The 288,358-nt window shown below is 46.8% G+C and overlaps 2 protein-coding genes, 1 long non-coding RNA gene and 1 other non-coding gene across 6 annotated transcripts; 3 read left to right on the top strand and 1 right to left on the bottom strand.

Annotated features, from left to right (window-relative positions):
• Positions 1–63,190: 63,190 nt before the first annotated feature.
• HS6ST1 (heparan sulfate 6-O-sulfotransferase 1) lies at positions 63,191–111,358 on the top strand. Its single transcript, XM_069473922.1, has 2 exons — positions 63,191–63,963; positions 108,090–111,358. Exons 1-2 carry the CDS (start codon positions 63,437–63,439, stop codon positions 108,796–108,798), a joined length of 1,236 nt encoding a protein of 411 aa, XP_069330023.1. The 5' UTR covers positions 63,191–63,436; the 3' UTR covers positions 108,799–111,358.
• Positions 111,359–158,993: 47,635 nt separating this feature from the next.
• UGGT1 (UDP-glucose glycoprotein glucosyltransferase 1) lies at positions 158,994–260,012 on the bottom strand. Of its 3 annotated transcripts, none has more exons than XM_069464894.1 (41): positions 259,843–260,012; positions 253,786–253,921; positions 248,076–248,158; positions 244,659–244,789; positions 240,260–240,372; positions 237,821–237,995; positions 236,144–236,240; positions 234,858–234,936; positions 231,303–231,403; positions 230,101–230,200; positions 228,577–228,637; positions 227,331–227,422; positions 225,719–225,869; positions 222,897–223,016; positions 221,649–221,734; positions 216,969–217,104; positions 213,776–213,907; positions 207,218–207,382; positions 202,920–203,040; positions 200,327–200,425; positions 199,523–199,546; positions 198,931–199,025; positions 196,917–197,123; positions 195,680–195,811; positions 194,941–195,071; positions 193,593–193,688; positions 187,773–187,875; positions 186,873–186,952; positions 185,516–185,705; positions 184,310–184,468; positions 183,692–183,777; positions 182,429–182,513; positions 181,367–181,455; positions 180,687–180,791; positions 179,356–179,440; positions 178,096–178,278; positions 176,665–176,825; positions 175,450–175,564; positions 165,283–165,399; positions 164,620–164,785; positions 158,994–163,083 (listed from the first exon to the last, which is right to left on the bottom strand). In XM_069464894.1, exons 2-41 carry the CDS (start codon positions 253,905–253,907, stop codon positions 163,058–163,060), a joined length of 4,599 nt encoding a protein of 1,532 aa, XP_069320995.1. In that variant the 5' UTR covers positions 253,908–253,921; positions 259,843–260,012; the 3' UTR covers positions 158,994–163,057. The 3 variants fall into 3 exon arrangements, with proteins under 3 accessions (XP_069320995.1, XP_069321013.1, XP_069321023.1); XM_069464912.1 differs by lacking the exon at positions 259,843–260,012 and adding an exon at positions 259,662–259,714; XM_069464922.1 differs by lacking the exon at positions 259,843–260,012 and adding an exon at positions 259,521–259,546.
• On the top strand, positions 238,220–238,281 carry LOC138387953 (U7 small nuclear RNA). The gene has a single exon (XR_011234018.1). It is a non-coding gene; the product is annotated as a U7 small nuclear RNA (small nuclear RNA).
• Positions 260,013–260,217: 205 nt separating the features above from the next.
• Positions 260,218–262,267, top strand: LOC138387052 (uncharacterized). Its single transcript, XR_011233908.1, has 3 exons — positions 260,218–260,291; positions 261,342–261,539; positions 262,219–262,267. It is a non-coding gene; the product is annotated as an uncharacterized lncRNA (long non-coding RNA).
• The last annotated feature ends 26,091 nt before the right edge of the window (positions 262,268–288,358 follow it).

Below are 288,358 nucleotides of genomic sequence, written 5' to 3'. Positions count from 1 at the left end.
CCTTTAGAACCACACAAAGGTGACTTAATGTCCCCGCCCTGCCACTGTGGGCTGTGTGACCTTAGGCAGGTTACTCAATCCTGGATTCATTTCTCTTATTGCTAGAATTAATCCCCCGTTAATTCTTTCAGAGAGTTCCCTGCATGATAAATGTCCTGGGTCTTTCTATGTCCAAAAGTGTTCTTATTGTGCTATCACGCAAAATTGATAGATATTTTGATTGAATGTAAAATCCAAGATTCAGAGTTATTGTAAAGCTGCACTTGGAAGGCTTTGCTCTATTTCTTCTTCTGTCGATTTTGTTAATGAGAAGACTGATGTCATCCGATTCTCATTCTTTTGTAGACAAAGTTTTTTTTCTGTTTTTGGTTTTGATTTTGTTTTTTTCTAGAAGCGCATTGTCACTCATGTTCTGAAATGTCAATGTAGGTGACCAGGCCTGACGCTTTTGTGGTTTTTCACTGGCTGCTGCCTTGCCTGGCATTTGCTCCGCTCTCTCAGCCCAGGATCAAGTCCTCCTTGTGTTGCTCTGTGGTATTCTCGCCTATTTTCATTTAAGCATCTCGGCCCTCCTTCGTTCCTGTCCTTTCCCTGTGGCCCGTCTGTGCAGAGGAATGCTCGAATTCCAGAATGTGTCCCCAAGTCTCGACTTCTCTTTCATCTTCCGTCACATTATCCCTTTATGTGCTAGTCCAGTGCTTCTTAAACTACATACATGCATGTGGCTTGGGGATCTTGCTGGACGCAGACTCTGTTCCTGAGACTGCATTTCCAACACGCTTGCGGGCGGGGCTGGCGCTGCCGCTGCGGCTCCGGCACATTCCCCGGCTTGATCTTCTAACCCCAGGGCACTCTGCCGCTCGGCCTATCCTATTGCCCTGCCGTAGGCTGAATTTCTCATTGCCGAGGTCTCTGAATTCGTTCTTTTTCGTAACCTCATGTTCTTGTTTCATGGATGGGACATTCTCTTCTCTCTCAAGGAATAACAATTATTCTTACTTTTAAAGTTCTAATTTCTTTATGACCTCAGTTCTCTGGGACTGGGTTTTTCTATTCATGTATTCATTTGTGATGCCGGTGTGACGTCTGTGTATGCTGCCAATCTTGGCGTAGCTCTGTCTGCTCCACAGCACAGAAGCCTGCCTGGGCAGACGTGGAGTTTCGCAGCGGGGAGAGAGGAGCAGAAGCAGCACCAGGTGGAGATACCTCGACCGCTCATTTTCTGAATGTGAGTAACCCTGTTGTTATGAGTCAAATTTTGTCTCCCCAAAATTCATATGTTGAAGTGTTAACTGCCAGGACCTCAGAACGTGACTTTATTTAGAAATAGGATCATTACAGATAGAATTAGTTAAGTTAAAATGAGGTCATACTGGAGTAGGTGGGGCCCCTAATCCAATATGACTACAGCCTTATAAAAGATATGCACACACAGATATGCACACAGGGAGAACACCATGTGAAGGTGAAGGCAGAGATCAGGGTGATGCTTCTGCAAACCAAGGAATGCCAGAAATTGCTAGCACACCCCAGAAGCCAGGGCGGGAGTGGGGGGGCTGGAACAGATTCTCGCTCACAGACCTCAGAAGGAACCAACCCTGCGACACTTTGATCTCAGACTCCCAGCCCCCAGAACTGTGAGACAATAAATTTCCGTGGTTTAAGCCACCCAGTCTGTGGCACTTAGCATGGCAGCCTGAGCTGACTGATACCCTCTTCCAGCCAGGCCCCTCATGCATCGGGCCACTGTCTTGTCTCTAATGTAAGATCCCACGTTCCCCGTTCCCCGCTGGAGCCAGACACCCGCCATGCTGCCTGCACCAGGTGGGGGTCGGGGGGAAGCACCGCATCAGCCTTCCTGGCTGCTGCCGCTGGGGTGCCCCAGCTGGTCCCTGGGAGGCTGCACCCAGTCCCCCTCTTCCGCCCTATCCCGTGTGCTCTCCCCTTTGTGGGAATTTCTCGTGATTCTGGTCCCCTGTGAGTTCTCATCTTCGGTTTTGATCACAGCTGTGTATTTATTTAGCATCCTTTTAAAATACCTTTTTTATCATTCTAGAGGGGAGCTTATGCTCGGTCCATCGTTTTGAAACAGAAGTTGGAAATTCTTTCCACAGAGGAGAATCAGCCTGAGAGCAGAGCAAATGAGCTGAGATGCCTGCGAGCATCTGGGAAAATGCAGAGGTGTTAGCCCTGGTTAATGTACCTCATCCTATCGAAGGCAAAGCTTTCTCTTGTCCAGCAACACACTGGGTGGAGCAACTGGGTGTGGAATGGACGACAGGGTCCTTGTGGCTCGTTCCGGAGCAGGGAGTGGAGGACTGCCCGGGCCACCCCAGGCCCCTGGCCCCAGAAGGACGACCACGGCCAAGTGTCTGGCCCTCCTGCTGCCTAGATTCTCAGTAACACAAAGGAAATTTACTAGAAACTACCACCCAGTCCAGGCACAGGCACAGACAGAGCCTTGTCTCCTCTGCCCTCTACCACCCTGGAGCCCCCTCCCCCAGCACACTCGTGCTCACACACAGGCATTATCAACCCATTTCCCCAAGGAAAATATTAACTTTGGAAACATAGGCATTTTGTAGGTCAGAAATGGATCAAGATACAAATTCTTTTTTTTTTTTTGAGACAGAGTCTCACTCTGTTGCCCAGGCTAGAGTGAATGCCGTGGCGTCAGCCTAGCTCACAGCAACCTCAAACTCCTGAGCTCAAGCGATCCTCCTGGGACTACAGGCATGCGCCACCATGCCCGGCTAATTTTTTCTATATATATTTTTAGCTGTCCATATAATTTCTTTATATTTTTAGTAGAGATGGGGTCTCGCTCTTGCTCAGGCTGGTCTCGAACTCCTGAGCTCAAACGATCCACCCACCTCGGCCTCCCAGAGTGCTAGGATTACAGGCGTGAGCCACCGCGCCCGGCCAAGATACAAATTCTTTTAGCTTAGATCAGCCTCGACCCAGTTAGCGAGACAGAGAGGAACAGAGCTGTGCTGTCCCACCTCCCCTCTGCTGGAGGCCTGCCTTGGTTTCGGGAGGGTGTCGGGCACTGGTTGACACTGGGCTTCCCAGCCTGGAGGAGGTCCCTGCACCCGACACTCAGGACCCCCTGCTCTGGAATCACGCAGTAGAGGGACCTGGGCACGGCCCCCTTCCTCCACACAGCCCCCTGACAAGTGGCCCCGGGAGCTGGGGGTGCCCAGCGAGCTCTGACTCACCCAGGGGCCCTCAGCGCTTCCCTCCCCGGCCCCGGCACAGGGGTGAAGCCAGGTGTTAGAGCAAAGGCTGGGGAGGGCCAGTGGGAGAGAGGATTGATCTATCTGTCGATCACTTGCCCAACAAACCGTTTCCCTTTCCTCTGGCCACCCAGCCAGACTCGCCCTGGCCACCCCACAGGCAGTGGGCCCCAGACAGAGCGCCGCTGGGGCCAGGGAGTGCCCCTGAACCCTCCCTACACTGATCCAACCAGTGCTCCCGCGGCTGCGGAAGCTGCCAAGTGGAGGTGATGGCAGAGCCCTGCGGAAGGGCCTCCTGCTGATGGCAACACCTTTTGGGAAGCAGAGGGTGGACGGTGGGCGCCAGGGGCCGGGTAAGGAACCAGGGAGATGTTGGTCAAAGGGTTCCGGCTCCAGGCGTAAGACAGGGAAGTCCTGGGTATCTGATGCACAGCACGGTAACTGTGGCTAACAGCTCTGTGCTAGACACTGGCCATCTGCTAACATCGCAAGCATTCTTACGGAAAAGGAAAGGCGACAATGGGAGGTGACCAACCTGTTAATTAATTGGATTGTGGTGATCATTCCACAATGTGGACATATATCAAATCATCACATTGTACACTTGAAATATACCAAATTTGTTTGTCAGTTATACCTCTATAACCTGAAAACATGCCACTGGGACCCTATGCAACTGAGAAATGACTGTCCACCTTGTTAGGCCTCTGGGATTGGGGATGTCCCTTTACCACATCAAGTACTGTAGTCTGAATGTCCCCAGAGTTCATATGTTGAAACCTAATCACCAACATAACAGTGCCAAGAGGTGGGGCCCTTGGGAAGCCAGTGAGGCAGGAGGGCTCTGCCCTCCCGAATGGATGAGTGCGTCTATCAACAAGAGGTACGGGCCTGCACTCCTCCACCAAGTGAGGACACACAGAAAGCGCCCTCTATGGGACACTAGCCCTCAGCAGACACGGGCTCTGCTGGCACCCTGGTCTTGGGCTTCCCGGCCCCTGGAACCGTCAGCAGTAAGTTTCTATTGTTTACGAATTACCCAGTCCAGTGGCTCTGGGACAGCATCCCAAACACAGACAGCGAGTTTCCCTAACTGGCCACCAACCTGACTGCCCATCACAAGGGACACATTCACTGGACTATACGGTAAGTCCTCACAGCGGAACCCTGGCAATCACTAGAATGAGGGCACTCCCCACGTGCCAGTCCGCATTGGTCCCCAAGACGTGCCGAGGGGTGAAAGAGCAGGAGCCGCGGTGAGCAGAGCGACGGGCGAGAACACACGGGCTCGTGCAGAGCAGGACACTTCTGGAAGGAAGCACGAGAAACCGGCCACCAGTGGTACCAGGGAGGGGACGTGAGCTGCCGGGCACAGAGGTCAGGGGGGCCCTTGCTCGCGCTTTTTCACTTTTCTGGGGTCGGTTCTATCATGTCTCGGTATTATCTATTCAAAATCAAACAGATATAATTTTTAAACAAAAAAAAATTTAAATATAAACATATAAAATATGTAAAATATATTTTAAGCAAAATATATTAATAGAAACTATATTTCATATATAAGGTATACATTTTATAATATTTAGAAATTTAATATAGGCATCTATAATTTAAACAAAAAGTATTAAAATGCAGTTGACCCTTGAACAACACAGGGATTAGAGTTGCCAGCCCCTGAGCAGTGGAAAATGTATGTATGACTTTGGACTCCCCAAAAACGTAACCGTGAACAGCCTACCGCTGGCCAGAGCCTTGCTAACAGCGCGGCCGGCAGCACGAGCTCCGCGCGTTCGCACGCTGCATTCCTGCAGGAAAGTAAGCCGGGCAAGAAAACGTCGCCGAGAAAATCACAAGGAAGAGAAAATATATTTCCTAATCCTTATGAGGCAGGGGACCCTCACAAAGGGCTCCACCGTCACAAAGGGCTCCATCCTCACGCTGAGCAGGCGGAGGAGGAGGAGGAGGAAGAGGAGGAGGAGGAGGAGGCCGCGGCGGTGGCGGCGGAGGCGGCGGAGGAAGAGGCATCTGGGCCTTGCTGTCTGGGGTGGCAGAGGCGGAAGCAAATCTGAGCATAAGGGCAGACGCACAGTTCAAACCCCTGTTGCTCCAGGGTCGACTGTTTATTTTAAACAAAATGTTTTCAACAATAAAAAAGTATCATTTGAAAGGATTGTGTAATGAATTGTTCAGCCGAGCAAGATACCGTCAGGGGAAGAGAACCCTTCCTCACGCCTGCCACACCCCCACACACTCCCAGCCTGGGCCGTCCCTGTCCCCGCAGCCTGAGGCTCAGCTCTGGGCTCTGATCCCGGCCCCCTGGGACAGCCCCAGCACCCCTTCCCCACCCCCGCCAGCCCACAGGCCCCAGGTCAACCTCCCCACAGGGGGCAGCCCCGCACCTGTGTCGACCCAGCCTTTCTCGCCTGTTTTTTCTTGTCTGTTTGTTCAGCTCAAGTTCGGCTGCGGCTGCGGCTGCGGCTGCGTTAGCACATCCCCCAGCCCTTCTGTTCATAGAAGAAGCTAACCTGAGATTCGGGCCTGAAGGGCAACGGCAGTGGGACGAACAAGGTCAACAAGGGCTGGGCGAAGGAAGCACTTTCTCCACACCAGGTGCTGTTGTGAGCACTTTACATGCATTAGCTCCCGTAATCCCAGTAACACCATGTCCCTCGTGAAGAAACTGAGGCACAAAAAGGTCAAGTAATGTGCCCAAGAGCACACACCCAGAGGCAGAGCCCTGTCTGAGCCCGGCCCAGCCCAGGGCCACGCTCTCAAGGAAGGTGGCCAGCCCTGGTCAGCGTCACAGAACTGTAAATCAGCTCCACCTATAAGCAGCTGTGTGGCCCAGGGCAAGTTCCTCAACCTCTCTGGACTCTGGTTCCCTCTTGCATGGAGTGGGGAAGATAACAGGTACCTGGTGGGGCTGCTGTGGGAAGCCAGGCAAAGAGGAGGCTGTGGGAGGAGCTGCTGCAGCATTGTTTAGTGTTGTTACTTGTTTTCAAATGCACCTGTTATCTGTGCCCAAGGGGCTTCCCAGGAGGGGCGACATCCTCAGAGCTTTTGGGAACCCTCAGGCATGGCCATCAGCCTCCCTAGGACGGAGCAGCAGGGGGAGAGCCACGGGGGAGAGCCCTGGGTCCCAATCAGGGAAGAGAAAAGGTGGGGGTGGGGGTTGCAGAGGACCCTGAGAGGCAGCCAGGGAGGGTGGGGCCGGCGAGGCCCCTCCCACTGTCAGGCAGCTTCCAGGCCTGTCCGCTGTGGGTCTCACTCTCCTGTCCCGTGTAGATGGGGAACTGAACAAGAGCAAGAACTCTGCCCTGGCAGGGCTCCTGTGGCTGGCTGTGCCGCTGGCCCTCCCTGCTCTCGGACTTGTGGGAGCCGCCGTCCAGAGCCCCGAGGTGGTATTGCTCCCCCCACCAGCCCTGGGCCCCAGACACTGGGGAGGATAAGTAGGTCACCTGCACAAAGATTCTCTGAGGGGGGCCTAGGAGGAGCTTACCTGGACTCAGGGCTCCACACCGGCCTGTATGAGCGTCTTCTGCCCCCAAGCTATGCCAGGCTCCCCTCCCTCACCCCCGGCTCACTTGCGGGGACTGTGCCTGTAACTCCCTCTCCCCTGGGGTGAGCTCAGTCCCCATGAGGCTCATCACTCTGGGCTCATCAGAGACACACCCCAGACCCGGTTGAGTCATGTGCTGGGGTCCAGGGTCCACCATCCCCTCAGGGCACTGGCCTGTCTGAACTGGCCCTGAACCCAGAGCCAGGTGCTTGGCCCCTCCCCCATATTTGGGACACCCACAGGAGGCAGCACTGGACGCTGGGGGAGGGGGAGCAGGGGCCCACTAGCTCCCGCACTTGGTGCCCGGAAAGGAGACTCATTGCCCTGTAGACCCACAGCAGCAGGGTGGTCACAGAGTGAGAGGCCAGACTGGACTCGGGCAGCATGCACACACCCCACGGAGGGTGCTCCCCTGTGCACACTCACCCTCAAGTGTCAGCATCCAGCCAGGGTCCCCGACACCGGCCGGACTCTGCAGATCTCAGAACCATGTTAGGGTGCAGAGGACACCCCTGAACTGTTCCAAAGGGAAAGTAGAAGCCCCAACTGGGCTCCAGGGAGCTGGTAGCAGCCTGGTGGGTTCCCCACTGATAGGCAGGGTCTCTGGTGTCTGCAATGTCACCTTACCATGCATGATGTCACCACCCCCAACCAAGGCTCTGGGGCTCACAGAGCTGCTCCCACAGGGACCCCTGCAGCACAGAGCCACGCTGGGCTCTCCCCCATGACAGGATAGGCTCCGTGGGCAAGACCCCAGGTGGGGGCTCTCGGTTGGCCATCCTCACTAAAAGGGGCACGACCCACAGCACAGCCCGTTCTGGGAGCAGGGGTGCGGGACACAGTGGAAACAGAAGCTGCTCGCATGCAAAGGAGGTCAGAGGGGCTCCCATGGAGCAGGAGGCTGAGGGCACTGAGGGTGGCTGTCGGCAGCCACGGTGGCATGTGCAAGGCACAGGCAAGCGAGGTGCACAGTGGACGCTCTCACTGCCACCCAGCAGGCCTGCACCTGGGGGCCTGGTCTAAGAGACAATCAGACTTTCAGGATTCGAAGCAACCGGAGGCCCCAGCATGAGGAGGCTGGTGCGTGCATCACAGCACCACCAAGGGGGACAGCACGCAGCCTCGAAAGCGTTCGTTGAATTAGTTTTTAATGACATGGACGGATGCTTTCTACAAAGCCTGCCCCTTCCCCTAGCTGCACCCCTTTACCCGTACCAGCTCTCTGGGGGCAAGACCTGGGCGGATAGAGGAGACCAGAGGCGGGAGAGAGCCCCAAGAGTCCCTGTCACCCTCTTCCTAGTCTTCCCTGGCCCTGTCCCTGGTGACGTCTGCCTTCCCCAAGAATGTGAGCCACGAGCCAACCCTCCCGCAGGTGCAGAGACTGCGGCTGTGAAAGGGAGGTGTTCCTGGGCTCCATCCTGCCCTCAGCGCAGCCGCAGGAGGCAAACGTCACCCACGACGTGCTGTGTGGGCTCCAGCCCAGCCGACCCGGCCACAGGCCTGGTGACAAGGCTGTCAGCTCGGCGGGCCGAGCAGAGAGAGCAAGGCCTCCCAGCCACCCAGCCCTTCGAAGGCTGGTGGGACGCGTTCTCTGCTAACTACAACCACATGACAAATTAAGTTCTGTTTGGCCTCTTTCAAAAATATTTTCTTCTCTTGATTTAATAAAAGCTGGAGCCACGCCATTGTTCATAGACAGGCTGGGTCCAGCCCAGAGAGGGAGAGAGCCGCCTGCTCCCTGGCCTGGGGCGCTCAGCCTCCCCACTCCAGGGCACCATCCTCCCTGGCTGCAGAGATGCCGTGTGGACAGACGGAGCAGTGAGTAGACGCCCAGGCAAAAGCGGATGGCGGCGGAAGGCGGGCTGGAGAATAGGTGGCTAAATGGGAGGGCGGGGAGAGCGTGATCGGGCTTTGTTTATAGCTTCAAGTCCAACAGGATTGTCTTTTTTTTTTTTTTTTTTTTTTTTTGAGACAGAGTCTCACTCTGTTGCCCAGGCTACAGTGAGTGCCGTGGCGTCAGCCTAGCTCACAGCAACCTCAAACTCCTGAGCTCAAGGGATCCTCCTGTCTCAGCCTCCCGAGTAGCTGGGACTACAGGCATGCGCCACCATACCCGGCTAATTTTTTCTATATATATTTTTAGCTGTCCATATAATTTCTTTCTATTTTTAGTAGAGATGGGGTCTCGCTCTTGCTCAGGCTGGTCTCGAACTCCTGAGCTCAAACGATCCGCCCACCTCGGCCTCCCAGAGTGCTAGGATTACAGGCGTGAGCCACCACGCCCGGCCAGGATTGTCTTTTTGAACATTTCAATTGAGACCACAAAGTCCTTTGGCCCTAGCGGTCCTGTTCGGCCTTTCCTCCTCCCCCGCCTTCTTGGAGTGTGTGGGGGAGAATGAGGAGCTGTCCTGTCCACAGGAGCCCGAGCTCAGCCAAAGGTCCCCACGTGATGCCCAGAGGACACCCCTCAACCGGCCTTCGGTGTCTGGGACAGCTCCCTCCAACCCCCTCCGCGCAGGCGCCTGCTCCACGCTGCCCTGGATCAGGCAGTCTCCCTGTCCACGTCTCCCTCGCCCCTCAGCAGCAGCAGACGAGGCAGGCCCTTCCCCCTCTGGGACGTGCACCCAGCCCAGCATCTGCACAGCAGCCTCCTGCAGCCAGTGCCCAGCCAGCCTGCTGGGGGGCGGGCTCGAGCCGCCTCACCCACGCTTGCACCCCTTCCAGAGCTGGTCCAAGGCCCAGCCCCTCGCATCCACACGGCCAGCTCTGAGCACCACAGGATGAGCCAACACCCCAGTTCAGCCGCCCAGGGCTCCCTGCGCCGGGCCCCCCGCCCGCCTCCCTGCAGAGGTACTTCCTGAATCACTCCCACCCAACCCTCCCGCTCCAAGTCTGCTTCCAGGGAACCCACCCTAGGACAGTGGACTCGGGGGGCAGACCTGGGAGGCAGAGTCTACGGTGGGATTTTGGACCTGGTTCTCTCACAGCCCTGAGGGCAATGGGGACTGGCTGCTGGTGGGAGATGGAGGACAGAGAGCCCCTGAGTGCCGTCACGGCATAAAGGCTGGATCGTGCGGTGGGGAGCAGGGAAACCTGCAGAGGACACAGGGCCCGGGGCAGCATACCTGGCCCTGAGAGACGTCATCACAGAGGATGGGAACCAGATGGCGCTGGCTGATGTCTCGGATTCACTGAAGAATGAAAATGACAGGTTTACGGTGATCAATGGCCCATTCAAAGGCAAAATGTGGACACTAAGGGGCCTCCCTGACAGCAGAGAGCGAAGCCCTAATATGCGGCCGAGAACAGAGAGGGAGTCGGCTCAGGACAGGCTCTAGGAGCGCCCAGCTGGGAGAAGAAGGAATTGCAACCCCAGCAGGTCCCCCCACACCAAGTTCAGGGCCCCATGTGCAAAGAATGGGACATTAGGCGCGGCATGTAGAGACCTGCGCAGAGAAGAGGGCAGAGCCCACCCCACTGAAGACCCTGCTGTGACTCCAGCGAGGTGGGTGCTGGAGGACACGAGGCCACTCCCCTGAGAACGTGCCCCATCTCCCTCCTGCACCCAGCATCCCACCTGGCACAGCCTGCTGGGAAGGCGCTGGCCTGCGAGAGGAAGAACAAGGTCATCTCGCTGTGCCCCAGGAGCTGCAGGGCCTCAGGGAAAGCTGGGGGACCGTGTGTGGATCCTGGGTGCCAGATCCACCAAGGGACGAAGAAGTTGGAGAAGGAAGGAGGTGCTGACCTGGAGGGCTGTGGCCTCCTGCAGGGACCCGGGGACGGAGCTCACACCCATGGCTCTGGAAGCCTGCAGGAAGCAGTGGCCTCTGGGAAGCGGACATGCCAGAGTGGCCGCAGCAGACAGCAGAGGCAGAACAGAGACTCGCAGAAGTGAGCCTGCTCGATCAGACGCACCGTGTAGGACGGAAACCCACCAGCTGCCCACGTTCCTGAGACGGTGTGAGGACACCCACCCCTGGTAAGATGGAGAAGTGGATGGTGAGCAGCCGGGTGCTGGCCGTCCACACGGGCCGGGCCGATGGCAGGAGATGCTGCCGCAGACCCAGGCTCCCAGTAGCAGGGGAGAGAGAAGGGGGCCGGGGGCAGCGCCTAGCAGGTGCGCATGCGGGTGTGCGTGGCAGAGGGCTGTGGAGATGGCCTGGAGCTTGGCGTTCCCGGGGCAAGAGAGGCCGGCTGAGACTGGGGGTTGCTGAATGCGCACAGTCGGAATGAATCAAGCTTGGAAAAGGCTGTGGTTTGAGTGTGTCCCCTCCAAAATTCAGGTGTTGCCACAGTGATGATGTCAAGAGGTGGGGCCTTCAAAAGGTGACCAGGACACGAGGGCTCCTCCCTCGGAATGGGATCGGGGCCCCTGTAAAAAAGCTTGATTCCCCCCTCACCCTTCCACCTTTCACCACGTGAGGTCACAGCAGTCCTCCCCTCCGGAGGGTGCCGCGTCAGGACGCCGTCCTGGAAGCAGAGAGCAGCCCTTGCCAGGCAGCCGCCCGCCAGCCCCTCGACCTCGCACTCCCCGGCCTCCAGAACCGAGAGCATAAGCGTCTGTTCTTCCTGTTGCAAATGCCCTAGTCTTGGGTGTTGTGTTGCAGCAGCGCCAACGGACTGAGACAGATCTCAGGACTCCCTGGGCCGTCCTAGCAAAGGCCAGCTCTTCCACAGCCCCCACTGCCACCCCTCCTGGGTCCCTCCTCCCCTCCAGAACCGCAGCCTCGGGGCCACCTCTCCCGGCCTGAGGAGAGCTTGCGGGCGGGCCCTGACCGTCTCCCCCGCGTTGTGAAAGGCACACACAGAGCGCACCGCGCCAGCCTCAGAACAGACTTTCTAATGCTGAGGTTTCTGGAAAAAAGGCAGGGCCGTGAGGCAGTCAAGTGCTGTTGGGCAAAGAATTGCTTCCATATTTCTCTCAAAGCATTAAAATGGGCACCAAATCAATATTTGTTACAAGAAAGAAAAAAAAAGGCTTGTCCTCAAGGTTCCCCGACACACCCTGAGCATGTCCCGGGCACCACATTAAGGGTCCTCCCTGCGACCGGTTAACTTCCCCGCTTTCGCTTCCCGCCCTAAACTGTGAGCTCACGGAGGCAGGTGAAGGGCCAGCTCTGCTCTGAATCTCTGAGCAGGTGCTTGGGGACCGGGTGACAGGACGGCGTGTGCCAGGCGGGGTCCAGCCTCCGCCCTGCGCTGCAGATGTGCTTGGCAGGTTCCGGGGGGGCACAGGTGGGGCTGCGGGCCCAGTCTGCCCGCTGCCAGGCTGGGAGCTCCTGGGCAGGCTCGCCGGGGCCAGCCTGGCTGCTGCCTGCCACCGCCCGGCCCCGGCCCCAGAAAGTGCTGGCGAAAGTCCGGCTGGGTGAGCTCCCACCCAAGGGGTAAGGAATTGCTCCCTGCCCTGAGGCTTCGCTTGAAAATATATTTACTAACTTCTAAACACATCGTACTGACTCTCCCAGTTTTATTTGTTTAGTTAAATTAATTCTATTTTAATATTTCCATTAGCCATTTAATTTATTCTAAAACCTGGCACTGCAAAGTAATAAAACCTCTCAAATATTGACAGACAGCAAAGTAAATGTCGCCAGCTACAACCATCTGTTTTTCCTCCAAATTCCTCAAGATGGAGAGCGTGCCGCCACCACGGACGGGTGGGCCGCGGCTGCCGGGGCTCAACGGGGTGAGAGAGACGGGAGCAGGGGGCAGGGGCACAGACGAGAAAACCTACACAGCACACAGAAATGGAGTCCCAGTTTTTAAAAACGGATAAGCTGGGTCGAAAGTTAAAAGCTTGCAGCTTTCCTGCCACCTTCCCCAGCGCCAGCTGCCCTGCGATGTCCTGGCACAGTGGTCCAGAAGCCACACAGCCCCCGTCTCTCCCCCAGCCAGCTGGCCCTGCCCCCTGGGGAGAGGCAGGCGCCCCCCTTCCCTCCATCACTGGGGTGACGATGGAGCCCAGCTCTGAGGGGCCCTGAGCCAGGCGCAGCGCGGTCTGAGGGGAAGTCCCCAGGCTGCACCGGGGCAGGGCCAGGTGCAAACCTTGCTCCCACCACTCCCGAGCTGTGGGACCTTGGCACCTTCCCTCTCACTGAGCAGCAGGCGCCAGGTCCTCTGTGGGCACCCCTGTGAGGGTGCCAGGTGAGTCTGTCCCATACCCAACCCCACTTGGCCCATAACCAGCCCCGGAGGCCATAGCAAGTTGACACCCGGCTCTCCGGGAGGAAAGGCTGTCGCCTGAGCCTGTGCTCCCTGGTCAGACGTCCCCCCGCCCCAGAGTGGAGGCCAGGGAGGGAAGCGCACGTCCCGCCCCAGCTTTCCCCACCCACCAGTGCGCCTGAGTGTAACTGTGTTTACACAGCACGCATACTTGCCATTCCTCTGCTGCCACCAGGCAAAGTCAAGGCAGCCACAAATATGCCACTAACATGTCCGGCCATGCAGCACCCGCTCTCAGCCCTCTCCTCCCTGGCTGCCCTCTGCTCCACCCCCCCCCCCCCCCCCCCCCCCGCCCCCAGCCTGCCCGCCTTCCAAGGCAGACCCCGCCAGCCACCCGCAGGGGAGGCCAGACCCTGCCCCAGCGCTCTGCCGGGCCCCTGCGGAAGCCGTGCAGTGCACAGAAAGCCGGGCCACACGTTTGTCTGAAAGAGCATGGGCAGCCCCATGACTGACTCGGGGGACACAGAGACGCCTCAGGGAGCGCAGAGCCCTGGGGGAGGCAGACGAGCAAGTGAGGAGATTTGCCAGCGTGTCCTGGGTGCGGCGGTGGGGTCTGTGTGGACCCAGCAGGGCACAGGAGACGGCAGCCAGCCTGCCGGGAGGACCAGAAGCGGGTTCGAGAGAAGGCAGCACTGGATGAGCCTTGCAGATGAGAAAGTGTTCCAAGAAGCGAGGACAGAGTGAGCCAAGGGCAGGGGACATGACAGTCGCCCCAGTTCAGAGAACCCCGCAGCCTGCTGGGCTGCAGCAGGTGTGCGAGGAGAGGGTGACCGGGAAGGCCAAGACCTGCATCTGGGAAGAAAGCACAGACTTTAGCCTGAGGAGCCATGAGAGGCTTTAGCCTGGGAGAGGAACCGGGTCCAACCTGAACATGAGACACACCCATGCGGCAGCCACGGGGGCTGGGGGAACCGAGCCCAGGAGGAAATGCAGACAGAACCAGAAAGGGCTGGCTCAGGAAGGCCTGGAGGACTTCCTCCAAACAGTGCTACCCCGCACTTGGTGCAGGGTCCCAAGGAGGCGAGTTGAACAGCCAACACCACGCAGATTGGCAGAGACTGACACAGGAAGAGCCCCAGGGCCCTCGGGGGTGTCACTGGGGGGAATTGGCTCAGCTAAGGGCCCTGAGCAAGAGATAAGTGCAGGTGCTCTGCCAGCCCTTCAGGACAAAGTCAAGAGCAGAAAAACTGCCGTCCCACCCCTACCTGCTCGGGACTCCCTCTCCAACTGGGAGACAAGACAGAAATCAAAGAGTTACACACACAGTGCAAGCGACAACTCTGGGGGCGCAGCCAAGGGAGACACGGCCAGGTATGGGCCACCCAGTGGCTTCCTTCCACCCGGACCCCCGAGCCCTCCCGCTCCCCAGGCCCCAGCCTCCCTACCAGACGCCCAAGACACCTGGTGTGCACGTGGCTCTTCCCTCCCTGGTCCTCCCAAGCCCAGCACCAGAGGGCAAAAACTGCCACCGTCGTGGCCGTGGTTCCTCGTTCCCCCCTTCAAGCCTCAAGACAGCCATAGATGTGAGCCCACAGGACGAACCGCACAGGTGAGGAAGGAAGTGCGGGGAGGGGAAGTTCCTGTGCAGGGACACAGGGCTGGTGGGCGGCAGGCAGGGCCAGCCCGGGGGGCCAGGTGGTGCCCAGCCCTGCCCCAAGTGACCTGCTCCCACCACGTGGCCCTCAGCCCTCAGCCCTGCAGCCCTGCAGTGTGTGCGGCACAGACACACAGCGCTCCCTGGGCCTGCTGTACCCATCTCCCCACCAAGCACGGCCCGGAAGCCCCCCCCCAGCTTTTGTCTTCACGTCTGAGTCTTCAGTTATCCCAGCAGGTTCCAACATTCCAGGAATTAATGAAGCCCAGGGCAGCCCACCAACCTCACAGCGACAGAGGAAGAAAAGAGGAGTTGTGTGTTCACGGCCAAAAGAGGAGTTCATAAATTTTCATAAAATTACTAGATGTGTGTAATTTATGGCCAATGCCACACACTCCAAGCCCCCAAGGAACAGAACAACAGCTGCAAGGAGGCGTCGTGAAAGAGCGGCCACCCTGTCCCCCGTCACACTCTGAAGGATGGTGGGGAGCTGGCCGGCGAAGGGCAGGGGCCCGGGGAGTGGCATCGAGAAAGACTGGCCACCGGCAGCGCCTCATCCGCTCTGTGCTCAGCTGCCTGAGCAGGGGCAGGGTCGGAACACCGCGAGGGCCCTGCAGGGCCACCAAGGGAGACACACTCCAGGGCAGCCCCCGCAGACCGGGAGCCCCTGCAGGTTTTCAGTGCCGTCCTCCTTGCTGCCAGCAGAAATCTAAGGTGCCTTGAGAGAGGGACATCACCAAGGCTGGGCTGATGACTCTGCAGGGAGCTACAAATGCTTAGGTGACAAACGCCACCCAGCCACCTGGCACCAGAGTCGTAACACGCCTGAGGGACAGGTGCACACACGGGCCAAGAGCTCATTCTTTGGGCAAGACACCCCCCCAAAACAGAAAAGCTCTGCAGGTGTCTCAGGACATACTCCTCAAGGATGCCCTGAACCTTTCATGAAGCCATTTTTCAGCGGGACACTCGGAGGTCTGAGCAGCTGTGACCCTGCCAGGCTGCGCGGGCAGTCAGTGGCAGAGGCCAGTTTTAGATTTGGGTCTGACCTCCCCAGTGCCCACCTTCTCCACCAGCGGCTACTCCTTACGCCCGTGACAACCAGAGGCAGCAGTGCCCGGCAGGTTCATGTCATTGTCATGCCTTGTAACTTACACACACATACAGTTTCTTGCCAAATATATTTTAAAAGATAATAAAGAAATTGATGTGCCCGACACATTTGAAAAGAAAAAGAGTCAACAGGGAGCGAGAATTCCTCTCCTCCCGCAGACGTGGGGCCACAGGCCCGGAGAGGAATCTCGGCCGGGCAAGGCAGTGACATTTCCAGATCTGCAGCCTCTGCCCGGCTGGGCCCACTGGGCTTTGGGGAGCTTCCCTGCACCAGCACACTCGGCCAGTCCTGGCGCCATCCCCGGAGGTGGCTGAGGCCATCTCAGGAAGGAGCCCACAGCCAGAAGAGTAGGTGCCACTGCGCCCAGGCCTCTGGCGTGGGCCTCTGCCGAGAGGCTGTTACATCCAGACAGACACACCTCCCGGAGCCGCGCGCCGTTGGGATGAAAGCCACCTCAGAGGGGAAGAAAAGACGTGCAGAGAAGCAGCTCGCCCACCCATCCATCAGGAGCGCTGCCCTCCTGCCGGGCTGTCCCAGTCTGAGAGCTCTTAGGACAGTGGAGCGCAGAGTTTAGGAACGGGTGGGGCGGGGCAGACGGACAGGAGCAGCAGGACAATGAGCCTGACCCGGAGCAGCCATGCAGTGACATGACTGTGCGGCCTGTCATGAGAGATGGGACAGCGGCCACGGGACAGCCCCCTGCTGCCGTGCACCAAGCCGGGACACCAGCGAGCCCACCACCACACGTGGCCACCCTGGGGGCTCACCAGGCCACAGGCAGGTGCAGAGAAGGCAGATTAAATCACGAGCAGGCCGGAGGGGAGGCCTGGGGTCACCAGATCTGGGTTCAGGCCTGACCGCGGAACCCAGGCCAGCCGCTCCGGTCTCGGAGTCTTGTTAGCTCATCCATCCAATGGGACCGAGAATTCCTGCTGAGCAGAACTGCCAGTGGGGTGACGTGAGAGCACGTGTCTGCAAAGGAGACTGGGAGAGAATGTCGTGACCCTCGGGGACTGAAGGCTGCCGGGCAGGGGTGCTGGGCCTTCTCGGCTGGGCACAGAGCCTCTGGCAGGGAGGCAGCACGGCAGCCATTCCCGTCCCCCAGGCCAGATGGCTGCGCCAGGAGAGACAAGTGACTGGCCCAGGCCCACAGGGCCAGGACCAAGGTCACTGCCCTTTCTCCAACACCAGCCACGCCCATGGGATAAGCCTATTGGTTCAATCCCACCCCACTCCCCGCAGAGACTAGAAGTGGGGTAGTTTCAATGTTCAAATTTTCATTCCCTGAAATGCTTGGAGATTCTTCCCAAACTGCAGCAGCACAGACAGGAGGCCAGGAGGCCGGGACGGGGTGTGGCTGCTCCAGGAAGGTGGCCGTCATCCTTCCGACCTTACAGGGAGTCCCCCTGTGCCCCAACCTTCCCAACAGGGCGGCTGCGGGGCTGTGGGAAGATAAGCATTTCGTCATTCAGAGACACTCCCCACCAGGCAGAGCAACCAGACCCTGGCCTCTGGCCACCCCTGACCTCACGTGTCACCATGAAGGGTGACCCAAACTCCCCGAGGTCCTCCTTCTCAGGGTCAGGAATGATACTGCTTTTGTGAGGCTCCCTCAGGCCACCGGGGAATTAAATCCCAAGTGTCCCAGACCAGGGACAGCCGACAGGCCCAGTGTCCCCATCAATCTTCCCACAGAGCGTTTCAGGCTCTGGCTGAGAAGGATTTACGGGGTGGGAGGGACGTGGGACAATAGCCACCCCCTCCCAGGCCCGCCAGCCGCTGTTTCCCACGGTCGGCTCCGAGGGGCCCTGACGCTGGGTCAGAGAGGTCGGCTCACGGGAGCTCACTCCTGCACGCCAGAGGTTGCTGCCCGGGTCCCTGCAGGCTGGTGGGCTTACTGATGGCGTCACTGGCTTTTGTTCTCTTCTGTATTTTTCCAAAATCTCTGCAAAGAGTGTATTGCTTTTAAAATCAAGGAAGGAGAGAAAACAATAAGATGGTTTTCTTTTGTCTTGTTTTGTTTATAAGTGCATTTTTCTCAAGTGTTAAGTACGGCAAAGGCGTCTCCCACCAGCCTGCAGGGAGCACGGACACGCCGCGGGGAGCCTGGACATGTCCAATTTCCCAGGGAACCCACATAAAAAGCCTTCTGGTTGGGCAACAACGGTCTGCTGAGTGCAGGCGCAAACCTCCCAGAGACAAACCCGGGCTGGCTGCCTGCGCTCAGCTGCAGTCCCGGGCCCTGGCCCTCCCCCTCCTCCCTCTCCCCTCCCTCCCCCCTTCCAGGCCAGACAACCCGGCCTCAGGCCTACGCAGGGGCCAGAGTCAGCACCACCAGGTCAGAAAGGTCTGGGTGCTGGGACAAGGCCCGGGTGACCTGGGAGCAGGCGCCCACATCCCCCTCTCCACCCGCCTTCCTACCCTCTGCCGGACCTTGGCAAGTTACTTCACTTCTCTGTGCCTCAGTTTCCTAATCTCTAAGGAGAATTACCCCATCTGGGGAAGTCAACAGGAGAAAGTAAGGAAGAAAAGCGCTCAGGCAGGAGCCTTGGGTTCTCTATGACGATAGGCAATCGCACCTTCATCACCTCCTAGATTCCTCCGCAGTTCAGTCACAGCAAGACAGGAGCCGTCCCCACTGCAGAGACCCTGAGAAACCTGACCAGCCCCGCCACGCTGCCCCTCCAGGCAGGGCGCTGGGGCCTGAAGGACAGAGAGAGGGGACCTTGCCCAGCCTCCTGTTCCGACACAGAAAAATGGCCCTTGTAAGGCGCGGGCACCTGCGCCTGCTGCTGAGCGCCTGGAGCAGGTGGAGAAGGGTCTGAAGCCGCCTGTCAGTCCGGACTGCAGGTCTGCGGGGGATCCGTGGCACTGTCGCGGGTGCGGGAAGGCCCCGCCAGCCCTGCCACAGCCGCACCCACACGGCAGGGGGCAGTTGAGGTGGAGATCAGAGCCCAGATCTCTTGGCCCCAGTGCGGCGTTCACCACCAAAGTGCCTGGAAATTACTTGTCAGGTTTTCACTTTCTATCTTGATGAAAACATCACCATTTTTACACTGTGCCGAGCGGCCGGACTGTGAAATGTGCTCCCCGGGTGCATGTCACCAGCCTTACTGATGACACTGCCTCACACTGCAGTCACTTCTGCCGCGCCCCCCTCACCCCTGCGCCCACCTTCCTCTGCAGGGTGGGCGCCCCCAGCAGCCTTCATCCCCCAGAGCCAGGGAGGGGGACAGACGCAGAAGGGGTTCTGAGGAGCCCCCCAACATCACCTCCGCACCCTCACAGCCAAACCAAGGGCTGCCTCCCTCCCCCCTCACCCAGTCTTTCAGCACAACCGGCATCCTGAAGGCAGCCCCTCTGCCCGCCAGTGTCCAGGCCTCCGGGAGGGTGGGCAGATCTGTGGCACCAACGTTAGGCAGGATGAGAGTGTGCAGGAGGTGGGGCAGGTGGTTAGACCTGCAGGTGGCAGGGCAGGCAACAGGGGGATGTGGTCAAGGACCGAGGGTTGGGACCAATGAAAACAGAGAAAAGAAACCGAAACAGCAAGAACTTGACTTTCCCCAACTGGGAGCATGCGCAGAAGCTGGGCATTTACGACCAAAGGTAACCTTTCCTTCATTAGCGTGGTAAAACTCACAGCCCCTAGCGCCAGGACAGTTCCGGAGCCAGCCATACAAGGACAGAATACGGGAGGGTACATGACTCTGGGAATCTCCACCCACTTCCCTGAAAAGCCATGAATGCCCCACCCCCAGCTTAACATATCATTAGGGATTAGCATAAAGGACAGACCCTAACCCTGGGATGACGCTGTTCCTTATTGGAACTGTCCATTCTCTACTGACCTTGAGAGTGTGCTATACTTTCCGTACTGTGTCCTTAAACTCAGGGTCGTCACCACTCACGGGGACAGACCTGTTCCTCTCTCTAGAACTTACTTTCGCTTTGCAATAAAACTGCTCATGGGGACGTGCTTTGTGTCTGCCATCTCGCCATTGCACGGCCCTGCTTGGGATTCTTCCAAACAAGGAGCCGAAGAACCAGGACAACTCCCCCCAGCCACACGTGACACCACTGAGAGCCAGCCCCCTGCATGTCCGTGAAGGAGTGCTGGTGGAGCCCGATGCTGAGACTGGCATGAGCACCTCCTTGCAGCAATGGCACTGTGTGCCCCGGGACATCGCTGTGCCCCCCGGCAGAGGCTGCCCCTCTCAGAGGCTGTTTCCTGCCTGTGGAATGGGACTGTGGGTGGCGGACCGGCCTCAGGGGCAGGGGATGCACAGCACGCAGGGACGCCTGTGCGGGTGGGCATCCTTGGTGCCGGCGCTGTTATTCTTTCATTTGCCCAGGCACCGGGCTTCACGGGACTGCTGACCCAGGAAACCAGGATGCTGGGGCTCCAGCAGGCCAAGGCCACGCCAGCAACCCAGAACCAGGAGGCAGGAACCAGGACCAGAGCCCCAGCGTCTCAGCCTGGATGGCTCCTGGAAGGAGCAGGGGGCAGGAGGGGCAGCCAGCCACCGAGGTCCATCCTCACTGCCCCTGCACTGTCAGCCTTATCCCGGCGTGTGTCACTCGGGGGCCTGGCAAAGGAAACCATCACCGTGGGCCGGACAGGCGTGGACAGGAGTGGAGGAGGGTCGCGGTGAGGAGCGAGGGCGCGGCCGGCTCAGTTACAGGGCAGGGCCGCGCGGAGCATCTGGATGCCCAGGCAGCATCCACGGAGGGAGTGAGATGGGACGAGAGGGGCCTGCCACTCCACCATTCCCATGGCAACAGTATCTCCCATCCCACATGCTCTTCTAGAACCTTGTCACGCATGTCCTCACCCCTTACCCCTGGGCAAGCTGTTGTGACTTTCCAATTGTATCACGTGGAAGAAGTGACTTGCTGTAACCTCTAGGGTCCCCCTTGTCCTCTGGAGACGCTCGGCCTTGGAGCCCAGCCCCCTGCCTCAAAGATGTCCGAGCGGCTCACAGAGGCCCACTCGGGCACAGCTCCCAGCTGACGGCCTGCACCCGCTAGCCCTGTGTGTCAGCTCGGCAGGGACCCTCCAGCCCCAGTCTAGCTGCTCCAAGTGACACCATGAGGCCCAGTCTCTGCCACCCTCAGCCCAAATTGAAGATTCATAAGAAAAACAAATTCTTGTTCTTTTAAACTACTGACTTTGGGGGTGGCTTTTTACCTGACAACAATGCAATTCCCACATGCCCCCCTCAGTGGAGGAGTGAACCTGAGGGACCCCAGCCCACCAGCCCCCAGGCCGGGACTGGCAAGAGGCGCAGGCCATGTGGCATCCCACAGGTGCCTGCTGGGCCCCAGCAAAGGCAAGAGAGCCCTCTGGTGCAGGAGTGCAGTGCCACCAAGGGTCTGGGAGCCCTGGGGGTGTGGGCGCCGGGCAGGGCAGAGTCGCTCAGGCCGCCATCTGAAGCCCCCTGCAGGGGACTCATAACAGCTGCCCCCTGGGTGTGTGCCCCGCTGGAGAGGGCAGGACCTGGCATGGAATGTGCAGATTTCAGCTGCAGACAACCCTCCCCAGCCTCACCAGCAGGTGGAGGGAAGTCAGAATGATAAGGAAGACCCCCATCTATTACTTGGCACATCAGCCACCTGAGACCCCCACCCCTCAGGAAGATGAGCATCAGCATAACACTAACCTATTACCTGACACATCAACTAACCTATTACCTTAGCCACCTGAGACCCCACCCCTAGGACCACCCCAACTTAATAAAAGTGGGAAAGATCCGGTAGACGGGACTCAGAATTAGGTGGCGAGACCCCTCTGAGCCCGCCGGCGAATAAACCTTGGTTGTCCAACTCTCTGTGTGCCGCTCGGTTTGTCCTTGGGACCACCCACTGTAACACTTGCTGTAACAAGAGTGCCTGTGCAGAGCTGCTGGGGACAGCTCTGTGGACAGCAGCCACGTCCAAGTAGGAACTGGGCCACGTGTGACTCCAGCTCCCCTGCTGGGCCTGGAGGGAGGAGGACAAGGAGGACTCCCAGAGCGGTGCTCCAGCTGGTGCCAGTCTGGCCCGGGGAACAGAGGGGCAGAGAGAATAGAGGCTGTTAATGGAAAAGAAGCCAAACTCTGTAAAATAATTTTAAAGAGATTTATTCTGAGCCAAATTTGAGGACCATGACCCAGAGCCATGCCCAAGAAGCCTTGAGCAAGTGGACTCGCTGTGGCTGGGTTACAGTTTGGTTTTACACATTTCAGGGAGACAAGGGTCACAGGTAAAGTCATAAATCAATACATGGGAGGTGTAGATTGGTTTGGCCCGAAAAGGTGGGCCATCTCGAAGTGGGGAGTGAGGCTTACAGGTTATAGGTGGGTTTAAAGACTCTTTGGCTTGTAATTGGTTAAAGACATGAAGCTAAAGGCTTGGAATGTTTCAACATAAGAAGCTCTTAATCAGAGACAAGCCACCGGACATAGATTTGTTGTGTAAATTGAGGACCTGCAGGTTTGTCTTGCAGACCCTTAGCCCTGCTAATAGGTTACAAAGGATGTCCCCCAGAAGGGAGGGGGCGTGATGAGGCGTGTCTGACCCCCCTCCTCCTGGCAGGCAATTTAGTTTTAGGATATTTCTTTGACCACGAGGGGGTCCATTTAGTCAGCCAGTGGGGGCTGAGCCTTAAGATTTTATTTTAGTTGACAAGGCTTAGAGGAACTGCAGGTCCCTGGCTCCAAGCCTCTGTCACCTGCCTCCGTGGCTGGGTGGGAAAGTCAAGGTCAAGTTTTAGGAAAACCCCCTGTCCTGCAGTGACCTTGGAGGAGCTCCCCTTGTGCAGATGGCTACTGCATCTTAACCCCAACCTGTGGCTCCCCGCCTCAGCAGCTCGCAGGCCGACACTGCAGAGGGAAACGGCAAACCCTGCTGAAGGGCGCAGGGCGCAGGTTGTGCTAAAACTGCTTCCCTCCCAGCCCCGCCCTGCAGGGGACAGCTGGAGCAGAGGCCGGTGAGACGGGCACCGGGAGGGGCTCAAGGCGCCCAGGGTCCCCAGGGGAACAGAGGAGACACCACACCCACAGTTTTCTTCTCAAAAGTGACCCTTTCTAAGATCATATCCCAAGAGCCAGATGTCCAGTGAAATATTCAGGCCTTACCACTTTGTCACTAACATCTCACAAACACACACGTCACCTTTATTAATAATGCATAGGTGTAATCAGGACCAAAATTTAAGGATAAGGTAAAATAGAGATTTCCTTTAAAAACTTTCACTTTTAATGTTTCAATATGATGCCCCAAATAAATCTCTTTTAAAAGAATTTTCTGTGACATTTAGGTTCCCAAATTAAGACCTATCATTTTCAGTGGCTTTTTCTAGTGTCGTGAGCCCTGGGGCGTCTTCCTCCCCATCCTGGCGGCACAGTGGGCAGACCCAGGCCCAGACTCTGGGGTGGGGACTAGCCGGGCCTGCAGCCAGCAGCTCTGCACCCTGCAGCTTCCACCCGGGGCTTCCCGCAAAGCGTGCAGACACGCTTGGAATTCCAAAAATGTGCCCCTGTCTCGGGCCTCTGCCTGCTCCCCCCACCCTTCCTGGGAGTCCGCGAACTGGGCTGGGGCTCCAGGGTGGTCTGGGAAAGAAAACCCAACCCCACCTCCCCAGAGACAGGCTGCAAATCCAGCCCCACCCCCAGTCTAGCCCTCAGATTTCCTCTGCCCACCCCCTCCCCCACCCCCACCCCCCACCCCCGAGCTGCCTGCGGGCCTCCGCGGGCCAGCTCCAAGGAGGAGCCGGCCCTGGCCCTGGTAACGCAGCCTGCGGGGACACCACCTCAGGACCAAGATCTTCAGGAGGCCCCAGACAAGAGGGACCACACCAGACAAGGCACGGGAGAAGGGGGACAGCAGACAAGGATGGCAGGCAGGACAACACATCCTGCCTGGACCAGGCCCTCCTGCGCTGGGTCTCCACACTCGCCCTCCAGGCCTGGGGGAGGAGGGAGGGTAAGCGTGTGCTCTGAGCTCCCTAAGGGTCTCACCTCCGTGGTTCCAACACAAATGGTTGGGTTTTTCCTCCAGTCGCTGTCTTCAGCCATGTGTGTCAAATCTTTTCGGGCACAGCCAAGTGCAGAAGTGCGCAGGTGCCCACGTGCTGGGGTCTGCTAGGTCTCCCTCCTCTATTCGGGGCCCTCTCAGACAGGGCGGGGGTGAGGGCTGCGCTTCCTGCGCCCAGCGCTCCGTGTGGCCTCTGCCTCCAAGGCCAGCCCTCCTCGGGGAATCCACACTGCAGTGCCAGGCCAGCCACTTTCTGTGGTGCGCTCTGGACTCCCAGGGGGCTCAGAACCCAGCCATGCCAGTGGGGCAGAGGCGCCCAGCTCTGCCCTGGCCCCTCTTTCATCCCCACCCTGTCTAGGGAGGCTGGGGACAGAGTGGGTGACAGCTGAGCTCCTCCTGCAGGTGCTGTCTGTGGGCTGTCCCCTCTCCTCACCCCCAGGCCTCAATGGGCCCCATCAGCCCCATCTGGTGGATGAGGAAATTGACCTTAAGAGAAGCCAAGTGACTTGCCCAAGGTCACACAGCCAGGACAGGGTGAAGCAGACAGTCTAACCCACATCTGAGTTGACACCAGTGATATTCAAAGTGTGGCCTGGGGGACCCTTGGCATCTCAAGACCTTTCCAGGGGATTTAAAAGGACAAAATTATTTTTACAATAATATTGAAACATTATTTGTCTTTTTCACTCTCATGCTCTCACAAATGTATCTGGGAGTTTTCAAAGGCTGACGAATGACATGTAATACCTCCTCACTCTGATGGCTAATGAAATGTGCACTTTTGTATTCCCATGTCTTACAAATTTCTCAGTTTTATATCCTAATACAGTGAATAGAAATGCTTCTAACCATGCTGGTAAATGTTAAGCAACCAGTTCTCCAAACAATAAAGCCCTGATATGTAGCATTCGCCGATTTCCACAGTGTAACCATGGCCGATTTTAAGCTATCAAAACAATGTCACTGAACACAGAGTTGGAAGAGAGGTGAGAGATGGCTGTGGCCCGGCGCTGGATGGAACACACATAAACAGGAGCTCTTTGGGGTCCTCAGTATTTTTTAAGAGTGTAAAGGGGTCCTGAAGTCAGAAAGTTTGAGAACTGCTACATCACCCTTGACCGAATAATGAACAAAGGACTGCACCAGGCACCATCAGGACACGGGGGGGGGGGGGGGGGGGGCGGGGTGCGCAGGGCCTGGTCCCACCCTCTGGAGGCTCCAGCCTAACCAGGGGGTCCCTGATGGAAGAACCAGGGGGTCCCTGATGGAAGACTCAAGGACGTGAAGGGTCAGCTGTAGGGGCAGTCACGGCAGGAGGGCTGAGGGGAGACGGCTCCTGTGGCCTGGAGAGGCCCGGAGGCGCAGGCGCTCAGTGGGGGCGCAGCGGGGAGAGCCTGGGCCAGCCAGGAAGCCCCGCCCTGGCACCGCTGTCCTGGACACTCAGGGCCCACTGCCGATGGCACGCTGAGCAGGGACACAGTAGGGTGGCAGGAAGCCGGTGGTTTGCAGACTGATTAATCTGGAGTCCCTGGGGAAGGGAGCGGGACCAGCCCAACAGGCTAGACTTTATCCACTGACCTGAAACTGCTCTGACCTTGCTGCCCACCGTGCTTTTCCTGAGCGTCTACACCAGCTGCTCTGCTCCAGGGGCTGGGAGCCCAGGAGGAAGAAGGCTGCCTGCCCCTGAGCTGGTGGGGAGACAGACAGGGAACCCAGAGGACGCAGAGGGGCCACCAGGGTGCTCACATCAGTGGGGCCCAAAGGTGGCATCGGCAGGTCCATTGGTCGGGGGGGTCTGGGGCGCCTTCCAGAGGAAGCAGCCGGTGCCAGGCTGTGAAAGGGCAGCGAGAATGCCCTCCTGCCCAGGGGGGAGGGACAGAGAGCGGGGTGGGGGGGGGAGGAAGCCGTGACAGCAGAGGTGCGGGACTGCCATGGGCCCGTGAGGCAAGACCTCTGGGTGCCAGGGCGTAGCAGCGGGGGAGAGGCAGCAGGAGGAAGTCCGGCCAGCACACATGAGGGTCCCGGTGCAGGAGCCCCGGCTGTGGAGTCCCGCGCTTCCACTGCCCAGGGAGAAACACCCCGCTGCCTGGTTGCCTGTCCCAGCAGGTCCTGTCCCAGCAGGTCCTCGTGGGTCCCGCATGCTCTGTGGTGGCTGGTGCTCTTAGTCTGCCCAGACAGCCCTCCCAGCCCTCACTTCTGGGTGGGTGTGACACCAGCCCCTCCGCACTGCCCTGGGGCTTCCTGAATGGTCCCTTCTTGTAGGATGCCAGGCTGGGAGGAGGTGAGCTTCCCGGCCACAGGCAGGGGCCTCGGGAGGAAGAAATGAGACCATGCAGAAGGGACGCAAACTCCGGAGCCACCTCCGGAGCCCCTCCCTTCCCGGCTGTCCCAGGTGAATGCCAATAAAGGCCTTTCTCCCAGAGGGTAAAAGCGGATTGGTTTTAGTGACTACTAATTAAAAGTTATGTTTTCATCTGCAGAAGCGTAGTCAGCAATGGGGAAATGAGAAAGGACGTGGTTGACCGGGGGACAATAGCGGCTTCCAGGGCTGAGAGTGAACAGGCAGGCAGCAAATGTCTGACACAGCGCCACCTCTGTCTTCGTCACCAGCACCCCTGTCTACTGAGACTTAAACTGTATCAAGTGCCTTTTACACAAATCACCCATTTAATCCTCCCAACCCTGCAAGATAGGCAGGACCTTCCCCCAACACATGCAGAGGCTAGAAAAGGGGAGTAACGTGCCCGAGGTTGTCTGGCTGGTACACAGCGGCCAGGACTTGCAGGCCCACCTGACTGCACAGCTCCCAGCCACCAAAACCTGAGGCCAAGTGTAAGAGCCCATGAGTCTCAGAAAAGACATGAATACACCGCTGAGAAAGCTGGAAGATGGAAAAAACAGTATGGGGTTTGCAAATCCTCAATTGGTAACGCATGTCGTGTGCGTTGGGCAAAGTAAGGCACTGCCATCTGTGCTTACCTCACTCAGATTGAACTCTGGGGGCAGAGAGACGCACAGCTTGGCCTGGGTGGAGGTGGAGTGAGGGGTCCACTGAAGCAATAGCACCAAGCCCCCCAGGTTAGGCAGGGAATAAGCGTGGCTTCCAGCTATGCCGACGTGCACGGTCAGCCCAAGTTCTCTGTCCAATGCCAGAGATGGCAGGAGGGAGTGGACATCAGGGACCCACATCTGTGCAGTGGGCCCCAACTCCAGATGTGAAACACACGGCACAACATAGCACGCTCCATCTGCTAGGCCTCAGCGACTGGTTCAAGTGTGAGCATGTGACCTAAGTTGGTCCAATCAGAGTGGATCTCGGAACACTCTGCAAGGAATTCTAGGACACAGGAGTTTTCTCTGGCTCCAGATCACATCACCAGGAAGGGTGAGGCCTGGAACTGCATAAGCCATGCTGCTGCCATGACAAAAGTCAGCCTGAGATGGGAATGGCCACAGCGTGTAGCACAGGCAGGAGAGCCACAGAGAAAAGAAGCCACAGGTCTTGAATTCACTTACGGGAGGCAATGTGGCAGGGACAACTGGTTGCCTACAAAAATGTCCATTCTTTCCTCTATTGTCCTTAGTAGCAGAAACTTGATTTTGCACAGCAGTATGAATGTGGCAATGTGCCAATGAGAAAAACTATCATACAAAGACAAAAGTCTTGTAAAAATATATAAAATACTTGGGAACAAATTTAACAAAAACTTTTTTGTTGGAAACTACAAAACATTGTTGAAAGGAATTAAAGAAGATCTAAGTGTATGGAAAAATATCTTGTGTTCATGAATTGGAAGACTTAATATTGCTAAAATAGCAATACTCTCTAAATTGATCTAAAGATTCAATGCAATTCATATCAAAATCCCAATGGACTTTTTCACAGAAATGAGCAAGCTGATTCAGAATCAGCTTCCTAATTTCAGAAGTTACTGCAAAGAGACAATAATTGAGACTGAGTGGTACTGGCACAGGAATATACAAATAGATCAGTGTAATGGAATTGAGAGTTCAGAAACAACTTACACATCTATGGTCAATTGAGTTTCAACAAGAATGCCAAAACAATTCAACAAACAGTGCTAAGACAACTAGATATACACACGCAAAAGAATGAATTTGGACCCCTACCTCACACCATATACAAAAATTAACTCAAAATGAATGAAAGTCTAAATGTAAAAACTATAACTGTAAAACCCTTAGAAGAAAACATAGGTGAAAATCTTCATGACTTTGGATTAGGCAGTGGTTTCTTAGATGTGACACCTAAAGCACAAGTCACCAAAGAAAAAGTAGATAAATTGGATAGTATCAAAATTTAAAACTTTGTCCATCAAAGGACACTATTACTAAAGTGAAAAGACAACCTATAGAATGGAGAAAAAATTCATAACTCATAAAATTGCTAAAGATCTATATCCAGAATATAAAAAGGCAAATAACATGATGTTAAACAAAAAATGAATTTTAATAGCCATTTCTCCAAAGAAGATAGACAAATGACCAATGAACACCATTTCATCAGGGAAATGTAACTCAATACCACAGTGAAAAATCATTTTGTGTTCACTAGGATAAAGTTATCATTTGACCAAGCAATTCCACTCCTACATATATACCCAGGAAAACGAAAATGTATCTGCATAAAAAGCGGCATACAAATGTTGACAGCACCCTTATTCATAATAGCCAAGAAGTGGAAACAACCCACATGGCCATTAGCTAACAAATGAATAAACAGAATGTAGTATATCCATGCAATGGAATACTATTTGGCAATAAAAAGGAATGAAGTACTGACACATGCTGCAACATGGATGAACCTTGAGAACCTATAGTGCTCAGTGGGAGAAGCCTGACACAGACGGCTGCCATCTTATGTGATGCATGCAGACCAGGCAAATCCAAAGGAACAGAAAATAGGTTCATGGTTGCCAGGGGCTGGGGGAGAAGGGAATGGGGAGTGACTACTAATGGGTATAGGGTTTCTTTGTGGGGGGAAATGAAATGTTCTGGAATTAGTGGTAATGGCTACACAACTCTATGAGTATACTAAAAACTACTGAATTGTACATTTTAAAATGGCGAATTTTATGGTATATGAATATGTCAATTTTTTACAATGATCCTTACTGTTTAAGCCAAATTGAGGCAGATTTGCTGTTTCTTGAAAGCAAAAGCTTACAGATCTCTCTTCCTCTTCTTATAAAGCTCCTATCTGATACTTGATGGGGCTTCCTTCCCTGCTGGCTGAATTCCTTCCCCACCACCTCCCTCACCCCCGGGCAGCCAGTCTGCTTTCTCTTAGAGCATGGATGGGGATGGGGTCTGGCTGAGACTGTCTGGGCCCCCAGGGCCAAGGTCACCTTGGGAGAGCTGTGTGCAGAACCAGAGTCCCTAGCTTCTGAGGGGGACACAGCCCCAAGGTCTTGCCCAGATTCCCTGGGTCTTGCAGAAAGTGGGGGCTGTTCCCTCTCTAGCCCTGGAGGAGCAGGGATGACAAAGGAACCCATCAGATTGATTCAGAATCCACCACCACCCTTCGATAGGTCATGGGCAGCCCATGGCCAGGCTGCCTGGGAGCAGGTGCCCATGTGGTACAAGCAGATTTCTGCTGGGCCAGGGCAGCTCAGGCTGCTTCCATGAGCAGAGGGACATGGGAAGTGGCACCTCAGCTCACCTCACAATGTTACCCTGAAGGGGGCTGATTATACTGTTTGAAATTACATATGTGATGAGATGTGCACGCTAAGATATTTCTTTGGCCTTGGGGCAAGTGGTAACCTCAGCTTTGGAAATGTTGAGCCTAAATCCCCAAGCCATCCCCCATGGTGGTCAGCTCTCAGATCCCCTTCATCCACCATGGGGGAACACACAGCTCTGGGTGCAGGTGGCCCCATAGGCAGACACAACCTGGGCAGTTCCTGTCCAGGGCGGGATGTTGTTATGCATTCAGGTGAGAATTGGACTGAGCCTTCCTGGCCCTCTTCAGAGGGTGTGGACTTTACCATCACATCATTCCTTCTCTCAAATGCATGGATCAGCATCTTAGTTCATTTTCTGTTGCTTATAGGAGAATATCTGAAACTGGATTATTTGTAAAGAAAAGAAGTTTATTTCTTTCTTACAGTTATGGAGGCTGGAAAGTCCAAGGTCTAATGAGAGCTTTCTTGCTGTTAGGGACTCTTTGCAGAGTCCCAAAGCACAGGGCATCACAAACAAAATGTGATGTATCCCTGCAATGGAATATTATTCAGCAATAAAAAGGAGTACATACGTGGCTAGGAGACTGAGTGGGCTTGCTCAAGTCTCTCTTTCCCTTCTTGTAAAGCCACCACTTCCCCTCCCATGGTAACCTGTTAATCCATCAATCCATGAACCCATTAATCCATTAATCCATGAGTAGAAGAATCCGTTCATGAGGGCAGAGCCCAGCCCCCATGGCCATTCATTAATTTTCATAGCTTAACAGTATTTCATTGTGTGAATGAACTGTGAATGCAATTTTGGTCTATTTTCTGCTTGGGGCTATTACAAATAATGCTGTTAAGAATGTTCTATACATGTATCCTGATGTGCAATATATATATATATACACTTTGTGTTGGGTATAGTCCCATAAGTGGAATTGCTGGATCACTGGAAATGTGTGCCTTCAATTATTTAGAAAATAATAGAATTAGAAATAATGCCAGATTATTTTTCAAAATGGTTGTACCAGTTTGCACTCCCACTAGCAGTATGTGAGCCTTCCAGTTGCTCCACAGTCTCAGCAACACTTGGTATTATCAGTCTTTTTAATGTTAACCATTCTGGTGAGTAAAGGCATTATCTTAGTTATCTATTGCTTCACAACAAATTACCTTCAAAACATAGTGTCTTAAAATAAAACACATTTATTATCTCTAGGTTTCTGTGGGTCAGGGGGCCAGGAGCGGCTTGTCTAGGTGATTCTGTTCTCTCCCAAGGTTTCAGTCAAGTTGTCAGCCAGGGCTTCTGTCACCTGAAGGCTTGACTAGGGCCGTAGGACCGGCTGCCAGGATGGCGCACGCGTGTGATGTGAGGGCAGGAGGCCTCAGTTCCTTGCCACACGTGCCTCTCCACAGGTCTGCTTGACTCTCCTGGAACACGGCACTGGACTCCCCCAGCATGCGGTCTGGGGTGGGGGGCCATATTGTCCCTCGTGACCTAGTGTTGCAAGTGGCACATCATTACTTTTGTCATATCCTATTCATTAAAAGTGAAGCACTTAAGTCCAACCTATGCTCAAGGGGAGGGCAATTAAGAGGAGTATTAAAGAATTTGTGAACATATTTTTGAACTACCACAGGTATCTCACTGTGGTTTTAACTTGCATTTCTCTGACTGAATGAGATTGAATACTTTTTCATGTGACTACTGGCCGTTAAGATTAACTCTTTCACAAAGTGCCTACTCAAGTCTCTTTCACAATTTTCTATTGTATTATTTGTGTTTTTCTCATTGATTTACAAAAGTTCTTTGTACGTTCTGGTTATGAGTCCCTTGTCAGTGCTGTGGATATATTCTCCCACTCTTAGTTTGCTTTTGTACACTCTTAATGGTCTCTTTGATGAACAGACTTTCTCAACTTTAATGTAGCCTATCTTTTTCTTTATAGTTTGTGCTTTTTTTTAATCCTGCTTAAGAAGTCTCTGCCTACTCCAAAGCCACAAAGCTATTTTCTTATTGGGATATGTCCCCATGCCTAGGCTGACCTGCAGGCCCCCACAGGCCCTCTCCAGTACACTTCAGTTAGGGGTGCAGGGCTGGGGCGGGGGACAGGGGCATCGGCTCATGAGAGCCAGAGGACAGAGGGAGGCTGCGGCCTTGGAGCATGCACACACCTCCTCCAGCTGCTCGAGCTCTGGCCCTCGTGCTGCTGCAAGATAATAAAGAGAGAGATTATCCTGTATGGGCCTGACTCACTTAGTTGTAGGCCTTTTAAAAAGGGCTTAGGCATTCCCTGAGCCACACTCCAAACATCCCGACTGCCTGCCCACGGACTTCAGACTTGCTTAGTCCACCCCACAACTGTGTGAGCCAACTCCAAGTGACAAGTCTATATGTACACACATACACACACACACAGAGACACACACACATGCATGCACACACACGATCACTAACTGGCTCTGCTTCTCTGGCTGAACCCCCACTGATACTCCAATATTATCTTCTAAAGCTACATTGTTTTGTCTTGCTCATATAAATCTAAAACCACCTGGAGTCGATTTTTTGTGAATGGTATGAGGCAGGGGTCAGGGTTTTTGTTTGGCTTGGTTTGGTTCTATTTAGATACTCAGTAATCCCAGCACCGTCTATGAAAAAGCTCTTCCCTCCTACTGCTTAGCCAGCTTTGTCATAAATCAACAGCGCACATTTTCACTGGTCTGACTGTTTTGGCTGATCTGCTTTGGCCACCAAGAAATTCGTTCTTCAGTTTGCCGCCCATGTTCCTAATTGTGTCTGGCTTTATGACACGATCTCTGAGCACCGGTCTACCACCGGCCTCACCCTGTAACTCAGCCCTGATTTTCCCTGCAGCCCGCACGCAGCAGATGCTCACCGAAGCTTGGTTTCCTCCCTTTCCCTGCTTTGGAAAACGGAGAGAGCCCTGAACTGAGCTACAGGATGCCTGGTTTCCCTGCGGGGGACAGGAGGTGTGCGATGGTCCCCACAGGCCCTGGTGACTTTGCTGGAGAGGGAGGGACAGACAGTGGGATTAGGAATGCGAATGTGGTGTGGCGGGGACGCGGCACAGGGTGGCTGCGCAGACAGCCGTGGTGCCCGCCTGGACTCTGCACACCACGCGGACCCCCGGGTGAGGGCGGGGCAGGGACAGTTCCCATCCCACACACTGACATGGTGCGGTCTCATCCACTGCCAGGTGGAGAAAAGCAACAGGGAGAACAGCATGTAGCGTGTGCTGCCTCTTCTGAAAAAATGGAGAAGGAATTTATGCACATATTTGCTTGAAGGTGCAGAAAATGTCTCTGGAAGGACATGCAAGAAACGTGTGATATTGGCCGCCACAGGGAAGAAGGCCGGATGGCGGGGCATGGCAAAAGGGACCCTTCCCTGGGAGCCTTTGGCAGCTGTTGGCGTTTGAGCCATGTAAATAGTTTGCCTGTTCACAAAACCAAAACAATTATTTTAAGAAAGAAAGAAAAGAAGGCAGAGGGCGTGGACAGCCTGAAGGAGCACATCTCCCCGGCTGGGCCAGGGCCGGAGAACCAGGCGCGTGAAGAGGGGCTGTGCCCGTCTGGGCAGGAAGCCAGCCCCGCCCGCCCGCCAGCCCCGCCCTGCCAAAGCCGCTCGGCTGGAGCCTGCAGGAGCCAGCTTCCCGGGATTTCTCCTCCCCCTTGGCTGCTGGCAGAGGCGTCTCTTTTTCTTGGCAAAGCACCATCTGTGAAAAATGCGGTGGCCATGGGGCTGCATCTGCAGACAAGGGCTCGGACATGGTTCGAATTAGGAAAAACCTCCTTTACCCTGCACTGCAAATCCTCACTCCCTGCGCAGCCAAGCCGGGCACTGGGGGCAGAGAAAGGCGCAGATTCCCGGGAAGAGCACGCTGGCTTCCTGGCAAATCCCCGTGGCTGGGGCCGTGGCCGGGGTGGGGCTGCGCACTGGAAAACAGAGCCTGCAAGATGCAAGGTCCGGCGCACTGTGCGTGGGTGTGCACAGGAGGGTGAGCGAGGGCGTGTTCGTGTGCCCGTGTGCCTGCACATGTGGGTGCGTGTGCACGTGCAGAGCAGGCCCAGTGCCCGGCGGAGGGGCCTGGCCCTGCGGCGGGCAGGCCTCTGGGGCTCCACGCCTCATAGGGGCATTCAGGGCAGGAAGGGTCCGAGGCAGGCGTGTACCCATCTGTGCATCCCAGCCCCTGTTGGCCACTTGCTAGCTGGGTCTCTAGAAAATTCTGTTAGTCCTTTAACTTTGGCTGCTTTACCTGTGACGTGGGGTCATGGTGAGGGATCAATGAAAAGGCCGAAGGCAGAGGTGGCGATGGCAGCCACAGTGTGGTACCAGGATGCGGCCACGGCCACTGGGGTCTCCGCCTTCTTTTCCCCTTTGACTCTGGACGTGGGGAGAGGGGTCACCAGCCCAGCCGGGACCGCCGTGGATGACCACCCCTGTGTGCCAAGCCCCTGTCCTCTGAGAGGGCCCACCAGACGCGGCAACCCCGGGACCCTGCCGCTCACCTGGCCGGCCCTCTCCCACCTGGAGGACAGCCCCCCACAGCACATCCTTGCCGCCCTCCGTACCCCACCTTTCCACAGAGCAGCCAGACAGATCTTTCTAAAAGGGAAAAAACAGCACAGGATAGGATAGGATAGGAGTCACTCCTCTGCTTCAGCCCTCTGGTGGCTTCCCCTGAGGCTTGAGTAAAACCGAACTACTCACCCAGAGGGCCACATGGGGTCTGAGCCTGTCCACCTCCCCCTCCTCACTCCTCCCCTCGCTGGGCCCACAGCAGCACGCCCGTCGTGCCCTAGGACCTCTGCACGGGCAGCTCCCCCTGCCCGGGGTCTTCCCAGTGTGCCCCTCAGCATCGTTCCGCCTCCCCAGATCACCTCCTCAGAGACACCCCCACCTCCCCCGGTGGAAAATCCTGCCTCGGCCGCCCGGAGTGCTCGGATTGCAGGTGTGGGCTGCGGCGCCCAGCCCCTCTCTCTCTTGGAGAACGGAGGGCTGGATGCCAAGCTGGCAGCACCCTGGTCTTCCTGCCTCTCTGAGCCCAGCGTCCTCACCTCTACCATGGGGGCTCCAGCCTTGCCCACCTCTCAGGGCTGCCTTGTGCGCAGGGCTTGGCAGGCAGGAGCAGTGCAACACAGCTGGGAGTGCATTACGCTGGTGTCGCACCTACCTTGGGGTCCTGGCCCACCTGTGTACTCTGGCTACAGGTGCTTCTCTGGGCCCCATGGCCCCTGAGGCCTGAGGCTGGCCTTCCATGGGAGCCACTGGCGTTAGGGTGCCCACCGTCTGCAGAGAGCTCCACACACCACAGCCACAGCCCACCCTGCCCGTGGGTCCTTCATCCACCTTCACAGCCCAGATGGCAGTGACAGCGAAGGGGTTTGGGCAACATGGGCACTCTCTTGAAGGCCCCCAAGCCTTCACTGTCCCAGCCAAAGGCGGTCACCAAGCCAGTGTACAGAAGCCCCCTCCGGAGCACAGTAGGGCCCTGGAGCGGGGCCCAGCCGGGCAGCGCACACTCCTCCCAGGGGGAATGTGCCCACGCACTTCCCCAGGTGACAGAGACCACCTCGCCAACTGCGGGACCCACAGAGCAGCTACAGGACAGGGGCTGGGGACCCCACTACCCACAGGTTCCCTTCTAGGGGGAGGTAAGAAGGGCCAAGGGCTGCCACCCTAAAACACACCCTCCCCACACCATTGTGCTCACCCTGCCCCATCGCCGTCCCTCCTGCTCAGGTGGCCCCCACCGTGCCTTTCTGCACATCTCCCAGTCAGTGGGGACAGCTGCTGTGAAGGGTGGCTGCCCTGAAAGTGAGGGCTGGATGAGCACTTTCCTGGGGCAGGTGTGGACACCCCGGCCTGCGTTGCCTCCAGCCTCGATCTGTCCTGGTGGGGAGACACCAGCCAGCCTGGCTCTGTCTCAACGGCAGCCTCACTGATTACGATGCACCTTCTAAAAGTTCAGTGTGCCTAGATGTATCAGGAGCACTTTTTACAAATTTGCATTTTCTAAAGTGCTTTTAGCTTTGTAAAACACACTCACACTACATTTCAGCAGTTCACACAACTGGCTGGAGGGAAGAGCATGGCCACTGTTACTGTAACTCCATTATGTGCACGGGAACGCTGAGCGTAACATCCGGTGCCTTGGTCCGCGGGCAAAGAAAAGAAACTGAAACTCCCTGAATGACCCCATGCCGCGCACTTGTTATCTCGTCTACATTTATCTCACGAGAAGCCGTAGAAGTGGGAGCAGGAACGATGGCCCATCGTACAGGCGGGAAAGTGGGGCTCTGAGGGTTAGGGGTTCGCTCAGCTCACACAGCTGGAGCATGGTTTCGTTTATCATGTCACCAAGCTTTGTCGTCCCCTCTGGGCTGTGAAGCATCACTGTGCCTCCACCAGGGGAAGTTTTGGCCCCTTGATAGGAGCAATGAAGACCTCCTTCTCGGAACGAATAAAAGGCCGTGACAGGAATGGAGGAACAAGAGGGAGGGCCTGTCTGCCGGCGGCTCACACACTGGGACGGTCTAGAGCTCTGCAGCCTGGGAGCCCCGGGGGCTGGCACCACACTCCACCCTCTTCTCTGGCTGGGTCCCTTCAGGAAGTCCCCTAACCATCCTAATCTAAAATGAGATAAGAATATCGGACTTTACAGGGCCAATTTAGATGTGTGTGTTAGTCACTGTGCTACTCCACAAGTAGGCTGGTTCTCCATTCCAGGCACGTGGTAGGAGGCCGTGCCCTGGCTTCTGGGAGTCAGGTGTGGTCATCTGATACTTTGGCCAGTGAGCAGAAGTGACTTATGCCACTTCCAGGAGAAAGCCAGTTCATAGCAGTCCCACAGTCTCGCTTGTCATGCCATAAAGACAAGAGATGGGGCCTGGGCTGTCCATAAGTCAGGAAGACCAGCCCCCAGCTGCCCCACGGTGGCCGTGTGGCATGAGGGACAAATGTGTTGCTTTTAGTTGCAGAGATTTGGGGGATGGTTGTTACAGCAGCAAACTCTAGCCTATCCTTACTTAAACAAATAACATATTTCAAAACAGTATGTAAGACAAATGCTTTATTATAACATGTATTGGCCTCACTCTTGTCATCTATAAAATGGGGGTAATATGTCAGAGGATTAAGTGGATAACACGTACAAATGAGTCCATATGTGCCTGACATATAGTGTGCTTCATGTACGTTAACTAGTATTGCTAATGTTCTTCTTCTTGTTATTATTTCTTTTTTCATCGTCTCCACCATGAGCCCCAATTCCTGAGCAGGCCCAGCCCAGAGATGTGCAAAAGAAGACGTTGGGACTTTCCCCACGGGACTGACTGTGCGGAGGGTAAAGGTGAGGACAGATCTCCCAGGGGCAGTCAGTTCTGGAGGTGACCAGGTCCCCATACAGGCTCTCTTTGATGGCAATTGCCCTATCTGCCTTCTTGAAACAAGTGCTATTATAACAGTCATGAATATACTCTATCAAAAAAAAAAACCTTTGAAAACATAAAAGTATAAAGAAAAAAACAAAAAGTATCTACAATACCACTCCAAAGACAATCTCTTTTAATATTTTTGTATATATCCTTCTCATATATTTTCCTTGAACCATTTTATTTTTCTGAATATGACTTGTGCATAGCTGTCAGGCAACCTACGTTGCCTTTTCTGTAATTTTTTTAACTAAAAATATGTCGAGAACATTTTCTCACTTTATTAAATATTTTTCTACAACATAATTTTAACACAGCTTGGTAAGGCACATATGAATGTGCAACAATTAAGTCACCAATTCCTAGTTCAAAATTCAACCACAGAATTACTGGGCATTTACTACACACGATGCATGAGCTGGTGCTAGTGAGAACTGGCCACATGCCAGCCAGTCCAGCCCCGGGAGCCAGCCTCTCACCGTCTCCCAGGGGCACTCAGCTTCCCACCCCTGGGGGAGGGAGGAGGCTGTTTTAAATAGTGATGCAGAGAACATCTTCAGAGCTGCCTCTTTGTGCCCAATCTGCCTGATTTGGGATTGTGCTAGATGTTGGACAAAATATAACAAATGTCCACTTAAAGGCATAGCTGAGTTCAAAAAGAGATGAGGGTAAACGTCAGGCCCCAAGTGGAGAGAATCATGAAGCCAGTGGGCTCAGTGGTGCCCGTGTTTCAGATGACTGGTGGAGGGGGGAGGGGATGGGGCTTCTGCACTGGGGGGCTTGGGTTTACAGCCAGACTTGTTCAGGAGAGGAGGTCATGGGCCACACCAGGGTGGGGAGCTGTGACTGAGGTCCTTGCAGAAGGTGGCACATTCAAGGAGCTCCATATGTGAGGAAAGAGTAGATTACACCCTAACAAAGAGAGAAAACAAGCAGGCTTGTCTGGTTTAACCTGAGCTCTGAAGGAAAAGAAAAATAATTCCTGAGAATGTGTAAACTCCATAAACAATGCCCACGTGATTTAAGGTTTAGGGTTCAAATTCACGGCATAAGTACCACATAAACCAAGAAATTAATACGAGAAATATTCCTGGGCTGGTAACACCCCATGGACACCTGGGAGAAGTAAATTTCATCCTGTCAACGCAGGCCACAAGGAAGTTCCATAGATAAAGCCCCAGCACATCTGAGCTCACTTGTCAAAATGACAAAACAAAAAAAAACTGAACAAACAAACAAACAAAAACTACAAAACAGTCAAGGAAGGTGGCCACCAGGAGTCACAGTCAAAGAAACAACAAACAGAGAAGTAGGCCCCAACATGCTTCATTTAATGGGGGTATCTGGTCAGTATATAAAGTGTTTAAAATGATTAAACATGTGAATAAAGAATTGGAAAGCATCAAAAAACAACAGTATCATGTAAGAAGAGAGAGGGTGGTGATCAGACAAAGCATGAATAGCTCTGTGTGATGCCGTCCGGCATTGCTCATCTCCTGGGGATCCCCTGTCAGTATTGCATTTGACTACAAGTCACAGAAAACCCAGGTGACTAACAGTGGCTAAAACAAGCAGAGATTATTTTTCTCAAAAAACCACAAGTTCAGAGGTGGGCTTCTGTTGGCATGGGTTCAATCATTCATCTGTTGCATCCAGAGCCCAGGCTCTTGTCTCTCCACGTAGCCTCCCTTAGTTAATCATTTTTAACTGCCACATGGCTTCAAGATGGCTGCTGCCACTCCAGATACCACGTGACTGTAGGAGCGGAGCAGGGGAAAGGTGAAGGGTGAAGAGCCAGCTACATCTGTCCCTGCTTCTTCCAAACTACCACCACCACCACCACACATCACCATCACCATCATCACCTCCACCACCACCACCACCATCATGACCACCACCACCACCACCTCCACCTCAATTACCTCCACCACCACCATCACCACCACCACCTCTACCACCATCACCTCCACCACCACTGCCTCCACCAACACCACCACCTCCACCTCAATTACCTCCACCACCACCACCACCTCTACCACCATCACCTCCACCACAACCGCCTCCACCCCCACCATCATTACCTCCACCACTACCACCTCCACAATCATCACTACCACCACCGCCACCACCACCTCTATCACCGTCACCTCCACAATCATCACCTCCACCTCCACCTCCACCTCCACCACCACCATCACCTTCACCACTATCACCTCCACAATCATCACTACCACCACCACCCCCACCACCACTATCACCACCATCACCACCATCACCTCCACCATAACCACCAGCACCACCACCATCACTATCATCCCTGCAGAAGACTTAGCTGCCACAGTGACTTCTGGGGTGTGTCCTCGGAGCTCTTTAGCCTGCATGTTGAATGAGTGAATGTGCGGGGGCGCTCAAATGTACTAGAGCTGGTATGAAGTTTGGAACCATGCATCCACGACAACTGGCACAGGAGGCTAAGGCCCAGTTCTCCTGGCCACCCATGCCATCCTCCATAGACTCCCCTACACACTCACTCCCTCTCTGACTCATAGTTACCCTTCTCCTTCCCTCGAGGACATTTCTTTCTGGAAGATCCAGGTGGCAACAGGGTTTGGCAGGAAGTTTCTTAATTAAAAGTGAATGAAGGGGCTTGCTAAAGAAAGAAAAAGTGAAACAGTGGGAGGTAATGTTTAACCAACTCAAGAAAGCTCGCTCTCCAATCATGTTCACAATCACCACTAAAGCACTAACAATATGTGATATCTATTCAATTATTATAGAAAGGAGATCTTAATAAAATTTCTGATCAGAAGTCCACTGTCAGCTTTCAGCTTATGAAGTTGTCCTTACTTGAAAGTAATAAGATTTCATTTTTTAAAAAATTTGTCACAAGTTCCACCAGAATCAGGTCAAAGTTTTGATGATTCTAGGGATGATACTGAAAACCACTGTGAGAAAGTTCTAGAAGCTGGCCCACAGATGTCCCTGATGGTAAGCACAGCTGTCCACACTAACCTGTGTCCCAGCCACAGCCCTGGGTGTGATTTGACTGCAAAATCCAAGGCTATTCACGGTCTGTGGGAGCACGAAGCCGGCCCGGAATTAAGCGATGAACCCTCGGGTCGTTGAACAGCATTTTGATTTTTTTAAGTGCAGAACCAATTCTATCAAAGGCAGCTCAGAGCAAATGAAGTTAAAGGAGAAAAACTCACTTGCTGAAAATGCTGAAAGTCTGTGTTAAGAAAGACATTACAAGTCCAGATTTGTATGTTTAAAACAGCTAACATTCCAAATCCTTATTATTTCCATTTTTTAATATAAAATTGTGTGATATTCCTGTTGGTGATGAGTTGAATTTACTTCCAACAACTAAGAGCTATTAAAGCCAGTCGTTTATGGCCAGAGCTACAAGTCTGGAAGCCTGGGGAACTCGGAGGCTGGAGATTGTCCTCTTGCAGTGGTGCCAGGGCTGTGGGCACCGCAGGGCCCTGCCCCCCATGGGTGAAGCAAGAGGTGCAGAGGCAGCTTCGGGAGGAGGGCTGGCAAGGGATAGCGACACCGGAGAAGTGGACAGAAGGAAACAGAGGCAGCCAGGACCAAGGGATCCAGCGTGGGCAGAAATGGCATGCTGGTGTTCTCTGGGTGGCAGCGGGCCTTAGGTGTCGCCCACAGGTGCACAGGAAAGGACTGGCCTGGGAAGAGCAGCTGGCTGCAGCACCCCCTCCTCCATGCCCAGCCCTCTCCCTGGGCAGCCTGCCCTTCTCTCCCTGGGGGAGACTCACCCGTCCCTGTACCCTGCAGGAGCGGCTCTCAGACAGCTGACACAGGACAAGGAGCACAGACAGTCCCGGCACAGTTCGGTTGGGTGACCTTGGCAGGGAACCTGGCTTCCTGAGCACCAGTTTCCTTATGTGTAAAATAGTGCCAAGTACCGTTCCTTCCTGCACGGTGTATCTGTGGGGCACACTTAACAGCGCCTGGTGCGTAGGGAGCGCAAAAAGTGTTAGCTGGTGTTATTACTGTTATCCCCAGCTGCCGAGGAGGAAATCGAGGCAGATAGAGGGTAAGTGATTTACCCAAGGCCACACAGCTAGGAAGGGGCGGAGCCAGCAGTCAAACCAGCCGGTGGCTTCCCCATGGCGGGAGCACAGGTGGGACCCTGTGGGCCTTGGAAGCCATGTGTCCCTGCTGCCTCCAGGGCTCATTCCTGGCAGGGGATGCAGAGAGACACTCAGGAGGCCATGGTGAGTTGTAGTCCGTGCATCCTGACACCTGAATCCTGGCGCTCCACTGCGCCCAGGCCCTGGGGCCGGCCAGAGGGCCCAGGTGAGGCCAGATGGCGGACACCTGCTTCCCGCGACTCCCCAGCTCCTCTCACACCACGGTCTTCAACCGTCCACAGCCCACATCCTCGCACGAAGCCACCATGGGCCAGGATGGTCCCAGGCCAACACCTGTGACAACACTCTAGTCACCAGCTGTGCAGGGGGCCTTCACTCTGTGGGCCTCTGTGACCTGGGAACAACAGACACTCCACCTTATTGGGCTGTTGTGATGACTCTATGAGCCAATGTGCCTAAGGCTGCCCAGCACAGGGTCTGCACAAACTGGGGCGCAGTAGATCCCGTTCCTGCCTCTCTCCACTCTGCCTCCATCTAACGTACTCAGGCACTCTGCCCCAGGTGCCCCCAGGCACGGAGGGATCCCCACTCGGTGGCAGTGAGGCAGCCACCAAATCACCCAGTGCCTCCGGCCAGTAAAAAGCAAGTGGCTGCGTGAGTGTCCACAGCATCCTTCACTGTGGAAACACGGCCCCACGGCCAGTGGTCTGGAGGGGGCTGTAGGAACGGTGGCCACGCAGCAGGTGTCTCTGTGGATTTCATGAGCTGAACCACACAAAACCCTGGCAGCAGCACCTGGCCCAGAGCAAGAGTTCAAACACCGTTGGCCACTACTAAGAGAGTTTTTAAAAAGAAAGAAATGAGGGAGGGTGGGCGTGCCTCTGTAGAGGAGTTTGGGGGTGGGGGGACAGGCTGCGGAGGTCCCACGTGCCTGGTGGCTGCAATGAGACATCGGAGGGGGGCATCATTGCCCTACGCCGTCAGTGCTGTTGCCCGGCCGCCGCACACCAGGCGAGCAGAGGGGCTCGTCCCACGGAGCTGACGTCCGGGCAGCAAGCCTCCTTCCTGTCCTCTTCACGCCGTTTGCCACAGCTTTTCCTGCGTGTGCTTTGCCTCCTGATACTCCTGGACTAAATCCTATTTTGTCATGATATAGTGTCATCAAATTTAACTTTCTATTACTTAGTGTTTTCACATTTATATTCAAAAATGAACTTGTTCTACAGTTTTGTGTATGTGCTGATTTATCAAGTTTTGACATTAAGGAAATTCAGTGGGAATTACTTATTAAAAGTTTGATAGGCTTTGACTATAAAATTGCTTGGATCAGTGAGAAAATATAATAGAAAAAAGTATTATATTTATAACAGCAATAAAAATAAACATCTAGATATAAATTTCCCTCTATACTATTGTTCTTTTTAATTTGTATGTATAATTTGACGTATAATTTACATACAACAAAATGCACAGATCTCTACTGCTCCGTTCAATGAATTTTGACAGTTGCAAATACCCACATCAAGATCTAGGATATTTCCATCACCCCAGAAAGTTTCCTCACGCTCATTTCCCATTGACACCCCACACACATACAGAGCAAACCCCTGTTCTGACTTCTACCACCAGAGATTAGTCCTACTTGTCCTAGAAATTCATATAAATGGAAACATACTATTTCAACTCTGTTTTGTTTTTGTTTTTGTTTTTGAGACAGTCTCACTCTGTTGCCCGGGCTAGAGTGCTGTGGCATCAGCCTAGCTCACAGCATCCTCAGACTCCTGGGCTCAAGCGATCCTTCTGCCTCAGCCTCCCGAGTAGCTGGGACTACAGGCATGCGCCACCATGCCCGTCTAATTTTTTCTACATATTTTTAGTTGTCCAGCTAATTTCTTTCTATTTTTTTTAGTAGAGACGGAGTCTCACTCTTGCTCAGGCTGGTCTCAAACTCCTGAGCTCAAACGATCCTTCTGTCTCAGCCTCCCAAAGTGACTATTTGAACTCTTTTGTGTCTGGTTTTCTCCACATAGCATAGTATTTTTATGACTCAACCATATAGCTGTGTGTATCAATAGTTGATTCTGTTTTATTGCTAAGTAGCATGCCATTGTTTGACTATATCAAAATTGTTTAATTCATTTACCTATCCATGGATTTGGGACATTTCCGGCGTATGGTTATCTGAATATAGCTGCCATGCACATTCATGCGCAAGTCTTTTTAAGGACTCAGGGACAAATACCTAGAAGGTAAATTGCTGGTTCGTGGGATAGGTGTATGTTTAGCTTTGTAAGGAACTGCCAGACAATTCTCCAAAGTTGTGGTCCCTTTTTACATGCCCACCAACAAGGTATGAGAGTTCCAGTTGCTCCACACTCTCATCAATATCTGATATTGTCAGTTGCTTTAATTTCAGAGATTCTAATATGTGTATAATAATAGTTTACTGTGATTTTAATTTGGTTTTACCTGATGACAAAGATGTTGAGCATCTTTTCATATGCCTATTGGCCTTTTAGATATCTTCTTTTGTGAAGTGTCTATGAGTCCTAAGCACATTTTTAACTGGGTTGTCTGCCTCTTTGTTATATTTATTATTTTTAGTAATTCTTTACATGGTATGAATATGGATTCTTTATCATTGTATTTTTTTCTCGTCTTTGGCTTGCTTGTTCATTTTCTTAGTTATATGTTTTGAGTAAAATGTTAGTCCAGATGTCCAATTATTGTATTTTGATTTATCATTAGTGTTTATAATGTGAATTTGGTTGGTGTCTTTATATTCCTCAAATTTGCAAATATTCTGCTATATTTTCTTCTAAAAGATGTATGGTTCGAAGTTTACATTTAGGTAAATTATCCATCTTGAATTATTTTTTGTGGGGAGTTAAGTTTTTTTTATAAAGATATGCAGTTTGTTCTTGGCACCATTTGTTGAAAAGGTTTTCCTTTCTGCTTTGAATTAACTTGGTTCCTTGATCAAAAATCAATTGATTGTGTGTGTAGGTTTATTTCTCAACTCCACTCTGATCCATAGATCCATTCATCTATTCTTATGTCAGAACTATACCATCTTGATTACCATAGCTTTACAGGAAGTCTAAAAAACAGTTAGTGTAAGTCCTCTACTTTTAAAAGTTTAGAATCAGCTTTCTTTACTGAAATTTTGTTTGAGATTGTGTTGAATCTATAAACCAAGTTGGAGAAAACTGACATCTTCTCAATATCAACTCTAACCCATGAACATGGTGTATTTCTCCATTAACTCAGGTATTATTTCATTTCTCTCAACATTTGTGCAATTTTCAGTATGGAGGTCTTGTTCATCTTTCATCAGATATACTCCTAGGTATTTGGTGGGGTTTAATACTATTTTTAAAGTATTTTTAATCTCACTTTTGTAGGTTTTTGTACACATCCTTTGTCAGACTGAAGAAGTTTCCTTCTATTTCTAGTTAGCTAAAAGGGTTTTTGTATGATGAATGTGTTTTAATTTTATCAAATGCTTTTTTACCGAGATGATGATACGATTTTCTCCTTTAGTTCTTTAGTTTACTCTAGTAGCCACTTTATACTGGTGAATGACTTTGATTTATTTTGGAATATTAAATGAACTTTTCATCCATGGAATAAATCCCACTTGGTCATTAAATATTATTCTTTCTCTGTATTGCTTCAATTTGCTAATATTTTGTAAAGAACTTTTGCACATATGCTTAAGGCATGTATTAGTCTATAATTAATCTCTAATTTCCTTGTCAGGTTTTCATATCAGGATTATGCTGGCCTCAAAAAATGAGTTGAGAAGTATCATCTCCTCCTCTATTTCCTCCAGAGTTTTGTAGGATTAGCATTATTTCTTCCTTAAATGTTTGACAGAATTTTCTGGAGAAACCATTTAATGGGACTGAAGTTTTCTTCGTAGGAAGGTATTTTTATTACAAGTTCAATATCTTTAACAGACAAATGACTATTTAGACTTTCTATTCTTGCATGAGTTTTGGTATTTTGCAACTTCCACGGAATTTGTAAACTTCATCAAAGTTGTTGAATCTGTTGGCATGAAGTCCTTCTTCACGGCCCCTTATGGTCACTCTCATGTCCTTATGGTCTGAGGCGATGACACTTCTTTAATTCCTGATATTGGGAGTCATTATATTTTTTCTCTATTTTTCTTTATTAGTTTTGCTAGAATATTTTATTGATATTTTCAAAGAATCAGCTACTGGTTTCACAGATTTTCTATCTTGTTTTCTGGTTCATTACTTTTCACTCTTTTTTCTACTTTGGGTTTAATTTACTCTTCTTTTTCTAGCTTCTTAATGTAGAACCTTAGATCAGTGAATTTGAACCTTTCTTTTTTCTAATATGTTTCTGAAGCTATAACATTTCCTTTAAGCACTGCTTTAGCTGCATCTCACAAATTTTGATATAGTGTCTTTTCATCATTATTCAGGGAAAATATTTTCTAAACTACCCTATGATTTCTTATTGATCCATGGGTTATTTAAAAGTGTGTTGATAAAAAAATAAAAAAATAAAAGTGTATTGTTTAATTTCCAAATGTTTATCAATTTTCTAGATAGTTTTTGTCATTGATTTCTGTTTTAATAATATTATAACCAGAGCACATATTTGATATAAATTCAATCTTTTTAAATTTATTAAAACATATTGTAGCAGAATCTCTCAAAAATGTTCCACGTGCATTTAAAAAGAGCAAGTATTCTACTATTGTTGGCTGTAGTATACAAAAATGTCAACTAAAGTCAACTTGTTTGATAATGTCATTCAAATATTCTGTAACCTTACTGGTTTTGTCTGTTCATTTTATCAGTTACTTAAAGAGTGGTATTAAAATCTCTAATTATGATAAAGGATTTGTCTATTTTCCCCTTTGCTTCTGACAGCTTTTGCTTCATGTATTTTGAGCGTCTGTTATTAAGTGCATACACACTTAGAGTTATTATGTCTTCTTGATGAATTGCCCATATATATATATATATATATATATATATATATGCGTGTGTGTGTGTGTGTGTGTGTGTGTATGAAATGTCTCTTTTGACTTTTATATCTTCATCTTGAAAGCTACTTCTGATATTGATACAGCCACACTAGCTTTGTTATGCCTAGTGTTTTGCATGGTATATCCTTTTCCACTGTCTTACTTTTAACCTGTCTGTATTTATATTTAAAGTTATTTCTTATAAACAACATATAGTTAGATCTTACTTCTTTTAGTCAGTCTGGCGATCTCTGCCTTTTAATTGGAGAGTTTACTCTGTACTTAATGTAGTCACTGTTATGGTTTGGTTTGAGTCTACCATCTTAGTATGTTTTCTGTTTGTCACATTTGTTTTGTTTTGTTCTTCTGGTCCTCTTTTCCTGACCTTTTCGGGGGGTGGAGGGGGTGCATTAATCAAGTATTTTTTAGTGTTTTAATGTCTTCTATTGAATTTTTAGATATAACTTCACATTTTCAGTATAGTAAGTTCTCAGCATCATCGATAGTTTCTTGGAAACTGTAACTTTAGGCAAAATGATGTACAGCAGGTCCTCAAATAATGTTGTTTTGTTCAACATTGTTTTATTACAACACTGATGAGGAAAAAAATGGTTTTGTCATACATCATTTCACTTAAAGTCACAGTTTCCAAGAACCTATCAACAACATTAAGTGAGGACTTGCTGTAAATACCCTAAAGATTACAAGATGCATTTCTATAAGAGAGTGGTATATTTCATTTACCCCCCTCCTGTCTTTTGTGCTCTTGTTTTCATATATTTTACTTCTATATATTCTATAAATTCCACAATTCCTTGTCATTATTTTTGCTTTAGTCAATATTCGTAGGTATAAATAGATAGAGGAGAGACAGAGATGGAGAGATAAATAACCCTACCCCTTCTAAGGCTCTTCACACCTTCCTGCAGATCTGGGATTTTATCTGCCATCATTTCTCTTCAGCATGAAGACCTTCTTCTAGCATTTCTTGAAGATCTGCTTGGGATGAATTCTCTCAGTCTTTGTCTGAAATTTTCTATTTGCCTTCAATTGTAAAGGTACTTTTTCTAGATATAAGTTTCCTGGTGGAAAAGATTTTTGGTTTTGGTTTTCTTGTTCAAAATTTAATATTATTCCACTGTCATCTGCCCTCCCTTGATTCGAATGAAAAGTCGATCCCATTCTTATCATTGTTCCTCCATATATTATGTGTCTTTTTTTCTCTGGATGATTTTAAGATTTTATCTTTATCCTTGGGTTTCAACAGTGCCTAGGTATGGTTTTATTTGTGTTTCTCCTACTCAAGGTTCACTAAGATTCTTGGATCTGGGGTTTTCTTTCAACAATCTTGTTCAATTCTCTGCTATTATCTCTGCTAAATATTTCTTCTGCCCCATCCTCTCTCCTCTCCTTCTAGTGCTCCACTTACATACATATTAGACCATTTGATATGATCCCAGAGACCTTGCATACTCTATTCTGTTCCATTATATCCTTTTGTCTGTGTGTTTCGATTTGGATAATTTCTCTTAACCTGTTTTGAAGTTCACTGATTGTTCCCTCTATTGTTTCCATGCTGCTGATGAGCTCAGCAAATAAATTTTACATTTCTGATAAAGTATTTTTCATTTCTAAAATTTGCATTTGGTTCTTTGTTATAGTTTCCATATCTCTGTTGAAATACTCCCATATACTTACACATGTTGTCTACCTTTTCTGGTAGATCCTTTCACATATGTATCGTATCTATATTAAAGTCTCTGTCTGATAATCCAACATGTTGGTCAAATCTGATTCTGCTTCTATTGATCACCTTGGATCACATTTTACTAGGTTTCTGTATGCCTCACTGCTTTTTTTCCCCTTGTATACCAGACTTTGTCTGTAAAATAATAGTTGAGACTGAAGGTAATGATACTTACACCTAGTAAAGGACTTTCTCTTTCTTCTTTTAAGCCACTACTCTGGAGAGTTGAGCTGGATTTGGGCTTTAGTGCGGCTTTAGTTGGCAGGTGGCTGCAGACCCACTTTGTGATTGGGCTTCTCAGGACACTAATCTGTCCTGCCAGCCCACATGTGGCCACTAAATGTTCATTAAAATGTTCGTTGTTTCCTTCTTCCCCTACAGCATATTTCTCCTTCCCTCCCCAATGTACCAGGGATAGAAGCAGTCATGGGCTTATTCTATTTTTTGGAATTTAGTTTTCATTTTCTTTATAACCTCAGTTCTTTGATAAGTTCTTTAAAACTATGATTTGTGTAGCTTATCCACTTGTTCTCACTGTTATGGTGAATTAATAAATATTACTGAGAAAAATGACTCATAGTTTTTTAAAAAGTTATCTTTGTCTCATATAGTAATAGCAAAATAAATTCTAAATGGATTTAGATTTTAAATACTTAAAAAGATACAATAAAGGTAATAAAAGAATATAAAGATGGCCTTCAAAGCGTCTTGAGAAATAGCCTAAACATGACACAAAGAAAACATAAAGCAAATTGATGGATTTGACTATATAAAAAACTAGAACTTATATATGGCAAAAAAAATACATGAATTAAAAGGTAAATGAAAATCAGTGAGAAATTATTTCTAAACTTTATGACAGGAGGTTAATGCCATTAATATTTAAAGAACTATTAAAAATAAAAAGATAAACACCTCAGTAGAAAGATGAATTAAGGAAATAAATGAGTAATTCGCAAAAGGAGAAAAATGGCCAAAAATAATGAACACAGTTCATTTTAATTAGTAATTAAATTAATGTAAATTGAAACCACAGTGAGATACCATTTTCCGCTTACTGACCTAATAAAGTTTGAGAAGAAGAATAATGTGTGTTTATTCAGTAAATATTTGTTGAGCGCCTTCTACCTGGAGGACCCGCCTGCACAGGCAGGAGCTAGAATCCGAAAGGGAAGTGACAATGTCTGCCCTGAGGCCCTCACCTTCTAGTGTGGGGAGAGACAAGGTGGGAAGCGTTAGGGAGAAAGATAAGGAAAGTAAGGGAATTAAGGAAGGGTGGAGAAAAGGTGTTTCTCTTTTACATAAGTGGAACGGGGATGGCAGTTCTGGTAAAATGGTCTCTGGGCAGACACCCGAAGAAAGTGAGTGCGTGGCCATTTGGATGTCTGGGATAAAATCGTTGGGGCAGAGAGATCAGCCAGTGGCACCGCCCCTGCGGCGAGAACGTGCTGGACACACCTGGAAAACAGCAGGAAGCCGTCCTCACTGACACTGAGTGAGGCACACACGACGGAGACAGACACCTTCCTGGAAACTCGTACTCTCACACGCTGCCGGCCTACTATTCACTGGCAACCCTTTTTGAAGGACAATATGACAATATTTATCAAAAGCCTAAACCACACATATCCTTTGACTCCAAAATTCAAATTTACTGAATTTATTCTGATGCCATAATCAGATGAGTACACAAAGATATACATAAAAAGATGTTCATTACAACAGTATTTACGACTGGAAATGACCCAAATGTTCAACAGCTGTGACTATTCAAATTGTGGTATATTCATAAAATGGAATTCTACATAGCCATTAAGATCAATGACATACTTGTACAGATATTAATGTTATAAAATTTAAAAGTAGATTATGGAATATGTGTACTATGATTCCATTTTTGCTAAAATGTTTATTCACATGCATTTGTGTAGATGAAAAATATCTGGAAATAGAAATATCAAAATATTAATGGTAGTGTCTGCTGAGTTGTGAGATTGTAGTAATTTTTATCTTTTTGATGATTTACTAGGCTGGTGCAAAAGGAATGGTAGTTTCATACTGTGAATTTTAAATCATTATAACTAGGCTCAACATCTTTATTCATCAAAATAGGAACCATTATAATCAACACATTTTTGCCAATAAGAAATAAGTTTGCTTATTCCTGTAACCTAAAAATCCATGCTTCAGGATTCGACAAACTCTTGGAAAGCATTTTCTGCATCCTGCTGGTTGTGGGGAAACGTTTTCCCTGGAAAAAGTTGTCAAGATGGCTGCAGAAGTGGTAGTGGGTTGGCGACAGGTCAGGTGAATGTGGCAGATGAGGCAAAACTTTGTAACCCAATTCGTTCAACTTTTGAAGCGTTGGTTGTGCCATGTGTGGTCAGGCGTTGTCATGGAGAAGAACTGGGATCTTTCTGGCGACCAGTGCCGCTGCAGGCATTACAGTTTTCGGTGCATCTCATCCATTTGCTGAGCAGACTTCTCAGACGTAATGGTTTTGCAGAGATTCAGAAAGCTGTAGTGGATCAGACTGGCAGCAGACCCCCAAACAGTGACCATGACCTTTTTTGGGTGCAAGTTTGGCTTTGGGAAGTGCTTTGGAGCTTCTTCTCTGTCCAACCACTGAGCTGGTCGTCACCGGTTGTCATATAGAATCCACTTTTCATCGCATGTCACAATCTGATCGAGAAATGGCTTGTTGTTGTGTACAATAAGAGAAGACAACACTTCAAAACGACAGTTTTTTGATTTTCGGTCAGCTCATGAGGCATCCACTTATCGAGCTGAGCTTTCTCACCTTTTCAATTTGCTTCAAATGCCAAATGACTGTAGAATGGTCAAGGAACGTTGAGTTCTTCGGCAACTTCTCGTGCAGTTGTAAGAGGATCAGCTTCGATGATTGCTCTCAATTGGTCGTTGTCTACTTCCGATGGTCGGCCATTGCGCTCCTCATCTTCAAGGCTCTCGTCTCCTTTGCAAAACTTCTTGACCCACCACTGCACTGTACGTTCGTTAGCAGTTCCTGGGCGAAGTGCATTGTTGATGTTGCAAGTTGTCTCAGCTGCTTTACCACCCATTTTGAACCAAATAAGAAAATCCCTCAAATTTGCTTTTTGTCTTACGTCATTTCCATATTCTAAAATAAATATAAAATAAACAGCAAGTAATAAGCCATTAGCAAAAAAAAAAAACACATAAAGCAAGAAATGTACATTAAAATTATGTATAACATGACCACATTTATTTAAGAATGAATTCCAATATCAAACATCAACAATGCTAAAACCTCAATTTTTGCACGAACATAATGTCCTTAATTTTGTTTCAATCATCATGTATTATTTATATAATCTAGAAATATTGTTTTCAAAGTCTATTAATCTACTGCTAATAAGAGACATCCTTAAATGATAGCAGAAAATGTTTTTAACAGATGAGTCCTAAGGAAGTGCAAAGAAACAGAGAAGAGGCCGGGCGCGGTGGCTCACGCCTGTAATCCTAGCACTCTGGGAGGCCGAGGCAGGTGGATCGCTCGAGGTCAGGAGTTCAAGACCAGCCTGAGCAAGAGTGAGACCCCGTCTCTACTAAAAATAGAAAGAAATTATATGGACAACTAAAATATATATATACAAAAAATTAGCCGGGCATGGTGGCACATGCCTGTAGTCCCAGCTACTCAAGAGGCTGAGGCAGTAGGATCGCTTAAGCCCAGGAGTTTGAGGTTGCTGTGAGCTAGGCTGACGTCACGGCACTCACTCTAGCCCGGGCAACAGAGTGAGACTCTGTCTCAAAAAAAAAAAAATAAAAAAAAAGAAACAGAGAAGAAAGCAAGAAGAAAAGCATATGATATGACAGGAAGGCACTTAACAAAACTTCTTGGTGCAACCAAAGTTGTACTCCAAGGCAAATTCATAACCTGTAGTGTTTTTATCATTTAAAAAGAAAGATGGAGTTACAGGGGCAAAATCTCCTAATCTGGTCATTAGTGGACATTAGCCAGTTGATAATTTTTTTTAGTCATACGAAAAGATTTAGAAGTATAATCCAGGCCAGGCACAGTGGCTCACGCCTGTAATCCTAGCACTCTGGGAGGCCGAGGCGGGAGGATCCTTTGAACTCAGGAGTTCGAGACCAGCCTGAGCAGGAGCAAGACCCCATCTCTACTAAAAATAGAAAGAAATTATATGGACAACTAAAACTATATATAGAAAAAATTAGCCAGGCATGGTGGCACATGCCTGTAGTCCTAGCTACTCAGGAGGCTGAAGCAGGAGGATCGCTTGAGCCCAGGAGTTAGAGGTTGCTGTGAGTTAGGCTGACGCCATGGCACTCTAGCCTGGGCAATGGAGTGAGACTCTGTCTCAAAAAAAAAAAAAAAAGTATAATCCACTGCTTCTTGCCACTTCCCTTTTTGCAGACCCCACGGTGGGGATTGAGGGAAGAAACAGCTTATTACAAACCTCATGCTCTAGAATCCCTTTATTCTGGCACAAACATTAATGGTTATAAATGCCGTGATTAAGATTCTGAGGAAACAAATTCTACAATAGAATTCCTAAACCTTTTTAGAAATGTTGAATTTTTTTACTCACATTCAAAAGGATTTTGAGAAACGATCATATTCAGTGCTGCGAGAGGGGTGAGGCAGCACTGTCACATGCTGGATGTGGGAGGCCAGACTAGTCCCACCGCCCTGGAAAGAATCTGGTACTATGCATAAGACTTGAAACAGTTCCTCCCCTCAGCCCCGCTTGGTCCAGCAATGACCCTTTAATAAACTACCCTAAGAAAATAGCCTGAAATGCAGACAATAATTTTTGCATAGGAATGTTCATCACAGCATTATTTTATTATAAATGAGAAAAAAAATGAGCAATCAGGAAAAAAAAAAAGAAATATCAAAAAAGCCTAAGGTTCCACCACTAAGGAAACTATAAATTATGGCACATCCAAAATTGGAAATATTAAGTAGTCAAAATTTCATTTAGGAAATTTTTCTTAATAATTTGCAAAAATGCTGGGAATAAAATATTAAGAGAAGTAACATAGGATTTAACACCATACATATGGTATGCTCTCAACTGCTACATTAACATGTAAAAGAAAAAAAGATCAAAAAGAAATAAAATCATCAGTAGTAGTTAATTCTAGTTAATTAAATTAATGTGATTGTCACTTTTTTCTTTACAACAGTTTTCTACTTTCCTACATTTTAAACTTTTTCCAGAGTTGACAAAATAATTACGAAATTGAAAAAACACACCCATTAAAAACCTTAGAAGTTGAATATGCTCCATTCAGCTCGCTACCCTGCCCTGCCCCAGCCCAGGCCCAGGTTCTGCTGCTGGAAGTGGGTGCACCTGAGGGAGGTGGGTGCAGCGCTTGCAGGGCAGGAATAAAGAGGCCGCTCTCCTCCCCTGAGCCCAGCCTCCGGGAAAAGGCTGGGCTGCCGGGTCCTACAGATGACACGGAGGGAGCCCCAGCCCAGAGTGCAAGCAGCCCCAGACTGCCACACCTGTTCCAGGGCCGGTGGGCAAGCGCTCGCAACCCTGGGTGCATGTCATAATCACCCGAAAAGCATCTCGGGTCTGCTGCCCAGGCCCCTGGCAAGGCCTTGCTGTGGGGCTGGGGCCCTGGAGCCAGCGTTTTGAAGTTCCAGATATGATTCTGTTTGCCCTGGGCCAAGACCTGCTGGGAAAGTGAAATCTGTAAGAGAGGCTTGGTCTGAGGGTGTGTGGCCTGGGCCGTGCACCTGCCTGAGCCTGAAGGTGGACAGCCCAGTGTCACCGGCAGTCCCAGCCAAGGCAGCCTGCCAGAGTGGATGCCCCCAGGCAAAGGCCTGAAGGCACAGGCCCTCGCCGTGCAGTGGTCACAGGGAGTCCCCGGCACACAGAGAAGCTGCCAGAATGGGACCACTCGCCCACTCACTCACGTCCCTTCCACGAGCACTGGCCGGACAGCGGGGTGCACAGGACCCACGTGGCAGCAGGGCTGAGCCCGGGCCGGACCTCGCAGGTCTGGGAGACGGGTACCATCGTGCTCGCTCGCTCCGGATGCAGATGTGCTTGTCTTTAAAGTCAAACTTGGTACTTTGAGATAACTGTAGATTCGCATGCAATTGAGTTCCTTCACCAGTTTCCCCAGGGGCAACATGGGTCACATCTTGCCGAAAGACAGTGCAATGTCAGAAGCAGGATGGCGACATTGCGACAACCAACAGCCTTATTCAGATTTCCCCAGGTTTGTATTTAGCTCCGTACTATTTCCTCACCAGGAGGTTTGTGTATCCACCACCGCAGCCCAGATACAGACAATCCCGTCAGCACAAGGACCTCTCTGTCGACCTTTCATAACTACAAATCCACAAATGTTTTCCATTCTTGTAACTTTTCCATTTCAATAATGCTATATAAATGGAATGACACAGGATGTAACCTTTGGGATGACTTTTTTCCCTTGGCATGATGTCCTTAAGATTTGTCCAAGTTGCTGTATGTCAGCAGTCCGTTCCTGCTCGTTGCTGAGTAAGATTCCGGCGTATGGTGGCACAGTGCTCGCTTAACCACGGCCCTGTCAAAGGACAGCCGGCTGCTTCCGGTCTGCGGCTCCTATGCGTAAGTCGACCGTTTTGTTATTTGGGTTTTGTTTCTCATGCCCGTTTCTCTCTTCTTGCCTCCCTATGGGTTAATGGAACCTTTTTAGGATTCGAATTTTACCTATTTGCAGTGTTTTTAGCATATCGCCGTACAGTTTTTGCAGTAGTTGCTCCGGGCGTTGCAGCGCGTATAGACTCCTCGCCATCTCCCGCTGCCAACGTTTAACCACTTCCAGGGAGGTGAGGACACCTCACTTCCATTGAGATCTCTTTATCTTCCGCACTTTTAAATACCGTCTCAGGGATCAGGTGGTGCCGTCCCTGCTGTTCCAATCATCAGTACGATTTCTCAAACTTCTGGCCCCGGGGTTTCGCTGGGAGACCCACGGTCACTGCACTGCTGTCCCCACGAGTCATTTGTTGTTGCTCTCTAATTGCTATCAAGATTTTTTTCTTTGTCTTTAGTTTTCAGAAGTTTAATTGTGATGTATCTTGACATGGATTTCTTTGGGTTTATCATATTTGGGTTTTGCTCAGCTTCTTGAATCTGTAGTTTTATGTCTTTCATCAAACATGGGGTGTTTTCAGCCATTATTTCTCCAAATACTCCTTCTCCAACTGGACTCCAGTGATACAAACGTTTGATGTTTTGTTATTGTCCCACCAGACCCTGAGGCTCTGTTCATTGTTTTTCTAAGTCCATTTTGTCTTTTATTCAGATCCAGGGAGTTCTATTGTTCTGTCCTCAAGTCCACCAGCTCTACCCTCTGCATCTCCACTCTCCTATTGGCATTTCAAAATTTTCTGTTATTGTATCTTTTCAGGTATAGTTTTTACAACTTTTATTTTGTGGCTGAGATTTTCTATTTTCTAAATTTGTTTCAAGAGCATTTGTGACTGCTTGTGGAAGCATTTTTATGATGGCTACTTTAAAATCCTGGCCAGCAAATTTCACCATCTGTTTCATCTCTGTGCTGGCATCAATCAACTTTCTTTTCATATTCAAGTTGTGATTTTCCTGGTTCTTGGTATGACAGGTGATTTTTAATTGGATCTTTGGCATTGTTTTAAATGTTAAGAGACTGTGTACACTATTAAAGATTTTATTTCAGCAGTCACCTGTGTAGGTTGAACATGCAGGTCTTGCCCACTTTTGTGGTCTGTGATTCCAATAAGGATCTAATTTTTGGAGCCTTTATGGCACAACTTTGGTCTGTGTGGTTTATCTGACTCTGCTGGGATGCCCACCAGGACCTCTTGGTGCCTGAGGGGACAGAGTTCCCCAAGGCCCAGCCACGTGGTGCCTCTAGGAAGGTAGAGGAGTTCTCCAGACCATGAGGGTGAAGAGGCTTCCAGGCTGGGCCTCTTACTGTGGTGGATGCCCCTCTCTGGAGCTGCCCTGCCAGCCCCCAAGGTGCAGCAAAGGAGTCCCAGGTTTGGTGGGGAAGGAGAGTGCTCTCCCCGGTCAAGGTCACTTATCATCAGAGCCCCCAATCGATCCTTCTTACAAGGACTGCAGGGCTCACCTGGGTTTTCAGCAGCACTGCTGGCCCACCTGGGTAGGAACCAGCCACCGGCCCCCCTTCTCCTGTGGGGGGGCGGGGTGTGAGCTGCCCTGTGGCTGTGCTGTCCCTGCTGCCCATCAGCTCCTCCTTTCATCTCTGGTGCCGTTTCCAGGGTTCGCAGCTGCACTTAGACAGGAGCAGGGAGAAATGGGCCCACGCCACCTTGTTGGGACCAGAACTCGACCACTGCTTCTTATTTTTCCATCTGCCCCAATCTTCTCGAGAGCCCCAGCCCCACTGCCAGTAATCCCAGGCTGATCCAATAGTTGTTAAGGCTCCATTTTATTAATATTTCTTAACTTTTGTTTATGAAAAGTTTCAGTTCACACAAAAGTAGAGAAGGCAGCACAGTGAGCGAACGGCCAGCAGCCGGGGCCCGTCAGCTTTCACCCCCGCTGGCCGGCGGGGCACGGAATGTCCGTCCCAGGCAGCACACTCATTCCTCCCACGGGCTTCACTGCGTCCCCAACTGAGAGTGACCCTCACACCCTCTCTTTCGACAGCTTGGTGTCTACTTGCACAATTAAGGTAGCTGCGGTCTTTCAGAATTCTGAATTCTTTGGGAGTCCCAGAGGACCCCAGAGCAGGAGGGAGGTGCATGATCACGGGAGATGGCTGGCCTCTGGCTGTGAGCCGGCCGCCGTCCCCCCTGCGGAGGCTGGTGGAGCCAGCCTGCCTGGGGTACCACAGACAGACACCAGGCCTGCGGCTAGGAAGACTCTGGGCCTTGCTGTAGCCCCCAGCCCCGGCTGTCCTGGGAAGAGACTGGTGCCAGTGGCCACGGGGGGGGGGGGGGGGGGGCCACACTGTGCCTGCCCAGATCTCAGTCACATTCTGCATCCCCGTTTGGGGCCAAGGCACCTCTGGACTCCCGTCTCTGCCACAAAGAAACCCAGGGCGGCTTAGCAGGACGAATTCGGGTCTATCCTGCGGAGCCTCCCAGGCAGAGCAACTACGCCCAGAGGCTCCCAAGGGGCTGGGGCCCTCACAGACACCCCTGCATTCAGGAATAGCGACTTCCATCTTGAAAAGTTAAGAAAAAACATTTAGAAAATCCTCGTCTCTCAGTGAAGTCTGCCTTTCAAGCCTGTTGGCCAGGTGCAAACCCAGAAAGCCTGATCTGGGGATTCTGAGCTTAATGTCCCGGGTGAGAGCCGAGACGGCCCGAGGCAAGGCGCCTGCTGGGAAGAGGGAGATGGCAGGCCCGGGAGAGGCAAAGGAGATCGGGTATCAGTGTATTTCAAAAAGTGTTATTCCCACAAAAAGGAGATGAGGCGAGGGGAGCAAGGGCCCTGGAGGCTGGAAAGCATGCCAGAAGGATCCCAGGGTGAGGACACGGAAGTTCCCAGCCCTGCCAGGCAAGGAGAGTCGGGCCAGCCTGGGGCCAGCAGGGCTGGGCTCCCTGGGGGACAGCAGCCAGGAGGTGGGAAGGTGGAAAGGATCCTCCACCAGGTTCTCCCCAGGCAGGGGACAAGTACCCCAGGCCAACTCACTGCCCCTTGTTCAGCCTGAGCCCCCACCTGTGAACGGGGGAACCATGCCCACCCGGCAGCTGAAAGCACCGACAGCGTGCGAGGGAGGGCCGTGTGCAGAAGCTGTTGGTGGGTACTTAGCAGCCGGTGCTCATCCGGGTTGCTGCAGATCGGCAGCGTCTGTGGCCCCGCAGGCCTGCTGGCTCACTTACTCCTTCCGACGACCCTACGAAGCAGGTCCTATTATTATCCTCACTTTACAGGTGAGGAAACCGAGGCCCAGAGAGGTTAAGTAACTTGCTGAGGTTCACACAGCTGGCTGGACGGAGCAGGGGTGTGAGTGAAGCGCCCTTGCTCCTAGCAGCATGGCTGACTTTGCTTCCACATGGCTGAGGCCAAGACCCTCCTCCTTAGGCCCCCAGCCCGGGCAGGCCACCAGGGAGCAGCATGCAGGTAGAAGTAGTGCCCCAGGCCCTGTCACCCAAAAGCCAAAGTCAGGGGCCAAATACCCATCAGGAGGCCCCTGCCCGGCCCCAGGCTGGCCAGGGACACAGACGCAGTGTCGCAGGGCAGATGTGGGTGCCTCGGTGCCCAGCCTGTGCAGACCCCTTCTCCCGCTCCCACCTGAGGGCGGCCTCTCCCAGCAGCACAGGCTCAGCTGAGCACTGGAGCAGGGCTTCCCGCTAGCCGGGCTGTGGCCTTGGCTCAAGTGACCTCACCTCCCTGAGGCTCCACTTCCCCACATGTAAAGGGGGCTGGCAGCCCAACCTGCCGGCAGCACTGCAGTCAGGATTATAGAGATGCGGCCTGACGGGGGCTCAGGACCGACTTGGGGTTGATAACGGTGGAGATGAGCCCGCTAAGAGCAGGGCCGTCCGGGGCAGCTGCTGCCCAGGGGCAAAGGTGCCCAGTGAGTGCCACAGACAGAGGGGGGTCTGCCAGGCCAGCTGCACAGGAAGCATGGGGTTGTCACGTAGTCACAACTCCAACGGGAGTGGAGGCTGCCTGGAGGGCGCCGACCACTGCCACCCCCCTCCAGTATGGGGACCCAGGTGGAAGGAGGCCCCTCCCCCACCCATGACCTGGCCCCAGATGGCTCCCAGGAGGCGGTGGGGGGGGCAGGGGCCACCAAGCACCCCACGGCCCAGGTGGCTTGCCTCAGTCTCCCCCATTTCACCCTCAAAAGAGCCCCTATCAACTCCCCCAGCACCCCCCGCAAATATTCCCACCGCGGTATCCTTCCAAGCCGCCCACTACCGTCCCTGGCGGCTCCCCACACCCTGGCTGTGTCGGGGCCTCTTCTCGGCAGAGGAAACAATGAATCCAACCTGGGGAGAGGCCCCACTGGCACTGGCACATCACCTCCCCCCTCCCCCGTGCACAGGCTCTGGGAGCCGGACCCTGCCCTGCATTTCCAAAGCAGTGGCCCTTCAGAAGTTCCCAGTAAGAACCAGGACGGTGCTCTGCCGCCTCACCAAGCTGGCAGAGTCGGCCCCGCCCACGGACGTGCGGGAGGAAGGCCAGGCGGGGAGGCCGCTCAGAACACCTTGCCAGTGGGAGGGCGTCGGGCCCCGTCACCCAGCAGGCCCTGAGAGCTGGCGGGTCCCCCGGGCCCCGCAGAGGGCCGTGGAAGGGCCACACCAGCGCCCCCATAGGCCACAGCGATCCACACACCAGCTCCCGCGGCACGGGCAAGACCCGGCCCTGTTGTCCTGAATTGATCGGCTTCCATCACGCCCACCTTTTTCCCCTAAGGACTTAAGGAGGCCCTAAAATCCTGCGGGGAGACGCAGAGGAAAGTGACAGGCGATGGACGGAGGCAGCACGGAGGGCGGCATGCGCGCGGCGGCCACTCGGCGACAGGACGCTGCCCTCCCCGTGCCTGCCCCGCGGCAGGCCCTTCGAAGACTTGGGAGCAGTGGGGACGCAGGGGGCCCGGTGGCCCTGGTGGCCTCAAGTCTGAGGCCTCTGACCCACAGACGGCCCTCCGTGTCCCCAAGGGGGCGGCCGGAGCCAGTCCCTCCCCTCGGCCCTTGGGCCCCGGCAGACCCCGGGCGGCCTCCGTGCTGGGGCGGAGCTCTGCGCGAGCAGGCGCAGGAGGGAAGGCTCCCTGGAGGCGGCGGCTGCGGACGTGAGGGTCGAACAGCAGCACGAGGCCCCGTGGGAGCCAAGGCAGACGGCCTGCGGCTGGCGGAGCCCCCCGCAGAGGCGGGCAACCTCTGCCCTGGCGTCCGCGCCCTCCCAGCCCCCGGGGTCACGCAGCCCCTCAAACGGGGCAGTCTGCGCGCCGGCGCCGCCGATTTCGCCGCGATCCAGGGTCCCCTTTAAAAGTTTGTCCCCCAACAAAACCCTTCTCTGCGCCCCGCCGTGGATAGCGGGGCCGGCCCCAGCGGAGGCCCGAGGACAGACGCGCTGTCCTCCTCCCCTTCGGAAACAACAATGGGCGGCCGGCGGCGACAGGGAACCAGAGGCGAGCGTGGAAAATCCCCCAATTTCGCACTGTCAACGCCGCGCTCCACCGCCCGGCGGCCGCGGTGCTGCCCCCGCGCGGCCGCCCGCAGCACTGCAGGCCCGGGGCGGGGCGCCGCGGTCGATCTCCTGGTTCTCGGACTCTGAGGACGCGCGGTGGGGAGGGAACTTCGTTTCATCCCGAAGCCGAAACCTTACCGCGGCTCGCGCGTTCCCAGAGCAGCCAGCGACTCGTTTTTGTCGGGTCGTCACGGCCTGCCGCTGGCCGTGTTCTTCGACATTCAGTCAGAGGTCATACAGGAGAGACTTGAAGTGGAGCTTCAGGGGACAAATAGCCACAGAGCAGAAGAGCTGCAGCTGCTTTTCCCCCAACTCTGAAAACGCGCGGGGCTGGGCGCTTGGCCCCCCCGCATCCGCGTGCAGTCTCGGGGGGCAGGTGGCCCGGTGGCCTTTGACCCACAGGGCGGCCCTGCGTGTCCCCAGGGGTGCGCCCGGAGCCAGTCCCTGGTCCCTCGGGCCCCTGAAGACCCTGGATGGCCTCCGTGCTGGGGCAGAGCTCTGTCGCGGGCAGGCGCAAGAGGGAAGGCTCCCTGGAGGAGGCGGCTGCGGACCTGAGGTCGGGCTGTAGGGCAGCAGCACAGGGCACCGTGGGGTGCTGGAAAAGGCAAGCAGAGAGTACCCCCTGCGGGCCGGGCGCTGGCTGTGCCCGGGGCCGCTCTGGAACCCACAACAGCCCTTTGGTGTGCGTTTCTGCCGGTTTTCAGGAGACCAACTGAAGGCTCAGGCCGGGGTGCTGGCGGCAGCAGGAGGAAAGCTGTCCGGCCCGCGGGCTGGAGCTGCGTCCCACCCTGCTCCCCAGGGCCCACTGGTTAGTGGCGCGTCTCACTGTTCTTGGAGACCCTCGAAACTCACCCACAGCCTTGGAGTCCCAGGTGCAGGCGCAGAGCTTAAATCTAGATGCAAGATGTAGTGAAATCCCGTAGCCAGCTAGGAAGATTTTCTTCCTCCTAAGAGAATTCTAGAAAGAAAGGGATTCTGGCTAAGGGGTTCCCTGTCCGCCATTCTGGCAGGTGGGAAGTGTGACGAACAGCTTTTCTGGGGGAGATGTTGCTCCATGGGTCAGGCGGCCCCAGCTCCCCTCAGAGGGGTAGTCACCCACTGCGACCCCGCCACAGGCCCTTCTTGCTTCGCGGGGCCTGGCTCCCACTGGGACAGTGGGATCGTCACAGGCCAAGCTCAGATGGTTTTGTTGGTCTTCTGAAGATGCTCCAGCTTTCTCTTGACTGCTCTCCACCCACACTCCCTCTGGGTGGCACTGCCCGCTGTCAGGAGCTGAGGAGTGGCCCCCAGTCCTGGCCTGGGGTACATGAGATGAGTTCAGGGATGGGAAAGGGCAGGACTTTGGAGCCAGACAGCCGGGGATCAGGGTCCCAGCTCTGCTGACTCTCACAGAGTGAGAGGAGTTTGGTCAGCCCTGGAGCTGGGATCTTAACCCCTTTGAACCTCAGTTTTCTCTTCCATAAAACGGGTACCCTAGCCTACACTGAGGGTCGCTGAAGGTTTTGGACGTGATGCAGCTGCGTTGCGTGGCACCTAGCAATTCTCCAGAAAGAGCAGCCTCCATTGTGACTGACAGGTTGGTAGGGAATTTCCATCCCAGCACGGACACCTGGTGGGCAGTCCAGCAGACAGGTCTGCGCCCCAGGGCTGGGCTGCTGCCTCCAGGCCCATGCAGAAAGCATCCCCAGGCCCTAGTCACAAACAGGGTCAAGCAACTGCAGGCAGAAGCAGGCAGAGCCAGGCACACTGCTGTGCCAGCCCCGCCTGTGTCCCAGGGGGACCGCGCCCCCACTCCTCACGGGAAGGAAGCATTTCAGGGGAAGCCTGCCCAAGCTGCCCCCAGGCCTCCCTGGCCGGGGACAGTTTTAAGGCAGCCTATAAGCTGAGTGGGGGCTTTGGGGCCCCAGATCTCACTGAGGACCACCCCCGCCACGGTGTAGGCTGGAGGCAACTCTGTACTGTGTCCAGGGGCCTGCGCCTGTCTGTCCATGGAAGGCAGTCCTTCAGTCCCTTTTGAAAATCCCAAGCTCCCCGTCTACTTGGGTGTTGGGGTGTTTGGGGGTTTGCTTCCAGAAGCACTTTCGGTGTGATTTTATATATGTTTACCAGCCTTACTGAGGCAGGGCCGACACTCGAAGTCAGGCCGCCCCCAGGCAGGGCTGGTGTGGACACTCAGAGCACAGGCCTTGCAGCTCCACTTCCTCCCAGAGGCCGAGACGCACAACCAAAACACCAGGGCCACCCCGGCTGTCCTGCCACTGGTAGATTCTGGACAGGTCACGTCACATCCCAGCTCTCTCCTGCTCCTCTGAGGTTGTGCAGCCTCTGAGTGTAGCCGGGACGCAGTGTGGGTACCCGGCGAGGCCTGCGCGCTGTGGGCCAAGGGGCCGGGCGTGGGGGCGGGGGCGAGTCAGGCTGGGACCACCGCAGGCAGGACAGACCCTCCCATCGACTCACGAAAGCCAGAAGCTTTTGTGAGCTTTCCGTCACAATTTTTAAATATTCATTCAATTTTTTTTTATAACTTTTTCACTGGAATAGACAATAAACATGGAGGGGGAAAAAAGGCACCTTGGCTGAAATTCCTTTCAAACAAGGAGGGACCGTACAAAGCTGGTTCCTAGGCCTCGGCAGACATTCCAACATGTCTTCACCGCAGGGCTGCGAGTCACTGTCCCAAAGCCAAAGCGGGGTGGGGGAGTGGGGAGGCTTCCGACCAGGCCCCGGCTCCGCGCGCCCAGGTCTCCCTCTCCGCCCGCTGGTCCCTGCAAGTGCATCGCAGCCCGCTCTGGGCTGCAACTTCAGAGCGCCCAGCGTGCAAGGTCCAGGCCTTTCCTCCCGCGGGGCGCCATCGAGCGGGACCTGGGGAGGAGGGGGACCCGGGCCCAGAGGCGCCTGCCGCGGCGCGCTCCGGCCCCGGGAGTGCCGCCCACGCCTCGGCTCCACGACCCCGGTCGCCCCCACGCCTCTGAGGGCGAGCATCGCTCCCAGCCCGCAGCTGCCCGCCTCCGAGCGGCCCGGCCACGGCCGGAGACTGGCTGCCCCGCGCCTAGCGTCCCCGCGCCTGGCGCCCGCCGGCCAGGGCCCCCGGCGCTGCGGGGGTGGGGCCAAGGCTCGGCGCGGGCGGCGACGGCAAGAGGCGCCGCGGGGGCGGGCCGGGGGCGGGCCGGGGCGGGGCGCGGCGGACTGCGGAGACGCGGCGGCGCGCGGGGCGGCGCAGAGCGTTCTCGGCGCCGAGCGGAGCGGGCGGGTGGCGGGGGTGCGGGAGCTCGGTGCAGGCTTGGGCCGGAGCGGAGCGAGCGGGAGCCGAGCGGGAGCCGAGCCCGGGCAGCCAGGGCTGGAGGAGAGCAGCCATGGCGCCGCGGAGGGCTGGGGCCCGCGCCGCTGCGGGCGGCCTGGGCGCCGAGTAGCCGGGCTGGGCCGGAGCGCGGGCGTCGGCGGAGGCAGCTGCGCCCGCGCCCCCCGCCCTCCCAGGCCCCGCGCCCCGCGCCCGGGCCCCGGCGATGGTGACACATGCGGCGGCGGCGCGCCGGCGGCAGGACCATGGTTGAGCACGCCAGCAAGTTCGTGCTGGTGGTGGCGGGCTCGGTGTGCTTCATGCTCATCCTGTACCAGTACGCGGGCCCGGGACTGAGCCTGGGCGCGCCCGGCGGCCGCGCGCCGCCCGACGACCTGGACCTGTTCCCCACGCCCGACCCGCACTACGAGAAAAAGTACTACTTCCCGGTGCGCGAGCTGGAGCGCTCGCTGCGCTTCGACATGAAGGGCGACGACGTGATCGTTTTCCTGCACATCCAGAAAACAGGCGGCACCACCTTCGGCCGCCACCTCGTGCAGAACGTGCGCCTCGAGGTGCCCTGCGACTGCCGGCCGGGCCAGAAGAAGTGCACCTGCTACCGGCCCAACCGCCGTGAGACCTGGCTCTTCTCCCGCTTCTCCACCGGCTGGAGCTGCGGGCTACACGCCGACTGGACCGAGCTCACCAACTGCGTGCCTGGCGTGCTGGACCGCCGCGACCCCGCCGCGCTGCGCACCCCCAGGTGAGCACCCGCCGCGGGGGAGTGCAGTCGGGGCCGGGGTGGCGGGGTCCTCGCTAGCGACTGTGCCCCCGGGCCATGTCCCCGCCAGAATGTGTTGGGCCGGCTCTGCCTCCCCCCCGCCCCCCGCCCCGCCCTCCTCTCCTGTTTTCTTGGGGCTCCCACTAGCTACAGCCCCTACAGACCTGCCGTTCGCCCGAGGCTCCCTGCTCGTCTCTTCTTGCCGGCTGTCACCTCTGCTCTCTGTCCTCGCTCTCACCTTTTGCTTCTCTGCCCCACCACCGGCCTGGCTGCTCAGTGCCAGGTTTTCTCCTGGGTCCCTGCCCGCTGGGTCACCTCATCTGCTGTGCCCCGTGAGATCTGACCCACCGGGGCTATGGGTCTGGGCTGGCCCTGAGCCTCCCCATGGGTCCGCAAGCAGGGAAGGGAGTCCCTGCGTGTGCATGTACCCACCCGGAGTGTGTGCTTCCCCGAGGTGCTCCACTAACGAAAGTGGACGTGAGAGTAGTGAGATGTCTCTCCCTGCACCTGTGTTGCCCCAGCTCTGGGGTGCCTGCTAGCCTGCCTTGGGGGCAGGGGGAGGAGCTGCCAGGGAAGGGATTTGGCTCTGCCTGCCGGTGTGTGCAGGTAGAACAAAGGCCCTGTGTGACCTGGGGCTGGGGGCAGGGAGGAGGCAGTGCTGCCTGTCCTGCCCTGTGGGCCTAGCGGGGAACCCTTCCAGATACAAGCTTGCCTTGAAAGAGGAACAAAAGCCGGCCAACTGGGGGTTGCCTTCTCCTGGAACCCACCAGCCAGGTGGGGGTAGCTGAGCTGGTGGAGGGCACCTGTGCAGCCAGACACCTACCTGGGGGTTCCCCATGCCCCCCAAGTCTGCGGGGGTTGAGCAGCACAGATCTAACCTGTGTGTGGACGCTGGCATGGAAGGGGTGCCAGGGCAGCTCTGCTGGGAGGTAGCTTGTAGCAGAGCCTGGGGCATTGCTGGGTTTCCAGCAGTTAAAGTTGAGATGATTCTGCTCCCATTCCTGTTGGGGTCCTGTGGTCCTGCGAGATGCCCTGCAGGCCCTTGTCCCGGGAAGACTGGGCTGGGAGCGCAGGAGCAGGTCTTCTCGCCTGCCTTTTGTTTTTCTTCCACGTTTGCCTGAGGACTGAATTTGCAGACAGGCTGGGGGGTGGGCGAGTCTGGGGTAATGGAAGGTGTGGGCCGGCACTCAGGTCAGCGGACACGGGCTCTCAGGTGTGTTGGGGGAGCCTCAGTGGTCCAGCCAGCCTGGAGCCGAGCCGAGCCCACGGCATGGCTCCCTGCACTGCCACTGGTTGTCATCCATGGTCTTTCTCAGGCTGTCAGGAAATCGGGGTCCTAGAGTTGGGGGGATCTTCCCACTTTCCTTTGGCTGTGTCCCCCGCTCTCCCCCCCACACAGCAGCTCCCAGCCTGGGAGGTGATGTTCTGGGTCCCTTTTAGGCCTTGCTCCACAGCTCCACACTTGGCAGTCACAGAGCTGCCTGTCTAGGGCCCTTGAAGCATTGCTTCCGGCCCAGCACTCGTCTGCTCTGTACAGATGAACATTCCTGCTGCAGAACACAACCCCCACCCCCCACCCCGCCCCCGTGGTCCAGAGGCCTGTGCTAGACTGACTTGGGCCTAGGGACCAAAGCCACACCCCCACCCACCCTTCTGTCAACCAGGGCTGTGGGCTCCCAGAGCTGGGCACTGACTGACCCCGAGAGATCCAAGAGGGCACTTCCGTGCCTGCAGGGAGTGGGGGTGTCTGCCGGGGGGGATTAGTTTGGAAGCCCCAGAGGGAAGCATGTCAAAGAGGCCAGAGCCTTTGAAGCGAGCTTGCATGGCAGAGGCAACCTCAGTCCCAGACTGTAGTTAAGATGCTCTTCCTGCAGCCGGACCTCCTGTGGGTCCCCAGGGTGAAGGGTCTCTGGCCTCCCTTCTCCAGAGTTTTATTAACCAGAGCAGGAGCCCCAGCCACCCTCAGAGCCAGGAATGGAAGGACCAGGTGAGGCCGACAGACCGCAGGGGCTGCCCAAGGGAGGCCCTGGCACCCCCTGCCCAGGGAGCACGTGTGGGGTAAGAATGGAAAACACAGATGCCTCTTGCGGCAACGGGCCGCCCCCCACTCAGTGTGGAAATTGCTAGCTCAGCAGCAAGCAGGCTGCATGGGGGAGGGGCTTCCAGGCCCATCGGGAGGCCCCCCTCTGCCACCAACCAGCCAGGTGACAGCACCCCGCCCTCCCCTCCCTTCATTTCTGTTCTAGGCACTAGGTGGATTGCTTTTTTAATGAGCTTCCTGGGAGGCCAGGGTAATCTTGGCTTTGTGTGTTTACAGCCCAGTTGCACCTTGGTCCACCTCCTGAGGACTCCTCCTCACCCCCCCCACCCCCCACCCACACCCAAGCTGGGGCTGTGCCCCTGTGGGATGCCTGGTGTCAAGTGGCTCCTGGTGTCAGGAGACTCATATGTCACCCTGTCTGCCTCCATCCGGGCACTGGGGAGGGCCGTGTGGGTGTTGGAGTGACCACCTGGCTGGTGATCTGAGGAGTGGGTGGGCCTGGCTCTGCACGGGGCCCTGAGGCCCTCTGGGGGCTGGAACCCTCTCCTCCTCCTCTTTCTGTCCTGTCCTGCCTGCCCCAAGGCAGGCTCAACTCTCCACCGCGCCCTCCCCAGCCTCTGGTGGCAGTGTCTGCGGTATCTGGGGGCCTGTGGAGCAGGGAAGTGCTCGCCACTGCACGGCGCCAGCCGGGACTGCTCTCAGCTGGGCGTGCGTTCTGGTGACAAATAGAGATGGTTTTCAGCGGCTTCCCGGAACATGGTTTGGAACTTCTGGTGGCTGTTAATGCTTCCTGACTTGGTAGAGAGGAACAGGTGTGTTAGCAAAGTATTGGCAGGTCCCTGTTTGGTCCTGTGTCCGCTGCAGGGCCTGCCTCATCTGCTGACATCAGCCGGGTTACTGCCCGGGAAGGAGGCTCGCTGGAGGGCCTTGGGGAGGCGTGACTGCCTGCAGGCAGCAGCCAGGTGGCCCGCCGTTACCAAGGGTCGCTCCGATTGGAGGGTCTCAGCACCACACACTCCAGTGTCACTTCCGAAGGTCCGGATGGTGCTCCTGGAGCCAGAACGTCCCTCCTTCGTCTTTCTGTCAGCAACACAAGAGGAGACACAGTGAAGATCTTGCCTGGGTGCCCTGGAATCGTATAGGCTTCATTTGGGGCCACAAAGGGCATTTAGGGCCCAAGTGTGGCTTCTGGGCCACCTTGCCTGGGGTCCTGGGCTCTGCCCTTGTCCTCCCCGCAGCAGGGCCCCTTTGGTGGACTCCCAGCCTCTGGGACGTTGCCCTGCAAAGACTGTCCTTCCTGAACGAGGGAGGGAACCCAGGAGCTCGGGCGTCGGCGGCGTGCCGTCTCCGTGCCCGAGGCCTCGTCTTTGACCGTGTGCCCTCCGCTCCCGCTGTGATCCTGAAGTCTTCTGAGGCTCCAGAAACCTGCCTGGTGCTGAGCGCAGGCTGCTCCTCCACCCGACAGGCCTTCCCGTCCCCCACTGTCCTGCCAGCCCCTCCTCTCACTCGGTCTCCACTCGGAACCCCTCCTCCAGGAAGCCTTCCCCAGCCTGTGTTCGGGGCCCCCCTGCTGCCCTAGGTGCCCTTAACTGTTCTCCCGTCTGCCTCCCTGGCACCTGCACGGTGCATCGGCAGTGGCTGTGGCCCAGTGCTGATGGCTGCTGCGCTGTCACCATGTTTTCCTCCTGGTCTGTGGCTTGTGCGGGATCTGGGCCCCGTCACCTCTTTCCCTGTGTGTCGCGTTCACGGAGTCGGCCTCAAGTGCCATGCTGTTCCCGAGAGCCTCGGGGGCCCCTCGGTGGGCTGTGTCAGGTGGTGGCAGGCTTAGACCAGAGCATTTCTGAGACAGCTGTTTCTGTGGCACACGATTTCCAACTTTCCTTCATGATTATCCTTCTTTGAGATCAAGGGACAAAACCGCATCCTCTGCGGTGGGGACAGACGTTACCCAGAGCGTGTGACTGGGGCCAGTGAACAGGACCCGGGGACCTGGCGGGGGTGCCACAGCCCGCATTGCCCAGAGAGGCCTTGGTGGAGACAAGGGAATCTGAGGTCAAGATGTTCCAAGTTAGGTTTTCACTAAAAGCAAAACCAAAAAGAAGCCCTTCTTTTTAAGCAGATACATGAGAAGGCAAATTCACGAATGGTTTACTGACAGGATCATTTTAGATGGTTCTCTGGCTTGTGAGATCACCTCTGCTGTGTCGCTTAAGTTGCCTTTAAGCACCAGAGGACACACCAGGCCACGGCTTCCTGTCCTGGGCCCTTTATGTGTAAAACCCGGGCGTGCAGAGCCGTGGTGTGGTGGGGCCGGCTCTGCCTGGGGCTTGTCGTCTTCTGGGTCAGAGAGCCCTTTCCCCGGGGCACAGCGCCCACCCTGGCCCTGAGCCGGTGAGGCCCTGCCGTCCCTGGAGTCCGCCCAGGTGTCTTCCCTGGGAGGAGGCTTGGCTGCCACGCTGGGGGCCTGGCGGTGGTCCGCGGCCACACTGCGGCCGGAGTCCCCCGACGTCCAGTAGGGCGGGAAGAGAGGGGGCCTGTCTTTATCATCGATACGGGACTGCGTCTTTTCCTTTCACTCGCCCCTTTTGTTGTTGTTACAATGATTGCTGGGCAGATGAGTAGGAGGGAGGTCTGAGACCCAGGGAAAAAGAAAAATCATCTCATTCCCCATGCATAGTTTTTCCACTATAATTAAAGCCGTAGTATGAATTACACCGTAAATGTTGCCTCATGTCGTTAAAAACTTAATGTTTTAGCGGCTGCAGATGCTCCCCGCTCTGGGTGCGTCCTCGCTGGCCCTGGTGGCTGGGCGTGCAGGCTCCGGTTTGTCTCCCGTAAGGAATGCTGCAGTGCACATCCTTGTATATAAATATTTTGCACGGCTCTCATTTCCTAGGAAATTTCTGGGAGTGAAATTTCTGAGTTGAATAGTCTGAATGTTTTAATGCTCTCGATATAGATGTTAAATTACTTTTCAGAACGCCTACACCTTACACGTTTCCACCTGTGGTATTTGAGTGCCCATCTCAGCGGCACCCTCGCTGATTTTGAATCTTACTGTGGGTTTAAAAGAAGTTGACTTTCTTAAATCAGCAAAAAGTGCCAATCTGGTGGCTTTTATTGCGAAGTCTCGCCTGACTGGTGTGCCCAGGGGATGACCCGTCTTGCAGTGGGGCTGGGAGTGGCTGTGTCCCTGTCACCCCAGGTGCTTCCCACCTGCTCCCAGTGGCTCATTTCACTGCTACTGAGCAGGGGGTGCAGCTCCCAGGGGCCTGGGGTCCCAGCGAGAGAGGGGAGGGGCAAACAGGGAGGCCCTTGTCCCCAAGCACTCAGTGGATCCCTGGCATGGGTTATCTCTACTGGCCCTCAGCACCCCACGGGGCAGGTGTGTGAAGCTTGGCCCCATTTTCCACACAAGGAAGTCACGGCCCAGGGAAGTTGGAGACCGTGTCAGAGTCCCTCAACCTGGACAGCCAGCAGCTGGCATTTGGACGTCTGTCTGTCCTGAGGGCTGCGTGCCTCCCTCCCCTGCGCAGTGGGAAGACTGTCCGTGGGTGAGAAGGATCGCCACCGGTCCTACCAGCGGATTCAGAACACACGGGCTTCCGAGATCTGGGCGGACACAGGCAGTTTCACATGTGGACCTGTGACACTGAGTTTACTGGGCACATCTGGCAGCCTTTGCCCGAGAGCAGCAGGACAAGAATCCGAACACATGCTCGTGGCTGTGGAAGGGTAGTGCGGCCGAGGTTTGCTGAGAGATACTCCCAGCAAAGCGCGGCCAGCACCTTCCGGTCTCCCCACCCCTCTCCATGGTTGGGTTGTCCTCGCTGGTCCTCCGGGCCTGGAGCCACCGATCCCAGCGCCAGCCTGGGGAGGACAGGCGGTGCGGGTGGCAGCGTGCGAGTGTGCGCGGGCCAAGGCGGGTCCGGCCTCCGTCTCTCTGCTCTGTGTCCGTTCTCTGCCTCAGGGAGTGACGGAGGGCGGGGAGGTGGGAAGCCAGGGGTCCCCCTGCCCCTCTGCTCCCTCTCTGAGTGCCGTCACCATCCCACTCGGTGCCGTGGGACCGAATTCCCCGCCCTGTGAGAGAGTGCAGGGTGTTTCTGGTCAGGCCTCGGCCAGCACAGGGGCAGCTCTGAGGGCCCCGGGCTGGACTCGACCCCCACCTGGGGGTGGCATGCGGTGGGTCATGCGGGTCTGAGAGGGAATAGCACGAGACGCCGTGCCTTGGGGGCAGTCACGGTGTGTAATTCAGGCCGGGAAAGCGGGCAGGGGCGCGGGCCACCTCGCGCTGAGGCGGTTTCTGAGCTCTTCTCTCTAACCGCCCCGACGCGCAGGCGGCAGCCTGCCCTCCCTGTCCTTGAGGGCCATCGTACCTCGGCCCCGCTTGCCAGCATCGCAGGTGAGGTGATGCGACGTGTGTTTACAGAACAGTTTTTATCGGTTCAGAGTCTTGTTCTTGCCTTTTTGGAAACTTAGTTGGCTCTTTCTCTTCCTGTTAAGATTTTGTTGTCTACTTTGGTTTTTTGGGGGGTGGGTATGTTATGCTGAAGAAAAAGTCTGGAGCCCCAGGGGGTGAGATGCTACCCCAGCCCCAGTGACAAGCCCGTGCAAGCATGGTGGCAGCAAGAGGTGTGGCCTGTAACACCTGAGAGGGTGGAGAAGCCTCCCACACATACAGGGTTTTGCAGGATGAGTACGAGTATAAACAAGAAGTAGCACTTTGGAGCCTCAGTTAGGTTATCTGAGACCCACGGCCAGTCATGGGGACGAATGGAAGCCAGAGAGGGCAGTGGGGACAGACAGCAGGAGTGCAGAGGGGCAGGCAGAGGCCCGGGTATTGATGTCCCGGCTGCCCCTAAATGTAGGCCTGTCACTTTCTAGCTATGGGACTTATAGTCTGAGCTCTGTTCCTCCCTGGGTAAAGTGCCCCCTGCCTGGTATGGCATTGTCCCAAGTCCCCAGCTTACAGGGGCTGTCATTTTGGAAAAACATGGCATGGCATGCACATAGCCACATGCAGAATCCCGGACTGCCCGACCCAGAGTGGACACCGTTGGAGGACATTCAGGGCCAGCTGCGTGGGCTGAGGGAGGGGGCAGCCACTGGAGACCACACGCATACTCCTCAAGACTCGCTGTGTGGCTGGGCGTATTTTCCTTAATGAGGGAGCAGAAAACATTGGGGCAGCTCTTGTCCCCATGGCCACCTGCTGCCCCTGTAGGAGGCTCCTCCTGGTCAGCTCTGGTGCTGCTGGGACCTTTGCTGAGGATGCACCCCCCCCACCACCACCTAGCCCACTGGTGGCGTTTTCCCGCAGCGTCACCAGCTTGTACCTCTGCCCGAGGCTCCCTCCAGGGTGGCTGGACTGTTTGGAGGCCCCGCCCAGCCCTGGCTGTTGGTCCATTCCTTCCTTCACTTGGCCAGGCACCTGGGTCTGGGCCCTGCGCTCCGAGGGTGCCTGCAGGACTGACACACCCCAGGTTCCACAGGGCTCCCCTCAGGAGCTCTTGGGTCCTCAGTGTAGACAAGCCTCTGAGGCTGCAGTGGAGGGCGCGGAACACGCAGGCACTTGCCTCCCTGCTCGGGCCTCGGGCGTATGTTGGGGTGGGTTTCTCCTGGAAAGCGCAGCCGGGAATCCGAGGAGGAGAGAGGAGTCCCCTGAACAGCCTCTCCTATCTTGTGGCTCACGAGTCCAGGTGAACATCTACCTGAGCCTCAGTTTCCCCATCTCTGAAATGGAGGTCAGTCTGCCATTGGGTTCTGCACAGGAACTGGTGACCCATTACCCATGACCTTTTGTGACCCCTCTGCCATGGTCCCTCTGCCCCAGATTGTGTCCATGTGCGTGGGAACCATGGCCACTCCTAACCAGGTATAATTTTGCAATCCAGTGGGCCCTGGTTCCTCATCTGCAAGCAGGCTGTCAGCAGCTGTCACCCGTGGCGTGAGGCTTGCGCAGTGGCAGGGCTTCACACGGGCTTCAGCGAGAGGCGGCTCCGATGGCCTGCACCTGGCCTGTCTTTGCGGCACGCATGTGACCAGCGCAGCTGCTTCAGACTGTTTACATGGGGCTCGTTAAAAGGCCCGATGGGGACCTCAGAGCAAGTCAGTAATTGACCGGAAAGACAGTAACTGCCAAGATTAAAACTCTGGAGTTGATTGTTTACAGAGCTGTAGAGTCCACAGAGGTCGGTGGCCGTGGGTGACCCACCCTGTTGATCCCTGGCAGGAGCTAGGGCTGGTATCTCCCCGTGACAGGCCTCCTGGTGAGGGGCAGGCCCGGGCCCTTGTCCTTCAGTATCCAGGCTGTCCCTAGGAGGGCTCTGCGCCATCAGCCCAGGCAGACGTTTGAACTTCAGAGCCCTGGAGTCAGCTCAGCCTGGATTCCAGCTCTGGCCCTGCTCCCGCCAGGAGAGGGTGGGAACACTTTGAGCCTCCTGGACCAGTGAGAGGGCAGAGGCCAGCTGAGTCAGCTTGGTAAGGCCCACTCCGCACTCCATGGCAGGTGGGGGCAGAAGTCTCCATGGGCACCCGGCAGGGAGGAGGCCGGCCAGGGAGAAAGTGGCCCAAGGCAGGTGGGAGAGCAGGGGCTGGAGCTGGGGGCCGGGGTGGGGGGTGGTTGGCACAGCCAGGGCCTGTCCTGGAGCGAGGGAAGGGGCCCAGGCCTGGAGCTGGAGCAGCTGGGTGGAATCCCAGCCGGGCTCTCACAAGCTTTGCGACTTCTGCGCCTCACACTCCCCATCTGTAAAAAGGGCGTGCTGACAGTGCCTGCCCCAGAGGTGGCACTTGGAGTTGTTCCTACAGTTCTATTCGGGTTCTTTTCCACGAGAGGCTGCAGTACGTCCATCTGTTCCAGGCACGGGGAAGGGGCCTCCGGGGCCCCTGGGAGGCCGGCTCTCGTTCCCGCTGTGAGCTGGCCTGCCCAGCAGGACCCTCCCTCAAAGCATCGGGAGTCTGGGCAGCTCAGGCCCCTTATCTGGGACATCCCCCGTGTCATCACTGGCCTTGTGAGGTGACAACCTGGGACACGCCATGCTTCGGCTGCAGGGGTGTCCTCCTCACCCTGGGCTGTGGCCTTGGAACCTCCCACTGATTTCCTGTCTGTGCCCGGGTGTTGCTCCTGGGATCTCCAGAAAGCACCCCTCTCTGGCCAGCAGCCGGACGTGGAGACGGCGTGTCAGTACGGGCCTATCTGAGAGCCCGACACCCAGCCAAGAGGAGCTCCAGGTCGAGGGAGGAGGGGTGAGTGCCACGTGACTCTGGCCCTGCCCAGAGGCCCCACCTGGCCGTGCCCCAGGCTTTGTCCCTCCCTGACCCTGTCAGACCGAGCCAGGCTACAGTCCACCCCCACAGGGTGTCTGCAGGGGGGTGACCTGGGAGCCTTGTGGGGTTTTCACCTCTGTTCCCACGGTGGGCTCAGAGCGTGGCGCAGGGCGTGGGTGAAGCCCCCACCCCGCCACCCCTCTGCCAGCCCCCCATCACCATGGTCCTGCGTTTCATGTGATTTTATACTTCCTTTTATACTCGCTGCAGGCCTGTGTACTCCTTAAAAGATACCGGTGCCTTTTTGATGTTACAAACTTTCTAGAACCTGTATCAGACCGTACTTAACCTTCTGCGACTTGCTGTCTTCACTCAGCCTTGTTTCTGAGGTTTATCCCTGTTGGTCCCTGACACGCATGTTTAATTCGCTGACTGCCGGACTCTGCATCAAGGTTGTCTAGACGTCTCTTCTTCCCCCTGCTTTGTTCTCATGCAGCTGCGAGGGATGTTTCGCTGTGGCTGTCACAGTCTGGAGGTGGCGATGCTGTTTGCACACAGTCCTTGTGTGTCGCTAGGAGAGGTTCAGAGAGTGGTGCAGCCTCAGTCCAGAGTGGCTGCCCCCCCCTGCCATGCCTGCGGTTCTCCATTGTTTAGCCCTGCCACTTCGTCACTTTTGCCAGGCGAGTAGGCAATGGGACCCCAGTGGTCCTAGCGCAAGTTTCCCTGACAGCGAGATGGCATCTTACTCTGTGTTTATTGGACACTGAGGTCTCCCCCTCTGGTCACTGAGTTCTCCTCCTCTGGTTACCGGTTCGTGTCTTTGGCCTGTGTCTTCCCCTGCAGGGTTGTTTGTCCTTGTCATGTGGTTTATAAGGATTCTCTATGGGTCCTGGTGCCAGGTTCGGTGGGTGATGTGCTCTGCAGGTCTCTCTTGCCACCACGGGGCTTGCAGAGGCAGGGGCAGGACGCTGCCCCAGCTGCCCAGGGGGCGTGTCTGGGCTGCATCTCCTCTGAGATGCAGCTTTAGAGGCTCACATGTAAATATTTACCTCTCTGGAGGTCGGTGTCCGTGGGAAATGGGGACCTGCGAGCATTGAGGTTTCGTGTTTGCGTCACCATGGCGAGAGGAAGGTGGGGGGTCCTCCTGGAGCCATGCACGGGGGGTGTGGGGCACAGGCCTGGTTTTCTCTGGAACCCTGGTTCTCATTCCTCAGCTGGGAAAGCTTTGCAGCAGCTCGACCAGGTCCTCCAGCCAGACCACAGCTCGCCGAGGGAGGGCGCGGGGAGGGCGCAGCCATGTGGGGTGTCGCTGCCGCCTAGGGGTGCTGCTGGGGGACAGAGGCAGCAGTCTGGGAGCAGGGGGGCTGTGGCCGACTGCCACCCTCACTTCATGCCCGGTGCCCTCATTCAAGCTTCACCATCAGGGGCCCTGTTTCGCAGATGAGTAAACTGAGGCTCAGAGAGCCTGAATAACTTGCTACCTGAGGTCACCAGAGACAGAGCTGGGATTCACATGCAGACCTGTGGCTCCAGGGTTTCCTCTAACCCCTCCCCAGTGACGACGGGCAGGCAGGTCCCTGCCTAGGAGGGGAGCCAGGAGCTAGCCAGGGCGTGGGACTCATGCCCACCGCACTGCGTATGCGGTGGGGTGCAGCATGGCTGCTCTGTGGGGGGACTTGCCAGGGAGCTCAGCACAGTGTGGGGACCCTGGGGGAGGTCCCTAGTGACCCCTGGTCCACACTCCTCAGAGTCCAGCCGAGTGAATGGACGCCTGGCCAGAACGGCCAGGTCACTGGGTCTGACCCATCCGCTCCCCTGAGAGTGTAGGGGCAGGTGATGGGGGAGCCAGGACAGATCGTCTCCTGGGGGAGTTCGGAGGTGTCTGAGGTCGGCTGTAAGGAGAGGCCTTGCCCAGGCACAAGCCAGGGAGAGGGTGGGCTGCAGAGTGAGGGCGGTTTGGACCCTGCCTGGAGGACACAGGCCTCAGCCGACCAGGCCCAAGCCCTTGCCACCTCCCTCTTCCTTCCCACCCAGCCTGCGGCAGCCCCGGGCTCCAGGTTGGAGGGGCTCAGCCCCTGCTCCTGCCTCTGTCCCCTCCTGTCCCACAAGAAGGCGGACGAACAGGTCTGGGCAGTTGGCTTTGCTCGCACAAGTCCAGACAGAGGGCTGCTCGCTGGCCGCCTCCGGAACCTGCAGGGGCGCAGGCCTCCCGAGTCGTGCTTCCGGCCATCCCGTGCAGGCCTGTCGGGAGGCCGGGTCCTGTGAGGAGAGGGTCTTCCCTTTGCTTTCCTGGAAGCTGGGCTGGCAGGACGCCCAGCGGAGAACATCGTTTGTGTAAAATAGAGGGTGGGCAGGTTTCAGCCAAGTGGGTAAAAGGCAGGTAGAGGGATCGGTGGGGGCTGCGCCGGGACAGGAGCAAACCCCGTTTCCCAAGCAGTTGGGTTGAAAGGGGACCCAGGCAGGCAGCGCGCCAGTTCGGTCGGGCCAGCAGGGGATGGAGGGTCCCGGAACAGGAGGGCCAGCAGGCCCGGCAGCCCGTGGCGCCTTCTTCAGGCTCGTCCTGCAGCGCGGGCCCCTCCCCGGTGGAGCCCTCACTTGCCCTGTCCCTCGCAGGGACCTGTGAGGAGAGGGTGCGTAGCCCGTGCCCGGGGCTCCCACACCCAGCACCCGCCTGCAGGGCCAGTGCTTCCCACGTGGCCCTGTCCAAGTGGCTGTGGGTCTGCCCTGGCAGGGGTACCTGGAACAGGGAACCCCACATGGTTGGGAAGATGGGCCTTACTTGGGGTGGCACTAAACTGTGGCTGGCCAAATGGACCCCGCTAAGCCCCGCCATCACTGGTCGCTGCGTCCCCTGACCAGGCCAGAAGTGGCCTGAGGTGTGTGTGGGTGCCTGGTCACCTGTCTGCCCTGGCTCACCCCAGCACTGCGCCCCCTGGGGCCACGTGGTCAGCTGGCACGGCAGCCTGAAGCCATCCCAGCTGCAGGAGAGGGAGCAGGCGACTATTTCTGGGTGTCAGGAGATGCCAGGGTGCTACAGGGTGGGTTCCTCCAACTGACCCAGTGAGCCAGCGGGGAGTGGCTGCCACTGCCACATGGCACTGGTGTGAGTGCCCTGTCAGGACGCAGCGTCCCTGTGGCAGGCCCCTGGCACGTAGGTGCCCCATGTCTTCCGGAGTGGGATCCAGGCTGCCTGGGCCCGAATCCTACAGCAGCGTGCATCACTGCCGCTCCTGCGGGGGCTCGCCGGGTGGGGGACACCAGCCATGTGGCAGGGCCAGGGTTGGCACTGGCCAGCCCAGGGGTCTTTCTAGAGTCCCTGCTGACATCCATTAGCAAGGCAGCCCCCAGGCCTTGCGGTCTGTGGCGGCACTCGTCTCCTCCGCCTGCCCCTTAGCCAAGTGGACACCTCGCCCCATTCAGTGCTCGGCACATGCACGTCGGGCAGCAGTGGTCCCTGTCCTGAGGGCTCGCGGGCCGCCTCTTGCCAGGGCTGTCGCACATACCTTCTCTGTCCCCAAAGGCTAGGACACACTCTAGAGGGTGGCCGTGCCCAGCAGTATTCCCCAGGTGGCTGCACTGGGGCGCTCCAGACAGACAGTCCTGCAGGATATATATAGACAGATGAGAGGGGATTTATTAGGGGAATTGGCTCATGCGATTATGGGCGCTGAGACTTCCCACAACCTGCCGTCTGGGAGCTGGAGGACCAGGGAAGCCTGTGACGTAGCTCAGTCCGAGGCCAAAGGGAGCTGCTGGTGTAAGTCCCGGAGTCCAGAGCCCAAGAATCTGGAGTTCTGATGTCCAGGGGCAGCAGAAGAAGGGTGTCCCAGCTCTGGAGGAGAGAGGGAATTTGCCTTCCCTCTGCCTCTTTGCTCTGTCTGTCCCTCCACCGACGGGACGGTGAGGGCGGATCTTCATCTCAGTCCACTGAGTCAAACGCCAGGCCTTCCGGAAACACCTCACTACCACACCCAGAAATAACACATACGCGGGAGCACCCAGCGCCGGTGGGAGCATGTACAGGGTGGGCTTGGTGGCCAGGGGAGTCTGTGTGGGTCACCAGGGTCTTCCTGCTTGCCCTGGGTGGCGAGATGGCTAGAGTGGCACAGGGGCCAGACCCAGCAGGGCCCACCCCACTGGGACCAGTGTCCCCATGACCTCTTCCTCCTGGCAGCTCCTGCCTCCCGCCTCATCTAGACTGGGCCCTGCCTGTGGGGGGCTGAGACTGGGGCGTGTCTCGTTTAATCTTCCAGAAGGCCAGCGAGGTTGGCCGCACTCTTCACCCACTTCACAGATGGGAGGTGGCTCCCAGAGCAGCAACCTTTGCCACCAGGTGGCCCGCGTGAGCCCTGCACAGCCTGGCCACCCACCGCCTGCCTGGGTTCTTACGTGGCCATGACAGAGCTTGGTGTCTGCTGTGCGTGGAGCAGCCCTCTCTGTGACATCGGATTGCTGCTGTGGGTGGGAGCTGTCACCCACAGGAGGGGCACTGGCAGGTATCTGTCCAGGTCACACAGAGGGGTGGAGACTAGCATGGCGTCCGCCTGACTCCTCGGGCCCCATGGCAGGTGCTCACCGGGACCTTTCACCTGGGACCCCGACCCCATTGACAGGGTGGAGAGGGCCCCCCGGATTCCTGGATTCTGAGGGCCTGCTTTCCAGCCAGCCCCCCAGTGTCACGGAGGACCCCTGCTCCATCCCTCCAGCCTCTCGGCCCCCAGCGGTCTCTGGTGGGCCCCTCAGAGCGAGAGCAGGACTGAGCAATTTGAAAGCAAGCTGGGGGTGAGGTTGGGGTGCCACGGAGGCTGAGGGTACAGGGGCCCTGGGAGGGAGGCTGCTGGGTCGGCAGCCCCAAGAGCCCCCAGAGCCATGCACACGGCCCCTGGCCTGTGCAAGCAGCCTCGGCCCACCTCTCCTCCCCGCAGGTAAGGGGGGGCTCAGGGCTGTGCACAATTTAGTCCTAGACCTGGAAACTGTTTGTCAGATATTTACCTTCCATTTTCTTCTTACTATAACAGTACCGTGTGCTGATTTTAGAATTTGTTCTCAAGCACAGAAGCACCCTGCCTGCCTCCCCCACCACCCCCACCCTCAGGACAGCATGGTGGCATTGTGTAATTTTTTTTTTCTTCTCCTGCCGTTTTGGGGTTAGGGCAACTTCCCAGCTTGTCCTGGCCCTGTGGCTCTGGCCACTTCTTCAAGCCCCGTCCTGGTCCTGCCCAAAGAGGCCTTTGCTGTTCTCAATAACATTTCGCAGCACCTCTCAGGCTGCATTTGATCTGCATTTGGGGCGTCCCTTCAGAGAGCGTCAGGAGTGTGGTGTCCTGGCCGCACTGCCCAGGCTCCCTGGGGCTAGTCCCACCCTGAGTGTTGGGTGGGAGGCAGGCCCAGGCCCTGTGAGAGCCTGGCGCTTCCTCTCAGGTAGGTGGCAGGTGGGACATGTGTGGGATGGGCTCCCAGGGTACAGTCCATCGGGGACCGGAGAACCACGTGGTCAGTGCCAGCCATGCGGCCTGGGGCCTGGGACCGAGCATCCTCCCGCTGCTGTGCCTCTCTGAGGCCCCCGAGGGGGCAGCGCCAGCTCAGAGTGCAGGGCCTGGCGGGCAGCCCTGTGCACGGGCTCTGCTCTGTGGCTCTGTGTCCGCACTGTGCTCGGCGACACCCCCCTTCTGGTGGTGTTCCTGGGGGCAGAGCTGGCCTCGTGGCCCAGGCAGGAGTGTCTTCTGCTTGGCGATTGACTTTGTCCTGAGGGAGGCCCAGGTGACCCTGGAGGGCCCGGCCCTCTGCCTTCCCTCCCCGCAGGCCGAGCTGGGGCCCCTGGGGGCTGCTGCCCGGGGAGGTGCAGCCAGCGGGGCGTCTCCCTGCTGGTCAGCTCTGCTGCCACACGGGCTGCTGGAAGAGCAGACCAGTGGCGCCCCAGGGACGCACGAGGACATGGTTTCCATGAGTGCCTGGGGACCGCGTGGGGACAGGCCCTGGCAGGCAGGGGCAGCCACGGACCTCAGACCTAGACACGCGTGCCCCTGAGGGGCGTGTGGCCAGGGCACCCCGGCTCTCACACACCCCACTCACTCACTCACAGGCTCCCAGCGGCAGTGACTCAGAAACAGTCTGGAACAAGAATTCCTTTTTTCCTTGCAAGTGGTTGGCACTTTGGGACATTTCTTGCCGTTTGAAATTCCTTTGCACTGGTCCCCTTAAGAGCTGAGCAATTTTCCACTGGGTGGCTGGCCACTGCATCCCGAGCTCTCAGAAGCCCTCAGAATGGGCCCAGGATATCGGAGGAAATGGGTTTGCACAGAAGACCTGCTGTCATTGCAGACAATGGAGGGCAGCCTAGGGGCACACGGCCCCTGCGCACCCCTGCCCCACACACAGGCTGAGCAGGCTGGGATCTGTGGACCATTCAGGAGGGGTCACCGGGGGTGTTCAAGCACCCAGACTCCTCAGACAGCGTGGCCTCGGGGCTCCCGTTCCTCCCTTCTGCCCTCCCGAGAGAAGGGGGCCCTGGCTAATGACACCAACTTCCCATCCCCCTCCCTACCAAATCCAGTGTCGTAAAGCTTTTCTCCTATGTTCTAAGAGTTTGACAGGTCTAGCTCCTAAAATTAGATCATTGATCCATTTCCAGTTAATTTTTGTATGTAATGTTAGGTAAGTGTCCACATTCTTACATGTGGGCATCCATTTTTCCCAGCACCATTTGCTGAAAAGACTGTCCTTTCCCCATTGAATGGTCTTGGCACCATGGACCATGCACATGAGGGTTTATTTCTGGGCTCTCTGTTCCATTCCGTTGGTCTGCATGTCTGCCTTTATGGCAGTACCACACTGTTTTGATTATTGTAGCTTTGTAATAAGTTTTAAAATCAGAAAATGTGAGTCCTCCAACTTTGTTTTTTTTCTTTATCAAGGCTTTGGCTATTTGAGATCTCTTGAAAATCCATATGAATTTTAGGATAATTTTTTCTATTTATGCAGAAAATGTTGTTGGGGTTGTGATAGAGATCACATTGGATCTGTAGATTGCGTACGGTATTATTTACATCTTAACAATGTTAGGTATTCCAGTCCATGAACATGGGGATGGTTTTCCATTTATTGGTGGTATCATTACTTTCTTTCATCACTGTATTGTAGTTTTCAGTATACAAGTCTGTTACTTGGTTGAGTCTCCTCCTAAGTAGTTTATACTTTTTGATGCTATCATAAATGGAATTGTTTTGTTAATTTCCTTTTTGGCTTGGTCATTGCTGGTATATAGAAATACAACTGATTTGGTTTGTTTGTTTGTTTTGATTTTGTGTCCTACAACATTTCTAAGGTAGTTTGTCAGCTCTAACAGCTTTATGGTAGATTCTTTAGGGTTTTCTATATATACGATCGTGTCGTCTGTGAAGAGAAATCTTTCCCTTTTCCTTTCCCATTTGGATACCTTTTCTTTCTTTCTCTTGCCTGACTGCTCAGAATTTCCAATAGTGTGTTGAGTAGCAGTGGCCAAGTGGGCATCTCTGCCCTGGTGCTTATGTGACGAGGAAGCGCTCTCAGTGTTTCGCCATTGAGTCTGGCGTTAACTATGGGTTTTTCATATAGGGCTGTCTTAGCTCAGCTGCTGCAGCAAATGCCACAGACTGGTGGCTTAAACAACAAACACTCGTTTCTCACAGATCTCGGGACCAGAAGTCCAAGATAAAGGGGCCAGCAGGTTGGTGTCTCGTGAAGGTCTGCTGCTTCCTGGCGTGTGCCCTGCACGTGTCCTCCTGTGGCTGAGAGAAAGAGATCACTTCTCTCGTGCCTCTCTCGAGGGCACTAATGCCATTCATGAGAGTGCAGCCCTCATGACCCAGCTGCTTCCCAAGGCCCCACCTCCAAATTCTACCACACTGGGGACTAGCGCTTCAGCATGTAGGGCTCGAGGGGTCACGCACGTTCAGTCTGTAGCAATGTCCTTTATTATGTTGCAGTAGTTTCCTTCCATTCCTATTTGATGAGTGTTTTTATCATGAAAGCATTTCGAATTTTATCAAATGATTTTTCTGCATCAGTTGAGATGATCATGTGGTTTTTCCCTTCGTTCTGTTAATGTGGTTTATGACATTGATTGATTTTCATAGGTGAGCCATCCTTGCATCCCAGGGATAAATCCCACTTGGTTGTGATGTGTAGTTCTTTTAACATGCTCTGTTCAGTCCAGTTTCCAAGTGCCGCATGGAGCGTATTTGCATCAATATTCACAGGGATGTTGGCATGCAGTTTCCTTGTAGTGTCTGTGTCTGGCTTTGGTAACAGGTTAATGCTGGCCTCACAGAATGAGTTAGGACGTGTTCTCTCTGCATCAGTGTCTGGAAGAGTTTGGGAAGGATTAGTGTTAGTTCTGGGAGAGCCTCTCTTGAGTCCCGGGCATGTGCTGGGAGCTTGGCCACAGGGCCTGACAGTCAAGGCTGTCAGCCAGGCACGGTGGCTCACGCCTGTAATCCCAGCACTCTAGGAGGCCGAGGCAGGTGGATTGTTTGAGCTCAGGAGTTCGAGACCAGCCTGAGCAGGAGTGAGACCCCGCCTCTACTAAAATAGAAAGAAATTATGTGGACAGCTAAAAATATATATGGAAAAATTAGCCGGGCATGGTGGCGCATGCCTGTAGTTCCAGCTACTCGGGAGGCTGAGACAGGAGGATCCCTTGAGCCCAGGAGTTTGAGGTTGCTGTGAGGTAGGCTGACGCTACGGCACTCTAGCCTGGGCAACAGAGTGAGACTCTGACTCAAAAAATAATAATAATAATAATAAAATAAAGACTGTGGACACCCATGTGGCCGCCTGGCCTTGTGGCCCCAGGAAGGCTTCCACCTGCACGTCCTCTACTGCAAATGGAAAGGAATGGTACCCTCTGCGCTGGGGTAGGAGATACCAAACAAGCCAGTAGGTATGAGTGTGTCTGGCACAGAGGAGGCACCAGGGATGCTGGCTGTGCCACCAGCCCGTGTCATCACGAGGTATTCTCAGCAGCGTCATCTGTCCCACAGAGGAGGGGCCCGGGGCTCAGAGGGCACTGGATCTGCCCATGAGGATTCAGGTCTGGTGTGTCGCTGGGCACACCCAGGCCCCTCTGACTTCGGCCCCCTGCATTCCTGCCTCACCACAGGGAAAGGCCAGGTTGGGGTCAGTGGGCTGGGTGGGTCACAGTCTGCCGAGCCTTGGAGCCAGGTATCATGGCAACCGCCCTCTGTATTTTCCTCATTCCTCCTGGAGCCCACTGGGGAAGCCAGGGCTGTGTCCGTGGAGAATCAGCACACATGTCCCTGAAGGAAGGAGAGGGCAGGGCCCCTGCCCACAAGGAGGCACGGAGCTCAAGCCCACTGGCTTCGGGGCCCAGCAGTGGCACTGTCATGGTGTGCCTGTGGCCCTACGATGGTCTCAGCGTGGACCCCTGACCGGGGGACATACCTCGGGAGGTCCAGCAGGGCTTGTTCAACTTCTGCCAGCCCAACATGGCCATTCTGTGGGTGGAGGCCGACCCTGGGACTGACGGGACCCCGTGCGGCCACAGACCTGCTCACGTCGCATTTGCCTGGCCCCTCCCCTCAGCGTCCTGCCTCCCAGGCTGGTGTAACCCCCGCTTCCTCAGCCCCGCAGGCGGCCCAGAAACAGGCCCTCAGGTGTAAGTGTGACTCGCCCTCCCTTCCCATCAGTCCATCGGGGCTAGGACGTGTGCCGAGGGCACAGACCCCACTCTCGCAGCCTCAGGGCTCTGGACGTGCAGGGCCAGCCGTGGCGCAGGAGGCTCCCGGGTCTCGGGCTGTCGTAGACTTTGCGTTCCCGCCTGGCCGGCATGTGGGGTGCTGATGGCCCAGCAGGTCTCCAGGTCTGTGTCTTCCTGCTTCCGAGGGGAAGGGGTGGTGTGGGAGCCTTCGCCGCCTCTGTCTGTCGGCGCTCCCAGGGCCCAGGCCAGGTCTCGCAGGGGGAGCCTCTGCTGGAAGAAAGCGCCAAGCAGCCCTGGCTGAGGCCACGGTCTTTTGACAAACCCTATAGACTCGGTTTGGGCCACTTTTTTTGTTCCCTGTGGGGAGCAGCTTTGGAAACGTGTGTTCCTCTTCCTTTTGGGTAACTGGGAGCCCTGGGCTGTGACTGGGGTGCAGAGAAGGTGCCTGCTGGGAGGGAAGGTGGCGGCCATCAGCTACTCTCATGGCGCCTTGTCTCAGTCCCATCTTGCAGCATCTTCTCCTTCCAGGACCCCCAGGCGCCCTGTCCACAGCAGCACCATCCACACTCTGCCCCACCCTGCTTAGCCCCTAGGCTGTGGCCTCAGGAAGCAGGGAGGGTCCCTCCAGAGTCCCTTGGGGCCACAAACTGCTGCTGCTCTTCGTTCAGCCCCAAGGTCCCCTCTCCTCTGGGTGGAAGGAGCTGTGCTTTCTGGGAACTCTGGAGTCACCTCAATATTTGTGCAAGGAAAGTGCCTGTTGGGTGGTGATGGCCACCGCAGTTACCACCACTAACTTGTCTTGCAAGAGGTTTTATGGAGCAAGTATGTTGATTGTTGGTGGGTCAGCTTCATTCCAAGCCATTCTGAGTCCTCGCTCTGTCTAGGCCCTGTGCTGTCCCCTGGGGGGGGTGGGGACCTGGCATGGAGGGGGCTGAGCGGGGAGCAGCTTTGCCAGGAACATGGGATGGAGACCCAGCCCCCACTGCACTCTCCTCTCGTCTGGCCTGCGGCTTCCGCACACTGACACGCACACTGGCTCCCACACACTGACACGCACACTGGCTCCCACACACTGACACGCATACTGACTCCTACACACTGACACGCATACTGACTCCTACACACTGACACGCACACTGACACGCACACTGACACGCACACTGGCTCCCACACACTGACACGCACACTGACATGCACACTGACTCCTACACACTGACACGCACACTGACACGCACACTGGCTCCCACACACTGACACGCACACTGACACGCACACTGGCTCCCGCACACTAACACGCACACTGGCTCCCGCACACTGACACGCACACTGACACGCACACTGACACGCACACTGGCTCCCACACACTGACACGCACACTGACACGCACACTGGCTCACACACACTGACACGCACACTGACACGCATACTGACTCCTACACACTGACACGCACACTGACATGCACACTGGCTCCCACACACTGACACGCACACTGACACGCACACTGACACGCACACTGGCTCCCACACACTGACACGCACACTGACACGCACACTGGCTCACACACACTGACACGCACACTGACACGCATACTGACTCCTACACACTGACACGCACACTGACACGCACACTGGCTCCCACACACTGACACGCACACTGACATGCACACTGGCTCCCACACACTGACACGCACACTGACACGCATACTGACTCCTACACACTGACACGCACACTGACACGCACACTGGCTCCCACACACTGACACGCACACTGACACGCATACTGACTCCCACACACTGACACGCACACTGACACGCACACTGGCTCCCACACACTGACACGCACACTGACACGCACACTGGCTCCCACACACTGACACGCACACTGACACGCACACTGGCTCCCACACACTGACACGCACACTGACACGCACACTGGCTCACACACACTGACACGCACACTGACACGCATACTGACTCCTACACACTGACACGCACACTGACACGCACACTGGCTCCCACACACTGACACGCACACTGACATGCACACTGGCTCCCACACACTGACACGCACACTGACACGCATACTGACTCCTACACACTGACACGCACACTGACATGCACACTGGCTCCCACACACTGACACGCACACTGACACGCATACTGACTCCTACACACTGACACGCACACTGACACGCACACTGGCTCCCACACACTGACACGCACACTGACACGCACACTGGCTCCCACACACTGACACGCACACTGACACGCACACTGGCTCCCACACACTGACACGCACACTGACATGCACACTGGCTCCCACACACTGACACGCACACTGACACGCATACTGACTCCTACACACTGACACGCACACTGACACGCACACTGGCTCCCACACACTGACACGCACACTGGCTCCCACACACTGACACGCACACTGACACGCACACTGACTCCTACACACTGACACGCACACTGACTCCTACACACTGACACGCACACTGACTCCTACACACTGACACGCACACTGGCTCCCACACACTGACACGCACACTGACACGCATACTGGCTCCCGCACACTGACACGCACACTGGCTCCCACACACTGACACGCACACTGACACGCATACTGGCTCCCGCACACTGACACGCACACTGACTCCTACACACTGACACGCACACTGGCTCCCACACACTGACACGCACACTGACACGCACACTGGCTCCCGCACACTGACACGCACACTGACACGCACACTGACACCCACACACTGACACGCACACTGGCTCCCGCACACTGACACGCACACTGGCTCCCACACACTGACACGCACACTGACACGCACACTGACACGCACACTGACACCCACACACTGACACGCATACTGGCTCCCGCACACTGACACGCACACTGGCTCCCACACACTGACACGCACACTGACACGCATACTGGCTCCCGCACACTGACACGCACACTGACACCCACACACTGACACGCACACTGGCTCCCGCACACTGACACGCACACTGACACGCACACTGACACGCACACTGACACCCACACACTGACACGCACACTGACACACTGACACACTGACACGCACACTGGCTCCTGCACACTGGCACACACACCTGTCTCTGAGCAGGGAGGGCGGGCCGCTCCCTGTGCTCACATTTGCTGCCGTTTCCCCAACAGGAAGGCCGGGCAGGCATCCCGGTGGGCATGTCCCCATCACAGAGGAGGAGCAGGGGTGACCAGGGGCTCTGTGTGGACAGGTAGAGGCTGGACACAGCCCCCACCTGGAAGCCACAGTCCCTGGAGACTCATGTTTCTGGCGCCCTCCTGTGTGAGTCAGGCGTCCTTTCCAGCAGGAGCCTGTCAGCTGACAGCACCCCCACCTGCCCTCCCTCTGCCCTTGCTCTTCTGCCCTGCCCCACGGCCCAGTGAGTCACTGTCCCCTCCCTGCCCCGCGCCATGTGCCTTGGCACTTGGGTCCCCTCCCCCACCTTCACCTGGTGGTCCTGGTGGCACTAACGGGCCTGGAGGAGGGCAGGACCGGGAACCCCACGGGCACCCTGCCCACTGGCATCCCCTCCCAGCCCCCCAGCCCCAGTGCACCCCTGGCCTGTGCAGGCTCCCCTGCTGGTTCCACCTCCCCTGGGAAAGCCCAGGCTCTTCTTCCGGCATCCAGGGCCTTCTCCTGGCCCAGACCCCCCCACAGCCACCCCGGCGTGGAGGAGCTCGGTGGGGGTTCAGAGGGGTGCACGTGCCGAGGATAGAAGGAGAGGAGGGGAGAACCACTTAAGGGGAAGTGTGTGTGCTCGGGCGGAAGAGCCTGCGTGTGGACGCCTAGCAGGCTGCAGGCCAGGGCCCCAGGCAGAGCTGTTGGCACACGTCTCCATCGGGTTGCCTCCCCGAGGTCTGTCCAGGGCCTCCCACAGAAGGAGGGGCCAGGTGATGAAAGGCAGCAGAACTGGTGCCAGCAACAAGGAGCCCGGGGCTGGGAGACCCTGCCCCACACTCCACCTTTGGGCATGCCTTGGAATGGCTTGCCTGCTCCGGGCAGGCCGTCAGCCCCCGGAGCCCCCAGGGCATGCAGCCAGGGGCTCTCCCTTGGGCCGCTGAGCTCACTCGGAAGCCGTGCTCTGGCTGACGCACCTGCTGAGCTCACCAGTGCCCGGGGCCTCCCTGCTAGGCCCTGGCCCCAAGAGGCACCGGCAGGATAGAGCCGAAGAGACACCTGCTTCCTCCTGCTGCCCCAAACCTCCACCTCTCTGGGAGCAAACCCACAGCCTTCACGCTGGCGCACTCTGGGACCAGGCAAGGGTGGTGGGCGGGACAAGTAGTTCTCCCGCAGCCATGCACAGGGCCCAGGTGACCAAGAGGTCGTGTGCACAGCCCCCAGCCTGGTTATGCCTGCGCAGAGGTGCTCAGTAGAGATGAGAAGGACAGACGAGGGGACTGTGCTGGACAGTGATGCCCCTGGTTCCCCCTGGTTCCACCTCATCAGCTGAGAGCCCCAGCACGTGGAGTCGCCACAGAGGAGTGAGCACCCTTGTCCTGTTCCTGACCTTAGAGGGAAGGTGTCCCACTCTTTCCCACGAGGATCATGCTGGCCCCAGGCTTTCAGAATACTTTATCACATTAAGGAAGTTCTTTTTGTACATCCCTGAGAGCTTTTATTACAAATGAGTGTTTAATTTCAGCACTTGTACATCTATTGAGAACTATAATCTGTTGATGAGATGAGTCACGTGTATGAGTTTTCCATCTTAAACCATCCTTGCATGCCTGATATAACCTGATATGGCAATAGTGTAATTAATATCTTTTATATGCTCCACTGGATTTGATTTGCCAAGATTTTTGTTTGGGCCTTTTCTGCCTGAACTGTGAACTGGCTGTGAGCGGCAGGGGCAGCGGCCAGCCTGTGCACATCGCTCTTCTGCGTCTGCCCGCGTCGGGGTTTGGGGTTATGTTGGCCTCAGAGGATGAGCTGGGGAGGGTTTGCTCTTCTACTGTGGTCTAGAAGGGTTTGCATGAAATTGGATAATCTGTTCTTTTGAAATTGGGTAGAAATAGCCTGGCATTTTCTTTACAGGAAATTTCCCCGTAACTTTTTATTTTGAAAAATGTCAAACTTACAAAGTAGTTGAAATAGTAGTAAAGTAGACCTTTCACCTTTAACCTGCATCTACTGCTTGTTACCATTTTGCCATGTCTGTGCACATGCTCATGCCTGTGTGCTCTCAGTTGCTCTTTACACACATGGGAGTACACGTGTGTACTGTACTATACTATAGATATACACGTACTTACGTGTACACATACATGTACCTGCACATGGGTGTGTTTTTGCTTTTTAGCAAAAACATTTGAAAGTAAGCTGCAGGCATTCCTTAGTACTTGTAGGAAGATTTTGAATTACCACTGTAATTTTTTATTTTTGAGGTTAAAGGGCTAGTTGTGATTTTTTTTTATTTTTTACATTTTATATAAATTTTTTGACTGACTGCTTTTCTCTCTCTCTGTCTCTTGCATGTTCTCTTGGTGCCCCCGACCTGCGGTTGGTGAGAGCAGGTAAGTCTGTTCCAGCAGTTTCTCTCTTTCCCTTCTGGCCGTCCCAGGGTTGTGCTGTGGGCTCCAGGAGGCGTAGTGTCCATCTTGTGCAAGGAGGAAACAGATGCCAGAGGCATTCCTTGGGGAACTTGTCACGGCCGCACAGCTGCTTGGTGGCAGAGCCATTGACAAGTTGGAGCCCTGTTTCTTGGGACTGATGGTGGCACACTCAGTTCCTGTGGGTGCCCGCACTGGCTCTGGGGGCCCTGCACCTGTGGGATCAGCCAGCGCACACACCCAGGTATATGGCCTATGAGGTCAGATACCTGTGATGCCCAGGAGGCTGTGGCTGCGGATGACCTCCTGAGCCTCAGTTTGCCCATCTGCAGGGAGCATCTAACAGTGGTGACCATACCAGGGGTTGTAGGAATAAATCAAGCAAATGTCTGGCAGGCCCCACCCCCCCTTTGGAAGTTCCAACCACAGAAGCACTTGATGGGGGACCCTGAAGTTTCTGGGGTGATCCTGGTTCTGAGAGGGTCAGTATTCCACAGTCCCCAGGACCAAGGGTCACTGTTCAGGTGACACTCTCCTAGTGCATCAGCAGAGGTGGTCGCCCTCCCTGGGAGCAGAGCCAGGTCTTCAGGGCCACAAGGACGTAGGAAGTGGGGCGTTGCAGTTCGCTGGGGCTTCTTTCTGGAGTGTGCTGTTTATATTTAGGCTCTGACTTTCTCTGGGAGGAAACACTGTGTGTTCAAGAGCATGCGGGGCCGCCTCTCCTGTGCTGTGCGGGCGGATGCGTGTGCTCAGCGGGCCAGGTGCCAGCCCCTCTCTGAGCAGAGGCTCCGTGGGCCACTCGCAGGAGACCCAGGAGGATTTTGCCTGGGATCCTGGGAGAAAGGGTTGTTGAGAGGCACAGAGCCGCCATGCTGTAGGGTCAACAGGTTGAGCCTGGAGGGGGTCCCAGGAACACCCCCGGTGGTTCTCAGATCTGCCCTGGCCCTGCTGACCCCTAGGTGAGCTGCTAGCTGGTAGCCTTGTGGCTTTGGAGACATCTTAAGGGGCCACTGGGGAGGCCGTGAGCTCCCAGGCCTGCCTGGCTCTCACCCCTCCTATGAGAAAATCAGATTAGATCATGTGCGTTATCGTTTTGTTTGTTTCTTTGTTTGTAGTATATGCTTGGTTATATAAAAAATACAGAAAAAGTGAAAGAAAAAGAATTGCCCTGGGCACGAGGCCCGAGGACAAGCTGTCTTCACACTTCATGCGTTTCCACTCCATCTCTCCTGGTTCATGTTTTCCAGAATTGGTATCAGGTGGGATCCACGAGCTTTGACGTGGCAATTTTGCTCATTGTGCACACAGAATGGGGCTCCTGTGTCATTGCCAAGGCCCCCGAAGGGCCGTGCTTCCCTGTTGCCGTGGAGTGTCCAGGCCCAGGTAGCAGGCCGTGCGCCCCGACCCCGCTGTCAGACCCTGAGCACTTCCTCGGCTGGCAGGCACCGGTTCCTGGCTGGGCGTGTGTGCTGCACACCTGGCAGGGCCCACGCTGCCTCCGACCTCCCCACAGGCCTCCACGTTGCCCTCCTTGGGCCTACCGGCCACAGCGGGGCTGCAGTTACAGGCTGCAAGGACACAGGGCGAGGGCAGTTCGAGTCCCTGGCAACAGCCTCAGCAAAGGCCTGGGGCAGAAAGAGCAGCTCCAGAGCTCCTGGCCAGGACAGGAGCAGACTGAGGCTCTGCAGGCAGGTCTCAGGCCGCGTAGCCAGAACACAGCCCAGCTGCCCTGCACCCAACTCCACGCCCAGCAAAGGAGCAGGGCACCGTCACCTTCCCTTGACCCTGAGGTGTGAGTGTGTGCGTTCAGATGGAAGTGACATCTTGCCTGCCAGTGTCAGAAGCCAGTAAGTGCCAGGCGGGCAGGCATGAAATATGATCAGGCAGCCCCGTGGGGCCCTCTGGGCCTGGCTGGAGCACTGCCCGGGAGCAGCCGGCAGGAGCTCGGGAGAGTTGGGAGGGCAGGGAGGCAAGTGTGCTCAGCCCTGCTCTCGGGAGGCCCCGGGCACAGCTCCGCTCCTGATGTCCAGTCAGCGGAGTCTAAGCTCGGGCTGCCCACAGCCGTGTTGGGTTTGGGGACAGCAGGCACGCTCCCAGAAAGCCATCAGCCCATCCTCTCCTCGTTGCAGAGGGTTGGTGGAGAGCTCCCCTGAGCCCAGCCTGAGTACCTGGCCCTGCTGGGAGGACTTGCCAGTACCTCCTGCTGTGGCCCCGCCCTGGGCGGGGCTCCCACAGTCTCCAGCAGCCTCGGCCTTAGCACACACCTGCCAGGTGTGTGCAGTCGGAGGCCTGGCATGCCAGTCCCGTGCCAGTCCCTGCGCACATGCACATCAGTGCGTCAGGAAACAGCCCATTCTGGGGCCCGCTCTTTGTCTCGTTCACCCCCAGCCGAGTGTGGGCCATTTGTGTTGGGGGAGCACCCAGGTCCTGGTGTGTTGCAGGTGTGCTGTCGCAGGGGACCACCGGTCGGGAGTGGAGAGTCACCGGCACACACGCTGGGGCCGGGAGGGCACCGCAGCCCAGGGCTGGGCGCTTTCTCCCGTCTGTGCCAGTGCAGGCGTGCGGCGGCGGGCGTGGCCTGCACAGCGCCCCACGGTGCGTGTCTGCCCGGGGGTTGACACCCCTTGCCCAGTGGCCTCGTCAGGGTCTGATTAGATCATGCAGGTGGGAGGCTTCCCCCAAGTGTGGGTGCCTTCTTCCTGGGGGGGCAAGTGTGGAGTTTCAGGCTCCCAGGATGCATTCAGAGGGGTCTACCCGGGGACCCCTGTGCCATCCCCAGGCAACCAGGGGCACCATGCCCATTCAGGCAGTACCTCAGTTTCTCCATCTGGGTGGGCATGGCTTTGCCCGGGGGCCATCTCGTGGGCCGTAGTCTGCTCTGTTCTCCTGAAACTTCACTGACCTGTCGTGAGGCGAGCAGAGATCACCACCCGCCCGCGGAACTGCCGTGCTGTCAGGGCGGGAGGGGCCGGTGGCGGTGTTGCCTAAGCCTACACTGATAAGATTTTTATTTCTTGTATGTTTTTTTAACAACTCAGTATTTTGAAACAAGGTCAGATAATGTCATCGTTCTCACCATTTAATAACAACGTCCTGTCCTTGAAGCCATAAACTCATTTCCTCCGGCTGACCCATGCGTGGGTGACGGTCGTCCAACCACGGGGTGTGAGCTCACAGGGGCCCCACCCGCCCGGCCTCGCCCCCATCCTCCAGCCCTCAGAGGCCCCGCCTGGAGTCTGAACCAGGCGCTGATCTCCGTGGTCTTGTCCGGGTGTCCACCGGCCGCACCCTGACGGGCACACCGCAGGCGCCCGGTGCAGCCCCTGTGGCGGAGGAAGGGCGGACTGGGGACGGGGGCTGAGGCCCGAGGCTGAGGTGCGGGTACCCTCGCTCCAACCAGGCCGCCGTCTCCTCGGGATGAGCAAGCTCCTCGCTTCTGGAAGGTTCTGGCTATAATGCTCCTTTGCATGACGGTCGCCACAGCCTCTCAGCTTGGGACATAGGTGTTTTCTGTCAGCGTGTTTTATGGAGATAGTAACTTCAGTTCAGAGGGACCAGGTGACTGTCCCCAGGCCTCACGGGGGACAACTGGCAGAGGGGGAATCCCACCCATGCTTCCGTCTGTCCGTCTGTCACTGCAGCGAATCATTCACGGCCTCAGCCTCCACGCCCGGATGGGGCTACTTTGGGGCGGACGGCCCCGTCTCGGTGCTGGCCGGGGGAGGTAAGGGTAGGGGCTCTCAACCCCCAGCTCCCCCTGTGGAAAAGGCCCAGGCCCACTGGGCGCATTTGCCTGAGCCAGCACCAGGCAGACCCTGGCAGGCAGGGGCCTCCGGGCAGGCAGGACAGGGGTGCCGTGGGACGGGCCAGGCGTCCAGTGAGACAGCCCTGGCGTCCAGTGAGACAGCCCTGGCCCTGGCCGCGCCTCCCCTCACAGGCCTGCTGGCACGTTCTCTTGTCCTGAAAAGCCCCTCCCCACAGCAAAGGTCCAGCCTCTGGCCATCAGAGAGACCAGCCCTGGGGTGGGACAGGGGCACGCTGCCTGTTGGGGCCACACCGCCCCTTCCCTGCAAACTCTGCCCATCCCCCAAGACCTCCCCTCGTCCCAGAAGCCTTCCCTGCATGGCTGTGGCCCACAGTGACATGGAACTGGGCCCTGGGCAGCAGCTGTCCAAGTGAGCAGCTTGGCCATGAGGTGGGCCAAGGCCTTGGGAGGACTCGGGGCCAGGAGGTGCCCACCTGGTGCAGAGTGAGGCGGGCCCAGCACCCTCTCGTCCGCACCAGCCAAGCTTTCTTGGGCCTCAGAGAGGGCCATGTGTGGGTTGGGGGCTGGGAGGTACCCTCCAAACCATGTTCAAGGGTCTGGGACGGAGGGACAGGCTTCCACCAAATACCCTGCCTGGCCAGGGGCCCCAGGGAGGAAGGACAGAGCCCAGAGAGCTTGGGACACACATTGCCCTGGCTCTGGAAAACAAGACCATCTTTATCCCAGAATCTGGCCAAGTTCACAGCAGGCTCTCCGACAGTCAAGGCTTCCCAGGAGAGCGGGATGCACCTGCGAAAGCAGGCGGCTTCCCAGACAGACAGAGCCACTGCGCTCGGCCCCCTCCCTCCGCTGGCCGTTAGCCCCAGCGCACCGCGGCCGTCTGCAGCCTTCCCGCGCCTGCTGCCCCATCCACATTCGCTGGCTGCGGGACCTGAGTTCGTATCCCAGCTCCCCCGGGACAGCAGCCCCAGGTCCCGACGATGCTAGCGGGTACATTGACTGCAGCACACAGTCGGCGTCCATTTGGTGCACGTTCTTACGGTCCGCTGCTCGTGTCTCCTAGAGACCAGCAGGGAGGGGCCACTTGGCCGAGCTCTGCCAAAGTCCAGGAAGGCTGTGTTCACTTCAGGCCCAGACCCAGGGGTGCAGACGAGGGTTCCAGCCGTGGGGCACATCCATTCTGGCCGTGTGGCCCTGGGGCCCTGGGAAAGGCACAAGCTCTCGGAGGTTCATTCTGCTCGGCTGTTAAGGCAGAGGCAGTCGCACCCCCTCAGTGTGGTAGGTGCTGGCATGTTCACGAAACCCGAGGGGCATGGGGGCGTGGGGGCATGGGCTAGCGTGTACCCATGGGCGTGTGCAAGGCAGGGCAGATGGCAAAGACCCGCAACAGATGGCAACAGATGAGAGGGCAGTGTGAGAAGGTGCTGGGGCTGGGGGGCCAGGGCCTGGGTTGGTGGCCCTAGGCACAGGGGCCAAGGGAAGGTCATTCAGAGATGCCTAGGCCCACACCACCACCCTCTCTGAGCACCCAGCGACCAAAGCCTGAGAGCAGGGTCCAGCCGGGAAGCCACCTCCCAGGAGGAAGCCCCACACTCGGGGCAGGCGGGGGAGCTGGGCCGACAGGGGGCTGAGGTGGGGGTGGGGTGGGGCTGGCGTGTGCTGAGTCCCCGCCCATCTCCAGCTCAGTCCAGGCCGGTGTCCCTCAGCAGGTGGGACCCAGAATGTGGGATTTATGCCTGTGGAGTCCATTTTTGCCGTTTTGATAACCAGATCTCCCATGGTCCCAGGAGTTGCTTGCATTTGAACTCCCACCCAGGCTTGCAGTGGGAGAGAGGTTTCTGCAGAGGCCGAAGATGCTCCTGAACTCGGAGCAGCTGAGAAATCCCTGGGCCTTCACCAAGAGCGGGCAGGGGTCTTCCCGCCGACAGGCCCAGCACTTACGGGTCCGAGCAGCACTCCTGCAGCCTGGCCAGCACCCTCCCTGCTGCCCGCTAACAGGGAGACGGAGCCATGGGAGGGCTGGTGGCCAGGACACAGGGCCCAGTACCCTCAAGCTCACGCGGTTCCAGATGCAAGGAGGGCCACCACCTTGCCTTGGAGACCTGGCCCAGGGGTCACCTTCTCCAGCAAGGCCCCCCGGCCGCTCCATGTAGAGCAGGGCCTCGCATGGCGTGGCTGCACGGGAACTCCGGGCCGCCGGGCCCCTTGCCAGACGGCCTCTGGGGTTGCCTCCCTCATCAGGGGTGCCTGCTGCCCAGCCAGCGGGGAGGCAGACATGTGCGTGCTGCTAAACACTGTGGTCCGAGGCCCCCAGGGCCTCTCCTGCCCGGGCCTGGAGCTGTCAGAGGAAGTGGCCTCTGAGCACAGTCATGGAGAGGCACTCGCCTTCTCCCCACCCCATTGCTGTGCAGGAGGGGGCTGGAGAGCCCTGTCCCTCCCCCTTTCACCCCAGGAAAGTGGGCTGAGAGGGGTGGCCTGCCCAGGACACACAGCTACAGGCCAGAGCCGGGAGCTCCGGGTCTGAGGACAGCTATTTTGATTTGCTGGGAAGGTGACTTTGGAGGTGTTGCTGCCTGAATCACAGTGGACAGGGTACCTGGTCCCAGGGCAGGAACATGCATGTGGTACGATCAGCAGGTCCTATGTCCAGGGCTATGGCCCATGTGACTTGGGGCCCAGTGGGCTGGCCTGGGCATGCTTGGGTTTCCGGGCCAGGCCGTCCCCTCCTCCGCAAGACTCGGGCCCCCTCCAGGTGGGAGCTCCTGGGAAGCCCGCGTGTCTCCCCTAGATTCTGGCCCCCAGCCTGGGGGCTGGACCGTGTGGGGTCGGTGGGGCTGGGGCAGAGTCCCGAGGCACCGAGGTGGGAGTTCAGGCAGCCCTGCCTTCTCCCTCCCTCCCTGCTTTTGCGGGGACACAGCCCCCATACGCCCTCCTGCCTCGGGGTCTCCGCCCATCTGGCTTGCCGGCAGGGGACAGGAGTGCTGTTAGGACTCTGGCCGAGCTGCCATCTCGGCTGCAGCTCGGAGGAGCCAGCCTAGCTCTGTGTGGCAGCACATCGGCCATCTGCCACATCTGCCACGGGCTGGCGGGGGCGGGAGCGGAGCAGGGCTGTGTGGGGCCAGAGGAGCCTGTGGGGCCAGAGGGAGGCCACCCAGCACCCCGTGGCGAGGTGCTGCCTGGATTAGACCAAAGTCCAGGACTCTGTCCCCATGACACCCAAGACAGCTACAGTCTCTGTTTAAAGTAGCTCAGCCTGTGTTGATGCGTCCTCACTGCAGGTCTGCCTGTGGCTTTTTCTTTATGCAGACCACCTGGACTCGACCTAATTCACTGTGCTGTAAAGGAAACGGGTTGCAATTTTTGTTCATAGTTAAGTTAGAAACCACCACCACCACCCCTGGCCATGACGTAGACAGTGGTCAGCAGGGTGTCCCGCCTGGCCAGCGTTGCCACAGCTACACATTTGCTGGCCCTGGGGCCATCAGAGTCTCACCAGTCACAGCTCGGATCAGGTGGGCCTGGCTCCAGCCGCAGCCCCTCCCTGACCGGCTCTGTGGCCTGGGCTGGCTGTTGAACCTCTCTGGGCTTTGATTTCTCATCTCCAAAATGGGAATGATTCATGCTTGCGGGTGTCTGTGAGTGTCCGGGATGACCGGGTAAAGCACCGAGGGCTCAATAAACTAAGTAATTTGGTTATGTCTGAGCCCCTGATGCTGCCAACCCCGCCAGCTCCACCCCAGGAGCCCACCCTCTCATCATGCCCAGGCCCTTACTGCATTGCCCTCAATAGAGGGATTAGGTTCAGAGACCAAAGCAGGGTGGCAGTTTATTTCCCTCCCTTTAAAAAGGAGCCCAGCACAGGCAGGGCAGGCTGGTGGTGCAGCCACAAAAACACCGGGCAACCCAGGCTCTTTCTGCTGTAGGAAGTGGAGTTTGTTCCTCGTGGTCCAAGATGACTGCTGACCCTCAGCAGTCACGTCCACATTCCAGCCAGGAGGAGGAAAACGAGAAAGAAGGGTGTCTCTGAGGACATCCTGATGGCCAGACTTAGTCACGGCCACACCTTGCTGCACATCATCTGGGCTGCTTCCTCCTGCAGGACATCCATGCGCTTGCTTTCCTAAGCCTGGCTCCTGGGGGCTCACGTGAGCACAGCTTCTTGTACCACTTGGACTCTGTTGCCGCCCATCTGTAAGAACTTAGCTCACCTGGATGAGCCAGGGAGGCCCTCCCCACTTTGCTGGAGGTGGGTGGGGAAGCTGGGCGCCTGCTGGCCAGTCCTGCCCAGAATCCAGGCGCCTCCTGGCTGCTGGCATGGGAGGGGGGCCTGCAGTTCCTTCCTGCCGGAGGGTTTTGGTGCACAGGGGGCTGAGCCTCAGCAGACCCAGCTCCAAGCCCAGCCCACCCTTCAGGGACCAGGTGACCTTGGGCCATTCACCTCTCTGGGCGTTGGCTTCCCCTAGCATCCGGTTGGGGTGATCACCCAGCCTCCCAGGTCACTGGGGAGGGATTGCCCTGGGCCGTCCATTCTGGGCTGCTGAGGCTTCTGTTGGCAGCAGGCCTGGCCTGCAGTGGACGTCCTGAGGTAACCGGGGCCTCTGGGAGGACAGGTGGGCAGGACAGCCTTCCCGGGAGGCACATCTGACCACTGATGTTGCAGGGCCTCTCTCCAGACCCAGGTATTATATTTCTGGAAGCAGATTCAGTTCATAAAAAAATTACCACTACTGTTCTGTGGACATTACCAAGAAGGGGTAGCCTCAGACCAGCGTTTTCTACACTGCGTTTGGAGAGGGGCTCCCCAGCCTGCTGCTGCTGGCTCAGAACTCGATGATCTGGGTTTTTCTTCAGGCACTGGGGAGGGGCTGCCTGCTCTTGAGCTGAGCCAGGCCCGCCCCACAGCACAGGGTCAGGTGCAGGAAGGCGAGCGGTGGTGTCCGGCCAGGGCACTTGCTTAGGTGGTGGTTGTCTCTCCCCCACCCCGGCCTGCAGCTGCAGCCTCTTGGAGAGGAGATGGCCCCCCAGCTGGAGCTGTGCCTGCAGGCCCCTTCCTGCCACAGGAGGGAGGCGGCCGCCAGCCCCACGTGGGGTGCTGAGCACTTCCACATCGCAGGGGGCTTGGAGCCAAAATCAGACTTCCATGTTTTCTCAGGAACTAAGCAGGAACCAGGCTGTTGGGCTCTGCAGGGGCGAGGTCATGGGGGCACCAGGGTGCGTGAAGGCAGCCAGCTGTGGGTCCTGGCCTGGGTGGCCTCCTGGAGGTTGCGCTTTCTTCCTGTGACAAGGACCCAGGCCCTGGTGAAGCCCAGTCACTTCGCCCAGAGAACCATTCCCCAGCCCCTGGTGGGGACAGCAACAGAACAGGCGGCGGCGTCGAGTGCTTCTGAGTCCCTGAGCGTTCCTCGGTGAGTGTCCCCCAGGTCACCCCTCTGAATTTCTGATAACCCTTGGAATACGGTTTTAAAACTAGTCATCTGGATGCAGCCTTTGTGGTGTGGCCTTTGTCCTCATGAAGGGACCCTTGGGCCCTGGAAGGCCAAAATACACAGTTGGAGCGGAGGGGTCTCATGAAGCCCCTCAAAGGGCTTCCCCTGCCCCACCACTGTGATCCCCGCAGGCCTGTCCTCGTCCTGGGGACAGAACTGGCAGTGCGTCCGTGTTGCTGCGCTGAGGCCGGCTCCCCAGGGACCACGGAAACCATTGATTTCTCCCAGGGACTGAGTTGGAAGTAATGCAACAGTATTTCTTTAAAAAAAACCGAAAGGCTCTGTGGTTCTGACTCTAAATGACACACAATTAGGGAACTGCAACTCTGGTGGCACTGGTAGAAAAATCTGCCTTTGTTTCAAGGTCTGAGTTTAGAAACTTGCGGGTTAGGCCCTTGTTCATGAAACGCCTGCTCAGCTCTGGGGAGGGGGCAGCGGTGCCCCGGGGAGGACAGACGGAGGCAGGGGTGGCACCACACCCCATCCCAGGCAGCAGCGAGGTTTTCGTAGTCTGCCTTGTGTTTTTCAGTTGGTTATGTAATATGCGATTAAGGACAGTGCAGAAATATATAAAGAAAATGTTACAGTCGCCCATTTGGGCTTATGGGTTTTCACTGAACTTTCAACTGTTCTTTAAGCCTGAACATTTTTATAATAAAATGTTGAAAAAAGCCCCATAATCTCCCTGTGCCAAGACAGCCATTGAAAAACAGTCCATTTCCATCCTGGGTGATGTTTTTTCCAAGCATGTGTGTTTTCACAACGTTGTGACCACAGCGTGCAGTGTCCCTGCGCCGGCTGTCACAGGCTCTTCCCACGCCCAGGTCTCGGTGTCCCCGCCGTGGGCTGCGGCTCAGCCGCTGTGTGCGTGCCGTGGCCTCTGCCTGTGCGTCCCTGTCTGCTTGGTAGCTGGCGCTGCAGCGAGCATCCCCCAGCGGAAACACCGTCCGGGAGGTGGATTCCTGCCCCGGCCACCCCCCGCCCCCCGCAGAGAGCCCTGGCATCCCGCGCCCCTCCCTGCCCTGGTCTGCCCACGTGCCCTGGGCCGGGCTAGGCCTTCTGATTGGAGTGTTGGGCTTCCAGAAGGAAGAGTCAGGAGTAGGCAGATGTGGGCATGAGTTTGGGTCAAGACAACACTCGGGCAAAGGAGGCAAAACGAAGCCACCTCCAGCCACAGGAGAGCCATGGGCAGCAGCGTCCAGATAAACAGTGCCGGTGCCGGCTCTGGCCTTGCGGCTGCCTGGGCTCTCCAAACCCAGTTTCCCCATCGTCTATAAAGTGCAAGTGCACCAGTCCCCCAGGTCCGGACTACGGGCCGCAGCTTGCCTGATCCCCACAGGAAGGTGGCGCCTGAGGACAGTGGGGAGGGCTGTCCCCAGCCCCGCCTGGCCCCAGCGCCCCACCCTTCTTCCCAGAAGGGGCTCTAAGCTCTTCCACTTCACCTGCAGAATTTCCCCAGGGGCTCTCTGTGTTTGTCTCCAATGGAGTGGCACTCCCAGGCCAGTCCTAAACCTGTCCCTTAGGAATCTAGACTCTTAAAACTTTGCAGCCAGCCTCTCCCTGACAGCAGCACTTGGACCCGAGAAGGAAGAGCCTTCCTTGCCTGCTAGGACCTACGTGATTGTGGGACCCACAAAACCAGCGCCCACAAAAGTGTCACAACAGCTTAAGGTCACAGAAAGCATTAAACCAAGTGTAATTAAATGCCAGACGATAAATCCTGTGGGCTGTCAAGAGAAGGTGCAGCTCGTGCAGACTAGAATTATCATTTCAGAGCAGAAGTTTCATGCTTTATCTCTGGAACCTGTGCCTCACCGTCCTCTGAGGGGCCTCCCTGCCCCGTTGCCCCCCACCCCCATCAGGACTGACCCCACCACTTGTCACCTCCCTGTTCTTGTTGGTCCCACCCCACCTGGTCTGGAGTACTTGGGAACGGTGGGGGACGCCCCCTCTGTAAAACGGGAGAAAAGGCTGAGCCTGACTGGAGGAAGCCCACGTAACCGTGGCCACGCTGCCACTTCATGTCCTTTGCTGAGCGTCAGTGCAGCAGTTTGGAGCCTTCTCAGCACTTCCCCTTCCTCTGCACCCCGTGTCCTCCCGCCTGAGTTCGTTGTTCCCACGGTGGATCCGGCTCCAGACCCCACTGACCGGCATTCACTCCGCCCAGTTCCCGGTGACACCAGTGAGCTCCCTGGGTGTCCAAATTTGTGGCCAGCTTCGGTGTTGGAGGCAGAGGGACTGAGAGCACAACAGTTCCCACCACCCACTGCGCCCAGCCACTCCCCGGAGGGCGGCACAGGCCTCTCCTGCACCGAGGCCACAGTTAGCCACCCTCTGGCCACATCTGGGTGCTGGACGCTCTCCAGTGGCCCCGGGACGGCAACTAGGGGAACGGAGGCACTGCCTCGGCAATGTCTCCTGGCCCTGTGAGGCCCTGGGTCACGAGGGCTGTTGCACCATCACCGGGGGACTGCGCTGGCTGGAGCACATAGATGGGGGAAGGACACAGGCTGGGGACAGGCGTGGTGGCTGCACAGACACACGTGCCCACAGCTGCAGAGGTGGAGCCTCAGGGAAGGCCACACGTCATACCTGCTGCTGCCCACAGACGATCCAGGGCGCTGAGTGGGGTTGGTGGTGGCGACAGCCAGTGGTGCAGCCAGGGCCCCCTCAGCACCCTCGTGACACAGACACCCCCTCAGACACACGGGTGACCAGTGTGTGCCCCATTCAGGGGCGAGTGCGGTGAGCCCTGGGTCTGTCCAAGTGCATGGCATGTAGGAGATGCCCACAGAGACCTGCCCTGGGGCTCCAAGGGCTGTGGACACCACTTGGGCCAGGACCACAGCTTAAGGCCATGTTCACAGAAGGTCCCATAGGCTTGCCACCCTGAAAGAGCATAATTTGCCAGCCAAGTCACTGAGCAGGGTCCCTGGCCTCCACATCTGGGTTAGCGGCAGTGAAGGGGAGCCCCTGGGAGCGGAGCTGGCCCTGTTTGCAATGTGCCCTAAGCCCTCCTGGACGGCAAAGCCGACCACCAGCCGGATGCTCGGGCCCGGCAAGACCTGTGGTTCCTTCCTGGAGTGACGACAGAGCAGTCGGACTCATCAATGCACAGTTAGTTAACAAACCACAGGGCAGCCCTGACTGACCTGGAAACTGGTCACCCTCAGCGTCTCCAAAGGGGTGTGGTCCCCCTTTCCTGAAGCCCATGGGGTCCTCCCCCCTTCCCTGAAGCCCCTGGGGGTCGTCCTCACCTTCCTTGAAGCCCACAGGAGACCCCCCTCCTTCTCTGAAGCCTACAGGGGTCCTCTGCCACTTCCCTTATGGCCACTGGGGTCCTCCTCCCTTCCCTGACACTGAGGGGGTCCTCCCCCCTCTTCCCTGAATCCGCTGGGGTCCTTCCTCCTTGCTCACCTCAGCATCCTTGGCTCGAAGCAGGGGAGGGGAGAGGCCTGGGGTTGGCTGGGCCCGGAGGTGGGCGGGAGTTGCGGCAAGGGCAGTGGAGCAAAGGCAGAGGTGGGCCGGGGAGCTCCGGGGCTCCTGGCTGGCCGAGAAGGCGGGTTCGCCTGGACGCCCAGCCGGCCTCTCGGGCTGCCGCCAAGGGTCTCCATTTGTCTGTCTGCCTTCCCTTTAGACTGTTTTCTTTATCGTGGAGTATTTGGGACATACAAAAGAACTTGCATAGTGTGCATAGGAAATAAATCGTGACCATGAACTTGGTGCCCCGACTGCCTGCCTTGCGGATGAGGACCCGGTCGGTGGCTCGTGAGCCCGTGTGAGCACCACCCCGGTGCCACCCCAGCTGTGTATCTTCTCATCACTTCTTATACTTTCAACACACTGCGTGTCACTGAAAGGCGTTTTCTTGGGTTTTATTTTTGAGGACTTGACATCTTATACGTTGTCACCGCACTCGATCAGGTCTTCCTGATTTCCTTTTTCCCGGCCACGTCTTAACTTGTCACATTTATTGTGTTGTGAGTAGCTGTCATTTGTTCGTTTTTATCGCCGGGTGAAACACACCACCGTTGATGTGTGCACCGCCGGCAGACGTGTGGAGGGGCCGGCGGCGCTGCCTGGCGCGCTGGGCGTGCTCCTGACGCGGGACAGGGCTTCTCCGGGTGTGCGCCTAGGAGAGGAGCGCCGCGCCTCGGGTCACGTGACCTTCAGCCTCCCAGTGAAGACACTGCACACTGACTGTCCCCGCGCACATCCCGTGGGCGGGTGACAGGAACGTCGCCCTGCATCCATGCCCGCCTTGCAGTTGCCAGGCTCGGCCTTCCCGCCGCGCCAGTGGCGTGACGTGCCAGTGCCTCGGTGACTGACGCAGCACGGCGGCTGTCCACATGCTTTTGGCCAGTTTCCTCCTGGTTTTCTTGTCCTTTTGGTTTTTTTAGTTAATTTATAAGCATACTTTAAGACAAACAGCCCCAGTCAGCTGTGATGAAAGCAACAAACCTGATTTTCTTCCCAGCCTCCCCAGGCCCGTTTGCAGCTCTGTTCTCAGTGTTCACAGGCCAGGCCGCGGCCTCCGTGTCTCTGGGTGGCGCAGAGCACCCTCTCCTGACTCAGTGTAGTCCCAGCACTTTGGGACACCAGGGTGGGAGGATCACTTGAGGCCAGGCTCGGGCATCCAGTGCTGGTACAGCTGCGGTGCCCAGACATGTAGACCACAGCGCTCAATTTGCTTCGAGTATCTGGAAAGCCTCCTCAAGGACAGGCTCAGACAAGCCAAGACTATGATGATTAAAACAAATACCTAACTCTTCGATGCCCAGACATCAACGAACGTCCACAAGCATCGAGAACACCCAGGAAGACATGACCTCACCAAATGAACTATGTAGGGTACCAGTGACAAACCCTGGAGCGATGGAGATAGGTGACCTTTCAGACAAAGAATTCAAAATAGCTGTCCTGAAGCTCAGTGAACTCCAAGACAACACAGAGAAGGAATTCAGAAGCCTAGCAGAGAAATTTAACAAAGAGATTGAAATTTAAAAAAAATAAAAACCCAAAAAGAAATTCCAGAGCTTAAGAATTCAATTGGCAAACTAAGAAATGCACCAGAGTCTCTCAACAGCAGAATTAACCAAGCAGAAGAACAAATTAGTGAGCTTGAAGACAGGCTATTTGAAAATACACAATCAGAAGAGGCCAGAAGTTCCAGACCAGCCTGGGTAACATAGCAAGAACCCATCTCTACAAAAAAAAATTTTTTTAATTAGCCAGGCATGGTGGTTCACACCTGTAGTCCAACGACTCAGGAGACTGAGTGAGGAGGAGCTCTTGAGCCCAGGTTTTAGACACTGTGATGGCACCACTGCACTCCAGCGTGGGTGACAGAGCAAGACCCTGTCTCTAGCAGTAAATAAATGAATAAACGTCATCTGTTTACTTTCTGTTTCGGTAGATGAAGACTACGCATTCCTATGCCCTCGCACATACTTCTCCGCACCCCACCTATCCCCCAAGTAAAGTTAACGCTCGAGTTCTTATTAAATCAGTCGTCACTCGTCACATCATGCTGCTTCCAAAACCGTTGTTTACATCTGAGGTTCGTAGTGTACTTCATTTTCTTTTCTTAGGTAACTGTTTTCCTTGGAATTAATGATTGCCTTGTCTTTTTACTTGCTTTGTTTTCTATCTTCATAGACTGATTTTTTTCTAAATGACTCTCAAATCTGCCACACCTGCCATCCATTTTTTCCCCACCAAATGCTCGGTCTGTCCATGCCCCGCTTTTCCTGGAGCCCCTGTCCCTCTGCTCCTGACAGGCCCAGCCCGATGTGCTGTCGACATCCTGGATCTGCCTGGGTTGGAGCTCCTGGGTCCCCAGGGTCTTTTTTTCTTTTCCTTGTTTAGTAAATGAAATACGTAGTCCAGTGTCTTCCTAAAACAGGATTCACAGAAGGTACATTTCCTGAGCCTTTGTATGTCTGAAGACATTGCTCCTCTCCCCCTTGGTTGATAGTTTGGCTGGGTATGAGATCCAGTTGATCGTTTTCCCTCTGTCTTGTGAAGACATTGCTCCATTGATGTCTAATGTCTGGCATTGCGATGGAAAAGCAGCTTTTTATTTATGGTTCTTTCTGTCCAGATGCTTTTTAATCCTGGGTCCCACCCCACACTCACTAGCTGGGTACATGGTGAGCCACTTCAGCCTCAGTGAATTATGAACTCCAATTCTGGTCATTTCTTTCTCTCTTCTCTATTTCCTCTCTCCCCACTTCCTGGAAGCCTTGTTGGCTGGCACTTGGGGTTGGCTGGCACTTGGGGCACTGGGATGAATAGACCCTGCTGGAGAGTGATGGGCAGAAAGCCCCCTGCTTTATGGGGTCCCCAGACGTCAGGTGCAGGGAAGACTTTGCTCTGGGGCAGAGACCCTCCAGCTTCCAGTGGGGGATGCAGGGACAGGGATCATTTAGCCCAGTGGCAGGTGTCTGGGCACTTGGTGGGCAGGGGCTGGGGACCACCGTGGAGTGCGCCGACCATTCCTCGTACCCCTGAGCCATGAGCCACCCCCTCACAGCACCTCTAGAGAACACACATCAGAGAGCTGCCGGGATGTGAGAGGTGGGTCACCTGGGGGTCTCCATGCCTCACCACAACCCCTCTGCCCTCTTCTCTTTGATGCCCCATCCCACCTTTCGGCAAACTTTTCGATAAACTGGAGGGCAGACAGCTGATGTGTCTGGCAATGCGTGTAAAGGACAAGAGGACAGCAAGGGCCACGGGACGTGGAGAGACAGAGCTGGGGTCGTCTGGGCAAAGGACGGCCAGGCACAAGCCCCTGGCCGGAGGTGCCTGCCGTGTCTGGCAGAGTGACGTAAGGGGACCAGGCCGTGGGGTGGGGCAGGAGGAGGCCTCTGAGCAGCAGGTGTGTGAGCAGATGCTCCTGGCTCCCGAGGCCCACCGGCAGCAGGTGTGTGCCAGGCAGAGGCTCCAGCACCATCCAGGCAGGAGCAGATAGAACTGGGCACTGTCCTGGGGCAGGTCACCCTGTCTGGCTCAGCTGTCACACCTGCAGAAAAGGGTAAGAACACGCACATTTGGCTGCTGGCACCACAAGCAGGTTCCAGCATCCTCCTGGCCCTTCATCTCCACCACAGGCCTTGTCTGGGGGACAGGATTGAGGGTGCAGGGCACGGCAGTGTCCTGAGCAGAGAAGGTACAGCACACCCACCTTTCCACCCTTGTGGGCACCATGCAGCCCTGGTGAGGACTGCTCCCTCTGGCCCGAGCCAGCGGCCAGAGACACAGCCGGGAGCAAGGCCATCCCGCTGGGCACCAGGTGGTGCACAGGGAGCCATGGGGGGGGCTCAGGGGCTTGGGTCAGCTCCTTGGGCTCCCTCAGAGGAAGACATTGGGCTGAGTCTGCGTGTGTGTGTATGACAGATGCGCTTTTCATGTTACCATTTTGTTATGTGGCACACCTGGACCAACGCTGCTAACAAGAATGCACCTGTCTCTGCACACACCTGCCATCCCGGGTCCCCGGCAGCCATCCCTGTGCGGAACGCCCTGTTTGGGCCGGGGGCCGAGGAAGCTGAAGTGCAGAAAGGGCAGGCGAGTCTGCAGGGCCATGACCGGGCACTTGGATGGGTGGCCTGTCTCTGTCCCCCATGGACAGAAGGTGCCCTGCGGGCATGGGCGTCCCGCGCCTCCCTGTCGGTGCCCGCTGGGCATCCTGTGCAAAGAAGGCCTGTGCAGGGGGGAGCAGCCAGGGCCTGGGGACGTGAAGGAGGGAACACACCTCCAGTGCTCGGGGGCCAGGCGTGGACGGGCCGTCTCCAGCAGCTCACTGCTCCCTCCACCCCTAGTTTTTTCGTCGTTCATGGATTCTTAGAGTGATTCGCACCCCTGAAGGAAAACGTCAAGTCGTTCCAGGGTCTGTGTCCTGAAAATCGAGCCCTCTCCTCGCCAGGACGCCGCCCTGCAGACATGGGCAGAGGGGCCTTCGTTCCCCTCGGCTGTCTGCACGTGCCGGCACGGGATCACCGAGCAGCCTCCCACCCGCTGTCCCAGCCTGCAGGTTGTGTGCGTCTGTGGCCACGAGAGCCGGCCCCCCACATGTGCTCAGGGTGGGCCGTCCCTGCCCTCCTTATCTGCGAGAGGCCTGCCGAGGGGCGGTCAGCGTGCTGGCATCTGCCTGCAGCCCATGGCGGTGCTGTGCGAGGGTGGGGCGGGATAGGGCCGGGCCGGGCCCAGTTCTGGAGGGCAGCGGGTGGACATGGTGGCCCCTACACGGCGGAGGCTCCAGGGGCTCCACAGGGGTGAGAGGCCGGTTCAGAAAGGTGCAGGGCTTGTGGAAGAGAGTCTGCGGCTCAGCCTGTGCTGCCCCCGGGCCCAGGGTTAGGGACCCTCAGCCCCAGGCTCCCGCCCTCAGGACAGTTGAGGACAGTCAGGACCCCTCGGGCCCTGGGTGTGGGGTTGGTGTGAAGCATGTCCCAGCCCTTCACCCTTGGGTGCAGGTGCCAGGGGCCCTTCAGAGCATCTTCCTGGGAAAGGCGGGCGGGATCCCCGCAGCCCCCGCCTCGGGCCCGCCTGCTGACCCCCCAGGCCATCCCTGTACACTCAGACCGGCCTGGCGGCCGAGCCACGGTGGAGGAAGAAGGGTGCTTGGGAGTCCACTGGGACCCTCATCTGGCCCATTGCCAGGCCCGGGACTGCTGCAGGTGGTGTTGCAGTCTCTTCACTGTCGGCAGGAGGGTGGGGACGGGAAGCATCTGTCCTGCCCTTGAGCTGGTGGCCATGACAGCAGGGGCCTTGTCTCCTGAGGGGTCAGGCTTGGTGAGCCGTGGTGGTGGTGTGTTCCGCCGCTGCTGCGTGCAGGCCTGAGGGGTGGTCCTGCCCTGCAGTCCTCGGAGCCCTGCGTGCCCAGGAGCTGCCGCCATCAGCACAGACGGGCAGTGCCAGGCAGGCGGTGGGCGCAGGTATGCCGGGAGGGCTGGGTGTGCCCTGGGCAGGAGCCTGTGGGCACTCCTCCTTGCAGCCCACAGCTTCTCCACGCAGTCTGTCGGGAGCCCTCGAGGGCAGGGCCTAGGCCTGCCAGCACATGGGGGCTACAGGGGATGTCGGGTGGATGGCTGGTGCCTGTCTTCCTTGGCAATCTCTGCTCATATAGTAGGGCTGGCCTTGCTGCCTGCCCCGGGAGCCCTCAGCCAGCCGCCTCTCCTGCTTCAGAGCGCCAGCCTCCGTGGTGGCCTGCAGTGGCACCACACCACCTTGCCAGGTGCCGTGCCCAGCCCCGGGCCTCCCTGCCTCTGGGAGATGTGCAGCCAGGTCAGGGCAGCTGCCAGGGGGCAGCAGGAGGTGCTGTGCTGCCTGCAGCTCTGCCCCGGGCCACGCGAGGGGAGCAGATGAGTCGGGTGCTCCTCTCGGGCCTTAACGAGGAGGGGAACCGCGTGGGTGCACGTCCACGTTGCTGTCCTGGGAGTGCCGGGGGCGGGGGAGGCCGAGAGAGGACCTGGGGGCTCCTGCCCCGGTCCTGGTTCTCCTTGGCCTGAGGCCCACCTGCCCCACCACGCAGGAGCCAGGAGGAGAGCTCCCCAAGAGTAACGCTGCAGACCCCTCTGGGGCTGACCCCACACACGCTGGGCCATCCCAGGCGCATCTGGCAGCGGCCGCCATATTTTACCCACCTGTCCAAGGTGTCTTGTTGCTCCCAGGCGTCACTGTAGCAAGTGTGGCAGGGACTCAGGTCATCCTGGGTATCTGGCCAACCAAATGTGGTTGGAGTCAATATAGGTGATGAGTTGCAGCTTCCCCTGGGGTCCTTGGCAGGACTCTGGGCGGCAAAGGCCTGTGGCCTAGGGCTGGAGGTTACCCTTGCTGGCCCCTGCCCACCCTCTGCACCTGCTGAGCAGCTCTGTGGGCAGCGCTTGCCTGTGCCACAGCCAGCCAGTGAAAACTGCTGGTCCCAGGCAGCCGTGGCTCTGGGACTGCCCTGAGTGTGAGGTGCTTGGTGGCTCCACTGCCAAAGCACCTGAAGGTCGGATCGTCCCTCCTGAGGAGCCAGCAGGCAGGAAGGAGCCGGGCTGAGTGCCGTAGGGCACTGTGGTGGTCACCCTTGGTGTCCGCGTGCCATTGGCAGGTTCCTTGGCATCTCTGATCCCAGGTTGCAAAATGGCCGTTTTGAGCTAAACACAGCAGTCGCTTGCTCTCGGGTGAAGCTGCGGCTCGTGTAGTCAGGGGCTCACCTCACCTCCTCTCCCATCTCATTGCAGGAAGTTCTACTACATCACCCTGCTGCGAGACCCCGTGTCCCGCTACCTGAGCGAGTGGCGGCATGTGCAGCGGGGGGCCACCTGGAAGACGTCACTGCACATGTGTGACGGGCGCACGCCCACGCCTGAAGAGCTGCCGCCCTGCTACGAGGGCACGGACTGGTCAGGCTGCACGCTGCAGGAGTTCATGGACTGCCCCTACAACCTGGCCAACAACCGCCAGGTGCGCATGCTGGCCGACCTGAGCCTGGTGGGCTGCTACAACCTGTCCTTCATCCCTGAGGGCAAGCGGGCCCAGCTGCTGCTGGAGAGCGCCAAGAAGAACCTTCGCGGCATGGCCTTCTTCGGCCTGACTGAGTTCCAGCGCAAGACGCAGTACCTGTTCGAGCGGACGTTCAACCTCAAGTTCATCCGGCCCTTCATGCAGTACAACAGCACCCGGGCGGGCGGCGTGGAGGTGGACGAGGACACCATCCGGCGCATCGAGGAGCTCAACGACCTGGACATGCAGCTCTATGACTACGCCAAGGACCTCTTCCAGCAGCGCTACCAGTACAAGCGGCAGCTGGAGCGCAGGGAGCAGCGCCTCCGGAGCCGCGAGGAGCGCCTGCTGCACCGCGCCAAGGAGGCGCTGCCGCGGGAGGACGCCGAGGAGCCAGGCCGCGTGCCCACCGAGGACTACATGAGCCACATCATCGAGAAGTGGTAGTGGCGGTCAGTGCCGTGCGGAGGCCCCTGGGGTGGGGCGGCGAGACGGGACAGACAGACCCACATGCAGACGGGGCTCACGCAGGACTGGCCGGGGAGGGCCTCCCGGACCTGCTCCACAGGGCAGATGCATCCTGACGAAACGGGCCAGGGGTGGGGCCGGGGGTTCCCACTGCTTCTCCCAGGCCAGGGGTCCGAGCGGTTGGCCTGTGCAGCCCTGTGGGTCAGAGCAAAGCGAGCTTGAAGGAGGCCCTGGGCAGGGTGGGCCTCTGGGCCAGGGGCGTCCCTGTTCTCGTGGCCCCCAGGTCACTGGCACAACAGCTGAATGTCTAAAGAAGAGACACAGACAGTGGGGAGTGGGCCTGCCAGGCCAGGAGCATGTCCCTCACCAACTATGCACACAGCGCTCGCTCCCAGCCCCTCTGTCCCGCCAGGAGGGTGAGCGACCAGCTCCCAGCAACTGGCCTGGGGCCGGGGGAGCTCCCAGCTCAGCCCTCTGCTTCAAGGTCAGGGCTCAGCCTGCCTGGGGCAGAGAAGACTCGAGTCCAGCCCCCAGGAAGCCCACTCCCCTCTCTGGCCGATGGTCAGAACCTGCAGTCCAGCTTCATGCTTCAGGTCAGGGGCCAAAGCAGACCTCCGGGGCCCGCAGTCCTCAGACGGGGAGGGCTATGAGGGGCAGGCCCCACCCTGCACTACCCCCACCCATGGCCGGGGTGGCGGCCCAGGCACCGGAGGCTGTGGCCAGCGATGCTGCCACCTGTGCCCGAGCGTCTGGCTGGCCTTTAGGGGTGCCCACCCAGGCAGGCCAGGCTCAGACGGCGGGGGGTCAGGGGGAGAGGGGGCGGGGGGAGAACAGGGAGCTCCACCTGCCCCCTTCTCCTTTCCAACCTCTGGAACTTGTTAGCAGGCTGCCCCCTGCCCCCAACTCCATCACAGGGACATTTGTCCAAGGGCTTAGATCCCACTGCTCCCGTGGCCCCGTGTATGAAAGGACAATCCAGCTTCCGTCCTCCGGAACCTGGGGCCGCAGCTGCTGCCCGTGAGCCCTGCCCGGGCCATGGTGGTGAGGGAAGGGGGCACAGGCTCTCAGATTCTCAGCCAGGGTTGGGAGAAGCGGCTCTGGGCGGCCTCCCTGGTATCCAGGCACTCAGCCCTCCACGCCCAGCTGTTCTTGCATTCCCACCCAGCCCCCAAGGCTGGCCATCTCTGTCCCCAGCAGCACCGCAGGCCAGCAGTGGCCCTACTAGAAGCCATGTCACATACCCATTGTAAGCACTTGCCCAGTTCCTGTCCCCTGTGCACCCTAGGAGGCCAAGCTGGTGTCTTTGGTGGGCCCACACCCAGGCGACAAGCGCCCCAGGCTCTCCTGAGAGCAGGTGCGTGTGCCCAGGGGCCGCAGGCCACCTCGCAGGCAGGCTGTGGGCTCTGCAGGCCACCTGGCCCGGGGTGAGGGCTGTAGCTTCGGCAGATCAGATGGATCCCGCACAGGAAGAGCCAGAGTATGATCACATGAGGTTGCTACTCAGGAGGAAGCGGCTTTCATCGTGGCTTGTCTGGCATAAAGGTCCCACCCCCGGGCTTCCTACACTGGCCATTTCGCCTTGGGGTCCAAGGGCAGGGCAGGCAACAGGCCAGGTGGGCACTGTGCCAGCCCAGCCCAAGGCCACCTGCAGGGTGGGTGTGTCACACTAAGAAGGCAAGTGTCATGGTGATTTAGTAGTGTGGCTCTTTAAAGGGAGGTCAGAGCCAGCGAGGGGGAACCTGCTCTGACACTTGTCACTTGGGGTGGGTGCACTCCTGGGAGGAGGATGGGGCATGTTCAGGGGAGCCTGGGGTCTTGCACAAGCCACATGGGGTGCCGCGGCCTTGCGTCAGGAGGTGGGCACCCAGCTGGTGGCCTGGCTCAAGAGGGCCCTCCTCACCGTGGGCTTCCTGCGTGTGCCGGCCCCACCACGGGGTCCCTTCTGTACATACTGGAATATGTTCTAACTTGCGCCCTGCCATCCCAGCTCGCACGGAAGCACCGGGCTCTTCTCGGTCTCTCTGCTGCACTTGGAAAGCAGTCTCTTCTCAGGCCAGTGCCAGGCCGAGGTGCCGGAGGTGGCAGTGGCTGGAAGTGCCCTCAGCCTGCCGCGTGTCCAGCCCGACACTTCCCACTCAGGCCACCTGCTTTGGGGCGGAGGCTCCTTGTGCCTGCGGCGTCTGGACTCCGAGGACTATGCCCACGCAGGGCCCTCCCTGCGCTGAGAAGACAGACGCAGGCATGCAGCGCCAACGGCCCGGTCACCAGGACCCCCAGACCTGCAGACGTCCCCTCCTGGAGGGGACGCCAGGGACAGCAGAATCTTCCAAGCAACAACTCTGTGAACTTTTCGGGAACTGGAACTGTTTAACTTGAAACCAGGAGCGTTTAAAGCTTTATTTATTTATAGCCTCTTCTTAAAAAAAAACGTGAGAAGAAAATTTTTTGGTTATTCATACAAAAAAACGAGTTGATGATGGAAAAGCAAGTCATAATCATCTAATTGTTCTTGTCTAGGTCGAGAATGAATGTTAGCAGACGAAATAAACCCTGAAAAGGAGCTGCTGGCTGCTGTGCTCTGTGGGGCGGGCGGTCCGTGGGCGGGGCCCCTGCCGAGAGGCCCAAACCTGCTTCTGCCAGGCCTGCCCACAGGCGCGGTGGCTGGGGAGAGAGCGGCCTTACGTAGGGCGTAGTGAAAGCAAAACATGGGACTTTGTCATCACCACAAACAGCAACCATCTATTGATCATTAATTAGAACGTTTGGGAAGATGACACCCAGTTGAAAGGAAGGCTGGTGCCATTTGGTTACAGCCTCAGTGACCTGTTTTCCCCTCAACTCTTGAAATATGGAAGGATTTCAAATGACAAAGGGTAGAAGAATAGTCCATGGACACCCACAAGCTCTTAGCCTAGATTTACCTGGAGATAACGTTTCGTCACCTTTTATCCTGTGCTCATACTTCCTCTACACACACACACACACGCGCACGCACACGCACACACCCCTGCTCACGCTTTTTTGCAACATTTGAAAGCAGGCTATGGTCACCAGAACACCGTGCTCTGCGGGCGGGCCCTCCGAGCTAAGCACGATCCTGCTGCAAACTCAGCCCCACTCGCAGCACAACCTTAAGCCGTGTGCCGCCGGCCGCTGCTCCAGGCGCCCCAGTGATGTCTTCAGGACGTCTGTGTGACCCCAGGACCACCCAGCAGTTCCTTAGGCATCTCCTGCTGCCTTGACCCAAGGAGCGTCCCGCCCTCCTCCTTCCGTCTCTCAGCGTTGGCCTTGTTGACTGACACCGGCCCGTTGTCTCTTACAAGGCCTGCACAGTCTGTTTCCTAGTGATCAGATTTGGCTAAACTCGGGCACGCGTGGCCGGCCGCAGGCCAGGTGGTTCTCTCGGGCCACCCCTGTCCCGTGGCGGGAGAGCCCTGCGTCCCTCACCCCCGCCGCCTGGGGAGCAGCAGCCTGCCCGCCAGCAGAAGCCCGTGCAGGGGGGTCACCTGCTGGCTAGACCTGCGGCTGTCCCAGGGCAAAGGTGAACGTTTCCTGCAATGGGCCTTTCTGGAAGGGTCAAGGCAGAGTGGGAGGCGGGGGGTGGGGAGTCGTGGCCCCTAAAACTCCCTCCTCAGACTCCACCTGAGAATCCGCAGTGACCGTGCGTCTGTGCAGGGGCGGGCGGGGGCCAGAGTCCCCGAGGAGCCGCACTGTGGAGAGCCCCACGCAGCCGCCGTGGCTTTGGCCTCCCCGACCCTCCATCTGGGGTTAAGCCTGGCTCCTCCCCCGGGGAAGCCATGATGGCCGCGTCCTCCACTTTCGCCAGCTCTGTTCCGCTCTGCAGGGCCGGTGTGATCAGACACGGGTGAATCAGTCCTGAAAACGCCTCCCCCAAAATGGGGGTTTTCCTATTCCTCGTTTTGTTTACAGTTGAGGGCCGCTTTAAAGTCACCTGAGCCAAAGACCCAGGGGCTCTGGTCTGCCCCAGCCAGCCCTACCCACCGCTCCCGGTGAGGGCCAGGCCCCCATCCTCTGTGGTCCGCTGTCCCTCCTGTCCCCTGGGGAGCCCACACCTGGCTTTGCACCCCCTCCACCGCCACCACCCCACCTCGTGGCCAGCAGCCACCAGCCTCATCCCTCCCGGCACTGCCACCCCTTCCCCTGCGACACTCCAGCTGTGACCAGCACTGCCCCATCCTTGGACGGGCCTGCTGGGCCTGCTCCCCACTGCTCCCCTTAGTCCTCGCCCCGAAGCCATCGGGCCAGCGCTGGTCCTCACACCTGCTCCGCTGGGGGTGCCTCTGCCCACGTGCTGCCAGTTCTCCTCCGCGGGGACGCTGGCCCCCACTCCCCCACCTGGGTGCGGTCTCACACGTGGCTGGCGTGGGCCCTGGTCCCCTCACAGCGGCACAGTGAGGAGCTGTCCTCGCAAGAATGGGCACCCCAAGTCCCCTCCCGAGAGTGTGCACCTGGTCTTGGGGACCTCCAAGGCTAGGAGGCCTCTAGGGGGACACGATGCATCTGTGACATGGGTCGCCTCTTCCCAGGAGGGCCTCAGCTCAGGGGTCCGGGGAGCCCTGCGGGGGGAGCCGGGCCCTCAGCACGTGAGCTGCAGCAACACACAAACCTCTCGGGAGGAGCTCTGCTCTCGGCTCGGGCTGTGGATCCCCCGGCGCCCCTGGCTGCCCTTGACTCCTGTGCCCCCTTTTCCTTCTCTGTAAACTGGGACGGGGGAGCCGGGCCCCATCCTGCCCACAAAGGCCTTCTCCAGCCCTGGCCCCCGGAGGGCCTGGTTCGGCCACCGCCCAGCCCCTCCTGTGGGCACCCCGAGGCACGGGCCCCCAAAGGGCTGTGACAGTTTTCCTTCCATCCCCACCTGGCCCGTGCCCTCTCGTTCCCCAGCGCATGTTGGGAGGGTCGCCTGTCCACCGTCTCCACCTGGCCCAGCTGCCGCCGCCTCCCACTCACAGCCGTGGCCTCGGGCTTCAGGGGACCTGGGCTCCCAGGGGAGACAGAGAGGAGGGTCTGGGTTGACACAGCACTGCCCGGACTTGCCCAGAACAAGGAACGCCCACATCCTGACCTTAAGCTCCCATCCCCTCTGAAGTGTGATTTGCATGTTTTTAAACTCACTCATTTGAGTCAACTGTCCCTCCTGGTTGGAACCAGTCTGTTAGGGGACCCTATCCTCCTCTGCTCCCCCTTCTCTCTGGGTGCCATCGGGGCGCTCACACGTGGTCACCTGCTGCCCCTTCGAGAAGGCCATTGGCCTCAGCCAGGACCACCAGCCTCTGTCCTCACTAGCCCCACTGCAAGGGTGTCCAGGCCAGCTGGAACTTGGGGTCTCCCTCCTGGCTCAGGTGAGGCACAGAGGCCCCTCCTAGGACCCAGTCTGTCCCTCTGAGGCTCTGCCCTGAGCCCCCACCCCAGCACCAGGTTCCTAACCCCACCCCAGTCCGCAGTTCCCCTTGCGCTCGCTGAACTTGCCACACTGCGGTCTCTCCCGCTGCAGACAGCTGCGCCCAGGGTTCCACGCAGACACCGCCAGGGCGCACCCTCCCAGTGCCCGGCCCTGGCAAAGGCCATGGTCGTGGAGCGCTGAGACCCGGCGTCTCCCCCTTCCCCTGCGCCCTCAGAGTTCCCCACAGCCCTGGCCCCTGGCACCTTCTCGCTGTCCCCTGTGCCCTGTGACAGGACGTCGTCCCTGCCCCCGTCCTCTGCCCTACCCTGTGGCTGCTCCAGACCCTGTGATTTCTGTGTGAGAGGAAGCCTGGGGACTTTGGAAAACACTTTTCTTTCTCAGACAAAAAGCCAAGCATTCAAGACAAGGCTCTGCGAGACTCCGGGAGTCGGCTGGGAGCCCGAGGCTCATCGCTCCGCAATGGGTCTCTGTTTCCCAGGGTGCCCGCCCTGTCCCCAAGCCGATGGCCCAACTCCAGCCAGGGAGCTCCAGGCGACACTCCAGGCGACATTGTTCGTGAGGAGCTCAGCGCTTTCACAGCGTCCTCTCCAGGGAGTGGCCGTGGTGTGACAAAGCCTGCTGCACAGGAAGAGCTGGAAGGGCCCTTGGTTCTGGCAAGAAGGGCTTCCAGGGGCAGTGAGCTTCCAGCCGACAAAGGCCGCCCGTGCGGCTCACACGCGGTTCTGCAGGAAGCGGCTTCAAGCGCGTCTGACCTGTGCTTTGGGAGTGTGTTGGGAGGGGCTGCACGGAAGGCAGCCTGCAGCCTCCCTGTTTTCCCTGGCAGTCCACACAGGAAGTGATTTTTCCACTTCAAAGGAGTTGACACTGGTCCTCACAGCAGAGCCTGCTAGTTGTGCCTGGATAGTTATTCTCCTCTCCCTCCTTAGTGGTAGAATCTCCACGTATCGGTGGGAACACAGCCAGCCGGGACCGAGACTGCACTGCCCTCCCGGCCCCTTACAATGAGACGTGGCTTCACCACCACCCTCTGGCCAACAGGGTACAAGAGGAAATGTCACTTGTAGCTTTGGGAAATGATCCTGAAAGAGAAGCAACAGGCCCTTCCTCCCTTTCTCCTACCTAATGGCTAGCATGAGGATGTGATGGTCGGAGTTCAAGCAGCCATTTTGGACCATGAAGTAGAACCATGTGTTGAGGATGGCAGAGTAACAAGATAGGTCCCTGATGGTTGTAGAACCCCCCTACCAGCTTTGGGTCTTAAGACTTTATCCAAATAAGAGACAAGTAAGTTTGTACCTTGTTTAAGCCACTATTGCTTGGGGTTTCCATCACTGTCAACTAAACCTAATGCTAACAATGGTGGACCACAGGGTCTGGGCACTAGAGATCAAATTGCTGCAAAGAAAACACAGCTGGAGGCTGCAGCCCAAGTAACAGCACTTCCATTCCACCAGCTGCTTGAGCTGTGCTGATCAAAGGCTGCCGCCCGCCGCCCGACCTCCTTATGTGGCAGCATTCAAATGCAGAGTGGGAGGGACCTCTTTCCTTTTGAACCTTCTGAATTTTGAAGCATGTATTTAAAACATAAATAGCTGGAAATAAAAACAAAAGCAAAATGGAAGATAAAAACTAAATTCATGACAGTGATTTTCCAAAATCACAAAACAGGGATAGGGTGGGACTCAGGCTGGAGGAATAAGGGAACATCAACTTCATCTGTAATATTTTACATGTTTTAACTAGAAAATAAGACAAATAAGAGAACAGTTGTCATGCTTGGGTGATAGGTAATAGGTATGTTCATATATTTATATATAAATATAAGTGTATAAATATATTAATTGATAAGTATTTAAAGGTTATATACAAACATTTTTATATAAATATTATATAACACACTAATAATATATAAACAATATAAATATAATAAATCATAAATAAATTAAAAAGTACATGTTATTCTTTATACTTTTCTTATGGGTTTGTCGTTGTTTTAGACAGAATCTCGCTGTTTTGCCCCGGCTAGAGTGAGGTGGCGCCATCATAGCTCACAGCAACCTCAAACTCCTGGGCTCAAGTGATCCTCCTTCCTCGGCCTCCCAGAGTGCTAGGATTGCAGGCGTGAGCCACCGTGCCCCACCTTTTCTACATGGTCTTATCTGTCTCAAAATAAAATGATAATCTGCAAAAGCCTGCCTGTGAGGCAAGTGCAGAAGCTGAGGCTAAAACTCAAGCTTCGGGCTCCTGAAATGCAAGGGCCCCACACTGACAGCCTCGTCCGAGAACTCCCAGGACGTGGACAGAGGACCCAGGCCGTGAGCCCTGCGGGCAGGGCTGGCTAAGGAACGAGGGGCTTCGAGCACCTGGTACAAATCATTTTGGTAGAGTAATCGTACAGCAATAGTGACATGAGTTGTTCCCCAGGGTGGGCCCAGCCTTCCCCACACGTCTGTCTCCTTCACCAGAGCCCCCCTGAGAGGCTTCTCCTCAGGCGGCAGGGCCGGTGCCACAGTCCTGCGCACGGTGCTGCCCGGATGACGGGGTTTCCGCTGGGCCACTCCACACTGCCGTGCGGCCGGACAGGCTACTGCGTGTGTGCCCGGCACCTTGGTGGGCAAGTTCCTGCCTCCACACCACAGGGATTGGCCATGTGGTGGTCACATGACCCAGGCAGACCCAGTCAGATCCCTGCCCCAGGATTTCCTCACAGAAACTGAGAGCAGGGAGCTCTTCATCCTCTGTCACAAGTGTAAGGTTTTAAGACCGGAGTCCACGGGAGGGGCGGCACAGCCGAAAGTCAAAGCACCCTCCTGAGTTTCGGCACCAAATGTAAGGTTTTTTGGATTGGCCGGCGCCAGAGAAAGAAAGACGAGCAGAGTTGAAAGGGGTAAGCAACGAGGCTTTATTGGGGTGCTCCTGGGTGAGGGTAACGGGTCCCAAGAGATGGGGGCCTGGGCGAGATTGTCGGGTCCCGGAAGAGAGAGAGAGAGAGAGAGACGCGAGAAGTCGCATCGCCCAGAAGTCTGAGTGGGTTTATATATGTTTTTAGGGCTGGGGGTAGGGGTTTCTTTGGCAGGAAGATTTATGGTGGGGAGAGCAAGGAATTGTCCCTTGCAGTTTTAGGGTGGGTATTGAGAAATAAGAGGGGCCGGTGGTATGTGTGGACTCTAGGAACCGAGACCCTTATCAGGGTAACCATCCAGGTGTGGTCGTCCTTTAACCAGCTGGGCCCTGCAGGCATTGTCCTTGGCAGGTATTGTCCTTGGCAGGTCGTGGGTTTCTTCTTTTTCCATTAGGGAGGGGAGAGGTGCCCGCCACCAACCTTACAACAAGCTCCAAGGCAGCACAGACAGCCCTTTGGAGCCACACCGCTGGGCTCTCGGGCTCTCGGGGACGGAGTCAGGGGGGTGAAGGTGCCTCCCTGACGGTGCTGGAGGCCCTAGATCCAGGCGTCCCTGAGGCCTGTGCCTCCCCACCTTCCTTCTGTCTGGCCACATGTCACCGCTGTGCCAAGCCGCTTGGCTCTGGAGTTCCACCTCTGGCAGTGTGTCTGGGGCAGGGCCTCACGGCAAAGTGAAGAGGCCCCAGAGTCCCCACCTGCCTGCCAGGGCTGGAGAGACACCACAGGATTGGTCATTCTGCCCCTGTCAGGCACCCCGCCCCAAGAGCAAAGAACTCAGAAGCCAAAGCACGGGAATTCCTTCCCAGCCCCTTTGCACGAAGTGCGTTCAAGAGGCTGAATTCCAGGATCAGTATCTACCCGCCCTCTCCCTGCAACTTCAGCCCTCCGGGCGTCCCCAGAGCCAGGCCAGCAAGTCACAGGAAACCAACCTGCTGCGCGCTGACTCCTGCTCTCGCCTACACTGCTGCCTTCTTTCTGTTTGCTTTGGGTCTATCTTACTCCTTTCTTTCTAGATTATTGAGGTGGGAGCTTAGATTATTGATTTGAAACATATGCTTTTCTCTAATGTAAGTATTTCATGCTCTCAATTCCCTCTCGACACTTCTTTAGCTGTGTTCCTTTAGCTGTGTGCGTTTTAATGTTGCATTTTTATTTTCACGCAATTCACTTTATTTTTTTCATTTCATTTGAGACTTCCTCTGTGACTCATGGATTACCTAGAAGGGTATTTAGTTCCCAAATGTTTGGAGATTTTCCTGTTATCTTTCTGTTACTGGTTCCTAGTTTTACCTCGTTGTGGTCAGAGAACACATTCTGTATGATTCCAATTTCTTTTAAATTTGTTGAGATTTATTTTATTGGCCAGTGTTTGGTCTATCTTGATATCTGTTCCATGAGCACTTGAAAAGGTGTATACTGCTGTTGTTGGGTGGAATGTTCTATAAATGCCAGTTAAGTCTGCTGGTTATTGAATTCTTCTATATCCTTGCCAATTTCTGTCTAGTTCTGTTGATTCTTGAGAGAGGGGCATTGAAGCCTCCAACTATAATTGTGGATTTATTTATTTCTCTTTTCTCAGTTTTGTTTCACATATTTTAAAACTATCTTATCTGGTGCATACACACTGAAGATTGCAATGCCTTTCTGGTGGATTTTGACCCTTTCAATTTAATATATTGTCCCTCACTGTCTCCGGTAATTATTTTTGTTCTGAAATCTACTCTCTGATAGCCACTCCTGCTCTCTTTAAATGTTTGCATGATATATCTTCATCCTTTTGTTTTCAACTTGCCTATATTGTTTTATTTGAAGTGAGTTTCCTATAGGCAGCACAGAATTGGAGCATGTTTTCAATTATGCAAATCTTTGTCTTTTAATTGGTATATTATACTATTTACATTTAATACAATTATTGATATGTTAGGTAGAGCTAAGTTTGACTTTTTATTTTCTCTTTATTCTTTTTTCATTTTTCTGCTTTGTTTTTCTTGCCCTGCTGTGGATTGGTTGAACATTTTTTTAGAATTCCATTTTTATTTACCTGTAGTATTTGGGAGTATATCCCTATGTATAGCTTTTTTAATGGTTGCTCTAATTTGTCAAATAATTCTAACATCTCTGTCATTTTTGTGTTGGCACCTAGTGATTGTCTTTTTCCATTCAGCTTGAGATTTTTCTAGTTCTTATTTTTTAATTAAAAAAAAATTTATTTCAGCTTATTATGGGGGTACAAATGTTTAGGTTACATATATTGCCCTTGCCCCACCCAAGTCAGAGCTTCAAGCGTGTCCATCCCCCAGATGGTGCACACCGCACCCATTAGGTGTGTATATACCCATCCCCTCCGCCCCCCTCCCATCTGCCAGACGCCTGATGAATGTTATTACTATACATGCACTTAGGTGTTGATCCGTTAATACCAATTTGGTGGTGAGTACATGTGGTGCTTGCTTTTCCATTCTTGTGATACCTCACTTAGCAGAATGGACTCCAGCTCTATCCACAATAATACAAGAGGTGCTAGATCACAATTGTTTTTGTGGCTGAGTAGAACTCCATGGTATACATATACCACATTTTATTAATCCACTCATGTATTGATGGGCACTTGGGTTGTTTCCACATCTTTGCAATTGTGAATCATGCTGCTATAAACATTCTAGTGCAGATGTGTTTTTTATAGAATGTCTTTTGTTCTTTTCGATAGATGCCCAGTAATGGGATTGCTGGATCAAATGGTAGTTCTACTTGTAGCTCTTTGGGATATCTCCATATTGCTTTCCATAGAGGTTGTACTAGTTTGCAGTCCCACCAGCAATGTATGAGTGTTCCTATCTCTCTGTATCCACACCAACATTTATTGTTTTGTGACTTTTTGATAAAGGCCATTCTCACTGGAGATAAGTGATATCTCATTGTGGTTTTGATTTGTATTTCCCTGATGATTACAGATGTTGAGCATTTTTTCATGTTTGTTAGCCATTAGTCTATCTTCTTTTGAAAAGTTTCTGTTCATGTCCTTTGCCCACTTTTTGATAGGGTTGTTTGATTTTTTCTTACTGATTTTCCTGAGTTCTGTATAGATTCTAGTTATCAGCCCTTTATCGGCTGTGTAACAAGCGAATATTTTCTCCCATTCTGTAGGTTGTCTGTTTGCTCTCATGATAGTTTCCTTGGCTGTGCAGAAGCTTTTTAATTAGATCATGTCCCATTTATTTATTTTTGTTGTTGCTGTGATTGCCTTTGGGGTCTTCCTCATAAATTCTTTGCCTAGGCCATTGTCTATAAGAGCTTTTTCGATGTTTTCTTCTAGAATTCTTATAGTTTCATGCCTTAGGTTTAAGTCTGTTATCCACCATGAGCTGATTTTTGTGAGAATGAGAGGTGTGGATCCTGTTTCAGTCTTCTACATGTGGCTATCCAGTTTTCCCAGCACCATTTATTGAATAAGGCTTCTAATTTTTTTTTCTATTTTTGGTAGAGATAGGGTCTCACTCTTGCATAGGTTGGTCTCAAACTCCTAGCCTCAAGTGATCCTCCTGCCTTGGCCTCCCAGATTGCTAGGATTACAGGCATGAGCCACTGCACCCAGCCTGAGATTTTTCGGGTTCTTGATATGATGGGACTTTCCACTGAAATCTGGACATCTCACATTATGTTGCACGGCTCTGGACCTTACTTAAACTTTTGTTTTAGCTTGTTTTCCCTGACACTGCCCTGGCAGGGAAGTGGGAGAGGTACCACTTCATCACTTCCAGGTAGAGGTAGAAATGCAGATTCCCTACTTGGCCTCTCTTGGCCCCTGAGGTGTGGGGGCTCCTTGTTACTGAAACCTGGGAAGGGTGTAGAGTCAGCCAGCGGGGATAAAGCCTCAGCCCCTGCTGGGCCTTCCCTGACTCCACCTAGCAAGGGTGTTGAGGTCCCTGTTACAGTCTGGGAGCCCCTGGCCTTTGCTGGTGGTGGCAGGGCCACACAATTGTCTGCAGTGTTTGGCTACCAGTACAGGGGATATTGCCTAAGAGTTTTTTGTCCTGGGTATGCCTTCCTGGCCTCTTGGCTAAGGGAGCCGCCTTTCCTGTCTATTCCTTTCTGTCTGTGCCTCGGGCACATCTGGGTTGCTTGCTCCTTCTGTTCCAACTCTGGGACACGGGAGGCAAAAAAGAAAACACAGGAACTCACCACTGTGTCACTCCTCCGGTCCCAAGGACCCTAGCTGGTCTGTCTTCTCTCCATGTTTCAGGGTAAATATGAAGTCCGGGGAAATGTGTGTCTACTCCATATTCCCAGAAGCAGAAGTTCCCTGTCTAGAAGGTTTTTATTTTAACCAAGCTGTTTTAGGACATATATATTACTAATCCAGGACAGGTGTCCACATTCCCTTTGGTCAACTTAGGGAGGCTCCATTCAGAAGGGCTTTGAGACACGGTGGCTGAGAAGGTGGACGTGCGGACATCAGCACCGACCGTGTCGAGTCCTTGTTGCTCCCACCTTCAGCCAACGAGCCCCCCTCGGGACAGCGCCTGCAGCAGGTGCCGACTGGAGCATCGCAAACCCTGGCTTGGGCAGACTATGCTGATGATTTCTGATTTTCTCCAGAAAGGAGCAGAATTGCACCATTCATCCGAGGGTCCAGCTGAGAAGCCAGAGCACCACCTTCCCTGTACAGTCACCTTCTTGCTTCTTTCCTCAGCTCACTTAGGGGACCCGTTCCTCTGGACAGCCAGAGCTGTGAGCGCTGGCCTCTCCTGTACGGGAGCCTGGCCTCTCTCCAGGGCCTTGTCACGTGGGGTCAGTCTGGGGTGGGAGCCAGTTGCAGGAGGGGAGCTGGGCCAGACTGGGGCACCGTGGGCTCCCGCCACAGCCCCTCTCCGGCCACCTTCTAACTGATCAGCAAGGAAGGGGCTCCTGCGGATGTGCCCACTGTCCCGAGTCCAGCCCGCACCTGCCGCCCTCCACACTCGTCCTTGGCCGTGACTCCGGCCCTGAACTTGCTGGCCCAGGAACTGGTGTGGAAATTCCACCCACTGACAGCTTTGTGGGTCAGACACTGTCCCCGAGCACACGTTTCCACTGTAAAATTTGGGATCCGTCGATCCGAGATGGCAAGGCACGGCTGCCCGATCTCCCTGTGAGGCCGCGTCTGTGGCCAGAGAGTAAATGGCTCTAGGACAGAGGGCCAGGCTCCCAGGTCCCCAGGGGGGATGGCCCCCAGCGCTGGTGGGACCTGCTTGATAAGATGCCTGCTCTGTCCCCTCAGACTCCCATTCACACGCCTAGGGGTGGCCTGAATAAGCTACTTGCCATCGGAATCGTCACTCAGAGCCTGCTTCTAGAATCATAAACCGAGACACCCTCGTCTCAGGGCAGCCACCAAGAAGCCCTCTGTCCAAGAGCCGCGCGGGTTGCGGGCAGGGGCCGTGGGGAGGGCAGCAGGCCTCCCTCACACGCAGCCCAGGTCCCGGCCACAAGGCTGCCAGGGGTCTGGTGCTGCCAAGTGTGACAGCTTCCGATGGCTCCGGGGCCAGTACAGGAAAGAGCCTCCTGGGCTGTTCTCCGCGCATAGCCGCATCACAAAAGGCCCTTCTGCACCCCAGCTTTGTCCGTGGGTCCCAAGAAGGAAGTAAAGGGTAGAGGGTGCAGGGTGGGGAAGAACAAACCTAGTTACGCCTGCTAGGAAGAGCTATTCCTGCCCTTAGGCCAGTCTGGCCTGGGGAGAAGACATGCCTTGTGGGAGAGCAAATCACAGGCAAAGGTTTCATGCTATTCAATGTGTGCTGTATGTGTATACATGCGATACTGTTACAGGCTATACATAGTATATGCTAGGTATCTTACTTACCATACATATTATCTGCTTGTGTATTCCATGCTATACATGCGTATATCTGTTACTTGTCATGTATTATGCTATAAATGTTATGTGGTATACATGTTATGTGCTATGCATACTGCATGCCATACATGTATACATGCTAGGTCTGTTACATGTTAGGCAGGTTGTGTGTTGCATATACTACAGATGTTATGTACTACATGTGCTACATTCTATATATATTATGCACTATGCTATGTGCTATATATATTATTTGTGTTACATGCTGTACATATTCTACATTATGTGTGTTATATGCTAAACACGTAGACATGATATGTACATGCTTTATGTGTTATATGCTGTATATATTACATGCTATATATGTTGCATGCCATGCATGTTATACACTACGTGTGTTACATGTGACTCCTCGCAGACACTGGCAGCTGAGTCCAGTCTTGCTAGAAGCGCTGCCCCTGTCTGCAGCAGGCCGCACCGTCTTCAGCTCTGAGCTCCCTCTGGACCCAGCTCTGCCGGCTGAGATGCCGCTACCAGATCCCAGGCCAGGCCCAGAGCCCTTTAAGGGAGGGGCCACCTGTACTACTGTCTGGGCCTGGCCAGGGCATGGCCAGCAGCAAGGGACCTTTGCTCTTTTTTAAATCTGTGTCTTTTGAATGTACCGTAATTTGTTTATCCATTCTCCTGTTGTTGGACATTGGGTTGTTCTAAGTTTTTACCTATTTATAAATGAAGTTACTATTACATTCTTTATGTAGACCCATGTTTTCATTCCTCTTGGAAAAGTAAGAAAGAGTGGAATTTCTGGGCCATATAAAATTGCATTTTAACTTTATAACAAACTCGAATTTTCCAAAGTGTTTGAACTAATTTCCCCCTTTAGGCAGGAGATGAGAGTTTCCATTGTACTGAAGGACATCTTCGTTGCTTTCAGGTTTTGGCAATTATGGATAAAACTAGTAGAAACAGCATTTTATCAAATGTTTTTTCTGCATTTATTGATATGATCATGTGTTTTTTTCTCTCTTTTTTTTTAATTTCAGAATATTATGGGGGTACAAACATTTTGGTTACAAAGGCATTATAGCCTTTGCCTCGCCCAAGCCAGGGCTACAAGCGTGTCCTTCCCCCATACAGTGGGCTCCACATCCATTAGCTGTGAATTTACCCACCCCCACCACCCCCACCTGACCGGCACCCAGTGACTATTACTTCCATTTGAGCACCGTAGTGTTGATCAGTTAGTACCAATGTGATGGCGAGTACATGCAGTGCTTGTTTTTCCATTCTTGTGATACCTCACTTCGAAGGATGGGCTCAAGCTCTATCCAGGAAAATACAAGAGGTGCTATATCACCATTGTTTCTTATAGCTGAGTAGTATTCCATGGTATAAATATACCACATTTTATTAATCCACTCATGTATTGATGGGCACTTGGGTTGTTTCCACATCTTTGCAACTGTGAATTGTGCTGCCATAAACATTCGAGTGCAGATGTCTTTATTACAGAATGTCTTTTTTCCCTTTGGGTAGATGCCTAGTAGTGGGATTCCTGGATCAAATGATATTTCTATTTTCAGCTCTTTGAGATTTCTCCAAATTACTTTCCACAGGGGTTGCACTAATTTGCAGTCCCACCAGCAGTGTAAGAGTGTTCCTGTCTCTCCACATCCATGCCAGCATTTGTTGTTTTGGGACTTCTTGATAAAGGCCATTCTCACTGGAGTTAGGTGATATCTCATTGTGGTCTTGATTTGCATTTTGCTAGTGATTAGAGATGTTGAGCACTTTTTTATCTGTTTGCTGGCCATTATTCTGTTTTCTTTTGAAAAGTTTCGGTTCGTGTCTTTTGCCCATTTTTTGATGGGGTTGATTTTTTCTTGTTAATTTTCTTAAGTTCTATGTAGATTCTTGTTATCAGCCCTGTATCGGATATGTAGCATGCAAATATTTTCTCCCATTCTGTAGGTTGTCAATTTGCTCTAATGACAGTTTCCTTGCTGTGCAGAAGCTTTTTAATTTGATCAAGTCCCATTTATTTATTTTTGTTGCTGCTGTGATTGCTTTGGGGGTCTTTGTCATAAATTCTTTGCCTAGGCTGATGTCTATAAGAGTTTTCCCAACATTTTCTTCCAGAATTCTTAAGGTTTCACACCTTAGGGTTAAGTCTGTTAACCATCGTGTGTTGATTTTTGTGAGAGGTGAGAGGTGGGGATCCAGTTTCAATCTTCTGCATGTGGTTATCCAGTTTTCCCAGCACCATTATAAAATAGGGATTCTTTTCCCCAATGTATATTTTTGTCTGCTTTGTCAAAGATTAGATAACAATATAAAGATGATTTTATATCTGAGTTCTCAGTGCTGTTCCAAAGGTCTACATCTCTGTTCTTGTGCCAGTACCACACTGATTTGGTTACTATAGCCTCATAGTAAAGCTTAAAGTCTGGTAGACTGAGGCCTCCCAATTTGATTTTTTTGCTTAAGATTGCTTTGGCTATACAAGGTCTTCTCTGGTTCCATACGAAGCATAGAATTATTTTTTTCTAGATCTGTGAAGAATGATGATGGTATTTTGATAAGGATTGCATTAATTCTGTAGATCACTTTAGGTAGTATGGACATTTTAATGATATTGATTCTGCCAATCTATGAGAATGGTAGGGTTTCCCATCTATTTATATCTTCTACAATTTCTTTTCTCAGTGTTTTTGTAGTTCTCCCTATGTAGGTCTCTCACCTCCTTCATTAAATATATTCTTAAATATTTAATTTTCATTGATGCTATTGTGAAAGGTATTGCATGTTTGATTTGATTTTCAACTTGACTGTTATTGGCATATACAAATGCCACTGATTTGTGTGTATTGATTTTGTATCCTGGGACTTTACTGAATTCATTTATCAATTCCAGGAGTCTCTTGGTTGAATCCTTGGAATTCTCTAGATATAATGTCATATCATCAGCAAAGAGTGAGAGTTTGATCTCTTCTGCCCCTATTCGGACACCCTTAATTCCCCTCTATTGTCTGATTGCTCTGGCAAGGACTTCCAGCACTTTATTGAATGGAAGTGGAGATAGTGGGCAACCTTGTCTGGTTCCAGTTCTATGCGGGAATGCTTTCAATGTTTCCCCATTCAGAATGATGTTGGCTGTGGGTTTAGCTTATATGGCTTTAATAATTTTAAGGTATGTCCCATCTATACCTATGTTGTTAAGAGTTTTTATCATAAAACTGTGCTGGATTTTGTCAAATACTTTTTCTGTGCCTATTGAGAGAATCATATGGTCTTTGTTCTTGCTTTTATTTATGTGGTGAATTGCATTTATAGATTTGCTTGTGTTGAACCATCCTTGCATCTCTGGGATAAAGCCCACCTGGTCATGAGGAATTATTATTATTATTATTATTTTTGATGTGTTGTTGGATTCGGTTTGCTAAGATTTTGTTGAGGATTTTTGCATCTACATTAATGAGGGATATTAGTCCGTAGTTTTCTTTTTTTGTTTTGTCCTTTCCTGGCCTTGGTATCAAGGTGATATTGGCTTCATAGAATGAATTGGGAAGGATACCATCCTTCTCAATGTTGTGGAATACTTTCTGCAGTATAGTTATGATTTCTTCTTTGTAAGTTTGGTAAAATTCAGATGTGAACCCATCTGGTCCAGGACTTTTTTTTTGTCGGAAGATTTTTAATTGCGCTTCAATTTCTGTGCTTGATATTGGTCTATTCAGGAATTCTATTTCTTCCTGATTGAGCCTAGGGAGGTTGTGTGTTTCTAAGAATTTGCCCATTTCCTCCACATTTTGTAGTTTTTGGTCATATAGATTTTTATAGTATTCAAAGATAATGTTTTGTATTTCCATGATGTCTGTAGTGACCTCTCCTTTTTCATTTCTAATTGAGCTTATTAGAGTCTTTTCCTTTCTAGTTCTTGTCAATCTAGCAAGACAGCTGTCAATTTTGTTTATCTTTTCAAAAAACCAACTTTTCGTTTTATTAATTTTCTATATAGTTCTTTTATTCTCAATTTCATTTAGTTCTGCCATCATCTTAGTTATTTCTTTTCTTCTGCTAGGTTTAGGATTGACTTGCTCTTTCTTTTCCAGTTCCTTGAGATGGTTTATTAGTTTGTTGATTTGTGAACTTTCTGTCTTTTGGATGTGAGCATTTAATGCTATCAGTTTTCCTCTCAGGAATGTTTTGCTGTATTCCAAAGATTTTGATACCTTGTGTCCCCATTACCATTTAGTTTGAAGAATCTTTTGATTTCCATCTGGATCTCCTCCTTGACCCAATAGTCATTCAGCAATAGATTGTTTAATTTCCATGACTTTGAGAAGTGGTGAGTGTTTCTGTTGGAATTGATCTCTAATTTTATTCCACTGTGGTCTGAGGAGATAAATAGTATAATTTATATATTTTTTAATTTGTTGAGATCTGATTTGTGGCCTAGGATGTGATCCATTTTAGAGAAAGTTCCATGAGCTGATAAGAAGAATGTATATTCAACTTCATTTGGGTGGAATGTTCTGTAGATGTCTGCTAGACTCATTTGTTCTAGAGCTCTGTTTAAGTCCATTGTTCCTTTGCTTATTTTCTGCTTGGAGGATGTGTCCAGTTCAGTCAGTGGGGTGTTGAAATCCCCCACTACTATGGCATTACTGTTTATCATATTATTTAGATCAAACAGGGCTTGTTTTATGTATCTGGGCACTCCTGTGTTGGGTGTATAAATATTAAGAATTGTTACGTTTTCTTATTGGATCTTTCCCTTCACTACTATATAGTGACCATCTTTGTCTTTCTTTACTTTTGCTGTTTTAAAGTTTCTGTCATCTGATATAAGAATAGCTACCCTAGCTTTCTTTTGGTTTCCATTTACCTGGAAGTTTGTTTTCCAACCCTTCACCTTGAGCCTGAAAGTGTATTTGTGGGTAAGATGCATTTCCTGGAGACAGCAGATACTTGGCTTATGAATTTTTATCCACTCAGCCAGTCTATGTCTCTTCAGTGGATAATTCAACCCATTCAAATTTATTGAGAGAATTGATATTTAGGGTAGATTTCTGTTCATACTGTTAGATAAATTCTTATTGTTTTGTTTTACCTCTCAAGCCATTGTGGAATCAGGGTTCTGGACTTTAATTCTTGAGTGATTTTACTTTGGTGGGTGTCTATTGTGCTGTTCAGTGTATAATGTAGGTCTGAGTACTTCCTGCAGGGCAGGTCTGGTCTTTGCAAATTCTATCAGTGATTGCTTGTCTGGGAAAGTCTTTATTTCTCCCTCATAAATGAAGGTTAGTTTTGCTGGGTAAAGAATTCTAGGTTGGTCATTATTCTGTTTTAGAAGTTTGAGGATGGGTCCCCAGTTCTTTCTGGCTTGTAAGGTTTCAGTTGAGAAGTCTGAGGTTAGTCTGATTGGTTTACTTTGGCCAGCCTAATAACTATGTAACGCGGTGATTACCTTTTCACATTGAGTCTCCCAGGAGTTCTATGTGCGTCTTGTACCTGGATATCTAGGTTTCTGGCCAGGCAAGTTAAGTTTTCCTCCATTATTCCAAGAAATAAATTTTCCAACCCTTGTGTATTTTCTTCTTCTCTCTCCAGGATGCCTATAATTCTTGTATTTGGTTTCTTTACATAACCCCACATTTCTCGTATGTTTTGTTCTTATCTCTTGCTTCTGTGTTCTTTTTCTTCATCTGATTTGTTTAGCACGTAGGCATTATCTTTAAGCTCTGACATTCTTTCTTCTGCATGATCCACCCTGTTCTTAAGGCTTTCCACTGTGTTTTATAGTTCCTTGAATGCTTCTTTCATTTCCAGTATTTCTGTTTGGTTCTTTCGTAATACTTCAATTTCTTTAGAGAATTTTTCATTCATTTCCTATATTGTTCTTGTGGCTTCTTTGTGTTGGGTTTCTATTTTCTCCTCAATTCCATTGAATTTTCTTACAATCCATATTCAGAATTCTTCCTCTGTCATTTTAATCATTTTGTTTAAGTCGGTATCTCTTGTTGAGCATCTAATGATTTCTTTTGGGGGTAAATTTTCTCTCTGATCTTTCTTGTTTCCTGCATTCTTTCACTGACTCTTTCTCATCAGGCTACTTGGTCCAGAACTGGAGGTGCTAGGTCTGGTTTATGGTCCTATATCCAAGTCCCCAGGGCTCATTCCTTGACAGTGCTGGGGAGAGGCACACTTGTACTGTATTGCCTTAGGGGTGTTTTAGCAAGTTGGGTTACCTCTGACTTGTTGTCTTCACCTCTTGCCAATGGAGACTAGTGAGTTTGGTCCCCCAAGCTTAAGCTCCCAGCTGGTGGATCGCACTTGTGTGTGTGTGACTCCACTGCCCTCTAATAGCTTGAGATGGAAGGCACTGTGCTAAGCTATGGGGTTACCCTCTCTGTTGTTGATTATAGTTTTCGTGGAGGAGCCAGTTATCAAGATAATCTGATGTCTCTGTGGTAGGCTCTGGCCCCCCGGATGGGGTATACTAATGCCCTAATCTTTGGGAGGGACCTTGCCACTCCCGAGAGTTACTTGGACACTGTTCCCGCTTGAGGTGGGAATAAAGACAAGATAGATCACAGCTGGTGCCTGCAAGCCTGGGTGTGTGCTTCTATGGTTGCTTAACCTGCCGCTAGGGGGAGCCACTAATATGTTATCCAGGGCTCTTTGCCCACACTTGGAGGGCTGCTCCTGATGGGAGGGGTTGATTGGTGCAATTGCTGAGGTCTCTGGCCAGGTTTTTCCTTGCCTGTCCACAAACCCCGATGTTGGTGGCCACCAGGACCTGGAGAGCAAGCCCTGGAGTTATGATCTTATTAGATGACCTAAGCTGGTGTGGTGGGCAGAATCAACAGGCCTCTATTTTTCAGCACCAAAGCCCTGCAGAGTCACGCCAGTGGCACAGAGAAAGCAGCTTTTCTCGCTTCTCCCCACCTCCAAGGGCAGAGCCTGCCACACCCGGCACGAAAGTCCCCGGGCTAAGGGAGGGGTGTTGTCCCAAACCGCTGCACACTGCAGCATCTCTGGGCCGGGGACCCCAAAAATGGCAGCCACCCGCCCCTGGAGAACTAACACTGGAGGTTACCACTTAGGTGTTGGCAGATGCGGATGCAGGGAGCTGAATCAACAGGCCGCCAGCTGTCACCTCTGCGTCACAGTCCCGCAGTCTCAAGTTGGCCTAGCAAAGGGCCCTGCTCTTTTGTCCTGCCCTGAGCCAGCCGAATCATCGGCGGTTTCCACGGGCAGAGCCCCCTCTTCAGCGTTCACCTCCTGTGCTCTGGTCCCGCTGCCCACCAGAGGCGAGGTGCCTGTCTCCAAACTCCGTCGCACTTGTCCTGGTCACAGGAAGTAACCACTCAGACCAGTCCCTCCCCAACGCAGTGCAGTCCCAGCAAAGAGCACCAGAGAGTTCAAAATCTTTCCCACTATTGTCTCCTCTCCACAGAGCCTGTGTTCTGGCGCCAGGACTTTGCACCGACTTCAGGCGTCCTGTCTGAGGGGTGTGGGGGTCTGTGGGGAGCCCGGCGTCCTCCTGTGGGTCAGATCACACGGCCTGGCTGGCCGGGCGGGCAGGGCCCGATTGTGTGTCTCACACTCCCCAGTCTTTGCCGGCCTGTCTCCCTTTCGCCTTTTTCCCTGCGCCGAGCGGCCCATGCTGTTTCTCTGCAGATTCCCAGCGCTGTTCCTGGGGGGAGTGATCCGCTTGTGCAGCCATCCTAGTTCTTCACCTCCTTCTCCGCGAGCAATGAGCCAAGAGGCCACCTCTAATCTGCCATTTTTTCCTCTCCCATTTTGTCTTTCTTAGCTTGTTGATGTGATGGATTACATTAATCCATTTTCACATGTTGAACCAGCCTTGCATACCTGGGATAAATTCCACTTGGTCTTGGTGCACAATTCTTTTTATACATTGTTGGATTCAATTGGTTAATATTTTATCGAGGATTTTTGCCTCCTTGCTAATGAGAGATATTGGTCTTTAGTTTTCTTTTCTTGTCATGTCTTTGACTGGTTTTGGTATTAGGGTATTTATTGGTGGCCTTGTAGAATGAGTTAGGAAGTATTCCCTCTCCTTCTATCCTCTTAAAGGGATTGTAGAGAATTAGTATGATTTCTGTCTTAAATGTTTGAATTTACAGTGAGCCCATGGGGCGTTCTTTTTTGGAAGGTTATTAATTATTGATTCAATTACTTTAATAGATATAGGCCTGTTCGGACTGTCTATTCTTGTGTGGGTTTTGGTGGATTGTGTCTTTCAAGGAATTAGTCCATTTCATGTAGGTTATCAAATTTTGGGGCATAGGGTTGTTCATAGTATTCCTTTATTATCCTTTTAATGTCCATAAGGTCTTCAATTTCTGGTATTAGTAATCTGCATTCTTTTTCTTTTTTTCTTAGCCTGAGTATAGACATCAATTTTATTAATCTTTTCAAAGAACTGACATTCTGTTTCATTGATTTTCTCTATTGATTTCTTGTTTTCAATTTCACTGCTTTGTGTTCTAATTCTTATTATTTCTTTTCTTCTGATTACTTTGGATTTAATTTGCTCTTCTTTCTCTAGTTTCCTACAATGGAAATTTAGATTATTGATTTTAGATCTTTCTTCTTTTCTAATATATGCATTCAATGCTATAAATTTCTCTCTAAGTGCTGCTTTTACTGCATCCCACAATCTTTGATAAGTTGTACTGTGGTTTGAATGTGTCCCTCAAAGTTCATGTGTTGGAAACTTAATCTCCAATGCAACAGTGTTTGGAGTTGGTGCCTCATGAGGGATGATTAGGTCATGAGGTCTCTGCTCTCATTAATGGATGAATGTTGTTACTGTGGGAGTGGGTTAGTTATCGAGAGAATGGGTTTACTATAAAAGCAAGTGTGGATCCCTCTTGCTCTCTCACTCTCTTGCTCTCACTCTCTCTTGCCCTTCCGCCTTCTGCCATGGGATGACACTGCACAAAGGTCCTCCTCCCACACACTGGCCATACTCTTGGACTTCTCAGCCTCCAGAACCATGAGCCAAATAGATTTCCATTCATTATAAATGCCCCAGTCTGTGGTATCCTGTTATAGAAGCCTAAAACAGATTAAGACAAGTTGTATGTTCATTTTCATTTAGTTCAAAATATTTTTTAATTTCTCTTGAGATTTCCTCCTTAATCCATGTGTTATTTAGAAGGATGTTGTTTAATCTCTACACATTTGAGGATTTTCCAGTTATCTTCCTGTTACTGATTTGTAGTTTAATTCTATTGTGGTCTGAGAGCAGACATTGTATGATTCATATTCTTTTACATTTGTTAAGGAATGTTTTATGGCCCAGAACGTGGGCTAACCTGGTGAATGTTCCATGTAAGGTTCAGAAGAATGTGTATTTTGCTGTTGTTGGATGAAGTAGTAGTTTATAAATGTTAATTATATCAAGTGATTAATGGTGGTGTTGAGTTCAACTGTATCTTTACTGATTTTCTGCCTGATGTATCTGTACATTTCTGATAAAAGGTTGTTAAATCTCCAACTATGTTAGTGGATTCATCAATTTTCCTTTCAGTTCTATTAGTTTTTGCCTCATGTTGTTGCTCTGTTGTTAGGTGCACACGTGTTAAGGTCTGGAGAGTTGGCCCCTCTATCATTGTGAAATGCCCTCTTCATCCCTGATAACTTTCCTTGCTTTGAAGTCTGCTCTGCCTGAAATTAATAGAGCTACTCCCAATCTCTTTTGATTAGTGTTAATATGATATATTTCTCTACATCCATTTAGTTTTTTGGTTTGTTTTTTAGAGACAGGGTCTCTCACTCTGTCACCCAGGCTGGAGTACAATGGCATGACCATAGCTCACTGCAGCCTCAAACTCCTGGGCTCAAGTAATGCTCCCGCCTCAGCCTCTGAAGTAGCTGAGGCTACAGGTGCACAACACTGCACCCAGCTAATTAATATTTTTAGAGATAGGGTCTTACTATGTTCCCCAGGCTGATCTTAAACCCTGGCCTTACATATTCCTCCCATCTCAGCCTCTTAATTGCTGGGATTACTGGAGTGAGCCACCACACCTGGCCTATATCCATTTACTCTTCATATATATGTGTCTTTATATTTTAAGTGGGTTTCTTTTAGACAACATATAGATAGATCTTGTTTTTTGATCCACTCTGACAATCTATCTTTTAATTGATGTATTTGGACCATGACATTCAAAATGGATATTGGTATAGTTGGACTAATATTCACCATATTTGTTACTGTTTTCTCTTAGTTGTCCTTGTTCTTTGTTCCTATTTTTGTCTTTCACTCGTTTTCTGTATTTTGTGGTTTTAATTGACATTTTATTAATATATGATTCTATTTTCTCTTCTTTGTTAGCATATCAATTATATCCTTTTTAAACCTTTTTTTAGTGGTTGCCCTAGAGTTTGCAATATACATTTACACCTAATCCAAGTCCACCTTCAAATAACACCGTACCACTTCACGGACAATGTGAGTACCTTATAACAAAATGTTAATATTAATAACACTACTTCCTTTCTCCTGATGCTTGTATCATTGCTGTCATTCATTTCACTAATGTATGTAATTATAAAGTATGTAGCTGTGATCTGTTAGATCAATTAAGAATAAGAAAAATAAAAGTTTTTATTTTACCTTCCCTTTTCCTTCTTTGATACACTTCTTTTCTTTACGTAGATCTGAGTTTCTAACCTATATTATTTTCCTTCTCTTTGAAGATGTCTTTTAACGTTTCTGACAGGCAGGTCTACAGGCATCATATTCCCTCAATTTCTGTTTGTCTGAGAAAGTCTTTATTTCTCTTTCATTGTGGAAGGATAATTTCACAGGCTATAGAATCCTAGGTTGGTGATTTTTTTCTTCCAACACTATTTCACTCCGCTGTCTTCCTGCTCGCATGGCTCTAAGGAGAGTCAGATGTGGCTGTTATTTCTGTTCCACGCAGGGAAGGTGCTTTGACCTCGGGCTCCTTCCAGGATTTTCCCTTTGATTTTCTGTCGTTTGAAAATGATATGCCTAGGTGTAAGGATGGGGCTTTGGGGCATTTATCCCGCTTGGTGTTCTCTGAGCTTCCTGGATCTGTGGTTTGACGTCTGACATTAATTTGGGGAAAATTCTGTCATTATTGTTTCTCATATTTCTTCTTTCATCCCTTTCTGATATTCCCATTACACCTATGTTACACCTTTTATGGTTGTCACACAGTCCGTGGCTACTCTGTTCTGTGTTTTGTTTCTCAGACTTTGTTCTCTTTGCTCTTCAGTTTTGGAGGTTTCCATTGACATATCCTTAAGCTCAGAGGTTCTTTCCTCAGCAGTGTCCCGGCTGCTAGTGAGCTTATCAAGGCGTTCTTCATTTCTGTTGCACTGTTTCTGATCTCTAGCATTTCTTTTTGGTTCTTTTTAGGATTTTCACCCCTCTGCTTACATTATTCGTCTGTTTTTGCATGCTGTCTGCTTTATCCATTACAGCCCTTAGCATATTCATCAGAGCTGTTTTAAATTCCTGGTCTGATCATTCCAACATTCCTGCCACGTCTGCTTCTGATGCTTACTCTGTCTCTTTGAATTGTGGTTTTTGCCTTTTGGTAAGCCTTGTATGCTTTTCTCGATAGCTCAGTGTGAGACCCCTCAGTGGGGACAGGATGGGTATAGCGAGCTGGAGGTCAGTTAGGTGCCAGTAATACCCCTGCAGGGCAGGCTCTTGTTAACTAGTTCCTTCTGAGGTCAGGTCTTGTTAACAACAGAGTTCTATGGCCTATTTCAAAATGGTCCCTTTTCCACTCCCCATGCCAGAAGCACAGGGGATTTTTCTGATATTTACTGTGGGACCTGCTCGAGCTCCTGGAGGTGAATCTCACAGTACTGTGCCCCACCCCCCCTGACTGGGTCTCCTGAGTTTTTAACTCTCAGACTCCAAATGGACCAGCCTGGGTAACATAGCAAGACCCTGTCTCTACAAAAAAAAAAAAAAAAATTTTTTTAATTAGCTAGATGTTGGTGGCATGCGCCTGTAGTCCCAGCTACTCAGGAAACTGAGGCAGAAGGATTGCTTGAGCCCAGGCGTTTGAGGTTACACTGAGCTACAGTCCCACCATTGCACTCCAGCCTGGGCAACAGAGCGAGACATTGTCTCTTAAATTTAAAAAAAAAAAAAAGTTGAGAATTGGTGCTTCAAATCAGTGCTTTGTCCTTGTATGAAAGTGTGAGCACAATGTCTAGGACTTGGGTGGCTGGGCTTGGGCCTCTGGTTAGAGACTTATGAAATACAAATATTAATAGAACTGAACTCATGGGTCCTACCCCATGCTTTGAAATATAGGCAAAACTTGCCAGCCTGCCAAATAAACAGAAAAGCAAATTAGCTTCTTTAGAGTACATAGGCAGTGTCAGGCAGTGAGCACTTGGAATCAGGAGCCAAAAGATCTTGGCCCCTGGTGGAATGACCCTGGGCAGTTATAACCTCTGCAAGCCTATCCCCACCTTTGAAATACAGGTCTGTTAGAGGTAACGCCTGCCTGATCCCTGGACTGTTGCTAGGGTCAAATAAAATGATGGGGTTCAAAGGGCCTTGTGTAGAAGGTCAGGTAAGCTTCCGACACCTCTGCACCACAGGCACATCAGACTGTCCTCGGCCACGCAGTGTTCTGAGGGACCCATGCACAGCCTCACTGCCTTCAGGGCTTCACACGGAGTCACCCGGACAAGACCCAGGCTCCCAGCCACCTAGCAACACTTCTTATCCACCTTCCCTTGGAGAATCAAGTGAAAGTTACTGATCTTCTCCCTGGGAAATGCAAAAGGCACAGACACATTTACCCACAAAATATGACATAGCCTTGGGTGCACTATTGCCAGGAAGCCCACCATGAACCTAAAGTGAGGACACCTGTCCCACAGTACGTCCCCTCCACAAGGACCATCAGCGCTCCAGCAGGACGCTGGGCAGCCTGGGCGACCACTGCCCGTTCCTGCTCGGCATCGGGCCCCTCTGGTGTCCTGCTTGTCCAGGGGAACTGGCAAATCAACACACACCGGTGGCCCCCTGCCCTGAGGAAGATTTTTTTGGGGGGGGGGGCACCAGAGGTTCCCTGACTCTGTTATGGAGGCCTTGGTGTCTTGGAAAGTTTTCAGGGCATCCTAGGTCAAAGGAAACACCTAGTAGATCCATTTATTAAGTGGTTATAACCAAACCACCTAACAAGTCTGTGTATGCTAATAACTTAGTAGCTGTTTGAGAAAGTGATACAGAAAAGCTGAAAGAAAACTATCCTAACTATCTTAGTGGTTAGGAGAGAAAAGAAAGGAAAACTAGTTTTATTTTGATTTCATTGGCGCTATGAGAGCTCACAGCAGCCTCAAACTCCTAGGCTCAAGCAATCCTCCCATCTCAGCCTCTCGAGTAGCTGGGACTACAGGCATGCGCCACCACACCTGGTTAATTTTCTTTATTTTTTTGTAGGGACAGGGTCTCGCTATGTTGTCCAGGCTGGTCTTCAACTCCTGGCCTCAGCTTCAACTCCTGGCCTCAAACTCCTCTTCCTGCCTTGGCCCCCCAAAGTGACAGGCATGAGCCACCGCCCGCCCTTCATTCTTAAACACCTGCAGTGAGTTACTAACAGGATTGAAGGCTTGCTGGGCACCGCGCTACTTTTCAAACCCACCCGCCCTCATTTGCCTACTTGGCACAGGAGGGAGGACACCGAAAGGGCGCGCCGAGTACGTGCTCCCTGCTGCCCCGGGGAGAGCACCGCGGGCCACTCCTGGACAGGAGGAAGCGGCCTCGCTCCCCTGGCCCTGTCACCCGAACCCTGCAGGCCCAAGGAGTCAGAAACGGCGAACTCCAGGCTGGGAGCAGAGGCGGGTCCGTACCTGGCTGCAGCCTTGCTGTGGGGCCGCCCCAGGGGCCTCACATATGGACGGCACTGTCCCCTGCGTGCTGCTCGGCGGGGGAGCGCGGGCAGCGGCAACGGCCAGGGTGCGCTTGGGCCGGGCTGGCGCGGGCCCCACGGGCCGCGGGGACAGAGGGAGGCCGCGTCGCCGCCAGACGCGGAAGCCGGGACCAGACTCCGGGCGGCAGCCAGCGGGGCGCCGTCCCTCGGGCGGCCCCAGGGCCAGGACGCCCCGCACGCAGTGGGGGACACAGGAGAGGCTCTTGAAAGAAAGGGCTACGCAGAAAGAAGACATGAAAAATACGAATTCTCACACTGTTTCTGAAGTGGAAATATAGGCTATTTTTCTTTTTCTGCCCCCTTTGGATTTTCTAAACTATGTGGGTATCCCTAGAAAAACTTCCTAAAGCGGAGGCCGCTCTCCCAGAGGCCGCGCTCCCTCCCGGCCGGGCCCACCTGCGGGGGGGGGGGGGGGGCCCTCACCTGCGAGGCTCCCGCTCACCTGCGGGGCCGCTCACCTGCGGGAGGGGCCCCCTCACCTGCGGGGCCCCCCCTCACCTGTGAGGCCCCCCCCCTGCTCACCTGCAGGCCCCCCTCACCTGCAGGCCCCCCTCACCTGCAGGCCCCCCTCACCTGCGGGGCCCGCTCACCTGCGAGGCCCCCCTCACCTGCGGGGCCCCCCTCACCTGCCAGCGGGACAGGCCGCTGCGCAGACGGAGCCGGGCGGGGCGAGCTCGGGCGGGCGCGCGCGGTCACTGCGGTCGCTGCCCGCCCCCTCCACCTCGTGTCACCGCGCAGCGAAGCCGGCTGCCCAGCTCGGGCCGCGCGGGAGCGCTGTGCGGGTCCGCAGGCGTCCGCTGTGGGCGCGGGCGGGGAAAGGCGCTGGAGCAGGGCGGAGGGCCCACGGGACAAAAAGGCAAAGGCTGATGTTTAAAAACGTCTGCATCAAATTAGGTTCTCTTCTTTAAAAGACGCCATAAAGAGAATGAAAAGAAAGCAACAGACTGGAAAAATGATATTATTTGGAACACATACACCTGACAAAGGATGCATACCCAGAATATATGTGGTTTTCTAAGTCTATTAACTAAGAAGAAAAAGACACAACGGATTCAGCCACAGAATAGCTCTTCCTGGAGAGGAGCCAGGAGGCCATTAAATGAGTGAGAAGGTGTCGACTTCATTTGTTATCAAGGAAATGTCAATTAAAACAATGAGATGCCACTCCATGCCCACCGAATCACAGAATTTAAAATCTCTCACCATGAAGTGTTAGGAAAGACTTAGAGAAAAAGGAACTTGCATACCCAGCTGGTGGGAATGTAAACAGGTGCGATCACCGTGGAGCAGAGCCGGGCATGACCTAGCAACCGCGGACAACCGGCCCGGAGCCCCGCGGCCCCGCCACCCGCTCCCCCAGCACTCGGGAAGCCCGGCACGCCAGCAGCACCCACTGGAAGAACGCTCGCAGGAGCACTGTGCACGCCGGAGCCTGAAAACAACCCTACTTACTGGAGAGGAAGCGGGCGAGAAAACTGGTGTGTAGACAGCGAGGAAAAGGAGTGCACTGCACGGGCATGCATGAACCCCAAACATTCAAAAAACAGGTAAAACTAAGTAATATTAGGTTAAACCAATGTTGCTCAACCTGTTTTTCATTACAAAGGAGCCTATTTAGGCATTTGTTTTCCTAGTTGCCAACTTCCCATGACTGTAACTACCACAGATGTATCAGTACTCTGTATATCTGCTCATATATTGCGACTCTGGAATATCTAAGGTTTTTGCCTGCCCCCAACCATAAGCCAATTTTCACTCCCCTGGGGACAAAATTCCCCCCGTTGAAAATGCATGGGTTAAACCATGTGAAATTGTCTATATTCAATTTTATGTAATTCAACCTAATACATTGCTTAAAATTACATATGTGGGAGGGAAAACTATAAAGAAAAGTAAGCGAATGAATGATACAAAAAAAGGGAGAGGGAGGACTGTGACTGAGAGGGCACCCACGATGAGGGAGTTGTTCTCGTCCACGTAGGTGGGATACATTATATTATTATGAATCTTTAAACTGGACAGATGTGTTTTAGACACTCTTCTTTGTATAAGATATATTCCAAAATTTAAAATTTAAGAAGAATGCAGTATAAAACACATCACAGATATGTACTGTGGCACATTTTCTATGTGGTTGGTCTGTTTTTATGCATATGCTGGCACAACAAACATTTGCTAAACACCTGCCACCTACCAGTTGTGTAACCATGAGCAAGCTCCTTAATGTCTGTGCTTCAGTTTCCGCATCTGTCAAAAGTGGGGACTAAAAACAGCAGCAATCTCAGAGGGCTGTCGCGAAGACTGAACGAATTAACACCCGTGCGGTGTCTAGCACAGTGCCTGCATGTGGAGCTGGGCCAGGGCCCTGGGGAGATGCCTTCCTGGGTGTTCCTCAGACCCACACCTGGGAAGTCAGGCAAGGAGAAGCTCAGACGCTGGGGCCCCCAACCCCTTCCTAACGCCAATCACCATGTAGATGGATCAGAACCCACTTGGAGGTTCCTGATCATCAGGAACAAAGTTGTGAACTTTGGCCCCAGAAATACATTCATTTGTTCATTCCTTCATCCTTTCAGCCATCTGGCACCTCCTTCATGACCGCTGCTGTGCCTGGGCTGGACGAGAAAAAGAGAGAATCTTCATGGCCCAAATCTCCGTCCTCAAGGGGCATGCTGGCCCACTGGCCCTGCCTCTTCCGTGCCTCCAGTCCCCACTGTGTAACAAAAGAGGTGCAAGACCCATACACTGAAGCTACAAAATATTGCCAAGATGAATAAAGGAAGACCTAAATAAATGGAGAGAGAAACTGTTCTTTGATTGGAAGACTCGGTATCGCTAAGAAGTCATTTCTCCCCAAATTGACCCCAAAATTGAGGCAATCCTAATCAAAGTCCCAGCAAGCTTTTTTGTAGAGATTGACAAGTTCATTTTTAAATTTATATGGAAATGCAAAGAACCTAAAATAGCCAAAATAACTCTGAGAAAGGACTCACACTACCAGATTTCAGAAACCAAGACAGTGTGATATGGATATAAAGATAGACATATAGGTAAGTGGAACAAAATAGCACAGAAATAGACCCAAACATATATGGTCAACTATTAACAATTATCAACAAGATGCCAAGGCAATTCAATAGAGAAAGCACAGTCTTTTCAACTAATAGCCAGATGCAACAAAATGAACCTTGCCCTTTACCTTACTCCATATACAAAAATTAACTTGACGTGTCTCATAGATGTAAGTGTAAAATTATAAAACTTCTGAAAGAAAACATAGGAGGAAAACTTAGTGACTGTGGTAGCTTTAAAGAAATATTCACAAATTCTTCGATATTCCTCCCTTCAAAAGCTAGAGCTTAATTTCACTCCCCTTGATTATGGGACAGACGGTGACTCGCTTCTAGCCTAAGAATACAGCAGTAATGATGGGATGTCACTTCCAAGACTGGTCTATGAAAAGACTGCAGCTTCCATCTCAATATCCTCCCCCCCATTCACCTTGGGGACAGCCAGCTGCCACGTGCGAGGAGAAGCCCTCGTGGTGAGGACCAGAAGGCCTGCCATCAATCACGCGCGTCAGCTTGGAGCGGGCGCTCATTTCCCCAAGCCTGAAGATGACTTCAGCTCCAACCAACCACTGACAGCTGACCACAGCCTCCTGAGGGCCTCTGAGCCAGAACTACCCGGTTAAGCTGCCCCCAAAGTCCTGACCCATGGAAACTGTGAAAAAAGTTTGTTGTTTTAAGCTGCTAATTTGGGGGGGGGGGCGTGTAATTTATTACACAGCAGTCGATAACTAATTCAGTGACCTTGAGCTTTGCAAAAAGACTTAAATATGACCCAAACAGTGTAAAGTATAAAGGAAAAAAATCTACAAATCAGATCTCATCAAAATCAAAACCTTTCACTGTTTGATAGAAGCTGCCACAGAGTTCCAGACAAGGTGGATGATACAGATGCCATTTCTCCCTGCCCCTTCCAGAAAGTACAATTAAAACCCTGGACATAATACAACCGACAATCATAGGAGGGCTCTGAAAGATGGAAAGACAAAGGAAGACTGACCATTCGGCTACAGATAGCCCACGGCAACCCGGAGACAGCACGTTCCTGCCCTGGCCACGAGCCAGCAGCGGGGAATGAGCAGGGAGACCTCCCTCCACCCAGTAGAAGCAAGTGGCCCAGGGTGGGACACTTTCCTCTCTCACAGGCATGGTGTCCGCAGAGTCCAAGAGGGGACTCAAAACTCAGCCCCCTCCCGGGTGGTAGCAGACAGCCTATGGCAGCATAGCAACAGCAGATGACGCAGGGGCCAACCCCCCACTGCCAGCTGTGTCAGCCAAGTGGGGAGTCTGCACCTCCTGCAGGGTTAGGGTTAGGGTTAGGGTTAGGCACATGCCTGTACCTCTACCATCCAGCAGCAGGAGAGCACCCCGAGTAGAGCTTGCCTCCCCCATGAGGAGCATCGGTAGGAAGACTGGACTTCTACTCCCCACCCAGCAATGGCAGGCAGTGCTCCTCTCCCTCCAGACTAGGGAATGGCAGGAGGATTTTTGGAGAAAAGGAAATTCGAGAAAGGAATTCTCTAAACCTGCTTAGGATATTGTGGGCAGGCAGCTGACCAACCCACACAAGAAACTGATCACAATGAATACACCAAAAGGTTTGAGACCCAGGTTTTCAGAGCAGCCTTTAGATAGCACACAAAGCACACCAGAACAGCACAAGTACTCAGCAACCAAATTGTCTTTAGAACCACAGCCCACAAAAGTAGGCCAGGACCAGCATACTAACCTAAACAGGATGAGTGTGTGCTAAAATAGAATATTTAGATAGGATCCAGAGTCTCATACATAATATCCACAGTGTCCAAGAAAATCACAACTGGAAGGAGAAAAGACAATCAACAAATGCCCACACCAAAATGTCTCACATGTTGGAATCATCTGACAAGGATTTTGAAGCAGCCATCACAAAAATGCTTCAGTGAGCAATTATCAATTCTCTTGAAACAAATGAAAACAGAAAGTCTCAGTAAAAAAATAGAAGATATTAAAAAAATCAATGAAAATTATAAATTATAAATATTAAACAATTAAAATGAAAAACTCATTGGATGGGTTCAATAATAGGTTGGAGAGGAGATATGAAAAAATATTGAAGACAGATCAATAGAATTTACCCAATCTAACCAACAAAAAGAAAATACATGGGAAAGAAATGAATAGAGCCTCAGAAATCTTTGAGACAATAACAGAAGATCTAACATTTGTGTCACTGGAGTCCAAAAAGGAGAGGATAAAATGTAGCACAGAAAAACATATTTGAAGAAATAGTGGCTGAAAATTTCCAAAATTTGGTGAAAGTCATATTCATTCAAGAAGTTGAGTGAACCCCAAGCAGGGTAAACCTGAAGAAATCATCCCACATCATCATCAAAATTCTGAAAACTAAAGACAAAGAAAAAATCCTGAGAGTAGATAGAGAAAAATAATGCATTACCTATAAAAGAACAATTCAAATAACAGCAGGTTTCCTATCTGAAAACACGGAGGGAGGCAAGAAGGAAATGGCATGACACTTTTCAAGTGATGAAAGAAAACTCTATAGTGAATAAAAATGTCCTTTAGAAATTAGGAGAAACGGGCCAGGCGCGGTGGCTCACACCTGTAATCCTAGCACTCTGGAAGGCCAAGGTGGGAGGATCACTCGAGGTCAGGAGTTCGAGACCAGCCTGAGCAAGAGTGAGACCCATCTCTACTAAAAAAATATAAATAAATTAGCCAAACAACTAAAAATAGAAAAAAATTAGCCGGGCATGGTGGCGCATACCTGTAGTCCCAGCTACTCGGGAGGCTGAGGCAGTAGGATCGCTTGAGCCCAGGAGTTGAGGTTGCTGTGAGCTAGGCTGACGCCACGGCACTCTAGCCTGGGCAACAGAGCGAGACTCTGTCTCAAACAAAAAAAAAAAAAAAAAAAGGAAGAAGAAGAAAAAAGAAATTAGGAGAAATGAAGTCATCCTCAGGCAGAGGAACACTCAGATAATTTGTCACCAGCTGACCTTCTCCTCAGGAATGCCCAAAGGACATTCTCTAAACGGAAAGAAAATGGTAACAGAAGGAATCCTGGAATATCAAAAAGAAAATTTTAAAAAAAGAAGAAAAGAAAAACAATGAATGGGCAAAAATAGGGGTAAATATAACAAGTGGTCCTTCTTGTGGTTTTTAAAATCACGTTTGATATTTGGAGCAAAAATTATAAAATGATCTAATGTGATGCTCAACATATAGAGAGAAAATACAGTCATGCATCACTTCATTATGGGGATCCATTCCGAGAAATTCATCGTTAGGCAATCTCATCATCGTGTGAGTACCACAGTGTACTTATATAAACCTAGATGGCATAGGCTACCACACACCTAGGGAAATGCTATGGTTTGAACATCCCATCCAAAACTCGTGTGGAGACTTAATACCCAGTGTGGTGGTATAGAGAGGCTTTGAGAAGTGATTGGGTCTAAAATAAAAATAGTGACAACACCAAATGCTTGCAAGGAAGCAAAGAAACTGGATCTCTCATACGTTTCTCAGGGGAATGGAAAATGGTACATCCAGTCTATAAAATAGTTTGATTGTTTCTTATAAAGCTAAATATGTTCTTATAAAACAATCCAGCAATCACAGTCTTGGACATTTATCCCAAAGAAATGAAAACTTATGTTCATACAAACACCTGGATGTACACAAATGTTCATCCAACTTTATGTATGATATTCAAAAATTGGGCCAGGTGTGGTGGCTCACACCTGTAATCCTAGCACTCTGGGAGGCCAAGGCGGGCGGATTGCTGGAGCTCAGGAGTTCGAGACCAGCCTGAGCAAGAGCGAGACCCCGTCTCTACTAAAAATAGAAAGAAATTATCTGGCCAACTAAAAATATATATAGAAAAATTAGCCGGGCATGGTGGCACATGCCTGTAGTCCCAGCTACCTGGGAGTCTGAGGCAGGAGGATCGCTTGAGCCCAGGAGTTTGAGGTTGCTGTGAGCTAGGCTGACGCCACGGCACTCACTCTAGCCCGGGCAACAGAGCGAGACTCTGTTTCAAAAAAAAAAAAAAAAAAATATTCAAAAACTGAAAACAACCAAAATTTCCTTCAATGGGTCAATGGTTTAAAAATCTCTGGTACATCCATACAACAGAATATTACTCAGCAATAAAAAGTAACAAACTATTGATACACCTAACAACTTAGATGGATCTCAGGGGAATCATGCTTAGTGGAAAAAAGTTAATATCAAAAGGTTACATACTGTACGATTCCGTTTCCTATATGATGCTGTACAATACCATTTTGGAAATGCTGAAACTGTAGAAATGAAATGCAGATTAATGGTTGCTAAGAGACAGGTGCTTGGGTGAGAGCAACTGTGAAGGGCGCATAAGCGAATTTCTTCATGGCACTAGGACACTTTTGTGTCTTGATTGCAGTGGTGGTTACATAAATCTATACATGAGATTGAACTGCATAGACACACACACACACACACACACACACACACACGAGTGCATATCAAAACCGATGAAAGCTGAATGAGGTCTGCAGTCTAATTGCCAGTATTTTGCCACGACAATGTCCTGATTCTGCTATTGTCCTGCAGTCATACAAGATGTCACCACTGGGGGAAGATGAGTGAGGGGTGAACGGGACTCTATGTGCTAATTTTGCAACTTCACGTGAGATTATAATTATTTTAAAATACAAAGTTTTAATAAGCAAAAAAAAAAAAAAGTCACAAAAATGAAAAAGAAAGCCACAAATGGTGAGGAAATATCCAAAACATAAATTTGACAAAGGACTTGTATCTAGAATACATATATAACTCTTTTAACATAATGAGAAAAAACAGCCCAATTTTTTAAAAAAGGACAAAATATTTGAGCAGACACTTTAGCAGAGACGCTATACAGCCGGCGAATAGGCACGGGAAAAGTGCTCACTGCCGCTGCTGTCTGGGCAGTGCAGACTGAGGCCTCCTCCCACCTCCAGGTGAGCCCGGGCTGCAGCAGAGACGTACACCCATGGGTGCACCCCCTTGGCCTGGACAAGGCCCAGCAACTCCAGCCATTAGAGGCAGCACTCGCGTGGCTCCCACTGCGGGCAAGGAAGGCACAGGAAGACGCAGAGTCCAGCGTCACAGCTCCCAGCACCTCCTCCCCCACCACTGCCACCAGAGCCAGACATCATTTCCCTCATCGAACTAGCAGACAATTTGTAAAAGAGCTGATATCCAGGGCTGATGAAAATGCTTGTACACACACACACACACACACTCCCAAAAAGGTACTCATACTGCTGGTTCTGGGAGGCATTTTGCAACATGTATTGTTTTTAAAACTTTAAAATGTGCAAATCTTTTGACCCATTTTAGAAATTTATCCCAGAGAAATGGTTTAGCTGTTTTGAAAAAAATTAGCACTCAATGCAGCATTTCTAATATGAAAGAGTGACAACAATCAAAAATGTTCAACAATAATGTAGGAAAATTACTCCCAGCCTCAAATTCCATTTTCAGCCGAATGTCATCAAGAGTCAAGTAGCGGCCGGGCGCGGTGGCTCATGCCTGTAATCCTAGCACTCTGGGAGGCCGAGGTGGGCGGATCGTTTGAGCTCAGGAGTTCGAGACCAGCCTGAGCAAGAGCGAGACCCCACCTCTACTAAAAATAGAAAGAAATTATATGGACAGCTAAAAATATATATAGAAAAAATTAGCCGGGCATGGTGGCGCATGCCTGTAGTCCCAGCTACTTGGGAGGCTGAGGCAGGAGGATTGCTTGAGCTCAGGAGTTTGAGGTTGCTGTGAGCTAGGCTGACGCCACGGCACTCACTCTAGCCTGGGCAACAGAGTGAGACTCTGTCTCAAAAAAAAAAAAAAAAAAAAAAAAAAAGAGTCAAGTAGCGTTAAGGCATTTTCAGGCAAGGACTCAAAGCTGCCTCCAGGCACTCTTGCTTAGGAAGAATGTCCTTTGGTAAAACAAGGTAGGACCCCAAGAGAGAGGAGGCCAGAACGCAGGCCCCACCAGGAGCCAGGCAGAAGGAAGGGCACTGGCCAGAGAGCCCTGCCTTGCACCCACCCAGCCGGGAGCCCACTGGACGGTGGCAGGCTGCAGAGGCGACGGCACATGTGTAGTCAGGAAGATGATAGAAAGGCATTTACTACTGGACAATTTGGAAACAAATTTTGATGTATAGAAAACTAAACAAATGAAAGAGACACTGAAAGAGGCAGAGACAGAGAGAGTTAACCCTCTAGTTAAAAGAAAATAAGTTATTCCAGAAAGGAAAAAAATTAGAGTACACGACTTGTTTCAGCAGCAAACAATATTTACATAATCATAATGATTAAATCACTATTGATTTAGCCAAATTGTTACTGTACTTGCCTGCTAGTCACTAAGTACTACTACTGTATTAGTCTGCTGGGACTGCCATAACAAAATGCCACAGACTGGATGGATTAAGCAGCTGAAATTTATTTTCTCACAGTTCTGGAGGCTGGAAGTCCAAGACCGAGATCCTAGCAGGGTTGGTTTCTCCCGGGGCCTCTGCCCTAGGCTCGCAGATGGCCGTCTGCGCCCGTGTCCTCTGGCGGTCTTTCTCCGTGTGTGCAGGCGCCGTGTCTCTTCCCCTTGCTATTGGATTACAGCCCACCCTTATGACCTCGTGTAACCTTAATCACCTCCGCAAAGGCCCTAGCTCCGCAGTCGCTCTGGAGGGTGGGGCCTCACATATTTGGGGGCTACACAATTCTAGTCCATAACAGCTACTGTCCTTGACCAGGAGAAGTGCAAGTGGGGAGGCAGGAGATCTTGCTGTAGGGACGCTAATTCCTCACTTGGCATACTGCCTATCAAGAAACTCTAATACAGGAATATATTCTTTTTTTAACCTTTTTTTTTTTTTTTTGAGACAGAGTCTCGCTCTGTTGCCCTGGCTAGAGTGCCGTGGCGTCAGCCTAGCTCACAGCAACCTCAAACTCCTGGGCTCAAGCGATCCTCCTGCCTCAGCCTCCCAAGTAGCTGGGGCTACAGGCGTGCACCACCATGCCCGGCTAATTTTTCATCTGTATTTTTAAGCACTATTTGATTTCACGGTGGTCAGTGTGATGCACATGCTAAAAGCCACTCCCACCTCGCCTGGGCCACCTGAATGGCAGCAATGAGGCTGGGAAATTAACCTCAGCTCAAGGGACAGGCTTGACTGGTACCCAGTGACTGCCTCTGGAACAGGGGAGGTTTGCCCAGTCTTCTGGAAAAGTCTCTCCTGACACTAAATATAGGTGACCACAGTGGAAAGCCAGGTCCCCCACCATGCAGGCAAGGAAGCATATGGCACCAGATGCTGTGGGCAGCCACGTTAGTACAACGCTGAGGCTATGGATGGCAGAGCAGAGAGGCGAGAAGAACCGGGACCTTAATGACATCTTTGAACACCTGAATCATTCATTCAGAAGACGGTCCTAGCTCTGGCTTCTGATGTGTAAGCATCAGAATGTTTTATTAGGCGCACCAGCCAGAGGAGGGTTTCCTCTTATATGTAGCTTAAAACATCCTAAGAGATATAACTCCATTCATATATGAAATTCCTAAAAACAGAACTGTATTTTGAAAAATAGTAGATACAATATGATCCTGCTTTTAATACATGTGTATAGGTGGATGTATATGCAAATATGTAAAAATGTTAATAGTAATTTCTGGTAGTAGAATTTTTTTACTTTTCTGTATTCATCAAGTTTTCTACATAATAAGTATTACTTATGTGATCAGATTCAGATAATTTTATCACATCCTTCCCTTGCTTTGTTTATTGTCAATCTTTTTGTTTTAAGTTTTATTAAAAATATATTTTATATTATTTGGTAATGACATCATAAATGTGGGTTTATTTACTCAAAATAAATACTGCTAACTCCCAATCAATAGGAGATCAAAACCAAACAAAGACATTAAAAGATATAACTACAGAGCAATATCTCTTAAGCATAGAGATGGAAAAATCCTCAACAAAACACTAGAAGCAAACCAAATACAGCAACATATTAAAAAATTATATACCATTACCCAGTGGGATTTATCTCAAAGTTGATTTAACATCCAAAAATCAATTAATGTACTGCACCATATCAACAGAACAAAAAACAGAAACCACATGATCATCTCAATAGACAGAAAAAGCATTTGACAAAATCCAACAGCTTTCATGATAAAAACATTCAACAAACTAGGAATATGAAAGAACTTCTTCAACTTGACAAATGGCATCTATGAAAAACCAACAACTACCATCATTCTTAATGGTGAAAACAGAACGGTTTCCCACTAAGGTCAGGCACAACACAAGGAAATCTGCTCTTACCACATCTATTCAAAATTGTACAGTGGAAGTTCTAGCCAGAAAAAATTAGGCAATAAAAATAAATAGAAAGCATTCCAACTGGAAAGGAAGAAGTAAAACTGTATTTATTCACAGATGACATGATCTTGTACATACAATATCCAAGAGGAATCCACTAAGAAACACTAATACATGAGTACAGCAAAGTTGCAGGGTACATGCTCAACATACAAAAATCATTTGTATTTATAGATATTTACAATGAACAATCTAAACATAAAATTAAGAAAATAATTTCATTTATAATAGCATACAAAAGAATAAAGTATTTAGGAATAAGTTTAACAAAAGTGCAAAAGTTAAAGTTGAAACCTACAGACCGGGCGCGATGGCTCACGCCTGCAATCCTAGCACTCTGGGAGGCCGAGGCAGGAGGATCACTCGAGGTCAGGAGTTCGAGACCAGCCTGAGCAAGAGCGAGACCCTGTCTCTACTAAAAATAGAAAGAAATTATATGGACAGCTAAAAATATATATAGAAAAAAATTAGCCGGGCATGGTGGTGCACACCTGTAGTCACAGCTACTCGGGAGGCTGAGGCAGAAGGATTGCTTGAGCCCAGGAGTTTGAGGTTGCTGTGAGCTAGGCTGATGCCACGGCACTCTAGCCTGGGCAACAGAGTGAGACTCTGCCTCAAAAAAAAAAAAAAAAAAAAAAAAAAAAGTTGAAACCTACAAAACATTATTAAAAGAAATTAAAGACCTAAATAAATAAAAAGACATTCCATGTTCATGGATTGAAAGAACTCATATCATTAAAATGGCAATATCCCCCAAATTGATCTACAAATACAACACATTCCTTATCAGAATTCCAGTTGTCTTTTTGCAGAAATTTACAAGCTAATTCTAAACTTCATATGGAATTTCATGCTATCCAGAATATCCAAAACAACTTTGAAAAATAACAAAGTAGGGAGACTCACACTCCTGATTTCAAAACTTACTACAAAGTAACAGTAATGAAAATGTGGTACTAGGATATGGATCTAGATCAATGAAATTGAACTGACATTACAAAAATAAAATTCTGTATCCCTGCAAAAAATAAAAAAAATCAGGAAAACTCTGTGTCTATGGTCACCTGATCTTTGACAAAGGTATCAAGATGAGTCAATGGGGAAAGGAATAGTCTTTTCAAAACAGTTCTGGGACAACTGAATAGCCACATGCAAAAGAGTGAAGTTCTTACCTAACACCATATACAAAATTTAACTCAAAATGGATTAGGAACTTACATGTAAGAGCTAAAACTATTAAACTCCTAGAAAAAAATATGGAAGTAAACATGAAAAATCTTCAAAGAGAAATCTTTGTGTCCTTGAATTTGGCAATGGATTCTTAGATACGACAAAATGAGTGAGCAACAAAAGGAAAAAATAGATAAAGTTGACTTCATCAAAATTAAGAAATTTGTACCTCAAAAGACAATGCCAAGAGTGTAAGGACAACCCACAGAATAGGAGAAAGTATTTGCAAATCACTTATCTTATAAACGTCTTGTATCCAGAATTTAGAAAGAACTCTTTCAACTCAATAACTTAAAAAGAACCTAATTTTTTAAATGGGCAAATGTTCTGAACAGATATTTTTCAAGGAAGATATACAAATGGCAAATAAGAATATGAAAAGCTGCTCAACATCATTCGTCATTAGAAAAAGGCAAATCAAAACCACAGTGAGGCCGGGCGCGGTGGCTCACGCCTGTAATCCTAGCACTCTGGGAGGCCGAGGTGGGCGGATCGTTTGAGCTCAGGAGTTCGAGACCAGCCTGAGCAAGAGCGAGACCCCATCTCTACTAAAAATAGAAAGAAATTATATGGACAGCTAAAAATATATATAGAAAAAATTAGCCGGGCATGGTGGTGCATGCCTGTAGTCCCAGCTACTCGGGAGGCTGAGACAGGAGGATCCCTTGAGCTCAGGAGTTTGAGGTTGCTGTGAGCTAGGCTGACGCCACGGCACTCACTCTAGCCTGGGCAACAGAGAGAGACTCTGTCTCAAAAAAAAAAAAAAAAAAAAAAAAAAAACCACAGTGAGATAGCACTTTGCATCCATTAGGATAGTTATTATCAAAGAAAGAAAGAAAACAACTGTTGGTGAAAATCTGGAGAAACTGGAACCCTCTCGCATCGCTGGTTGGAATGTAAAATGGTGCAGCTGCTATGGAAAACAGTAGGGTGGTTCCTTAAAAAGGTAAACATAGAGTGACTATATGATCCAGAAATCCCATTCCTAGGTATTTACCCAAAATAATAGAAAGCAGAGACTCAACCAGATACTTGTATACCAATGTTCATAGCAGTATTATTCACAATAGCCAAAAGGCAGAAACAATCTAAAAGATAAACAAAGCATATGAATGGATAAGCTAAAATGTGACATATACATACAATAGGATATTATTCAGCCTTAAAAGGAATTAAATTCTGATACCTGCTATGCTATAGACTGAATCATGTCCCCTCCCAAATTCAAATATTGAAGCCCTAACCCCCCAATATGATGGAATTTGGAGATGGGGCCTTTGGGAGAAAATTAGGTTTAGATGAGATCATGAGTGTGGGGAACCTCATGATGGGATGGGTGTCCTTACCTAAGTGTCTAAGAGACACCAGAGCTCACTTGCTCTGCCACGTGAGGACACAGCAAGGAGGTGGCTGTCTGCAAGCCAAAAAAGAGAACCCCCACCAGAACTCAATCCTGCTGGCACCCTGATCTCAGACTTTAGCTCTTAGAACTATGAGAAATAAATTTATGTTTAAGCCACTGAGTCTACGGTATTTTGCTATGGTAGCCCAACCTGACTAAGACATGCTACAACATGGATGAACTTTGAAGACATTATGCTGAGTGAAATTAAGCCAAACACAAAAGGACAAACATTATATGATTTCATTTATATGAGATAACTAGAATAGGCAAATTCATAGAGACAGAAAATAGAACATAGGTTACTAGGAGCTGGGGAGAGGAGGGAAGGAGCAGTTGTTATTTAATGGGTAACGAGTTTCTATATGGAATCATGGAAAAGTGCTGGAGATGGATAGTGGTGATGGCTGCACAGATGTACTTAATACCACTAAATTATACACCTAAAGAAGGTTAAAATGGTAAATTTGATGTAATATATATTTTACTGCAATAAAAAATGCTACAAAAGATACTTGGAGGCCAGGCACAGTAGCTCACGCCTATAATCCCAGCACTGGGAGGCCAATGCTGGAGGAATGCTTGAGGCCAAGAGCTCAAGACCAGCCTGGGCAACACAGCAAGATCCGAGCTGTAAAAAGAAATACCTGGAGCAATAATTGACAGAGCTAAAAGGGGAATTATGTTACTACGTAATTATTGGTGGAGGTTTTTTTTGTTTGTTTGTTTGTTTGTTTGAGACAGAGTCTCGCTCTGTTGCCCAGGCTAGAGTGCCGTGGTGTCAGCCTAGCTCACAGCAACCTCAAACTCCTGGGCTCAAGCGATCCTACTGCCTCAGCCTCCCGAGTAGCTGGGACTACAGGCATGTGCCACCATGCCCGGCTAATTTTTTCTATATATATTTTTAGTTGTCCATATAATTTCTTTCTATATTTCTTAGTAGAGACGGGGTCTCGCTCTTGCTCAGGCTGGTCTCGAACTCCTGACCTTGAGCGATCCACCCACCTCGGCCTCCCAGAGCGCTAGGATTACAGGCGTGAGCCACCACTCCCGGCCTAGTTGGAGTTTTTTTTTTTTTTGAGACAGAGTCTCACTCTGTTGCCCGAGCTAGAGTGCCGTGGCGTCAGTCTAGCTCACAGCAACCTCAGACTCCTGGGCTTAAGCGATCCTACTGCCTCAGCCTCCCGAGTAGCTGGGACTACAGGCATGCGCCACCATGCCCGGCTAATTTTTTTGTATATATATATTTTAGTTTTCCATATAATTTCTTTCTATTTTTAGTAGAGACGGGGTCTCACTCTTGCTCAGGCTGGTCTCGAACTCCTGACCTCGAGTGATCCACCCGCCTCGGCCTCCCAGAGAGCTAGGATTACAGGCGTGAGCCACCGTGCCCGGCCTGGAGTTTTTTAATTGATATTTTGATTTGCATTTTCCTAATGACCAATGATGTTGGGGATCTTTTCACGTGCTTATTGATTTGTATCTTCTTTGGAGAAATGTTTATTCAAGTCCTTTGCCCACTTTTTTATTTGGGTGGGGTTTTTGTTTGCTTTTTTTATTTGTTTAATTATGCTTAGTTGTAGGAGTTCTCTATATATGTGTATTTTTGTGGATTCCTTAGGATTTTCTGAGATGATAAGATCATATCATCCGTGAACAGAAATAACTTGTTCTTTTCCAATTTGGAGAACTTTTATTTCTTTTTCTTGCCTAATTTCTCTGGCCAGAAATTTCAGGGCTATGTTGAATAGAGGTGGCAAAAGTGGCGTCCTTATCCTGTTCCTGATTTTAGGGGAAAAGGTTTTTATTGTTTCACCACTGAGTACGATGTTAGCTGTGGATTTTTCACATATGGTCTTTATCATGTAGGGAATATTCCCTTCTATTGCTAGTTTATTGAGTGTTTTTATCATTAAAAGGTGTTGAATTTTATGAAATGTTTCTTTCAATTGAGATGATCATGTAGTATTTTTCTTTCATTCTATTAGTGTGTATATTACAATGAGTGGTTTTTGTATATTGAATTACCCTCTCTCTGGGGTTTAAACTCATTTGCTCTTGGTGTATAATCAATTTAATATTTGGTTTGGCAGTATTTTGTTGAGAAATTTTGCATCTTCACAAGGGATATTGGCTTCCAGTTTTCTTATAGGACCTTTGGCTTTGGTATCAGGGTAATGCTGGCCTCATGGAATGAGTTAGGAAGTGTTCATTCCTCTTCAATTTTTTGGAAGACTTTGAGAAAGATTGGAGTTAATTAATCTTTAAATATTCAGTAGAGTTCACCAGTAAAGTCATTTGGTCCTGGGCTTTTCTTTTTGGGGAGGTTTTTGATTATTGGTTTAATCTCCTTACTTATGATAGGTCTAGTCTGATTTTCTATTTCTTCTTATGACAGTTTTGGTAGTTTGTATGTTATAGAAATTTGTTCTTTTAATCTGGGTTATCCAACAGTTGGTGTATAATTTTTCATAGTATTCTCTTATAATCTATTTTATTTCTATAAAATAGGTGGTAATGTTTCCATTTCTTTTTCTTTCTTTTTTTTTTTTTTTGAGACAGAGTCTCGCTTTGTTGCCCGGGCTAGAGTGAGTGCCGTGGCATCACCCTCGCTCACAGCAACCTCAAACTCCTGGGCTCAAGGGATCCTCCTGCCTCAGCCTCTGAGTAGCTGGGACTACAGGCATGTGCCACCATGCCCAGCTAATTTTTTTTCTATATATATTTTAGTTGGCCAGATAGTTTCTTTCTATTTTTAGTAGAGACAGGGTCTCGCTCTTGCTCAGGCTGGTCTCGAACTCCTGACCTTGAGCGATCCACCCGCCTCGGCCTCCCAGAGTGCTAGGATTACAGGCATGAGCCACCGCGCCCGGCCCCACTTCCATTTCTGATTTTGATTATTTGAGTCACCCCCACCCCCATCAATCTACTAAGAATTTCTCAATTTTGTTGATATTTTCAAAGAATCAACTTTTGGTTTCATTGATGTTATCTATTGTTTTTCTATTCTCTATTTCATTTATCTCTGCCCTGATGTTTATTATTTTCTTCCCTCTGCTAGTTTGGGCCTAATGTACTCTTCCTTTTATAGTTCTTTGAAAAGCAGTTAGATTATTTATTTATTTATTTATTTTTGAGACAGAGTCTCGCTTTGTTGCCCAGGCTACAGTGCCGTGGCGTCAGCCTAGCTCACAGCAACCTCAAACTCCTGGGCTCAAGCAATCCTCCCGCCTCGGCCTCTCCGAGTGCTAGGATTACAGTGCCCGGCCCCAGTTAGATTATTAATTTGCGATCTTTCTTCATTTTTAATATTGGTATTTACAGCTATAAATTTCCCTCTTAGCACTGCAATCCATAAATTTTGGTATGTTGTGTTTTCATTTTTATCTATATCAAGACATTTTAAAATTTCCTTGTGATTTCTTCCTTGACCCATTGGTTGTTTAAAAATGTACTAATTTTCACAATTTTGTGAAATTTCCAGTTTTCCATGATTAATTTCTAGTTTCGTCCCATTGTGATTGAAAACCATTTCACAATTTCAATTTTTTAAAATGCATTAAGACTTATTTTAGATACATATGTTGTATCCTGGAGAATGTTCCATGTGGATTTGAAAAAATATGTATTTTGCTGTTGCATAGAATGTTCTGTATGGTCTAGTAAGTCTAATTGGTTTATACTGTTGTTCAAGTCCTCTGTTCCCTCATTAATCTTCTGTCTGGCTGTTCTATACATTTTTGAAAACAGAGTATTGAAGTGTCCAACTGTTAGTGTAGAACTATTTCTTCCTTCATTTCTGTCTATTTTTACTTCATATATTTTAGGCTATGGGCATTTGTGTATTTGTGTGTGTGTGTGTGTGTGTTTGCTTGCTTATGACTGCTATATCATCTTCTGAATTGGCCTTTTATCAATACATAATGTTCTTCTCTATCTCTTGTAAACTTTTTATACTTAACATCTATTTTATGATAATAATATAGCTACCCCAGCTCTCTTATGCATGGAATAACTTTTTTCTATCCTTTTACTTTCTCTTTGTGTCTTTCTATGTGAAGTTAGCCTCTTGGAGACAATATATAGATATTTTTAAAAAATCCAATCTGCCAATCTCTGCCTTTTAATAGAAGAGCTTAACTTATTTACATTTAAAGTAATAATCAATAAGAATTTAGTTCTGCCATTTAGTTACTTGTTTTCTGTATATAATGTTTTTTCCTCCATTACTTTTTTGTGTTTAGTTGAATTATTGAAGTGTACCATTTTGATTCCTGTCTTCTTTCCTTTTCTGTATATTTTAATATTACTGTCTTAGCATTTATCTTGGATACCCCCAAATGCTTTATCCCATCTTCATTTGTGAAGAATATTTTCCCTGCATATATAATGTTCACTTTTCTTCTTTCAGAATTTTATGCTGTCATCCGGCTGTCATTTATTTTTTCCTGATGAAAAGTCAGCTGTCACTTTCATTGTCGTTCCCCTGTGTACCAGGTCTTTTTTGCTTTCCTGCTACTACTTTTTAAAGATTTTCTTTATCTTTAGTTTTCAGCATTTAACTATGACGTGCCTAGGTGTGGCCTTCTTTATATTTATCCTTCTTTATATTTATCTTGCTTTTAAGGGGAAGGGGTGGTGATGTATGGTGAGGCCAGATGAAGATGAAGAGAGAAACAAGATCCAAGAGTTTGATGGTCTTGTACTCACAGCTCCCTGGGGAGAAGCAGCACATCTCGCAGGGCCACTAGGGGGAAATGTGCACAAAACCCTTTACTGTGGCCTCCCCAGGAGGGAGCAGCTGAGGCAGGGTTAGCAGGCTGAGGACTGTCTGATTAGGAAAATTTCGGCAGGCTCTGAGGCACAGGGGTTGTCTGGTAGCTGGCCCTGGGGTGGCCCGGAGTGAGAGCCCCAGAAGGGAAGGGGTTGAGGGTGTAAAACTAACTGGCTGCTCCAGAGGACGGGCCTCTAGCCAGGGCCTCCAAGCTGGGTCAAGACAGCATGTTGTCAAAAACCATATTATAGGGGGTCACTGATGTTCTTGAATTCATGAGTTGATATTTTAAATCTGTAAAAAATTTTGGTGAATGTGTCTCCCTGCCACATTTCTCTCCTCCCCAAGACCCCAGTTACATATTTGCTACACTGCCGCACAGCTTGTTGAATCTGTTCATTTTTTTTTTTCAATTTTTTTCTCTTTGTTCTTCAATTTAGATGATTTCCATTAACCTGTCTTCAAGTTCACTGATCTTTTCTTCTGCAGTATTTAATCCTTTTAAGCCCACCCATGAAATTAGTTCTTTTTAAAAATTTCATCTCTCTCCTAAAATTCCCCATCTGTTCATCCTTTATATCTATCCTTTCCTGTAGATTCTATACCTGGATTTGTCCGCTATACCTGGAGGACACTATGCTAAATGAAATAATCAGAGGAAGACAAATACTGCAGGATCTCACTTAGATTCTAAAAAAGTCAAACTCATAGAAACAAAATAGAACAGGGATGCTGGTGGGGGGCGGTGCGTAGGCAAAATGGGAAGATGCTGACCCAAGGGTACAAGCTTTCAGTCTTTAAGATGAACAAGTTCTCGGGATCTAATAACATACAGCATGGATAGTAATGGATATGTTAATTAATTTGTGATAATCATCACATAATACATGTGCATGTCTAATCATCACATTGTATACCTTGAATATATTCAATCTTTGTCAATTAAGTATTATAAAATAAAAAAAATATAGACAAATACAGGACATACCAAAAATAAGGCAATAAAAAGCATCCACTTAAGCCTAAGGAAAACATTTATAATTGTTATCAAAAGTCTTATATAATAAATTCAACATCTTAGTTGTCTATGGGTGGCTTTTTTCTTGATTGCATATTCCTGCTTCTTCCCATGTCCACTGATTTGTGATTATATACTGGACATTCTGAATAATATATTGTAGAGACTATGGATTCACTTTTTCCCCCCCACAAAAACTGTTTTGTCTAGGTAGTTACCAGTGTAACTGATTTTAGTAGACAATTAAGTTACTACCTTGATTCCTTGAAGTCTTGATTTTAGGCTTCATTAGGGTAGGTCTATTTTAATTTTGCCTTCAATCCTAGATGCTAGAATTGAGTCCTAAGCTGTGGTCCTAATCTAAGGCATGACCCTCTGGGTTTTTAAGGAAAATCTGAAATATTTACCTAACCCCTCTAACTTGGTGGGACATAAATTCCAAGGGTTTCCTCCCCAGCAAGCAGCTGCTGAGATCCTGTCTTGTGTTCCACTGGGCCTCCCGGAATCCTGTACTGTTTATGCACAATATGGGAGTCAGCCAAGCATTTAAAGGGACTGTGTAAGGGAATTTGGGGGCTCTGTCTTCCTCTTTTCTTGGGATTTTCCCTTTCAATTTGTAGCTGCTCAGACAGCCCTCAACTGAATTGGCTCCTCAGCCTAGTAAGGCTACCACTTTTTGTTTTATGCCCTGTGGGCCACGTGAGGAACACTGACTTAAATGTGGATCTTACCCCATGTGTTTCTTTTTTGAAGAGACAGGGTCTTGTTCTGTTGCCCAGGCTGGAGTACAGTGGCCTCATCATAGCTCACAGCAACCTCTAACTCCTGAGCTCAAGTGATCCTCCGGCCTCAGCCTTCTGAGTAGCTGGGACTACAGGCACGTGCCACCACGCCTGGCTAATTTTTCTACTTTTTGTAGAGACAGGTCTTGCTCTTGCTCAGGCTGGTCTCAAACTCCTGACCTCAAGCCATCCTCCCACCTTGGCCTCCCAGAGTGCTAGAAATACAGGCATGAGCCACCGCACCCGGCCTGTATTTCTCTTCTTTTGATGGTTGAGTCCCTTCCACTTTTTGCCAGTCTCTGGTCACGTTCCATTGCATTTCTATCGAGATGTATAATTACCAGCAGTAGATTAGTCTGATACAAGCTGCTCTGCCATTATTGGAAGCCAAACTGTAATTAGATGCTTAAGTGTTATTTAAAATAAAATAAACTCCAACTTCCTTTATATTTCTTTATCCAGGTAACAGTTACACAAGTGCTTTCACTTTGTGCAAATCTATCCAGGTGTGTGTTTGTGTACTTTTCTGTACATGCTATGTACCTCAACAAAAAGTTTATCACAAGAAAAAACCCATTATGTGCCAGCACCCACCCAGGATCGAACCCAGCCCCTTCTCCTGACGCTCTCCCCTGCCCATGACTCTGGCCGCCCGGGTGTGCTTGCAGCTCCCTCAGGGAGACACACATCAGCGCAAGTTCCCCTCTCTCCCCACCGCCCTCGTCCCACATGGATCGCCCCTACTTACTCCTCGGGCTTCAACTTAAGCGCCAACCCCTTGCAGCAGCTTTTCCTCACCCCCAAGTCTCTCCTCCTGCATCTCAGGTGCCCCTTTTGTGCCCTTGTGGACACCAGGTTCCCCTCCCCAACCTCCCCTCGGCAGTGCACTCATCACACCCGCACTGTCCAGAGAGCACTCAACAGCAGGAAGCCCTGGAGACGCTCAGAGAACTGGCCAGATGAACGACATCCATGCCACCCTCCTAAGGAACACAGTGACACGGTTAGGCCTGGCTGTCTCATGATGCCTTCTGGCCTTGAGGCCCCTCCTGTGCCCCACCTCTTATGGCCGGGGCTGCTGGGGCTGCCTGCCCACCAGATTCCGCCTGGGGCAGCTCCAGGGGGTGGGCGCCTAGAGGAGACCTGGGTGCTATCCCAAGAATCCGGAGAAATGGCTACAACCGGAACCAAGCTCCAGTGCCAGACAAGACTTAGTAAAGCCTTCCTTCCTCCGTCTGGGTTTGCAGCTTCTGCCGGATGAAGGGTTGGACCCTGCACTCTGTCAATCTGCCTTTCCTAAACATAAAAGCGGAATGACTGACTGGAGAATTTTAAAGAACAGAGGAAAAAGTTTATTGTGTTGAGCAGACCTTATTTTCATTACAGTACCAGGAAATTCATTCTCAATTCTCTTCAGATGCAGACATTCTGCAGACATTTAAGACCCCAATGCTGTTCCCAAGCAAGGGGCAGCACCTGGACACTATGTTGCATTTAATGGAACAGGATTACAGTAAAATTGGATATTCATAAAGAAGATTTTTTAAAGTACATAGTTTCTTTAAAAATTCTAACATTTTCTCCATTTTTCCACATTTACCTTGTTATTTCCATGGATAACTGGTTGGAAAACATGGTGCTTAATAACCTTTTGTTCTCAAATTGTCAACCTCAGGTTAACGTATTTTGCTTGTAGTTAAGAGGCATCCTGCCCATCTCTCTGGAAATCTACAGCAAGGCAATGCATACAACACCGGTGGGGCGGGGCCTCGGCTCCAGACACTAACTCTGTCCCAGCAAACCTTCCTCATTTGGCCTCTGCCCTGCTGGGTGTAGGGAAAGACTCGGGAAAGTACCTCTTGCTTGCAAAACCACTGCCATGGAGTTTAGACTTTATGGACTACCTCCAGGGAGCATGCAGCCTCCTGAAGCTGATTTTGTGGTTTGTTTTTGTAAATTGTCAGTATTCAACACCCCGAGGGAGCAAGAGCCTCCACTCAATTCGCTGACTCACTGCCACTACTCCCACCGGGAGTGTTGCTTCTGTATTAAATAGAGAAATGGAAGACCGAATAATGAATGAGAAATGTGTATCCTCCAGCTGCTCTGAAATATCAATAACCACCTGAGTTAATGACGTTTAATTTGCTTAAATTCAATCAGGTAATTACCAAGGTCCTGATTAAGACCTTTTGCTCACCACATCAAAGCAGAGAAAACATGAATTAATAACTTTTTTGGGTCCATGTTAACTCTTGAGTTGAATTATTTCTTTTAATCATTCAGGCCAAATTAGGCATGGCAGTTTTAGAAAAGGATTGCTTTCAAGTATCTGAATTTACTCACGGGGGAGGTGGGGAGAAATGGAGTCATTTTATTTTAACCTCATTGCTATAAGGGGTTGTGCCTGACCTGTTTCAAATTATGAGGTCAATAAACTACGATTCCTGGCTGAAGGAAACTATGGGATATCTTTCCTCCTCATCACCTGGGCCAGTGTCTTCCACAAGCTGCGCTCCCAGCCCTTCCCTCAGAGACGCCGTCCCCACAACCAGGTTAAAGCTCAGGAAGAGCTGTGACATGGTTCTGAACACGAGGGCTTCAGGACAGCAGAGTAAATTAAGCTCCATGCATGGAAAAATGTTTCTTAATACACATAATATATGTAATCTATGCTCTCCCAAGAGTTGAGTTCACAAGATGCTTGTGCACTTAGTAGACACGCAAACATCTCTATGTTCAATTCGAAATGCAACATTTTGACAGATTCACAACTTTATCATTCGTATGGAAAACCAACATGCCGTCACCCTCCAAGCGGTGAGCATTCAGCACCCCAGCCATGGCATGGCCCCGCAGCCCCAGTAGCAGGCTGTGACATGCTCTGATGTCAATCAAATGTCACTGTTTACAGAACATAGAAACAGGCTCCTGTTGCTGTATGTCGTTCTGACAGAGCACATTTTCATTTTACTCGGCCACTTATTCACAAAGCAAATTTTCCACTACAGCATGATTGAGAGCAAAAAAAAAAAAAAAATCCATTATATAAAAATGATGGCTAAGAACACCACACTGTGAACAGCTTCCAGAAGCTCGAACACTCAACATAATCAATTCCTGCTTCCTGGAGAAAATCTCTCTTACCTATCTTTTTAGTCCCAGTGTGCATTCTCAGGGCACAGACACAGACACAGCTGACCAAGACCACATTTTAGCAGTAACTTCATTTCCTAGGGATTCGGTTAATTTTGAAAGGTGATTATGCCACATGAACCAAAAAAAAGAAACTGGCAGGAGGAGGGCCCTAGACCGTTTCAGAGCAAGCTGGGTCCTGCCTTATTCAGAGTCAACTGTGACTCTGACTTCAATCAGAGAGGAGACGGCGAAGGGGCAGCAAGTGACACCAGAGCACATAAGCCACACGGAGAACACAGTGCGCTCTGCACCTTCCTCGTGAAAGCACAAGAGACTGGCAGGAGGACACAGGGAAAGGTGCCAGTTCCACGTCTCACGGGAACCAGAATCTACAAAGCATATCCTAGTGACTGGAGTTATTCCTGTTCAACTTCCCAGACAATAAACTGGGGAAATGTGCATTTTTGTCCATGGTTGTAGAAAGCAGCAGCAGCAGCCTTTCTGAAGGCTTACTTAAATGTGAAGATGAAGCTTGAACCAATGGTTTTTAATCTCACTAATCCTATCTCTTCGGCTGCTCTGGCCAGGTGAGGGGCACGATGGAAGGAAATCACGCTACAGCCTTTGTCAACAGCAGCCATTGTGAGTGACATTCAGTCTCAGTTCAGTTTATCTAATTTGCTCTGAAGCTCTCCCCTCCCCAATTTTTAATGGAATTATGAAAGCAAAGTCAAAATAGCCTTCAGAATGACTGGCTAACATTTGCAATTCCTAAGCTAACTTTTGCATTTGAAAAATGGGAAAAACAAATTCCTTGATATTTGTGATAAGAATATGATTTTTAAGAAAGACTGCACATCAATACATTACCTGGCTTAGAAGGGTGAGGAATTAGCTAGTCATCTGCACCCTATTTTTTAAAAGCAGACAAAATAGGAGAGGAAAGGCCTGGGCGCCTTGGAAGCAGGCGCATGCCCATCCGCTGCTGCTGCGCGGGCAGCCTGGGCAGGGGAGGAGCCAGGACACTGCAGCCTCACGCCCGCTCAGGCCACCACCACACCCAAGGCCTCGACAGCCATTCACTGGCAAATGCTGTTCTCCAAGGGACAACTGCTGGGCTGTCAAAGTGAAGACACACAACACAAGGATTCAAGGGCAACCAGTGTGGGTGCCAAAAGCAAACCACAGTGCTAAAGAAAAAGGAATAGAGGACGGTGTATAGAAAATCACAAGTTCCACAGTCAGAATCTTTCCTGGTCTTAGAGCTGGGAGCATTTTGTAGAGAAAGGTCTAACCCATCAGTCCCCGGGTCTGAGAGAAAATCCCACGCAGGCGAGGACACATGATGTAGTGACCATCCGCAGGGAGCGCTGAGCCCTCGGAGATGATCACTAGAGGGGCTTATAGTATGGCTGTATCCACTAAGGAAATTGATAACAGACATTTTTTTAGAAAGTGGGAAGAAAAGCAAAAACTGTGACAAATATGAAAAAACAACTGCCTAGAAAGTTCACTAGGGTTGGGTGGGGGGTAATATTTTCCTCTCAAATAGCCACGATGGTACTAATGGTTTATAAAAGAGAATGGCCAATTTCTGGTCTTCCTCCCTCCCCCCAATACCCCAGAGCCCTCCTACTCCTGATACTCTCCCTACCCTCATCCCAACCCACCCCATCCTGGCCCCAATTAGTCAGCTTAGCCACCGCACCAAGCCAGCCCTGAAGACACCTGATTGGTTGGGTTTCCATTAAACGATGCACCTAACACTTGGGAGAGAAGGCAGGGAGGCACAAGCACGTCGGCGTAAACCTTGAAGGGCGTGGGCCTTGGAAAAAGCTTCTGGCAGCCTGGCCCAGTGCAGGGTGGGCATCTGCAGTGCAGCGTGGACTGCAGGTAAACTGAGGTAAAGAAGAACTTGGCAGCGCCGGCTGGCCAGCTTCCCGTCACAACGCAGCATGCATGCGCTCTAGGTGTGGTACCAGAGGACTCATTTTCTTCCAGTTGCTGCTGCCATTTCCTGCTCTGGTTAGAAGACTGCTCTTTACAGAGTCCCAAAAGATCAGCCACTTGTCTTCCTCTGAGGTACAAATCCAATAGAACCTTCGCCCCAAAGATCCTGCGCCAACCAACGTGCAGAAGTCAAGACCAAATCTCAAAATCAAAAGGTGTGGTACACCTGCCCAGCCAGTTTATCAGCAGTTGTATAGACAGATCAGAAAAAACTAGCATTTAGTATAAAAATTGTTTCTCAAACGGTGTAATTTCCTATCCTCCTCCAGAGATCATAATTCTTCACGTTTCTGAGGTCCTACGGAAAAGGAGAACAACAGAAAATAAAACAGACCATCCTCAAAGTTATAAAAACAGAGTGGGCATTTTCCACCGCTATGACCTATTATTTGTACCTCCACTTCCATTTTATCTCTCATATTAAATTTTTAGGAGCTTTGGTTTGGTGTTTATGTATTTTGAAAGAAAAAGAAAATAAAAGAGATTTAAAAAAAAAAAAACCACTGAAACTACCTGCAAACCTGCAACTGAACTGTTTTGCCAAGTACAATATTCACTCTCAGTAAGTACGCGCGCATCTGTGGTCAGGACTCTTCTCTTTCCACTAAACAGCATAAACACTTTTCTATATATCAGTGTAGCTCATTCTTAGATGTTTAAACTGTTTTTAATGCTTTTGGCTTATAAATAATAGTAAAATAATTTCTTCTTGCATATAGTGTTTCTCTTCTGTTGAATTATTTCCTTAAGATAAATTTCAAGAGAAGAATTATTGAGAGTATAAACATTTTAAAGGCTCCTGATGACAGACACACTGCCTTTTAATAAGAGTTGCTCCAATACACAAAGCTTCGGCAAGGTATACCCAGGATAGTTTCGTCACCATCTCCCCAGTAAATAGCATGACTAATATGTATATTTTTTTTTCCATGTAGCAGATACTAATGATAGACTGCCTTAATTTGATTATTGTTTCCTCAAATTCATTTATTATTTGTGTTTTCCTCTTATTTGAACAGTGTGTCCATGTTCTTTGCTCATTTATCTAAGGGAATCCTTGAGGTTTTACTAATGAATTTCAATTAATTATTTTCATAGTGACTATACAGCCTTCTAGCTGTGACATTTAATATAGTCTTCGGGATGTATAGGTGAATCACTCAACATCCATGTTCTGCAATTGCTTTTTTAAGATTACTTAAAGCAGAATAAATCTTAAAATCCACAGCCCATGAATGTATCAAAACAGCTCTACGCATCCCACAAATACGTACAATTATGTGGCAACTAAAACATAAATTATTATTTTTTAAAAACCCAGAGCCCAACCTGTTAATAGTTTTAAAAAAGTTACTTTTGTATTTTAATGATTTCAAGTGGCTACCACTCAAGATCTACACATAGTAGGAAAAACATTAAAACCTTAAGTCCTTCCTATTCTTAGATAAAATTAAACACAAATACTCCAGCCCCAGCCCATTATGCTTATTTTAAAGAATACTTTATTCAAATCAAAGGACTCTGACAAGAGCTCCCCAAAATGTCAGGTGTGGCTTACGTATCACAAGACTCATGAACCTAAATAACAATAATCACAATTAAAGTACCCTTCTCTCCCCATCAAAATAAGACAAAAAAGGTAGAAGTGCATTGATAAATACTGTCTAGAAGGCCAACAAAAAAAGGAAAATAAAAAACAAAACTAGTTGATGTTAGGATAGAAGGATTACTGGGAGATTTTTATGTTCCTTTTATGCATTATTCGGTTGTTTTTAGAACAAATAAAAATCAGAAACCCAAACAAGTACTTACTGAAGCAAAGGTTTGCGCTCACCTGCTCGGCTCGGTGCTTCTGTGTGCTCCTCAGGGAGTGCCCCCCCTTCCTTCTCCTGCTGGAAACGGGTCTGCAGCTGTTTGATCTCCTGATCGTAGTCCTGCCACTCGGGGACGATTCGCACCGCTGCTTCCAGCTTGGGCTCTTTGGTCATTGGATTATTACACTGTGGAAACCAAGGAACACACTTCAGCTGAGCCGAAGAAAGGTACGGTATCTAGAATTCAAAGATGCTTCTGTTCTTGGGTTGTAAGTCCTAACTGGACAGAACAATACTGAGGAACTAAACCATGCAGCAGGAGCAGCAGTATAGCAGTGGGCTACGTAAAGCTGCGTTTACTTCTTCTACAGGGAAGGTTGGGGGCCTGTTGGAAGGCAGGAAAAGGAAAAGTCCATTTGGAAAAATTATAAGGCAAAGCGTTAAACTGGAAGCTAAGCAGTGACTCGGCAGATTCTAAGTAGTGGAAACAGGCCCATCAGGCACTAGGGGATTTGGCTTCACGCTGCAAGCAGAAAAGACAACTGCTAAAATTACTGTAAGACATCTCACAGCCCCCTCAACTATGCAATTACAGAGAAAGAATAAACAAGAATCTAGTATGAATCATTATTCGGCATCCTCCCAGTGGCTCAGGATGCAGACGAGCACGGCAGATAGCTCACCAAATCAATGGTTTTTGCCCTTTTCTTAGAAGCATCATCACACCACGTTTCACACCAGAGCCATTCTTGAGGGAGGGATTTGATTGGCACCTGATGAATCATGTTATTGGGTAAATCCTGTTTGGTAAAGAAAATAAAACACATGAATCTGAAGTTCTGGGAGAATTTAAATAAATGCATAGTAAATCAGTGATGCTAGTTGTTCATTACATATCACATGCTACTCACAAATGTTTAGAACTGGAAGGTCCTTACCAAATGCCTTAGAGAAGTTAAAGGATTGACTTATGGTGTTTTTCAAAACCTCAAAATTTAGAGGATCCATGAAATATCTACTCATAATAGGCACCTGAAAAGCTTTATCTTAAAAATCACAAACAGTCTACACTTCAACTTCCCTCCATGAGGGCAATTCTACGAAAAATGTTGACTTTTGAAAATCAACTAAATAGAGTGATGATTCGTACACCTTACAGTCCTCTCTCAAAGAAGCTCTGAATTTGCCTTGTCTGCTGAGACTTGCTCCCAAATAGTTGACACCCATATTTTTTCTAGCCAATTCTACTCTATGCTTTAAAGCTTTTATCTCAGGAGAGCTTCTGAGTTTGACACAATAAAACACTCCACTCTCTTAAGACTTACATGTAACAAAAAACTGATGGAATAAAATGTACAGAAATGATTAACTGTGATTCTTGTAAAGAATGCTCCACGATGGTACAAAAATAAATAGCTGATGGTTCTCTTTATGAAATCCTTTCAACAAACTAAAATTTAAAAGTAGCTAGCTAGTAAAGGTATCAAATACTCATCTCAGTTTATCTTATATTCACTTAAAGATTTACAAACTGTCGAACTTGCTGCATTGCTGTAGAACGCTGAATCAAAAATACAGTATCAGTTCCAACTCCACACTCTGCTTGAAAAAGAGAATTCAACTTTAGTATTGGTGGGCTAGGTAAATGAGACAAAGATGTCTCCTGAGGACAACTAGAAAAGGTGAATAAATTATGAAAAACACATGCCTTTTGAAGGCCTCAGAAAGCTAACAAGACAGTAAAGATGACTGGGCCAGGGGAGAACAGAGGCTCACGAAGACAGCCCTGAAATCTGGGGTTTTCCCTTAGAGTCATATGCTGCTCAGGGAGGTTTTCTAAGGCTTCCAGCAGCCACTCAGGTGTGCAGTAACAAAGATTTGTATATAAGACCTGTGGTGGCTGAGGGAGTTCTAGTGAAACCTCCTTGCTTTGGATCGGAGGACCAAAGGAACACACCTTACGATTTAGAGTGAGCCAGAAATACGCCCAACAAAGAATGCAGTTCGACTTCAAATCATCAAAATCTTAAAACTGAATTAAAATAATCCTGGATAGCCAATGCCCCTAAGTTCCTGACAAAGAGAACCATAAATTCTGTTAGATGATACCATTATTCTTGATCTCAAATTATCTCCAAACATAATGCGGCAAAAACAATGTCTGATATACTACAAAAAATAAACAGATATGTGAAAGACAACATGAACAAAAAGATAACAGAAATAACACCACAGAATCAGATCCACAGTAGCTCCATAAATTAGAGATACCAGGTATCACACATAGACTTTAGAGTAAACATACTATATGTAAGATTTACAAAAATGAGAATTTCAGCAAAGAACTGGAGACAAATAAAAAATGCCAAGTAGAAACACAAAACCAAAATATTACAACCAAAATAAAGAACAAATGGAAAACTTAACAAAACAGACATGAAATAACCGGAACAAAGCGCAGAAAAACTAAAGTAAGAAAATTCAGAAAAGAACATTTAAGAAATATAGAGTTCAGGCTGGGCACGGTGGCTCACACCTGTAATCCTAGCACTCTGGGAGGCTGAGGCGGGTGGATCGTTTGAGCTCAGGAGTTCAAGACCAGCCTGAGCAAGAGCGAGACCCCATCTCTACTAAAAAAAAATGGAAAGAAATTATCTGGACAACTAAAAATATATATAGAAAAAATTAGCCGGGCATGGTGATGCATGCCTATAGTCCCAGCTACTCGGGAAGCTGAGGCAGAAGGATCGCTTGAGCCCAGGAGTCTGAGGTTGCTGTGAGTAAGGCTGACGCCACGGAACTCTAGCCCGGGCAACAGAGCGAGACTCTGTCTCAAAAAAAAAACAGATGTATGGATAAACAAAACATGGTATATACATGCAATGGAATACTATTCAGTTTTTTATGTTTTTTTTTGTTTGTTTGTTTCTTTGTTTGTTTTGAGACAGAGACTCACTCTGTTGCCCAGGCTAGAGTGCCGTGGCGTCAGCCTCACTCACAGCAACCTCACACTCCTGGGCTCAAGCGATCCTCCTGCCTCAGCCTCCCGAGTAGCTGGGACTACAGGCATGTACCACCATGCCCAGCTAATTTTTTCTATATATATTTTCAGTTGTCCAGCTAATTTCTTTCCATTTTTTTTAGTAGAGATGGGGTCTCACTCTTGCTCAGGCTGGTCTCGAACTCCTGAGCTCAAAAGATCCACCTGCCTCAGCCTCCCAGAGTGCTAGGATTACAGGTGTGAGCCACTGCACTCGGCCCTATTCAGTATTAACTGTAAGGAAATTATAACATATGATACAACACACATTAACTTTGAGGACATAATGCTAAGTGAATTAAGCCAGACACAAAAAGACAAATATCGTGTGTCCCCATTTATATGAGGTACCTAGATAGGCAAATTCATAGACACAGAAAGTAGAATAGAGGGTCCCAGGGGCTAGGAGGTGGAAAAAAGGGGGAGTTATTATTTCATGGGTAAAAAATTTCAGTTGGGGAAGAAGAAAGTTCTGGAGGTGGATGATGCTCTGGTGGTTATGCAACATTGTTAATGTGCCTAATGCCACTGAACCATACATCTAAAAACGGCTGAGACAGTGTCTTAGTCCATCTCTGTTGCAACAAAGGAATACCTGAGGCCGGGCAATTTATAAAGAAAAGAGGTTTATTTGGCTCATGGTTCTGCAGACTACACAAAAAGCACAGTGCCAGCATCTGCTTCTGGTGAGGACCTCAGGAAGCTTCCACTCATGGTGGAAGGTGAAGGGGAGCAGGAATCACATGGAGAGAGGAAGGAAGCAAGAGAGAGGGAAGGGAGGTGCCAAGCTCTTTTAACAATCAGCTCTCATAGGAACTAACAGTGAGAACTCACTCACTACCACGAGGACGGCACTGAGGCACATGCCGCATGGATCTGCCCCCATGAATCAAACATCTCCCACTAAGCCCCACTTCTAACCTTCATGATCAAATTTCAACATGAGATTTGGAGGGGACAAATATCCAAAATATTAGACAGTAAAGTTTATATTATACATACTTTAATACAATAAAAAATAATAGGCCCAAAATAAAGACACTTTCAGACAAGAAAAACTGAAAAAAAAAAAAAATCTGTTATTAGTTGACCTTACACTAAGGAAAATTAAGGGATATTCTTCAGGCAGAAGGAAAATGATCCTATATGGAAGTTTGGAAATGCAGGGAAGAATTCAAAGCAACCAAACGGTAAACATATGAGTAAATCTAAATCTAAACAGATATGGACTGTACTAAACAAGAATAGTATCTTCTAGGGTTTAAAATATAAACAGACCTAAAATACATGTCAACAAGGTGTCTAGGCTGGGATGAGGATAAATGGAGGTAAGCAGTTCTGACGGGTTAATGTGGTCTGCAGACGTGCAGCAGGGAGCTTGCTAATGCAGGTTCTTAGGCCGAACATACCTACTGAATCAGAATTGGTGTGGGGCCCAGGAATTCATGCTTTAATAAGCTCCCCAGGTGATTCCTGTATATACGCTAAAATTTGAGAAGCACTGTTCTGATGTTCTTGCATTATCTGCTAGGTAGGTAAAATGTACCAATTATCATTAGACTTCACAAAGTCAGAAATATACATTGTCATCTCTAGGATAATCATTAAAAGCATTGTAAAAAACTACATGAGTTAAAGCTAATAGAGGAAAAATGGAATTATTAAAAATTCTCAATGTGAAAAAAACTGTCAAACAAGAATAAAGGAACATTAATAGAACAAGTAGAATAAGTAGAAGCACTGTAAAAAAAACAAACTTGTGATCACATCAGCTATAAAATGGACTAAATGCTCAAATGAAGTGATTGTCACACTAGATGAAAAATAAACTGACTCTCAAATTTGTAGGCATTAATGATATAGTCTCAAAATATGGCAAAATTTGACAGAACTAAAGATGAAATAAATTTCACAATACAGAAGAAAGATTAAGTCTTCAAAAAATAAATTAATACCTGGCTTTTTTTTTTTTTTTTTTAAAGTAGAGATAGGGTCTCTCTCTGTTGCTCAGGCTGGTCTTGAACTCCTGGCGTGAAGGAATCCTCCTGCCTCAGCCTCCAAAAGTGCTGGGATTACAGGCGTGAGCCACCACGCCCGGCCAGAAAAACATTTTTAACATAACCCTCTCAGTAACTAATAGAAAACAAAAGAAAAGACAAAACACACACAATAGCATGTTGTTAAACTTCAACTAATGGATATACAGAGAAAAATGATATACTTAATATTGGCTGAATATAAAAATAGATGAAACATTTACCAAACTGATCATATCTGGGTCAGAAAGTAAATCTCAATAAACTTCAAATGTCTGAAATCACACTGTGAGAAAAGAGTAAGTCCTCTGACCACAGAGCAACTAAGCTATAAGAAAAATATAACTTCAAAATCATCATGTATTTGGAATCACTTCTAAATAACTCATAAGTCAGTCAAAGAAGAAATTACGGCCAGGCATGGTGGCTCACGTCTGTAATCCCAGCACTTTGGGAGACCAAGATGGGAGGATCACCTGAAGCCAGGAGTTTGAGACCAGCCTGGGTAACATGGCCAGACCTTGTCTCTACAAAAAATTTAAAAATTAGCTGGGTGTGGTGGCGCACACCTGTAGTCCCAGCTATTTGGGAAGCTAAGGCAGGAGGATCACTTGAGCCCAGGAGTTGGAGGTTACAGTGAGCTATCATTGTGCCACTGCACTCTAGCCTAGGCAACAGAGCAAGACCTTGTCTCAAAAAACAAACAAAACAAAACCAAAAAAAAGAAGAAGAAATTATAAGGGAAAGTAGAAATATGTTGAATTAAATGATAAGAAAAATGCTACATACAAACGTGGAATATAGCTAAAGTCCTACTAAAACAGAATCTGAAAATTCACACCCATATGTTAGAAAAGATTAAAAAAAATCATTAACTGAACATCTATCTCAAGAAATTGGGAAAAAAACCCAAAAAGTTAAAGAAACCAGAAGAAAAGAAGTATTATAATAAAGAACAGAAATTAGTGAAATAGACCGGGCGAGGTGGCTCACGCCTGTAATCCTAGCACTCTGGGAGGCCAAGGCAGGCAGATCGTTTGAGCTCAGGAGTTCGAGACCAGCCTGAGCAAGAGTGAGACCCCCGTCTCTACTAAAAATATAAAGAAATTAACTGGACAACTAAAAGTACATAGAAAAAATTAGCCGGGTATGGTGGCGCATGCCTGTAGTCCCAGCTACTCGGGAGGCTGAGGCAGTAGGGTCGCTTGAGCCCAGGAGTTTGAGGTTGCTGTGAGCTAGGCTGACGCCACGGCACTCTAGCCTGAGCAAGAGAGTGAGACTCTGTCTCAAAAAAAAGAAAAAAAGAAATTAGTGAAATAAAAAAGAAATACACATAGAAGACCAAAAACGTTAAAAGTTGCATCTTTAAAAGAACTAATAAAACTGATTAATTCCTGCTGAGCTGATCAAGGAAAAAAAGAGAAAGCACAAATAAGCAATGTCAGGAATATATTAATATTTTAAAAAAAGACGATATCAGTACAGATCCTACCTTTAAAAAGATAATTGGTATGATGGAAACATTCTGGCTGTTAATGTACATTTTTCAAAACCAATTAAACAATACACTTAAGATCTCAGCATATTTCTGTATGTAAATTATATCTCAGTAAAAAAAGATAATGAAAGGATACTACAAACAACTTAATGACAATATGTTAGAAAAGTTAGATACAACTTAACAAAAATACTGATAAAACAAGTAAAAAAAAAAGTCCACAGTCCTATAACTATTAAGGAAATTGGACTCATAATTTAAACACAAAGAAAACTCTAGAATCCACCAGTGAATTTTACCAAACATTTAAGAAATAATGCCAATCTTACACCAGTTACAGGTAACTGAAAAAGAACACAACCCAACTTATTTTATGAAGTTGACATGCCCTTGATATCAACCTGATAGGGATATTACAAGTCATGTCAGACAAAAACATAAATGAAAAAATCTTAAACAAATACTACAAAAAGAATCCAGAACACATAAAAACGATAATAAATCATAACCAGGTTGGAATGTATATAATTAACAACTTATATTTAGGTATATAATTCACCATTTAGAATAAAAGAGAAAAATTCTATCATCTAAGCAGCTATCCAAAAGATATAAAATTCAACATAGGCCAGACATGGTGGCTCATGCATGTGATTCCAGCACTTTGGGAGGCCAAGGTGGGCAGATCACTTGAGGCCAGAAGTTAAAGACCAGCTTGGGTAACACAGTGAAACCCCGTTTCTACAAGAAATAAAAAAAATTAGCTGGGTGTGGTGGCATGTGCCTGTAGTCCTAGTTATGCAGGAGGATCACCTGGGCCCGGGAGCCGATGCTGCAGTGAGCTATGACTTCACTGCACTCAGCCTAGGCAGCAGAGAGAGACCTTCTCTCTTAAAAAAAAGAAAAAAGAAAAAAAATTTAACACAATAGATTTTTTAAAAAGAATAAAAATAACTTTCTTAATCCAAATGACAAGTATCTCCAAAGTCTGCAGCAAACATCATACTTATTGGCAAAAGGCTGAAACTCCCTGTGAGTCAATGATGTCCACTATCAACATTTCTATTCAACAATATGGAAGTCCTAGCAGATACAGAAAGCAAGAAAAGTAAGTTTTTTAAAGTGTAAGATTGTAAAGAGAAAAGTAAACCTGTCATGATTTTTTTACCCTCTGTTGTTTTGCCAAATCATTGTTTTAGATATGACTATGTATACAGAAAATCTAGAAGTATAAACAAATTATTAGAATTATGAGTTTATAAGCAAGGTGGTTGACTACGGTGAACAAAAATCAACTGCAATTTTACATACAAGCAATAGAAACAAGTTTTAAAAATAACAAAGATGTATCAGGTCTCTACGAAGAAAACTATATTATCAAAAGAAATTAAACATGACTGAAATATAAAATCCAAGCAAGTGTTTTTTCCCTCCTGAACTTGATAAGCTAATTCTAAAATATATGTGAGAAAACAAAAGACAAAGAATACACTAAGACACTCTTGAAGAGGGCTTGATTTACTGGGAATCAAGATTTATTATAAAGCTACAGTAATTTAGATATCGTAGTATGGGCATGAAGATAGACAAGTAGACCAATGGAACAAAACAGAAGGCCTAGAAACAGATCCATGCATATACAAGTACTTCATTTCTGACAACTATGGCACTGCAGAGCAGTATGTTTTGTTTAAAAAAAAAAATCATGCTGAAATAACTATGCACATACAAAAACGAAAGTTGAACTCTATCTCACACCATACATAAAACAAATTCCTAATGGAATATAGATCTGAATGTGAAAGGCAAAGTAATACCACTCATAATAAAAGAGCATCTTTATGACTTCAGTAGGCTCAAAAAGCATTAACCATAAAGGAGAATACTGCCCAAATGGACCACAAAAGATACTATTAACAGAGTCAAAGTGGGAAATTTTGCAACACATACAAGTAACAAAGGATGCACTACCAGTATATATACAGAATGTCTATAAATTAAGAAGGAAAAATCAAACAATCCAAATAAACAAGCACTTCATAGAAGAGAATATTTAAATAGCCATAAACATACAAAACGGTACTCAACCTTGTTATTAATTACAAAAATGCAAAATAAAACTATAGTGGAGAGTGATATTAATAAAGAGAGAAATTATAAAAAGGAACCAAACAGAAAATTTGGAGTTGAAAAATACAATAACTGAAATAAAAAATTCACTAGAGGGGTTCAACCACCGATTTGAGGAGGCAGGAAAAAGAATCAGCAAGCTTTAAGACAGGTCAATTGAGATTATCCAGCCTGAGGAGCAGAAAGTAAAAAGAATAAAGAAAAATAAGCAGAGCCTCAGAGACCTGTGGGACTCCATCAAGTATATCAGCATATGAATAATGGGAGTCCCAAGAAGAGGGAAGGACAGAGGAAAGGGGAACAGAGAGACAGGGGCAGAAAGAATATAAGAAATAATAAAAACTTCCCAAATTTAATAAAAATATTAATCTACACACATCCAAGAAACTCAACGAACTCCAAGTAGAGTAAATTCAAAGAGACACACACCTAAACATACCATATTCAAACTGTCAAAAGAGAAAGAGAGAATCTTGAAACCAGCATGAGAGGCAACTTGTCATATACAAGGGATCCTCAATAAGATTAACAGCTAATCTCTCCTCAGAAACCATGGAGGCCAGAAGGCTATGGGACAAGATATTCAAGGTGCTGAAAGAAAAAAAATCTGTCAAGCAAGATTCTACATCCAGTAAAACTATGCACCAAAAATGAAAGAGAAATTTATACATTCTCTAAGAGTTTGTAGTTAGTATAGCCACTGTGCCAGAAATACTAAAGGGGGTCCCTTAGGCTGAAATGAAAGGACATTAGACAGTAACTCAATGCCCACAGTGAAAGTACATAGATAAACATAAAAGACAGTATCAGTGTGTTTTTCGTTTGGAACTCTTTTTGTTCCCTATCTATCTCATTAATCATTATATTAAATGTAAATGGTTTAAACTCTTTAATTAAAAGCCACATTGGAATGCCAGCTCACACTTACCAAATTAACAGAGTGACAATAATTATTAGTCAAAACATGGAGCAACAGAACTCTTAACACTGCTGATGGTAGTATAAATTAGAACTACTTTGAAAACTGCTTGAAATTATCTAATAAAGGTAAAGATACATATATCTGATGCCCCAATGGTTCCACCTGTGTAGACGTATACACAATTGAAATATGTATATATATGCCAGAATGTTCACAGTAGCATTATCCACAGAAGTCAAAAACTGAAAATAACCCAAATGTAGAGTGGATAAATAAAATGTACCACTACACATAACAACATAGATGAATCACACAACATAATGCTGAGCAAAAGAAGTTACACTGAAAAGAGTACATCTTTTATGGTTCCACTGAGATAGAGAAGAAAAAAATAGGCAAACTAACCTACGGTGTTTAAGAATACATGCTTACATAATAAATCTATGAAGAAAAGCAAATGCAGTGATTACCGTAACAGTCAGGAAGCTAGATACTTTTCTTAAGGATGAAGGGTGGTTTCTGGGATGGTGGTCATGCTCTACTTCTAGAACAGGATTTTGATATAGGGGTAGTTGCTTTGTGATACGTCATTGATGTATATGAATATGTATTTATGTATATTCGTTCTATGTACTTTTATTCATGGACACTGTATATCACAGTAAAAGTTGACAAAAACTTTAAGGTAGACTTAAGCAAAACAAAATGCCTAAAGTACATGAAACCATGTATCTAAAACAAACTATAACCTCACCTCTGAAAAATGCTTTAGCACATTAATAAACAGTGATTCAGCGCACCTTCCTGAAATACACCATGGTTTCTGACATAGAATAAAGGGAAACTGTGACACTATATTCCATATTGTGAATCCTGAGCTATTTAGTTCCCACAGCAGAAAAACAAATTGACTCTAGGAGGTAGAGAAACAAACTCATCAGATTAGCTTGAGTACAAAATAAAAAGATAGGTCATTATTCAGAGAAGTAGCATCCTCTTCCATTTCTCTCCCCAACCAACATCAACTGTACAATATTTTTCACTACTGATATGCCTTCTTGTGAGATCAGATAAAATGTCTCTCACACACACCCCCCTTTCCGTGAAGAAACAAGACACTGTTCTGAGAGAGGAGAGAAGAGAGACACAAATAACACTTCACTTTCTGACAGAAGATTGTATTTCTGTCACAGAAAGTCTTAACCATAAAAAACGGACACTTACTTGATCAAGATTTGAAAGGCTGTTAGGATCCTGACTCAGACCTTGGTACTGTCCCCTGAGTCTGTCACCAGCAGCTATTTTCCTAAACTTCTTCAGATCCACGACATACAGTGCACTGAATAGAGAAGACCCGTTTGTTACAACCAACCATGGATTATGACAAAAAAACTAAACCCAATGAATAATGGAATAAGTCACTAGACAAACATTTTGGCTTCTCTCTGAAAAGGTGAGCTGTAGCCCTACAGGAGAGTTAATGGTCAGTATGTGCTACTTCAACGATATCTAAGAAAGACAATGCAAAATCCCTATTCTGCCACCAGTAGCTCACTTTTGTCACTGTTCCTTATTCAACTGCCTTCCAAAGGAAATAGTCTCTGACAAAAGATTTCTAGCAGCAGCAGAGTCAGTAATAAAAAGCTACAGTAACTGATAAATAACCATCAGTCGAGGATATCCTGATGCCTTAAATGTTAGAGGGGGGAAACCCCCAGCGTTACAGCTCTCTTGGATAAGGAACGTACAGTATGAAACTGAAACCACCAGGCCCAAACATTTATCTTTGTACGTGCTGCTCTCTACAGCTCCCCGACCCTCCAAATCTTCCAAATCACACCTCTCCAGAGACGATAAAGGAGCGTTCATTAGAAATGCAATCGATGCATATACTGTTTGACCTAAGAGGTCTACTTTTAGGAATTTACCCTGCAAACACACCTGAAATATGTAAAAATAAGGTATTTGATAATTATTCATTGTAACATATGTCATAGGAAAAGACTGTAGATAACATTCATACACTGGAATAATATGCAGCTGTAAAAAGGAGTAAGGTCCTTCCCTATATATTGATATAATAAGTTCTATAAGTAAGACATTAAGTTAAAAAAGCAGCTTATAAAATGGTGTAAATATGTAATATATTTTGTGTAAAAAAGAGTATACATTTATAACTGTAAGAAATTCTGGAAGTACAGACAATAAACAGGGGAGGTTATCTATTGTGGGCGTGGGAACTGGGTAGGAGAGAGACAGGATTAGGAAGATTATTTATTGTTTATTTTTTATAATATTTATTTTTAAACCATATTAAGGTATTACCCACTCACAATTCTAACCTAATTTAATTTCGGTTGATTTAATTAGCCTTCTTTAAACTAATTTTTAAGAAAGGAAAACCATACAACAGCGTGAGCAGCACTCCCTTCTCAGTACCTGATATGATACTTTCGCCCAGCTAAATGGCTGGCCCAGTACCCCGACTTCCAGAACCTGTAGCCATCCATTTCTCTTCGGCTGTCACAGAAAGGAGTATAGCCATAAGGGGCACCATCCAAATTGAAATCTCTTAACTCTTTCAGATCCGTTCGTACAATCTGGAGAAAAGAATAGCAAAAGCCATTTGTTAAGCAACCATGCAGACAGCTCTAATGCAGTGTCCCTAGGACACAGAGTGCCTCACTGAAGGCAGCCTGGAGGGCAGCTTGGTGGTCAGCAGCACAGGAGCTGGCAGGAGACACAGCGTGAGCCTGTATTCCTCCACTTACCAGCTGGTTTCCCTCACTAACATGTGAGCCCCTGAGCCTAGTGCGTGGCACACGGTATTCCAAGTATTCAAAGGGAGTAGAAATAGAACACATCTAAATTGCTTAGCGTCTCTGTACCTTAGCTCCGTCATCTGTAAAGTGGAGATAATGACAGCACCTATCCCACGAGGCTGTGGGGAAGCTTACATCAGTTAGCACACAGATAGGTGTGGAACAATGCCTCGCCTGTCTAAGTGCTCCACAAGGATTAACTGTGGCTATGTTAGAATCAGGAGAGCAGATTTCAGGCTAAGCCAGCTGAGGGGAATTCCAGAGAGGTGGGTAAACCTTTGTCCAAATGACGTATGCACACATTACATCACTTGCGCTCAGGTAACTGACTCGGGTTTCAGCCGGCTCAGGGTGAGGCGGAAGGCTGTAGGCAGAAGTGCATTCATGCTGTTTGAGTTTGTATACTCTAAAATCACAATGTGTTCCCTTTAATTAAGTCAAATCCTGACAGCTGGAAGAGAACCTGCACTGTTCCCTATTACTGAGGCCAAGCATCCACTTGAGCTTCGTCTATCACCAGTGCCAGTAACACCCAGCTTTTGGGCAGATCACTGCAGATGATGGCAAGCACTGTTAAAGCTTAATTTTTAACTTTTATGTTAAACGAATTAAGTAAGATAAAAACTGCATACATGATGTTACCACAAGTATATATCAAATGTAAATTTAAAAAGTAATCACATCTGAGTGATACTTTTACATATTTTCTAAGTGTAAAATAAGTGTGTACTTTTCCATAACTTGAAAAATATCATTTACAAAGGAAAAAGAAGTCTGTTGCCTTTAATACAAACTATTAAAATCTGATCTTTAGCCTGAGCAAGAGCGAGACCCCATCTCTACCCAAAATAGAAAAAACTAGCTGGGCATAATGGTGCATGCCTGTAGTCCCAGCTACTGGAGAGGCTGAGGCAGGAGGATTGCTTGAGCCCAGGAGTTGGAGGTTGCAGTGAGCTAGGCTGACACCACTGCACCCTAGCTGGGGCAACAGAGCAAGAGTCTGTCTAAAACAAAACAAAACAAAACAATCTGGCCTTTAAGAGTTTACCTGATCAGCATCCACAAATAAGAATTTGTCAACAACTAGTGGAAAAAGTACATCCAGGAAGAGGATCTTGTAACCCCAGATGATGCGCTGTTTTTCAGTTTGCTGATGAAGCCACCGGGGCCATTTGTACTGAACAAGCTCATACTGGAAATTGTATTCATTTGCCATGTAAGGTATAAACTCCTATTTTTAGACACAGGGAACAACAAACAATCATTTCCTCTGATTAAGAAAACTGCATTACCAATGTAAGATAACCACCATGGATGTGGCACAAATAAAACACATTTACCAAAACAGTAGTCTAACAAAGAATTGGCCCCAACTCATTTGTGACTACATAAAGGAATACATATAAACTTTTGTCAAATCCCCATTGCTTTTTGACTTCTGGTCACCAGATGAAATGACAGAAATTTTTAAGTTAAGGCTTCTAGATTTGTACCTGTGTGAGTGTGTTTGTGTTTAAGACACATGAACTTTAAGTCCGTTTGTCTAAACTTAATTTCAGTAAAACATTTACTGAACTTGATTATAAGTCTTTCTCAAGACTAGGTCTAATCCAGGAAATAATGTAGGAAAATCAAAACCCGGGACAAATTTATTGCCATTAATGAATAAGTCTTTCAAATTCTAAATACAAGTACCTCCAGGAGACCAGAATTGAATTAACTATCTAGGAGAGATGTTGCTGAATATATTAAATGCGTTTAGTAAATTCCACAGGAAAAAAAAGATGCAAATAAATCAATTTAGATGACAAAGAGTGGCTGATACAAACAAAGCAGAAAACTTTCCAAGTGTGTTGTCTGTTTTGCACAGATGAAGCATTATTTCTATATATCATCTGGTAGTGGTTCATGATAAAATTAATCATTCTAAAAAAAAAAAAAAATTAATCATTCTCTTCAATGTAAACCAATACTGCGCTTGCTTTCTCAAAGTAAGACACGCATGCTTCAGAGGAAGGAATTGTTATTTCATCAAAATATTGCTTCTAAAAAAAATAGAGACTCTTCTGCTATATTATCCAAGCTTCAAACAGTCATAATTTTGTGTTTTGTTTTATAACAACTGTTCCTCTCAAACAGACCAAGCAGGGAGAATAAAATCAACATAGAAATATGCAACTAAATTAGGGGATCCTAATAAATGGAAAATTTTTGAAAGTATACAGATAAAACAAAAGTAGTAAAAAAAAAAAAAATACTGTAAGTATCTCCTTAATAAGAATGTTTTCCTGTTCCTTGTAAAACAAACCTTAAATGTGGGGGACAAATAATTCTTCAAGAACCAGAATTTCACAGGAGTCTTGGTATTCTTCAGCACTGATAGCATCATTATGCTGCCAAACACAAGCAAATAATAGGAATAATAATTTTCCGATGTTTTTAACTGCAACAGCATTAAGTAGTGTCAATCACAAGACAGCTAAATGTTCTTCACAGCAGAGCTAACTGATGGCTCAATTAGGCAGAGAGAAAGACTTAGTGATGGGACATTGTACTTATCCCTACTCATAAAGTTATCATTGGGAAAGAAGGGGCATTTCTTACCAATATACTTCATTGACAGAGGCAAATGTTTTAATTCTGTTACACCTTTAAATAAACTGCTTCATGAACGGATATATTTATTACAGTTCAGATGAAAACGGGAGGCTGTAACCCCTGCCAAGTGCCAGCAGCGCGGTGCGGAGGGAAGCGCAAGGCGAGCGCACGCCTGCTGCAGCCTGCGTGGGCTGCAGGGGGCGAGAGCAGGCGGGGGCAGGTGGGTGCGGGGTTACGGGCTCAGGATTCCCTACTTTGAAAACAAACAAAAACAAATTTTGAGTCAAGGAATTCAGTTAAATTCAGCTGTTACTATCATCATTATTTTAGCACAGATATTATTTCTGAAAACAGGAGGGCTAAATATGAGTAAAATGCCATTTTGATTATTTTCTATACTAGATCTGGGGTAAAAAATGGAAAGTGAAAAGAGCCCTGGCTATTAGGAAAGTCACCCCCAGGCAGAGGTGCACCTCCACAGCCGAGCCTTCCCGATGCTGTGACTGCTGTGACGGGGGCTCCTGAGTGCCTTCCCTCGGCCACCACATCAGCTGGCCCGAGCCTGCGGTCCCCCTTGGCTCTAGCTGTGCGACCTCTGGCAAGTCCCTTCACACTCTGGTGTGTTCATACGTGAGAACTGAGGTCTCCCCTGGCTCTAAGACCCCGTGAATCTTTAGACGGCAGTGAAGTGTTGAGTGATTCTGTTCCCCTCCATGTTCTGTGTCAACCTCCAAATTTCTGGTTTAGGCAGCACTTGGTAGTCAAGTAAATGCCGCTGTCTATACTGCATGCAGTGGTATGAATGGTCTATAGCCTTGTATTAATAATATCCACACGGAGGAATTTACTACATAGCTCAGCTTCATGGAGCTGACCAGAACACCACAAATACAATTACTTACGGCAAGCTATTCACAGTCCTCAGGAGTGCTTCAAATACCCAGAAGTATAATGGGCAGAATCCAACAAAACTTTTTCTCCCTAAATAAGAATACTGTGACAAATGCATCCACATATACCAAAATAATCAACAACACTAACCGAAGAAATCTTTCATAGAGATGACCAGATGCAACGGAGAAAATATTAATTATGTCATCTTTATCTTGTTTTACTTCCTCAGTCTTCTGTCCTCCTGTAAAGCCCCTATAAAAATAAAGGTAAAAACAAGGTCACTTGAAATGTTGGCACAGATGCACAGGCCTTTAAGGAGAGAGGAAAGAGACGGTGCTTTCTTTCCCACTCCCATTCCTTCGCTAGAGGGTGGGATGAGCCAGAGCAGTCCCAAAGCAACCCTCGCACCCTGGGACAGAGCACAACGCCGGCAGAGCCACCCCACAGGGTACCAAGGCAAATGCTCACTCCAAGACGCTGTGCTGCTTTAGGAACAGACTGAACATGGGCTGTGCCACAGAATGTAATTTCTACAAAGGGGAGTAAACTGAGCAATTACCAGTCAACCCTCCAAATAGCACACAACCCAATGAGACTCAAGTATGGAACAGAAGTAATGTCACCAGGAGGAGATATTACCCTCCTTTAGTTAATCATGTGGAAAACACCCGTCTACTCCAAATACGAGAGTGCAAGATGTGGCTGCACAAAGCAAAATGTAAAAAAAGGCTCAGACAGAATTACAAGAGTCAAAAAGGAGGGAGGGATGCATGGAGCTTGTAGCTCAGTTTTTTCTTAAAAGCACTTTTTTCATGATGCCAATTTACCATTTGAAAGAGTCCCAAAATCCAGACTCATTCTCATTTGTTCCATCACTCAGCAAGTCTTCATTCACCATGTCTGCCTTCTTCTGAACCTGCAATCATATATGATAAACATCTTATTCCTCTTGGCAGTCTAATAGGCACAATTTTCACTGGATGTACACTGTGAGTACAGTCAACAACAGGGAATTATCAATCACTTCTTCCACAAGCAGGTACAACCGCACCTAGAGTCTCAAAGTAGTCAACAGAAGTATTTTCTTCGGGATGCTCCCCCCAGAAACTTAAGTGAGAAGACATCAATCTCTTTATTAGACAGTAGCCATTTTCAGCTTGCAAAATGGGCAAAGAACCTCAAACTCAACTGTGTAGGAAATACAGTCTGAGTGGAACCAGCAGCATGTTCGCAGACAGGCAGTGCTAGGGGAGGGCGCCGCCTGCCAGGGCCCCAGCTGTCAGGAGGGAGGCATTTCACGTCACAAGCTTTTTTCAGGATTCTCTAGCACAGGCAGGCTGAGTCTTCTCGGTAGCACAGTGACCATTTTTCTGCTCAACCATCCATGGCCTACTTTACATTTCACTACATGTGATGATCATTCATTTCATAATATATTTTATATTAAGTTAAGGCACTTAGAACTTCAAAATTCTGAGAACACTAAGTAGAAGTGAGAAGAAATTAAAGTACCATTTTATTGTTGTTGAAATTTTCATTGGCATTCCCCAATATTCTGAGAATAGAATCATCAATAATTCTACTAACTGTGGCTATATAAAGCAACACTACAGCCATAAGAACATTTTATATAAAATGGGACTTGCACTGCTCACTGAGATTACCCAAAAGGTGCAATCTCTCAGTTAAAGAAAGCCACACACTGACATTTATTAACACAAAGACATTTTGCCTTAAAGCAGCATTTCTGCACTTGCTACAGTTAATTCCAAAGGGAGTCTTGGGCTGCTCTCAAGATATGTATTTTTATATGGTAGCTACCAAATAACAGAATACTGCTATTTATACCAACTATAAAAGGGTGGCTGCCTTAGCATACCAAAACTCACCTTCACTTTAATAATTTTGCTTTTGAAGTTGTTGAGGACAATAACAACCTCATCAGCATCAGGAGGAGAATCTGTACCGTCGTGGCTTAGAGAGACAAGCAAGAGAGATATCACAATCACAACTCTCAAAATGCAGTAATGGTCTCACAGCAATCTGCCATATTTGTGCATCGTCTTTCTCATAAAGAAGTTTTTCAGAACAAAAAACTTTCTTTTTCTTTTGTTTTTTTTAGAGATGATGTCTCACTGTATCATCACCCAAGCTGGTCTTGAACTCCTGGGCTCGAACTATCCTCCCACCTCAGCCTCCCAAGTAGCTGGGACTAAAGGCACACGTCACCACACCCGGCTAATTTACTTAGCTACTTAGTTTTTTACAGATAAGGTCTTGCTATGTTGCCTACGCTGGTAGAACAAATCACTTTCTCACAACCTGAAGGAAGCCCCTTCGAGCTACAAAGAAGTACCTGTTGAAACCTTTACCTTCATACACAGTGCCTGCCCAAACTTCCCTGTGAGTCCTCCTTCAAATTATCCATCACCAGGGAGAGGCCCCAGGCATGGCGAGCACGTGGTGAGTGCTAAACAGCCGTCTGTGTTCACAAGGTGTGAGCCAAGCACGGCGCCCTCAGTAAAGGAGCAGGGCAGGATGGGCCACCCTGAACCACCACTGGAACCCCAGCACTCCACCCTCTGACTGGAACAGTGCTGAAAGCACTCTCCTCCTCTCTCCTCTGCTGGGAGCCACTCAGGCAGTCGACTGAAGGTCCTGTACCCAACCCGGCGCCTTCACGCTGTAAGAAGAGCTATAACAAGCTCTACTGGCAGGCACACAGGAGCAGAGAAGGGAAAATTAAAAATGTTTCTCCACTAATCCACAGTAATGCCTAAAATTTTCAGTCACCAAATTTCAAGGTGCAGAAAGTCACAGAAACAATAGGAATTCACTATATTTGCTGTCGTCTAGCAGAGAGCAGGGATTCCAACGCCAGGTACAATTCTGACGGGAGAGCCCTGAAGTCTGAAACACTCGAGAGACTGGGAATGTCCACCTGGGAAGCACAGGAGGACAAGGGCCCTAGACAGCCAGGACGGGAGCTGGGGGCACCACATTCCTGGGTGGAACAAAAGCATCGTTTCACCACACACACAACTGCAAATGAAATTCACGGTGCCTCGCTGACTGCCTGAGTAGTAGTCTGTCAGAGCTGGTTCTCATTTCAAAATGTTCTGGAGAAATGTATCTGCCTCGCTTAATCCTACCTGTAGATTCTATAAATATCTTCAGAACGTCCCTTCCTGAGTCTGAGAATCCAAGCTCCTGGGTTGGCTTTTAGCTGAAAGTAGCCCTAGAGCAAGAAGAAACATCAAATTTTAGTTCTCTTCAAAACACCAAAATGCCGTTTCTGAGGGATAGTTACTTCTTTTTCTGAACTATCAGTCACTTATAATGTAGACAAGATAGTAAACAAATCAGTGCAACTCTCTTAAAAAAAAAAAAACTACACATTAGAAACTCTAGCAAAATGCAGGCCAGTCAAGCCAAGAAGTCTGCCTTTTATCCGTACTACAGTGAAGAACCAATGTGTGATGTGTGAATAAGCGGTGAATGTCCAAAGAAAAGAAAAAGGCAGTCAGCTCATGAGCAATCCATCTTCAGGGACCAATTTGGTTAGAACAGAGTATTCCATCATGTTTTTCTTTTAAGCTGACATGTAATTCTAACCTACAAATTTAGTTGAACTAATGTGTTTTATGTAGACCAAATTCAGTCAATTATGAATTTTAATCTCACTCTATGGTTAAGATTGCTCCATCATAAACTGTAGTGCCCAAACTAATATAACTACAGTATCAGTATCTGAAGAACTAATTCTTTACCAGATTGGCCATCACAATGGTATCCACGATGACGGGGTTGGCTGACGTTCCTAAGGTAAACTGTAGTCCTCGGGGGGGCTGGCCTGTGGTGATGTCATAGCAATGGCCTTCCAGTAACAGGTACTCCAGCTCGTACTCGGCAGCCACTATGCTGTCCACCTGCAATATCAAAATTAATCTCTTGAAGACTACTCAGCAACAACATAGATAAACCTGAAAAGCATTTTGCGAAGTGAATGAAGCAGACAAAAAGGATTTATTACACATATTGGATATTTTAAGAACTTTGAGAAAAGGCAAAACAGAAAACAGATCTTGTTGCCTGAGACCAGGGGTGAGGGAAAGGGATTGCCTGCGAATGGGGTACAAAAGAACTTTTTTGGGGTGATGGAAATGTTTTGTATTTTGACCGTGGTGCTGGTGAATGACTGCATACAATTATAAAAACTGGGTTGGAAAGAGAAAGGAGAAAAAACAATAAGGAGGTCATTCCAAAAATACAGATGAGAGGACAAGACTCTAAACATTGCTGAAAGAAATTAAAGAACTAAATGGAAAGATATATCCCGTATTCATGGATCAGCACAAAAACGTGTACTCAATGTTCATAGCACCGTTATTCATAATAGCCAAAAAGTAGAAACAACCCAAATATCCATTCATGAATGGGTAAATTAAACATGGTATAGTCATACAATGGAATATTTTCTGGCAATTAAAAAAATGAAGTACCGATGCATGCTACAACATGGATGAATCTTGAAAACAATTTGTTAAGTGAAGGAAGCCAGTCACAAAAGACCACATACTGTATGATCTATTTAGACAAAATTCAGAATAGCAAATCGACAGAGAGAGAGAATGTAGATCAGTAGTTCCCACAGGCTGGAGAGAATGGGGAGTAACTTCCATGGGGTATGGAGCTGCTTCTGGGGATGACGAAAACATTCTAAAATTACATTACGGTGATGGCTGCACAACTCTGTGAATAAATGAAACCTCTGAACTGTATAGTTTAAAGGGGGAAATTTTATGGTACATGAATTATATATGAATAAAGCTGTTATTTTAAAAAATATCACATCTGAACACTAATGTCTCAGAGGCCCATCTAGACTGCGATTCAATCTGTTCAAAGTCTACCACTACTACATCATACATAGTTTTTATACACAATTAGATATTTGGAAACAATGATAGTCTTACCTCTTCTAAATAAATATTATCAAGATCATATGGCGTTCTCACAGATTCTACCATCCAACTCTCAGGTGTGTTCAAATTCAGAGTAAACAGTGGAGACTGAGGCATATCCAAAAATTTTGCTATTGGACCCTTAGCAAAGCTACTGTCTGAAGTGAAAGAAATCTCTGGTTCTAAGACATAACGGTAAAAGCTGAAATTAAAAAGAAAAGCATTAGATTTTTTTTGTACGTGACCATGGTCCTTGAATTTATGCAGTTAAACTACTGGCTTAAAACAAACTAGATTTGGAGAGGGGTATCCTTCCAAATTGGCAAAAGCATTTCCAAAATCATCTTTTGACCTAAGATTGTCTCCTGCAGTTGCTGCAGATGCAAGAGAAGGCAGAGAGGGACAGGACTGAGGGAGGGCCATTCCTTCATGAGCATGGCTGCTGTCAGCGCCATAAGCATTTCCTAAGTACTCTTCTCCCTTTGGGAAGAATTCATTTTTCTCTTAAAACCCAAGTCATAAATACTGATTGGGTTCTCAGACTATCCTTGAAAACACTGTAATAATTTAAATCATTTCTCCTATACAAGGATGATGATGGAAGCTGGAAACCCTTTGGTCACTTACAAACATTGTTTCCTTTTTTTTTTTTTTAATTAATTAATTTTTTTTTTCCTGAATCTTACAGGGTACAAACGCTTTTGTTACCTAAATTGCCTTTGCACTGCCAGAATCACAGCTACAAGCATGCCCATCCCCCAGACAGCACGCTGCACAACCATTAGGTACGAATTCAGCCATCCCCTCCTCTCCACACCCGATTAATGTTACTTCCATATGTGCATGTGTTGATCTACTAGTACCAATTTAATGGTGAGTATATGTGGACTGTTTCAATACACTTAGAATCTAAACTGTAGAACACAGCATATTTGCAAGGTAAGAATTTCCCATAATCATAATATATGCTACACTATTTATTGCTTTGTGCATTGCTTTTTCCATAAATTACCATTCCAAAGCTCTTAACAGCATATAGCTAAGCCTGTCCTCTTTTTTGAGATAACTGCAAAGAAGCCTAAGCAAGCTTCCTCTAACATACATATTCCAACTTCAAATGAATACTCTTCTTATAAGACGAAAAGCACAAATGCAAGTAGCCTGGGTTAATGCCACCTCAATGCTCCCCTGCCCAGACTATCTTCTAGAATTTCAGACCAGAGCAAGTATTTGGCAAAACTGAACATTTAGTAAATGACCTTTCAAAAATGATGTTCACCTATAAACCTGTTTGATCCTTTAGCATTCGATATCAGCCTTCAGATTCGGTACCATTTTTTCAATTGTTTTCTTAAATATCATGTTTTACCTTTTTAAAGGCATGTCAGAAAGTTTAGATTGGCAGTTCATAAATACTCTCAGATTCATGTTTATCAGCTGAGTCAAAACCTAAAAGAGCAAACCAGATGACAAAATATTTAAATTTATTATTCAGAAATTGATTACTTGACACTGAGTAAATAATAAATTATACAAAGTATTCTCTTTTAAGAGAGAACATTTCTTAATATCTCAAGAAAAGATATAAGGATAATAACTGCCATAAAGTCTACAATGCAGAAATTTCTGGAAATCACCCTAGTGCAGAATCTAAATCACACACACATGTGACTTGGCCAAAAAGTAGGGAAGCTGGCTACCGCAGATCACTGCCCCTCACATAAAGAAATTCAACACATGGCTGTGGGGAAGCAAAATGAAAACATAAGGACTCATCATCAAAGCTCATGTTAAAGGATATAAAAAACACACATATAAATACCCACAAAAAAGGTTAGGTGATTATATAGCAATAAAAATGTTACCTTAAAGAAATATAACTAAAAGAAATGTTATGGTGACTGTATTGTCACTTGAGTACGGGTGTTCAAGGCTGCAGTGAGCTATGATCGAACCACTGCACTCCCACCTGCGTAACAAAGCAAGACTCTGTCTCTTTAAAAAAAGAAAATAATAATAAGATGTTTTGCTCTAAATGAGGAAGTTAACCATTTTTTTCATTACATGAGGCAGCCAACCAAACTAGCACCAACTTCTAAGGTTATGATACCATCGTCAATCTTTAAGAAGACTGCTCTGCCCAGGGTGCTCTGTAACACTGTCTACTGTCCTTGGAAGATGGCTAAGGAGAAGTGAGGCTCTCAGCGAATCACGGAGATGCGACTCCTTCAGATAATGGTGCTCTGAACTGCCTCTGCAGCTGTCTTACCAAGAGCAATGGGGCAAGCCTCTGCGCTTCTCTGGTGACAGGGTCAACGACAGCCACCACGTCAAAGTATGTCTCCCCTTCCTTCGGCCTCAGTTTAACTGCACTACAGAGATCAAAAGGACAAAACATTAACATGGAGAAAACAGGAAACAAAGTTAAGTTGTAGCTTTTTTGGTCCAACATAAACTATCAGCCTTCTCAGCATTTCAAATAAATTTAGATTTAGAACAACTAGGCTACAATGATGGCCAACTATGTGATTGTCTACCCCAAAGACTGCAAAACTCTAATAACTTAGGCTCACTTGAAATGGACTGAAAGATTTGTGTACACAGAGGAAAACCAGCTTGAAATTATATTTAACCAAAAACTGTTAAAAGCTACTCATGATAGCTTCTGATAGTTATTGATTATTTATACCAACTTTTATTTCCTGGCAAGAAGAATACGAGGAGAGAAGGAATAAATCAATTTTTAAAAAATAATAAAAGAAACTTAAGAACATTCCAGAAAAACCACAAAACAGAGAAAAAGGAAAAATATAACCACAAAATCTCACTATCCCAGCCCAATCACTTAGCTATATCTCTATATAATCCTTTCTAGATACTTGTATAAAAATTAGCTGTAATAACCACAGAATATTAGCAATTTTAAAACAATTTCCTTCCCTCCCCCACCACTTTAGCATAGAGATTTGCACACACTGTTACAGCAACAAGCATCCTGAATAAGAAATGATATTTTATTTACTAAATGAATCTGCCATAGCTTACTTAAGCTTTACTGCTGGACATTAAGATAGCTTTTGATCTCTAAACAATTTGTGCGTCCAACTTTCTCCATATTTGGAAATTTCTTTCGGCTCAAAGAAGTGCTGGATATGAAATTATGGAGTCACAGGATGTAAATATTTTTGTGGCTAATATGTACCGTCAGCCACATTTCCTAAAGAACTAAACCAATTTATGAGGCAAAAAAAAATTAATTTCATCACATACTTAGCATTTAAGTTATACATATTTTGTCAGGTCTTAATAAGTGAACAGCAAGAGCTGATCAGGCTTCAGTTTGTACCGCTACGGTTTCTGGGGAGAACACTCATCTACCCCGATGGAGCTGCCTGTGAAGGCACACTGACGTAGGGGACTTAGGTGGAACAGGGGCCTCTGACCCACTTTAAGAAGGAATCAACTTGAAAGGATTTAAAACTATACCCAATTTTCCAAAATCATTAATTGCTTAAATCAATACTTTGTTTGCTCTGAATGATACTTTAATGTGGCTTCGTTACTGCTACTCCGCTATGATCTGCTATGCGAGAACATTTATCCAATAGGATGAGTACAAAAGTAAAACATGAGACAGAATATAACCAATAAAACTGGGTAACTATAGTTTAGACAATGATGAAGATTATTTCAAATCTTAACTGCTTTGGAAATACTCATTGAAATAGCTTTCTGGGCTGGGCGAGGTGGCTCACCCCTGTAATCCTAGCACTCTGGGAGGCCAAGGCAGGCGGATCGTTTGAGCTCAGGAGTTCAAGACCAGCCTGAGCAAGAGCAAGACCCCGTCTCTACTAAAATAGAAAGAAATTATATGGACAACTAAAAATACATATAGAAAAAATTAGCTGGGCATGGTGGCACATGCCTGTGGTCCCAGCTACTCGGGAGGCTGAGGCAGGAGGATCGCTTGAGCCCAGGAGTTTGAGGTTGCTATGAGCTAGGCCGATGCCACGGCACTCTAGCCCAGGGAACAGAGCAAGACTGTGTCTCAAAAAAAAAAAAAAAAAAAAAAAAAGAAATAGCTTTCTGGCTGTGTCAGTGCACATGTTTTCACTTTGATATAACAATTCCAGATTCAATCAGCTGCCAATGATTATTCCAATACAACAAAACTTTTTTACTCCCATACAACTGCTCTCAAAGTGTGGCTCTAGACCAGCAGCATCAGCTTCACCTGGGCACTTTTTACAAGCACTCTGTCAGGCTCCAACACAGACTTACTGAATCAGAAACTCCAGGGACAGGTCCAGCAATCAGCATTTTAAAAAGCCAAAATTTGAGAGCCACTGCCCTAAAATAATCTGCACCTCTCTGCTACTCTGGAGGGAACAGCACATTAGAGAATAGCATTATAGAAACGCTCACAGTGAACAAGAGGAAGAGTCTCAAACAAGGCTCTACACTGGAGTGTAACATCTGATCAGGCCTGCCCAAGCCAGGTTTGGGCACACGTTCATGTTCTGAGCCAGCACAGTGTTCTAGGTGACCAGCAGCAGGCCTACCCCGAAACTGCCTCTGTGAGGTCCTCTACTCACTTCCACGTCTCTACAACAAAAAGATGGCAAGACAAAAACCAAAATAGGAATATTGTGTGGAAACAAGAACAATATAAATATACAAAGTATCATGTTTAAATATATTTGATGTACTGGTCAGAGAAAGGGCCAAAATAAAGCCAAAAGTAACAGAGACAGGTTGAAGATTTGGAGCTCATACATAGTTGCCTAGGGTGAGCAGAGCAAATGGCAAAGAATACTGTGCTTCACCAGGTTATTGTACACAGGAATGACCTGGGGAACTTGTTAAGCTGTAGGCGCTTGCTGACTCAGCAGGTCTGGCGTGGGCCAAGCTTGCACTTCCAACAAGCGCCCAGACGATGCCCTGCTGCTGGCCCATGGACCACATTTTGAGGGCAAGGGTGTACCTAAGTGACAGTTCAGATCTTTTTATTTCTAACATAAATGAGAAACTTCTGATTTAAATATAACAAACACTCGTTTAACTAACATAATCCCTTAAGAATTTCTCAAACTACACTTACAATTTATCATAATAGAATTTGTAATTACGGCATTTTAACGATACAAAATTCATGGAGACTAGGGAAGAGGTCTTTGCTCAGGTCTTGGCCATGAAAGGCAAACAAAATGTTAGGTCAATTGGGAAATATTTCCTGCGAGATAGTGAGTTAATTCCTGAAAATACGCAGACTGTTGAAAAATGGGTGCAAATCTGGATGCTGATGGCAAAATTCAACAAGGATTAGCTCGGAGTCACAGGAGTCTCCCCCAAGTGGCAACATAAGAAATTAGGAGACACAGCCAGTGCAAACAGAGAGGGTCTGCATTGCAGCCTGCCATCATCAAACCATCTGACCGCATAAATCTGATCCCTGTAAGGATTGGCTGTAAAAAAACAAAGGACCACTAAAACAAAGTCCAATCCATGGCAGGTCAGAATCACAGAGGAGTAGGCACAGGCATCCTTGTTTCACTCAACCCTCGGAATTCTGAGGTGCAATCAATACGTGTAGTTTCCAGGTAAGACAAGGCCTACATACATTAACTGGGCAGGGTTCTCCTAAATGATTTAATCTAAGTTTAATCATGAGGAAACAACAGAGACTGTGGGACATTCCACAAGACAATTGGCCTGGACTCTTAAAAAAGGTCGATGTCATAAAACACAAAAGACAACCCCGCCCCCACCCCGCCCCCCAAAAGGGCAGGGAATTCTTCAAGATTAGAGGAGACTAAAGACACACAACTAACCACAATGTGAGACCTTGACCAAATCAAACACAACAGATGGCTGTAAAAGTTCATTACTGGCCAGGCGCAGGGCGTAATCCTAGCACTCGGGGAGGCCGAGGCGGGCGGATTGTTTGAGCTCAGGAGTTCGAGACCAGCCTGAGCAAGAGCGAGACCCCATCTCTACTAAAAATAGAAAGAAATTATATGGACAGCTAAAAATGTATTTAGAAAAAATTAGCCGGGCATGGTTGTGCATGCCTGTAGTCCCAGCTACTCAGGAGGCTGAGACAAGAGGATCGCTTGAGCCCAGGAGTCTGAGGTTGCTGTGAGCTAGGCTGACACCATGGCACTCACTCTAACCCGGGCAACAGAGTGAGACTCTGTCTCAAAACAAAAACAAAACAAAAAAAAAGGTCATTACTGAGACACTGGAGAAATGTGCACAGGGACTGTATATTTACCATATCAAGGTTAAATTTTTGAGATATGCTAACGGGGACTGTGGAGAAAGTCCTAATACTCAGGAGACATATGTTGAAGACTTTAGGCATGTTATGTCATGATGTTTTCAACATACCTTCAAATGGTGCAGAATACAATGAGTGCACATGTATACGCAAACATATAAATAAACGTTACAAGGACTACACATGCACACAGATGACAGAGATAAAGCAAGTGTGGCACCACAACAATTGGTGTAGGTGAAAGATATCTATCTGGGTGTTCACGGTAATGGTCTCTCAATTATCTTTACTTTTTAAAATAAAAAACTCGGCCGGGCGCGGTGGCTCACGCCTGTAATCCTAGCACTCTGGGAGGCCGAGGCGGGTGGATTGCTCGAGGTCAGGAGTTCGAGACCAGCCTGAGCGAGACCCCGTCTCTACTAAAAATAGAAAGACATTATATGGACAACTAAAAAAAATCTATATAGAAAAAATTAGCCGGGCATAGTGGCGCATGCCTGTAGTCCCAGCTACTCGGGAGGCTGAGGCAGTAGGATCGCTTAAGCCGAGGAGTCTGAGGTTGCTGTGAGCTAAGCTGACGCCACGGCACTCACTCTAGCCTGGGCAACAAAGTGAGACTCTGTCTCAACAAAAAAAATAAAAATAAAAATAAAATAAAATAAAAAACTCAAGAACAAAAAGGCAAGGACTTCCTCATAAAGCTAAACTTATTTTTGTTTTATCAAAAACAAAACTTTTTAATAAAAAATGAGTATGATAAGTGCTTTAATAATCTGTTTATTCTTTTTTTTTTTTTTTTTTTTTTTTGAGACAGAGTCTCACTCTGTTGCCCGGGCTAGAGTGAGTGCCGTGGCGTCAGTCTAGCTCACAGCAACCTCAGACTCCTGGGCTCAGGCGATCCTACTGCCTCAGCCTCCCGAGTAGCTGGGACTACAGGCATGCCCGGACTACAGCCATGCCACCATGCCCGGCTAATTTTTTTGTATATATATATTTTTAGTTTTCCATATAATTTCTTTCTATTTTTAGTAGAGACGAGGTCTCACTCTTGCTCAGGCTGGTCTCGAACTCCTGACCTCGAGCGATCCACCCGCCTCGGCCTCCCAGAGTGCTAGGATTACAGGCATGAGCCACCGCGCCCGGCCTGTTTATTCTGGAATATAAGAAAATCACAACTGGTCTGTTTCATTAAATGCTGTTTTCTTTTTTTTTTTTTTTTTTTGAGACAGAGTCACTCTGTCGCCCGGGCTAGAGTGCCGTGGCGTCAGCCTAGCTCACAGCAACCTCAAACTTCTGGGCTCAAGCGATCCTCCTACCTCAGCCTCCCGTGTAGCTGGGACTACAGCTGTGCGCCACCATGCCTGGCTAATTTTTTTCTATATATTTTTTTAGCTGTCCATATAATTTCATTCTATTTTTAGCAGAGACAGGGTCTCGCTCTTGCTCAGGCTGGTCTCGAACTCCTGAGCTCAAACGATCTGCCCGCCTCGGCCTCCCAGAGTGCTAGGATTACAGGAGTGAGCCACCACGCCCAGCCCATTAAATGCTGTTTCTACCAAAGGATGCACTCAGAATTATTTCAAAATTATTTAGAAATAAATGTCAACTTTCATGCAACTGAGGTCTGTATATGAATTTTACATTTGAATACAAATACATATACACATCAAAACTGTATACCAAACAAGCATTCCATTCCTATAGAACTAATATACACACATTGTATGGAACAATAAAGGAGCTGAGGTAAAGACAAACTTAAGAGTTTAATGTTCAAGAATATGAACAAAATCAACATTAATTCTATACCTGTGTCTGTCTTCAAAAAACTGGTACTCAATTCTTGCATCTCCTTTTGGTTGAGCTGACAGGAGAGCATCCACCTTCATTACCAAGTCACTTGCCCTGAAAGATGAGGTTAGTGAAATCTTAGCATCTCTTTAACCACAGGTTTTCATATGCCAAACATATTAGCCCAAATACTGAATGCTGACAAAACGGTTTGAAGAAGGCAAGAGCTCTGTTTTGACAAGCATGAGAAAGAGTATTGATTTTGTAAGTAATTAGTTGTATAGCTTTGAGGAAGTTAGTCATTTTTCCACATATGAAATGGAGATAGCACCTATTTTGCATGACTCTTGTAAATATTGTGCTGGTGAAACTTATTAAGCACCTAGTGCAGGGCCTGGCCCTTAACAGGACTGCCAATATTATTTACATTCTCAGTGAGGCTGCGGCGCAGGGCAGAGAGACGCCGCACGGCCACCAGCCACAGCACCAGGATCAGTCTGGGGCTTTGGGTCCGCCATGCTCGGGCAGTGACGTGCGGTGGCCGGGGAGGGCATTTGGGCAGGTCGGCCCTCGGGATGTTGCCTGTCCAAGTGATTCATCAGAGAGTGGCATGCTGTCTTGCCTGGGTGATTTGCTTTTCTACACCACTGCTGAGGGACAGGAACGAATCCCTATCCACAAGTTCACTACGGCACTGAAGGCCACCGGACTGCAGACAACAGATCCCCAGCTCCAGGACTGTATGAGGCAGATGCACTGCATGGTCCAAGAATCCAGCAATGGTGGCCTTGTAGACCGAGATCTCTTCCAAAAGCGAGGGCCCCAGAAACAAGGGCACTGCCCTCCAAACTGTTTGTGGACATAGACTATCAGAGCAAGGTGGAGGAATCTTGCGGACTGTATAGTTCAACCCTTCATTTTATTACTTATTATAATAAACAAGTAATACATCAATACTCATTATAAAAGTTCAAATAATATAGAAATACAGGTTCTCCTTTCCCTCCCTACCCAATCCCAGTCCCTTTTTCCCAAAAGTAAACATTGTTAACAGATTAGTGGGTATCTATAATGTCCTATGTATTTACATATATATATGAATATATATAAATATATGATTTAGGATTTTTAAAATATAAAGGTGACATGGTATACATCAAAAAAAAAAAAGAAAAGAAATTAGCTTGCTTCAACACAAACATAAATTAAAAGAGCACTATTATATTTTGAAGTTGGAAATAAAACAAGTTGGGAGAGGTAGCGTAAGTGACCAATATATAATCCTAACTTTGACCAATAAGGAAAATCCAATTATTACCAACCCCTGTGGTATGAGCTAATTAATTCCTTCTATGACAAAACTTACACATCTTCTTCTACTCGAAGCTGTTGAATATGAGATTTTATTTTCTGTCCTGAAGTTTTTAAGATGATGTTTTCTAGGAGGTGGAAATCATCTTGGTTAAAGAGCTCGCCGTCCTCCAGTGGCCCAATGATCTGTGGGAAGAGAAGCACAGGCGGTCAGAGCCGGAGGGCCGCTCCGGCTGCAGCTGTGCAGGAGCCCCCTCGTCAGGCTGGCTCCACACCCATGCACCTTACAGACCAGGCACAGGTATGCTCTAAATAAAATCGGTGCAAAAATAAAACGAGAAGCCCAAAACAACTCAGTTATTTGTTTACTTATTAATTCCTCAGGGACACAGAACACGGACTTGAACACTTCACCTTATTTTTACAGTGAGCAAACTCTGAAGTAAAATCAAATAGCAAGGTAGTTTTCATTAACTCTCACTGAATAAAAATAACACAGTCTATTTGATATGTCAAAGGCCATGCTGATTTATGTTCTGAGAGCCACCACACTCTGAACCCCTCCCACAGTGGCTGGATACAGACAGACAGCAGGAGGGCTCTGCCCAGGAACATTCATGTCAAAAAGCACACTACCCTGGAAATAAAGCGGCAGAAACATCACGGGCACTTTGTAAGCCCTAATCACCTTTGAAAACAGAGTGGCTCTGACTGAAGGGTTTACTACTAGCTTCAGAGAACGCTGCAATGCGTGCTCACTGGCCTAACGTGAAGTCACGTTCACAAATCCTCACCCTTCCATTGCTGACCACAGCCCTCTGTCCCTTCTTCAGCTTCAGGACATCCCTGCAGTACATGGCGTGAGACAAAATGAAATCCATTTTGGAAGACTCAAAGACCTCTTTAAAAAGACTGAAATCCATGCCCTAGGAAAGTAATCGTCATTAAGGAAAAGTGATTATTATTAAGCAAACCATATAAATGAATAATCATAGTAAATAAACCATTAAATGCTCCTTTAGTGGAAGGCAATAACTAAGTTTCATAATTAACATTATGATGTCTCAAGCTTCCATTCTCCCCCATTTCCCCTTCTCTGCTTATAAGGTTACTGTTATTTCCTTTTCCTATTTTTTCAAGTGATTTGTAAAACTGGCACACTATTCTTCACAATACCCTGAATCTGCATTTTTAAATCTTGTTAATTTTCAGTGACAGCCTTTTTTTCTAACTGAAACTTCAAGTACTATACACTCATCATTTTATAAGAAATTCTGACTATGAAACTCTGTCAAAAAATAAATAACATTATATAAATGAATAAACATGGGCTTATTTTGGAAATAAAGAACACATAAGCCTCTAACTCAAAAGTGACTCAAATTTCACTTTTTTGCTCTATAAACAAATCAAATATTGTCTGCCTTTAAAAAACTGTACAAGGCCGGGCGCGGTGGCTCACACCTGTAATCCTAGCACTCTGGGAGGCCGAGGCGGGTGGATCGCTCAAGGTCAGGAGTTCGAGACCAGCCTGAGCGAGACCCCGTCTCTACTAAAAATAGAAAGACATTATATGGACAACTAAAAATCTATATAGAAAAAATTAGCCGGGCATGGTGGCGCATGCCTGTAGTCCCAGCTACTCGGGAGGCTGAGGCAGTAGGATCGCTTAAGCCGAGGAGTCTGAGGTTGCTGTGAGCTAAGCTGACGCCACGGCACTCACTCTAGCCTGGGCAACAAAGTGAGACTCTGTCTCAACAACAAAAAAAAAAAACTGTACAAAACAATGGCTTTATACTTAAAACACACATTAAGTTATGTGCGTCTTGAAACGTAGGCAAGTTTGGGGAATGTGACAGAATTATTTCTTGGAAAGATTCTTCAAAATTTAAAAAAAAAAAAAAAAATCCCGTGAAACTCAGAACTAAAATATCTAATCCTGATCATGAACAGGGCATGTTGGCACGAGGAATTGAACTTCTGTGGCAAATGACTTAACCAGGCAGCCTCACGAAAGGCGCAGAGGCTTACCCCGACCGAGAACTCTGCGATGTCAGCTCCTGCAGCCAGGGCCTCTGCAGCCTCCTCCTTGGCCATTTTGGTGATGAAGTTCTTGGCAGAGTTGGAGGTCTGCGTTTGGAGAGCTGCCCAGATTGCTCTGGAGATCCGAGTGTTTTCATAGGTTATCTCTTCACTAGGATTATTGATCATGCTTATTCTAACATTGTTACTGGATTTCTGTTTACAAAATGGGAAATAAGAGTTAGATGGAAGATGTTTTGAAAAGTCTTCAGTAGTTCTCCTCTGCATTCAGAATGAAATTCAAATGCCACAGTCAAGCATTCAGACCCCTATATGAACTGGCCCCCCGCCTACCTTTCCTACTTCATTTCTTACCACACCTGGAAATACGGCATATATTACAGACCATTAGGATCCTATCTTCCCCCAAAGCACTTTCTAATCTAACATACATCATGCCTCATGCTGGCATGCTAACCCCACTGCATTCCATCTTGACTTCTTCAAGTTCCAACCAGTCTTCAGTGCTCTGCTCGAACCCTTCTTCATTCACATGGCCTTTCCAGATTCCTAGTAAAAATGAATCTGTCCCTGGGTGAACAGACAAGAATCCATGTGGAAGCATATGTCTGGGACCCATAAAGCAAAGAAAGGGTTTGTATCAAGAACATAAGCAGTAGAAATTTATACTATGTGTATCAAAAGAGATGTATAAGAATATTCATGGCAGCATTCTTCGTAATAACCCCAAATTAAAGCAACCCAATGATCCTTCAAATAGATTAAACAAACTAAACTTTGTGACACAGCCATATGATATAATACTATACAATGAAAAAGAACTAAATAGCATTAATTGTAACATCATGGATAAATCTCACAAAAAGTTGAGCAAAAAACACCAAATGCAAATGAATACATATTATAAGATCCCATTTAAATAATGTAAAAGACAGGCAAACCCATTCTATGATGTGAGAGGAGGGAAGAGGGAGCAGGTAGTGACGAGGCACAAGTGGGGAGGGCTTTCTAGAATGTGATAACTATTTGTTTTTTTTTTACCAGAATGGTGGTCACATCGGTGTGTGCATTTTGTGACACTGTTATCCCTGTGATTTGTGCACTCCTTTGAACCTATATTGTACTTCAATTAAAATATTTATTTTAAAAATTCAACTCTCCTTCCCTGTTCTCCCACCCTACTTCCACCTGAATCTTTATCTGGTGGCATTAGAGTGCCTGTCACGTATATCTATCACCCTTCACTAGAACTGCCCTGATCTAACTTTGAATCCACCATGGCATATCGTCCACTCGCTTGGACAATAAAGGCACTCGGCACATTAGTAAAATTGAAATCACATGGATATTTCCTTATTTCAGTAAGCCTTCCTGTGCACAGGGTGGAAAAGGGACAAAAGGAGGGCTGTGACGTTTGGATGAAGCTGCAAATTGAAACAGCTCAGGAAAAAGAATTTGATATGTCATCCTCTGACAATGACATGCTATAGAAGAGTCAATTTCTTCTCAATCACTCACCATTGCCATTCGCTCAATTCCTGCTACTCACGTGCCGCACATCTTTCAGACCATCGAGGTGTGTCTTCCTCTGCATATCCGGATCTGCGTCTACCACATGCACATTACTGTCCCTGTGTGCTGCTGCCCCATATCTAGACCTCTCACGGTGAGACCCCCGTCTCTCCCACACCACACACAGCACCATCGCTGCAGCACCTCTGCAGCAAGAATGTGAATGGTCATGCAATAAAAACCAGCCTGTGATAAGGATCTCAACATTATTTTCTGTAAAAGTGCCTATTCCCTTAAATAAAGCCAGAATATTGTAGTCTTTGATCTCTTTTCTTAGGAGCTGGTGGTTCTCTGAAGACACAATGCTCCTTTTCCTCAAACACTAAGAAAGTAGGACTCCCAACTCCCACTAAACAATCACATCAGCACAGAGATACCCATGAAGATAACAGCCCCCAAACAAAAATACAGAACGAAGTCATATACTTGCCTGATGTTTAATAGCATCGTACAATAATTGCCGTCCAAAAGGGCTATCAAAATCCCCAACAATCCAAAAAGTTACTGGCCTAATAAAAGAATCATCTACAGAAAAACAAAAATAACAAATTGAGCTGAAGGAAAAAAAGCACATTCTGTGTTCCAACACCGTTGTTATACCAAATAATTTCTGAAAATCATGCATAAAATAAGAAAATGACAAGTTTAATAAAGATACAAAGCAAAAGTAATGAAACTTCTCTACTAAAATGAAAGCAAGGGAACCTTCCATGTAAATGAATTACAAACTAGGAACATGCACTAATTTTAGTCTGTGCATCTGTTAGCATGATGAAATGAAAAAGAGCCTTTGAACATGTGGGTAACATATTAAAGTCTTTAATCATATTTGTAACTTTCTGAAAAATAATTCTTTATAAACATTTATACAAAATTTATCTACATTGATATAGCATACTGTTACCCACAGGTTCCAGAAACATCACAATAAAGTGTAAATAAATTCTGAATTACAATGGTCTCTGAAACCCCATAAGAGAGAATTAAGAAAAGGAACAGAACATTCTAGAGTTTTAAGTTACCATAGATTTCCTTGGAGGACATTCCTGGACAAAGATAAAGGGAAAAGAGTAAAAGAAAAGAAAATGTCATTTCTGTAAGTTATGCCAACTATAAGAGTCAAAAGTTACACAATGGCTACCATGGTCTACACTTCTCTCTGCTGCCCAGGCCCATCAGCATTACAGTGCTGTCCCAGTAGCCCTCAGGGACAATTTCTTTGCGGAAACAAAAGGAGAAATTACCTGTACTCACATCTGTCTGGGAAACCAGAAGGCCTCTCTAGGAGAAGACCACAGTGGGGGTAAAATTAGCTGCCTTAAATGACAGCCAGTGCTTTTTAGAAAGGGTAATAAATGTTACTAGAGGAGAAAAGAATCCTTCTGCCATTAAAAGGGCATCATTTTACACAAACTTAGCCTAACTGAATAACTCTACACAAAAATCAGCTTTAAAAATTACACAAGGCTTTCCAGAACCAAGTTTATCTTATAAACCCTAAAATAAAACTAACCCTATATTGCCAATGAAGAGGCAAATCAAACCAATTTCCAACTCATGAACCCGTTTTCACACCATAAATGTTTTTCCATTTTGAACCATGAAAGATTTTTCCTTTTGACTTTAATACCCAATATAAAATTTATAAAAATACTTGAATTTTTACATAAAGAATTAAATTTTAAACAGGTAGTTTATAGACTCAAAACATTATAAGAAATGATTAAAAAATTATGGAATCTCTTTCTCCAATAGACATTAAGATGAATTGTTTACAAATACTTAAAAAAAAATGTTGAATCCAAGAAAAGCCTCAAATGCATTACCTTTCTTTGTCAGATAGTTCATACTGTTGGCTATAGCAGCAGTCTTGCCTTGGGAATCCAAGACAGTAAATCTAGCATAATCATCCACAAAGAAGTTATCTAGGAGGAAAAAATTAAAATATATTTATATTTAAAATGCTTCAGTTCATATTAATATGTTAATATTCAATTGATAACCTGATTTGACCATAATATAAGATTTATAAAAATGCATAAGCGAAGAGTATTAAGTCTCATGGTTATTGAACACATTCACAACATGACTCCCCCCCACTAATCACGCTTTAAAGACACAAAGCTAGTGAATAATACATATCTCCCACGTAGCTATCATATGCGGACATGTCAGTTAAATGGCTGAAATTCATACTATTCCCATGCCTGTTGCTCTATGATGGGAGAACAATCTCTTAAAGAGATCCCTTAACTTATCTCTCCCTGCCCTAGTCCATCATCCACTAGAGTAAGCTCTTTCCTATCCTATTCGGGAGAGGTGGGATAAAAGGGAGAAAAAATTTAAGAAAACTCTGATTTTTATTTTTCAAGTCTAACAAAATAACTTTTTAAAACCTTAATAGAAACAAAAGGCCATATGCACTCTTTTTAGATATGGATCTTCTCCAATGATTATTAGTTCCAAAGACAATGCTCTTATTAATCATTTCCCCTCAGATTACTCTTCCTAAAATTCCAGGTTCACAAAGTCATTCTCATGCTCTAAACTACCAATTTCTTCCTAGCTACAAAATGGTCTCCAGCATAAGGATCATAAACCCTCTATCTCTAGCATCTCCCCAGTCATAAGCATTAGCCCACCCTAATACAAACGTCACTCTTCTCATCACTGCCAAGCACAGCCCACACACCCGTCTATTCATCTGTGCACCAGCTGGCCCATCTAGCCTTTCACTCAACAGTGCACACGGAGTGCCCAGTATCCCCCCAGTCAATATTCTACAGAAAATAAAGCATCGGTAAATCAGTCAGACACAGTCCATGACATCATGTGGAGAAGAAGAGAGAGCACCATGGCCATAGAAATGAGTAGTATCCTTCTAAAAAAAAGGTCCCATGAGAGCCAAGGCCAAAGAAACCTGGGTGATAGTGCTATCACCAGTAGGTTAGGGGGCGCCAGCCCTTCCTCATTGATACCTGCACTGGGTTCAGCTGATAGATGGCATCTCTGCCACTGTGGACTAGCATCGTTTCATAGGTCACTGCTACAGCCTCAGTGGAAAAGGAAATCCAAGAACAGAAGCACTATTATGCTCTTCATTCACGTGTACTCCAAAGAACAACCCTTCAAGTTTAATTTAAAATGACGGAAACAACAAAAACTTAGCACAAAGAGTCATAATCCTGCTTGCCTGTTCTACTGAAACTTCTGATAAGAAGCTAAAACCTAGCTGTGAAGAAACAACGTAGCTGACTTTCTGAGTAGCTTTTTTTTAAATATACGCCTAAATTTACATGTTCCTCTTAAATAGGCATTTCCCTCTGCCTAAAAAAAAATTCAGTTTCAGGTAGATTAGAGATAGTGCCAGAAGGTAACAACCATAAATAGACCTATACGTTCATTATACTCAACTATAACAACAAACACAATTGGTTGCTGCTCTACCATTACACATATCTTTTCATCTCCAGTGAGATTTCAAGGCAAATGATGACAGCTCCACCTCACTTCCAGGTATTTGCTGAAAGGGCCTTCAGAGTCTCAATGGAAAGCACAAGGAACAAACCTGCACCTGGGCTTAGCACATCTAGCTCTATCTCTTAAAATGTATTCCAGTGGAAAACACCCAATGCCCAACAACTGAGGAATAGATACATGTGTACTATCCATACAATGGACTTCAAAAAGGAATGAAATATTGATATATACTACAACATGGGTGAACCTTAAAAACATGCTAAATCAAAGAAGCCAGGCACAAAAGGCTTCTAACTATATGGAATGTCTAGAATAGGCAAATCCATACAAACAGAAAGTAGATTAGTGGTTGCCAGGAGATAGGAGAAGGGAGAAATGGAGAGTGACTACTAATAGGTATATGAGGTGTTTTGGAGGTGATGGTAATGTTCTAAAATTAGACAGTGGTGATGATAGCACAACTTTGAGAATATACTAAAAACCATTGAATTGTACACTTTAAAAGGTTGAATTTTATGGCATATACATTATAACTTGACAAAGCTGCAGCTTTTAAAAAAGGCATTCTTAGGTTCTCAGAGTGAAATTAACTGAGATATGCTGACATTACTGTGAAGATGAAAAAAAGACAAGTGCTTTATGACTACAAGGAAGCCAAAAATCCCCGTCTGTTCTTATCATCCATTGCCTGTTGAGGTAGCATTTACAAGGCAGTGAATATTTTTCAAAGTTTACAACATTTTACTAAGGAAGACTTTTCTTTAGGAGGAGCTCTTGTGAATTTAGAAGCTCATACTATGAATTCAAGGTGCAATAAGTTTAAACATAAAACTGTGCCACAATCTTGGGTATCTTCTGAACATTACAATCCAATAAATGCAAAGATTCTGAAGCACAAATCAAAAAACAGCACAAAGTTGTTCCTGAAATGCTCCTTACTACTTGCTGTTAAATCCAGGTACTCTCGCTCAGCTGTCAAAATCCTGGAATTGATTCGTGGAACAACATTTGGCTGATTCATGATATACTCTACCACATCTTGATCATGGGACAGTTCACCCTACGGGAAAAAAAGAAGAGGGAGGGCAGCAGTAAATGAATTTTATCAATAAGGATTCATTAGGAATTTAAAAGTTATTAACTATAATAGCTTCTTGTGTGTTGATAACAGCTAAAGACTAAGTGACCATGTTATAGGTCCCTGTCATTGCCAAGCACAGGCGGTTGCTTAAATACAGTATCTCTTCTCTGCCAACAATGTGAGGCAGACATTGGACATTGCTTCTAGATTTTCACTGTTATAAAGAATGCTGCAGTGAATAGTCTAATGTGTATATCTTTTATACTAAGAATTGGAATTGTAGTGTCAAAGGGTAATGCACATTTTAAATATTGAACTAAATTCAACATAGAAAGATATGTTATGCAGATGGTATGAAATTCAAATGTTTAAAGAGATGTAAACAAGAGAAGCTTTCACCCACTTACTCCTCTTCCCTGCCACTCATGTTCTCTTCCTGGAGACAGCTACTCTGTGTGTGTGTGCATGTGTGTATAGAAGAGCTAGATCAAAAGGCATGTACTTTAAATTTTTGACATTCATTTTAAAGATGAGGAAGCTGAGGCACAGAAAGGTTAAATAACTTACTCAAAGTCACAGAGCTAATGTGAAGTGAATAAGAAAAAACAAATCCATGTTTATTTGGTCTTTCCACAGACCATTATTTTTCCCCAGAAATAAGTAAGCTCCACACATTACTTGAGAGTAAACATAAGGAGAAAGCCATCCTGAGACCTACTCATAGTTAGCTTCTTCCTAAAGGAGAAAGCCAAAGATCTCTCAGGCAGTTAATATACTCTGTAATAAAAATCACTCTCAACTTCGTTCAATCTCAGGCATCCAAGGGACCCTACATCTCCAGAATCAGAATTACTCTGACGGAAGGAAAAATCATATATCATTTATTCTTCCCTTTCGTACATCTATTATAGTTGTACTTTTAGAAGGTGATCTCAGAGCCAAGTGTCAGTAACTATGGAAATCTGAAAATTTGTCATAAAATATTTAATATAAAAGTATACTTTAAAGTCATTTCAAGAGAAAGATAGATATCAATCAAATAGGCCAGCTGTGGTGGCTCACACCTGTAATCCCAGCACTTTGGGAGGCCGAGGAGGGACGATCACCTGAGGCCATGAGTTTGAGACTAGCCTGGGCAACATAGCACAACCCTGTCTCTACAAAACATGTATATAAAAAAATAAGGTTAGCCAGCCATCGTGGCACACGCCTATAGTCCTAGCTACTTGACAGACTAAGGCAGGAGGATTGACTGAGCCCAGGAGTTCGAGGCTACAGTGACCTATGATCACACCACTACAATCTAGCCTAGGCAACATAGCAAGACCGTGTCTCCAAAATAAAACAAAACAAAAAATAGATGTGAATCAAATATACACATTCCAGTCTAAATTATTCCAATTAGACATCGTTTGTGGTTACTTAATGAGCATACGAATCAACAACACAACTCAAAAGACTTACAAAGGTACTAGATGACTCACTGTACATTTGTGCCCATGTATACAACTTTGGTCACTATTATCAATCTGAATCGATTCCAATTAGAAGCCTATGTAGCTAACGGAAGGCAATTTGGCAACATCTATCAAAATTTTAAAGTACATACCTTTTGATCCAGCTCTTCTATATACACAGGCTTATAGTGGTGCTTATCAGTGCCAATGGGGAATTACTATTCAATGGGCAGGCAGTTTGTTTGGAATGATGAAAAAGTTCTAGAGATGGATAGTGGTGGTGGTTGCACAAGACTTTGAAAGTACTAAATGCCACTGAATTATACACTTTAAATGGTTAAAATGATAAATTTTATGTTTTGTATATTTTACCACAATAAAAGTTTAAAAATATATGTATTTCTGCTTAGGGTTCCTATTATGTCAACGTTATTTAGGATTTAAAATAATATTTGAGAGTGACATTCAGCAGAAATGACAGAGTAAAGACTTCTGAAAATTTTCTCTTCCAACAAAACATAAAGAACACTGGGGAAAAAAATGGTCAAAATCAACTTATCCAAAACTCTGGAAATTAACCAAAGATTTCAAAATTCCAAGAGAATTTTATTCAAGAAAAGTCTGAATCTTGATAGAAAAGTGACCTTTTTGATATTTTTACCTTGCTATCTCCCTCTCCCCAGCTGCAAAGAAGCCTTGAAAACCAGAATCCCCACAATAAAAGTAAAAACTAGGAGACTAGAACCCCTAGGGGTTCTCATTATTTGAACTGAATCAGATCTCACTAGTGTCAACAGCCTTTTCCCTATGGGTATTTGTCAAAAATAATCAGGAGCAATTGTTTAACATGTCAGATGATCGAGGTGGCCATAACAGACAGGTTAACATGATGTTGGTCAAAAACATAAAAGAAAAAGCCGGGGGATGAGATGTCCAACAGGGCCTTTGAAAAGCTCTGACGTATTCCTTGGAATCTGAAAGACCACATGCATGATGCTCAGGGGATGTACAAACCCAGGAGAAATCTTAGAAGGCCCTAAACTACCACCTCTGACTAACCTTGAGGCCCTGTGCAATCAAGAATTGAAGGCTAAGGCTGAGTTGTCAACTACCTGGCTGAGTGTTCAAGGTAAACCACAACACAACACCAAGACCCTTGGAAAAAACAAGAAGACTTTTTGGATCCATGCATTTAAGAAAAATCTGTTCATTCATTACCTGACCAATAAGCTAAACAAGCAGAGACTTCAGAGGCCACACAGGACAAAGAATACAAATTTTTAAAAATTGATTCAGAAAAATCACTAAATAAGTAACTGCTGCAACAACAATAAATAGCAAAAAAAACCAAACTCCAGTATGGTGTGAAGAATTTAATTTTTGGAAATGTCACATCTTATTTAAAATGTCCAGATACCAAAAAAGATTATAAGGCATGCAGAAATAAAAAAGAATTGTGCCTACTCAGGAAAAGAAGCAGGCAATACATACTGTTCCTGAGAAAGCCTAAACATTGGCCTTACTACACAAAAAAGTTAATTAAGGTATTTTCAATATATTAAGAAAACTAAAAGAAACTATGTCTACCAAACTAAAAGAAAAGGTTTGAGACCGATGTTTCACCAAATACGTCAATAAAGCAAAAGAAATTAGGGAAAAGAACCAAATAAAATATCTGGAGTTAAAAAATATAATAACTGAAATAAAATATTCACTAGACAGGTCAAATTAGTTAACAGAAGAAAGAACCAGTGAACTTGAAGACAAATCAATTGAGATTATCCAGTCTGAGGAACATAAAGGAAGAGACCTGTGGGACACAACAGAGTATCAGTATATGCCTATCTCCAGGAGGAGGGGAGAGGGAGGAAGGGACAGTATGCGATAAACAATTCGGCTGGCCTTTTCCCCTGGCTCCTGGGAGGTAACCTCTAAATCCAGGGATAGCAGTGTCTTTGTTATTCATGGTAATCCCCTGAGATCACACCTGAGAGTTTATACTACAAGGCGATGTATGTTGGGCCACAAGACAGTTTAGGCTAATGAGACAGGATGGGGCTGGACACATCACCAAGACCAGTCACATGATTAGAGTGTTGGGATTCTGAGTAGCATGATATCAGACTAACCTCATCAAATTCTATTTATATGAAATGTCCAGAACAGGCAAATTCATAGAGACAGAAGGTAGGTTTGTGGTTGCCAGTTGCTGGAGGTAAGGTAAAATGGGGAGTAACTGCAAGTGGATATGGGGTTTCTTTGAGGGGTGATGATAATGTTCTGAAATTAGAGACGGTAGTTATATAACTCTTTGTATATAGTAAAAACCACTGAATCATACACTTTAAAAGGTTGAGCTTTATGGTATATGAATTATATCTCAACAACTACATATTAAATATTTATACATAAATAAAAAAATTTGAGTCTTTCAAAGTGAAAATTTCTTACAAATAGATGTTTCTTAGAACTGTTTACAATTTTTAAAATAAACATTTAATCCTGCAGTTTCAACTGCAATATACAGAAGTTTTATGAATATTTTCAACATAGTGGGACTTGCTAGGAGTCAGCAAACAAATTACTGGCAGCGCATAGAAAACAGCAATGCTGAAAGAATTTTATTGCCTACTACAGAGGTTTAAAAAAAATGTAAGCACACTGTTCTCTTTCAAAATCAGCCTTGAAATGTTACTCACCAGATACACTGCTCTTTGGAAGAAGGTTGTGGTCTCCAGGATTTTGTGCATCGTGATGGTTTCCAACTCATCAGGATCTAGCTGTTCCCTTTCCAAAGGCATTCCATTGAACAGAACAACAGGCAAGGGACCGACTCCAGTCTGTTCATAGTAGCCTCTTGCTTCCTAAAACACAATGGACCACAAAAACAGAGTATTTTTGCTGTTCATGTGACAACTGGAACAAAGTATATTTTCCTTACATGCCTATTCTAACAAGAAAAAAAAAATCAATAGAAATATGGTAAAGAAGAAATAACTAAAGTCTTTGTTTTGTTTGTTTTTTTTTTTTTTAAACAGAAGCTGGTGAAGTAGTGTGTGCCTGTAGTCCCAGCTACTCTGGGGGCTGAAATGGGAGGAACACTTGATTCCAGGAGTTCAAGGCTGCAGTGTGCTACGACTGTGCTTGTGAATAGCCACTGCGCATTCAAGCCTGGGCAACACAGTAAAACCACTAACTCTTACAAAAAAAAAGAAAAGTGACCTCAGAGTTAATATCGTACTAAGTAAATTTGAGACTAAATTACTGAGTTTTCATAAAACCACAAAACACTGCAAATTAGGAAATGGTTTGTATGTGCATAGGTGCGTGTGTGTATGTGTGCACTGGACAATAGAACTTTCTGCAATGACATGGAAATATTCTATCTGTGCTGCCTAGTACAGTAGCCACTAACCACATGTGGCTATTTGATCACTTGAAATCTGGCTACTGCGACTAACTAAATCTTTAATTTTAGTTAATTTTAGTTAAATTTCATTAAAAACCCCACATGTGGCTAGGGCTACCATAATGAGCTGCATAGCTATAGAGTACCATAAATTAATAGTGCTCATGGATAGAAAGCCTGAGATAAAATATTTCCACGCAGTTCTAAATAACAAAGAAAAAATTCCATATTACTAACAAAGAAATTGTACCCGTAGAAAACAAAACAAGGTTTATAGGAATACAGTGCTCAAAAACTGTTCTAATATATATTAAGCCAATCTTTTCCCTTCTCCCAAACAAAAGAGTTAATTGGCAGGAAAATGCCAGAGCAACAAAATGACAAGTATTAATATACCTGAGATGGATACTTTCTGACTGTCAACACAGATACTGTTCCCTCAGACTAACCTTACAGAGTAAAAACCGTATTACTACCCAAGATGTAAAGAGGATTACTTTAAAAATTCTTGTTTAACACTCTGTAACTGATATTTTCTGAAAATGGCAGGATTATTTATAATCTTTTTTTAGCTAGCACAAGTAGAAAAGCACTTCAATTGGGGAACTGAAAGCTGTCATCAGTAAAAGACTGCTAATAGTTTGTAATCAGATCTAGCCACAGTAATAAACGATGGCACAGACTTAACTGATAGACCATAAGATGGCACTATAAAAGGCCTTCTAGGTTGGTTGCAGCATTTCTCTATATTACTGTTTAAATTTTAAAATTATACACTTCTAAAACTCTTACTTAATTCTGTTCTTAAGACTCAACAATTTGATAGATGTCCATAAAAACTCAATTTTAATCTAATTTGAGTTTTGAAAATCACCTCCTTCAACCAATCAAAACAAAACAAAACAAAACAAAAAACTCACATTATGTCTCTAAGTGACAGTAAGAAATAAAGAACATTACTTTTCTCTGGAAATGGCAACTGAGTGAAATTCAGGAGGGAGTGGGCAGTGTTTTGACTATATCATCCTCTTTTTGTACCACTTGTAAATAGTTTACAAGACCAAATAACACAATACAGCCCAATCATCAAAGAACAAAACTTAAAAATCACATGTGCAGGCCAGGTCTGATGGTTCACTCCTATAATCCCAGCACTCTGGGAAGCTGAAGTGGGAGGATTGCTTGAGGCCAGAAGTTTGAGTCCAACCTGGGCAATACAGCAAGACCCGGTCTCCAGAAAAATTTTTTTAAAAAATTAGCCAGGTGTGGTAGTGTGTGCCTGTAGTCCCAGCTACTTGGGAGGCTGAGGCAGGAGGGCCACTTGAGCCCAGGAGTTTGACACTACAGTAAGCTATGATCATGTCACTGCTCTATAACCTAGGCCCTGGTTGACAGAGTGAGCCCTCATCTTTCTAAAAAAAAAAAAATTACATGTGCAAATTTTCTATTAAATAGAAATAAATAATTAACAAACATTAATTTCAAGCAGCTTTATACTAAGCCACTAAGAAACAACAATTGAGATTAATTAAGGACTCAGGGTTAACATGCTAAATACAAGACGTTTGCATATGTAAGTTAGAACTTTTCCTAATGCTATTATCTTATTGGCTTTGAAAAATATAAACATACACCTCTCAGAGTATATTCTCTTCAGTTTAAAATGTCTACTTTAATTGTATTGCCTACTTTTAGAAATAATTACTTCTTTCAAATATCAGACACAGAAGATACCATAGCTTCAGGTTTGTAACAAAAGGCACAGATATTTTTAAGTACCATTACATTTGTTAAAAGCATCCATTTTCCCTAAAAATAACCCATTTCAAAAGAATCCATTCTTTTAAGCTTTATCGTGTGGGGCTAAAGTCCTTGTAGTTTAAAAATCTTGGCCAGGTGTGATAGCTCGAGCCGGTAATCCTAGCACTTTGGAAGGCTGAAGCGGGAGTATCCCCTGAGGCCAAGAGCTCTAGACCAGCCTGGGCAACATTGCGAGCCTCCATCTCTATAAATAAAATAAAAATTAGCTGAGTGTGGTGGCACGCCCCTTTAGTCCTAGCTACTTGGGAGGCTGAGACAAGAAGATCACCTGAGCCCAGGAGTTTGAGGCTTCAGTGAGCTGATCACACCACTACACCCCAGCCTGGGAGAAAGAGCAAGACCCTGTCCCCCCCCCCAAAAAAAATCTCATTAGTCATTAGATTCTTAGGACTTCTGGGATCCTCTCAACATCCTTGCCTTGAGACTACTTCTACTCAAATAGCTAGGAAATTAAATGTCTTAAATATAAAATCTTAAATATAAAATGTTTGTACAAGGAAGGGTCTCTAGAAATTGGCCATGTCTAGGAAATCACTATGGAGCTCCTTTCGATGATACTCCCTAAGCTATACTCCCATTAGATTCTTCAGCAGAATCAAGATTTCGATACATGTAAAAATACCCTTTTCCCCAATTTGTCCACTCTATTCAATATGTTTCAAGCAAATACTTTTGATCTAGCAATTATCCATAATAAAAGGCTACTTGTACTCTTTCTTCAATAAGAGAAAATTAAGCATTTTTCAAATGTGAAATATGAAAAAATTCCATGAATTTCCTCAAATCGTTAGTATTCTCAAAGTGGCCCTCCTTTTCTTTTATTTCATTTATTCTTTTTCTACAGAGCACTGTTCTTGCTGCTTATGCCAATCTGAATTTAGAAAGAATCACTGATCATCCATATCAATATTAGTTTATTTAAAAATAAGCACCACATGCACTCACCATCAAATTGGTTTCACTGATCATCACCTAAGAGCACTTTTAGGAATAACATTGATCGGGTGTCGGGCAGATGTGGGTGGGGGAGGGGATGGGTGTACACACACATAATGAGTGCGATGCTCACTATCTAAGGGATAGACACGTCTGAAGCTCTGACTCGGAGGGGTGGGGGGGGCAAGGGCAATATACATAACCTAAACTTTTGTACCCTCACAATATGCTGAAATAAGAAAAAAAAAAATCCAGAAAAGGTAAGTGACTAAACAGGAAGCTATAATATAATAATGGAATCATTCACAGGCTACACGGAGTAGATCTCATTACCAACTTCAATTCTAAGCTTGACTTGGTACAACTTATAACAAACAGAGTTAACACTAAAGTACAGATTCAGAAACAAGAAAGACAATGAAGGCAGGCAGGTTGGCATCCACTCAGATCTTCTAGCTCCTGGTATGAACTGACCTTTCCAAAAGGGTTAGCATAGAGCCAGTATTTCACTTAGTCTTATACTCAATATCAATTTACACACATAATAAACCTTTGTCCCTCTACAAACATGAATTCACAGGGTAGGCAGGTGTTATTGCCTCCAGGAAGCCTTCCACAGTCGCCTTGTTCCATACTGGCAGAGCCGCGATCCCGCCACTGAGCCTGCAACCAACACCACGCTGCTCTCGTTTGTCTGTCTCCACCAGAGAAGCTGTGTGAGCTACCAGGACGCAGGCAACTACCCAAGTATCAAGGCTGGCACAGTTACCCAATACTTTTGTAAGTACTTTAAAATCAAAACTTTATTCCTTATTCCAAAGTAGTTCAGAAATTTCCCTAGTTGTTAAATTGTGTTTTTGTCTTGCTAAGTAGTATTTTGTTTAGTCCCTCTAAAACCTTGATCAACTTACAGTAGCAGATCTCTTGACCAATCTCAACTGTCCAATTTACCCAGTTAATAAATGCCAGCTTATTAAAGGATGCTGAACACTCACACAGATGAGTTCTCTCTAGAATGCCCATACACTTTTGCTCTCCTCAGTTAGGCAATATGCTTTACCAAGGATCAGCTATGTCTGTCACCAAACAAACCACTTTTGTTAGTAAAATAACATAATTTAATATTATGTAAACCAATAAAATATGAATATGAAAAGAAAAAGTTGTTTTTCCCACAAAGACAAATTGAATGACTGGAAAACTCAAAAAGGTGAGAGGCTAAAACCAGCTGATGCTGAATTGGGTATAGGTCAAACAGCTACACAAGACTTAGGAGGGAGATTATAAAAAATCTAGAAGGATTCTGTATTCAGATGAAAGAGAACTTATAAACAATTCATTCTGAGTATGGTTTATAAAGGAATGATAGCTCAGATCTCCAAACAGAAGAGCCAAAGGCCTTATCCTTCATTTGAAATACAGAAAAAAGTTACTAAATAAATATACTTTTGTTTTAAATCAAAATGTTTCCAAAATATATTTTTATTCCTTGCTTTAACAAAATTTTTTTTTAAAAACCAACCAACTTCTTCCTGTTTGCAATAGGTAAAGGTCCTTTGCTGTATTTTATTCTCACAAAAGAAACCCACAATCTTTATATTTAAAATTTGAAGTTTTCTCTCATTATACCCTTATTACTATACTTTGCCACTCCGTTCATTTCTTTTTTTTTTTTCTTTCACATAGTAAATTTTATTTTATTTTTATTTTTTTTATTTCATCTTATTGTTATGGGGGATACAGAATTGCAGGTTACATACGTTGCCCATGTACCGCCTTTCCCCAAGTCAGAGCTCCAGGCGTGTCTGTTCCCCAGATAGTGCACGTTGCACCCATCATGTAGGTATATATCCCTCCCTTCCCCACCCCCCCTTCCCGAGTCAGCACCTTCAAGCGTTACCATTCCCCAAACGGTGAGCAATGCACTCATTGTGTAGGCATACACCCATCCCCTCCCCCACCCCCCACCTCAGTCTGATATCCAATTGGTGTCGTTCCCAGATGTGTATTTAGGTGATGATCAGGGAAACCAATTTTCTGGTGAGTACATGTGATGCTTGTTTTTCCATTCTTGGGATACTTCACTTAATATAATGGGTTCCAGCTCTCTCCAGGAGAACCATAGAGTCTATTTAGAACTCAGGAAAATCAGCAAGAAAAAAATCAAACCCTATCAAAAAGTGGGCAAATGACATGAACAGAAACTTCTCAAAAGAAGATATAAGAATGGCTAACAAACATATGAAAAAATGCTCAACATCCCTAATCATCAGAGAAATGCAAATCAAAACCACAATGAGATATCACTTAATCCCAGTGAGAATGGTCTTTATCAAAAAAACCCAAAACAACACATGTTGGCGTGGATGTGGAGAGACAGGAACACTCATACACTGCTGGTGGGACTGCAAACTAGTGCAACCCCTGTGGAAAGCATTATGGAGGTATCTTGAACAGATTCAAGTAGACCTGCCATTCGATCCAGCAATCCCATTATTGGGCATATACCCAAAGGAAAAAAGGTCATTCTGTAACAAAGACACATGTACCCGAATGTTTATAGCAGCACAATTCACAATAGCAAAGATGTGGAAACAACCCAAATGCCCATCAATACATGATTGGATTAGTAAGCTGTGGTATATGTGTACCATGGAATATTGCTCAGCTATAAGAAATAACGAAGATACGACATCTCTATGGTTCATTACATTTCTTTATTTCCATCCTTAGCCTAAATAACTAAGTAAAGCCAATATGATATACATTAAGCTGTACATCATATCCTGGCTTTATACTTCTAATAGATTTAATCCAGAACAATACTCACGCAAGTTCTGCCATTGCACTGTGAAAAAGAAACTGTTGTCAATTTAATAGTTAATATGCAAGTTAAAAGTTGGTGATATCTTCATAAAACTGAAATAAAAACTTTTTCAAATATTGAAGAGTGATCTGTTTCTAATGTTAAGTAGTGAAACTCTTTCACCACCACCACCACCACCCCCAGTATTAATACAAGCTCCAAAGAAGGGGAGGAAAGGACAATACAGTGTTGCAGTCAAATGAGAAGTGCCACAGTATTGCTTACCTTCCGATTTTGATCGTAGGCAGAATCAATCCCCAAAATGCTATTCACTTCGACATATGGATATTTCTTCTTCAGGATACTGACCACATGTTCAACTTTCATTTTTTCTCCAGTTCTCACCCTGTTATAGATCTAAAGAAAGAAAAACCATGTAACCAACTACACTTTTAAGTTCAAATTTCAAAGAGTTCATTATAAAATACTTCTGAATGTAGAGAAAATACGACTATTTTTCTTAAAAGGTCAAATTGGGACATGCTAGCAATTTTCCCTTTTCCATTTACCTTATTAAGATGACTCCTTAGGTTAGAAACTATTCTTAAAAAGACTCAATCAGTTCATAGTCATGGTAAGCTCCAAATACAAAAATGTATTAAGAAAAATCTGGGCCGGGCGTGGTGGCTCACGCCTGTAATCCTAGCACTCTGGGAGGCCGAGGTGGGCGGATCGTTTGAGCTCAGGAGTTCGAGACCAGCCTGAGCAAGAGCGAGACCCCACCTCTACTAAAAATAGAAAGAAATTATATGGACAGCTAAAAATATATATAGAAAAAATTAGCCAGGCATGGTGGTGCATGCCTGTAGTCCCAGCTACTCGGGAGGCTGAGACAGGAGGATCCCTTGAGCTCAGGAGTTTGAGGTTGCTGTGAGCTAGGCTGACGCCACGGCACTCACTCTAGCCTGGGCAACAGAGTGAGACTCTGTCTCAAAAAAAAAAAAAAAGAAAAGAAAAGTCTGAATAGGCCTGGCGCAGTGACTCACACCTGTAATCCTAGCGCTCTAGGAGGCCGAGGTGGGACGATCGCTTGAGCTCAGGAGTTCGAGACCAGCCTGAGCAAGAGCAAGACCCCGTCTCTACTAAAAATACAAAAAATTAGCCAGGCATGGTGACACATGCCTATAGTCCCAGTTACTTGGGAGGCTGAGGCAGCAGGATTGCTTAAGCCCAGGAGCTTGAGGTTGCTGTGAACTAGGCTGACGCCACGGCACTCTAGCCCAAGCGACGGAGCAAGACTCTGTCTCGGGGGAAAAAAAAAAAAAAAAAAGAAAAAAAATAAAAAGAAAAATCTGAATACTTATAAGTAATCCTTGAAATAAAAACTCACATCCATGATGTTTGGGGGGGGAGGGAGTTGCAAAACATGTATGACATAATCTGCTTTTTAAAAACAGACCAAAAACAAATAAACAAAACTGCATCTATCTATCTATCTATCTATCTATATACACACGCACAGTTAAGTATCTAGAAGGATACAAGGCAACCTTTTAATGGTGCCTACCTTTAAGGACAATTAGGGAAGAAAGAATGTGAGACAGAGAAATTTTAAATTGACATTAATATTATTTGAATTTTTTATAGTGAGCATGTATTACTTTTGCAATGAAAAATAAATAAAAAGAAAGGAAAACTCATATTTTCCTTTCCTTCATACACATATCTATGGGAGGAGGGAAAACTTTAAAAAGTAGGCTTTAAAATACTTATTATTCTGAGTGACTTCTTTTGAACCTATTTCATTCTCCATAGCCCTGTTGATAACTACCTTCCCCATGATGTCTCAACAAGATCACAGCAACGGCTCATCAACTAATCCTGCCACTTTCTTTGCCCTTCCTCAGCTCCATCTCCATACACTGCAGCAGAGCGAGTTTTAGATGCAAGACTGACCCTGAGGTCTGGATACCCCAGCTGCCTAGCTTACAATGGCCTCAAGGACACGGCTCCCCCGTGTCCTTCCACCTTGCTCTCACAACCCTCTGCTCAAGCCACACTAACAACCTGGACTCACTACCTCTGACTTGCAGCCGTGTCCCACGACTCCCGTGCTTCTGCCTAGATCCAGGTGGGACAACTTTCCATTCCACAAAAATGCCCTCAACCATTCCCCAGGGAGGGGTGAGGTCCGTGTGCAGCCACAGATAATTGTGCTTTCCACACTGTAGGACATCTGTTTGAGTGTATGCTCCCACCAGGCCGTAAGGTTTTGTGGATAGGGACGAGGCTTACTATTCTTTGTGATCTTCCCCCCATACAAAAAGCTAGTACCAGGCCTGGCGCATGGTGGGCCTTCAGTAAATGTTAGCCAAATAAATAAATGAACATTCTCACTAACAAAAAATGCTCCAAACGAATGTCTCCACAATAAATATAACATACATAATAAATAGCAGAATAACATCATGTTTAGGGGTAAAATTGGTTAAAATCAATTACTTTAAACATGATTTTTTAAAATACTTGCCATTAATCTATAAACTATCACTTATAAAGCTGTTTATACTCAAAAATAGAAAGAAAAAAGACAACACGGTGAATTCTTTGAACTTGAGCAAGTAAATGCCTTAAATATATACATAAATCAGGGCATTTCAAAGTTTCCAGTAAAAATGGAAAAACCAGACTGTTAGTAAGAATTCTATGACTGGAATATTAAACTAAATCCTAATCAAAAAATCATATGATAGCCCGGTCCCTCCCCTCCCTTTTCTCCAAAAAAAAAAAAAAAATCATATGATAGTCTGAAAGGAAAAAAAGATTTTCTTGAACAAGTAGAGAACATCACATTTGCCAAGAAGCATTAACTAGTGATTTCAAATCACCAAAGGACGGAAGATTAAGATACACTAGTCCTCCTAAGGGAATCTTAGCAGAAATTGCAGCAATCTATTATTAACATTAGCCGGGCGCGGTGGCTCACGCCTGTAATCCTAACACTTGGGAGGCCGAGGCGGGCGGATCCCTTTGAGCTCAGGAGTTCGAGACCAGCCTGAGAGAGAGCGAGACCCCGTCTCTACTAAAAATAGAAAGAAATTATATGGACAACTAAAAATATATAGAAAAAATTAGCCGGGCATGGTGGCGCATGCCTGTAGTCCCAGCTACTCGGGAGGCTGAGGCAGAAGGATTGCTTGAGCCCAGGAGTTTGAGGTTGCTGTGAGCTAGGAGGACGCCATGGCACTCACTCTAGCCCGGGCAACAGAGTGAGACTCTGTTTCAAAAAAAAAAAAAAAAAGAATATTATTAACATTAATGAATCAATAAAGTAAAGGCAAACCCTAAAATACATAGTTTGTGCAAATAATTTACTCACTTTGCCTTTTTAGAGAAATATAGAATCCTCTTAACATATATAGTTTTTTAGAGTAAGTTAGATTTCAAAAATTATTTGCCATTTTGAACACAAACATACATGTGTCAGAGCTTGGAAGGCATGATAATCATCCACTTCTTGGGCAACATAATTATACGCTCTAAGAACAGCCACTCCAGCATCTTGCATCCCATCAACATCTTCAGAGTCATTAACCACAAAGATAAAACCAATTCTGGAGGAAGAGAGGGAAAAAAAAAAGAAACATCTCAAAGAATGCAACCAGTTAAAAGGAATGGTATCCTTACACCTGCCTCATATATTGTGGCTAATAGAGAACAACTATCCTTAACTGAAAAGCATAGTTCACATCCTACTCTAACAGGGTTGTTGACAAAGGTATACATACATCACAAAATAAAAAAACAGGTTCTCAAACCTGGCTTAGACTTTTTCCCTGTTAAAGCAAGCCATTTCTACATCACGAAAAGATTCTTTTACTGACACGAAGAGTGCTGCTATAGTTTTAGGAGAAGATTTTGTTCCATTTTTAAACAAAAATTAGGAGAAATAAGAATTTTCAGACTATAAAAGTTAACAGAAAAGGGGGAATTTTGAGATTTAACACAGGCAATATGAGAATCATAGGTAAAAGAAAAGCAAAAAAATATTTATAATTGTCCTACAACAAAACACTATAACCAAGGATAAAGTTTATTAACTTTTAAAATTTAAAATAAAGGAATAAATCATGAAGAGATACCACTATACATCTACAGATTGGTGGCAAAGAAAAGTCTTACAAAAGCACATCAATGGACAAAGAATAGTGTTTTCAATAAATGGTGCTGGAATAGCTGGACATCCACTAGCAAAATAATAAATCTATTTACAGATCTTATACCCTTCACAAAAATTAAAGTAGATCACAGACCAAAATGTAAAACACAAAACTATAAAATTCCAAAGAAAACAGAGAAGAAAACTTAGGTTATGTTGGGTTTGGCAACGATATGTTAGATCTGAAAACATGATCCATGAAGGACAAAACTGGTAAGTTGGGCTTCATTAAAATTAAAAAAGTCTGCCCTGTAAAGGACACTACTAAGAAAATGAATGGGCCGGGCGCGGTGGCTCACGCCTGTAATCCTAGCACTCTGGGAGGCCAAGGTGGGTGGATTGTTTGAGCTCAGGAGTTCGAGACCAGCCTGAGCAAAAGCGAGACCCCGTCTCTACTAAAAACAGAAAGAAATTATATGGACAACTACAAATATATAAAGAAAAAATTAGCCGGGCATGGTTCCACATGCCTGTAGTCCCAGCTACTCTGGAGGCTGAGGCAGGAGGATCACTCAAGCCCAGGAGTTTGAGGTTGCTGTGAGCTAGGCTGACACGATGGCACTCTAGCCCGGGCAACAGAGCAAGACTCTGTCTCAAAAAAAAAAAAAAAAAAAAAGAAAGTGAATGGATAAGCCACAGACTGGCAGAAAATCTTTGCAAAACATCCATCTGATAAAGGACTGCAATCCAAAATATACAATGAACACTTAAAACTCAACAATAAGAAAATAAACAACCAAATTAAAAAATGGGCCAAATATCTGAGCAGATACTTCACCAAACAAGACAGATGCTAAGGCCGGGCGCGGTGGCTCACGCCTGTAATCCTAGCACTCTGGGAGGCCGAGGTGGGCGGATCGTTTGAGCTCAGGAGTTCGAGACCAGCCTGAGCAAGAGCGAGACCCCACCTCTACTAAAAATAGAAAGAAATTATATGGACAGCTAAAAATATATATAGAAAAAATTAGCCGGGCATGGTGGCGCATGCCTGTAGTCCCAGCTACTCGGGAGGCTGAGACAGGAGGATCGCTTGAGCTCAGGAGTTTGAGGTTGCTGTGAGCTAGGCTGACGCCACGGCACTCACTCTAGCCTGGGCAACAGAGTGAGACTCTGTCTCAAAAAAAAAAAAAAAAGACAGATGCTAAATAAGTAAATGCTAAACATCACATGTCATTAGTGAACTGCAAATGAAAATAACGATGACATACCACTCACTACACACATATTAGAATGGCCAAAATCCAAAACACTGACAACACCAAGTGCTGGTGAGGATGTGGAGCAACAGGAACTCTCATTCGCTACTGGTGAGAATGCAAAATGGTGCAGCCACTTTGGAAGACAGTTTGGCAGTTTCTTACAAAACTAAGCATACTCTTCCACACGATGCAGCAATTGTGCTCCTCAGGATTTACCCAAAGAAGATGAAGGACTTATGTCCACACAAAAATCTGCACCAGGACGTTAACAGCAGCTTTACTCATAAGAGCCAAAACTCAGAGGCAACCAAAATGTCCTTCAGCAAGTGGATGGTTAAATAAATGGTCATACATCCATATAATGGAATTTTATACAGTGACAAAAGGAAATGAGCTATCAAGCCACAAAAAGACACAGAGGAACCTTAAATGCACATTGCTAAGTGAAAGAAGCCAATCTGAAAAGGCTACATACTGTATGATTACAACTACATAACATTATGGAAAAGACAAAACTAAAGACAGTAGAGATCAGTGGTTGCCAAAGATTTAGGAGAAGGAAGGAAGAGACAAATAGGTACGGTATAGGAGATTTTTAGGGTAGTGAAACTAATCCGTATTAAACTGTATTATAACGTGAATATTCAACATCTGTAAATGCCCACAGCATATGCAACACAAACAGTCAATGTTAATGTAAACTATGGAGTTCAATTAATGATAATGTATCAGCGTGGCTCTAAAAAACTATAGTCTGTTAATTTAAAAAAATGAAGGAGCCAGGCACGGTAGCTTATGCCTGCAATCCCAGTACTCTGGGAGGCCAAAGCAGAAGGATTGCTTGAAGTCAGGAGTTCTAGACCACCCTGGGCAACACAGCAAAAAAATTTTTTAAAAATTAGCCATGCATGGTGGCACATGCCTATAGTCCTAGCTAATGAGGAGGCTGAGGCAGGAGGACCTCTTGAGCCCAGGAGTTCAAGCTTACAGTGAGCTATGATCAGGCCACTGCACTCCAGCCTAGGTGACAGAGCGAGGCCCTGTCTCTAAAAAATATACAAAAATAAAAATAAAGAGAGGTTATAGCCTAAAAATAGAAGAAAATATAAATAGATATATATCAAACATGAAACTGTTAATACCAGTTAGCTCTAGGGAGGTGTACATAGAGTGTGTATATATGTGGATGGGGGTGGGTAGAGGGCTCATTTTTAGATAAAAATTGCCTCTGTTTTTTAAAATCCCACTTATGACAGAAATCATATATGATAGGCTATAGGCGGAAAGGACCAAATATTCTCATACAAACAAACATAAGAGCTAAAATCTAATCAGATCATCGGAACCTTATCTCCTCACAAACTACCCTTTCCCAAGATTCTAATTTCTAAAAAGAGCATCAGAGTTTTTCTGTTAACTAAGCCAGAAACTCCAGACTTTTATTTCTCCTGGGCCCAGTCCCTCATTAAGTATCACGAGGGAGTCCCTCAGATGTGTGCTCCTGCCCACAGCCCCTGCCAACACAGCACAGCAGCTCATACACAGAATGAAGGAACAGCCTGTCTGCCTAGGTCCTCCACCAGCCATGCACGTTTCTCTGCTGCCTAAGGTGTCAAGGCCTTCTTGTCACCTATCTTTGCAATCTGAAGACCACATACCTTCTTCTTGTCCCTCAATACAATTCAATAAATATTTAATTAGTGCCAACCGTGTACCATGACCACCTTCTGTGCTCTTATAGTTCTCTTTTAATCAAAACATAGCTCTGGTTAGAATTGTGTTATATATTCTTCCATCTAACCAGATGTATTCATGTCTTGTAAAAAAAGTTTCACTGAATAAAAAAGCTCTCCTTTTCCAGCTATCAAAACTCTCTATCTTCCACAAAGCCTATCTGAAATCCACCTTCTTCATAAAACCATTGTGCTTCCTAAATATCGCTGTCAACAATTTTTTGTTTCTCTGAAATTCCAAAGCACTTATAACTAGTAGGACATAACCTAGCACTTGATCAAGTGTCATCTTACAGTGTCTGAAAATATGCAAAGGATTTTTTTCTAATAAGGTAAGAATATGGCTTATATATTATCAATAGCATGTAGCTCAGTGCTGGGCATGGAACACACAGTAATATTTATTGTCTAAAGAGTTTTTCTTCTTTATTTTCATGTTTTCTAAGAATTCAAATTTCATCAACATGTAAAAGTACCAGAATTACTCAGAATGTAAGTGAAAAATATCTTAGCACTTATATGTAAAACATTAAAAAAAAGGAACAGTGGAAACCCAGCCACTCAGGACCCTATTGGTAGATTTGGCAACACTAGTGAAATAAATGTGTCTGTTTGCATCTGTGAAAGGGTGTGTAAACAGTTAGTCCTTGACAGTCTAACAAAAGTTACTGACAAAGCTCTGTATCTCTCCCTGAAAGTGGAAATAGGTATTGTGATGTGGAACTAACCTAGGAAAATTCCCTTCCACTGGGAAGCAAGCCAAGACCACATACTATTTTTACATGGGCTATTTATTAATAATTCAATGGTGGTAAGCTTGTAGTCACTGAGAATCAAATTTTCAGTCCCAAAAGATACTGGCTTCATACTGACTAGAAGATAAAACTGGCATTAACGATCCCGACTATTAATTATCCTACAATTAATTAGCACCAGACTTGCATTTTAGAATGACAAACAAAACCTCAGCTAAATTAGATATATCATCAAATCAATACCAGTGTTACCTTAGTGGTATATGATTGCTGAGGAACATCTCAGCTGTGTTAATCAACTCTGCTGTGGTCTCATGTGCAGGATCAACTATGAAAACCTGTGGGGGAAGGGAATGAACACATGAAATGACACTTATTCAAACGTCCCTGGGCCAACAGAAGTGCCATTAGTCTTTGTACATGAAGCCAACCTTTTTCCAGCTACTCTTGAACCACATAAAAGAAGAATTATACAAATAACAGTCACCTCCCTCTGTGTTCAAAGAATGTGGTACTGAAGGGCCAGGTGATTTTCTCATGGACTTATGCTGAAAACATGGGAACTACATTCCAGATTACTGACACCTCTTCTACCATACCAAACAAAAAACAAGTTTTAGCAGCTCCCCCGCCTTAGAAAATGGAGATTGCCTTTTTGTGTATTCATTTCTGAGGATCTCTGAATTAACAATTCATTTAGAATTCAACTCTTAGACCACAGTAATAGCTTTCAGGAAAGTACACAAGCACTCATTATGTGCTAAAGCACATACATATACATAGTCTCTCATTTAATAAAGTTCGAACATATGATAAGAAAGAAAGAGATTGAGATTTTCACTGGGAGGAAAACAGTGGTTTGCAGAGTGAGAAAGGTGCAGAGGGCGGTTTCCCCTGCAGGTTCTGAGGAAGCCAACCTTGGCACCAACCTGCCCCCATCTCTTGTGCAGCTGTGTGAGCGAAGAGAAAGAATGGGAAGGAAAGAGAGAATCTTCTTTCTCTTTCTCTCTCTCTCAAGCATTGAAAGAAGGAATAACAACTAAGAGCTGACAAAAGACTTATTTAAAGGATTAAATTGAACTACTACATTTTAGGGATTAAGATATTAAAGAAAAACAGTAGCAATGTACACCTGAGGAAAAAGGAGAACTATTTTAAAACTGAAACAACATTACTATGAACTTAAAACTGCTATAAAAAATATAAAGTCTTAAAATGTAAAAAAAAAGAAAACAACTAAAACCCAATCTAAATCTTCGTGTTAAAGATGAAGAGCGTTTCCTCACAGGCCAGTGGGGGCTACGATGCTGCTGCTACGTCTCGCAGCCCTGCCAGTGATCAGCACGTCCCAAAGCCCCTCTGTTCTGAACATGGCGCGTATTTGGTGGTGGCAGTGGTGGGGAGAAGCGGCTAGTGTGAACATTCTACATGACAAAAAGGTAGGGGAGAGGGCAAGGGAGAGACAGAGTTCATAGCCACATAATAAGAAGTCTTACTTACCATGTTATGTAAGTTTTTCCTGATCTGCCGGATAACACCAGGAAAGGTGGGTCGAAGCAACTCCTGTAGACTAGAAGGCCATGAATTATATCTGCTATCAACCTCCAGGTTGTTGACCCACTATAAAAAAATAACATAACATGGTGCACACACTTTAGTCACCAGTCAGTGAAATACGCAGTAATAACAATAAGACTTCAATTATTTTAAGAATCACATGGGACAAGACCATTTTCAAAGATACAAAGATCAAGTAGAAAAATGAGTGACTAAAAGACAAGCCACAGAATAGATGAAGGTATTTGCAACCTACAAAACCACTGAGGGACTAGTGCCAAGAATATGGATAGAAATCTAACATCAATGAAAAAGGCAAGCAACCCATAGGAAATGGAAATGGGTCAAGAATATGAGTAAGGGCCGGGCGCGGTGGCTCACGCCTGTAATCCTAGCACTCTGGGAGGCCGAGGTGGGCGGATCGTTTGAGCTCAGGAGTTCGAGACCAGCCTGAGCAAGAGCGAGACCCCATCTCTACTAAAAATAGAAAGAAATTATATGGACAGCTAAAAATATATATAGAAAAAATTAGCCGGGCATGGTGGTGCATGCCTGTAGTCCCAGCTACTCGGGAGGCTGAGACAGGAGGATCGCTTGAGCTCAGGAGTTTGAGGTTGCTGTGAGCTAGGCTAACACCACGGCACTCACTCTAGCCTGGACAACAGAGTGAGACTCTGTCTCAAAAAAAAAAAAAAAAAAAAAAAAAAAAAGAATATGAGTAAGAAATTTACAGAGGAAATCCAAATGAGTAATAGACATGAGGAAGACACACACCCTCAATTATAATCTAGCAACTCTGAACTAAAATCTCAATGAAATTTCACACTCAAGAGACTAAAAAAAAATTAAAGTTATTCAGGAGAGCTATAAGGTTCAAAAACAATAAAGAAAAAAAATTAAAAGTTTGTTAATATCGAAGAATAGGCAAAGATATACAGCAGTGGGAATTCTCACCCAATGCTGATCTCTGGAAGTCAATATAGACCACTGGACCTAATAAAGCTGAAGACTTCATTAGTACCCTACCACTAAGTACTCTAGTTCTAGGTATCTAACCCAAATAAATTCTCACAAGTATACATAAGGAGAAAGGTAAAAAGAGCCATTACAGCACTGCTTACAACAGCAAATAATTAGAAACAACTTAATGTCCATAAAGAGAGCAATGGATAAATAAACAGTATGTACTCAAGGGAAGGGTGGGAAGGTCTGTGTATATCTCCTTGCTAATGTATGCATAGTATATTTCTGGAAGAATATAAAAGTAACTGATAATGCTTATTGCCTCTGCAGAGAAAAACTGGACTTTTTCACTATAAAGGTATATACTACATCTTAAATTTTAAGGTATGAAAGTATGATTTTTTTAAAATATGTAAATTATAACATATGATAAACTGTATGTTTCAACTTGCAAAAGTCTTTAAAAAACTGTTGACTAAAAAAGGAAGCTGAAGAAGGATACTTGTAGGGCACTGGATTATCCAAATTTTTAATGTATTTATTAAGAAATAGGCTGGGCACGGTGGCTCATGCCTGTAATCCTAGCACGCTGGGAGGCTGAGGCGGGTGGATCGCTCGGGGTCAGGAGTTCAAGACCAGCCTGAGCAAGAGTAAGGTACCGTCTCTACTAAAAAATAGAAAGAAATTATATGGACAACTAAAACTATATATAGAAAAAGTTAGCCGGGCATGGTGGCACATGCCTATAGTCCCAGCTACTTGGGAGGCTGAGGCAGGAGGATCACTTGAGCCCAGGAGTTTGAGGTTGCTGTGAGCTAGGCTGACACCATGGCACTCAAGCCTGGGCAACAGAGCAAGACTCTGTCTCAAAAAAAGGAATAAAAGGATAAAATAGGGACAAGAGGAATGTACATCAATTTCAGGAAAGGAATGACCTGTAGGAAGGAGAGGGGTGACTGGGAAGGGATATGAAGAGGCCTTCAACTGAAACTTTCTTCCCCCAAGAAACATGTTAATGTTATTCTCTTTACTATTTAGAATCCAAAAACATAAACAGAAAAACAAGATGACATTAACAAAGTATTCATCAAAATACCATTATAACACCAAATGAGAACTCAAGTAATGGTCACCTACATTCTACATTATTTTTCTTTCAATAAAATTTCTCTAAAATAAATGCAGTACAGAAACCAAGAAAAAAAAGACTGGCATGCGCAGGCTGTTTTGGGCACATCAGCTCTATCCTCAATCTCATCTTCACCATGTCCACTCGAGATGGCACTATTCCCCGTGTTCTCTTTGGCAGATGACCGAGACAAGCCTCAGAGAGAGCGCACATAAATCCTTCAAATCTCGAATCTCAAAGTCCTACCAAAGGTTATTAACTAAAAAGTGATTACTCTTAATAGTTGTTCTAATTTACAAATATTGTCAAAAAATCACATAAGATCTATACTCAACTGTATATATACAAAGTTTACTATGTATACATAGTATACTATGTATACTATACAAAGTTTACTGAAAACTCTTTCCCAAGATATACTCAGATGAATCCTAGGGTGTATTAAAATGGAAAAATCACTGTCTTAACCACACTAGCCATAATAACTCAACTTTTTGGAGCATTTAAAAGCCTACTTTATTATATACACAAATATATAATAAGCAGTTAGTTGTAAATCACTGACATCAACAAAATAGTGGGAATAACGTAACTTTCATAAAAGACAGATTAGAAAACCATAATAAAGATATCTAGCGAGAATGTCCTTTGATCACCCTAAAAAAATACTCACTGAAATAGTAGGACTCCTGATGTCTACTGCATAGTCGGCCTCAGAGGGCTGGATGTTCAGCTTCAAAACATTATGCAGAGAAAGGCCTTCTATTCCCAACCTATGCAGACCCTCCATTACCCGAGCTTCACTCCTCAACACATCAAAGAGACTGAAAAAAATAGATATTTAGTAGGAAAAAAACTTTGAGATTGCCCTTAACAGAATTCCTTCCCCCTGCCCATAACTCATTTTACCAGAAAAAAAAAAAAAGAAAGAAAAGAAAAGAAAAAACTTCAAAAAAAATCCTCAGCATGAAAAAAATTTATCAGTTCAACCTCAATGCCAAATCAAACTAATTTCAGAAATTAAAAACAGGGAGCTATTCCCTGTTTCATCTCATCAAAGTATCCAGAAGGAAGTAGCTAAGACTCATTTCTTCACTCATATTTATCTATATTTATCAATGTACACATAAATTATCTGAAAGTATAAATGCACAATTTGAAGATGAAATAGCCCTAAATCTATACTTTATGCTGCATGTTTTTACATACATTAATCTCTCTGTATTATTTCTTACAACTGCATGTGAATCTACAATTATCTCAAAATAAAGTTTAAAAAACGCATCACAAAAAATAGATACTACATTATGCATGTTTAATATAAGTTTCAATATTAGTATCAACTTACACAGGCACACAAATGACTATACAAAAGAATTCGCACCCTAGAGATTTGCTGGGGGAGGCAGAAAAGATGGGGAGGGACATGAAAAAAAAACAGGACAAAAACTTTACTTTTAGTTACTTTATCTCTGTATTATTTGAAGTTATATACATGAGCAAGTATTTAGTTTGTAATACTCTGAAAGTTATTTAAATAAATCACTCAACAAAAATACATATGGGCAATCTTTTTTTCTTTAATTAAATGAACCCCATATCCACTGGATGGGCAATCTTTTAAGTATCCACAACTATTTTACTAACTTATCTCTAGCCCTATAATGCAATATAAAGACATAAAACTTAATTAAAATAATTAATGTGAAAAATCTCTTACTGTGGGAACTGCTGCTTCTGACGCATTAGCATTAGCTTTTGTTTTACTATTAATATTAGGAATCCATAGTGTCAACTTTAATTCCAAGAATAAAATCTGAATTCTATCTAACCATCCACAATCCCTCCCCCACTTAAATCATGAAGACAAATAGAGCAATTTAATCCTGAACCACATTTTAACAACAAAAAGGTAAGTATTCAAATAATATGTGTAACTGGACGCCTTGTGAAACACTGAGAGTATCCTGAATAGACTTACTTCACACTGTACCAAAAGCCAAAGAACCTTTTCTTTTCTGTGTTTCTATGGTTAACTGGAAAACTTCAGCTCTAAAAGGGAATCCTTGAAAACACTTAGGCCTTGATTGTCCACTGTGACACAAGATAGCAACCTTCACAGTGCTCACCAGGCACAGCACAGGCCCACCGCCATCCACTCAGGGGGCCTGAGAAGCCCTCAGGCTTTGCATCATGCCACATCAAGGAGGAAGGTCAATCTGAACATGGCAGAAGGAGCTACATATTATGAAAACTATTCTAAGAATAAAAAATATTATCCATACCTGAATATATCCTGTGTATCTAAATCAATGTGAAGTCCATTGATGAAGAGAGCTGAATCTCCAGGCTGTAATCCTAAAGTTCCCTTGAAATACTAAAGAATTATAAAAATTATTAGGGAGCAGTGAGAGAATGTTTAACAAAAATTTCAGTGTTTCTGGGCTTTATTACTTGCACAAATCTCGACATCCTATGGCAGGGTTAAGATTTTCCTCTATATATTCCTGCAGACCCTTCTTAGCAGTTACTACCCCGATTGAAACTTTGCGTTTATGAGACATACACCTCTCCTTTTTCTCCCACCCTCCCTCATTCAGATGTTGATTAATACAATTGTTTCCTATAGTGAGGTGGAGGGAAATAAGTCAAGAGCTGAAGGTCACTTTTCAAAAATGAGAAAGTAAACAAAATAAAACTAAACAAATATTATCTATATTTAACGTTAAAAAACATGTTTCTTCCTAACCCATAATACATTAAGATATTTTATTGTTTCAGTGTCCCTAAGAAATGGCCACCGCAGAACACCCTACAGTCAAAAAGCCTCAACCTTAGGGAGGCAGTGAAAGAAAAGTTAAACCTTATCCTCAAAATAGGAGGCAAATACATAAGGTCTCAAACTGAAAAATAAAGTACCAGTTAAAGCATGCTAGAGGTCTGGAGAGAAACACAGAAGAATCAGCTAAGAGTTGAAAGTGGGTAGCTCTGGGAAGGGGGGACACAACAGTGGTGAGACATGTCATGGGATGCTGCTTTTCTAAACAACACGGTAACACTATTTGATGCTCTCAATTATATTCATATTCAACTGATTAAAAACTAAAAATACAATGATTACAAAAATGAACAAAATATTACCATCTTTGATAAAAGGAGAGCAACACGATTAAATTCTATTGACTAAATGCAGATTTCCTCATCTTTAACACATAACTGCCATGTGAGTTGTATTTAACTCACGCTACTTTTGAGCCCGGGGCTTTGGGAAGCATGTGTAACTCATATAACTATTTACCTTGGGACCTGCGTGAACTATTTTTCAACCTGCTTATAATTCGATCATTAAACAAAAAGTAACAAATTTTTCATTAAATTATAAAGGATCATTTTGTTTTCAAAGTTTTTATTCTATTTTAGTAATAAAACACTATGGCCCCAAGGAAAACTTTTTTTTTTCCTAGTATGGCAGTCGATGTGTTAAAGACAGAATACAAAACAGAAACATCAGTATTTTCCACTGGTTAATACCTTCTGATTCTCTTCTACTTCAGTTCTAAGTTCTGAACTTACAGCCGTTTTTGTTATTGCTCTGAGGAAATAAAAACATTATCAGCACTTGGTTTAACTTTGATATAAATGTCTTTAATTCTCATATTTTTAAATATAAAACATATTAATCAATAAATTATAAAAAATTAAATGGAAAAAACCTTAAACCTTTACAACTGATAAATATACTTCTCCTTTCTCAGATGTGCATATTTTATACGATATAACACAAACGAAAAGTAGCAATAAAAGTGCAGGCCGGGTGCGGTGGCTCATGCCTGTAATCCTAGCACTCTGGGAGGCCGAGGCGGGTGGATCACTAGAGGTCAGGAGTTTGAGACCAGCCTGAGCAAGAGCGAGACCCCGTCTCTACTAAAAATAGAAAGAAATGATCTGGACAGCTAAAAATATATATAGAAAAAAAAATTCGCCGGGCATGGTGGCACATGCCTATAGTCCCAGCTACTCGGGAGGCTGAGGCAGGAGGATCACTTAAGCCCAGGAGTTTGAGGTTACTGTGAGCTAGGCTGACGCCACGGCATCTAGCCTGGGCAACAGAGTGAGACTCTGTCTCAAAAAAAAAAAAAAAAAAAAGCAAGTGCAGTTGTTTCCAAGTTTTTAGTTGAATATATGTAACCCCATTTCTGTGTATTATCTCTATTACTCACGGACTAAAGAATAATGTTAAATACACTAAGGCAGCAGATTGCTCATCCTATTCAAGCACTTATGGTGGAGGCGAAATCCTCCATGTATATCTTCAAGTAACATGCTGAACTAAATGAGAACTTACTATAAGTCCTATAGGACTCATAAATCATATAGTAATAATCAAATAATCAAATTTATTTACAAAACATCTCACGCCAGAAGTCAAAACACTTCATTCAGTGACTCAAGAAAAAGATCGGCAACCGTTAAGTCGGCAATTTCTAAAACACTGGCCTTTGAAGCAATCTTGCCTCACATTTGTGAGATGTGGAGCACCATGACAGAATTGAAAGCAAGGTCAGAAAACCTACATTCAAAATCTTATTCTGACACGATGAACAAGTCACTAAGCTTCTATGACTCAGTTTCTTCATGAAGATTCAATAAGATATATATGCCCATCCACGGTCTGTGTCCGACTCTAGTTACATCAGTATATGTTATATTTTGTGACTCATCCAATCCTGAAAGGCAGGCTATTTTTATTCCTGTTTCACTACTGAGGAAAGCAGGGTAAAGAGAGATCATTTATTTGCAAAGGTCGCACAACTATTAATAGTAAGTGGCAGTGCAAAGAACATTACCTAGATCTGTCTCTTCAACCACACAAAGCTCTTCCCTCTTCCCCAAAACAGAGCACCGTACCATTCACAGTAGTAGTGTTGGCAGAGAATTAGAGAATTTTAATTTTCTAAGCATTTTCATATTTTAATTACCTAATTTGGCATGTAACCATGAAGAAATTGGATATTATGTTAAGGAAAAGAACATATCAGTCTTACTCTGTATTACCTGGCTTTAGTAGGAAAATTTTGACTAAGATCCTTCATAACCACCAAAGCCAACTCAACAGGAGCAGACAAGATTCGAGAAGCCGTCTGAAAACTTAGATCTGCAACAATGTCAAATATAATTTAAAGTGTATTAATCTAATGCAATGAGAAGCAGGGAAAAAACCACATTGACTCCCTGTTATTTTCCTGGTAATTAAGAATGCCTTGGGATGCAGCCATTCCAGAGAGTACCCATGGTTTAATTTCAGGTTTTATTCACCTCAGAGATCACTAGAGTGTAACACGCTGTTCATGAGATACTTGCATAAAACACTAGGGAACATACCAACACATTTACCAGAGGCTAAATCAAGCCCACATCCTTTTCCCTCTTCTGAATTTACAATATATCACAAAATACAGCATTGGAGCTTTTAGAAAATAATGCTGGGGGAAAAAACCTTGATAAATAGTTGTTTGGTACAGAGAAGTATAAAAACATCCCACCAAACTGACATGCTTTTATCACTCTAGATACACAGTTTAAAAAATGTTGGCCAGGCGCGGTGGCTCACGCCTGTAATCCTAGCACTCTGGGAGGCCGAGGCAGGTGGATCGCTCGAGGTCAGGAGTTCAAGACCAGCCTGAGCGAGAGTGAGACCCCGTCTCTACTAAAAATAGAAAGAAATTATATGGACAACTAAAATATATATATACAAAAAATTAGCCGGGCATGGTGGCGCATGCCTGTAGTCCCAGCTACTCGGGAGGCTGAGGCAGTAGGATCGCTTGAGCCCAGGAGTTTGAGGTTGCTGTGAGCTAGGCTGACGCCACGGCACTCACTCTAGCCCGAGCAACAGAGTGAGACTCTGTCTCAAAAAAAAAAAAAAATGTGTACATACAGGAACTTAAAGACTATGACACGTTTCTAGTATTACAAGCTTATATATCTTTCTCTGGGCACAGAGAAAGATTTCGCACTCATTTATATATATGTGTATATATATAAAAATAAAATATATATATATACACTTCTACCTAGAGTTATCTGTCTATAAAAGGAAGTTCCTCCTTTCTTCTCTGATTAATCATAACTAATCACTCTTATCTTTAAAATCTATGGCACCCATAGAATAATGTAATTATATGTAATTAAATTCAAGTTTTACATTTTTTAATGCCACAAAAATTAGGTTAATAACCTCTCCACGTTCTCATTACCTTGCAACTGCCAAACTTTTAAAGGTGCCATTTCATTGGTGCTCTCCACAAGGTGCTTTCTGAGTTCCTTCAGCTGTCCCTTCAGGTCGGGGTGCAGGTCTCTGAAAGAAACATAAAATCAGTCCATTTCATTGTTTCTTCTTTCTCAAAGCACACTTAGAAGTTGGCTTCAACTTTACCTTCATGATTTTCTACTCCCAACCCTAAGAAAACAGCATGGAACACTATTCAGCACTTGCAATAACATGGATAGAACTGGAAGCCATTCTCTTAAGTGAAATAACTCAGAAACAGAAAGTCAAATACCTCATGTTTGTTCTCACTTTTACAAGTGAGAACTAAATAATATATACATACCAACATAGAGAGTGGAATAACAGACACTAAAAACTCAGAAGGACGTGAGGGTGGGAGGAGGGCGAGGGATGAGAAATTACTGAGAGGATACAACGTACACTGTTTCCACCATGGCTACACTAAAAGCCCAGACTTCACCACTACAGAATATATCCATGTAACAAAACTGCACTTGTACTCCCTAAGTCTATAAAAATAAATAAATAAAAAAAAATAGGCTGGGTGCAGTGGCTCATGTCTGTAATTCCAAAACTTTGGGAGGCTAAGGAGGGAGGATTACTTGAGGCCAGGAGTTCTAGACCAGCCTGAACAACATAGTGAACTGCCTCTCTACAAAAAAAATTTAAAAATTAGCCAGGCCTGGTGGCACACACCTATAGTCCTAGCTGCTCAAGAGGCTGAGGCAGAATGATCACTGGAGCCCAGGAGTTTGAGGTTGCAGTGAGCTATGATGACATCACTGCATTCTAGCCTGGGTGACAGCAAGACCCTATCTCAAAAAAAAAAAAAAAACACACATATGTGTGTTATATGTAACTAATTAATGTGGACAATTGTAAGATACTTAAAAAATCATAACACTTGCAGATTAAAAGGAAAATCTCTACAACAGTGAATTCCTATGGAAGAAGGCAATAAGACTAAGAGTGTGTAACAAAAAGGACTTTCACTTCCCCTGTAGTGTTTGACTGACCTGGTGTTTTTTTTTTGTTTTTTTTTTTCTTTTGTTTTTAAAGTAAAAGAAGGCTTATGCTGGGAAAAAAGAGAACTTGATAAATAGTTCTTTGCAATAGAAAAGTAAGTATGATAGCAACAATCAATTCTGGGTAGTGAGTATGTTGACATATATTATTCTTCATACTATTCTGAATCTTTTTAATTTTGCAAAATAAAATCGGGGGAAAAAATTGTTGTCAGTCCCAAAATGAAATTTTTTCAGCCTACAACATGCTGATAAATCCTTTAGTCATGTGAATGCAATTCAGGCTAACCATGGTTATTGAGTTTTGTTTTATCTTAAAATATAATACATTCCATATAAAGCTAGTAAAGCAGAGGTTATCAGAGGCAGAGATATAACATTTAGATCAGACAGAAAGATTCAGTAGATTGATTCTGTTCTTTTAAATGCTAAAACTCAAAAAAAAAGTTTTTTTTAAAGAGACAAGGTCTTGCTCTGTCACCCAGACTGGAGTGCAGTTGTATGATCATAGCTCACCGCAGTCTTAAAGTTCTGGGCTCCAGTGATCTTCTTGCCTCAGCTTCACAAGAAGCTGGGACAACAGGCACGTGCCACCACACCAGGTTAATTTTTTTATTTTTTGTAGAGACAAAGTCTCACTATATTGCCCAGGCTGGTCTGAAACTCCTGGGCTCAAGGAAACCTCCTATTTCAGCCTCCCAAAGTGTTGAGATTACAGGCATGAGCCACCACTCCTGGCTCAAAATTTCTTAAATGTAACATGCAGAAATTAAAATATTCACTCAGACCCGTCACCTTCCAACCAATCCATTTCCAGTCAGTTACGAAAGGTTGAGCATCTCAAATCTAAAACTCCAAAATCCAAAACTTTTTGAGTGCCCACATGACACTGAAAGGAAATGCTCATTGAAGCATTCTGGTGTTTGGACTTTCACATTTGGGTTGCCCAACTGGTATGTAAAATGCAAATATTCCAAAATCTGAAATCCAAAACTTTTATTGCTGAAAAGGGACACTCACCCTGTACAAACACTTTTTCATGATAAAAATACCAGAACTGGTCCAATTACTTTGGATAGCTAAATAACTCTTCTGAATGTCCAAAAGGTAAAATAGCTTCAATGCTCTACATAGTACCTTTGTGCTATGAATGCATAAAATCATAATGCTATCCAAAAAACAAACATTAAATATATGAACATGAAAAAGGATTCCAGAAGCCTGAATCAAATAAAAATGAAACCTCATTACTTATTAATGAGGCCAAAATTGATATTAAACAAGAAATGTACATACACATAGGATGAACTCAACATGTCAACAGTAATTCAACTTGAACTAAGACATTTCTGCTAAACTATTACTCTGGTTAAGTCATTTTATTTGGCCAAATGTCAGAGCTGAAGTATATGAAACTGAGCATAGCATATACTATTTCTGTATGATCATTTTCTACCAAAAAAAAGCACACTGTAGATGGTCTAATTATAAATTTCCAGATAAAGCAAAATTTAGGGTTCTGCACAATTATTAAGCCACAAGAGAAATAACTGCAAAATTAAAAATAACAGCTAAGGAGTCTTTTCAGTTACAAAATACTATGATGCTCTCATAAAATGGTGATGGTATTACGGAATTTTTTTAATTCTACAATTAAAAACATTTTAGGCCGGGCGCGGTGGCTCACGCCTGTAATCCTAGCACTCTGGGAGGCCGAGGCGGGTGGATCGCTCAAGGTCAGGAGTTCGAGACCAGCCTGAGCAAGAGCGAGACCCCGTCTCTACTAAAAATAGAAAGAAATTATATGGACAACTAAAAATATATATATAGAAAAATTAGCCGGGCATAGTGGCGCATGCCTGTAGTCCCAGCTACTCGGGAGGCTGAGGCAGGAGGATCGCTTAAGCTCAGGAGTTTGAGGTTGCTGTGAGCTAGGCTGACGCCACGGCACTCACTCTAGCCTGGGCAACAAAGTGAGACTCTGTCTCAAAAAAAAAAAAAAAAACATTTTATATCCCCTTTCATAAAAAGCACATCCTACTAACACATATTTCAATCGAGAACCTATAAAATCCACTATATTTTGCATTTTCTTCAGAATGTGTTTACCATAAGCAAATAACTATGACTGCTCTAACTTAAAATACATTTTGGGGGGGAAAAATTAATTGAAACAATTTAATTTCTCCCATTATATTAATCAAAAAATGGTATGTAACTTAATGCCATCAAGTGAGAGGCTCAGAAAAGGAAATCAATTTAAACCATAGGCAGGCAGCCAGAGTATCATTTAAGAACAGCGCACTTCAGAATAACCGGAAATCACAAACTGCGCTCTAAGTGGTTGTTTCTTCATTTTAGGTTTTATATACATAAGCACTGTTAGGAGATCTATAACTCAGATAGTAATGAGAAAGATAATGCTTAGAATTTGAGAAAGCCTGGAGGTTTAAAGAAAATAAGGGCATTTCCCAAAATACATAGAATATATATACCTTAATTTTCCAAAGAGGAATCCTTGAACTTCATCAATAGGATCATTTTCACCAATCACTGTGGTATTTACCTCAGTTCCTATAAAGCATAGAAAATACATGTGTAATATTCAGATTAGGAAAAAAATGTTATTAAATTCATAAACTTCATAAAATGTGAATAATGTAAAATAAAAATCAGAAACACCTTAAATTATACCATTTAAAATGCTAAATTAAATACTCCAATTAACCTTTTGCAATGGTTCTTTAAACAAACAAATGTAATAAATGTGTTTTACTATTTCCTGTGTTCCTGGATAAAAACCGTAGTTTTCCCCTAAACTATGTGAAATATTATATACTAAAAGTTTCAAGACTAAAAGCTTTAAATATTATGAAAAAATGATTTTTTTAATGTTAAATTTCTGAAGAATTTACAATTAGGCAACTTCATGCTAAATATAATAATTACTGAGGAAAACAGAATGATGACTGGGTTATTTTCCATTTGCTTTATTACCCAAACTGATCATTTTTCATCTTTAAAATGGACTTAAAAGGAAGAAATAAAAGGACAACCTGTAAAACTTGTGGTTGAAATAATAAATTCATAACCCTCACAGGTCTTACTTCATAATCTCAGAAATAAAAAAAACCCTCACAGCGGCGGGGCACCTGCGGCCTCAAGGCCACATGTGGCCCTCCGGATCCCCAAGTACGGATCCTCAACTGAAGCCAAACTTCACAGAACAAATTCCTTTATTAAAAGGATTTCTACTGTAAAATTTGGATTCAGTCAAAAGGCCACAATCAAGGATCCAGGCAGCCACATGTGGCCCCAAGGCCACAGGTTCCCCACCCCTGCTTGAACAGGAAGTATCCATAATAAACTGATCCAAGTGAAGAAAATAATAAAGAAGATAAAATTGTTCATTAAACATAGGATAGTTTAAGATTTCACACTGGAGAGACAAATTAATGGTTATTTATAAACCACGTAACAATAGCTACTACTTATTGAACATTTTTGTGCAAAAAAAAACTATGCCAAATTCTTTACTTATACATCTTATTTACTCCTCTCAAATACTTGAAGAGACATTATCACCACCTGCATTTTATACAGGAAAAAACTGGGACCTAAAAAATCTGCTTAAGGTAACTAGATGCAGCAGAAACCAGGATTCAAACACAGGGTTCAGCATACTCCTAAATCTATTCTTTTTCATTATGGAAACAAATTCCCCTTTAACTTATATCTAAAGAAAAAAGAAAACCCACTGGTCTTATTTTTACAAATTCACCTTTCACCTGAGTATCATCCTTGGCCTTGTACTCAGTGCTCTTAATGGCCAATTCCACTCCATAGCCAGAGAGGTAAACGGGCTCCTTCCTGGGGTTCTGCAAGCAGAGCAAATATGCCACCATTACCACCTAGCTCTTCACATGTCACAGTATACATGACACAACCATGTCATGTTGCATCTACTAGCCATTATGCACGCAAAAGTATCTTTAAATTTGTCTGCTAAAGAAATTAACTATGTGGTCAAATTAACTATGTGGCTCACTGCACGAATTTTTTTGGTCCAAAACCTACGAAAATACCAACAGTAATAAAAGCACTTACACATCATTAAAATATTGATTCTATTTTTACAAAATCAATTTAGAGCTTATGTTTCTCTCCCTATAAAACCCTGGCCTCCTTTATATTTTGTATCCTGCCACAACTGTAGGAATGGGAATTCCAAGGCAGAAGCAAAACCAGATGAATGGACAGCTGAAATAACAAAGGTTCCAAACCATGTGGAAAATGGAGAAGGAGAGAAAGAAATTCCAAAACCTATTGAACAGGGTTGAAAACTGGTGAGGTCTCAATCCCAGAGATGCTTTGTTGGGACCAAGGGTATATGTGTATTTTTTTTATTGAATTTAAATGTCTTCAGGCAGGGCTTGGGTTAACCAAATGTCACATGCTCACCACCATCCTGAGTGATGATGGCCCTTTAGACATTTTAATCTTAAATACCAGCAATAAGGGTGAGGGGATAGGGGGAGGGCAGGAGACAAAATTGTCAAAAACTGGACTTTGATCAACCTGTTTCTGCTTGTACAAATTTTCATTTAAAATTTTTATTTTATTTGCATGGGTTTAGCACCCAATATTTACTGAGCTTATTATGACATAAAAACTTTAAAGGCTAACAATATTTACATAATTATATTTTAAATGCTAAATGTTAGAAAAAGTCTTAAAATTTAAATTTAAATCAATTCTGCCTGATCTCACCTCTTAAGAAATCCTCCCCCTTCCACCAAATAAAAAGGTGCCAAAAAGTAAATAAAGGTTACAGTTCCACAGTATGATGACATTCATTCATTCATTCATTTATTTACAGATGGGGTCTCACTATGTTGCCAGGCTGGAGTGCAGGGGCTATTCACAGGCCCAATCACATTACCCATCAGCAAGGAGTTTTTGACTGGCCCCAGCTCCAGCCTGAGCTGATTCACTCCTCCTCAGGAAACCCCGTTAGGTCCCCCACTCCCAGGAGGTCACCACATTGATGCCAAACTTAGTGTGGACACCTGACTGGCATAGTACGCTCCAGCTCAGAACTCCTGGGCTTAAGCGATCCTCCAGCCTCAGCCTCCCGAGTAACTGCGACTACAGGTGTGCACTACCATGCCGGGAAACCACATTAAATTTAGAAAATATTATTTACATCAATCATTTTGAAATAAAATGTTGACTTCATTAAGCCACTTCTTAGCATAATTGTTTTACATTTCTTCAGAAAGGCAAGAAAAGCACCTCCTATGTGCAAATAATAGATTTGATCAAAGTACTGGATTTCTCAAAAAAGTAGCTAAAATAACTAAATTATTTTACAAATAGGGAAATTGCTAGCTTATGCTCTAAGGTCATCCTAGGCAAATTAATATGCAAAACAATTGTAAAATAAGTCAATACTTACAGATATATAATGTCTGAATACATAATTGATTTTTCCTTCATTGCTTTTTGATATAAGTTGGCGGTGGAAATTATAAAATTCCTCATAGCCAATCTCAGAGTAGAAAATCACCACTGGGCTTTCAGGATTAGAAGAAGGATATCTGTGATCTCCTTTAAACAATAAAGGTTTGGGTCTGAAAATAAATATTAAAAGATTAAACTCAAAAAATGTTTAAATACTAAAAACAGTAGGATATGTAAAGTATGGCTATGATAATTTAAAAAAGATTATAAGCATCTTAATATAAAGAGTAGGATAGTCTTAAATAGTTTTCACTTAGTAAGAATACTGTGACATATAAGTCTTATTCGTTCATGATTAAAAATAATAAAGGTACATTATAAAAAATACTAACTATAGTGTTACAGCTCTTTTAGAATTTGTCTAGCAGGTTTTCCAGTCTTTACCGGAAAACCCCCCCAAAAAATAAATAAATAAATAAAAAATAAAAAATACTAACTATAATACAAAGATTTTGATTAATAATTGCTACTAAGTCCTAAAAAGGACTACAAAAATTGCTACAAAGTGAGAAAAAGAACACATATTCAAATCTCAGAGTACTAAAACTTGAGAGAGAGCCTGTGTGTGTGTGTGTGTGTGTGTGTGTGGTGTGTGTATGAGAACGGGCCTCACTATGTTGCCCAGGCTAGATTCAAACTCCTAGGCTCAAGTGACCCTGTTGCCTCAGCCTCCTGAGTAGCTAGAACTACAGGCATGTGCTACCACACCCAGCTTAAAACTTGAGTATTTTTCTAGCATATAAATGAAACATGATTATCCTTTTATCTGAAAACATACGTACAAATAATGCAAGAAGCAGAGGATGATATTAAGCATGTTACTTGCCAATTACAGTAAGTCTCCTTCCTCTACCCTTTTTACTATCATGATCTTTCCACTAACTCAGTTTTCCTTATAAATTTTAAAACTTTTCAAAAAAAGTAAAAACTTCCCTAAGGATGGCATCAAGATATTAATAGATCTTAATACATACACTCTACAACCTACCAATCCCTATTATAATAAACTATATAATTCAATAGCAGATAAAGGCATATGAATAAGGATGTTCACTACAGCCTTATTGTAATAGCAAAAAAAAAAAATGGAAACAACTTAAAAATAATCAAGTAAGAAGTACAAGACAATCTTATATAGTTATTATGCATGTTAAAAATAATGAGGTGCACCTACACATACTAAATGAAAAGATGCCTCTTATAAAAATAAACCTACCTACGTGTATAAATTTAAAACCACAGAAAAAAGTCTAAAAGTATATATGCCAAACCGTTAAAAGTAGTGACTGCCTCTCAGAAGAGTCATTCTTTTCTTTATAAAAGCCTGCGTTATTGTCATCAACAAATTAAACAAAGTTTTTTAAAGAATTATAAAGCCATCAATTTTGTTTCCCCCAAGAGAGCACCACTCCATTACCATTTTCAAATGTCCATACCTTGATCCTGAGATAACTGAAACACACAATGCCTTTTTTTGTTGTTTTTTATCTCTTGTTTTGGTTTGAGGTTTTTTGTTTTTTATGACGAGGTCTCCCTATGTTACCCAGGCTGGTATCAAACTCCTGGGCTCAAGCGATCCTCCTGCCTCAACCTCCTGAGTAACTGAGACTAAAGGCACATGTCACCACATCCAGCCAACACACTGCGTTTTCTGGTTGTCACCCTGAGTGAGAAGCACTAATGCTATTTGGTGGGCAGGGGACAGGTGCTGGGCAGAAAAATCTCACCAAAGAAGACCTACACCACCTAAACTGCCATTAGCGTTATTGACAGAGCAGGCCAAGACCACATAGGGATCACTGCCGTGGTATTTACTACAGCAGTAGAGGAGTGCAGCGGGCTTGCTGCCCAGCCAGACAACAACATAGGTCCTTAGTACAGTCGTCCAACACAGGAAACCTACCGTTAGGCAAAAATCTAGCACATGAATTACCAACTTAATATTCAAGTCAAGCTTGGAATTATCTTTTAAATATTCTTTGTCTGAATCTACTATTAATAATATCCTGAGAGATCATTATCATTAATATCACTACTTCAGGCACACTGGCTTGAATATACACAGTATTCCTTACTAAGCTAATGACAAAGCCTATGTAATCTCTCAGATACAGTTATTAAATAATAACAGTAATGTTAAATACTCTTATAATCTCCATTTTGAAATGAGATGAGGAAAGAAAGTAATTTGCCCCATTTCACAAAACTATTTTAAGTGACGGAGCTCAAATTCAAAACTAGTCAGTCTGGTTCCAGAATCCATACTCCAAACCATTATACCTATAGACTACAAAACAGACATAAATCAGAAGGTGGACTTAATATAGAAGAAACACAAGGAAATGTATGACATTTAAACAAATACACAGTCTACCTTTCAGACGCTGTTAGTAGAAGAGTCTCAAGAGTATCCAAATCACAAGTCTTCTTTCCGTGCACTGAAAAAAATGATTTACATCCTTCTGGTGGAGGTTCATCAGCTGCTATCTGTCATGTAAGACACAAAACATAATTTCTTAAAATTCTAACTGAAGACAAGATAGAGACATGTGTATTCTAAATCAGTGATTAAAATATAATAAAACAACATTAATAAAGCAAGAACTAACATCTACCAAACACCCACTCTGCACCAGGCGAGTAAGAGCTTCCATAAGCTGAAGATACCGTGAGGCAGGGAAGGGTTGAGTTGGACTTCCCTGGTGGCTGAATTCCGCAAGGTGGCTTGTACCTTTTTCTCCTACGTGTTCTTCTTGTAGGCATTTCCACTTCGTTTCCCGGCTTCTGTGCCTCCCTCCCTCACTATGTCTTCCCTAATTTCCTCTCTCTCCTCACGGTTTACCGCTATCTGTATCTGTTACTTCTGCTCCCATCTTCACCGTTGTGTCGCCCGTCCCCCTCCCTGCGGGGTTCTGTAAGTGCTCCTGCGAGCTGCATTACGTCAGCGGTCTCTCCCCTTTGCCCCCTGCCGGATCCAGGCCTCCTTTTCCCCCCTGGCTTGACGCTTTCCCATCTGCTGTCCAAAGCTCGGACTTCCCTGTTAGCAGATGATGGCACTTTTGTGTATTTCAATCTGAAAAGGTCTCAAAGACAATCCAGAAAATGCTTTCACCCCCTTTTTCTAGGTGGGGTTACGCCCCAGGCCAAATTTCGAAACCAAGGAAAGGCCTGTCCGTAGAAACCTGGGGTTGAGGAGGCTTAAGAATTAGTAAAAATGTTACAGTCTGAGTTTCACACCGAAAAATCATTAATCTGCCGTTCTGCTTCTGTAAAACCTGCTTGCTCCTGCTCGCTACCCCCAACACAGAAATTCCTAAGTGACTACAACACCCATGTTCTGCGTAAAACAATTACAGCCCCCACGTTTTGCGTGAAGCTATTACGACACTCATGTTTTGCGTGAACAAGATATGGCCCAGAGCCCACACTGCCCAGATCCTGTTACACCAAAGATAAGAAAATGATATAATGCTTACTCAAAGCTTTTTGTACCTGTGCTTGCTCTGTCTTAGTGATTGTCCACCCACAGACTTACAATATAAAACCTTTCTGTTTCAAAGGCTCCCTGCTGCACTCTGTGCCGCCTTTGGGCGGTGCAGAGAGTAGTCGCTGGCCAGCGAATAAAGACTCTTGATTTGGCTCAATTCGGTCTTTAGGTGGTCATTTCTCACGTCTCAGACCATAACAAAAAGTACAGACACCTCAGATTTAAAAGTGTTTGGAGTTTTCTCACACAGTTCTCCACCTGCCGGCCTTTCCCCTCACAGCATCCTGTCACCACAGAGAACTCCTAATTGCAGTATTTTGGAAAAACAATTCCAAGGCCAGGGTTATCTCTGTCCCATGTCATACTACGGATAGACCCTGCATCTCTTGGTGTCACCACAAGCTGACACTCTGAATCACAGAAGCTGTTTTAAAGGGTCTTGGGAATCTTGATAGCTTTCTCACTGGAAGAAACCTTCTTTTATGTTGAATGAAGAGGGTATCTGGATTCGTTGCCTATTTGTGGTTGCACAAGTGGTTTTCCCATCAGATGTTTTAGTCCTTTCATCCTGGGAACCTTGGACAAACCAGGCTGATTTAGCCGTCACTGAAAACTGATCCTTTAAAGCTTGATGAGCTTTTAGGAAAAAAAAAAAAAAAAAGCTCAAGGGGACTAAGGGTAGGGAGAGGGCCTTTCTTTAGTCACTTTTTAGTTGACACCAATTAGTCTTTCTGTGAAAGCTGCTATGATATATTTCTTACCTCTTGGATTCTAAACTGTACTAGTGGGTTTGTGTGTTATTCTGGAGTTACTGTTAACTTGGTGGTACTGAAATGCATACGCTATATCAATGGTCTCCTAATATTTATTGTGATGAGTAAAAATAAATTGAACAATTAAAAAAAAGAAAAAGAGCTTCCCATGCCAGTGCTTTCCTTGCATTATTTCACTTAGGTCCTTCCATACAGCCCCAGGAGGTAGGTGCTACTTTTATTCCCAAAGCAGAATGTTAAAATTCTACTTTTGATCTAAAATCAAAAGATATCCAGGGAATACTGACTCAGAACAGTCTGCACTAAGCTATATTCTAATAAATTATGACTTTTAAAGAAAAAAGTCCTTTGGGCCTTTAAACAAAAAGAGCAAGACACTCTGAAAGGAAAGAAAATGACATTATCATCCCACTTTCTGCAGGTCTTAATGCCGAAATAAAATAGAATATGTTTAAGATAATCAAGGAAAGAAAAGATGAACCAAGGCTTTACATTCAGCCTTTCAAGTACAAAGGCACACAAAAAGTATCATATAAACATGCAAAAACTCTTTGTGAGAGATTTACTGGGAAGCAGCATCAAAAAGGCAACTGACTAGAGATGTTTTGCAAAAAGACCCTTACCTTACACCAAAAAGAAAATTAATTCAAAATTGATCAAAGAACTAAAGTTAAGATTTAAACTAAGGCCGGGGGCGGTGGCTCACGCCTGTAATCCTAGCACTCTGGGAGGCCGAGGCAGGTGGATCATTTGAGCTCAGGAGTTCGAGACCAGCCTGAGAAAGAGCGAGACCCCGTCTCTACTAAAAATAGAAAGAAATCAGCTGGACAATTAAAAATATATATAGAAAAAGAAATTAGCCAGACACAGTGGCACATGCCTGTAGTCCCAGCTACTCGGGAGGCTGAGGCAGGATGATCGCTTGAGCCCAGGAGTTTGAGGTTGCTGTGAGCTAGGCTGACGCCACGGCCCTCTAGCCTGAGCAACAGAGTGAGAGTCTGTCTCAAAACAAAAAAAAAGATGGTTAAAATATTAAATTTTGTATTCTATATTTTACCACAATAAAAAAAAGTTGATGGTCAAAGTAAAAGCATGTTAATGAATCGAACTCATTCAGAAATGTGGTAAATAAGGGCAAAATATCTATCACATGTGCTGCCTTTCCTATGTGAACGGTATCACCAAACAGTACCAGATTTATATGCATGTTCCAGAAACAAATGAAAAAAAAATGACAGAATGAGTCACCACTTTATAATTCCTGAAGAATTAATGGATTACGCCTAGAGCACTAATGGCTGCCAAATCAAAGAAAGAAAAGAAACCAGACATTAGCTGCCTGCTAATGGAAGACTAGAATACCACCCATAGACTTGCCAAAGGGAGGAAATCCAATTCTGATCAAGCCTCAGGATCAAGCCACCGATTTGTAGGAAACAGAGGACAGGGGAACAAACTGAACTGCCTCATGAGTATGTGACCAACAAAATATGGACCATGAAGAAATCCAAGTTATACAACAGAAAAAGAAATGGATGGAAGGAAAACCTATAAATTAAGAAAGCCCTCCCCAAATTATAAAATTTTTTAAGAACTGTGCAAGACCAAACTCTACTGTGTGGAGATGTACCCTTGAGCAATAAAACAATGAAGAAACACAGCAAGTCATTCCAACAGACATTGCGTTGAGAGAGTGGTTTCTTTTGGAGGGCAAAAGGTGACTGTGATGGGGACAGACAACATGGAGGGTCCTGGGCAAGTCCTATTTCTTGACCTGGGTGAAAGTTACAAAGGTGCTTATTTTATAATAATTCACTATACTATATATTTGTTGTGGAGTGGTTTTCTGTATGTTTTATTTTATAATAATAGTTTTAAAACTAACATTTCTTTTATATCAAATATCCAGTTGGTGAACACATTTTTGATTGTCTCTTCTGTTTCTCTTTTTAAAAAAAAAAAAAAAAAAAATGAGAGTTTGTTGAATTCAAGATCCCAACAAGATCCCTGGTGCTGCATTAAGCTGACACATTTTTTAAGTCTCTCTTCCTTTGAGGTTCCTCTGGCCCTTTTTCCTTTTCCCTTATACTTATGGAAGAATCTAGATCATTTTACTACAAAGTTTCGTGCATTCTGGATTTTCCTGACTGTATCCCGAGATGTTGCTAAACATTTCCTGTCTCCTGTGTTTCCTGTGAAGTGCTATTAGACCTACAGGCTGTGATCAGATTCTGGTTCATTAATTTAGCAAGACTACACCTCACCGGCCGTGTTGTGTAAGCGTAAAGTCTGGTTGTCTCTTTTCTGTATAGATATTCTTTTTCTTTCTTATATGAAAATAAGTGCAAATTATGTTTTTAACCCATGATTTTGCTTAACATTTTAAAACAAATAATAAATCCTAGAAAATTTCAGGCAAAAAAGCTATAGCTCTGTAATTCAATTCTAGGACAACTGCAATCATCACGCCATGCACCCGACAAAATGCTGTTCTCTAGCCTCACTGGACTCACCTGCTGGAAGGCTTGAATCGTTGCCGAGTAGGAATGAAGAGATAGACAAAATTTCAGCAAATTCTGCTGTAGAGGTGACAGAAACTGAAATGCAGCTTCCAATATTGCATGATAATAGGAATAATCAGTACCTGTCAAGGAAGAACATTCACCAAAATAATTGTATATGACTCATGATATCCAGATAAGATACTTCACAAAGCATAAAGCTGTGTGGTGCAAAAGTATGTGATGGCAAAATTTTACCAGTATAGTGTTTTGAACTGTTGTCAAATCCTTAAAATTCCCTGGAGTACACAATGCAGCTGGACTCTTCTTTTCTTCTTCCCTTCATTCAAACTACTCCCTCTCCTGGTCTGCTATTTTCCCTCTTACCTGGATGATTTACTCCTACCTACTTCCTCAGGAAGAATTCAGCTATGAAATCACCTCCTCCAAGAAGTTCCCCCATACCTATCCCAAGCTTCAGAGAACTACTTATATCTCTTCTTCGATCCCAAAATATTTCTTTGCTCACCTCTTCATTTATCACATCATTTACTAAACTATTTACTCACTGTCTTATCTACTCCACTAACCAGGCTCTGGCCCCCAAAGGCAGAGGCTAATTTACCTTTGTATCCACACTGACTACCACATGTTATCCACTCAAACAACTAAACAAAACTGAGCGATGCAATGTGGAAGGACATGGTATTAAAGGATATTAATGAAATTGTAAAGTTTGGGGAGAAACATTTAAACAAAAAGATGGACAAAATTATTTGAAAGGGGGAAAAAAAAAATCTATGTACCAGTATGACAAAAGTCCCCAGGATAAATGAAAAGCAAAGGTACAAAGCAATGTACATAGCAAGCTATCTTTTTCTTGCAGAAAAAATGAGAAATAAGAATATATACATAGGAGGATTGCTTCAGCCCAGGAGTTCGAGACCAGCCTGAGCAAGAGCAAGACCCCCATCTCTACTAAAAATAGAAAGAAATTAACCAAACAACTAAAAATAGAAAAAATTAGCCGAGCATGGTGGCGCATGCCTGTAGTCCTAGCTACTCGGGAGGCTGAGGTGGGAGGATCGCTTGAACCCAGGAGTCTGAGGTTGCTGTGAGCTAGGCTAACACCATGGCATTCTAGCCCAGGCAAGAGAGTGAGACTCTGTCTCCAAAAAAAAAAATAAATAAAAAGAATATATACATATATATTTGTTGTAAAAAAATACAAAAGGCTAAACAAATTAATTTAAAAGAATTATAAAAAGCAGGTGAGAAACAGAAGGAATGAGGACAAGGAAGGAACAAGATCTTTCTGTGTACAGCCTTTTATACAGCTTTGACTTCTGAATCACATAAATATCCATTCAAAAATTAAAATTTTCAATTTAAAAAGAACAATATTAACATTTTAAAAAGCAAAATATAAAAGGTTCCATACTGCATTAGCATCTGCTACATGGAAAAAGAGACCAGAAATACCTCAAATTGTTGCCAGAATGTTAATAGTGTCAATCTTTGGGTGGTAGAAATACCAATAATATTTTGAATAAATAAAACGTTTAACATCCTTTTATGATCACTTCCAAGAATTCATACTCCCGTAATTTTAACCAAGAATATTTATCACTTATACTGAAGAAATTTCATTTTAAATATCAGAGTTCAAATTTCATTATAAACCCACTGTGATAAATTTGTTCTACAAAATTTTTAAATGATTTTTTTGATAACTTAATTCCAGTTGACTTTAAATTAAGAGATGCTCATACCTTTATGTAACTACATCACAAAAAAAGGATTCAGACTTTTAAAATATGTACTATTTAAATAAAACTGAAAACATTAAAAAATCAATTCTATTAAAAAACAGCAGTCACACAAGTTTCAAACATTTCCTCTTCAACAAGGACTTATACCTGTCAATGTAATATTCAAGGTGTTAACTACTCATATATCAGCATCTTTCACTAATAATGTTTATACCCAATATAGCTTATGTCAAATTAGAAAACGTTAGTGAAAGTGCTTCATAAAAACTATAAACGAGTGACTCAGGATAAATCATTAATTTGATATCTTGACACTCAAGTTGTAAGTGGCTGGCAGGCATAATAGAAAACATCCTGGATGGTACTAACTTAGTGATAACAAACTGAACAGGTAATATTAATAGATCAGTTGTATAAATAATTCATAACTAAAGTAAGAGTGAATCAAATCAGATGGTTAAGTCAATAAAGTCAATACTAGATGATATAAAATGAAAGGTACTTCCACAAAATAGTCACATAACACTTTTTTTTTTTTTTTTTTTTTTTTGAGACAGAGTCTCACTCTGTTGCCCAGGCTAGAGTGAGTACCGTGGCATCAGCCTAGCTCACAGCAACCTCAAACTCCTGGGCTTAAGCGATCCTCTTGCCTCAGCCTTCCGAGTAGCTGGGACTACAGGCATGCGCCACCCATGCCCGGCTAATTTTTTTTGTGTGTATATATATATAGATATATATATTTTAGTTGTCCATATAATTTCTTTCTATTTTTAGGAGAGACGGGGTCTCACTCTTGCTCAGGCTGGTCTCGAACTCCTGACCTTGAGCGATCCACCCGCCTCGGCCTCCCAGAGTGCTAGGATTACAGGCGTGAGCCACCGCGCCCGGCCAACATAACACTTTTAATAAAAGATCATGATAGAACAAAAACAAGGTAGGGAAAAAAAGGTACTATTTACAGCCAAAGTTAAAAACTGCTTCAAAAATAAGGGTTGGGGCCGGGCGAGGTGGCGCACCCCTGTAATCCTAGCACTCTGGGAGGCCGAGGTGGGAGGATTGCTCAAGGTCAGGAGTTTGAAACCAGGCTGAGCAAAAGCAAGACTCCGTCTCTACTAAATATAGAAAAGAAAGTAGTTGGACAACTAAAAATATATAGAAAATATTAGCCGGGCATGGTGGCGCATGCCTGTAATCCTAGCACTCTGGGAGGCTGAGGCAGGAGGATCGCTTGAGGTTAGGAGTTCGAGACCAGCCTGAGCAAGAGTGAGACCCCGTCTCTACTAACAATAGAAAGAAATTATCTGGACAACCAAAAATATATAGACAAAAAATTAGCCGGGCATGGTGGTGCATGCCTGTAGTCCCAGCTACTCCGGAGGCTGAGGCAGGAGGATTGCTTGAGCCCAGGAGTTTGAGGTTGCTGTGAGCTAGGCTGACGCCACGGCACTCTAGCCCCAGCAACAGATTGAGACTCTGTCTCAAAAAAGAATAATAATAAAATAAGGGTTGGCTCTTCCTGACTACCATCACAACTGTAGTCATCAAAGACAAAAATGTTTTCCATTAACTGCCATGCCACACATACTACAAAAGAGACCATTTTTTCCTAATATTTTCCCAGACACCAAAGTCAAAGAAGCATTTGCTTCAATTTTACCGTGATGATCTGATGATCCAATATTTTGACTGGCTTCTACAAAATTCCAAAATTTCTCTTGACTGTCTTCTGCTAAAAACTCACTGGGAGAAAAGGGGGAAATGTCAGAAATACAACAACTTAATAAAATTTCCTAATATAAACTGTATTACTAAAAAGAGTAAAAATAGATTTTGAAGTTTCCAAATGTCCATAGTTTGGCTTTTAATCTATAATGTTTATTATACTTCTTTAGGTATAATATGTATTTTTTAATGATAAGCAAGTCTTACTACCATATTAGCTATTAATAAATTATTAGCTTACTAACTCAGTCATTTAATAGCTTAATAGCTATTTCTTAAGAAACCTGGAATAAAAATGTTGTTAACAACAGGGAAATCCCAATATAAAGAAAGCTTATAAAACCCCACTGGCAAAAATGCTGTCAGTAGTGGAAGCAGAATTAGGAATTGACAATTCTAGTATTAGTTCTGCTCTCACTTATTTTCTGAAAGGCCTTAAAGGAATAAAAAGTATGTTTTGCCTGAGGTTCTCCCCCAGTAAAACAAGAACCCTAGAAAAATTTCTGGGAGACTAAAGGCAGCATGTTATAATCTTTTAACATCCATAAAGCCAAATTTTCAAGAGCACCAAATGTTAGTTTAAAATTAGCACTGATCTGGTTGGGCACAGTGGCTCAGGCCTATAATCCCAGTACTTTGAGAGGCCAAGGCAGGAGGATCATTTGAATCCAGGAATTCGAGGCCAGCCTGGACAACACAGCAAGACCCTATCCCTACAAAAAATTAAAAAATTATCCAGGCGTGGTGATGCACGCCTGCAGTCCCAGCTAGTCAGGAGTCCAAGGTGGGAGGATCACTTGAGTCCAGGAGTTTGAGGTTATAGTGAGCTATGATCACACCACTCCACACCAGCGTGGGCAACAGAGTAAGATCCTGTCTACACAAAAAATTAAAAAATAAAAAATAAAGTTAGAGCCCATCTAACAAAATCAAGTCTAAGAACTTAATGCCATCTTAATTTTTTTCAGACTTTATACTACCAACCTAACTAAAATAATGGCCAATCTAAATTTCCCTTCATTCAAGAGTCTAGGACCCCTAAAAGGAAATGCATGGAGTAATTGGATGATTCATATCAATTGGTTATCTTCTCCTCTGATCCATACTACTAATATAGTGGTGATCTTTCACTGTCTTAAAGCAAACTACGGATCTGGATCTCAGCTTACCTAGCCAAAGGAAGACTTTCCCATTACTTGTCAACACTGGGGTGTACAACTCTCACTCTACTCCACAGCTAGACATAGAAATATGGGAAAAATAAGAAACATTTCCTGGTAATACACACCTTCTCTAAAAATAGGTTTCTGAAAATATCCATTAACGTAATATATTAAATTACTTAATGCCTCCTTGAGAGTAGTATTTTTCTAGGCTTTCTAGTAGCTAACATAGACACCATACCAACCTTAGAATCTAAGAAAACAGGTACTAAGACAGATACATTGTGATATGCAAATAAACACTAAATTTATTAATTAAAGGTGCATTCAAAGATAAGCTAGCAGCAGGGAACCAGATGACACACTCATCAGTTGTGGTGAGAACAAGGATTCACTCAAGCTAAGACCTTCCTGGTAAAGGCCATACACAAATAAATACATGCTTTTCATATAATTACGGGAAAACTTCATGAAACATACATTCTTTTTAATCCCACTGCATAAATAATTCTTACAAGGTTTAAGCATGGAACAGTCTTAAGAAAATTAATTAGTAGATCCACTGAAATAATCCAGGGGAGAGCAGAACAATACAAGATATGATTAAAGGAATGCTGCCTTTTTTTAATAGTATATGTAAGTTTGTTTTGTGTTATGTTTTTTAGCTTCTCATACCTATTCCATTGAGTAAAAGTCTATGTTTTCATAGCTGAAATTACATGATGTCTAGGATTTGCTTTAAAACATTCCAGTGGAGGAGGAGAGAGGATGGTGGTGCTGGTTGACTTTAATTGATACTGGTTAAAACTAGTTGATGATAGCCTGGCACAGTGGCTCACCCTTACAATCCCAGCTACTCAGGAGGCTGAGGCAAGAGGATCACGTGAGCCCAGGAGTTTGAGGCTGGAATGAGCTATGACCATGCCATGTACTCCAACCTGGGCAACAGAGCAAGACCCCATCTCTTAAAAATATATATACATATATACTCGGTGATGAGCAGAGAGAGAGCACATTATACCATTCTCTCCATTTATAAACGTTTTGAAATGTCATAATCTACAACAAGATTTTAATATATGACAAAAAAAACTACAAAACAGCCTGAATGAATGTCTATTAGATAGCAAAAATCTGGTGACAAATTTTTTTTCTTAGGTTTCCAAAGTTATTGTGGGACAGCAGAATTAGTCTTCCTTCTAACAGGACCAGAAGGGGAGAGGAAGTGAATATTTAAGGATGGTCTATCATGTGACAGTCACTACGCTTTGGCATATTCACCCATATCCACACAGCCAACCTGAGATATAATCCTTTTTTGAATAAAGAAACTGCTACACAGAGATGTTATTAACTTGCTTAAGGGCACAGAGTTAGTAAATGGAAAGGCTGGTATGTAAATTCAAGTCCAGTTGATTGATACCTCTATCATGCTGCATTCTTAGGCCATTATAATATCTAGCACTCAACAAATGATTATTGGTTTTGATTTTAATAATAATACCCATTTACATAATATTTCTGTTAGCAACTATAGCTGCTGAAAACATTCAGGATTTTACTTGAATTAAAGACAAATGTCACTTCATGGACAACTACAAAGCTATAACTATTTCATAATCATCAGGTCCAATCTAAAATTATACACAGGAATATTTTTAGTCCCTAAGGACCAGATGAAAGAAAGGCAAAAGGTGTGCAGTAGATGTGTGCCTTGAAGGATAAAAAAAGATTCTGGGCTGGGTGCAGTGGATCACGCCTATAATCCCAGCACTCTGGGAGGCAGAGGCAGGAGGATTTCTTGAGTTCAGGAGTTCAAGACCAACCAGCCTGAGAAAGGGTGAGACCCCATCTCTACCAAAAAGAAAAAGAGAAAAAAAAGAAGTAAAAAAAGAAAAAAAAAAGAAGTAAAAAAAGAAAAAAACAGCTGGGCGTTGTGGCTCGTGCCTGTAGTCCCAGCTATCCGGGAGGCTGAGGCAGAAGGATTGCTTAGAGCCCAGGAGCTAGAGGTTGCAGTGAGCTACAATGACACCACTGCACTGTACCCAAGGCAACAGAGTGAGACTGTCTCAACAAAAACAAACAAGGCAACTAAGCAGCCCCCTCAAAACCCCCCACCAAAAAAAAAAAAAAAAGAAAGAAAGAAAAAGATTCTGACCCTTCACCCTCATCCAGATGGACAGGGTGCCACAATCCATCACAGAGTCTGCCACAGACGTGGGGTGAAGAACGGTGGCTTCAGCTAGCTCTGGAGGGGAATACAGAGTGGATTCAAACAAGCAGAGCTCATGTCTGAATTGCCTACATGTCCCATTACTCTGACAAACTGTATGCAAACAGCCATAGGAGCAGAGGCCTAATGATAGTGAATCAAAATGGCAAATGACCAGGGGTGTCATGAAAGAGGGAGATATTTGTGATGGAGAAGTTAGTGAACGAAACATTATACCCTACCCACTTCATAGTGATCAAAACAACTGAAAAAAATTGAGCAATTAAGTCTGACAATTTTAGCATTCTTTCTCAAAAGTCCATAGGTGTATACCATAAAAATCTTCTAGGATAATGTACAAATACCAAGAACTTAGTGTAAATAAAAGCAAATAAAAGTAATGAAATATAATTCAGTTAAGAATGTTAAGCAGAATATCACAAAACATCTGTTACAGTTAACTGGACAAAATTATTTATAAGGTGACAGTAAATCTCAACTGGATTTAAACCAGACAAATCATCGAAAATAAGATTAGCAAGAAAGAAAAAGTGCAGTTATTTGAGTTCTGGCTCAAGCAGTCAATCAGGATCTCAATGGACCTTCAGCTGTTTCACTTTTACAACTATTCTGTATCTAATACAGTTCTGACATTTGAGGAGCTCAATCCATTTATCAAATTAGCTACTGTAACATCACTATGAAATATATGCAGTGGGTTTTGGGTTCTGCCTGGGGGTTTTGTTTTGCCATTTCATTGCTGAGAAAAGGGAGGCAAAGAGAAGTGATAGAAGAAAGTCTATTCAGCAGAAAGTCCAGTAGGCTCCTGAGCAAGTCAAGACCAGCCGCTACATGTCCCACTGGTTGTCTTGGCAACACCAAATGAGGCTTTTTCCCTAGGAGGTGCAACCATTCGTACAGGATCAACACAACTAAACTCTTCATTCACATTTTTCTGGGGACTAAGGGGAAACTGTTAGAGGACAAAATTCTATTTCTTTCTTTTTTTAATTTTTATTTTTTTTTTTTTCAGACAGAGTCTTACTCTGTTATCCAGGCTAGAGTGCTGTGGCATCAGCCTAGCTCACAGCAACCTCAAACACCTGGGCTCAAGCAATCTTCCTGCCTCAGGCTCCCGAGTAGCTGGGACTACAGGCATGTGCCACCATGCCCGGCTAATTTTTTCTATATATATTTTTAGTTGTCCATATAATTTCTTTCTATTTTTAGTAGAGACGGGGTCTCGCTCTTGCTCAGGTTGGTCTTGAACTCCTGAGCTCAAACGATCCACCCGCCTTGGCCTCCCAGAGTGCTAGGATTACAGGCGTGAGCCACCACGCCCAGCCAGAAGACAAAATTCTAAAAAAGATGACCACATAGTTAACTAAATCATGTGACGGTTCAAATTTCTAGCACTATCATACACTGAGACTTACATCAAGGGCTTGCTTTTCAATCTACCTACATTTTTACCCTTTGGAAAGAGTATCTATAAGTCCTAACTATGTATTACTTGAGATACGATAAAAATAAGTTGGCCATCCATAAACATATAAAACCTAGCTATGAAGCAAGGTATCTCATTATATTTATATTATAAGCACCAGCTAAAAAGCACACTTGGAATATAAAATTTCCCAAGAAGTTACTGACTATATTGTGTTTTATGAATTTTAAGACAAACCATTATTTTATGAAAAATGCTACCCATTATAATTGTGAGATAACTTCTTTATTTTATTAAAAATGCATTCTGATTTTGGAGAAGTCAGAACATATACATCTTAAAACAGATAAAAACCTGTTCATTTCCTCAGAATCCCCTCTGTACTCTCTTATCTTGGGGTCTTCGTCCAAGTTCCTAAGAGGAACATGTCTTTTTCCCCCCACCTTGCCAAGCTCTCTTCTCTTCCTTTTATTAATCACCTCTTAAAACTTTCTTCAAATAAGGAGAAAATGTAAGTACAACTCTCTTCCCTTATTACCATACTTATGCTTTTCCTGAAAGATGACATAATTTAACCAATTCAGTATGTTGATCTAAAGAAGTTCCCGACTATCTCTATGAATCCATACAGCCTTTGTCCTACTAAAAGACAGGTTCAGTGTCCTAACAGCCTTTATACAGCACATAACACAGTGCACAATGAAAGAGGCTCTTAATAAATGCATTTGATGACAATCTCACTCCCTAAAAAGCTCCTGAATGTTCACTGGCAGAGACTACTCAAATACGTGAAAGGAAAAAAAAAAAAAAAATGTCTTCTTACCTGGCTTCTAACAACAATGGGGTAGAAAACCATTTTGTTGTAAGAGAGGTTGTCACAGCTTTTGAATCTGCCTTTACTGAGGAGAACAACCATAGGCCAGTGAGTACAACCACAAGTTCCATTTTACAGCAAACTCCTAAAAGGGGAAAAAAAAGAAAAAAAGTTTTGCTACAAGGTAATGTTTAAACCTTAATACTTAGAGATGTAAAATAACAATCTTCATACTCAGAGACACAAAATAACATTAAAGTTACAGAAATAGAAATGCTTCTGAAATATAACAATATTTAATATCAGGACAGTCCAGTAGATATTTGCTGAGTGACTGACATGTAACTAACAGCATGTAGTTCATTACATTCTTTCCTACAAAGGCTCTGCTTCATTTCCTGGGGAGTCTGCACTGTACAGAGGTATAAAAGGCGGTTGGGGCTGGGTGTAGTGGCTCATGCCTATAATCCCAACACTTCGGGAAGCCGTGACAGGAGGATTGCTTGAGGCCAGGAGTTCGAAACCAGCCTGAGCAACATAGTGAGAGCCCATCTCTACAAAAAACTAGAAAAATTAGCAGAGTGGCCCATGACTGTAGTCCCAGCTACTCAGGAGGCTGAGGTAGGAGGATTGCTTGAGCCCAGGAGTTTGAGGTTGCAGTGAGCTATGATCATGACACTGCACTCTAACCTGGGCAACAGAGTGAGACCCTGTCTCAAAAATAAAATTAAATTAAAATTTAAAATTTTTTTTAAGAAGTCAGTTGATGGCACATCAGGTTGCACCATAAACCATACTTTATAAAGCATGAGAATAAACGAAGCTGAGATAAATAAAAACATAAATGATGTTAAGATGTTAAGAGCTAACATGCGGCCGGGCGCAGTGGCTCATGCCTGTAATCCTAGCACTCTGGGAGGCCGAGGTGGGCGGATTGTTTGAGCTCAGGAGTTCGAGACCAGCCTGAGCAAGAGCGAGACCCCATCTCTACTAAAAACAGAAAGAAATTATATGGACAGCTAAAAATATATATAGAAAAAATTAGCCGGGCATGGTGGCACATGCCTGTAGTCCCAGCTACTCGGGAGGCTGAGACAGGAGGATTGCTTGAGCCCAGGAGTTTGAGGTTGCTGTGAGCTAGGCTGACACCACGGCACTCACTCTAGCCTGGGCAACAGAGTGAGACTCTGTCTCAAAAAAAAAAAAAAAAGAGCTAACATGCACCCCCTAAAAAGTTATGTTGAAGTCCTAACCCCTAGTACCTCAGAATGTGAACTTATTTGTAAATAGGGTCTTTACAGAGGTCACTAAGTTAATATGAGGTCATCAGAGTGGGCCCCAATCCAATATGACTGGTGTTATAAAAAGGGGAAATTTGGACACAGTGACAGACACCCACAGAGTGAAGCGACACAGGGAGGCTGCCAGGCAAAGACATAGACAGGCACTGAAATTATATTGTAAGCCAAGGAAGGCCTGGAGCTCCCAGAAGTTGGATTAAGGAAGGAAAGATCCTCCCCTATAGATTTCAGAGGGAACATGGTCCTACACCACTTTGACTTAGGACTTCTAGCCTTCAGAACTGTGAGACGTAAATTTCTGTCACTCTAAGCCACTGAGTTTGTGGTACTTTGTCTTGGCAGCCCTAGTAACTATCAATATATTAATATAACGGGAATGGGTCCCAAATGTAAACTTAAAGATAGGTTCTGAAATGAGGAAATGTAAGAACTCGGTGAGTTCCCAGGCCAACTATCCTCATCTATAGAATGAGGAAGCTGGGGTCACTAGTAAAGTGGCACTGCCACAGAATGCAGGCCCCTGACTCCATCAGCATCCTTTCCAACCCTGCCGAGATCATCAAAGACCACAACCAGACCATTTCAGAAAAAGGTCTCCAGCTGCATTCTCTAATCCGATTTTTCATCCCAGAAGTATGCCGAACAGAACCCTAACTGGACTTTCCCTGAGACTTATAAAAGTCAACATCCACACTCCATCCATTTCAATGGGAACTAAAAGGGGGATTCAATATGTGGGAAGCACTAAACGATCCTTGTGCTTCTGAATAATAGTTAGCTCTGGTAAGGCTCACACCGGTCTTATTCCAGTTCCTTGATACTGGTTGTAAATCTATTGTTGGGGGGGGGGGGGCACTCAGTAGCTTTTTTTTTTTTTTTTTTTTTTTACAAAAATCATTATCATTGGTGCTAATATCCTACTTCACATAACACACAATGTCTCTGAAGAACAATGGTCAAAAGCAAAATAAATTACACCCAATAGAAAAGTGGCTTTTAGAAGAGTTTTAAGTTCAGGTACTGCCAACTTCTTCAAAAACAAAAAAAATTAGTATGAATATCCCATTTATAAATGAAGATATTCTGAAGTATTAAAAAAAATAAACATTTGTAAAGCCTGCTATAGAGGCTCTGTGGAAACAAAAGAAAACACACACAAAAATAAAATCTACTGAAAAATGGAGCTACCCAAACTAGCTCTTTGACCATGAAACCTGCAAGCAGTGATTCCTGGCTGAGGGGAGAAGCGGATGTAGGCCCCTTTTGGAATCTAGTAAAGTTACTGACGTTTCTCAAAGAGGAGCAAGCAAGGACCCAGATTTTTACATACAACTTCAGGCCACTCAAGCACTCTCCTAGGTAAACCTTCCCCACAGGTCTGTGGACTGCAGCCTCAGCATGACAAACAAACATGGTTTCTAAAAAGAGAAAACCTTTTTGCTCTGGGGAGCTGTGATCAATTACTGAGTTTGCTACTTACTAGCAGTTTAACCAAGAACATGTTACCTAATTTTCCTGGCCCTTAGACTTCAGAGCATAAAGTAGGAAAAACATTATCTGATGCCCAGGGTCACTGTGAGAATGAAAAGGTACTATGAAAATCACTTTGTTTAGTGCCAAGTAATATACCAGAATTGACTGTTACAGCAAAACATTTTATCCTAAGGAAAAAAACTATCTTCTAAATTAAAAAATGGCACATCATCATTATTACATGGCCTCAAAAATATGCCTTGGAAATTTATCCTCTCTGGCTAGGAGAAAAAAAAAAAATCCTCCTTAAAAATCACTGAGTTTTTTAAATTGGAGACAGCGCATTAACTGTGTTCAACCCGTATTATGCTCCTGACTATGTTTATAATTTGTCCTGAAGGGACCTAGATGTGTAATCCCCAGAAGGGGGTGAGTCTTGATGACAATTTAGATATGACTGCACAGTTATTCTAGGGACATAGCATGTAGAGTAGTAAGGGAACCTGGGGCATGACAAAAGGTCCCTGAGGAAACCTTAGCATTTATTGAGAAATGACTCTGGGCTGAGCATTGTGTTAGGTGTTTTACATAATCTTTACATACAACAACCCAGACGACTGAAGTTCCTTGAGGGCAGCAACCACATCTACTTTGTTCACTACTGCTAAAAGCAAAACAGCACAGTGCCTATACCTGGCACACAATAGATATTCCATGAATAGGCTGCTTGAATAGATGAAACAGTATCATCTTCACTTTAAGAACAAGAAAAGTGAAAGCTCAGAGAGGCTAAGTACCATGACCAACTAACACACAGCAATGCTTAGAACCCATAGCAGCCTGCTTTTAAAAGTTCTACAATACCATGCTATCTCCCTTTGTTCTCTGGTGTTAGAAAAGGTAAGAAGTCTCCAGCCTGAGCAAGAGCGAGACCCCGTCTCTACTAAAAATAGAAAGACATTATATGGACAACTAAAAATCTATATAGAAAAAATTAGCCGGGCATAGTGGCGCATGCCTGTAGTCCCAGCTACTCGGGAGGCTGAGGCAGTAGGATCGCTTAAGCCGAGGAGTCTGAGGTTGCTGTGAGCTAAGCTGACGCCACAGCACTCACTCTAGCCTGGGCAACAAAGTGAGACTCTGTCTCAACAAAAAAAAAAAAAAAGAAAGAAAAGGTAAGAAGTCATACTGTGCAGATTCAGACTGAGCGAAGTGCTATACCGTGAGAACCAAGGCAAGCCCAAGGACTTTCTGTCGTCCAAGTATTAGGGAAAAAAGTGGCTAAGAGAGGAACAGTTTCAACCTGAAACCAAGGGAGCAGCCTTGAAGCCAGGACCAAAGCAAACTGACCAACCAGCCTTACGTATTCAGTTACGTTGGCTTTGAGGACTGAATGTGAGCGCCTCAAGAGCGGGGATTTTTGTCTGTCACAGTCACCATGCCTAGCATAACACTAGGAACATAAGAGGTTGTCAAAATAAAATAAACACAGGCTTCATTCTTTAATGGATGAATGAAAATGACAGGAACAAAAGGAATAGGGAACCAAGAGTAAAGGTGCTACAAAAGCCTAGGACTGTAAGATGGGGAAAAATGAAAATCCTCCATTATGAACCTGTAACTTACCCAGAGATCCCCTTGGACTGACTGTTTTAAAAAGGGAGCAAGTGTGTATGTTCTTGGACAGAGATATAATGCCATTAGAGATGAGAAAGAGAGGAAAGGTATACATTAATAAAGTGTTTTGTTACCCTGACCCGACATTCTTGATTCCATAGTTATTTCCAAAGGAAAAGGTTGTCCAGAGAAGCAGAGATAAGAACCTCAGTGTTTTGTTTGAGGATGCCTTTTTTTAATAAGATCCCTACCTCTGTTCCACTCTAATCCTAGGGTTAAGGACCTAGGGGTCCTCAAAAGTTGCTTATGAAGACAAATAGGTCGAGAGATAAGAGCTGTCAGAATGTGCAATGTGGCATTGCATGATCACAGGCATTATGCTTGTGGTATGATGGATAAATAGAAAACAGTCTTCACCAAATTCTAGGCCCAACTGTATCACCAACCATCTGTAAGATCCTGGTATGATTAAGATCCTATCTCTTGCTCATCTATCTGCAATAACACATAGGGAGTATTAATAAAAATTAATAGATAGCCCTCTGAGTTTCAACATATATGATAGTAGCAAGGAAAAATATTAGAAATCACCCCTTTTTGAGAAATAAATTAACTTCTCAAATAAACTTTATATACATTTACTATATACCTATTAGTAAAACTATTTGCTGCAAACCACATAAATCTAATTTCAGTTCAAAGTAATTACAATACTGCACATCTGATATGAAAATGATCACAGAACTGCAAAAAAGTTCCAAAAGAAATTTCTTCATAGTTTGATTTATTCTCCTCAAGTTAAACGTGCATTATAAACGTGCCATGTTACTGTACAAAGGATTATGCTTCCTTCAATAAAAATAAGTTTCAGCTAAGTTTATCAAAAACCAGTCAAACAGAAACTCTATAATCATCCCAAGTTTTGCGATGTTGTTAAACAGCTACTTAAAATGTCTTCAAACGCTTGCAAGTGTACAAGATATTTCAAGGAGAGAGGGCACTTTATACTAAAATTGGCTGGCAAGTGCATCAATGAATGTTTCCAAAACAGTTAGTGTAGCACTGTATGGTAAAATACCTCAAATCTGGCAAGAAATGCAAAACAAGCTAGAGATTCTGGCCAAGGAACAAGAACAGTTCATGTCCATAACTTATTGGCGAGGTACGCAGATCTAATTCTGACAGGTCCCACACTAAAAGTGAAACCGATCATTCAATTTCCAGCGAACAGTATGGTATTATACATTAAATGAAAACGGCAACCAACATGCAACACTCGAATTCATTTTAGAAAATAGAAATCTATAAAAAGAGCAAGTTGTTCTCCAATCAGAGTCCTGGTTCTCAACCTACTTAGGGTCAGGCTTGGTCTAAATTCATGTTAGGACTCTTCCCCTACTTCCTTCTGCACTTGGGCACATGGGTCTCAGAGCTCTTCAAAGGCGGCTCAGGACTCCCGAAGAGAGCCCGCCGCCACTCCTGCGGAAGCGATACCTTGCCCGGAAGACCTCGGAGGACAACTCGAGGCGCTTGCAAACAGGGGGAGGTCTGGGACACCGGAGGGGAAATTGAGGCAGGATAGAGGCGGAAGCTCAAGGTGACAGGGGCACAGCGTTGCCTCGAGCCCCAAACCCTCTCCCTGTTCAGGAGGCCTCCACACGCCACCCCTGGGTACCTGTCACCAGCCGCGCAGCCGCGGCACACGCGCCTCTCGCGTCCCCTTTGCTGCCCAAGCCCAGGCCGCTCTTCGTCCGCTACAGCGCCTGGGACAACGCCAGGACGGGGCGGAGCGGCGGCAGCGGTGCCGGCTGCGCCAGTGAAAAGCCGACACGCGCCTTTCCCGCGGCTCGCCTGGATAGCCCGGCTTGCAGAGCAGTAGCCGAGCAGCCGACCGCCCTAATACTTCCGCTTCCTAAACGGGAAGGCCGGAGACTTCCGGCTACCGAGTCGCGGAGGGGCAGCCCAGAGCGTCGCGCAGTCGCCTTCTTATCTCCTCAGAGGCCCCGCCTCTCTCCTTACTCCCGCCAGAGTGCCGAGGGGGCGTCCGCCAGGTTCTCAAGGTCTTGGGTAGGTGCCTAGAGCGCACAGCTGGGACCCCAAAATCTTACCAGCTGGTGAAGCCAGGTAGGGGATTTGAACCCTTTTTTTCTGATTTGGAATCGGAGATTTACTCCCTTAAGCCCTTCTGTTGAAAGCCCTCTTGCACAGGCAAGAACAAGTTGTCTTAATATTTCTTTCTGAGCATCTTAGCCTTTACCCTAAACCCTGAAGTTTGATATTAATAGCTTCCGTTCCAGGGTACGTGGTAAAAGGAAGACTTTTTAAGTGTTATGAGCCGATTTAGCTTATCATATTCGGGCAGTGGTAGCTTAGTCTACAGGGATTACTTTGTCCTTTGATTTTTTTTTTTTTTTTTTTTTTGCAAATATGTGTCACTGTTTAAAATTGTTTTAGAATATGTGACCCTGGGCAGATCATTTTACCCATCCTGAAACGAATAGCTCTATGGAGGGCATATTTATAACTACTATGGCAACGAGAACTAAAAGCCAAAAATATGTTTAAAAGTACATAAAACGTATAAAATTTTCTTTTTTTTTTTTAATTTTTTTTTTTTGAGACAGAGTCTCACTCTGTTCCCCAGGCTAGAGTGCCGTGACGTCAGCCTAGCTCACAGCAACCTCAAACTCCTGGGCTCAAGCTATCCTCCTGCCTCAGCCTCCCGAGTAGCTGGGACTACAGGCATGCACCACCATGCCTGGCTAATTTTTCTATATATATTTTTAGCTGTCCCGATCATTTCTTTCTATTTTTAGTAGAGATGGGGTCTCGCTCTTGCTCAGGCTGGTCTTGAACTCCTGAGCTCAAATGATCTGCCCGCCTCGGCCTCCCAGAGTGCTGGGATTACAGGTGTGAGCCACTGCGCCTGGCCCATATAGATTTTTGTTATTTATCCTATGCGGTGTTCTCTGGACTTCCTGGATTTGTAGTTTGGTTTCTATAACTAAATTTGGAAAATTCTTAATAATTACTTCAAATGTATCTTCTGCTTCTTTCTCTCTTTCTTCTGCTTATAGTATTGCCACTATGTATAATATATATCTTTTGTAATTGTCTCACATTTCTTGGATATTCTGCTTTGGTTTATCATTCTTTGTTCTCTTTGCATTTCAGTTTGGGAAGTTTCTATAGACATATTATAACCATGGAACTCGTCCTAACTTGTTCAGCTTTGTCAATAACAAAATGATGAGCTGTTTTTCAGTTCCAGTGGCCCCTCAGGTTGCAAGTCACAAGCATGCACAGATGAACCAAGCATGCCTTAGTGACCCTGGAGCCAGCTGGAATGAAAAAGTCAACCACATTCAGAATGTAAGTACCAGGCTTAGGAGTACAGACCAAATTAAGAAGCCAGGGGAGCCGTGGTTTTGTCGCAGTGTGGAATTAAGAGCCCAGGACCCAGCACCATTTCTCTGCATCACTCAATCAGATCACACCCCATTGCATTTTCCTATCTCCCTCGTAGTTACACTCTTCCTATGAAACCTGCCTCTAGACCCCAGTTCAGAGAGACAGATTTGAGCCTTGCCTCCTGTCTCCCTGCTGGTCGACCTTGCAATAAAGTCTGTGTTTTCTCTAAAGCCGGTGCCGTAGTATTGGCTTCTATGGACACGGGACAGTGAGCCCATTGCTAGGTGACAATATCTTCAAACATACCGGTTCTTTTCCTCAGCTGTGTCTAGTCTGCTGATGAGCCCATCAAAGGTATTCTTCATTTATGTTAGTGTTTTGTTTGTTTGTTTTAGAGACAGTCTAGCTCTGTCTCCTAACCTGGAGTGCAGTGGTGAGCTCACTACAACCTCAAGCCCTTGGGCATTTTTTTTTTTGTAGAGACAGGGTCTTACTATGTTGCCTAGGCTGGATTCAAACCCCTGGTTTCAAGCAGTCCTCCCACCTCGGCCTCCCAAAGTACTGGGATTACAGGCGTGAGCCACCATGCCCAGCTCATTTCAATTAGTGTTTCTGTTTTTTGTTGTATTTTGTTTTATAGGAGAAAAGGCATACAAATTTATGTGCGTGGAGGCATCACAGGAAAGAAAAGCGAGTACCCAGTATTTTTGATTTCTAGCATTTCCTTTTGATTTTTTCCTTAGAGATTCTATCTCTGTGCTTCTATTACCTATATATTCCTGCATGTTGTCCACTTTCTCCATCAGAGCCCTTAGCTTGTTAATTAAAGTTATTTTAAAGTTTTAGTCTGGTAATTCTAAAATCTTTGCCATGTCTGAGTCTGGTTCTGATGCTTGTTTTGTCTCTTTTGTTGGTGTTTTTTCTTGCCTTTTAGCATGCCTATAATTTTTTGTTGAAAGCTGGACATGATGTATTGGGTAAAAGAAACTGAGGTAGGCCAGGCACGGTGGCTCACCTCTGTAGACCCAGCCCTCTGGTCAAGGTAGGAGGTCAAGGTAGGAGGATTGTTTGAGGCCAGGAGTTCGACAGCAGCCTGGGCAATATAGCAAGACCACATATCTACAGAAAAACAGAAAAATTAGCTGGGCATGGTGGCACACATCCATAGTCCCAGCTACTCAGGAAACTGAGGCAGGAGGATCACTTGAATCTAGGAATTTGAGGTTGCAGTGAGCTATGATAATGCCACTACACTCAAGCCTGGGCAACAGAGTACTGTACTTAAGAACTTCTATAGCTAACTATTGGGTTTTCTGTTCCTTGCGAGAACAAAAGGAGCAAAAATAATTTTAAGGAATGAACATGAGCATCTAAAATTCATTTCTTGAGGGAGCTTTGGTCTCCACAATAAAAGCAAAAAAAAAAAAAAAAAAGAAAAGAAACTGAGGTAAATAAGCCTTTGTGAGTGGAAAAAACTCCAACGGTTTTTCCTCTGCCCTCACACCATAACATCCTAAGACTTCTGTGACCACTGAGTGCCATGATGTGTGCCTGTACTCGCAGCTACTCAGGAGACTGAAGCGGGAGGATCACTTGAGCCCAGCAAGACTCCATCTCTTTTTTTTTTTTTTTTTTTTTGAGACAGAGTCTCACTGTGTTGCCCAGGCTAGTGTGAGTGCCGTGGCGTCAGCCTAGCTCACAGCAACCTCAAACTCCTGAGCTCAAGCGATCCTCCTGTCTCAGCCTCCCGAGTAGCTGGGACTACAGGCATGCGCCACCATGCCCGGCTAATTTTTTTTTTTCTATATATATTTTTAGCTGTCCATATAATTTCTTTCTATTTTTTAGTAGAGGTGGGGTCTCGCTCTTGCTCAGGCTGGTCTCGAACTCCTGAGCTCAAACGATCCGCCCACCTCGGCCTCCCAGAGTGCTAGGATTACAGGCGTGAGCCACCTCGCCCGGCCCAAGACTCCATCTCTTAAAGAAAAAAAGAAGACTTCCGTGACCACATGTGTGGGGGTTTCTCCCTGCAAGCAATCACTTCTGCAGTGGACACCAAGTGGGTGCCCTCCAATCCAGTTCAATTCTGATGCTATCTACCTCAATATCGCCCATCTAAAAAAAGGAAATGAACTTACTTTCAAAACTTATTTCAAACATGTGGCCACATAAAGTAGAAAGAAATGAGAAGAGGCAGAAAGAATATGCAAATAGAGGTCACGAGGGAAAGAGAAGGCAACACCTATAACCTGTCCCAGGTATGAAACCGGAGCACTGGCTTGACTGGTCTGCAGCCAGTGGTGTTGAGCAGTGAGTTCCACGTGTATCAGCTTTCTCCCTACACAAGGAGCCCTGATTCCACAGTCTGACTAGCTGTGACCTCCTGAGGGCTTGTGATAAAGCCATGAAATCGTGACTCGGGTGGGCTGACTGCACCATCTCTCAGCACTCAAGGGTCAGCCTCAGTGCTCACCAGCTCCTTAGGGTGCACTTCTGCTGGTGCTTCTGAGTGAGCAAGCTCTCCTGGGACAGAACTGACACTCCTTGTTACCACTCCTTCCCCAGCTGTCTTGGGAGAGGCCCCGTTGAACCCTACCCAAACTGAGAAGATACTAATACACGGTTCCCAGAGATCATCACCTGCCTTCAGTCCATCTTCAGACCACCCTTATCATTTAGACACATGTACAACAGTCAAACTCAGAAGTCATCTGTCACAGGAAGTAGGGCCTTCACTTGATGCTTTTTTCAGATTGTACCTGGACACAGGATTCCTAACTATCACCCTTCAAAACCTTGGACTTTAGAATGGGAACGTTGGTTTCCAAGTCTTAATTTTAAGTACTTATATATTCTAAAATTCTTTAATAAGGTGTCCAAGTCATAATGACTTCTTAACTGTTCTTGCAATGTGAGTTTGGTAATCAGGCATCTCATTGCTGGGCTGATTTCAATTATACTCTTACAGAACACAAATTATCACCTCTTGGTGACTGTAATTTATATCTATCCTATCTATGTAGTGGATTGCTTTAGGAGATTGTGGAGAGGCTTGGAGATGCAGAGTTGGGCATAAGACAATTAAAACCGCCTCTGTTAAAATAATATAAAGCCATGAGACAGGAACTGTGATAAAGGTCTGATTTCTACAGAAATATGGACATAGCTGAAAGTTGAGCAGCCATTGTTTTCTGACTTGCCTTCCTGTAACTGCTTACTGCTATAACTGCTTACTGCTTAGGTGTCACGTATCCTTGGCAGGTACAAGATCTGTGACTTCCCCAATCACTTCTATAGATAACATCGCCATTGTAAAACCTGAGGCTGGGCTTTGAAATATCTTCCAGATTCTGCATTCGAGGGTACCAACTGACATCAGCCGGACCAGTGGCCATGAAGGAAAGAGACCCAACAGCTACTGTGACCCTCTACCCAGGAGCTGTCCCAATCAACAAGACAATTTCTGCCTCCCAGCCCTATGAGTCCCTCCCCAGCCAATCAGCTGACCCAAATCCCTGGCCCTTTGTTCGTCAAACCACCTTTAAAAATCTCAGCCCCAAAATTCTCAGGGAGAGGGATTTGAGAAATTTTTCTCATCCCCGTGCTTGGCGCTTTGAGATATCAAACACTTTCTCTGCTGCAGCCCCTGCCATCTCAGTGTATTGGCCTCTATCTGGACAGCAGGCAAGGGACCCAGTTGGGTGGTAACACAACCACCCTGGGTCTTAACAGTATATAAAAGGCTTATAGTAGCCAAGAAACTAGTATTTATTAGATTTGTCAGATCTAGGTGTTAGGCATATCGATGTCTGCTCTATATGTCTTTCCATTTTTCTGTCACAATACTTTACAATTTACACAAACACACATGTACACATATACACAAAGCCAGAGTGAAGGGTGATCCTTTCAGCTCTGCCTACCCACTAGCTTATCCTCTGACCTGGCAGTAACTAAACTAGCTGAGCAGGGTACTGGCAGAAGCAGCCTGTAAGGAAGAGCGATATGTACACTTAACAAGGGCTAGATGTGGACAAAGGAAGCAAAATGGGTCAGCCTGTGGAAGAGAGAACTGGGCCAGTTCACACTTTGGGTCTGAACCCTTAACCTTCCTCCATACTCTCTACAGGTAAAATGCCAATTAGCTCCATGGCCGTCTCCATACTGCTGCCTGTGACAGCGGCCTTCACAATGACCTCCAAAGATTCTTGCCTCCTGGTATTCACCCTCTTGTGTGTCCCTGCTGGCTGTGATCTCAGCCTTCCCTCAGCTCCCAGAGGCCTCTCTCTGGCCCTTGCACACAGCCTCCTGCAGCGCAGAGCCAGGAACAGGGCACGGTCCCCACTCGTGCTACTGTGGGGGCCCAGGGAAAACATCCCCTTTACTCTCTGAAGGTTTGCTGAAAATCAGCTGATAAAAGGCAGATTGATAGGAGAAAAGACAAACTCTGTGTTAACGTGCATAGCACAGGGGAATCTCAGAAGAATGAGCACCAATAACCCAGTGCTATACAGAAGTTTATGTACCCTTTTTCACAGGGGACGGGGGAGATGGGGAATGTAACAATTCTTTTGAGGGGCAGTAAATCATTAGGGAGAATGAATGCACCTGGGAGGCGGGAGGCAGCATTACCAGAGGGTGAGAGGTGGCACAGGAACAAAGATGGTCTTATTCTGAAGGTAAGCCCACCCCCATCCACACACACACACACACACACACACACACACACTCTCACTCTAATCTCCAGGAGCTGAAGAATGGAGGAAAAACCTGTCTGGGCACAGTGATGATTCCCAGGCTCTTCTCCTCTCTGCTGGTTGATCTTTCCTTATTATTTGATGTCGACCTAAAGAAAGAAACTTTCTTTAATTAACATAGGTAGAGAGCTTATTTGGGCCAAGGATGAGGACTGCAGCCCTGGAAACGCTGGAAGTGCTCTGGAGAACAAAGGAGAGGCTCAAGTTTTTAAACAAAAAAGGATGAGTCAGGAGAGGGGGTGATTACAAAAGTTGTTTTTCGGGAATTCTCATTAGTTTATAAAGATTGCATTGATTAGTAATTGGCTATGCATTGTTGAACTATACGATACGAGTTATGGTGGTGTTAACCGAAAAAAACCAAAACTCTGTAAAATAATTTAAAGAGGTTTGTTCTGAGCCTGAAGCACATGATCTCAAGAGGTCCTGAGAAAATGTGCCCGAGGTGGCCAAGTCACAGCTTGGTTTCATCTGTTCATGGAGACAGGAATTACACTTAAAATCAATCATAAATCAATACGTGGAAGGTGTACATTGGTTTCGCCCAGAATGGTGGGACATCTCAAAGGGGTAGGGGCTTTCAGGATATAGGTAGGTTCAGAGATTCTTTGATTTGCAACTGGTTATAGAAATAAAGCTTTGTCTAAAGGCTTGGACTGTTTTAAGATAAGGAAGTATGTTAATCTGAGACAAACCCCTGGGCATAATACTAGACTCCAGTGATCTGTTAAGTAAATTGATGGCCTGCAAGTGTGGTTTAACTTTTGTCTTACATGGCCTTAGGTCCTGTTAATAATTTAGTATCTTATTGTCACAAAGGATAACTCCAAAAGGAGGGGGCATAATAAGGCATGTCCAACCTCCCCTTTTCATGGCCAGGGAACTCAATTTCAAGGTTTTTCTGTGGTGCCCTTGGCCAGGAGGATGTCTGTTCAGTGGAGGGCAGGCTTAAGATTTTATATTAGTTCACAACGTCTAGGGTGGGGCATTGTTAGGATAACTTATAGCTATTGGTGGCCATTGCTCAGTCTAGAGTCCATTTAGCAGGTGGCTTCTAAATGATTAGAGGGTTTGGGGGTAGGAAGTGACTGAGTTGTCATTTCTTTTTTTTTTTTTTTAATTTTAATTTTAGTAGAGACGGGGTCTCACTCTTGCTCAGGCTGGTCTCGAACTCCTGACCTCGAGCGATCCACCCGCCTCGGCCTCCCAGAGTGCTAGGATTACAGGCGTGAACCACCGCACCCGGCCTGAGTTGTCATTTCAGTGCCTCTCCAGTCCTGATGATTTAAAGGGGGCTTGCATTCCTCAGATAAAAAATGTCTTTTCATGGATAAGATCTCCAGGGAGGAGGCTTAAGACAATTGCATTTCTTTTGGAAAGAGGCTTTCTTGGTCAGATAAGGAAATTCCAGTGAATTGTGCTTGGGGAGGGGGTGGAAACAAGATTAAGTCAGAGGGACCTTGACTCTGAGGCGGCTTCTAAGACCTTTCAGCATGTCCAAGTGCCAGTCTTTGGGATATCACTTTGTGGCCCCAATGCTACGATCTCTCTGACTCTTCTGTTGTTGCCTCTCTCCAACTGCCACCCAGAAAGGTCTTCCACTTTCAAGGACTCCTGTGGTTAATTGTGCCCACTTGGATAATCTCCCCATCTCAGGCTGCACAGCCTGAATCACACCTGCAAAGTCAGTTTTGCCGTGGAAGGCAACGTTCACAGGTTCCACGAATCAGAGCATGGACAACTTATGGACCATACTCTGGGCCACGTTGCCACACAGATGTAGGCTTACACATGTAGATCATCTTATTGATGACAAAGACTAGGATTACTCAGCAAGTTGTTTCTTTATCATACTTGAGGATGTTTTAGATGCAAGATGGGAACAAGAGCCATATAAACCTCCACCTGGTGCTTTCTCCGTAGTCTTCAGAGTCATTTGCTTTTCCAGATGGTGTTTGAACGTCGATACATAAATCTGGGTACTCACAGTAGCACACAGGACTTATGCTTAGGTGTAAACTCAGAAGAATACTAAAGATAAAAAGGAGGCAAATCCTAGCCTTTACTTTTAATTAATCTTTTACTTGTAATTTGTTAGCTGTTACAAAGGAAAACCTGAAAATGGCAGACAGTAAAAGTGTAATACAGGATTGATAGCAGCAGTTTCTCCCTGGGTAACTGTGACTGGGCCCTGTGCTGTGTTGATGGTGTGCAGTTTGTGGGTCTTTTGCAATGGAATTGTTAAGTGGATAGCAAGGGACCTCCAGCTCTTCTAGAAACAAAAGTGGGTGCCTCACCTTGGTGCTGCCTTGAGCAATTCCCCCACACCAAAGAAACCCTCCCCTGCTTGGTGCTGCTCCATGTTAATCCTGCCCAGAGCAACTGCTACACCTAGGGGAAGGAGGAACCCCTGCTAATCTGCAAAAGAACACAGGGAATCCCCCAGCCCATGGGGCCAGGCAGCCCAGGCAAAATGGCATTTGGAAAGTGAGCTAGAGTAACCTAAGGCTAATTATCATGCCATTAACTGTCCATCAAAGTGGTTCAGTGGTGATAATAACCACAAGAAGGGCCCAATTCAGACACCATAAAACAATACTGCAGACCACAACTAGAGCCTTTTGTTATGACAGGGGATCTGTTCGTAGTCTGTGGCAAACGTATCTTGCTCTTGCTCTTACTCTATAAACCTGTATCCTGCCCTTGCTCTGTAAACCTATCATGCCCTTCCTCAATAAACTTTGTTTCATGTTTGCCTTCCTTTTGTTTTATCTGGTCATTCATTCTTCAGCCAAAAGCACATCAAGAACCAAGAACAGGCCGGGCGCAGTGGCTCACGCCTGTAATCCTAGCACTCTGGGAGGCCGAGGTGGGTGGATCGCTCGAGGTCAGGAGTTCGAGACCAGCCTGAGCAAGAGCGAGACCCCGTCTCTACTAAAAATAGAAAGAAATTATATGGACAACTAAAAATATATACAGAAAAAATTAGCCGGGCATGGTGGCGCATGCCTGTAGTCCCAGCTATTCGGGAGGCTGAGGCAGGAGGATCGCTTGAGCCCAGGAGTTTGAGGTTGCTGTGAGCGAGGCTGATGCCATGGCACTCACTCTAGCCCGGGCAACAGAGTGAGATGCTGTCTCAAAAAAAAAAAAAAGAAAAAGAAAAAGAAGAACCAAGAACAGACAACTACAACTGGACAGAATAAAGTTGTGGTTACACAGAATTAAAATAATGCGGCAGTACTTTGGCCAGAGAGCCATGGACTGGATTCCTACCAGTTGAGTTCTTTTCCATCCCAGGACAGATCTTCCACCCCAGAACTCTACTTATAAATCCTTCTGAGTACAGACCCAGGTTGCACCTACGGCACCAGCCTGGGCTGAACTTCCTCTCTGCTGCTGTCCAGGTACACTTAGGGTCCTGGCCTCCTAAATGGGAAAGTCAGTTCTTTACCACCTAGTACCTAAAGAGTCTTCCTGTGGGCCCCAGGCCGTCTCGTATCAGCTTTACAGAAACCTTCTAGAGACTTTCTAATGTCTTGTTTTGAGATCACTGGCCAGCTGTGATGGGGTAGGTTAAGCTTGGCTTTGGCACGGCCCCTGACCTCTGTGACCACCACTGAGGTCCAGCAGCCATACCTCCAGTTCCTATTCCAAAGCCCTTATCCCCATGGAATTTCTCATGTTTCCTGTTTCTTTTCGAGGAGTTAGCTATGCTCCCAGCAAAGAATCGGGTCCCTCAGGCAGGGGTCACCACAAAAGATGAAAAAATAATAGAAAATAGAAATAAAACAATACACAGAGACAAAAATATAGTTTATAAAGAATAGATTTATGAAAATACAAAAAGCGGAGGTCCTCGGGGGTCCCCAAAATATTCCTGTGAATTTTAGGGCCCGGACTGAATTTTCACACCAGTATTTATAGGTACGGTGATCGGTTGCCAGGGGTAACAGATTTACATAATAACAGGTAGTTCACTTTAGGTTCAAAGTCTCTCAAAAAGCTTCTGGAGATCCCTTAATTAACTCTATCTATTTGAACAAATGGTTACAAAATCTTTTTAGGACAAATTTCTAAGTTTCAAGATAAAACTATCACTTTAGCAAAAACAGAGACATAGTGGCTCTGGTTATTGTGTATTGTGACAGATTCTTCGGAAGTCAAGCAAGAGCTGTCCCTTAGGCTAATTGCTCTAGCCACCGGTGTCTGTCTCAGGCGGCACGTCTTTATGGATCAGCTCCCATCCCGCAGCTCCATGCAAACCTGCCTTGTCGTTCAAAGCAGGCGAGAACCACAGGCCTGAGACTGCAGCGTCACCTTGGAAAGCAGCTGCCACTGACCACTGAGACGCCCTCCTGAGGGGAGGCAGCTTTTGATACGCGAACTAACACGTGCACATATTCCTTCAGGGCAAAGCCCTGCAAAACTCCTGAAATCATTTCTGTCTCTAATATAGTAATATTAATCTAGTGGCCTGACATTTCTTTTTTTTTTTTTTTCTTTTTTTTTTTTTTTCTTTTTTTTTTTTTGAGACAGAGTGTTGCTTTGTTGCCCTGGCTAGAGTGAGTGCCATGGCGTCAGCCTAGCTCACAGCAACCTCAAACTCCTGGGCTCAAGCGATCCTACTGCCTCAGCCTCCCGAGTAGCTGGGACTACAGGCATGCACCACCATGCCCGGCTAATTTTTTCTGCATATATATTTTTTTTAGCTGTCCATATAATTTCTTTCTATTTTTTTAGTAGAGACGAGGTCTCGCTCTTGCTCAGGCTGGTCTCGAACTCCTGACTTTGAGCGATCCACCCGCCTCGGCCTCCCAGAATGCTAGGATTACAGGCGTGAGCCACCGAGTCCGGCCGTCATTTCTTGATATTGAGTGTGAACTAAAGTAAATCTTAAGGCTTCCCTCCTCACCAGCTGACTGGGTGGACCCCCTCCTGGCTAAGGGAATATCCTAAAACTATGTTGCCTGCCACAGGACAGAGCTCAGACACACCTCATTACACCCCCCCTCCCTTCTTGGAGACATCCTTTGTAACTCATTAGCAGGCCTAAGGCTATGCAAGAGAAACCTGCAGGTCCTCAATTTACACAACAAATATGTCCAGTAGCTTGTCTCTGATTAACAGACCTCCTTATCTTTAAACATTCCAAGCTGTTAGACAAAAGTTTCATGTCTTTAACCAATTATAAGTCAAAGAGTCTTTAAACCCACCTATAACCCGTAAGCCCCCCACCCCACCCCCTTCAAGATGTCCCATCTTTTCGGGCCAAACCAATCTATGCCTTCCACATATTGATTTATGACTTTACCTGTGACCCCTGTCTCCCTGAAACATATAAAACCAAACTGTAACCCAACCACAGCGAGTCCACTTGCTCAAGGCTTCTTGGGCGTGGCTGTGGGTCATGGTCCTCAAATTTGGCTCAGAATAAACCTCCTTAAATTATTTTACAGAGTTTGGCTTCTTTTCCATTGACAAGATAGATGGTATATCTAGTTAACATTATTTTATTCATTTAATAAACTAATGCTTACTCTGTGCTAGAAACAATCCTTGCCTTCAAGGAGTCCAGGCTATGGGGAGAGAGATAGAAACATAGGTAATAATAAGTGAAAGACCAGGATGGAGGCAACCTCAGGCCATGGTGACTTGCAGAGGAAGGGCCCCAAACCAGCTAGGAGAGGAAGGGAGGATTACCAGAAGCAAGGAATGCCTGGGCTGAAAGCTACTAAGAAGTTCTCTGTATACCTTTCTTTTCCATGGCAATGCTTTTCATTATTAAAAAAATAAATCCCACTGGTTAAACAAAATCTGGAAATCTCAAATTTCCAACAATTTACCCATACCTCCATCATCCAAATATATCTTCATTTTAAAATTTCAACATACAGTTGGGCCTATGGATCCTTGGGTTCCGCATCTGCAGATCAAACCAACCACGGATGAAAAATATTCAAGAAAAAAAAGAATAGAAATTAACAGCAATAAAAATAATACAAATAAAAACAGTACAGTATAACAACTACAGAGTATTTACATTGTGTTAGGACTTATAAATAATCTAGAGATGATTTAAAGCATACAGGAGGATGTGCATGGGTTATATGGATCAATTTTGGTATCAGCAGCCCTGGAACTGGAACTGGCTCCATGAACAAACTCCAATGACCCCTGTATGTTTTTTATGATCCTCTCCCTTAACTAACTACTTGACCTTTTGAATTGTTTCCCAGAAATGGTGGATGGTGGATTTTCTGCAAAATGAAGGAGCTGTGATTCTGAAGTCCCCTGGGCAGAGTTCCTGACACCAAAATTCACCATCCCCCCTGACCGCCCCAGTGCACATGGCCCCTCCTTAAAAAGCCCATCATCTCATCAGTTGGGGGGACTGATTTGAGACAGTTTCTCCCAGTCTTCTGACAAGACATCTTTCATATTTTAAAAATTCCTTTCTTCCTTGACAATCCTCGTCTCAGTAATTGGATCTTTGTGCAACGAGTAACTAAATGTAGGCTGAAACCCCGTTGTGGTTTCAAGAACAGAACCAATCACCCACAGATATTGAGGGACAATTGTATTCTTTTTTCCATTCATAGATTTTTTGATTTTGGAGATTTTATTTTGAAGTATAAACTTTTACATGCAAACAACATTTTATAAGCCTTGACAGTTTAACTATTACATAGATTTGGAAATGCATTTGATATCACTACTAACCCAAATTTCTTGACTAATTTATTTAATTTATAAATATTTGGGGATTTTTCACATATCTTTCTGTTATTGATTTCTTTCTTTCCCTTGGTTCTTTAAGAAAGATGTCACTGGTTTCTAATTTAATTCCCCTGTGATCAGAGAACATGCTTTCTATAATTCCAAAATTTAAAATTTATTGTGATGTTGATGACTTAAATAATAAGTGACTGAAACCAAGAGTCACACTCAAATGAGGTTTATTAAGCCAAAACCTAAGGACTCACCTGGGATAAGCACAGGCCACAAACATGATGTGTGGCCAGGGCTCTCCATCAAGGGATTTGGAAACAAGGGATTTAAAGGGGAGAGGGCATGCAGAAAAGAGAAAAGAAATGGGGACGGGTAGGCAGTAAGGCAAAAGGTTACATTCTTGTGAGGCTCTAATTAGTGCTCTGTAAATCTACAGTTTACATAACACAAGGTGAACATTCAGAAAGAGAGTAGGAGGAAAGGAAATCAGCTATGTAGTCTTCTCAGAGTAGGCAGAGGAGTGGCTGATAGCACCTGTCCTTGGTTTGCGTCTGTGGAGATAAGCTTTCAGTTGACGTCATCAGTGTGAAACTTCATGAAACTCGGGATCAAGGAGTTATTTAGGTTGTACCTCTAAGGTTACAAGTGGCACATGATTGTTTTATAGGGATCATATATCCTGAAAGGCTTTAGAGCTAACAAGGCAATTCCCTGTAAGCAATCTGTGAGGAAAACCATCTGGCGGGCCAAAGGACCTTCGTTGTCGTGGGAACTGAGCTTAAGCATAAGGTCGTGACCCAGGGTCTTGAAATCGTAGCTATTCATTTTGGGGAGAGGATGGCAGTGCCGCATGATTCTGTTCTTGGGCTTGGCCTTCCTTTTGGCATAATGAGTTTTGGGGGTCCTGAGATTTTACTTTTCCTTTGCAACCTGTTTCATAGACAAAAGTGTGGTCTATCATGATGAATGTCCCGCGTACTCTTGAAAGGAAAGTGTATTCTGCTTGTGTTGAATGGAATGCTATAAAATGTCAATTGAGTCAATTTGGATGGTAGTGTTATTCAAGTCATCTGTATTCTTTTTCTGTCTTATTTTTCTTTCTTTATTATCCAAAAGGTAGCATATTTTAGATAAACTTTTGTACTTTGCACTTTTTTTCACTTAAAAAACATATCCTAACCAGCCTCAGTGGCTCATGTCTGTAATCCTAGCACTCTGGGAGGCCAAGGTGGGGGGATGGCTTGAGCCCAAGAGTTCGAGACCAGCCTGAGCAAGAGCAAGACCCCCATCCCTATAAAAAATAGAAGAATTAGCCAGGCATGGTGGCATGTGCCTATAGTCCCAGTTACTTGGGAGGCTGAGGCAGGAGGATCACTTGAGCCCAGGAGTTTGAGGTTGCTGTGAGCTGCAATGATTCCATTATACTCATATAGCCTGGGCAACAGAGTGAGACCCTGTCTCAAAAAAAAAAAAAAAAAAATCTTAGAAATTCTCTACATGTTCATGAAGAATTTCCTCACTCTTTTTTCCTTTTCTTTTATTAACATATAATTTAAATACAGTATAATTCACTCTTTTTAATGAACAGTTCTGTGTACTTTGACAAACACATTCAGTTGTGTAATGACAATTGCAATTAGGATGTATAATAATTCTATCACCACCCTCCAAAGTATTCCCAACCCTTTTTTTTTTTTTTAATTGAGTAGAGCTCTCTCTGTGTTGCCCAGGCTAGTCTCAAACTCTTGGGCTCAAGTGATTTTCCTACCTCTGCCTCCTAAGTAATTGGGATTACAGGCAGGCACTGCCATGCCCAGCTTCCATGCCCTTTTGTGGTCAAACCCCTCTACTGTTCCCAGCCCCTGGCAACTACTGATCTGTTTTCAACCCTACAGTTTTGACTTTCCCACAGTTTCATAGAAATGCAATCTTGCAGTATGTAGCCTGTTGATTCTGGCTTCTTTCACTTAGCAAAATGTATGTGGGATGCATACATATTGCATGAAACAATAGTTCATTCCTTTTCATTTACTGTGTAGTATTCCACTGAATCTATGTATCACAATTTCTTTATCTATTCACCACTTTTTGAGCATTTGTGTTATTTTGATTACGAATAGAGCTACTGAAAACATACATAAATTTGGTATGAGCATTTGTTCTCATTTATCTGGGATGAATACATAGGAGTACCATTTATGGGTGACACTGTAAATATATATTAAATTCATAAGGAATTAATAGGCTGTTTTGCAGAATGATACAAAATTTAAGAAGCACTAAGTTTCTTTAATTACGGAGATCCTGAGAGTAAGTGCCACCTTAGATTTGACACCTTTGCTCTGCCACACTCACCTCACTCAGCTCAGCCCTGTCTCTAAAACACATAGGACTATTCAGTTTATCTCCCTCTTCTAGCGTGAGCATTGGTAATTTGAGTCTTTCAAAGAATTTGTCTATTTCATCTAAGTCAAGTGTCAGGAAACTTTTTCTATAAAAGACCAGATAGTCAATAATTTTAGGCTCTGCAAGGCACACAGTTTCTCTGTCACATGTTCTTTTCTTTTGCTACTGCTTTTCTTTTTTTCTAATGTAAAAACCATTCTTAAGTCACAGGCTCATTTGGCCTATGGGCCGTAATACGTTTACCCATGTCCTAAGTTGTCAAATTTTTTGGCAAAAAGTTCGTAATATTCCTCTTTTGTCATTTTAATGCCTGTAGAATCTGAAAAGATGTTACCTTTCTCATTTCTGATATTGGTAATTTGTGTATTCTTTTTCCTAATCAGTCTAGCTATATATTTATCAATTTTTATTGCTTTTCTCAAAGTACCAATTTTTGCTTTCATTAGCTTTTGCTATTGATTTTCTGTTTTCATTTACATTTACATTTGCTCTTATCTTTATTTTCTTCTTTCTGCATGCTTTGGGTTTAATTTGTATTTCTTTTCTTTTTTTTTTTTTTTTTTAGATTGGCTATTTTTATTTTAGTCCTTCAAAGCTTTCAGAATGCTAAAAAATATTCATAAGCCTTTGCCTACTGCCAAGGTAAAGATATATACCTGAGAAGGGAATGCCATATGTAATCTTCCCTGATTTGAACCCACACTTCCTCTTAGGACTGTCCTTGGGGAGAGCCTAAGAGTTCATTTTTGGACAGAATCCAATGATACGGTCATTATTTCTTGCGCAGAGATTGCTCCCTGGAAGTCATGGGGGCAGCTGCAAAGTGCTGCAGAGTGTTCAGTCAGCCCTAATCATGGAGACCCTTTACAAAGGCCTCATTACATTGTTAACTTCTGCAACAACTGAAAGAACTATTTTCATTTTTCTAAGAATGGCAGGCGGGGGTCAGATCATAAAAGCCTAGAGATGTCATGCTAAGGAAGTCAGATTGGGTACCGCAGAGAACTGTTAAAGAAGGGGAGTGACACGAATGTGCATTAAGGGAGTCCCTTCAGGCAACAGGACGAATGGGAGGGAGGGTGGGAGGTTTTTGCAATAGTCTAGGAGAGAGATGATTGGGGAGATGGAGAACAGAAGGTGGGTTCAAAACAGAGGAATCAAGGATAACTCATATTAAACGTACTTAACTTGTTAAACATATTGAAAATCAGCCAAGTTGATCTGAGAGTAAAATGCTCAAACTGAACAAGATTTTCCTCGGGAGGAGTGGGAAATGATTAAGAATCGTGGTGAAATGCAGGATTAGGCTAAAAGCCGTGACAACTCAGGGGAAGGAGGGAGGAGGTTTATAGCTAGGACTGAGGCCCCACTCCACGGTTAGATACAAACAACTGAAGTTTTCCCAGTACTGTGAAAGGTGCCATGCAAATGCGGCTTCCATCCTCCTCCTCTGTTTCCAAATATATTGACACTCTAAACCCCTCCTATATAGAAAATTCTGGAGGTGCCCTTACCATGAACAACCATATAAGATATTGCATGTTTTTGCAACAAACATGGTACTCTTTAAGATAAAGATCTATGACCCTGGCGTCTTGCTTAAATATAAATGAAACAATGCTTCTGCTTATAGTCATTACTACAAATGTGGAATAACATCCAGATGGGCTACCTCTAATTTGTATTTCTTACCAGTTTCTTAAAGAAAAAATATAGATCATTGATTTGAGACTTTTCTTCTTAATACTCTAAATTTCCCTCTAAGAACATCTTTAGCTGTGTTCCAGAAATTTTAATATTTTGCATTTTTATTTTCATTCAATTCAAAATATTTTCTAAAACCTCTTATTTCCCGTTTGATTCATGGGTTATTTATAGGCATGTTGTTTAATTTATAAATATTTAAGGATTTCCCAAATATCTTTCTGTTTCTGTTTAATTCTGTTATATTTTAAGAACATACTTTGTATAATTTTAATTATTTTAAATTTGTGAAGGTTTGCTTTATAGCCCAGAATATGATGCATATTGGTGAATGTTTCACGTGCCCTTGAAAAGAAAGTGTATTCTGCTCTTGTGAGTTGGAATGTTTTTTTTTGTTTGTTTGTTTTTTGAGACAGAGTCTCATTCTGTTGCCCCGGCATCAGCCTAGCTCACAGCAACCTCAAACTCCTGGGCTCAAGCAATCCTCCTGCCTCAGCCTCCCGAGTAGCTGGGACTACAGGCATGTGCCACCATGCCCGGCTAATTTTCTCTATCTATATTTTTAGTTGTCCATATAATTTCTGTCTATTTTTAGTAGAGACGGGGTCTCGCTCTTGCTCAGGCTGGTCTCGAAATCCTGACCTCGAGCGATCCTCCCGCCTCGGCCTCCCAGAGTGCTAGGATTACAGATGTGAGCCACCACACCCAGCCTATTTTAATTATTGATGGTATTTTTATTTATTTTTTTATTTTTTAGAGATGAGGTTTCACTCTGTCACTCAAGCTGTGGAGTGCAGTGGCATGATCTTAGCTCACTGCTGCCTCAAACTCCCAGACTCAGACAATCCTCCTGCATCAGCCTGCTGAGTAGCTGGGACTACAGGCAGGCACCACCACGCCCAGCTTTTGTTGTTATTGTTGTTAATTTTTTGTGGAAATGGAGTCTCATTGTGTTTCCCAGGCTGTTCTTAAACTCCTGGCCTCAAGTGATCCTCCCACCCTGGCCTCCAACCATGCTGGGATTATAGGTGTGAGCCACTGCACCTAGTGTAATTACATTATTTCTAATTTATCTGAAAATATTACATTTATATATTATTCTTTTATTCTCATATTCACCTTTGTTTTAGTCTAGGATCTATAGTTTAAAATATCACATTTCATCATTCCTTCTTTTGCTGAAGTTTTCTCAAGCATCTCTTGGTTTAATGAAACAAATCTTCTAATCCTGTACTCTCAAATTATGATGGCTATTAGCTGCAGCTACATATGGTTATTTAAATTTAAATTTTAACTTAATTTAATCTTCAATTCTTAAATCATATCAGTCAAATTTGTAGTGTTCAATAGCCACATGTGTCTAGAAGCTACTGTATTGGGAATCATAGCTATGGAACATTTGCATCATTTCAGAAAGTTCTATTGGACAGTGCTATTGAGGTGCATGTCTCAAAAAGTTGTACAGGTTCAGTAATCCCCGAATTCTTGCATGTTTCATACTATTTTGCAAGCCCTGATGCAGAAAATCTATTTGAATGTAAATAAAATCATTGATCCACACTTACTCTTCTTAAATTTTTTTAAATGTTGCTTCGGGGCTGGGTGCGGTGGCTCATGCCTGTAATCCTAGCACTTAGGGTTTTTTTTGTTTTTTTTTTTTGAAAAGAGTCTCACTTTGTTGCCCGTGCTAGAGTGAGTGCCCTGGTGTCAGCCTAGCTCACAGTAACCTCAAACTCCTGGGCTTAAGCGATCCTACCGCCTCAGCCTCCTGAGTAGCTGGGACTACAGGCATGCGCCACCATGCCCGGCTAATTTTTTCTATATATATTTTAGTTGGCCAGCTAATTTCTTTCTATTTTTAGTAGAGACGGAGTCTTGCTCTTGCTCAGGCTGGTCTCGAACTCCTGACCTTTAGTGATCCACCCGCCTCGGCCTCCCAGAGTGCTAGGATTACAGGCGTGAGCCACCGCGCCCAGCCTGTAATCCTAGCACTTTGGGAGGCCGATGTGGGAGAATCACTGGAGACCAGGAGTTGGAGACCAGCCTGATCAAGACCCCGTCTCTACAAAAAAATAGAAAAATTAGCCAGGTGTGGTGGTGCATGCCTGTAGTCCCGGCTAGTTGGCAGGCTGAGGCAGGCGGATCACTTGAGCCCAGGAGTTTGAGGTTGCTGTGAGCTATAATTGACACCACCGCACTCTAGCCCAGGCAAGACCCAGTTTCAGTAAAATAAGTAAAATGTTGCTTCTTTTCCCCTGCTTTGCATGTTGCTTTTGAAAAGACGTAAGACAATCTAATTCATTTCTCCTGTAAGTTAATGGATATTTTTGCTTAGAAATCTTAAGAATTTTTCTCTATATGTATTTATTTTATCTAAACTTAAAGCTGTTAATCTCTATACTTAAATTCTAATAAGTTTACTAGGATATGTGGCAGAATGTATCATTCCAGATGAATATTTTCAGATACTCAGACTTTCTCTGATTTCAGAAAGATTCTCTTCTGTTATTTTGCTTCTTTCTTAGGTACTCCAGTTACATGTGTGTTATTTCCTCTTTGCCAGCCTTCCCTTTTAACGCTTTCTCTCTGGCCTTGTTTTGTTTCTTTATCTCGTTTTGATTTTCTTGGTTGTTTTCCTGCCTTTCTTCAGTAATATTAATACATTGTCATTTGAATCCATTCTTACTTGGCTACCTTGTAAATTAGTCTAAGATGAGTTTCTTTTTTTCTTCTATTTCTCTCCTGAGGTCAATGAAATCATTTCAAGTATCTTCCTCTTTTATTTTTAAGTTTTAGATTCAAGAATATCCTTTCAATATTGACTCAAGGATATTTAGTGCAGTTTGAAGTGTTGTGCTTGTTGGGACTCAGAAAACAATGCTAAAAAAGAAGGCTTCAGAAGCAGAAGTTTTTCTCTGACCACCTCCTGCCCCCCTGTCTCCAGGCCCTCTCTCTCCCAAGGGTAGCCATAGAAACTAGAATCCCTTTCCTCCAAGGCGGGTCATAAAACGTAAATATATTATTCTAACTTTCCCTCCATATTTCTGTGTAAAAACTAACCATACTACATAGTGATACCCCATCTCTACAAAAAGAAATTTTTTTAATTAGCTGGGCGCAGTGGTGTGTGCCTGTAGTTTCAGCTACGTGGGAGGCTGAGGCAGGAGGACTGTTTCAGCCCAGGAATTCAAGGCTGCAGCGAACTGTGATTGTGCCACTGCACTCCAGCCTGGGTGACCAAATGAGACCCTGTCTCTAAAAAAAATTAAAAATAAAATAGACCCATTGCACTCCAATGTGCTGACCCCTGCAATTTCCCCGAATGTGAGAAACTCAGCTGCATAATTTGTGGTAGTGGGGGACTGTTTGTGCTCTCCCCTGGTCATCTGCTGTGCTAAGAAAGACCTTTTGTATTGTGTCATACTTGCTTTCCTTTCAGCTTTTGAGTACGTCCCTGTCGGTGTCTCGAACGTGCGACTTGGTCAGAAATCTGGGTAGCGGTGGTATTTCTTACCTTTTTTTTTTTGTATTACTTTGGAAAGTCTGTGCTCCCTCCTGTTGCATCTCTGAGGCTCCTTTATTCGTTCCCGCATGTGGAGTCCCGGGAGGCATTAGAGCGAGCGAGTGAAGGAGCCCCACCACACAGGCTCACCTGGGTTTGACCGCACCCTCAGGTGGGAAGTGCTAAGGAAGGGTCAGAGTAGCAGGCAGGTTTGTGTTTTTAAAGCTGGGAGAGAGGGGTCAAGGAAGGGGAGGAGGCGGGACAGAGAAAGTTGAATGGGGTGGTAGAAGGAAGTCCCCCTTCAGAGCCCGGGGTCAGTCAGGCCACGAAGAGGGGCTCCATGCTGGGGCAGAGCAGGAGCTGGAGGCCAGCGACCCAAGCTGGCCAGGCTGGGCTGGCTGGTGAGAGAGGAGTCTGAGCTCCTAGACATGGATGCACAATTACTTTGCACATCAGGTGCGGGATTCTTATCTAAGCAATGAGGAAAAATGGAAAATATCCCAGGATCTGGAACCACAGGCAGAATAAACAGAGTATGGGTACTGGACCCTGGCATGGGCAAGGTATGAGGCTCTAAGCTCAGGAGGACCTGTGCTGGGTGAGCCTCTCCCAGGAGGAGATGGACATCATGCCCACCTCAAAGAGATCAGTTTGAGCTCAACTTCTATAGTTTTACTAGCAGACAGCAACAATATCGCATGAGTCTTCCCAAACCAGGTACAGACATCTCACCCAGCCTTTGAGCCTCACTGGCCTGCAAGCAGACCCACTTTCTTGTAATTTCAACTCCAGCCATCTCCCCCTACTGCATAAAGCCCTCCTCTTGGACGGCCCCCAGGGCCATTCCCACTGCCTGGGCCCTCCCCTTCCTCCTGGACCTCAGGGCAGGAAGCATCGCCTGGGAGAGGGAAGCCCCAGCCTCCCACAAGGTCAACTCAGCTTCTGGGTCTCAGAGGACTGCCTCGGACTATGGTACCAAACTCATACAGTTAAGCAGTAAAAACTAGGGTTTTTTTCCTAAAAGAAATAAATTAAATTAGATTAAATTAAATAAAAACTGGCCATATTGAAATTATCTGACCTAGCTTACTTGACTGTAGGTGGGGGTCCTGCCCCACACCCAGAAGGAAGAGGGTGAGAAGAATGTAGACAGGCCTTGCTGGGTCACCCCACTCTGTCTACTAGCACAACGCCGCACCCTTTGTGTCCAGTTGTATTTCCACGTGGCTGTCCGTACCTTGTTGAACGTAAGCTTAAAAATGGAGTTTCTCCTGTCTCTTTTGGTCTTAAATCTGAAGGCTCCTGTTGACCTTTTTTCCAATTAATCTGCCTTTTGTGTTTTCTTTTTATAATAGCTAAGAACAGATTTAGTTTGTTTTTGTTGATTTATTTTATTGATTTAGGGTGGTTTACAAGATTCCTGTCAATTTGGGACTATACATTTTTTTAATAGATAACTTTTATTTGGTGTTTTCTCTGAATTCTTTAGTTCTCTTTCGTCTTACATTATCCTGAAATTTTATCTTTAGTTTTTCTCACCAGATAATACAAGCAAGGATAAGGATAGATTTATTTGCATTCTCTGAAGAGCAACTACCACAGGGTTATTTATGCACGTAGTAGGTACTTAGTAGCTATCTACTCAGCTAAATGTTTGGCAATTTTGGACAGCTTTGTAAAAATGGCTTGGTACTTTCTGAATTCACAATTATGATGTACATGTAGAGTAATTCTTCTAATATGTTTACTATGCAGTAATTGATGGCTCTTATTACATTAAAAGGTCTGCATCAGTAGATGGTATAATGACTTGATGTCTTAGATCCTACACCCTAGAAAACAGACTCTGGAGATGAAAGGTTTTGAGGAAATGCCTTGGGTTCAGCATTTGGGGGGAAATAAAGAAATAGGTTTGAGAGGAGGGAAAAGTTGAACCATAGCGCGGTTGCAACAGAGGGCCCAGGCTGTCTCACGAGGAGCTGTGGCGTTAGGGTGGCCTTCGGAGTTCCCCCACCTTGAGATAGGGTTCCAGGCTTTTATAATGCTGCATCTACCAGTAGCTGGATACTGACCGCCCCTGGGGATGAGGTATGACATTGAATGAAATGGTTCTGTCCAGTTGAGGGCAATATTCAGAGAGCAACTCAGTGGAGAGCTTTTAGCCTCCAATATTCCCAACAGCTAGAGAAGTGAGTGCCTCGGTCCTTACTGGGGAGATACAGCGAGCATACCACAAAATTCACTAGTGCACCTCTTATTCCACTCAGATCCACTCTTTCCTATGATAAGTTTTGGAATCAGCTCCTCCAGGGTTCTGATGGGTATCTCTTTTAGAAGAAACTTTCAAGAAGAATGCTACTTGCCAGGTGTGGTGGCTCACATCTGTAATCCTACCACTCTGGGAGGCCGAGGCAGGCGGATCGTTTGAGCTCAGGAGTTCAAGACCAGCCTGAGCAAGAGTGAGACCCCGTCTCTACTAAAAAAAACAAAAAAAAATAGAAAGAAATTAGCTGGACAACTAAAAATATATATATATAAAATTAGCCGGCCATGGTGGTGCATGCCTGTAGTCCCAGCTACTCGGGAAGCTGAGGCAGAAAGATCGCTTGAACCCAGGAGTTTGAGGTTGCCGTGAGCTAGGCTGATGCCCTGGCACTCTAGCCTGGGCAACAGAGTGAGACTCTGTCTCAAAACAAAACAAAACAAAACAAAGAATAGATAAGTCTATAGAAACAGAAAGCAATTTGATGGTAATTGTTTTGGGTTAAGTTATTTGGTGGTAATTTATTTGGGGGATAATGAAAATTTTTGGAACTAGATAGAGGTAGTGTTATTCAACATTGTGAATGTACTAAATGCAACCAAATTTTTCATTTTGAAATAGTTAATTTTATGTTATATGAATTTTATCTTGAAAAAAGTCAGAGGCTGGGTATAGTGGCTCATGCCTGTAATCCCAGCATTTTGGGAGGCCGAGGTGGGAGGATGGCTTGAGACCAGGAGTTCAAGTCCAGCCTGAACAACTTAGTGAGACCATGTCTCTGCAAAAAATTGAAAAATTAGCCAGGTGTGGTGGTGCACATCTGTAGTCCTAGCTGCCCATGTGGTTGAGGCAGGAGGATTTCTTGAATCCCAGAGTTTGAACTTGCAGTGAACTATGATGCCACCACTTCACACTAGCCCTGGCAATAGAGCAAGACCCTGTCTCAATTAAAAGAAAAAAGTCAGATCATGTCATTCCTTGACTCAAAAATCTCCAAAGGGTTCCCGTCAGACTCAGAGTGCACAGCAATGGCCCATACAGTGGATGTGTCCTATCACCTCTCTCTCTTTATATCTTACCATTCTTCCCCTCACTGACTCTGGTTCAAACATCCTGACCTCCTTGCTGTTCCTCCAACATGACAGGCAATGACCACATCAAGGTCTCTGCACTTGTGGTTTCCTTGGCCCGTGTACTTAGCTTGCTTCTTCATCACCTACAGGTGTTTATCAAGAGCTACTTTCTCATTAAGGCCATCCCCAACAACCCTACTTAAAGTTATAAGAGAGTGACATCAGGGAATTCGGTGGAGTAGGAAATTCTAGGAATCTGTGTCTCCACCTGAACAACACTTGTACTGGCAGAATTTCTCTGATATACCTATTTTTGGAACTCTGGAGTCTATTTGAATTATTACAGCTTCCAGGGGAAGGTTAAGCTGGTAAGTTGCGGTTAATTCTGGTCACTTTCAGCCATTGGCATGATAGTGGCTAGGCAGCCCCCAGCCCCCTGGCAGGAAGCCATACCAGCATTCCTAGAGCAGCTTGCAAGAGCCAGAATGGGCAACTTTGTGCCCTAAATGTTGGGATCTGTGTTCTGATTACAGATTACTGCTTTGGATGCCAGGCGTGCAGACACAAAGGCAGGCTGCCATTATTGCAACCCCACTGGCTAGAGTGGTTTCTAGGAGATTTGACAAAATAGTGCCTGTTTTGTTTGTTTTTTTTTCACCTCATTTTCCCCATTTTTCTCTTTTGGACAATGGACATTTAAGGATTGAAATATTCAAAAGTAACCACATTTATGAGGGAATTTAGAAAGTCATCATACATGCCCAGGGAAAGACACAGGCTCAGAAAACACCTAAGAAGACCTTAAGTTTAGACCTTAGGCTGATCCCTCACACAGAGATATCCTACAATAATTTTAAAAAACAGAAAAACTTGGGGAAAGAAGATAACCTGATTTCTAGAGTTACCACTTTAGGCCGGGCGCGGTGGCTCACGCCTGTAATCCTAGCACTCTGGGAGGCCGAGGTGGGCGGATCGTTTGAGCTCAGGAGTTCGAGACCAGCCTGAGCAAGAGCGAGACCCCCGTCTCTACTAAAAATAGAAAGAAATTATATGGACAGCTAAAAATATATATATAGAAAAAATTAGCCGGGCATAGTGGTGCATGCCTGTAGTCCCAGCTACTCGGGAGGCTGAGACAGGAGGATCGCTTGAGCTCAGGAGTTTGAGGTTGCTGTGAGCTAGGCTGACGCCATGGCACTCACTCTAGCCTGGGCAATAGAGTGAGACTCTGTCTCAAAAAAAAAAAAAAAAAAAGGTAAATAAAAAAGAAAAAAAAAAGTAGAGTTACCACTTCATAAAATGCAAATATAAAGTTTTTAAACAAAAAAAAAATCACAAGGCATAAATAAAGAAGAAAGTATGGTACATTCAAAGGGAAAATAATTAAACATCAAAAACCATCCCTGAGGAAGACCAGATGACAGACCTACCAGACAAAGACTTTAACGTCTGTATAGCTATCCTAAAGATGCTCAAAAAGCTAGAGAAAGATGTGAACGAAGTCAGAAAAATGACAAATGGAAAAAATGGAAATACTGATAAAGAGGTAGAAAACATAAAAAGGAACCAAACAGAAGCTCTGGAGTTGAAAAGTACAATAATTATTAATAAAATGAAATATTCACTAGAAGAATTCAAAAGCTTATTTGAGCAGGCTGAAATAGGTATCAGTAAACTTGAAACTATGACAATTGAAATTATCAATTAAGAGAAACAGAAAGAAACAAATACTGATAGAACATGAACAGATCCTAAGGGACCTGTAGGACACCATCAAGCAGACCAACATATGCATTACAGAATCCCAGAAAGGAAAGAGAGATAGAAAGGGACAGAGAGATATCTGTAGAAATTATGGATGAAAGCTTCCCAAATTTGATGAAAACACGAACTTATAAATCCAAGAAGATCAACAAACTCAAAGAAGTCCACACCGAGACACATTATTATCAAACTATTAAAAGAAAAAGACATGGCAAAGACAAAGAATCATGAAAGCAGCAAGAGAAAAGCAATGTATCAGCAGATATCACATCAAAAACTTTGGAGGCCAGAGGCAGTAGAATGATATTTTCAATGGGCTGAAAGAAAAAAAATTGTCAACTGAGAATTCCAGAAAACTATCTTTCAAAAATGAGAGAGATGGGCCTATTAGAAAGTTGAAAAGAAAAAAAATGAGAGAGAAGTTAAGACATTCCAGGGTAAACAAAAGCTGAGGGAGTTCGTTACTACTAGAGCTGCCCTTGCAAGATGTACTAAACAGGGCCTTTCAGGTTGAAACGATGCATGCTAGAAAATAACTTGAATCTCTATAAAGAAATAAAGATCTCCAGTAAAGTTAAATACATGGCAATTATAAAGCTGGTAGTATTTGCCACCATTTAAGAGACAAGTGCACAGAAACAATTATTAGTCTATGTTTTGGGGAACACAATGTATAAAGATGTAATCTGTGACATCAATAACTGAGAGGGATGGAGCTGTTTAAGAGCAGACTTTTTATATGCTATTGAAGTTAAACTAGTATAAATACAAATAAGAGTGTTATATAATAATTTTCATTTGTGATATGTAATCCCCATGGTAACTACAAAAAAATGGCTATAAAATACACACAATAAGAAATGAGAAACGAATGAAAACATTTCACTAGAAAAAATCAGCTAAGCACAAAAGAAGACAGTAATGTATGAAATGAGGGAAGAGAAGGGAGAAGCTATGAGACATACAGAAAACAAATAGCAAAATGACAGAAGTAAGTTCCTCTTTATCAGTAATCACTTTAACTACAAATGGATTAAACTCTCCAATCAAAGGACAGATATTGGCAGAATGAATTTAAAAAATAAACAGATGTGGTAGCTCGAGCCTGTAATCCCAGCTATTTGGGCAACTGAGGCAGGAGGATCACTTAAGGCCAGGAGTTCAATACCAGCCTGGGCGATATGGTGAGGCCCAGTCTCTTAAAGGAAAAAAACCAAAACAAAACAGGATCCAACAATATGCTGCCTACAAGATATAAAAATCAGATCCAAGGACACATATAAGTTAAAAGTGAAAGAAAGGATGGAAGAAGATATGCCATGAAAATAGTAACCAAAAGAGAGCTAGGGTGAATATATTAATATCAGACAAAATGAAAAAAGGTTTTAAGAAGCAAAGACATTATATATTAATAAAAGGTTCAATACAGCAGGAAGATACAACAATTATCAACATTTACACATCTCATAACAGACCCTCAAAAAACATGAAGCAAAAATGAAGAGAAATGATGGGAGAAATAGTTCTTCAATAATAGTTGAGACTTCAATACCCCACTTTCAATAATTGATAGAACAAGCAGCCAAACGCTAAGTAAGGAAGTAAGGGTTTGAGCAACACAGTAAACCGACCAGCAGGCGTGTGCAGAGCACTCCACCCAAAACAGCAGTGTACACCTTCTTCTCAGGTGCACACGGGACATTCTCCAAGACAGAACATAAATTACAACACATTTCGAGCCTCAATACATTTTAAAAGATACATACCACAAAAAGTATCTCCAACCACAAAAGAATGAAATTAACTTAACAATTCCCCTTTCTTACCTTAATTTGTTCCTTTCACCGTCTAACACACAGTAGATCCCCTTATCTGTGGTTTTGCTTTCTGCAGTTTCAGTCACCCACGGTTAACCACAGCCTGAAAATAGGTGAGTACGGTACAGTAAGATATTTTGAGAGAGAGAGGCCACATACGCATAACTTTTATTACAGTATATTGTTATAATTGTTCTATTCTATTATTAGTTATTGTTATTAATCTCTTTTTTGTTGTTTTTGTCTTCTGTCTTGGTTTTTGAGACAGGATCATGCTCTGTCTCCCGGGCTAGAGTGAGATGGCATCATCATAGCTCACTGCAACCTCAAACTCCTGGGCTCAAGTGATCCTCCTGCCTCAGCCTCCTGAGTAGCTGGGACTACAGGCACTCACCACTATGCCTGGCTAATTTTTCTATTTTTAGTAGAGACAGGGTCTCACTCTTGCTCAGGCCTCAAACTCCTGGGCTCAAGTGATCCTCCCACCTCAGCCTCTCAGAGTGCTAGGACCACACCACCAGGCCTGTTGTTAATCTCTTACTGTGCTGAATTTATAAATTAAACTTTATCGTAGATATGTATATATAGGCATAACCATAGTGTATGTAGGGCTCGGTACTAGCTGGGGTTTCAGGTGTCCACTGGGGGTCTTGGAACATACCCTCCTGAAGACTGGGGAGACTACTGCACTATACGTGTGAGTTATTTTGTTTCCTTTCTGTCTCCACCCACTCTCTCCAAGAATTCAAACTCCCTGTAAGCAGA

This window comes from Eulemur rufifrons, chromosome 1, assembly GCF_041146395.1.
Source record: "Eulemur rufifrons isolate Redbay chromosome 1, OSU_ERuf_1, whole genome shotgun sequence".
Lineage (NCBI taxonomy): Eukaryota > Metazoa > Chordata > Mammalia > Primates > Lemuridae > Eulemur > Eulemur rufifrons.
Note: the sequence above shows the minus strand (reverse complement) of the source record. Positions and strands in the feature narration are given on the sequence as shown.

Excerpts from the sequence above, each read along its gene's own strand:
- HS6ST1 (XM_069473922.1), top strand. The coding sequence starts at position 63,437 with ATGCGGCGGCGGCGCGCCGGCGGCAGGACCATGGTTGAGCACGCCAGC. Across the intron at positions 63,964-108,089 it reads GCCGCGCTGCGCACCCCCAG|GAAGTTCTACTACATCACCC; the intron begins GTGAGCACCCGC and ends ATCTCATTGCAG.
- UGGT1 (XM_069464894.1), bottom strand. The coding sequence starts at position 253,907 with ATGGAACTTGTGGTTGTACTCACTGGCCTATGGTTGTTCTCCTCAGTA. Across the intron at positions 200,426-202,919 it reads CCTGGATTTAACAGCAAGTA|ATAACTTCTTTGTGGATGAT; the intron begins GTAAGGAGCATT and ends TTTTCCTCCTAG. Across the intron at positions 178,279-179,355 it reads ATTTGTCCCCCACATTTAAG|GAGTTTATACCTTACATGGC; the intron begins GTTTGTTTTACA and ends GTCTAAAAATAG.